The 288,358-nt window shown below is 43.7% G+C and overlaps 3 protein-coding genes across 5 annotated transcripts; 1 reads left to right on the top strand and 2 right to left on the bottom strand.

Moving 5' to 3' along the window:
* Window positions 1-737: 737 nt before the first annotated feature.
* On the bottom strand, window positions 738-43,186 carry c1h18orf54 (chromosome 1 C18orf54 homolog). Of its 2 annotated transcripts, XM_060829073.1 has the most exons (8): window positions 42,867-43,186; window positions 35,877-36,190; window positions 30,849-31,712; window positions 21,439-21,589; window positions 15,725-15,830; window positions 11,434-11,577; window positions 3,036-3,109; window positions 738-987 (listed from the first exon to the last, which is right to left on the bottom strand). In XM_060829073.1, the coding sequence occupies exons 2-8, from the start codon at window positions 36,166-36,168 to the stop codon at window positions 897-899; spliced, it is 1,722 nt and encodes a 573-aa protein (XP_060685056.1). In that variant the 5' UTR covers window positions 36,169-36,190; window positions 42,867-43,186; the 3' UTR covers window positions 738-896. The 2 variants fall into 2 exon arrangements, with proteins under 2 accessions (XP_060685056.1, XP_060685066.1); XM_060829083.1 differs by lacking the exon at window positions 30,849-31,712.
* Window positions 43,187-65,056: 21,870 nt separating this feature from the next.
* On the bottom strand, window positions 65,057-141,852 carry poli (polymerase (DNA directed) iota). The gene is made up of 9 exons (XM_060829060.1): window positions 141,644-141,852; window positions 115,122-115,253; window positions 112,179-112,343; window positions 94,984-95,142; window positions 82,055-82,291; window positions 78,946-79,124; window positions 71,237-71,328; window positions 70,516-70,649; window positions 65,057-66,864 (listed from the first exon to the last, which is right to left on the bottom strand). The coding sequence occupies exons 1-9, from the start codon at window positions 141,801-141,803 to the stop codon at window positions 65,876-65,878; spliced, it is 2,247 nt and encodes a 748-aa protein (XP_060685043.1). The 5' UTR covers window positions 141,804-141,852; the 3' UTR covers window positions 65,057-65,875.
* Window positions 141,853-150,522: 8,670 nt separating this feature from the next.
* On the top strand, window positions 150,523-270,109 carry mbd2 (methyl-CpG binding domain protein 2). Of its 2 annotated transcripts, XM_060829037.1 has the most exons (8): window positions 150,523-150,690; window positions 176,253-176,412; window positions 187,800-187,937; window positions 226,624-226,714; window positions 230,602-230,779; window positions 237,191-237,319; window positions 246,294-246,389; window positions 269,078-270,109. In XM_060829037.1, exons 1-7 carry the CDS (start codon window positions 150,581-150,583, stop codon window positions 246,367-246,369), a joined length of 882 nt encoding a protein of 293 aa, XP_060685020.1. In that variant the 5' UTR covers window positions 150,523-150,580; the 3' UTR covers window positions 246,370-246,389; window positions 269,078-270,109. The 2 variants fall into 2 exon arrangements, with proteins under 2 accessions (XP_060685020.1, XP_060685031.1); XM_060829048.1 differs by lacking the exon at window positions 246,294-246,389.
* The last annotated feature ends 18,249 nt before the right edge of the window (window positions 270,110-288,358 follow it).

Genomic DNA, 288,358 nt, shown 5'->3' with positions numbered 1-288,358 from the left:
TTCCACATGTAAACTCCCTCTGTGTAAAACATTTACTCCTTGTGTCATTTTTAAATTTCTCTCCTCTCACATTAAAAATAAGCCGCTTAGTTTTGAAACACCGCCCATCTTAAGGAAAAGACCCCCATCTATAATCCCTCACGATTTTATAAACCTCTTTCTTTTTCTCCAGTTCAACCACATGAACAAAAAGATGGAGTTTCAGTTCAATATCTCATTTGAAAGCTAATACGTATTGATGATGCAGCTTCTGTATGAACAGATAGACCAGTTAGCTCCTGGAGACATTTCAAAAAGTAATGAGAACACAGTTGATTTGTGACCCAATACCACAGACTTTAGGGTGTAGGTTTGCTCGCTGAGCTGTAAGTTTGATATCCAGACGTTTCATTCCCTTGCTAGGTAACATCATCAGTGGCGACCTCCAAGTGAAGCGAAGCTGTTGTCTCCTGCTTTCTATTTATATGTTTGTCCTGGATGGGGTTCCTAGGGTTTGTGATGATGTCATTTCCTGTTTGTTTTCTGAGGGGTTCATAGATGGTATCGAGACCTATGTGTTTGTTTATGGCGTTGTGGTTGGAGTGCCAGGCCTCTAGGAATTTTCTGGCACGTCTTTGCTGCAGAGCTACAAACCTTCACAAACCTTGCAAAAACCACAGACTCTGCTGTTGACCCAAGAGAGTAGCCTTAAACCACAATAGTCACAAACAAGCAAACATAAACAATTGACTCAAATATGGTTCATAAATGCAATCATTTATATTCTGCCATTAGAAGGAAATCTTCACCAACATGTCAGCACATCTTGATAATGCATTTTTCAATTAAACATAAAATGTTATTTTATTACATTGCACTAGCTAATAGAATTTAAGAATAGTTTCTCCAATTGCTGATCATTCATGTTGCTGACCCTCTGCTTCCTTTTCCATCTTGGCACCAATATCATCGACAAGTTCCTTCAGGTGTTTTAAGTGGTTCAATGCTCTGGTGGAAGAAAAACAATTAGCAGTTGCTACCCATCACACAGACAGTTAGGAGTTTGGTTCCATTCATACAAACCAGATTGGAGTTGAAATGCTACTGACTAACACATACCCTTCTGCCACAGTCCCTCCTTTTGTCAACTTAATCCCAAATGTTTATTCAGTTGATTTTGCAGATTTTCTTGACGTATTTACAAAATTTGTCATCATGTAAGACAATATAAACACGAATTATTTAGACATGCCCCAAAGTCTATATAATTCAGTAAATATTAGTTGACAATCATGTAGCATTTTCTGAAACCTGTAGCACTTGCAATTGGCTCATAATTAGTCACATAGATGTCTCCTTTGCCAGCACTTGGCCCATATCCCTCCAAACCCTTCCTATTCATATACCCATCCAGATGCCTTTTAAATGTTGTAATTGTACCAGCTTCCACCATTTCCTCGGGTAGCTCATTTCATACATGTACCACCCTCTATGTGAAAAAGTTGCATCTAAGGTCCCTTTTAAACTTTTCCTCTCCCACCCTAAACCTCTTGTTCTGGACTTCTCCACCCCAGGGAAAAGACTATGTCTGGTTATCCTATCCATGCCCCTCATCATTTTATAAACTTCTATGAGGTCACCCCTCAGCCTCCGAAGTCCAGGGAAAATAGCCCCAGCCTGTTCAGCATCTCCCTGTAGCTTAAATCCTCCAACCCTGGCAACATCCTTGTAAATCTTTTCTGAACCTTTTCAAGATTCACAACATCTTTCCTATAGAAGGGAAAATTGCAATTGGCCAAAATTGCACACAAAATTCCAAAACTGGCCTAACCAATATCCTGTACAGCTGCAACATGATCTCGCAACTCCTGTACTCAATGCTCTGTCCAATAAAGGCAAACATTCCAAACATCACCTTCGCTATCCTATCGACCTGCAACTTCATTTCCAAAGAAGTATGAACCTGCACACCAAAGTCTCTTTGTTCTTAAAGGGAGAAAATCAACAACTATTGATGATAAACTTATTTCTCCTTAATCACAACACTAGAATTATGCCAACAATTCAGATATATTATACAAAAGGGAAGGTAGGCATTTGAACATAAGAAACAACTTTAATTTTGATGAATAAATAACATCCAAGATTTCAAAGAGTAAAAAGATAGAACAGGAAAGTGTTGTTGCCTCTGTCAGAGCAAAGGCTTAGGGATGATCAAATAAATACTTCAGTATCTTAAAGACGCCTAATTGGGTAGACATAATAAAAATGTTTCTGCTTATGGTGAGTTCAGGCTTAGCACTACAAATCAGACCAGAACTGGTAAACATGGGAAGAATTTTTTAGAATAGTAAGAATACAGAACTAGACACATAATAGAGTCATAGAGATGTACAGTATGAAAACAGACCCTTTGGTCCAACTTAAACCTCCAGCAGCATTTCCACCACAAAGGAGCCCTTCTCAAAATGGCTGCTCTAAAAATGGCAGCTCCGTTATAGCTTGCTTTACTTTTATTTGCTCCTCGTCAGTGACTAAGACAACTCCTCTCAGAATCCTTCTCAGCAGCACCCTCTATTCAAGAAGTACAACCCCACAAAACCAATAAGAAAAATGGCCAGTTAATTAGGTCTTGGCTTTGTTAACCTGAGGAATATATTTATTTTTAATTCGCTCACTGGATGGGAGTGTCACTGGCTGTGCCAGCAGTTATGTTGCAGCCCTAGATACCCTTTGAGAAGGTAGTGAACTACTTTCTTGATCTGCTGCTATGTATTTGAAGTAGGTAGATATATTTCCAAGTCTGGATGGTGAGTGGCATGGAACAGAACTTTTTAAAACATTGAGTAAATTCTTGACCAGCCGTCAATGTACGGCGATACGCAAAAGGATGGCGAATGAATGATTCTATGTAGAAATTAAGGTTTAGCCAATTGCAAGATCACAATGTAGCACTCAATGCGTTAGCCAACAACATACTTCTGGTCCCATTGATAGTGGCCTTGCTGGAACTAACATTATATCTGCAGATTAGAGCACATTTCCTATCAGATTACCTTTGTAATGATCTGCTGCCAGATGCCTCCTCAAAATCCAAGCTCAGCGTCTGAGACATCATGCGTTCAGATATCTATTCAGAAGAAGATATTTATTCAATGAACATATAACATTGCAAATGTAACCACAATTATAGGTGCTACATATTAAAAATACCTTCAGAGACAGATGGGTGTTTGGAAGTCAGCTAACTGCCAGTAAAAAGCTCAGTCACTTTTCTTTCTCGTTAATGTTTGCCCGTGTACCCAAGATTCTTGATGACACTCCTGGGTGGGATTTGAGAACCTCCCAAGAAATGGTAGGAGGACGTCAATCAGCCTCAGCCAACGTACTCGGGTGGAGCGTGCGGAGGAGTTGAGCTGACATAAAGTGGCACCCCGGATAGGTGTCCAGCTCAATGCCCTGGTGAGGTCTGGCAGGGTGGTGAAGGACATGCAGCCCTCAACTCACCGCCTTCACTCTTTCATCTCCTCTGCAGTCTCTCGCACATACACCTTTGAAACATTGCCTGACAGTTACTTATCCTGACAGGGATGATAATTGTCTGCCAGTTTCTCTGTCAAATCTTAACTTATATACGCACATTCCTTCCCTTTCAATACAACTGTGACTTACCAGAGCACAGTTTAAACTGGTAATGGTGAAGACCACTGAGATCTGAACTGACTCCCCGATTGTCCCCTGACACTTCGTTGTTTTTGCAAAGTGCTGCTGTTTGCCACTTATGTATTGCATATTCAAAATGCAAAGTGTTATATTTGTATCAGTTCCTATTTTAGTAACATGCAAGTTTATGATTAATATATATAGGAACAGTAGTGCTGATCTATGCTCTAAATCCATATACCTGTCTTTGGCTCAGATAGAGTCAGAGTCGTACAGCACGGAACAGACCTCAACCTGTCCACGCCGACTAGATGTCTTAACATAATCTAGTCCCTTTTGCCAGCACTTGGCCCATATCCCTCTAAACTCTTCCTATTCATATACCCATCCAGATGCCTTTTAAATGTTGTAATTGTACCAGCCTCCAGCACATCCTCTGGCAGCTCATTCCACACATACACCACCCTGTTTGTGAAAAAGTTGCACCTTAGGTCCCTTTTAAACTTTTCCTGTCTCACCCTAAACCTACGCCTTCTAGTTCTGGACTCCTCCACCCCAGGGAAAAGACTTTGTTCATTTATCCTATCCATACACCTCATCATTTTAAAACCTCTATAAGGTCACCCCTCAGCCTCCAACACTCCAAGGAAAGCAGCTCCAGACTATTCAGCCTCTCCCTACAGCTCAAATCCTCCAATCATGGCAACATCCTTGTAAACCTTTTCTGAACCCTTTCAAGTTTCACAACATCTTTCCAATAGGAAAGAGAGCAGAATTGTACGCAATATTCCACAGTGGCCTAACCAATGTCCCGTACAGCTGCAACATGACCTCCCAACTCCTATACTCAATTCTCTGACCAATAAATGAAAGCATACCAAACGCCTTCTTCACTATTCTATCTACCTGTGACTCTACTTTCAAGGAGCTATGAACCTGCATTTCAAGGTCTCTTTGTTCAGCAACACTCCCTAGAACTTTACTATTAAGTGTATAGGTCCTGCTAAGATTTGCTTTCCCAAAATGCAATATCTCGTATTTATCTAAATTAAATTCCATCTATCACTCCTCAGCCCATTGGCCCATCTGATCAAGTTCCCATTGTAATCTGAGGTAACCTTCTTCGCTGTCCACTACACCTCCAATTTTGGTGTCATCTGCAAACTTATTAAGTATACCTCCTATGTTCACATCCAAATCATTTATATAAATGACAAAAAGTAGTGGACCTAGCACCGATCCTTGTGGCACTCAACTGGTCACAGGCCTCCAGTCCGAAAAACAACCCTCTGCCACCCTCTGTCATCTACTTTTGAGCCAGTTCTGTATCCAAATGGCTAGTGCTCCTGTATTCCATGAGATCCAACCTTGTTAACCAGTCTGTCATAGTGAATCTTGTCGAACGCCTTGCTGAAGCCCATATAGATCATGTTCACCACTCTGCCCTCATCAATCCTCTTTGTTACTTCCTCAAAAAAACATCAGCAATCACTTCTCTATCTTCCCACAGAGCTCTAGGGTACACCCGATCAACACCTGGGGATTTATTCACTTTTGTGTGTTTCAAGACATCCAGCACTTCCTCCTCTGTAAACTGGACATTTTGCAAGATGTCACCATCTATTTCTCTACATTCTATATCTTCTATGCCCTTTTCCACAGTAAACACAGATGCAAAATACTTGTTTAATATCTCCCTCATCTCCTGCAACTCCACTCAAACGCTGCCTTGCTGATCTTTGAGGGGCCCTATTCTCTCCCTAGTTACCCTTTTGTCCTTAATGCATTTGTAAAATTCCTTTGCATCCTCCTTAAGCTTATTTGCCAAAGCTAGCTCATGTCCCCCTTTTTGCCCTCCTGATTTCCCTCTTAAGTATACTCCTGCTGCCTTTATACTCTTCTAAGGATTCACTTGATCCATCCTGTCTATACCTGACATATGCTTCCTTTTTTTTAAGCCAAACCCTCAATTTCTTTAGTCATCCAGCATTCCCTCCACCTATCAGCCTTTCTTTCACCCTAACAGGAATATACTGTCTCTGAACTCTCATTATCTCATTCCTGAAGGCTACTCATTTTCTAGCCATCCCTTTATCTGCGGACATCTGGCCCCAATCAGCTTTTGAAAAATCTTAGGAATAGAGAATTCGACGTTTCGAGCATAAGCCCTTCATCAGGAATGAGAGAGAGTAGCCAAGCAGGCTAAGATAAAAGGTAGGGAGGAGGGACTTGGGGGAGGGGCGATGGAGTGGGATAGGTGGAAGGAGGTCAAGGTGAGGGTGATAAGCCGGAGTGGGGTGGGGGCGGAGAGGTCAGGAAGAAGATTGCAGGTTAGGAGGGCGGTGCTGAGTTGAGGGAACCGACTGAGACAAGGTGGGGGGAGGGGAAATGAGGAAACTGGAGAAATCTGAATTCATACCTTGTGGTTGGAGGGTTCCCAGGCGGAAGATGAGGCGCTCCTCCTCCAGCCGTCGTGTTGTTATGTTCTGCCGGTGGAGGAGTCCAAGGACCTGCATGTCCTCGGTGGAGTGGGAGGGAGAGTTAAAGTGTTGAGCCACGGGGTGGTTGGGTTGGTTGGTCCGGGCGTCCCTGAGGTGTTCTCTGAAGCGTTCCGCAAGTAAGCGGCCTGTCTCACCAATATAGAGGAGGCCACATCGGGTGCAGCGGATGCAATAGATGATGTGTGTGGAGGTACAGGTGAACTTGTGGCGGATATGGAAGGATCCCTTGGGGCCTTGGAGGGAAGTGAGTGTGGAGGTGTGGGCGCAAGTTTTACATTTCCTGCGGTTGCAGGGGAAGGTGCCGGGGGTGGAGGTTGGGTTGGTGGGGGGTGTGGATCTGACGAGGGAGTCACGAAGGGAGTGGTCCTTGCGGAATGCTGATAGGGGAGGGGAGGGAAATATATCCTTGGTGGTGGGGTCCGTTTGGAGGTGGCGGAAATGACGGCGGATGATACGTTGTATGCGGAGGTTGGTGGGGTGGTAGGTGAGAACCAGTGGGGTTCTGTCTTGGTGGCGGTTGGAGGAGCGGGGCTCAAGGGCGGAGGAGCGGGAAGTGGAGGAGATGCGGTGGAGGGCATCGTCGATCACGTCTGGGGGGAATCTGCGGTCCTTGAAGAAGGAGGCCATCTGGGCTGTGCGGTGTTGGAACTGGTCCTCCTGGGAGCAGATGCGGCAGAGACAAAGGAATTGGGAATATGGGATAGCGTTTTTGCAGGGGGCAGGGTGGGAGGAGGTGTAGTCCAGGTAGCTGTGGGAGTCAGTCGGTTTATAATAGATGTCTGTGTTGAGTCGGTCGCCCGAGATAGAGATGGAAAGGTCTAGGAAGGGGAGGGAGGAGTCTGAGACAGTCCAGGTGAATTTCAGGTCGCTACATCGATGACTGTATCAGCGCTGCCTCGTGCTCCCACGAGGAGGTTGAACAGTTCATCAACTTTACTAACACCTTCCATCCCGAAAACCCTCCCCTTCCTAGACCTTTCCATCTCTATCTTGGGCGACCGACTCAACACAGACATCTATTATAAACCGACTGACTCCCACAGCTACCTGGACTACACCTCCTCCCACCCTGCCCCCTGCAAAAACGCCATTCCATATTCCCAATTCCTTTGTCTCCGCCGCATCTGCTCCCAGGAGGACCAGTTCCAACACCGCACAGCCCAGATGGCCTCCTTCTTCAAGGACCGCAGATTCCCCCCAGACGTGATCGACGATGCCCTCCACCGCATCTCCTCCACTTCCCGCTCCTCCGCCCTTGAGCCCCGCTCCTCCAACCACCACCAAGACAGAACCCCACTGGTTCTCACCTGCCACCCCACCAACCTCCACATACAACGTATCATCCGCCGTCATTTCCGCCACCTCCAAACGGACCCCACCACCAAGGATATATTTCCCTCCCCTCCCCTATCAGCGTTCCGCAAGGACCACTCCCTTCGTGACTCCCTCGTCAGATCCACACCCCCCACCAACCCAACCTCCACCCCCGGCACCTTCCCCTGCAACCGCAGGAAATGTAAAACTTGCGCCCACACCTCCACACTCACTTCCCTCCAAGGCCCCAAGGGATCCTTCCATATCCGCCACAAGTTCACCTGTACCTCCACACACATCATCTATTGCATCCGCTGCACCCGATGTGGCCTCCTCTATATTGGTGAGACAGGCCGCTTACTTACGGAATGCTTCAGAGAACACCTCAGGGATGCCCGGACCAACCAACCCAATCACCCCGTGGCTCAACACTTTAACTCTCCCTCCCACTCCACCGAGGACATGCAGGTCCTTGGACTCCTCCACCGGCAGAACATAACAACACGACGGCTGGAGGAGGAGCGCCTCATCTTCCGCCTGGGAACCCTCCAACCACAAGGTATGAATTCAGATTTCTCCAGTTTCCTCATTTCCCCTCCCCCCACCTTGTCTCAGTCGGTTCCCTCAACTCAGCACCGCCCTCCTAACCTGCAATCTTCTTCCTGACCTCTCCGCCCCCACCCCACTCCGGCCTATCACCCTCACCTTGACCTCCTTCCACCTATCCCACCTCCATCGCCCCTCCCCCTAGTCCCTCCTCCCTACCTTTTATCTCAGCCGGCTTGGCGCTCTCTCTCTCATTCCTGATGAAGGGCTTATGCTCGAAACGTCGAATTCTCTATTCCTGAGATGCTGCCTGGCCTGCTGTGCTTTGACCAGCAATACATTTTCAGCTGTGATCTCCAGCATCTGCAGACCTCATTTTTTACTCTTTTGAAAAATCTTGCCTAATATCATCAAAATTAGCCTTCCTCCAGTTTAGAACTTCAACTTTTAGATCTGGTCTGTCATTTTGCATCACTATTTTAAAACTAATAGAATTATGGTCACTGGCCCCAAAATGCTCCCCCACTGACACCTCAGTCATCTCCCCTGCCTTATTTTTGCACCTTCTCTAGCAGGTACATCCACATACTGAATCAGAACATTTTCTTGTACACACTTAATTTAAACTCTTAACACAATGGCAGTCCCAGTTAATGTTTGGAAAGTTAAAATTCCCTACTATAACCTGTAATTCCAGTGATTAACAAAAACACATCTATCTCAGATTTAAAATTAGCAACTGATCCAGTATCAACTGCCATAATGGATGAGAGTTCCAAACCTCTACATCCTGGATGTGTAGAACTGCTTCCCATTGGTCTCCTGAATGGTTTGGCCTTAATCCCCAGACTATGCCCCCAGTTCTAGAATCGCCAACCAGTGGAAATCGTTTATCTTTATTACCCTCTCCTCCTGTTGATCTCTTGAAGGTATTGATCAGATCACCCACTAATCTTCTAAATTTGAGTGAAAATGGATTTAATTGGTTACATTGCACCTCATAACTTAATCCCTGAATTTCAGGTGCCATTCTTGTAAACTTACATTGTATTCCCTGAGGCTGATACTCCTTCCTAAGGAGTGGTACCCAGGTGCGCTCACAGTACTCCAAATGGGATCTAATCAGGGTTTTGTATTGGTTTTGGGAACTTTGGCATCACTTCTTAAACCCCAGTCCTGTAGATATCGAGGCCAGCATTCTATCAGCTTTTAGATTATTTTCTGGACCTGCTCTTGACAATTTAAAGACCAACTCCCACGTCCCTTTGGATATCTACTGTACTTAACCTCATACTATTCAGATCTATCTTTTGTCAGTCCAATACAGATAACCTCTCACTTGCTTACATTGAACTTAACCTGCCACAGTTTTGTCTATTCACCTCATCTATTTGTAAATTTCAGAACCAACGTTTATTAAATAAGGATCATGAAGCATCTGGAGACTCTATGAACTTGTTGCTTGCTCGTGTCCCAAGGTCAGAGAGACAGAAGGAGAAATGCCAATACGTTTCTAAACAGAACTTGTGTTGAATTCTTGACACGAAGCATGTAACAGATATATTGAAAGAGTAGATGCTATGTTAAGGCTGCATTTGCTGACCCTGCTGTGTTTGTGCTATGAACGGCTTTAAATCACAGGGTGGAGGGGAGGGGAGGAGGAGATCAGGATCAGGAAACCACTGGAGTTGGAGTAGGGAGGTTCGAGAGCTGTTGGCGAGTGAGGGAGAAGGTAGACAGGGGAGGGAGGGTCCGTCCCCACCCCTCTCACCTCTGGGCCCCCTCTATTGCCTTACCATAAATCAAGCAGCAGCATCTACCTGACACTCAGCTTGAGTGTTAAAACTTTGAAACGACAAGAAGAAATGAAATCCAAGACCTAACTGCAGTGATTTGAGCCAAGTGAAAGAACACATTAGGGTCAGAGACTGTATACTTTGGCAATCATTAAGATCAGAGGCAGTAATGAGACAGGTAGTGAATGGAATTAGTAGCAGTGAAGCTGGATCACTCCAGGAATACCGATCAAATCTCTCAGCTCTGGCACACAGTTATCACATTAGCTGCTTAATGAAATCAATCGTTTGCTCAAAATCAAGTCTAATTTTGTTTAAGACTCATAAAATATTCTTTATTGCAATGGTCCTTGACAACATTCCAGCAATAATATAGAAGATATAAACAGAAATTGCTGGTGAAACCCTACTCTGTGGAGAGAAAACAGAGTTAATGTTTTGGGTCCAGTGACCCTTCTTTAGAAGACGTATGTTCCAGATGTGGCTGCACTATGAGCCAAGCTGGTCCAGTATAGTGATACCATCCTGACAATGTTCGAAAATTGCCCAGGTATGGTCAATCCACAAAACAATTCCATACAATCCCTACAATGTTGAAACAGGCCATTCGACCCAGTGAGTCCACATCAACCCTCCAAACAGCATTCCACTAATCTATCCCTGTAACCCTGCATTTTCCACGGATAACCCAGCTTAACCTACACATCCCTGAACGTTATGGATAATTTAGCATGGCCAACCCAACTAACCTGCAGACCTTTGGACTGTGGGAAGAAACCGGAGCACCCAGCCGGGTCCCACGCAGACACAGGGAGAAATTGCAAACTTCACACAGTCATCGGGGAGTGGAATCGAACCCAGGTCCCTCACGCTGTGAGACAGTGGTGCTAACCACCATGCACCTGCAGGATAAGTTCAATTCCCGCTTAATCATTCTAACCTGTGCCGCTAGCAAAATGAAACAATTGTCATTGATGGTGTTCAGCACCATTCACAGCTTCTCATTAACTGAAACAGTCCATGTCCAAATGTGGTAAGGCCCTAACAATGACCAGGCGAGGGCTGACAAATGGCAAGTAACATCCACACCACTTAAGTACCCGGCAATGATCAGTTACACCAAGAGAGAATCATTTCTTGACATTCGATTAATCTGCCATCACTGAATCCTCACTCTTAGTATCTTAGGGGGTTACCATTGACCAGAAATTGAACTGAACTCATCATATAAATACAGTGGCTACAATAGCAGGTCAGAGATTAGGGAATCAGCAGTCAGGAACTACTCTCCTGGCTCCCCAAAGCCTGTCCACCATCTAAATCAGGAATGTGATGAAATGCTTCCCATTTGTTTAGATGAACATAGCTCTAACAATACTCAAGCTCAACATTGGCAAGTTTGATAGGATGCAGCAAAAAAAAATGTCACAGTAAAAAAAAATCCAAACTTCAACACAACTCAGACTTGGCCACAAAATATGAGATCCAGTCCATAGTTTATATCGGAGGGTGGTGATTGCTAATCCATTCAAAAGAGATTCTTGAACCAAATAGTTTGGGAAGGATTAAGGTGATCTTATCTCCACCTGGAATGCATTACTCCAAATGCGGTCGTTAGACCAGAAATTGTTTACCTTCCCAATTTCTTTGCTTTCTTCTGTGTCTTCATCATCGAAACTCTGCTGCACTGTTTGTAAGCTGAACAGCATCTGTTTCAGTGCTTCAACTGGACCATGGTGCTTTCCTCCTGAAATTCCTGAGGAACCAGAATGGTTCCGCTAAAATTTAAAACAGCAAAGCATCAAAGTGGAAATCCTGAAAGAAAGGAAAGGTTTACTGCTTTGTATTTCAAACATTGATGATGCCTCCATCTGAAACAGAAAGCCAAGGTGCCACGTAAGAAAAGACGTGACCCAATCTTTCCCTTTCAGATGCTGTCTGGCCTCCAGCTTATTGCCAGTTTTTATTTCACATTTGCAATATTTGGGGTTTTTCTTTCATATTTAGATTAGATTTAGATTAGATTTACAGTGTGGAAACAGGCCCTTCGGCCCAACAAGTCCACACCGACCCGCCGAAGCAAAACCCACCCATACCCCTACATTTACCCCTTACCTAACACTATGGGCAATTTAGCATGGCCAATTCACCTGACCCGCACATCTTTGGACTGTGGGAGGAAACAGGAGCACCCGGAGGAAACCCACGCTGACACGGGGAGAACATGCAAACTCCACACAGTCAGTCGCCTGAGTCGGAAATTGAACCCGGGTCTCAGGCGCTGTGAGGCAGCAGTGCTAACCACTGTGCCACCGTGCCGCCCACAAATCATATTGTATGATTCAAAGGCTTACATATTCATTCCTTTATACATAATTGGTAATGGCAGCCTGCTTTCTGAGTCCTTAAGCTTCAATGAAATAATATATATTTTCACCGGGAAAATTAACACTGCATCTGTTTTAAATCTAAATTTGTTTCCTGGTTATCACACAAAATCAGACCATTAGGTTGGTCACCTGACCTCCAGTAACGAAACTTTTTCAGCCTCACTTGCCTGCTTGCTCTCCAGACCTGATCATCTTCCATTATCTTTCAGCAACTGTCTGATTTCCTTATATAAGTACTTTGGGACTGATAGTAAGTCATTATATATGGCAGAGAATTCCACGTTAACTACTCCCAGCTTAGACACTTCTTCCAATCCCTCATTTAATCGCCTTTTTAATTATTGATACCACAATTTGAAATGGATCATTACACAATCAAGATGGACCAGAATTGTACTGAACTAGACTAAAGGATTGAAATAATATTTCTAATCTCAATATTCTTACTTCAACCAACATGTAACCACAACAACTCAAGTGACACTGGTTACTTAGAAATTCAGGAAGCCAACATTAAAATCTGCTGGGAATCTACCACACTGCAATAAGGATTGTGAAACTAAGTGGAAGGCATATTAGCGAGGTGGTCAGGTGAGTGGCATTTGCAGTTCAGCCAAAGGCAGCTGGGGACTGAAACAGCATTCCAATACTTCAGTAAAATACTAGAAAACTGCAATCTCGGGGGTACAAAGCTGGAATGGGAAACCAAACCCTTCCTCCCCCTGAATGTCATCCCCATACAAACAAGTACCCGGTGTAGTCAACTTGGAAAGAAAGAACTTAAAATCACATAACAATACTCATGTCATCAGGCTGCTGGTGAAGTGTACAGACATTAGTTGTATAAGCAGGATTGTATCGAAATAGAAATACACGAAATGGATGGGGCAAGCCATCTGCAACACCCCCAACCCTCTCAATCCATCACTTACCTTAGACGCTAACTAAAAGAACTCGGTCAACAAACACGCTAAGTTCTACAGGACCTCATATTTCTGTCAAACCACAGACTCTTCTAGGATTACCCTGAAGAACAATTGTGACAAGCTCACTTTAAACTCCACTCTCCCAAAACAGGCCCGAGCCAAAATTAAAATTGGTTCTGAAGAGTTGTACTGGACTCAAAACATTAATTGTTTTTTCCCTCCACAGATGCTGCCAGACCTGCTGAGTTCCTCCAGCACTATCTCTTTTACTTAAAACTAAACACTCTCTATTTAGCTGGTTCTGCTTCTGCCCTATGACCTTCCCAAATTTCTTAAGGCAAAATTAACCCGCTTCTTCCCATTGTCTGCCAGGACGCAGTTCTGTTATTTTTCATCACTCTTTTCAAACGGATCTCCATATGTTCCCTTTCCACAATCTTCCCAGTTGTCGGTGATTGTTCACGGATACAAGAGATGAAGGAAACAGAAAGATCATTTAGACAATACGTGCAGGGGTAGGCCATTCTGCCCTTGGAGCCTGCACCACCATTCAATATGATCATGGCTGATCATCCTTAATCAGTATCCTGTTCCTGCCCTATCTCCATAACCCTTGATTCCACAATCCTTGAGAGCTCTATCCAACTCTTTCTTAAATGAATCCAGAGACTGGGCCTCCACTGTCCTCTGGGGCAGAGCATTCCACACAGCCACCACTCTCTGGGTGAAGAAATTTTGCCTCATCTCTGTCCTAAATGGTCTACCCCGTATTTTTAAGCTGTGTCCTCTGGTTCGGCACTCATCCATCAGCGGAAACATGTTTCCTGCTGCCAGAGTGTCCAATCCTTTAATAATCTTATATGTCTCATCAGATCCCCTCTCGGTCTTCTAAACTCAAGTCCAGTCGCTCCAGTCTTGCAGTGTAAGGTAATCCCGCCATTCCAGGAATTGAGCTCGTGAACCTACGCTGCACTCCCTCAATAGCCAGAATGTCTTTCCTCAAATTTGGAGACCAGAACTGCACACAGTACTCCAGGTGTGGTCTCACCAGGGCCCTGTACAGCTGCAGAAGAACCTCTTTGCTTCTATACTCAATCCCTCTTGTTATGAGGCCAGCATGCTATTAGCCTTCTTCACTACCTGCTGTACCTGCATGCTTACCTTCATTGACTGGTGTACAAGAACACCCAGATCTCTTTGTACTGCCCCTTTACCTAAATTGATTCCATTTAGGTAGTAATTTGCCTTCCTGTTCTTTCCACCAAAGTGGATAACCATACATTTGTCCACATTAAACTGCATCTGCCATGCATCTGACCACTCACCTAACTTGTCCAGGTCACCCTGTAATCTCCTAACATCCTCATCACATTTCACCCTGCCACCCATCTTAGTATCATCAGCAAATTTGCTAATGTTACCATCTTCTATACCATTAACATATATTGTAAAAAACTGCGCTCCCAGTACTGATCCCTGCGGTACCCCACTGGTCACTGCCTGCCAGCCATTCCGAAATGGAGCCGTTTATCACTACTCTTTGTTTCCCATCAGCCAACCAACTTTCAATCCAAGTTATTACTTTGCCCCCAATACCATGTGCCCTAATTTTGCTCACTAACCTCCTATGTGGGACTTTATCAAAAACTTTCTGAAAGTCCAGGTACACTTTATCTACTGGATCTCCCTCGTCCATCTTCAGGGTTACATCCTCATAAAATTCCAGAAGATTAGTCAAGCATGATTTCCCCTTCATAAATCCATGCTGACTCTGACCTATCCTGTTACTACTATCCAGATGTGTCGTAACTTCATCCTTTATAACAGACTCCAGCATCTTTCTCACCACTGTGGTCAGACTAACTGGTCTATAATTTCCTGCTTTCTCTTAAAACGTGGTCCAACATTAGCCACCCTCCAAACCGCAGGAACTGATCCCGAATCTATCGAACTCTGGAAAATAACGCATCCACGATTTCTCAGCCACCTCCTTCAGTACCTTGAGATGTAGACCAACAGGCCCCGGGGACTTATCAACCTTCAGACCTAACGGTCTCTCCAACACCAATTCCTGGCAAAAATAAATTCCCTTAAGTTCAGGTCCTTCAACCAGTGTTACCTCAGGGAGATTGCTTGTGTCTTCCCCAGTGAACACAGATCTGAAGTACCAATTCAATTCTAGGCTAACTAGTGCAATTAAAGTGCTGGAATATTATGTTAAATCTCAATATTCTTATTTCAACCAGTGTGTAATCAGAATAGCTAAAGCGACACTGATTACTTAGAAATCCAGGAAGCAACATTAAAATCTGCTGGGAATCTACTACACTTCAATAAGGATTGTGAACGTAAGAGGAAGATATACCAGCAATTTAAGCAGATGAGTGGCAATTGCAGTTCAAAGACTGGGACTACTCACCTGATGCTGTGCTCAAAGACATGTTTAGAGCAGATGAGGCATTACTCTGTATTTAACCATGAGCTGGAATTGTCCAACTCTGTGCCCAAACAGGAAAGTATTCCCCCGAATCGACATCCCTCATTTTGATGTGCCACCATATGACCTTATACACAGAGAGGAAACAGTCTGACCTACCCTTGACACTAACCTGATGGCCAGTATTTAAAGGATCCTGACATGAGTCATCAGTCAGAGTAGGGTTGGAGGCTTCAAAGAATTCTTCTTCACTGTTGCCCACAGGCACTGGTGATTTGCTAGATCAATAACAGAAAAAGGTGACATTCAGCAGTCAATTCATCGCTGAAGACCAGATCATAGATGTACAGCTCCAAAGTTGCTGGATCTTTGCTGATGGACGTGCTCATGGATAATAGCCATCCTCCTGTTTGTATGGCCCTTGCCAGCAGATTTCTGGCACAAATGCAGTTAAACCTCACCGCTTTCAGGTTGTGTGAGAAATAGAACAGACACAATCAAAAGCCCTGACAACCATTATTTGGGAAATCAGCTGCTGACGAAAAAGACAGACATATTGGAAGTGCCAATTTAGGAAATTGCATGATACAAGCAGACACCACAGAGACAAAAAAAAATGTGGTAGAAAGGAATACAGTCCTTATATACAGTGCTGAGGTAAGAGGACTGGAGGTAAAAATAACAAAAGGGAGTCAATGAGCTCATAATGAATGCAGTTGATAGTCTTTATTTTGGGAGCTAGGCTTAAAAAAAACCTTCAAGGTAACTATTCAGCCCCTTATTCTTGTGCTGACTGACTCAAAAAGCCAGTTACCCGCTTTTTCTTGGCACCCTCCAGATTGCTCATTTTCAGCTGATTATCTAACTCCTGACATGAGTCATCAGTCAGAGTAGGTAAAAACAAGGACTGCAGATGCTGGAAACCAGGTTCTGGATTAGAGTGGTGCTGGAAAAGCACAGCAGTTCAGGCAGCATCCGAGGAGCAAGAAAATTGACGTTTCGGGCAAAAGCCCTTCATCAGGAATAGAGGCAGAGTGCCTGATGTTGGAGAGATAAATGCATCATCAGTCAGTGTAGAGTTAGAACATAGAACATAGAAAAATACAGCGCAGTACAGGCCCTTCGGCCCTCGATGTTGCGCCGACCAAATCCTACCTAACCTACACTAGCCCAATAACTTCCATATGCCTATCCAATGCCTGCTTAAATGACCATAAAGAGGGAGAGTTCACCACTGCTACTGGCAGGGCATTCCATGAACTCACAACCCGCTGCGTAAAGAATCTACCCCTAACATGTGTCCTATACCTACCACCCCTTAATTTAAAGCTGTGTCCCCTAGTAACAGCTGACTCCATTAGCGGTAAAAGGTTCTCAGTGTCTACCCTATCTAAACCCCTAATCATCTTATACACTTCTATCAAATCTCCCCTAAACCTTCTTTTCTCCAATGAGAACAGGCCCAAGTGCCTCAGCCTTTCCTCATATGATCTTCCTACCATGCCAGGCAACATCCTGGTAAACCTCCTCTGCACTCGTTCCAATGCCTCCACATCCTTCCTATAGTATGGCGACCAAAACTGCACACAATACTCCAGATGAGGCCGCACCAGAGTCTTATACAACTGCAACATGACCTCAGGACTCCGGAACTCAATTCCTCTACCAATAAAGCCCAGTACACCATATGCCTTCCTCACAGCACTATTTACCTGGGTGGCAACTTTCAGAGATCTGTGTACATGGACACCAAGATCCCTCTGCTCATCCACACTACCAAGTAGCCTACCATTAGCCCAGTAATCCATCTTCTTGTTACTCCTACCAAAGTGAATGACTTCACACTTAGCTACATTGAATTCCATCTGCCACCTTTCTGCCCAACTCTGCAACTTATCTATATCCCGCAAACCTATCTATATAAGCTTCAAAGAAATTTTCACTGTTGCCCACAGGTACTGGTGATTAGAGTTTAGAAGTATGAGAGGCAACCTTATTGAAACATAAAAAGAACTTGGTAGGATAGATATGGAGAGTTTGATTTTTCTTTGGGAGAATCAAGGACCAAAGGGCATAATCTCAGAGTTGCACAATAAGAAATTTCTCCCAGAACGTTGTGGAATTCTTTATCACAGAGAGGTTAAGAGGCTGGGTCATTAAGTATATTCACTGCTGAGATAGACAAATTCTTAACTAGTGGAGTTGAGGATTAACAGATCAGCTGTGATCTCATTGAATGGTTGAGAGCTGGACCAAAAACCCTACACTTGCACCTACAACTTACGGTCAAATCAAGAAAGAAAGAAAGAGTTGGAGATGGACAATGTAATGGGAAGAAATTGGAAGCAGTGTTAACTAAACCTTCCAGTTCAGCGTGAAAGCAAGTAAGAGAAAAACCTCAAATGAAAACAGAAACCCAGCAGTTCTGAAGAAGGGTCACTGAACTCAAAAGTTCAATTCTGTTTCTCTCTCTACAGATGCTGCCAGAAATGCTGAATTTTTCCAGCACTTTGTTTTTTGTTTCAGAAATTTTCAGTATCCACAGTTCTTTGTTTTATTTAAAAGAACACCTTTGTTCAGCCCGCATGTATCTCACTGTGCCACCACCTCTGCTGGGTCTGTCCTGCTGGTAGGACAGGACATATCCAGGGGGTGGTGATAGTGGAACATTGTCTATAAGATATGGATCTGTGAGTATGACTGTCAGGTTGTTGATTGACTAGTCTGAGTCAGCACACCCAATTTTGGCACTAAGCCCAGATGTTAGTTCGGGGATCTTTACTGGATTGACACAGCTGGGGTTTATTTTGCCTTCATTGTTTCCAGTGCCAAGGTCAATAACTGGGTATCCGTCCAGTTTCATTTCTTTGGTGAGACTTTGTAGCAACTGATACATTGAGTAGCTTGCTATGCCATTTCAGAGGCACTTTTTTTCAAATATTCAACCACCTTGCTGTGGCTATGGAGTCACATGTAGGTTAAATAAGAATAGGATGGCAGAGTTCCTTCCCTGAAGGCCATTAGTGAGCCAGATGGGTTTTTCCAACAATCAACAATTGTTTAATTAGACTCTTAACTCCAGATATTTTATATGAATTCAAATTTCACCAACTGCTATGGTGAGATTTGAACCCAGTCCCCAGACAATAGCCGAGTTTCTGGATTAATAGTCTAGCCACTAGGCATTGCCTCCCCTCTGCCCATTTTCTGCTGGAACATCCTTACTTTCCCGCAAACTGAGATCAATGACATGCAAAAAGGAAGCATCACTTTGTATGGTTCAAGATGATCTGTGATGGTGCATGCAGCCAGCAAGTCATAAGAGACATTAAAAGTTTATGAATTCTATAAAATGTTATTGTTATAAATGAAATATTCTTCAGAGCATCACTATGTACGGAGATTAATTCAAATGCAGGATGAGGCCATATATAAAACTACAACCTGAAATTCAAAACTCAGTATCGCAGTTTTCATTACTACTTCATATTTAAGCTTGCCAAACCAGAATTAGCAAAATCTTTTCTCATCAGCAGATGGCTCTGCTGGACTGCATAATATATTTTCAAATTCATACATATTTAGCACATTTACAAACATAAGAAACCTTCAAAAATAGAGAAACATATTTAAATGTATATTTATAATCATACAGCACAGAAACAGACTCTTTGGTCCAATTCATCCATGCTGCCCAAGTTTTCCAAATTAAACTAGTCTAATTTGACTGCATTTGGCTTATATCCCTCTGAGTTCAAAAACTGCATGAATTCATGTAAAACTCCATTATCTCACTTTTTAGATTAGAATCAATCTAAACATCATGGCATAGACAGAGAACACAGGGGGCCAACACCTTCAACATATTCTGGATTAGTGATGCTGGAAGAGCACAGCAGTTCAGGCAGCATTCAAGGAGCAGCGAAATCAGCTTTTGCCCGAAACGTCGATATCGCTGCTCCTTGGACGCTGCCTGAACTGCTGTGTTCTTCCAGCACCACTGATCCAGAATCTGGTTTCCAACACCTGCAGCCATTGTTTTTACCACCTTCAACATATTGTCTAGCTATCACCATTATCAACAGCTAACCTGAGAATGCAACTTTTTAAAAAAAGGTTTTATGATTTACACATGAAAGAAGTGAAACTTTTCTAACAGTTGAAAGGCTTAACAGACAGTCAATTTTTCAATGTATAATTGCAGTTACATCACACTGTAAATTTTTGCGATAAATTCTGTGTTAGGGTTGAGCCCTTTACTACCACCTGATGAAGCAGCGACGCTCCGAAAGCTAGTGTGCTTCCAATTAAACCTGCTGGACTATAACCTGGTGTTGTGTGATTTTTAACTTTGTACACCCCAGTCCAACACCGGCATCTCCAAATCATAAACTTTTCCTATTCATGTACCTGCACAAATGTCTTTTGAATGTTGTAATGGCACCAGTACCTACCACTTCCTCAAGCAGTTCATTTCAGATGGGAACCAATATGTGCACGAAAATGTTGCCCCTCAGATCTCTTTAAAATCTTTCTCATTTCACCATAAAAATATACCAGCTAATTCTGAACTCCCCAACCCTAGGCAAAGGACCGTTGTTATTCACCTTATCTATGCCCCTCATGATTTTATGAACCTCTATAAGGTCATCCCTCAACCTCCTACGGTCCAGTGAAAGAAATCCCAACCCATCCAGTCTCTCCTTAAAACTCAAACCCACCAGAATCGGCAACATCCTGGTCAATCTTTTCTGAACACTCATCAATTTAGTAATATCCTTTCTATAACAGGGTGACCAGAATTGGACACAGTACTCCAGAAGTGTCCTCAACAATGTCCTCTATAACCTCAACATGATGTCCCAAGTCCTATACTCATTGGTCTGAGCAATGAAGGCAAACGTGATTAATGATCTTCTTGACCTGTCTAAATGCAAGGGCTCATGCCTGAAACATCAATTCTCCTGCTCCTTGGAGGCTGCCTGACCTGCCGCGCTTTTCCATCAACACATTTTCAGCTTTTCCACAGCATTTCCTGATTGACCTGATTGAGATCGATGAAGGCCATGTAGCGTGGTTGGTGTTGTCTGTGGGTATTGGTGTACCCAATGAAACTGAGATGTCAAGATATTACTTTTGCCAGAGAGTAATAAGTGCCTGAAGTTCTCTACCTTAGAGAGTTGTGGAGGCTAAATCAATTAAAGTACTGGAAGAGAGTTTACAAATATTCAGATTTTTGAAATGCCAGGCCTTGTGGGCTAGGAAGAGCTGGCACGAAACAGGAGTTGAAGTCTGAAACATATCAGTCACAATCTTGTTGAATCACAAGGAAGGTTTGAGGAACCTAATGACTCACAGCTGCTCTTATTTTTTATGTTTGCTCTCTCTTCCCAAACATTATTGTGTCACTGTTATTTTTTGTCCAAGTATTAATATGGAATATATTTTACTATCTCATGATAATCTTTAATTCATCACCATAAACTGGCTCCACTATTATAGTTCAAAGTGTTCTCTCTACATACAAATCTAATTCAGTCGGGAAAATCCATTCTAATTTCTTCTGTACAGTTTTGCTGGACACAGTACGATAATTTCACACACTGAGTGCTTCATTTTACTGCACTACAGGTCTTTGGGAAGGTGATTTTGACCATGCCATTAATAGGAGAGGAAAACAAATCAAACTCCATTATTTTCAGGGTGCTAATGGACAGTTTCTCCCAGGCATGTGACTACAAAATCTCCTGCAATTGTTAATCTTAATTCTAATGTTGGCATCAGCAGCCAATATTTTGTAGCTACTTTTTAAAAGTTTTATGAACTTCCTACAGCTCAACGTCAGACTTAGATTTATCACTATTAAAAGGGAAACTGGTAACTTACAAGGTAACAGGCGGATTATCCCAGGATCGTTCAGCTTCCAATATGTCTTCAGTACCCGGACTGCCTTGGTTCTGCTCTGGGTTGCTGACGTGCTGCGAGAGAACCTCATGGAAACGTTCAGCCTTCTGGATTAGTAAATCGAGGTGTTCACCTGAACGGGGAGGACAGGAGAACATTGCTCGATGAGGTGTTATAGAAATTACATTCCAATACTATCCTGGTCCAACCACATTACAACATTACAGTTGCAATAAGAGGTGAAGAAACAGGAATAAGCCTTAAAAGTTTCTCCACCATTCAATAAGATTGTGACTGATCTTTGACTTTAGATCCATATTCTTGCTCAATCCCCAGATCCTGTGATTTCAATTTAGTCCAAAAAGCTATCAGTCTCAGACCTGGATGTACTCAAACACAGAGAGCAGCAGAATCTCTGTTCACCAATCAGCTCTGTAGACATTTTTCTAGCATGCTGGGATATAGGCCAACAAGACCAGGTAAATGGTCAGCTTACCATCCCATTAGCTTGCCTGGTGGATTTTATCTGCTGATATTACCATTACTCAATTCCACAATCTCATTTGGCCCTTGGTTTTCAATTATTTTCCGTTGGCTTTTGAGGCTTCAACTGTGGAAACAAATACAACAAACTGATTCAACGTCTCTGCCATTCCTTTCTTTCCTAAGATTTCTCCAAAGCTTTTAAGGGATCCAAGTCCACACTGGCACTGAAATCTGTCCTATGGATCTCATTTGTGCGGTAGGCCTACTGTGGGAGTCAACCAACATGACAGATTTTACCCTTATATCCTGTCTCTGAGAGGGAAACCAACTACTGTGCCCCAAATGATTCCTAAAACCATACAACTAAACAAAGATGCAGATTTTCCAGTTTATAACAATCAAGCCTATTGGCTATTTGAGGTTTCCATTCTTTTTTAAAATAGAACATAGAACATTACAGCCCAGTACAGGCCCTTCAGCCCTTGACGTTGTGCCGACCTGCGAAATCAATCTGAAGCCCATCAAACCTATACTATTCCATTTTCATCCATATATTTATTCAATGACCATTTAAATGTCCTTAATGATGGTGAGTCCACTACTGTCACAGACATGGCATGCCATGCCCATCCTACTCTTTGAATAAAGAACTTACCTCTGACATCTGTCCTATATCTATGACCTGTCCACTTAAAGCTATGTCCCCTCATGCTAGCCATCACCATCCAAGGAAAAAGGCTCTTACTATCCACCCTATTTAATCCTCTGATCATCTTGATGCCTCTATTAAGTCACCTCTTAACCTTCTTCTCTCTAACGAAAACAGCCTCAAGTCCCTCAGCCTTTCTTCGTAAGGCCTTCCCTCCACACCAGGCAACATCCTAGGAAATCTCCTCTGCACCCTTTCCAATGTTTCCATGTCCTCCCTATAATGCGGCAACCAGAACTGTACACAATACTTCAAGTGTGGCCACACCAGAGTTTTGTACAGCTGCAACATGATCTCATGGCTCCGAAACTCAATCCCTCTACCAATAAAAGCTAACACACTGTATGCCTTCTTAACAACCTATCAACCTACTTGGCAACTTTCAGGGATCTATGCACATGGATCCTGAGATCTCTCTGGTCATCCGAACTACCAAAAGAATCCTACCATTAGCCCAGAACTCTGTATTCCTGTTACTCCTTCTAAAGTGAATCACCTCACACTTTTCCTCATTAAACTCCATTTGCCACCGCTCAGCCAGTTCTGCAGCTCATTGATGTCCCTCTGTAACCTGCTAAATCCTTCAGCACTATCCACAACTCCTCAAACTTTAGTGTCATCTGCAAATTTAATAACACATCCTTCTATGCCCTCGTCTAGGTCATTTATAAAAATGACAAACAGTAGTGGCCCCAAAACAGATCCTTGTGGTATACCACTAGCAACTGAACTCCAGGATGAACACTTCTCATCCACCACCCTGTCTTCTTACAGCTGCACAATTTGATTCAAACTCTAAATCCCATGTTTCTGTATTTTCTGCAATAGCCTACCACTTTACTGAAATCCATATACACCACAGCAATTGCTCTACCCCCATCCACCTATTTGGTCGCCTTCTCAAAGAACTCAGTAAGGTTTGTGAGGCATGGCCTATCCTTCACAAAACCATGTTGACTATCCCTAATCAATGTATTTATTTCTAGATGATTAGAAATCCTGTCTCTTATAATTCTTTCCAAAACTTTGCCCACAACAGAAGTAAGGCTCACTGGTCTATAATTACCAGGGTTGTTCTTAACTCCCCTTCTTGAACAAGGGGACAACATTTGCTATCCTCCAGTGTTCTGGCATATTTGTGTAGACAATGACAGCATAAAGATCAAAGCCAAAGGCTCTGCAATCTTCTCCCTAGCTTCCCAGAGAATCCTAGGATAAATCCCATCCAGCCCAGGAGACTTATGTATTTTCACACTTCCCAGAATTGCTAACACCTTCTCCTTATGCACCTCAATCTCATCTAGTCTAATAGCCCGTATCGCAGTATTCTCTTTGACAACATTGTCTTTTTCCAATGTGAATACTGACGAAAAATATTCATTTAGCATCTCTCCTATCTCTTTGGACTCCACACACAACGTCCCACTATTGTCCTTGACTGGCCTGAATCTTACCCTAGCCCTTTTTTTATTCCTGAAATATCTCTAGAAAGCTTTAGGATTCAACTTTCTTTAGTAAACCACTGTTCCTTTGCACAACAACTTCCTCCCTGTCTGACAGGTACATACTTATCAAAGACATGCAGTAGCTGTTCCTTGAACGAGTCCCAAATCTCATTTATGCCCATCTCCTGCAGTTTCCTTTCCCATCCTATGCATCCTAAATCTTGCCTAATCCTAAATATTATACAATGTTCATTTTAACAAAGTTGTGAAAATCCACCAGAAAATTAAGGTTTTTACCAAAATTCTAACTCTGATTAAAAAGTGACTGAATGGTTATAGGTGTAATATCTAGCAGTTTGACCCATCAGTAAGGCATTTAAACAGTAACCTTTCTGCCAGATGAGTGGCTCCATTTGTATAGTATTAGGAGTACAGAGCAACCGCGATTATCCAAGTGTCCTGAGCCACCTTCACTGCCAAATCCAAGCTACCCGCCAACTGGAAGAAGAACACTTAGTCTTCTGCTGTAGGACACTACAGCCTCACAGCATCAACATCAACTTCACCAGTTTCCAAATGTCCCCTCCACTGACCTCATACCTGATCCAACCCTTCAACCCAGCACCACCCTCTCAACCTGTCCTACTTGTCCATCTTCCTTCCACCTATCCGCTCTATCCTCCCCACCAATCAATCACAATTATCCCCACTTCTATCCACCTATTGCCTTCCAAACTACCTTCCCCCATCCCTCTGTTCATCACTTATCCCCACTCCCCCACCACATTCCTGAAGAAGCGCTGACTCTCAAAATGTCGACTCTCCTGTTCTTTGGATGCCGTGCTTTTCCAGCACCACATTTTTGAATCTGACTCTCCAGCATCTGCAGTCCTCACTTTCACCCTCTCAAGGGCCCCCAGAGTTGGGCAATAAATGTTGGCCAAGCCAACAATGTCCATGTCCCATGAGTGAATTAAAAAAAAGGCTGTAGCTCACTAAAAGTGTGTCTCACAGTCCAAATGATGCCATCAGAGAAATATTGCAGTATATGAGTAAAGTGCTCATAATAACAGAACACTGAAATACAAAGACTGAAGTGTTACATCTACGTCTCTCTTCACAGAGGCTGCTAGATCTGCTGAGTATTTACAGCACTGGTGTTTTTATTTTTAAAATTAATTTGTCAACTGATCAAAGGAACAGCATGCCTTCATAAAGTCATCCAAGTAACAGACTGAACAGCAGTACAGTGCAATTGCTACCCCTCCTGCTTGCTATAAAACAGCAATGTCCAACTTAAACAAACAAAAACTACAATTGTATAATTCAGACTTTACAGCTATGTTATGATCCCATTCTTTTTTTCCTTTGTTATGATAGGGGACATAAATTTAAGGTGAAGGGTGGAAGGTATAGGCGGGGATGTCAGGGGTAGGTTCTTTACCCAGAGAGTGGTGAGGGCATGGAATGCGCTGCCTGTGGGAATGGCAGAGTCAGAATCATTGGTGGCCTTTAAGCGGCAATGGTACAGGTACATGGATAAGTGCTTAAGCTAGGAAAAATGTTTGGCACAACATCGTGGGTCGAAGGGCCTGTTCTGTGCTGTATTGTTCTATGTTCTATGATAGAGATGTTATATTAATGCAAGTTGTTCCTCTGTAGCCAAGCTTCTCTATGCCTATGACATTAGCAAGTATATTATCCTTGCATTCACTAAAGCAGTAAAACTGTGATTAAAATCCATGTTAATGGTTCCATTGTGTTTTTAAATTTAGTCTGTTTACATAATGTGACTCCAGAGTCAAATCAGGCTCAGGAACACAGTCATCAATGCAAACTATTAGCTTCTCCCACACATGGCACATGCAATTCTTTACAGCCAAATAAAAATCATTAACAGCTAATGCTAGAAATCAAATATAAAAACAAAATTCTGGAAAATTGGTCAGCCAACATCTGCAAAGTGAAGTCAAGTAATAATATTTTGGGTTCGTAACCTGCATTAGACTGAGATCATCAGGCATTTTAGAAAGATTGAGGAACAAAAGAAGTGGGGAAAAAGAGGAAGGAATCAGATGTACCAATCACCTAGTGGGAGATAATTTGTTAAATGATCTGCAGACAAATGTAAGAAAAAGAGAGGTGATATAAAAGTCATTAGCATTAAAACTAAAAGACAATACTGGGAAAACATGGCAGATTACAAAGTTTTTAACAGTGTTGAAATGGGTCACATGATCAACAGGGAAGCTAAACATCACAGATTGCAGTAAAATACCAATGGACTAGACTAGTGGGATGAAAGTGTCAAGTGGGATTTAATCCAGAGAATAAAGAGGTAATACGTAAAGAGTGTGTATGCATGTGCGCACGTGTGTGTGGGGTGGGGGGGGTTTCGGGTGGGCGTCCCTACAATGTAAGGAGATATACAGTAACTAGTAAAATACGGAGAATTGTAGAGACCACAGGATACACATCCACAGACCTCTGAAGGTAACTGATAGTTTATGCTGAAACTTGAGAAAACACTAGTTGGCTACTGTATAACATTGTGGTCACTGTATTACAGAAAGAACATGTTTGCAGAAGATTCTGCAAAAAGCACATTTACAATGATGTCAATAGGACTGCAGAATTTTAGCTATTAGGAACAATTGGAAACATTACATTTTCTTTGAAACAGAGAGGACTGAACAAAGATCTAATTAACATATATAAAATTATGAGAGACTTGGAAAGAATAGTTAAGAAGCATTCCTTTTACATAAGGCAATAACCAGCTGCCACAGATTAAATGTAATGACAGAAGTATTAGAGAGCAATTACTTTCATCCAGGATAACAGGGAGTCTGGAACTCACCTCTGAGACGAGTAGAGTTGTTGAGCAGGGAAACAGACCCATTAGTCCAACTCATCCATGCCGACCAGATATCCTAAATAAATCTAGTCCCATTTACCAGCATTTGGCCCATATCCCCCTAAACCCTTCCTATTCATACACCCATTCAGATGTATTTTAAATGTTGTTTTTGTACCAGCCTCCACCACTTCCTCTGGCAGCTCATTTAATATATGCCCCACCCTCTGCATGAAAACGTTGTCCCTTAGGTCCCTTTAAAATCGTTCAACCTATACTCTCTAGTTTTGGACTCCCCCATGCCAGGGGGAGGCTATTCACCATATCCATCCCCCTCATGATTTTATAAGCCTCTATAAGGACACCCTTCAGCCTTGGACACTCCAGGGAAAACAACCCCAGCCTATTCAGCCTCTCCCTATAGCTCAAATCCTCCAACCCTGGCAACATCCTTGTAAATCTTTTTTGAACCCTTTCAAGTCTCATAAAATCCTTCCTATAGCAGGGAGACCAGAACTGCACTTGAAAAATGCTATAGGTAGAAACTGTCTTCATATTTAAAATAAAAGTTGGACATATGCATTGAATACTGTAATCCACAAGGCTTTGGACCAAGGGCTAGAAAGAGGGGCTTGACTGAAGAGTTTTGTGCTGTTAATATTCTTAGTTTTGACACCAAGTTTCAAAACCATAAAATGCCAAAATCAAATGTAACTGTGGATGGAATTTTGGATTCCACCAAGGCCAACTTGCAGAGTCAGAGAGATGTTCAGCACGGAAACAGACCCTTTGATCCAACTCGTCCATGCTGATCAGATATCCTAATAATAGAGACCCACGTGCCACCATTTGGCCATATGCCTCTAAACATTTGCAACTTTTTAAAAGTTACCTTCACCCTGTGAATTGTCACCAGCTAGACTAGTATTCATTGCATATCACTAAGTGCTAAGATTGTTTGGAGTCACATGTAGGCCAGACCAGGTAAGGATGGCAGTTTCCTTCCCTAAAGAATATTAGTGAACCAGATGGGTTTTTTTCAACAATCGATAGTTGTTTCATGATCATCATGAAACTCCTCACTCCAGACTTTTATTAAATTCAAATTCCACTATCTGCTGTGGCAGGATTCTAACCCGGGTCCCCTTTTAAATGTTGTAATTGTAACGGCCTCATACCACTTCCTCTGACAGTTCATTCCATACACACACCACTCTACATGAAAAAGTTGCCTCTTCGGTCCCTTTTAAATCTTTCCCCTCTCTCTTGCTGAGATATTTGTATCATCGATAGTCACAGGTGAGGTGCCAGAAGACTGGAGGTTGGCAAACGTGGTGCCACTGTTTAAGAAGGGCGGTAAAGACAAACCAGGGAACTATAGACCAGTGAGCCTGACCTCAGTGGTGGGCAAGTTGTTGGAGAGGATCCTGAGAGACAGGATGTACGTGTATTTGGAAAGGCAAGGACTGATTTGGGAGAGTCAACATGGCTTTGTGTGTGGGAAATCATGTCTCACAACTTGATTGAGTTTTTTGAAGAAGTAACAAAGAAGATTGATGAGGGCAGAGCAGTAGATGTGATCTATATGGACTTCAGTAAGGCGTTCGACAAGATTCCCCATGGGAGACTGATTATCAAGGTTAGATCTCATGGAATACAGGGAGAACTAGCCATTTGGATACAGAGCTGGCTCAAAGGTAGAAGACAGAGGGTGGTGGTGGAGGGTTGTTTTTCGGACTGGAGGCCTGTGACCAGTGGAGTGCCACAAGGATCGATGCTGGGTATGCTACTTTTTGTCATTTACATAAATGATTTTGATGTGAGCATAAGAGGTACAGTTAGTAAATTTGCAGATGACACCAAAATTGGAGGTGTAGTGGACAGCGAAGAGGGTTACTTCAGATTACAACAGGATCTGGACCAGATGGACAAATGGGCTGAGAAGTGGCAGATGGAGTTTAATTCAGATAAATGCAAGGTGCTGCATTTTGGGAAAGCAAATCTTAGCAGGACTTATACACTTAATGGTAAAGTCCTCGGGAGTGTTGCTGAACAAAGAGACCTTGGAGTGCAGGTTCATAACTCCTTGAAAGTGGAGTCGCAGGTAGATAGGATAGTGAAGAAGGCGTTTGGTACGTTCTCCTTTATTGGTCAGAGTATTGAGTACAGGAGTTGGGAGGTCATGTTGCGGCTGTACAGGACATTGGTTAGGATCTAGGTTAGAGTGGTGCCGGAAAAGCACAGCAGTTCAGGCAGCATCCGAGGAGCAGTGAAATCGACGCTTCGGGCAAAAGCCCTTCATCAGGAATACAGGCAGAGAGCCTGAAGGGCACCAATCCAATCCAGACTCTGGTTTCCAGCATCTGCAGTCCTTGTTTTTACCTAGGACATTGGTTCGGCCACTGTTGGAATATTGCGTGCAATTCTGGTCTCCTTCCTATTGGAAAGATGTTGTGAAACTTGAAAGGGTTCAGAAAATATTTATAAGGATTTTGCCAGGGTTGGAGGATCTGAGCTACAGGGAGTGGCTGAACAGGCTGGGGCTGTTTTCCCTGGAATATCGGAGGCTGAGGGGTGACCTTATGAGGGGCATGGATAGGTTAAATAGACAAAGTCTTTTCCCTGGGGTCGGGAAGTCCAGAACTAGAGGGTTTAGGTGAGAGGGGAAAGATATAAAAGAGGCCTATGGGACAACTTTTTCACACAGAGGGTGGTACATGTATGGAATGAGCTGCCAGACGATGTGGTGGAGGCTGGTACAATTGCAACATTTAAGATGCATTTGGATGTGTATATGAATAGGAAGGGTTTGGAGGGATATGGGCCGGGTGCTGGCAGGTGGGACTAGATTGGGTTGGGATATCTGGTCGGCATGGACAGGTTGGACCGAAGGGTCTGTTTCCATGCTGTATGACTCTATGACTTTAAACTTATGCTCTCTAGTTTTGGACTCTCCTATCATGGGAAAATATCCTATCCATGCCCCTCATGATTTTATAAACCTCAATAAGGTCACCCTCAGTTTCTGACACGCCACAGAAAATAGCCCCAGCATGTTCAGCCTCTCCCTATAGCTCAAACCCTACAACATGCTTGTAAATCTTTTCTGAACCCTTTCAAATTGAACTACATCTTTCTTATTGTACAAAGAACTGAATGCAGTATTCCAAAAAGTGGCCTAACCAATGCCCTGTACAGCTGCAACATGGCCTTCCAACTTCTTACCTTATTACACTAACCAATAAAGGTAAGTGTACCAAACGCCTTCTTCACTACGCTGTCGACCAGTGATTCTACCTTCAATAAACTATTAACCTACACCCCTAGATCTTTCTATTCAGCAACACCCTCCAGGACCTTAATATTAAGTGTTTAAGTCCTGCCATGATTTGCCTTACCAAAATACAATACCTCACATTTATCTAAATAAAACTCCATCTGCTACTCCTCAGCCCATCAGTCCAAATTTATAATGGCAAAACAGATTAGATTAGATTCCCTACAGTATGGAAATAGGCCATTTGGCCCAACAAATCCACGCCGACTCTCCAAAGTGTAACCCATTCCCCTACCCTATATTACCCCAACCAATGCACCAAACACTACGGGCAATTTAGCATGGCCAATTCACCTAACCTGCACATCTTTGGACTGTGGGAGGAAACCAGAGCACCCGGAGGAAACCCACGCAGACAAAGGGAGAACGTGCAAACTCCAAGGTGGGAATCGAACCTGGGTCCCTGGCGCTGTGAGGCAGCAGTGCTAGCCACAAAGCTACCATGCTATACCTTGCTCTATTTATTGTTTTACTATGTCTAAACACCAATCTCAGTTGCAGAAGTGAAAAGGCATGTTCCTATATCAACTTTTGTTCCCGTTCCGCACCCTACTGTACCTCTGAATGGTTTACTGCAGTGAGAATCTTCCACTTCTTCTGAATTACACTGGGTAAACCAATCAGCATGTGTAGGTGCTCTTCTTAAAATGCCACTGATGGTATGTCCTTTGTGTTTATAAAATCTTCGGTCCCTTCCAGAATAATTGGCAAAATGTTTATGTTTTGGTGTATTTATGGCACAGCCAGAGTAAAGTCTGGGATCGGAGAGTCCGTTCTCATATCCAGTTGGTAACAGATATTCTCTTTTATTCAATGTTTCTTGTTCGCATGAGTCTGAGCCCAAGTCACAGTCAAAAAGCCAGCCAGGGTATTTCAGTTCAGGAATGCTACTTATTCCAGAGACACCGAGCTCGGATTTTTGGCTGGTTAACCATCTGGGATAATTATGCTGAGAAACAGAAAGGAGGTTATGATTTCCGATTCTGCAGTCATCCACAGGAAGGGTTGGAGGAATGGAAGGAGCCATGTATTTACTTCTCTCTTGTGGCACCGTTCCTGGCTGTGAGAATGGAAATGGTTTGAGGCCAGTGGTTTGGTTTAATGGGCGATAACCAACTTTCCTCCCACAGAGCAATTCAAAGCGGTCATCTCTCTTGTGCTGCCAAGCCCCAGAATAGCCCGGGGAGACCTTTGCAGCATACCTTGTAAATGTGTTATGGGCGAAGTGCCTTCCTACTCGCGGTTGACTCTGTGTTGAGCCCTGCAACACAGAAGAGCGAGTCAACGGTAAGGAACCATCCGATGGCATTTCCAAAAGGTCATCAGTGGTGAGGCTCAAAAGATCTGGATCACTGGCTATCCGTCTCCTTAAAGGCTGGCTATGGAAATCCAAATCCCGAAAGGAATGTCGTTCTCTGAAAACTGCAAAACAAATTAGGAACTTAGCAACAACAGTATGTAATTCTTTCAGTACTTCAGTGGCGAAATATAGTGCTCAGTCTGGAACTAAGTCAAACAGAACAGAATGACCCAGGCACAATTCCAATCCATGCTGAATTAGCAGACCTTGGTAGAATTGGGGATATGTTCATGTCTTTTGCACAAATGGGGGCAGTGTTTGTGGCTGTGAATATTGTGGAGTGTGGCAACAAAATAAATTTCAACCAGGCTTCCTGCTGCTTCTCAATATCTGGTAGCCGCTGAGTGGGCCGAGACATGACATGAATCAAATAGGTTGGATTTAATAACCTGGATAGTTGTATAGCTGCAAGAACTCATTGGCTTCACTTGGAATGAACTCTTAGTCAAAGTTCTGAAGGGTGTTCATGAAACTGTAAACCTAAATTAGAGTCATTGAGATGTACAGCATGGAAACAGACCCTTCGGTCCAACACGTCCATGCCGACCAGGTATCTCAACCCAAACTAGCCCCACCTGCCAGCACCCGGTCCATAACCCTCCAAACCCTTCCTATTCATATACCTATCTAAATGCCTCTTAAATGTTGCAATTGTACCAGCCTCCACCACATCCTCTGGCAGCTCATTCCATACACGTACCACCCTCTGTGTGAAAAAGTTGCCCCGTAGGTCTCTTTTATATCTTTCCCCTCTCACCCTAAACCTATGCCTTCTAGTTCTGGAGTCCCCAACACCAGGGAAAAGACTTTGTCTATTTATCCTATCCATGCCCCTCATAATTTTGTAAACCTCTATAAGGTCACCCCTCAGCCTCCGACGCTCCAGGGAAAACAGCCCCAGCCTGTTCAGCCTCTCCTTGTAGCTCAGATCCTCCAACCCTGGCAACATCCTTGTAAATCTTTTCTGAACCCTTTCAAGTTTCACAACATCTTTCCGATAGGAAGGAGACCAGAATTGCACGCAATATTCCAACGGTAGCCTAACCAATGTCCTGTACAGTTGCAACATGACCTCCCAACTCTTGTACTCAATACTCTGACCAATAAAGGAAAGCATACCAAATTCCTTCTTCACTATCCTATCTACCTGCAACTCCACTTTCAAGGAGCTATGAACCTGCACTCAAGGTCTCTTTGTTCAGCAACACTCCCGAGGACTTTACCATTAAGTGTATAAGTCCTGCTAAGATTTGCTTTCCCAAAATGCAGCACCTCACATTTATCTGAATTAAACTCCATCTGCCACTTCTCAGCCCATTGGCCCATCTGGTCCAGATCCTGTTGTAATTTGAGGTAACCCTCTTTGCTGTCCACTACACCTCCAATTTTGGTGTCATCTGCAAACTTACTAACTGTACCTCTTATGCTCACATCCAAATCATTTATGTAAATGACAAAAAGTACAGGGCACAGCAACGATCCTTGTGGCACTTTACTGGTCACAGGCTCCAGTCTGAAAAACAACCCTCCACCACCACCCTCTGTTTTCTACCTTTGAGCCAGTTCTGTATCCAAATGTCTAGTTCTCCCTGTATTCCATGAGATCTAACCTTGCAAATCAGTCTCCCATGGTGAACCTTGTCGATTGCCTTACTGAAGTCCATATAGATCACATCTACTGCTCTGCCCTCGTCAATCTTCTTTGTTACTTCTTCAAAAATCTCAATCAAGTTTGTGAGACATGATTTCCCATGCACAAAGCCATGTTGACTATCCCGAATCAGTCCTTGCCTTTCCAAATACACGTACGTCCTGTCCCTCAGGATTCCCTCCAACAACTCGCCCATCACCAAGGTCAGGCTCATCGGTCTATAGTTCCCTGGCTTGTCTTTACCGCCCTTCTTAAACAGTGGCACCACATTTGTCAACCTCCAGCGTTCCGCCACCTCACCTGTGACTATCGAAGATACAAATACCTCAGCAAGAGGCCCAACAATCACTTCTCTAGCTTCCCATAGAGTTCCCGGGTACATCTGATCATGTCCTGGGGATTTATCCACTTTTAACCGTTTCAAGACATTCAGCACTTCCTCCTCTGTAATCTGGACATTTTGCAAAATGTCACCATCTATTTCCCTACAGTCTATATCTTCCAAATCCTTTTCCACAGTAAATACTGATGGAAAATATTCATTTAGTATCTCCCCCATTTTCTGTGGTTCCAAAAAAGGTCCGCCTTGCTGATCTCTGAAGAGCCCTACTCTCTCCCTAGTTACCCTTTTGTCCTTAATATATTTGTAAAACCCCTTTGGATTCTCCTTAATTCTATTTGCCAAAGCTATCTCATGTGCCCGTTTTGCCCTCCTGATTTCCCTCTTAAGTATACTCCTACTTTCTTTATACTCTTCTAAGGGTTACCTTCAGTGTTGGAAAGAGGCTGCACATTAACTTGGAGGTGACGGATTAGATGTTTGAAAATACAAACAATAATTAAAGAATGTTTAAATTTTGGACTTGCACTAGATGGGAGTGAGTTTGAAAATGAGAAGCCAATCTAAAATAATTCATCATATATTTAGCATAAAACCTGGTTACGTGTAATAACAGTAACATCTTAAGGTTTTTTTTCACTTTTTAATGCTATTTTCCAAATAAGAAAGAAGAATGGTGTGCAAACTGAATCCATTTGGACTGAGACAAGTACCAACACTTGAAATCTTATAAAGGCAAAGTACACTAACGTACCACAAAGAAACAAGCTGAAGGAACACAACTTCCAAACATGTCCTTCATTTTCCTTTAACAAATGTGATTGCACAACATACAAAGTGATCAGAGGGTTAGATAGGGTAGACAGTGAATGTCTTTTTCCAAGGATGATGACGTCAGCTTGTACGAGGGGGTATAACTACAAACTGAGAGGTGATAGATTTAAGACAGATGTCAGAGGCAGGTTATTTACACAGAGAGTGGTAAGGGCGTGGAATGCCCTACCTGCTAATGTAGTCAACTCAGCTACATTAGGGAGATTTAAACAATCCTTAGATAAGCACATGGATGATTTTGGGATAGTGTAGGGGAACGAGCTGAGAATAGTTCACAGGTCAGCGCAACATCGAGGGCCAAAGGGCCAGTTCTGCACTGTATTGTTCTATGTTCAATGTTCTATGCACTGGTACTTAATTCTTTCTCATGTGCATTTGGGTGTCCTGAGGTTGTGAAAGGCACTATTTAAATGCAACAATTTTCTATTTTATATCTACATATAAAAAAAGGAAAAATAAAGCAGTAGATATTCTCAGGTCCTGTCAAAAATTAAAACTTAATTAAAGCATCCCTATATCAATAATCATAAAGTTTGTATCAGCAAATAAAGAGATAGCCTAAAAATGCTAAAGTCCATTCTTAGAAGTAAATTAAAAAAGTTAAGAGAATGTTAAATGAAGTATAGTGCTCAAATGTGGAAAGCCACTGAACCATACAGGCTAGTGATCTGATAATTCACTTCCCCAAGTTAGCTGAACACAACCACGGGAGCAACAGATTGACAAAAGCAGTATTTCTAGCTTCTTAAGTTAGTCAGGTTTGCACTTTTGATCACTGCATAGCAACCCACATTGGATACTGCACACAAGTGCATGGGAGTTATCACTGTTGGTCACATGGTAAAACTGCCTAAACCAAAGCAAATTACAGAGGAACCTCGATTATCCGGCATTCGATTAACCGAATTTCGGATGATCCGAACAAGATTGCAAAGTCCAGATGTTTAGCTAACAATGTTATCCGGAATTCGATTAACCGACCGAAATAGGCCCCGCCCTGCCCACGTCCTTTGGGTAATCGGGGTTCTGATACACTGCAGATTCTGCAAATCTGAAATAAAGACAGAAATTGCTGAAAGTAATCAGATTTGGCAGCACCCGCTGAGAAAAAAGCCCGGTCAACCATTCATATCATGGTTAAATCTTGTTTCTCATTCCACAGATGATGCCAGACTGGAGTATTTTCAGCATTTTCATTTCTGGCAAAACAGACTACCTTTTTGCTGACAGAGTTAAGCTCTGGACAATGAAAAGCATCTCTTCCCTACAGAAGGTCACCTCCACAACAGTCTTTGCAGAGGTTGGCTTTTCTCAGTAATAAAAACAAAACTTTGAACTCTGAAAGTTCAGACTCAAAGCAGTTTTGTCCCACATTGCTGGAGGAAAGTCTAATGTCCTTACCCTCTTTCTTGCAGTCCAGAGAAGTAGGAGAGGGCTTGGAAATGCTCCTGAAATGCAGTTTGTTTGTACCTCTCCAGGTGGACGATGACTTTTCAAAGTTGTCAATGTAAGCTTCCAAGGCCTGAGATGCTGATTGGTACGTTTTACCTCCATAGAGGACAGAGCTGTGAAAGTGACTGGTGCCATAAGAGTGATCCAAACTGTTCAGATGGCTAGCACTGGTCAATAATCCAGGTACTGCAGATTCACGGGATTGGAAATCCACTCTGTCATTCATGCCAATCGTCGACATCACATCTTTGCCTTTATCTCATCTTAAGGCAAAAAAAAAACAGCATATGAAATGCTCTTCTATTTTCAAAAGATTTTCAGCAAATTAGATTAGATTAGAGTTCCCACATGGCCCAAACAGCCCACATCGACCATCTGAAGAGCAACCCACCCAGACCCATCTCCCTAACACTATGGACAATATAGCATGGCCATTTCACCTGACTTGCACATCATTGGACTGTGGGAGGAAAACAGAGCACTCTGAGGAAACCCACGCAGAGATGAGGAGAATGTGTAAACTCCACAGAGATAGTCGTCTGAGGCTGGAATTGAACATGAGACCCTGGTGCTGTGAGGTAGTAGTGCTAACCACTAAGCCACCGTGCCTCCCTGTATTTGAGAAGATGCATTAATCACACTGGGACAAGGAAGAGTGGACCATGAGTGGGTAGCTCTGTAAAACAGACAAATGCGAAGTCTGAGTCGAGGGGAATGGAGTAAGTGATCATTTTGAAGATAGTTGATGGGTCAAGGGGGAAAACAAGCCATGGTGAGTTGAACAGATTGCCCTTAAGCAGAGGAATCGGGGCACTATAAGCAGATATCTAGGACATGGTTGAGTAAAGTACATGTGCTATAGCCAAGTTTGCAGATGAAACAAAAATAAGTGGGCAGGCATGTGGTGAGGATGACACAAGGAATCTGCAGGGGGATATAGAAAGATTAAATGAATGGGCAAAAATTTGGCAAATAGAATGCAAAGCGGGAAGATGGAAGGATATGCAATTTGACAGGAAGCATAGAGGAACTGAATGTTACTTATGTAAAGAAAGCTTCAGCAGAGAGGGATCTGGGTTCCTCATGTGAAAATCACAAAAGCTCGCATTCAAGTTCAATGGGTGAGTGTAAAGTTAAATAGAATGTTGACCTTTATTTCAAAGAGAATGTGTCATTAAAATAGGGAGATTTGTTAAAACTCTACAAGGCACCAGTCAGACCAAAGCTGAAATACTGTGAACAGTTCTGGGCCACTATCTAAGGAAAAATATAGTGGCATTGAAGACAGTCCAGAGAAGATTCACTTGGTCAATACCAGGTACAAAGGGACTGTCTTATGAGGAGAGGTTGAGTGGACTGGGCCTGTATTCATTGCAGTTTAGAAGAATGAGATGTCACCATATTGAAACATACAAAATTCTTAGGGGACTTGACAAGATAGGTGTAGAAAGGTTTCTTCCCTTTGTGGTAGAGTCTGCAACTAGAGGACATACTCTCAGAAAAAGGGGTGTCATTTTAAGATGAGGAAGAATTTCTTCCTTCATACAGTCGTGAATCTGTGGAATTTGGTACCTCAAAGTGCTGTAGAAGCTGGATCGTTTAATATATTCAAGGCTGAGACAGATTTTCAATCAATGATAAATCAAGGGTTACAGGTAAAGGCAGGAAAGTGGTGCTGAGGATTATCAGATCAATCATGATATCATTGAACGGTGGAGACTCAATGGGTTCAGTGGCCAATTTCTTATGGAGCTAGAGTAAGCAAACATGGGATTGCTTGGTAATTCAAGGTTCTTGGTGGGAATATGAGTACTATTACATCCCTAAACAATGTGTAACAGTTCTCCAATAATGACAGTGACATTAAAAGATCTAAGTAAAAGATAGGATCCAGTCAGCAACATTTCCAGTTAGAGGAGACGGACACAAGCCCAGCCTATATCAGTCCAGTAACGTGGATGCGCTAAATATCAGAGGAGCCAACTTTTTAAGCTGTACACAGTGATTATCTGCCTGCTCAGATGGAATTGCAACACTTTAAAACAAAACTTGATGAGTACTCCTTGCACTACCAAAAACAACTGAACTAATCATTCATTTCACTTGCTGCGTGGGATTGTGCAGTGAAAATTGTGTTCAATTTTTTTCTCATGATTTTAATAGCTTCTCAGTGAATATGGCAAGATTGCTGCTGTATATTTTTCACAGAAGGTGTTGCATGTTTAGGGATAATGGAGTGACACAGATAATATCAAAACAATTATAGCTTATAAAATTGCTCAAGTCCCACTATCAATATCTCAAAGTTTAGCATTCATCAGAAACTCAACTGGATCAGCCACATAAACATCATGGCTAGCCATACAGGTCAGAAGCTGTGTATTCAGTGGCTTATCTCCTGATTCCTCAAAACCCCTCTGCTGTGCACCAGTATGATGCTATGCTCCTTCCTTGCCTGAGTGACTGTAGTTGGAGTTCAACACTATTCAGGACAAAGCAATCCTCTTGATTGGCAGCCCATGTGCTTCCTCCTTTATTAGTGCACTGTCTCCAGAATACACTGCATCAATTCACAAAGGCTCTTTAGGTTGCAACCCCAGAACCTGCAAAATTAACCACATAGAAAGTCAAGGCATGGCAGCCTTTCCATGTGGTTAATTTTGCAGATTCCAAATCTCACACCATCCCAACTTGCACACGCATCATCATTCCTTCCTGAAGCTGGTTCAAATCTGAGAACATGGGCATAGGAATACGGGGACCTGAGGAGGCCATTCAGCCCCTCCATTCAATGAGATCATGATTGATCTGTGGACGAACTCCATATACCTGACCTTGGCTCATAATCCTTAATACCTTGGCTTAACAAAAACATTATCTGCTTCAGATTTAAAATTAACAACTGATCCAGCATCCACTGCCATTTGTGGAAGAGAGTTCTAAACCTCTACCACCCTTTGTGTGTAGAAGTGCCTTCTAACATCTCCCCTGAAAGGTCTGGCCTTAATTCTCAAACTACATCCCTCGTTCTAGAATCCTCAACCAGTGGAAAGAGTTTATCTTTATCTACCCTGTCTTTCCTTTTATTACTTTGTATACTTTGATCAGATCACCCCTTTAATTGTACTCACTGACTAATAGTATGTAAGAGACATTTCCCCACCATCAGTTCATTCGAGCTTTACTCCCAGCAGCTACTGAAGCAGAGGATGAAACAGCATTTTAATGGAACGGAGTAAATATTTGAAAGCGATATGAATAAAGAGCAGAGAAATGGTATTAGTTTCTGTCAATATTGTAATTTCTATAATTTGTCTTGGTTCTGTGCCATAACTAAGTGTTTCAAATGGATCCATTTCCTCTTTTAACCTTCTCATTATCTCAAGTTTTTAATAAGAACTCCTATCTCCACGATTCCCCCTTGTTGCCTTCATTTGTTGAAAACTGATTACAATTACCAGTAGAAAATGTGTTGCTGGTTAAAGCACAGCAGGTCAGGCAGCATCCAAGGAATAGGAAATTCGACGTTTCGGGCACAAGCCCTTCCTGTGGGCGGCACGGTGGCACAGTGGTTAGCACTGCTGCCTCACAGCGCCAGAGACCCGGGTTCAATTCCCGACTCAGGCGACTGACTGTGTGGAGTTTGCACGTTCTCCCCGTGTCTGCGTGGGTTTCCTCCGGGTGCTCCGGTTTCCTCCCACAGTCCAAAGATGTGCGGGTCAGGTGAATTGGCCATGCTAAATTGCCCGTAGTGTTAGGTAAGGGGTAATGTAGGGGTATGGGTGGGTTTCGCTTCGGCGGGTCAGTGTGGACTTGTTGGGCCGAAGGGCCTGTTTCCACACTGTAAGTCTAATCTAATCAACATGTTGCTTCCTTATATGGTTAAAGACAAGTTATTTCATGTAAGTATCTTCATCGCATTCAATGAATCTGTACTCTTAAAATACATGTATAGTTTGTATTTCCCAAACTCAATGCAAGATAAAATATCCTAGCCTTACAGGATTATTGTATTTTTCTCACACAACTCTGTTATCTGCTTATACTTGTACTTCTCAAAGTCATCAGCCAGGACCATATTTTGACTCATTGCCTATGATGATTGGCACTTTCAGTCTATCTTGCTGAAAATAGCACCCAGGTAGTGAGAACGAGGACCAGAAGCAGGCCACTCAGCTCCTCAAACATGCTCTGCTGTTCATTAAGATTGGATTTATGGCTTTAATTCAATTTAATTTAATTGCCCTCTGCAAGCACTTCTCACAAGGGCAGCACAGTGGCTCAGTGGTTAGCACTGTTGCCTCACAGCGCCAGGGACCCGGGTTCAATTCCAGCCTCGGGCAACTGGCTGTGTGGAGTTTGCACATTCTCCCTGTGCCTGTGTGGGTTTCCTACGGGTGCTCCAGTTTCCTCCCACTGTCCAAAGATGTGCTGATTAGGTGAACTGACCATGCTAAATTGCCCATAGTGTTCAGGGATGTGTAGGCTAGGTACATTAGTCAGGGGTAAATGTAGGGTAGAGGAATAGGTCTGGGTGAGTTACTTTTCGGAGAGTCGGGGTGGATTTGTTGGGCCGAAGGGCCTGTTTTCACACTGTATTATGTAGTCTAACATAAATGCTGATTTCTTGGTAATACAGAATCCATACAAAGCAGCTACAGGTTTAATTTTAAAATTGTTTTAAAAAAAACCTGAAGCAACAATACAAAAAAAACAGTTACATTTGCTGGAAATAAATGCATGACATCACGTGATGTTCTGACCATCAATGCCATAGATCTCTCAAAGTTGCCACCCAGGTTGATAGGGTTGTTATGAAGGCGTATAGTGTGTTGGCTTTCATTAGCAGGGGGATTAAGTTTGAGATGTGAGGTTATGCTGCAGCTCTATAGAGCCCTGGCTAGATCACACTTGGAATACTGTGTTCAGTTCTGGTTGCCTCATTATAGGAAAGATGTGGAGAATGCAGAGGAGATTTACCAGGATGCTGCCTGGACTGGAGGGCAGATCTTATGAAGAAAGATTGAGGGAGCTAAGGCTTTTCTCATTGAAGCGAAGAAAGGTGAGAGTTGACTTGACAGAGGTGTACAAAATGTCGAGAGGCATAGAGACAGTGGATCGCCAGAGATTTTTTCCCATGGCGGAAATGTCTATCATGAGGGAGGATAATTTTCAGGTAAATGGAGGAAGGTTTAGGGGAAATGTCAGAAGTTCTTTACCCAGAGAGCAGTGGGTCTGTGGAACGCATTGCCAGCGGTGGTAGTAGAATCAGATACATTAGGGACACGGAAGATAACACAATGAAGGGTATGTGGGTTAGGCTGATCTTAGATTAGGATAAAAGGCTGGCACAACATCAAGGGCTGAAGGGCCTGTATTGTCCTATGTTCTATTTCTTAAACTATAACAGTAATACTGATCAATATAACCAACTCCTCTCCACTGTTTTACTATCCTGGTTAGATGATGGCCAGGATTTTAGTTCTCATTTTTCTCCTGGTTTGATTCAGTTTTCTGATGCTATGATCATAATTCCACGAGGTTACTTGAGCTTATAGTTCAGCAAGAGAACTTTCTCAATTCCAGTTACAGAAACGGACTCTCCACCCATCTATGTCTTGTTATTTCCACTATCTGATCTCTCCTATTCCAGAATTACTCATTTTATTGCTTGTTTCTCCCAGTTCTTTGTGTAAATGTAATATTTCATGCTTCACCTTCCTGTAGAATTAAACCCTCCCTCGATGTACAAGATTGCCTCCCTCCAATGGAATTGGTTTTATCTGATGAGGTGCTACCATTTCATCTAGTGCAGATCCCTCCTAGCCTAGTTACCTATCCAATATTTACCTTTCTTATATGACAGCACAAACATAAACACAAGGTGTCAGGACAAATGGATAAACAGGTTAAGGTGTCATATGATATACTTGTCTTTATTAGCCAAGGCACAGAGTTTAAGAGCAGGGAGGATAAGCTTAAACTGTAAAAAAAAAGTTTAGGCCATAGCAGGAGTATTGTGTGTGGTTCTGGAATCCACACTGAGGAGAGATGATAACACTGGAAAGGGTGCAGAGGTGATTTACCAGGATGTTGCCTGGGCTGGAAAGTTTCAGTTATGATGACCTACTGTGAATCCTCTTCAAGGATGCCTTCCTTGAAGAAGCTCTCTTCCTCCCTCTCATTCCTGATGAAGGGCTTGTGCCCAAAACGTCGAATTTCTGGTTCCTTTGATGCTGCCTGACCTGCTGCGCTTTAACCAGCAACACATTTTCAGCATGTATAAAATGAGGGGCATGATTAGGATTGACAGGAAGATATTTTCCCATTCATGGAAGGACCAATGACAGACGGCGTAGATTTACAGCAAGGGGCAGAAGATGTAAGGAAAAAATAATTTTTCACCCAGAAGGTTGTGGGATTCTGGGACTCACTGCCTGTTAAGGATGGTAGGGGCAGAAATCTTCATAATATGTAAAAAGTATTTAAATATATACTTGTCATGCCAAGTTTATAAGCCAAGCGACGGGAAATAGTTAGGTGATTGCTTTCGACAGACATTGATTTGATGGGCTGTCAGCCTCTGACAAGGAGCCAAAGTCAGAGCAATGCAGTCCTGGAGTTCACCAGGAAAGAAACGTACATCTAAAATTAAAAAGTCACTAAATGTCTATACTATAAGTAGCATGAACTTGACAAAACAAGATATACGGTATAATATCGCGTGCAATAAATTTAAAAGTGTAAGAGATGAGAAGCAAGCTACACATCCAATCAAAAGGCCAGAATCAAAAGAGCAGTGATTTGATTGGAGATTTTTGAATCTAAAAGGGAAGTCCTTTGGGTAATAACTTTTTAAAGAAATTACACATTATCTCTCCGCAAAAATGCATTGCAAGTCCGGAGATTCAAACGGATAAAAGCGGCCGCGTTGATTACCTGTGAAGACATGAATCCTGTAACAGTTTGCTGAGGGAAAGTCTGCAACCAGCCATTAACCCTGAGAGGCAGAACCAGGAGGGAATTTACAAACATCACTCATTACTACCCACTGCTCCTTCACAGATTTGTCCCGGATCCGATCATCGCGCTCCCCCCCTGGCACTGCTCCGGGACTCCCAGCCCCCCTCCTCTCTTTCTCCCGAGGTCAGTCAATCAGCCAGCGACTAGGAGAGTCAGTCTCTCCCTTTCTCTGTGCCTCTCTCCCCTTCCCTCTCTCTCCTTCCCCCAACCCGGGTCTGTGCCTCTCTCTCTGTGTGTCTGCTCCAAACACAAACTTCCGCTCCAACAATTGTTACAGTTGGATCACAATGCGCCTGCGCCCCCGCCTGTAACAGACGCTCAGTGTAAAGTCCTCACCCTCCAGCGAGTCATTCTCACTGTTCTCACCTTCCACTGGAGTCACTCACTGTCCACATCCTCACCTTCCACTGGAGTCACTCTCAATGTTCTCACCTTCCACTGGAGTCACTCTCACTGTCCACATCCTCACCCTCCAGCGAGTTACTCTCACTGTTCTCACCTTCCACTGGAGTCACTCTCACTGTCCACATTCTCACCTGCCTTCAGTCTCACCAGCCACATTCTCCATGTCCACATACCACCCTGTTGTCGGGCTTGCTGCTGTGCTACGTCGAACTCTACGCGAGTTGGAAGAATGCCTCATTTTCTGCTGGGCTGCCCTATGGCCTTCAGGACTCAATATCAAATTCAATAATTTAGGGGCCTTTTCACCACATGGGGCGGCTACCACAACCAACCTATTGTCAGCCACTAATGGTCCCCATTAGCTCCCACTAATTTTCCCCGGCTGACCTTTACCCATTCCTTTGCCCAACTGTGTTTTTCTCTCTCTCTGGGATCCATCTCCACGTATCATTTATCCCCCCCAGCCCACCTTCGATTCTGAAGAAGGGTCACTGGATCCAAAATGTTAATGTTGCTTTCTCTCCACAGATTCTGCAGAACTGGCTGAGTTTCTCCAATGACTTCTGTTTGTGTTTCTGATTTCCAGCACCCTCAGCTTGTTTGGGTCTTGTTTTCCGTACACCAATCAGTCATTTTGTTAGACAAGAACAACCAAATACCTCCCTGCTTTATGTACTGAATTCCTTGAGTAACTCACTCTGGCAGACTATTGTAACTGTCACTCCCTAAGACAGTCAATTCTAGCACACTAGTCACAGTCCTGGAGACTGTGCACTCCTTGAGACACTCAACTCCAGCACTTTATTTTAACTCCCATTCCCTGAGGAGCTCAGCTCCAGCATTCTATTGTGAGTTGCACATCTTGAGATGCACAATTTCTGTGGTTTATTGTAACACTCCTTTAGGATCTCAACACAGCACTCTCTAGATACTCAATTTCTATGATCTGTTGTAAGTCAAACTCCTTGTGACATTCACTTCTATTGTGAGTCACGCTCCTTAAGGAGTGCAAGACTGCAATTTATTCTAGTCAGAGTCATACAGCACAGAAACAGACCAGTTCAACCAGCCTATGTCAAACATAATCCCAAATTAAGCTAATCCCACCTGCCTAATCCTGGGCCATATCCCACTAAACCTTTCCTATTCATGTATTTATCTAAGTATAACTGTGTAAACTGTACCTGCTTTCACCATTTCCTCAATGTTCATTCCACACGTGAACCATGGCTCTGTGTAAAAACTTTGACCCTCATGTCTTTTTTTAAGTCTCTCTCCTCTCACCTTAAAACCATGTGCCCGAGTCACACTCCTTAAAATGCTTAATTTCTGTGATTTATTGTGTGTCACACTCTATTGCAAGTTACAATCCTTAAAATGCTCAATTTCTGCGATCTATTGTAAGTCTGGGAGATGGGTCCAGTGTAATGTAGACTATTGGATCCAGTATCGTTTGGGGTGTCTGATGCCAGGAATAAAGTTGGGTCCTGGGACAAAGGGGTAGATGTCAGCTTCTAGGGGCAGGAATATTATGTATCTAGGAGGCATCAAGTTATGTAAAGATATATAAGGCATCAGGGCAGGTATAGTTAGGAGTGAGTGAGGTTACTATAAGCTCTGTTTAATGGTTAATCAAGAGTTAGATTAGGTCTAACATTTTCTGAGCAACTAAGTTATTTAATTTTATCCAAACAATCAGAAGCCTCCCACTCTAATGGAGACTTTTGAAGAGTTCCAGGTGTAGGGGAATCGCACTGAGAAAAATTAAAATTTTTGGCAATTCCTTTGGAGTGTGCCAAGATGGGGATTCTGCAAGGTCCCCAGGCCTAACTCCTCTCTACATTGGAATAATGGCTGTCTGGCCATTTGAAAACCTGTCCCCAAATTTCCAAGGAGCAGAACATGTGCTCGTCTGATTCTCCAGGGAGGCTAGGGAGATGCAGATTGAGACACTTGCCTGTGCTGGAAAATGTGAAAGTGTTAACCAGAATGAGTGAATTTAAGGCACTGTGCATGCAAGAGAATTCTGCAATTGAAGGGTGGTTAGGGAGGCATTATGCCCTGGCAACTACTGAGCTAAGAGGACGTGAGCTCGTTTTTCAGCAGACAATACTCCAGCTGCTTGTGTGTTTGGCCACACTTCCACCTACCATGAGACATAAAAGAGAATGTGAAGTTTAAATGATTTGTGGAAAGCAAAAATTAAGTTGAAAGCAGCACAGTAACTTGGAATGCTGTTGATAAAATATACACATTTGATAGTTTTGCCCTGTTCTTTGTGTGTGTCTGCCTGTTTGTACGAGGGAAGCTCTCCGTGGTCTGGTCTTGTACACTTCAAAGCTGTTGGTATTTAATGTGAGTGAGACATCTGGAGTGAGACAATTGGAGTAAAATTGGCCTACAAATAATGCACGATAAAATCTTTCAGTTGTTCAAAAGCAATTGTTTCATTTGATGTGAATGGGATTTCAAGGGCTACCGCTCTGCAATGTAGAGTGCAATAAAATTTGACACTTTACGTGGATTGAAAAATGTGAGGTCAGTTAATGAAAATTCAAACAGCCCCTTATTCATCACCTTTGTAGCTATAAGAGTTTGTTATCAGCAATTTTAAAACATTTTTGTGAAGCAAAAATTTTCAGGGACTATGTGTAAGCGTGAGAAAACTTCCAATAATGTTAAATGGGTGTGAGTGAGCACACCTCTCTTGATTTAGAGTCTTGGAAAGTTAAGTTGTGAATCTTTGCACTTTGTGTAGAAGCTTACAGGCTTCCTTTTGTTTGCGCTAAATAGATTAACGTTCTATTTGGGAATTAATCTTGTTGCATTTCAGAAGTTTGAAGAAAAGACAACAAATAACGAAACTTATGTGAAAGCGTTGTTTGAATTAGAATTCTTATAGTGTGGAAACAGGCCCTTCAGCCCAACAAGTCTACACCTACCCTCCGAAGAGTAACTCACCCAGACCCATTCCGCTATCCTATATTTACTCCTGACTAATAACCTACACTATGGGCAATTTAGCACGGCCAATTCACCTAACCTGCACATCTTCGGATTGTGGGAGGAACCCAGAGAAAACCCACACAGACACAGGGAGAATGTACACATTCCACACAGACAGTCACCCAAGGCTGGAATCGAACCCAAGTTCCAGGTACTGTGAGGCACCACTGAGCCACCATGCTGCCCTCAAATCCCCAGTGTGGAACGAATACAGCTAGTTTGCTTGTGGGTCCAAGTCAATTTTCTTGGCAAACCATAACACTTGTCTTCTTTGTTGATCAAAATCCATCCACCTCAGCCTTGAATATAGTCAATATGGCTTCCACCGGTCCTTGAGGATGAGATTTCTACAGACATGCAGCCCTCAAGGAAAAAAAGGTTTCTCCTCATTTGAATCTTTAATGGGAGGTAACCAGTTTCTAAACAAAATCCCTGCATATTATGTTCAAGCTTATCCAATCCTATTTCATCTGATGGTGGACTGATGGTTTAATGGGTCTTACTCAAGTAAGCATTTTTCAAATCAGTACAGATGCTATCAACTTATACAATATAAGGGGTTTTTGCATGGAAGCTGGAATATTCCCTAACCAAATGGGCTACATTTTCATTTCAGGGAGGGTAATAATAATACTCATAATTTCCAGGTCCTGACCTGGTCACTACATCTGTGTTCACACGACCCCGTGCTCAAATGTAATTGTCATAATTGGGGCAGAGATGAGCTCAGTGTCCAATGCGTAACATTGGTGGGAGCTGTTGTACACACTAGGGGAAAATGCAAATGGCAGCCATACTGGAGCCTTGTAATGAGGACACTGATACTCAAAAGACGAGTAGCACCATCAAATACAAAAATGGCCAAATGGTCAAAAACAAGGTGAAGAGCAAAATCTGGCACAATATCTCACAGATCCCAAAACATTTCAACATTGTTAAAGAAACTCTAAACTTCTGACCGTATCAACCCAATAGCTGTGCACACTTTGGATTCAGTGGTTTACTAACATAAAATTACCTTTCCACCCATTATTGTGCTCCTCAAGGAGTTTAACAAGCCATCAGTTATTAGTAGGTGGTAAACAGGCTTCTGACTCCCTCCTTGCAACCTCAATTTGAAAATGGAGCATATCCTAAGGATACTGATGTGCCTTCTAGAAGCGCCTACTCTTGTTTCAGCCCTTATTGTCAATTGAAAGTTGTGTTGAACATTTCAGTTTCTATTTAGGCAGTGTCTTCTAGTGGTGAGCTACTAAATTGCTGTAAACAAATTGTTCTAAAACCATGTTATACAAGTTAGACTTGCAATATTAGTCATTTTTCAATTCAGTAAATATCTCTAGTTCACAGGCAATTGATGACTATTGAGTCACAATTTATGAAAACGCTTCCTCCACATTACCTGTTCCCTCACTGACAGAAATTCATCCTGTTCTAATATATTTATCCAAACATACTTCAAAATTCAATCATGCATAGTGCTAATAAACAATATATGATCCTCACTCATGAAAAAGTACTAAGAAATTGGGAAAATATCATTTTGATTATGAAGCCTGTTCTTTCCAATTGAACTTTGCATTTACAAAGTACACCATAGTGGGCATTACTTCAAACCAATCCCCTGAGGAAGGAGAATAACTACAGGTAAAACTTGCAAGCCTTGTGAAAATTCTCTATCTCCCAAAGGCAATTAAGTGAAATGCCAAGCTCTCATTCCAACATTTGAATCTACATTATTTAATCCTGACTAGACAGATTCCACAAATGACATTTCCATGGTCTCCGAAGTGCGGGGACTATAGCATGGAACTGACTATTTGATCTGTCACTACATTTTCTATTCTTAGTTTAATTTCATCCAAGTTTCTTTCAAGCTGTTAATAAAACATTGCACTAACTGCTTTTGATAAGGGAACTGTTCACATGAGTGGGCACAGGAGAAGATTTTCAATGCAGTGTCACATTTAGGATGGCACAATGGCTCAATAGTTAGCACTGCTGCTTCATAGCGCCAGGGACCTGGGTTTGACTCCAGCCTTGGGTGACTGTCTTTGTGGATTTTGCACATGTTTGTGTGGGTTTCGGCTGGGTGCAGAGGTCCTTAGGTGGATTGACCATGGAAAATTGTTCAAAGTGTCCAGGGAAGTGCAGGCTAAGTGGATTAGTCATGGTGAAATGTAGGATTATGAGAATGGATATGTGGGTATGGAGTCTGGGTGGGATGTCTTTCAGAGGGTCAGTACAGAGTCAATGGACCAAGAGGCCATTTTCTGCACCATAGGGACATACATTTTGATGAGCATGGACCAGTTTGGGCCAAAGGCCTGTGCTGTAGGACTCTACGATTATTCAGGGGTTTTCAAATTTGAGTTCATCTCCATTTATTCCAAATGTATTTCTGCAGTTAGACTTTAAAGGCATTTGGTATTAAGTCTCTCTTTTTGATGATGCTCACAAATGAAAAAGTATCTCCAGAGTTTCCTGATCTGTTTAAAATTAGATTAGATTACTTACAGTGTGGAAACAGGCCCTTCAGGCCAACAAGTCCACACCAACCCGCCACACACCCATACCCCTACATTTGCCCCTTACCTAACACTACGGGCAATTTAGCATGACCAATTCCCCTGACCTGCACATCTTTGGACTGTGGGAGGAAACCCACGCAGACACGGGGAGAATGTGCAAACTCCACACAGTCAGTCGGCTGAGGTGGGAATTGAACCCGGGTCTCTGGCGCTGTGAGGCAGCAGTGCTTGCCACTGTGCCACTGTGCCACCCACCAGTCAGGCAAGATGTTGCCTGACTGAGTGCACATGCTTAGTGGTATGAGATAAAGGAATATTATAGTCACTGTCTGGAACCTCAAACATAACAAATCTAGTTTGACACATCTGTGCAGAGCTGAGAGGGTGCTGCACTGCCACAGGGATGGAAACCTTTGGATGGGACATTAAACCAACAACCCACCTTCCCTCCCAGGTAGCCGTAAAAGACCAGATGGCACTTTTTCATTGAAGATTTTTTCTTCTCAAGTATCCCGGTCAATATTTATCCCTCACTGAGAACTAAAACAGATATTTTGGTCATTATCACAATGCTATTTGTGAGAGTTTACTGCATGAAAATTGGTTACTGTGTTTTCCACATTCCAAAATGACTATATGTACACTTCAAATGAGCTTCATTTGCTGCAAAGCATTCTAGGATATCAATAGATTGTAGAAGATGTTAAATAAATAAAGGTCTTGATTTCCTCAATCAACAAAACAAATGGCACAGTCAATAAAAATCCAGCTAAAAGCCAGTAAATGTATATGTACCCCATTGGCAGTTTGTGTATATTTTGAGACTTCAACTGATTTTGGGCTCGAAGGGATTTTGTTTTAATTGGTGCTATGTTATTAATATAAGGAAGGCGTAATTTACAAAAGATAATCTTTGAGAGATAACATGACATTTAGAATGTTGATTCAAATCATTTAGTGGGACTCCAGATGGAATAGCTGCCAAATCTTATCTCAGCTTCAGACAATGATTTGCTTTCAGTCATGCATTGCATGTGAGTGTCAATGGCAAGGCCAACAATTAATTGGCAATGACTAATTTCGTTTGAGAAAGTGATAGAGAATTGTTGAACTGCTGTAGCCCATGTGGTGTAACTATTCCCACAGTGCTATGAGATAGGGAGTTCAGCATTTTGATTCATTGAAAGATTAATCTAGTGTGACGAGGAAGGAAACTTATAGGAGTTGGTGTCCTATGCATTTCCTCCCCTTGTTGTCCTAGGCGGTAGCAGTCATGGGATTGGAAGGATCTTTTGAAGAAATGTTGACAAATTGCTACAGTGTGACTTGTGAGTGATTCTGGCCAATTGTTCACCAGTGATGGAGGAAACAAATGTTTAAAATGGTGAATTGATGCATTCCAACACACATTCATGGTAAACGCTTCGGAGTTTGATGCGCCGATAAATTACAGCAGGGGAATAATTTAAACAGATAATGTTAGTGCTGTGAGCTTCACTGCAACAAGAAGGTTTCTATTGTTTGAACACTCCCAATGACCTATTCAAAGAGAATTTTAATTTATGACATTGTTGTTTAGCTAATGAGTGTGTGTCTTTGAGGGGAGACATGAGTTAACTGCTGATAGCCCTTGTCCCCAAGAAAACAGGATGGGTGAGTGAAGTATTGGTATAAGATACAAGTATGAGCTGCCAGCAAAGTGAGCATAGACAGATGTATGGATGATCACATATCCAGTTGCACATTTATTCATGCACAATGAATTAGGAGCAGGAGGATGCCCCCTGGTTCCCTGAGCCTGCTGATAAAACACAAGTCCATTGTCATTCATAGAGGCAGCAAGCTTTCTCTGTAAGAGTCAGCATGGCAGTGTGTGTGTGTCACTGCTGGTACCTTGAACTTGCAGGTAACCTGCAGCAGGCTTAAACCCTTGAGTCCTACCTTTCCGATTCTGCTTGTCCATGAACAACACAATGGAATTCTTTGCTATACCATGAACAGCAGAGTTACTGATGTTGCTGACATCCCACCAGTTGCGACCTGGAAGGGGCTAACAGTGAATAAATGCAGTGCTAACCAGGGAGATGGGGTTTATTATAAAGCATGATATCCTGAACAATTCTAAAGCACGATATTCTGCAATGGTTAGACTGGCCAGAGGGCAATTTATCAGTTTATCTGGATATTTCACAAAGCACCAGCTAACAGCATGTAAATCCCATCAAAATGTAGTGACAATCATGAAGCCCCCTTATGTGAAAGAAATATAATGGATCAGAAGGGAATATCTGGAACAGGGAGGTTGGGAGCAGTTACTTTGTTAATGTTAAATTACACATTTAAAAGTTTTCACTCACCTCATCACCAGGAAAGGTATGACCACAGCTTGTACATTCACAAGTGCACTTCTACATATTACTTTTATCTCTTGTAACTTCTTCCCTCAAGAGAAATAATTTATGGGAGGCAACTCAGGTCTATGAAGTGCAGCCTTCTGATGTGTTACACCTGTCCAAGCTGCAGAAAACAACTCTGGACACATACAAAATAAAAACCGCAAGAACTGCAGATGCTGTAAATCAGACACAAAAATAGAAATTGCTGGAAAAGCTCTGGCAGCATCTGTGGAGAGAAATCAGAGTTTTGGGTCAAGTGACACTTCCAGGAACCTTGCTGAAAATGTGTTGCTGGTTAAAGCACAGCAGGTCAGGCAGCATCCAAGGAACAGGAAATTCGACGTTTCGGGCCAGAGCCTGATGAAGGGCTCTGGCCCGAAACGTCGAATTTCCTGTTCCTAGGATGCTGCCTGACCTGCTGTGCTTTAACCAGCAACACATTTTCAGCTCTGATCTCCAGCATCTGCAGACCTCACCTTTTACTCTTCCAGGAACATTGTCATTATTTCCAGTTGCATTGTTACAAATGGCATAAAATGTGATCCTTTAAAAACAAAGTCGATTGTGAACTAACAGCAAAGTGCCTGCCAAATTGTTGCAGCAATGTAAACTAAAACAAAGCTGGAAATAGTCATTTTTCTCTCTGTATCTATGTGAGATGTGGCTTCGTTTAAAAAGTAGGAATAATTCATTTTTATTCACTGTGGTTCAAATCACATCGCACAACCATTTTGACATAAATCACATGGTTTGGTCATAGGAGTCTACATTGACATCTGTTGTCCTGCCAAATGCCAGTGGCAATAACATAAATTACAAATGGGAAACACCAACTGTTCACACAAATAATAGTTTTGAGCAGAGACTAAAGGATTTCATCTGAACGCCAATGAAATGGCAATGTATGTGCATGCTATCACAGTATGTGACAATGTATCATAGTAAATCGTGATTTGATTAAAACAGATAAGATCCTGAGGGGTCTTGACAGGGTGGATGTGGAAAGCATATTTCCTCAAACCTAGAACCACAGTCCACTGTTTAAAAATAAGGAGTTGTCGTTAGGAGGAAGAAATGTGGAAAGGCAACATTGGGAGGAGATTTGTGAGTGAGAGGAGTGGATAGGTGCCTTGTTGTTGGAAGACGTGACTCCAGAATGGTACTTTGCCTCCTGGGTGCCAGGTAAAGATGTCACAGAATGGCTGCAGGACATTCCAATAGAGGGAGGAGAGAGTGTATATACAGACAATGAACAAAACTAATGTCATTTACAAAAAAATACCGTGCACGGACTGTAACAAACACATTGGACAAACAGGGAGAAAACTAGCCACCAGGATATATGAACACCAACTAGCCACAAAAAAGACATGACCCTCTCTCACTAGTATCCTCACATATGGATGAGGAAAGACACCAGTTCGACTGGGACAACACATCCATCCTAGGACAAGCCAAATAAAGACATGATGAGAATTCCTAGAAGCATGTCTTTCCCACCAGAACTCTATCAACAAACACATTGAGTTAGACCCCCATCTACCATCCCCTGAGAAAAGGGACAGGAAGTTACTTCACCACAGGAAATAACATCACCACAGGAAATAACATCACCAACCCAAAGAAACTCAAACATATAAATAGAAAGCAGGAATTTTCAGCATTGCTTCACGTGAGGCCCACTGAAGATGTTACCCAGTAAGGTAACAAAATGTCTGGAAATGAACCTTTCAGCTCAGTGAGCAAATCAACATCCACGATTCTATAGAGTTAGGTAGGACTTCAAAGACCGTAATCTCCAGTTTACTTCCGATGCTACAGTAGCAAGTACAGGAATAGGACAGAATAGATGAATATGTGGCTGGAGATGAGGCTTTAGGTTCTTGAAGCATTGGGATCATTTCTGGGGAAGGTGGGACCTGTAAAGTTGGGCAGGTTAGATCTGAACAGGAACATGACCAACATCCTCATAGGCAGTTTGTTATTGGAATAGCTTTAAAACAGATAGGCAGGGGAAAAGGATCCTCTCGAGCAGTTCATGGGAGAGAGAAGCTGAGAGGATTTAGCAGCCTTACATTTGGATAAGTCTGCAGACCCAGATGAGATGAGATCCAGGCTGTAGAGAGAGGTGGAATCATGTACCCTGGCATAATTTTCAGACCCTCTCTGCAGACTGGTCAGCTAAAAAATGCAGTGACAAATGGAATTCAATCCAAAAAAGTGTTAGGAAATGCCCTAATGGAGGGATGCTAAGGCAAGGGATTATATTATGAATGGTGGAACTCTGGAAAGTACTGAAGATCTGTAGGGCCTTGGCTTATATAACCACAGATCCATAACGGTAGCAGGGAAGATAGAGAAGGTGGTTAAGAGGGCATGGGATATACTTGCATTAATAGCCAAGGCACAGGATGCAAGAGCAAGGAGCTTATGCTGGAACTATATGATGCACAGTTAGTACTATATGCAGTTCTGGACACCACATTATAGGAAGTATTGGAGAGAGTGCAGTGGACATTGCCAAGATGATGCCTGGCCTAGACGGTCTGAGCTATGAGGAATGATTGGAAAGGTTGGGTCTGTTTTCCTTGGAGAAGCAATGGTTGAAAAGGGACCTGATTGCGGTGTATGTAATTGTGAGGGGCATAGATGGTGTCCTTCACCTCCCTCAACAATGGTAAAATGTCAGTGCAGCAGGAAGGCAGTGGGTACCTTATTCACTCACCGCTTTGCAGGTGCCCACACCTTCTACCCTGTCTACTGTTGAAATCCTGCCCGTTCACCTGCACATCAACCTTGGGCAAAAGCAGCCAGTGCAGAATTTCCTGCTTCAAAATAAACTCTCCACCTACATCAAATAAGGTTAATGCTTTAATAACTCAAGTTAAAGCTAAAATTACTGTTAGATCTCATCCTAAAATGGTATGTTTGTTTTCTCAAATAAATGTTTTTTTTTATTTACTCTTATGTCTGATTGTTGCTGGTTAAGGCCAGCACACAGTGTGTTTGAAGTGGTTGGTAATTGATAAAGGAGAGACATTGAAAGTAGAAGTGTCACAACAATAGCTAAGGGATAATGGTAGGTGTATTTTCCCCAGAATGGGGGAATTCAAGAAGAGGGGTTGTATTTTTAAGGTGAGAGGAGAGAGATTTTAAAAAGACCTTGAGACATATGTTTTACGCAGAGAGTGGTTAGCATGTGGAATGAACTTCCTGAGAAAGTGGTGGATGCGGGCACAGTTACAACATTTAGAAGACACTTAGAAAAGGACATGAATAGGAAAGGATTAGAGGGTTATGGGTCCGGAGCAGGCAGGTGGGACGAGTTTAGTTTGAGATTATGTTTGGCATGGACTGGTTGGACCGAAGGGTCTGTTTCTGTGCTATATAACTTTATGACTAAATGACATCCTTGCATAGTGGCTAGCTCAGACTCAAACTGCTGCAGACAAATGTCACAAAGCTCCACAAACTGCAAAACTTCAAGGCAGCAGCTTACCATCACCTTGTCCAGGGCAATTAGGGAGTAAAAAATAAGTTCAGGACACGAGTAATAAATTCAGCCTTGCAAGCCTTTGTTCATACCTCAAAAGTGGATTAATTTTTTTTAATGAGCTGAATATATCTTTGATTTTAAAATTGTAAACTTATTGATTGTACCAGTGCTCCTTAGCTCAGGAAATGCATGTATGTCACGAATTCCATCTTTAAATTTATAAATCTCTCATTGATCTCCCGTTGGCATTTACTTTACATTATAGTACCTATTTTGTTCCAGGTCATTTGTTTGGATCGAACATCTAAGAACAGGTGGGTTAGTGATGGATCAGAGGTTCAAATTTTAATACATTTCAATCCCAACTCGAAACCAATATTTCAAAAGCAGAGGCAGGACATAGTCAAGCAGCCACCCTGCTCATGGGAATATTGTAACATGACGGGCAGTCTCAGATACAACCTTCTTTACAGGTTTAACCGAGCTTGCTGCATTTCTCAGCTTTTGGGAGGTTTTGGGAGAGGGTAGATGTTTTCACAAAACTGCTTGGAAAGTCAGGAGAGAATACCTACTGCCCTCTCAAACTCCTTGTCCACCACCCAGATCTCTGGGATTAGACTCACCAGCACTCCAGGCTCTGAAATGCAGGGACTGGAATATACCTGCAAATCCCCACCCTTGATGGTTGACTCCAGAGTCCTTCCCGCTTATCAATTAGATTGACTTTGCAGAGAGCCTGGCCAGAGGAAAAGATGCGGAGTACTAACAGAATGGAGGGAAAACGGGTCTTCTGGCTTTCCCATCTGAAAGTCAAAACTCTGTCTGATGTAACCTGCCTAATATCCATGTCATTGCTTCTACTTGGAAAAGAGCAAAATTCACGTGATCAACAGAAGGTAGTCACCACGAAATCAAATGAGATACTTAGAAGAATCCTCTTGAAAGTGGCGAAAATTTAGAACTCTCTATTCTTACAGAGAGCAGTTAACGGGAGTTCTATGATTGCATTTAAGGGGAAGCATGTGAGAGAGGAAGTGGGATACAGTTTAAACTTACAAAGTTGGGTGAAGAAGGATAAGAGGAGACTCAAAATGGATTATAAATTCTAGTATAGTCTGAATGGTCTGTTTCTGTGCTGTATATGCAATTTAATTTTATGTAATCCAATTGCCATGCCATTCACTGCAGTCACTCTTATAAGTGGGAAAAAAATGCAGTTTTCTGCTTTCTTGATAGGTTTTAATGTAACATGTGCTGCAAATGAGCAGCTGATTTAATGATCTGGATTTGACATATCTGATAAGGAAAAGCCCAGTACGATCAAATTCACACATCAAAGACAAATCTGATATTTACACCAGAGGTAAAAGTTAACCACAAATGAAGAGTCTTCTTTCAACAAGTAAGACCATCAAATGGCCTTGTTCAGTATTTCCTCCATTTTGAACACTAATGTCCATGCAATGCCTATATTATATCTCCTTGCTCGAGGATCACAGTTTCCTTTCATGTTTGTGTTGTTGATCGTGTCCCTGTCAAACCTTTTTTTAGTGTACAGGCATCAGATAATAAGCTGCTTCCAAATTCTTTCAGCAGATCAAACGAACAACAATACTTTATGGATCACTGTGCCTTCAGCAAAAATAATTTCCTCTTTGCAGCTTTCAATTTCAGTCTTTTTGTGCTTAATTGCTTTTCTGTTTCAAAAAGAGAGGTGCTGAAAAAAGCACAGCAGGTCAGGCAGCATCCAAGGAGCAGGAGAGTCAATGTTTCGGGCATAAGCTCTTCATTAGGAATGTGGGGAGAAGGGGGCTTAGAGATAACTAGGAAGGGGGTTGGGACTGGGGGGGGAAGGTAGCTGGAAAAGCGACAGGTAGATGCAGTGATGGTGGGGGGTGATGGTGATAGGGCGGTGGGGAGGGTGAAATGGATAGGTGAGAAAGAAGTTGGACAGATAGTACGGTTCAAGAGGGCAGTGCCGAATGAGAGGGTTAGATCTGGCATGAGGTGGGCAGAGAAGAGATGAGGAAACTGGTGAAAATGACGTTGATGATGAAGTGCTCTTCCTCCAGGTGTCGCATGGCTCAGATTTGGTGGTGGGGGAGGGCCAGGACTTGCATGTCCTTGGCAGAGTGGGAGGGGGAGTTGAAGTCGTCGGCCAATATTGGTGGGGTTGTTTAGTACATGTGTCCTGGAGATGTTCTCTGAAATGTTCTGCAAGTTGGCTTCCTGACTCACCAATAGAGAGGACACTACATCAAGAGCAGTGGACACAGTAGATGGTGTTTAGATGTGCAGGGAAATATCTGCCAGATAGAGTCATAGAGTCACAGAGATGTACAGCATGGAAACAGACCCTTCGGTTCAACCCGTCTGTGCCGACCAGATATCCCAACCCAAACTAGTCCCACCTGCCAGCACCTGACCAATATCCCTCCAAACCCTTCCTATTCATATACCCATCCAAATGCCTGTTAAATGTTGCAATTGTACCAGCCTCCACCACATCCTCTAGCAGCTCATTCCATACACGTACCACTCTCTGCCTGAAAAAGTTGCCCCGTAGGTCTCTTTTATATCTTTCCCCTCTCACCTGAAACATATGCCCTCTAGTTCTGGACTCATCGACCCCAGGAAAAAGACTATCTATTTATCCTATCCATGCCCCTCATAATTTTGTAAATCTCTATAAGGTCACCCCTCAGCCTCTGACACTCCAGGGAAAACAGCCCCAGCCTGTTCAGCCTCTCCCTGTAGCTCAGATCCTCCAACCCTGGCAACATCCTTGTAAATCTTTTCTGAACCCTTTCAAGTTTCACAACATCTTTCCGATAGGAAGGAGACCAGAATTGCATGCAATATTCCAGCTGTGGCCTAACCAATGTCCTGTACAGCCGCAACATGACCTCCTAACTCCTGTACAGCAGGCCAGGCAGCATCTCAGGAATAGAGAATTCGACGTTTCGAGCATAAGCCCTTCATCAGTATTCCTGATGAAGGGCTTATGCTCGAAACGTCAAATTCTCTATTCCTGAGATGCTGCCTGGCCTGCTGTGCTTTGACCAGCAACACATTTGCAGCTGTGATCTCCAGCATCTGCAGACCTCATTTTTTACTCCTAACTCCTGTACTCAATATTATGACCAATAAAGGAAAGCATACCAAACGCCTTCTTCACTATCCTGTCTACCTGCGACTCCACTTTCAAGGAGCTATGAACCTGCACTCCAAGGTCTCTTTGTTCAGCAATACTCCCTAGGACCTTACCATTAAGTGTATAAGTCCTGCTTAGATTTGCTTTCCCAAAATGCAGCACCTCACATTTATCTGAATTAAACTCCACTTCTCAGCCCATTGGCCCATCTGGTCCAGATCCTGTTGTAATCTGAGGTAACCCTCTTCGCTGCCCACACCTCCAATTTTGGTGTCACCTGCAAACTTACTAACTATACCTCTTATGCTCACATCTAAATCATTTATGTAAATGACAAGTATCCTTTGGGGCCTTGGAAGGAGGTGTGGGCGCAGGATTTACACCTCTTCTGGTGGCAAGGGAAGGTATTAGGAGTAGAAGGTGGGTTGGTAGGGGACGAGGAACTAACGAGCGAGTCACAGAGGGAATAGTCTCTGCAGAATGCTCAATAGGTTGGTGGTGGGGTCTGACTGTCGGTAGCGGAAATGGTGGAAGATGATGCGATGTATCTGGAAATTGGTGGGGTAGAAGGTAAGGACCGGGGGGTTCTTTCCTTGTTGCGATTGGAGGGGTAGGGTTCAAGGGCAGAGGTATGGGATGTGGAGGAGATGCACTGGAGGGCATTATTGACCACATGGGAGGGGAAATTGCGGTCTTTGAAATAGGAGGCTAGTTGGGATGTTCTGGAGTAGAATTGGTCCTCCTGGGAGCAGATGCGGTAGAGGCGGAGAAATTGGGAGTAAAGGACAGTGTTTTTACAGGAGGACACGTGGGAGGAGGTGTAGTCCAGGTAACTGTGGGAGTTGGTGGGTTTGAAATAGATGTCTGTGTTGAGTCGGTCACGGGAAATGGAGATGGAGAGGCCCAAGGAGGGGAGGGGAGGGAGGTGTCTGTGATGGTCCAGGTGAACTTGAGATCAGGGTGGAAGGTTTCTGTTTCTTAAGGTATGTTGTTAAAGGGGAACTAAGTATGATATGCAAAGTAAAAGTGTGATTTGTATGTGTACTGACATTTATCACTTTAGCTTCTTTTGGGACTTGTAAATTTAATTGGTGTCATATTTTAAACAGGTGAGGAACAGGGCAAGTGCAATGTCATTCACTAGCTTACATTTCAGACCTGGAATATTTTAATTCCTAGCCCTCAATTTAGTACAGACTGCTCTACTTCTTGCCTGGAATGGCTAGATAGAAGTTTTAGAGTGTGGATAAATGGGCAGTTTTATTCCAGCCAGCATCTTCCAGACAGGAGGTGAGGAGGGGCATTATGGGGTGGGAGGTCTATTAGTATCAAAATGAGGCTCTGGTTAACTTTATTGAAGTGTGCTGGAATTCATGCTGGGTAAAATAGTGAACATGTCTTGACTATTTATGAAATTTATAGAGACAAAATTTCACAAGATTCCAGTCAAGCCTTTATCCCTTAAATCCCCGTTACTTTTGATGATATCACTGAGCAATTGACACCTCATCAAGTTTTGAGAAGATTTGTAGCTCAGGTTGAGGTTCTGGATGTAGATTTGCTCGCTGAGCTACAAGGTTTGTTTTCAGATGTTTCGTCACCATCAATGAGCCTCCAGATGGAACACTGGTGGCATGGCCTGCTTTCTATTCATGTGTTTAGGTTTCCTTGGGTTGGTGATGTCATATCCTGTGGTAATTTCATTTCCTGTTATTTTCTCACGGAATGGTAAATGTGACCCAAGTCAATGTGATCCAAGTCAATGTGTTTGTTGATAGAGTTCTGGTTGGAATGCCATGCTTCTAGGAATTCTCATGTGTGCCTCTTTTTGGCTTGTCCTAGAATGGATGTATTGTCCCTCTTCATCTGTGTGTATGGATACCTGTGATAGTTGGTAATGTCTTTTGGTGCTCATGTATTCTGGTGGCTAGTTTCCTGCCAGTCTGTCTGATGTAATGTTTGTTGCAGTCCTTGCAGGGTACTTTGTATATGACATTCTGCTGGTTGTTGGTATAGGGTCCTTTAAATTCATCAGGAGCTGTTTCAGTGTGTTGGTAGGTTTGTGGGCTACCATGATGCCTAGGGGCCATCATAGTCTGGTCGCCATTTCCAAATGTTTTTGATATATGGCAGGGTGGCTACTGTCTCTGGGCGTGTTGTGTCTTCTTGTTTAAGTGTGTTGTGTAGGAATTGGTGGATTGCGCTTATTGGGTACCCGTTGACCCTGAATACATTGTATGAGTGTTCTCCCTCGGCTTCTTGTAGTTCCTGGGTGCTGCAGTGTGTTGTGGCTGGTTGAACTAATGTCTTGATACAGCTCCATTTGTTGGTGTTGGGATGATTGCTCCTGTAGTTGAGTATCTGGTCAGTGTGTGTGGCTTTTCTGTAAACGCTGATTTGTAGCTCTCCATTGACTTTGTGTTCTACTGTGACATCCAGAAATATGAGTTCGTTGGTGTTCTCTTCCCCTTTGGTGAACTTTATACTGGCAAGAATGTTGTTTATATGTTACATGTTGGGCAGTATGGTGGCTCAGTGGTTAGCACTACTACCTCACGGCACCAGGGACCCAGGTTCAATTCCCACCTCAAGTGACTGTCCGTGTGGAGTTTGCACATTCTCCCTGTGTCTGCGTGGGTTTCCTCCCACAATCCAAAGATGTGCAGGTCAGGTGAATTAGCCGTGCTAAATTGCCCATAGTGTTAAGTGCATTAGTCAGGGTAAATATAGGGTAGGGGGATGGGTCTGGGTGGGTTACTCTTTGGAGAGTCAGCGTGGACTTATTGGGCCAAAGGGCCTGTTTCCATACTGTAGGAAATCAAAACTACATTACAACATTACACACTGCCTTGTGCTCCCACAAGGAGGTTGAACAATTCATCCACTTTACCAACACCTTCCACCCCGACCTCAAATTTACCTGGATCGACTCAGACTCCTCCCTCCCCTTCCTAGACCTTTCCATTTCTATCTCTGGCGACCGAATCAACTGGCGACCGAATCAACACGGACCAACACCCACAGCTACCTAGACTACACCTCCTCCCACCCTGACCCCTGTAAAAACGCCATCCCATATTCCCACTTCCTTCGTCTCCGCCGCATCTGCTCCCAGGAGGACCTGTTCCAATACCGAACAACCCAGATGGCCTCCTTCTTCAAAGACCACAATTTCCCTCCAGACGTGATCGACGATGCTCTCCACCACATCTCCTCCACTTCCCGCTCCTCCGCCCTTGAGTCCTGCCTCCCAATAGCCACAAGACAGAACTCCACTGGTCCTCACCTACCACCCCACCAACCTCCATATACATCGTATCATCCATCATCATTTCCGCCACCTCCAAATGGACCCCACCACCAGGGATATATTTCCCTCCCCTCCCCTGTCAGCGTTCCGAAAAGACCACTCTCTCCGTGACTCCCTTATCAGGTCCATACCCCCAACCAACCCAACCTCCACTCCCGGCACCTTCCCCTGCAACCACAAGAAATGCAAAACTTGCACCCACACCTCCCCCCTCACTTCCCTCCAAGGCCCCAAGGGATCCTTTCATATCCGCCACAAATTCACCTGCACCTCCACACACATCATTTACTGCATCCGCTGCACCCGGTGTGGCTTCCTCTATATTGGGGAGACAGGCCGCCTACTTCCGGAATGTTTCAGAGAACACCTCTGGGACACCCGGACCAACCAACCCAACCACCCCGTGGCTCAACACTTCAACTCCCCCTCTCACTCCACCAAGGATATGCAGGTCCTTGGACTCCTCCATCGCCAGACCATAGCAACACGATGGCTGGAGGAAGAGCGCCTCATCTTCCGCCTAGGAACCCTCCAACCACAAGGGATGAATTCAGATTTCCTCATTTTCCCTCCTACTACCTTGTCTCAGTCCCAACCCTCGATCTCAGCACCACCTTCCTAACCTGCAATCATCTTCCTGACCTCTCCGCCCCCACCCCCACTCCGGCCTATCACCCTCACCTTTATCTCCTTCCACCTATCGCATTTCCAACGCCCCTCCCCCAAGTCCCTCCTCCCTACCTTTTATCTTAGCCTGCATGGACACACCTTCCTCATTCCTGAAGAAGGGCTCATGCACGAAACGTCGATTCTCTTGCTCCTTGGATGCTGCCTGACTTGCTGTGCCTTTCCAGCAACACATTTTCAGCCCTACATTACAACATTGTCATGCAACTACAAGGCATAACTGATATCAGCGTGTTTTTCAGGTTTCTGGGTATAATCATGAAAAGTTCATTAGAAAATAGAATTGGCATGTCTTGTGAGAGTTCCCTGTGTTTTTGTACTTCCTGCAGATAATCTTGCTCATGTGACACTGCTGCAGCTGGATACTCTAACCACTAGGTAGTGCTTCACAACAAGCTTTCTTTTTCACTGTGCTACCTTCATATGTTTTGGAACAATTTTTCCATTTGATTTTAAGGAATAATACATTTGATACTTCAAATCTCTTTCACAGCATCTTCTAAAAGCACGGCCTCTACCATGTGTGAGGATAAAGACTAGCAATGCATGGAAACGCCTCCACTTGAAAGCTGCCCTCCGAGCCATATGTGTAGCCATTGAACTGAAAAGATGTTCTGATTTGGAGGAGCCAGAGATGGACTGGGGTGTATAAAGTTAAAATTCACAGAACACCAGGTTATAGTCCAGCAGGATTATTTGGAAGCACTAGCGCTGCTCCTGCATCAGATGGTTTTGGAGTATCAGATCGTAAGACACAGAATTTATAGCAAAAGTTTACAGTGTGATGCAACTGAAATTATATATTGAAAAAGACCTGGATTGTTTAAGTGTGTGTACATACGTATGTCTGCGTGCGCGCGCATTTGTCTATGTGTGGGACAGTTCATTGTTGTGTGGTGTTCATTCATCTGTTGCCATAGCCTCTGCTCGGTCTAGCCAAAGTACCATGCCTCAGGGCATCCTTGCCTGCAGCGTATGAGATAGACAACGTTGGACAAGTTGCATGAGAGAGCAGTGTTCCCTCCCAATTGGAGAACACTTCAGTGGTCCGGCACATTCAACCTTGGACCTTCGGGTGACTATCCTCCAAGGCAGACTTTGGGACACGCAACAATGCAAAGTGGCTGAGCAGAGGCTGATAGCCAACCTCAGTACCCATAGGGATAGCCTCAACTGGGACCTTGGATTGATGTCACACTATAGTTGACCCCATCTCTCACACACAGACTCCTACAGACCCATACACTGAATGCCGACTCTCTCCCATACACAAGCTCTCTCTCTCATATGCTCTCACATACACTTCCACACTCTCTCTCACACACACACACACACACACACACACACACACACGTTTGTGGGGTGAATTTGTACTTGCGGAACAACATTTTGTTTTGCTCAAAAACTTCATGAGTCCATGTAAGATTCTGGAAATCCCTTTTTTAGATTAGAATTAGTCTGAACATTGGGGCACAGACAGACTCACGCAGAGCACCTCATACCTTCGATGCATTATCTGAGACGACATGGCACCTATTGTTAAAGTTCACTTGAGAATGTAACTTTTTAAAAAAAGTTCTGGGATTTACATATGAAAGAACTGAAACCAACCTGATCATTCTACAAGTCCCTGGTGAGGCCACACTTGGAATATTATGTCAAGTTCTGGTCACCCTACTATAGGAAAGATACAGAGACTTTGCAGAGGGTGCAAAGAAGGTTTTTCAGGATGCTGCCTGGACTGGAGGGCTTGTCTTATGAAGAGAGGTTGACTAAGCTCGGACTTTTCTCTCTGGAGAGCAGAGGTGACCTGTTCAAGGTAAACATGGTAATGAGAGGCATGGAGAGAGTCAATAACCAGAGAGTTTTCCCCAGGGCAGGACTGACTGGCAGGAGGGGTCACAGTTTTAAGGTATTAGGAGGAAGGTATAGAGGAGATGTCAGAGGTAGGTTCTTTACGTAGAGAGTTGTGAATGTATGGAATGTGTTTCCAGCGGTTGTGGTGGAAGCAGAGACATTAGGGACATCTAAGCGACTGCTGGACATGCACATGGACAACAGTGAATTGTGGTGGGGGGGGGGGGGGTGCGTAGGTTAGGTTATTTTATTTTACATTAGGAATAATCCTTGGCACAACATCGTGGGCCGAAGGGCCTGTTCTGTGCTCTACTTTTTTATATTCTATGTTCTATAATCGAAAATCTTACTCTGTGCTCTCCTCTGTTCTCCATTTTTGCCTTGGTGGCTCCTCCATTGCTCTGACCCCTTATAGACAGCCCTGCTCTGCCCTATTCCCTCAATCTATAGACTATTCTGTTGTTTCCTTTGTGCCAGCACTCCACCCTTACATTAATCTGCTCTGGTACCCATTGTGAGATCATCCATGCCAACGCCACAAAAACCTTTGCACTTCAAATTTTAAGGACATTTAAAACAACCTACCCTTATGCATTAACAATTCTAATTCTTTAACATACATTCCAATGTTTCCTTTCTATCTGCCTGCTCTATCTTTCTCCTCTACCTATTCTCCAGCTTTCCCACCTCCAACACCCTCCATCTAACAATCTTAACTCTGCGTTACCTTCTTCCTGTTCTCCTAGTATCTAATCATGTTCAACCATACTCACATTCCTGAACCTTCCGAAAGCTTTCCCCATTAACTTCTAACCTCATTTTGCCTTCCGATTTGGTCCCCTTTTAGCATTATAGTCTTCCCTGCACCTTGGCCCAGTTTTCTCAATTGCAAACTCCCTTTCACAGGAAGGAACTCTGCTTTGATTCATGATGGGAGATAAAATTAAAAGCAAAAAACGACTAACCATGGGTTACTTATGGGAAGTTGAGTTCATATCATTCGTCATTTGTGTGTTGTACTCCCTTTTGCAGCTTCACTGTTTGATTTAGGCACAGCATATTGAGGATCGGTTTTAATTTAATGCAATTTCAGGAAATGAGTGAACTCCTTCAATTTACATCTTCTTCCATGTTAATATTTTCAATAAGACAACAATTTAGTCTTTTCTTGTGTATATAAAAAAACAAATTTAGTTAACACAATCACACTGTAACACAATACATTTTTGCAGAACCAGATGGAAGCAACTAAATAGCAATACAAAACAACACGAATGCAAACTGCACGCTCTGGTACAGATCAAACGTTTTTATGTGAAAGGCATCAAAAGTTTAACTTAACACATGCCTGGTAACACTGATTTTAAAACCATTTGATTCAGTCATGCTATTCCACCTTTATGTTATGAGTGCAGTCAAGTGCATAATGAATCAACTTTGTTTTTTGAGATGAAAGTCCTGAACTTTCTCATACAACAAACACGTTCTTCAACTGCTCCTTTTAGAAGTCACTTACTCCCAGACTTTAAGAATACAATCTTGAATTGGGGAGTGCTTGCATTGTGTCAGGAAACATTTTCTATCCCTTTGAACTAGTAGGAAAGCATTCCAAAGCATGTGGTCAGGGTTCGGGTGAGCTCAAACTTCAGTAGCATTGTTAATAATTGAGACTAGCTGCTTCTCTGTCCTCTCTATGGGAATGCGGTGAGTGATGAGGTGAGACTATGTGGGAAAAGGACAAAAATCACACAACAAAAAGAAAAGGAAATACTTATGTAACTCAGTTTTGAACACTCCATCACTTTTGAAACATCGCATCTGTATCAAGTATTCCAGGGTTGGGTATCACTCACACAAAGGGAAAAGAAAATCCCCTTACTCTTCAAACTAAAATCCCTTGCATCAAACATCAGAAGAATTCACCCTGTTGCACGCAGATGGGAATTCCCTTTCACCACATCAGTAGTTCTTGTGGTTTGCCTGAATTTCCAGCACCAGTGCTGTCATTCCTGACTCTTTCAGTTTTATTAGAATTTAATCCTGATTGTGGTGTCAGGCGTCAACTTTCAGTAATGCTGGAGTGCTAATTCTTGTTAAAATACTTCAGGATACTGTTGGACTTGGTAACCTTTTTGGGGGATTTAGCATTGGTTCCTGCATTGGTTTTTACTTTACTGGCCAGTTTAGCAGTGTTTTTCTTAGGCACTATCTTGCGTTGTTTCCAGTCGGTCAGCAGTTCGTTCTGAAGCTCAGCAGGCAATTCGGAAAACACGTTTGGATCCACATTTGAGGGTATGGGTCCTGAGTTTGGAAGGGTAAGCCTCTCACATTCCACATCACCCAATTCCAAGATTTTACCAGAGGGTTGGCAGTCTTGCACAGAGGCTGCATTGTCAGTAACAGCACTCTGCTCTGGTTGAGGATCAGGATCATGTGGTAGATTGCTGGGAACGTTTAAACAAGGAGGATCTGAGCTAGAAGTGATTGGACGACAGTCAATGTCTGGTGGTACCAGAAGTTTCCTTTGTTCTTCTGTTAGGGACCTGAACAGGAAGGTGCCTTTTTTCAGCTCTTTCTCTGTAAACTGTTCTTTCTTACTGTCGCATTTCAGCTGGCCTTTTGAAGAGCTGGCATCTGCAATAATTTCCTTCTGAATATTAGCTGGGAGTTCTTTAAATACATCAACGTCAATTCCAGGTGGTAGGTTAGAATCTGAGCACGTCAGGTTTGGGTTAACATGGTCTGATATTCCCCAGAGAGACTCTTGGTAACTTTCCATCCCTTGCAAGGGACCTGCAGTATTTTCACCTGGATCAGCATCATCAGATCCTCTCCACTGTCTGAGTAGTTGTCTACGTGCTTTCCCATTTGGGCTCAAGTCTGATTTTCCTGGGGATTTCTGGGTCAAATAGAACCCGATTGATCCCTTGATGGGTGAAGCCAAAGTGGGCTGAACAAGCTTGGCAAAGCACACGCTGAGAAGGCTGACATAAAACTGAGATCTTGTATCCACCATCTTTTGAAACAGCTTCATTAGGATTTCAACCAGTGGAATCACTGTGTCACAGGGACCTAGTGAATAAAAGTGAGGCATTTACACTCAGGAAGAAGGCACATAAAAATGCATGCAAAATGTAAAGGCCATTTTTCCCAACCAGCCAGCTACTTCCATAGATTGTGGAGAAATTCGACTTTCCAAATGGGAAGTTACTGAATAAATATTTCCTGAACTTCAAAAAGGAATCAGATAAAACTCAAAAACATTTAATTCATCATTTTTTGATCCTGAGGTTGCTTTTCTCCGATGAAAAATTGGTATCATATTATCCCAGGAGTTATCATATTTGAAGTTGTCTCTCCTCACACTCATTCTCACCATGCTTTCTTATTTCTCTGGCTGACAGGATTTCTCTTATCTGCTGCTGGATGCACAGACATTATCTTGGAGGACAAGACACTATCTTCTGTGGCTACAATTCATATGTTGGCCTTGATAGTGAGTATAGGAAGACTATTTTTCAATGGCAGGACCACAACAAATGTGAGTCGACTAAAGTTCAAAGCTCTGCTAATGAGCACTATCCATTGATTCCTGTCTGAACATGGATGTGAGTAGGTGCCAAATGAGGACAGGGGTGTTCTTCAGAATCAACATCAATCTGCTGGCATTACTGTTTGGGTTTATACATGGACTACAGCCATTTGACCCTGCAGCAATGTAGTGCAAATCAACACTTTTAGAAGAGAACAATTAGGAGAAAATTGTTTAATTAAATGTTAAGTTGTGATGAAATTTTAACAAAATCAGTATTTGTGAAGTTATTTGTAAGCTTGGTAAAAGGGAAGACATAATGCCTTTAATAACATGGTGAAAATTTGATTATTCATAGAGTCTGGCATACAAATAGCAAATTAAATGTAATATTGACAAATATAAAAGTGAATAACAGAATGAGTTGGGGTATATAATGAAAAGAATAGAATTACCACTCAATGGTTTCGCAGCCTGAAGTTTCCTTCATGGTCATCACACAAAATTTAGAATGAAAAACAGCCTAATAAGGGACTCCTATTGCCAGTGTCAATTTAGCAGCAAGAATTCTCGTTTGAATAAGACTGAATGTATAATGGTTGCAAAACAATCAGAGCCCAGAGAAAGCACTGATTCTAATTTTAAAAAATGGCAAAATTATACCAGAAGAATAACTTCCTATTGAGCTGGACGTAAAAATCCTATACACTTTCCAATAAGTGAAATTGGTGAATACCTGCAACAGAGATTACAGGCTGCGGCCAGAGTTGCTGTTAGAGATTTGTTCAGTTGATGAGCGCATAACTAACACCTCCAAGAAATATTGTCATTTTAATTTAAGTAATTTATTTGCATGTGTGAGCACACAAACATGGAAGAAACTCGAGAATAGGAGAATATATGTCAATATTTACTTGCACAATCAATGTTGTAGGTGAAGCTGTGAGAGGTGTTTTTTGTTTTAATTGTCTGTAGAACTATGACTGACAATACCCACAATAGAATATGTTGAGAATTAACATCAAAACAGTTGGCTGAACCTGAGTGTAGTCGCAGATTCTACACATCAAGGATCACTGTGGGACAATCTTAAATTTGTAAGGTTAAAAATCACACAACACCAGGTTATAGTCCAACAGGTTTATTTGGAAGCACTAGCTTTTGGAGCTCTGCTCCTTCGTTAGGTAGCTAGTGGGGCAGGATCATGGGACACAAAATGTATAGCAAAAGCAGCAGTCTGAAAACTTGTACTTCCAAATAAACCTGTTGGAATATAACCTGGTGTTGCGTGATTGCTAACCTTGTCCACCTCAGTCCAACACCGGCACCCCAGCTGTCTGTGATATCATGGACCATCAGAGTGACTTGTGTCTAAGCAACTGACCCTCCAATCCTTCTCTGCAGCCAGATCTGGCCAAATCTGAGTTTGCATTGTGCCCCTTTCCACTCTCCCATCTTTTGCATTGGAGGTGGCTCAGAGGAGGTTTACTAGATTGATACTGTAAAGAGTGGATTGTTTTATAAGGAGTGATTGTTCAGGCTGGACATGTTTTCACTGCAGTTTACAATAGTGAGGTATGACTTGATTGGAGCTTAAAAGATCTTGGATCATCTTGACAAGGTGGACATGGAAAAGATTTTTTCGCCTGTATGTGAGACAATGACTAGGGGCCATGATTTTTAAATGAGGGGTCACCCTTTTGGAAACAAGACTCGCATGACTTTGGAACTCCCTGCTTTACAAGACGGAACACAGGCACAGGTAGACAGATTCTTGTTAGACAAGGGAACCAAGGATTACCAGGGGTCGATGCGAACAGGAGATTCAAAACACAAATGGATCAGCTGTGATCTTATTGAATGGCTGAGCAGTCTCACGAGGCCAAGTGGCCTACATCTGCTCTTCATGTCTTCTTGCCTGCCCCATTTTTTGCACCCTCTGCTGGATATACAGCTTTGCCACTGGAATATTGTCAAGGTATTGTGGCTACGTGCTGGATCCATGTTGGGGAGGATTCCCTGCAGCAAGGTAACGATACAGTGCCTTCGGTTTCACTGCATGTGATGCCAGGATTCTAAGGTTCAAGCTGCACCTCAACCTGTGACTGGGGAAGGTAGTGGAAAAATTCCCAATGGTCTTCCCTCCATTGAGATTAAACTGTAGACACCAATTCCCTCTTCCTCTAGGTCCCACCTCTCAAATCACCTCCCATCCAATTTACTTTCTCAGCTTTTATTACCCCGACCCCCTTCTACTTCTCCTTCCACTCTCTTTTGGGTCTAGTTATCCCTTTATTCATTAACTCTGCTTGTCCTGAATAATGCATTCAGTTCCATCTGTACTGGATTAACTAGTGCCTTTAATTCTGAGCCAGGAGGCCCAGGTTCAAGTCCCACCTCCCCTGGATGTGTATCTTACACATATCTGAATACTTATCATCTTTAGTTTTGTTTTTGCAATCGCTGGGGGCTGCTGAGAGTCCCTCAGTTGACTGTGATGTCTTGGATCATCAGAGTGATAAACAACTGACCCTTCTATCCTTCATAAAATAACTACATAAACTTGTGTATGCCATGTGGTTCCTCTACATGCATCACCATCACTGATTGACAATCAGGTGTGCAGCTGAATACTGCACATTCGGAAGAATGGTCCTATCAGATTTGGAATGTTAACTTTGTTTCTCTCTCCACAGTTGCTGCCACATGTGCACAGTTTCTCTTGCATTCTCTGGGGCCCTCTGTAGCTACATGCATCCACCATAAGATGGAGCTCTCAAGCTCCAGGAGCAGAACTCTGTGAAAGCTACAGTCAGACTGAGGTTTCTAAAGTAAATTCACTTTTTCTGGCTTTGCAACAAGAAATCAATAATATTTTTAATAAGTTCTTTGCTCAATAGGTAGCAAAGGAAAGTGTAGTTAAGGGTATTTGGGACATTGATAATATAATTGAATTCAGTTGAAAAAATGAATCATCAATTCGAGTGAAGAATATTGCTGGGTTATGTAGACTTTCCAGATTTTTCAGTTTCTAATTCATTTAAAAGGAATAGTAGTGAAAGCTGACCTTTGTTCTTGAGGTAAATATCACTGCACAACTATATTTCTCAATATTTTAAGAGATGTATACCAGTATACAGTTCAATTAAAGCACTGAGCTGTGTACCAAAGGATTCAGTGACAGTCATCACCTGTGTTAATTTTCTGCATTAGCTGATTTGGAATAGGACACTGTCGACTCTCCCGATTAAACCATTTGTTGGAAGCTGTAGTTCGTCTAATTGTAAGCCGAATGGTCCGTGGTACACGTCCATCTTTATGCAACCTGCAACAACATGTACAATGTCCTGAAGGCAAATACACTTGGTTGATTGAAGCAAAGTTTTATAAAGTATTGAAGAAGGCCACATCATTAGATTTGTTAGGTCCTGGTCTCTTATTTACTGAAACAACAAGGAAAAGCTTTGCAAAGACAGTACAGTAAATAACTATCACAGTAATTAACTTGTAATGTTTTTACTTTACAAACTAATTCTTTGATTTTTAAAAATTTGTCAGTTTTATATGCCAAAAGTTGAGGGATGTTAATGATACGAGATATTTCCTGAGTAACCAGTGTTAGGACGTAACACAATTAAAGGGACAGTGAGACAGCTCAGCATGTGAGGAGAAGCAAAGCTGACATTGCTGAATGTCAACATTCCTGCAACCTGGAGTATTAAAGCATACATTTGGCACTGGAATACATGGTTCATGACCTGATCTGTGAAGATTCATGTCTTACAGACTAATATTCAGGCAAATCTCTTCCTAAAATGTATGCTCTTCTTAAATAAACATGGCATCATATCATTAGATAAATGCCAACATCTAAAACAATTTTAGAAGTTCATCTGAAAATGCTTCACCTACCTGATTAGAAGACTGATCAGCAGCTCTTCAATTCTCATTCTAATTTCATCTAATGAGGAGCACATACTGAAGGTATCTTCATCACTGAGGGACTGAGGAAAACGTGAAGGCTATTATTAAATTGTCTTAGACTTATGCAAGTGATTAAAGCTATTTTCCAGAGAAAGTCATGATTAAATCCCCTAACAGTTCAGGATGTAAATGGATCACATCACACAAATCCAGGCAAATTAGGAAGGTACAGTTTGACCCGCTCCCCCCCCACCTTCCCCCCAGCACACACGCTGTATAAACCGGGTTCGGCTGGCCTAACAATGGTTGGCTCACTGATCTTCTTGAACCAGGCCTTGTTGCTTTGCTGCCTTGACACCATTGCATTTCAGTGCCCTGTATTACAGTGTTTAAAAGAAATTCAAGTGACACTGAGATTGGATTCAGAGGATTTAGCTCTAAGAAGAGAGGAGCAGATGAAGTAAGGACCCTGACAGAGCAGCAGACAGACTGGTGGTGGATCTGAAAGATATTTGGAACATAAATAAGATTATAATTCTCAAGTCTAGAAGGTCTGAGATAGAGCATTTGTGTGTACTTAGATTTTTTTTGAATAAAGTATATTTTTGAAATAAAAAAGTTCTCACGTTTAATGTATACACTTCAGTAGGAGTAAGGGTAAAATGAAGGAAAGGATCCATATTCTATTTAATTGAGGTATCTCTGGGGAACTTAGGCCTGTGGTTGCCCATAGTGTGAAAGGTTGTAGCTCCTCACAGACTGTATCATTCAGTTTGAGCAGCTGTTGGACACAATGAGGAGCATACAGTGGGTAGAGAGTGTGATAGATACTACTTACACTTACACCTACATAGGTGCTCATACCACAGGTTCAGTCAGGTAGATGGGTGACCACCAGGAGAGGTAGGCAGATAGTGTATGAGTCTTCTGAGGCTATTCCCCGCTCTCTAACAGGTATATCGTTTGGCATACTGTTGAGGGGGATAGACCCTCACGGGAGTATAACAGCAGGAGCCAGGCCTGTGGCATCACAACTGGCTCTCCTGTAGAGCACAGTCAGGCAAGATCCAAGAGAACTGGGGGCAAAGACAGGTGTTTCTGTGGCCGCATTCGAGACTCCAGGATGGTGTGTTGTCTCCCTGGTGCCAGGATTGGGGCAGGGTGAGCAGCCAGAGGTCATGGTGCATATTGGTACCAATGGTATAGGTAGAAAGAGGGATGAGGTCCTGCAGATTGAGTACAGGGAGTCAAGAAAGAGGCAGAAGAGCAGGATCTCAATGGCAGTAATTTCTGGGTTACTACCAGAGCCATGTGCTAGTGAGGTATAGGAATAGGAAGATAGGAGAGATGAATGTGTGGCTAAGGAGCTGGTGCAGGACCCAGGGTTGCAGGTTGTGTGATTATTGGGAACTCTTCTGGGGCAGGGTGACCTTACAAGAGGGATAGGTTGCAGGGGAACCAACATCCTCACAGGGAGGTTCACTAGGTGGGTGGCATGGTGGCACAGTGGTTAACACTGCTGCCTCACAGCGCCAGAGACCTGGGTTCAATTCCCGCCTCAGGCGACTGACTGTGTGGAGTTTGCACATTCTCCCCACATTTGTGTGGGTTTCCTCCGGGTGCTCCGGTTTCCTCCCACAGTTCAAAAATGTGCAGGTTAGGTGAATTGGCCATGCTAAATTGCCCGTAGTGTTAGGTAAGGGGCAAATGTAGGGGTAGGGGTATGGGTGGGTTGTGCTTCGGAGGGTTGGTGTGGACTTGTTGGGCCGAAGGGCCTGTTTCCACACTGTAAGTAAGCTAATCTAGGCTGCTTGGCAGAGTTTAAACTAGAGTGGCCAGGGGCGAGGAACCAGAGCAGCAGGTCAGCAAGTGGAGAGATTAAGGGTAAGGTAGCTGTTCAGATCAGAAAGAAAGGACAGGCAGAGACAGTTAATGAACATGATGGTACTAATGGGCTGAAGTGTGTTTATTAATACAAGGAGTATTATAGTTAAGGAAATCAAGCTTAGATCCTGGATGAGTACATGGGACCATGATGTTGTGGCCATTACAGACACTTGGTTGAGAGAGGGACAGGAACTGGCTGCTCAATGTTCCAGGACTGGGTTGCTTTAGACGAGCTAGACAGAAAGATAAAAGTGGTGAAGGAGTTGCATTACTAATCAGGGAGAATGTTATATCTGCACACAGAGAGGACACACTGGAGAGCTCATCCACTGAGACAATATGGGCAGAGCTCAAAAATAAGAGGGGTGCAACCACTCTAATAGGGTTATACTATAAGCCCCCCAACAGCATCCGAGACATTGAGGAAAAATATGTAGGCAGATTATAGAAAGCTGCAATAACAACAGGGTTTTCATAGTGGGTGACTTTAACTTCCCCAATTTTGATTGGGCCTCCCTTAGAGCAAGTGGCTTAGACTAGGCAGAATCTAAGTGCATCCAAGAGGGTTTCTTGAAACAGTATGTGGATAGTCCAAATGGAGGAAGGGCCATACTGGACATTGTCTGGCTAATGAACCTGGCCAGGTGACTGAACCTTTCAGTGGGAGAGCATTTTGGAAACAGTGATCACAACCACTTAGGTTTTAAGATAGCTAAGAATAAGGATAAGTCAGGACCTTGTGGCAAGGTACTAGATTGGGGGAGGGCAAATTACATCAGTATTAGATAGCAGCTGGGGAGTGTTAATTGGAAGCAGCTGTTATCAGTCAAGTCCATATTTGACATGGGGGAATTGTTTAAAGAGGGAGTTTGTGAATTTACTCAAAAGGAAAAAAGAAGCATACGTAAGGTTTAGGAAGCTAAAATGGGACAGGTCCGTGAGGATTGTAAAGAAAGTGGGAAAGAACTCAAGCAGGGAATTAGGAGAGCAAGAAGGAGCCATGAAATGACCTTGATAAGTAGAGTTAAAGAGAATCCCAAGGCATTTTATAGATACATTAAAACAAGAGGGTAACTAGGGAGAAGGTCAAACCACTCATGGATAAAGGAGAGAACTTGTGCTTGGAGGCAAATGATGTGGGTAAGATCCTAACTTTGAATTGATATTCACCCAGGTGAATAATGTGATGTTAGGACAATTCGAGAATAAGAAGAAAGTGTTGTTGGGTCTCTTGAAGAGCATTAAGATGGATAAATCCTGAGTAACTTATTGTATCTACCCCAGGTTATTGAGAGAGACAAGAGAGGAGATTGTTGGAGCCTTGACCGAGATTTCTGTATCCTCGCTAGCCACTGGAGAGGTCCCGGAGGACTGATGAGTAGTTAATGGTGTTCCTTTATTCAAGAAGGGAAATAGGGATAGTCCAGGAAACTATAGACTGGTGAGTCTCACATTGGTAGTTGGAGAGAATTCGTAGGGATAGGATTTCTGTGCATTTGGGAAAGCACGGCCGAATTTAAGGACAGTCAGCATGGCTTTGAGCAGGGAAGATCATGTCTTACTAACTGGATTGAATTATTCAAGGAGGTGGTGAAGGTGATTGATGTGAGAGTGCAGTGGATATTGTTTATATTGATTCTAATAAGGCTTTTGACAAGGTCCCTCATGGTAGGCTCGTGCAGAAGATTAAGATGCACAGGATCCACAGTGACTTGACTGCATGGTTTCAGAATTGGCTTGCCGATAGAAGGTAGAGGGTACTAGTGGAGGTGTTTTTCAGCCTGGAGGTCAGTGACCAGTGGTGTTCTGCGGGGACCTCTACTGTTCGTGATATATGGACGAAAATGTAGATGGGTGGGTTTATACATTTACAGACGATACAAAGATCAGTGGAGTTGTGGATTGTATAGAAGGTTGTTCAGAATATAGATCAGTTGCAGATCAGATATAGATCAGTTGCAGAAATGGCAGGTGAAGTTTAATCCAGGTAAGTGTGCGGTGCTGCCCTTTGGGAGATCAAATGTTAAGGAAAAGTATACAAGTAATGGCAGGACCCTGAACAGCAGTGATGTACAGAGGGATCCTGGTGTTCAAATCCATACCACCCTGAATGTAGCTGCACAAGTAGATAGGGTGGTAAAGAAGGTGTATGGCAAGTTTGTCTTTATTGGTCGAGAATTCAGTCATATTGCAGCTCTATAAGGCTTTGGTTAGACCACACTTAGATTACATTTAGTTCTGGTTGCCACATTATAGGAAGGATTTGGAGGCTTTCGAGAGAGTGCGAAAGAGGTTTACCAGGCTGTTATATGGATCAGAGAGTATGAACTATAAGGAGAGGCTAGAAAAACTCTGGTTGTTTTCTCTGGAGTGGCAGAGGCTGAGGGGTGACTTGATAGAACTCTATAAAATAATGAGGTGCATAGAGACAGTTGACGGTCTGACTCTTTTTCCCAGAATTGACATATCTAATACCAGGACATGCATTTAAGGTGAGTTTAAAGGAGAGGTGAGGGGCAAATATTTTAGAGTGGTAGGTGACTGGAACGTGCTGGCAGGGGTGGTGGTAGAGGCAGATATGATAGGAGCGTTTAAGGGACTTTTAGATAAGCACACAAATATGCAATGACTGGAGAGATACAGACCAAAGGCAGGTAGAAGGGATTAGGTTTAATTTGGCTTCATGCTTGACTCAACATTTTGGGCCGAAGGGCTCGTTCCTGCGTTGTACAGCTCTATGTTCTATGTTTTATGAATCCTAAACACTCAGAGTCATATAACATGGAAACAGACCCTTCACAGAACCATAGAATCATAGAAGCAGGCTATTTCACCCATCAAGATGAGAGTGGTGCTGGAAAAGCACATCAGGTCAGGTAGCATCTGAGGAGCAGGAAAATCGACGTTTTGGCCAAAAGCCCTTCATCAGGAATGATGTCCAAAACGTCGATTTTTTTTTCCTGCTCCTCGGATGCTGCTTGACCTGCTGTGCTTTTCCAGTATCACTCTAAACTTGACTCCGATCTCCAGCATCTGCAGTCCTCTCTTTCACCTATTTCACCCATCAAGTCCATACTGATCCTCTGAACAACTTTCCCACACAGACCCCACTCTCTGACCCTATTCCTGCAACACTGCATTCCCCATGGCTAATCCACTTAACCTACACATCCCTGGACATTATGGGACAATTCAGCACAGCCAATCCACCTAACCTACACATCTTTCAACTGTGGGAGGAAACCAGAGAACCCGGAGGAAAGCCACGCAGATATGAAGTGTACGTGCAAATTCCACACAGTCATGAAGGCTGGAATCGAACCCAGGTCCCTGTCGTTGTGAGGTAGTAGTGCTAACCACAGAGCCACTGTGCTGCCCTTCAGTCCAACTCATCCAAACCAATCAAGTTTCCCAAACTAAACTAGTCCCATTTTCCTGCATTCGGCCCATATCCCTCTAAACCCTTCCTACTGCTGTACCTGTCCAAAAGTCTTTTAAATGTTGTAACTGTCCCTGCATCTACCAATTCCTCTAGTTTGGATGAATATGGGTACAGGGAGTACCTTCAGCTGGAACACCTTGAACTTAGGGTTTTGGAGCTTGAATGGCCACTAGCGGCATGTTGGTGCATGAGGCTGAAAGGTTAGTACACAGCACGCCTCCGCAGGTGGTTACTCTGCAGCGTAAGGTGCATGCAGAGTGGGAATGGATTAGTCAGTCTGGAAGGCAAAGGAAATATAGACTAGCTAAGAGAGAGTGAGATTAGCAAAGCTTAATGGAACATATTTTAATGCAGAGGGCCTGAGGGACAAGCTGAGTGCATAGCTAGACATGTTTGAGTATTAAAGCTATGAGCTAGGCTTGGCTGAAAGACAGGAAGGATTCCTATTTTTAGAGTATTCACATGAGATAGAGAGGGGCTGGAGAGGAGAGACAGCGTGCAATATTGATCAAGAAATCAATTATAACGGTGAAGAGGGATGATATCTTGGAAGAACCATTAAAGGAGGTTGTATGAGTAGAAGTAAAGAAGGCCAGACATGACAAACATGCTAGATGTGTCCTAGGCATCCCCAAATAGTCAAGGAGAATCACAGAAACAAATGCATCACTAAATTTTAGCAGAGTATAAAAATAATGGAATGTGTATTCATGGCAGGGCATTTTAACAACCCACACATTAACTGGAATTAATAACAAAGACCTGCAGGTGCTGAAGATCTGAAACAAAAACAGAAATTGCTGGAGAAACTCAGCAGGGCTGGCAGCATCTGTGAGGAAAACGCAGAGTTAACGTTTTGAGTTCAATTGAAGTACTGTGCGCAGTCCTGGTCACCATATTATGGGAAGAATGTGATTTCACTAGAGAGGGCGCAGAGAAAATATATCACAATGCTGCCTGGATTGGAAGGTTCGAGCATTTAGGAAAGATTGGATGTGCTGGGTTATTTTCCTTGTGATGGGATCTGACAGAAATTTATAAAATTATGAGAGGCATGGATATAGTGGATGGAAAAACACTTTTTTCTGTTAGTAGAGAGGTCAAAAACTGGGGGCACTGATTTTAAGGTAAGAGATGGAGGCTAAGAGGAGAGTTGAAGAGACTTATTTTCCACTCAAGGTATTGGCTTAGTCAGAAACCCTTGTTCCACTTTAGCAGTATTTGGGTGCGTACACTCTCACTCACACACGCAGTCACTCGCTCTCGCAGTCACACTCGCACACACTGTCACCCACGCACACACTGTCACCCACGCACACACTGTCTCACACACACACACACTGTCACACACACACACACACAGTTGTTAAGTACCACATGCATACAGAATTACAGAATTGTTACGGTGCAGAAGACCATTCAGCCCATCCTGTCTACACTGCCTCTTCAAACAGGCATCATTACTGAGTGCCAATCACCTAATTTTTCTCTATGCCTTTGAATACTATTTCTATTCCAAATAATCATCCAATGCCCTCTCGAATGCCTCGAGTGAACCTTCCTCGACCACACTTCCAGCCATTCCAGGTCCTGACTATTCGCTGACAGAAAATTTTTTTTCTTTTGCACATTCTTTTTAAAGTATATGCCCTTTTGCTCTGTGACTTGGACATGTCAGTGTAGGTCTGGGGTGGGCTCCCGTTACTTTTGCGATTGGGAACAACTTCACCTGTCTACTTTATTCAGCTCGCTCATGATACTGAAAACATTTACCGAATTTGCTCTCAGTTCTCTCCCCAGAACAAAAAGCTCTGGAAATTGGAGACCTGAGGATGGCGAGAAAGTAGATCCCCTCAAAGCAGTTTTCTGATCCAGAAGTTCTCAATTCCAAACTGTTTGGACGCCAAATGTCCCCCACCCAGTGAAGTTCAGAAAGGAGGCAAATGGATGGATGCACATGAGTGTGGAGCAGCACTGGCCCACAGATTCGCTGTAGGGCATTCCTGTTCATCCTGACTCCACATCTGGGCAGGTCAAGACTGAGAAAAACTTGCCAGTTGCTACAAAGGCCTACTGCTGGTTGTGCCTCTGTCAAACTGGAAAAACTAGTTGAGAATAAACAGCACAGAATGCTCCCACCTGATTTCTCACAAGTGTTGAAACCAATCCTTCCTTTGCATTTTTAAATTTGATGTGCTGCTTGCAGCAGACATGGAGGTCACTTAAAGTCAACGAGCCTGTATGTGTCCAGCTCAAATCGGACGTAGACCATTGCACACGGAAATTGGCTAATGATGTACTTGACTTGCATCTAAAATTCTCGCCTAAGAATTTCTGGGCATGGTAACTTTACATTGAAGAAAATTACCTGGGGTGGTCCTCTCGCAACCACACAGGAGTCATCCTCGCCAAAGCTGAGCCTGTGGATTCGTTGAGCTGTGCACACTCCCAGGTCCTTCTCTAGCTGATCTAAAGGGAATGTCTGTAGCCCATGAATACTATTAATTCCGAGATACCCAAGTCGCTTGGCAGTTTTTGGACCAATTCCTGGAACACCACGTTAAAACAAAATGGACGAAATTGAAAAGAAAGTTAAATTGCAGAAAGTAACAGTATACAATGTACTCATATCTTACATAAATGTTAATCTGGTACGATTAAGGCCGAGCCTTCATTTAAATACAGATCGACATAATTTATTGGCTCAAATAAATTGCCTTGCTGTGCTTAGGTCAAGGATGAAACCAGGACCAGAAGCAGCAACAGCGCCTGTGACTTCAGGCCCAGACCCGTGCTTTTAGAGTCATAGAGCTGTACAGCACGGAAACAGACTCTTCAGTCCATGCTGACCAGATATCCCAACCTGATCTACTCCCACCTGCCAGTACCCAGCCCATATCCCTCCAAACCCTTCCTATTCAAATACCCATCCAGTTGCCTTTTAAATGTTACAATTGTACCAGCCTCCGCCACTTCCTCTTAGCTCATTACAAACACGCACCACACTCTGCTTGTAAACGTTGCCCCTTAGGTCTCTTTTATATCTTTCTCCACTCACTCTAAACCTATGCCCTCTAGTTCTGGACTCCCTGGCTCCAGGGAAAAGATTTTGGCTATTTACCTATCCATGCCCCTCATGGTTTTAGAAATCTATAAGGTCACCCCTCAGCTTCCGACGCTCCAGGGAAAACAGCTTTAGCCTGTTAAGCCTCTCCCTATAGCTCAAATCATCCAACCCTGGCAACATCCTTGTAAATCTTTTCTGAACCCTTTCAAGTTTCACAACATCTTTCCAATAGGAAGGAGACCAGAGCTGCACGCAATATTCCAAAAGTGGCTTAACCAACATCCTGCACAGCTGCAACATGACCTCCCAACTCCTATAAGCAATACTCTAAGCAATTAAAGAAAACATACCAAACATCATCTTCACTATCCTATCTACCTATGACTATGCTTTCAAGGAGCTATGAACCTGCATTCCAACGTCTTTGTTCAGCAACACTCTCTAGGACCTTACCATTAAGTGTATAAGTCCTGCTAAGATTTGCTTTCCCAAAATGCAGCACCTTGCAGTTATCTAAATTGAACTCCATCTACCACTTCTCAGCCCATTGGCCCATCTGGTCAAGATCCCGTTGTAATCGGAGGTAACCTTTGCTGTTCACTACACCGCCAAATTTGATGTCATCTGCAAAATTACTAACTATACTTCTTAAGCTCACATCCAAATCACTTATATAAATGACCAAAAGTAGTGGACCCAGCACTGATCCTTGTGGCACTCCACTGGTCACAGGCCTCCAGTCTGAAAAACAACCCTCCACCACCATGTTCTTGAAGGACAGTTGTAACCCTTCTAACCTGGAGTCTATTCCTCTCTCTCTGTCACTCTCTCTCTCTCCATCCCTCTCTCTCTGTTCAATTAAATCACTTTTCAGTGGCATGTATACTGTTCTGACATGACTGTTTGGAAACCTCACTATAAGCTCCACCCACGTGGGTTGAACTGAATGTTGCACCTAATAATTCTTGGAACTGAGTGGTTTGGAATGTGAATTTTACACTTGACAGTGAATACTAGCTTGCTCAGAACAAAAGTAATGGATTATTTTATTTGTTCATAGAATGTGGGAATAACTGGTTAGGCCAGGATTATTACCCTCCCCAAACTGCCCACAAGACACTTAAGAGTCAAATACATTGCTGTGGATCATGTGTAGGCCAGACCAGATAAGGATGGCAGATTTTAATTTCCTAAGGGATATTAATGAACTCCATGAGTTTCTACAACACTCAGCATTAGATAGGTGGTAACCATTAGGTTAATGTAGTCATTGTAACGAGGTCAGCCAGGTGGGGCTGTTAACCTGGTATAATCAGGGAACCTTGGCTGACAGATATAAACAGGAGGTTCTGTTCACTCTGAGAGCTGGCTCTGAGGAATCTGGACCACTGTCAACGGTCTCTCCACGTATAAATAAAAGATGACTTAAATAACTTGGTGGCAGGATACCAACATAAGTGGAGTTATTTCAGCTAGCTGTTTATTTATTCCAAGATTTTTGAAATAAATGCAAATTTCACTGTATTATGGTAGGATTTGAACCTATGTTCCCAGAATATTAGCCATGCCTTCTGGAATACTAGCTCCATGACATCATCACAACATGACCACCTCCTCTTGGTTCAAGGAGCTCATCACAACAACGGTCACAAAATAACCATTCCATTTACTTTTTGTCCCTTTCCCACTTTGACCTTTAATTTCTGTCTGCCTTCGAGCTCTCTCTGACCTTTTCTTTTCTTCGACTCGCCCCTCCTCTCTCTCTCTCTCTCTCTCTCAACAACGTAAAACCTATCATACTTCCACCTCTTCTTCCACATCACTAAGATTTCTGAAGAAGTTGAATTGAACTCAAACTACTAACTTTCTTTCGCTCTCCACAGATGCTGCTAGACTTGCTGATTTTCTCCCACACTTTGTTATTATTTTAGATCTCTAAGTTTCAAGCATCTGCGGGATTTTGCTTTTATTTTTGTGGTTGACTCCTATCTGCTGTTTGAAATGGCTTGAGAAACCTTGATGCTGACCTTGTTAGTGACACCCACATCCTGTGGAAGTTTAAAAAAGCTGAAATTCAAATCACCCTCACATTGAATCTGTTGCAACCTGAGCATTGCTGTGTAATCTTGCAATTTTGCACTGCAAGGGCTCAAGCCTGGTTTTGCTCTTCTGTACAGCTCAGCATTTCACCAGAGTTTTATTGTGACATTTTAAAAATGAGACTGGAGTGCACCAGGTATATCAAAATATGTAGATGTAACAAAACACAAGATCTTAGTTACAATTCACATTGACTATTTCCTTCAGTATAATGACTTGCTGTCAAATTAAAACAAGTGTATTTGTAGATGGTTCCCTGCTTGTGAAATTTGCAGAGATGATAGTAAGCTGTAGAGTTGGAAACTCTTACCAGGCACTTGTCTGGGATGCGTTAGGCTTTCCATGCAGTCTTGAATGCTTTCTGGAAGCAATGTTGTTTGTTGGTCTGGTTTGAATGCCCCTGACACCAGTTTGGCCAATAATTTATTGGGTGCAATTCCTGCAGATCCTGTAAGGTTCACCCCGTTGAATATTACTGCTCGCATTTCTGCTGCAATTTGGGATCCGAGAGCCAGCCGGACATGTCTTGCATCAGCAATGTTTAATGCTGTACAGAAATCATTTAGTAAGCAGAGCACGTCATTTTCCCTTTCTCAGCTACAAAACAAGGTAGATAAATATGCTCTACACATTTCCTTTTGATAAAGAGTTCTAAACATATGCAAAATACTGATAAAGTTACTCATAGTTTAAGTGAGGACGTTTTTGATTCTCACTGAGATATGGGGCTTCAATTATGTGGCTAGGGATCACTCACAGTCAACTTCTGATCCCTTGAGATCCTTTACTCATAGTCTCAGAGTCACAGAATCATAAAGCAGAGAAACAGACCCTTTGGTCCAAGTAGTCGATGCCAAACAAAATCCCAAACTACTTTGGCTTGAAATTATAACCAACAACTCCAAGATTTCATTGTAGTTGCCAGCGATACAGAAAATGGAGCTTTGACATGAGATAAAACGGGATGTGATGGCCCAGTGGTATTATGGCTGGACTGCGAATCCAGAGAGGAGAAAGTGAGGACTGCAGATGCTGGAGATCAGAGCTGAAAATGTGTTGCTGGAAAAGCGCAGCAGGTCAGGCAGCATCCAAGGAACAGGAGATTCGGGCATTCAGGAATTCCAAGGAGGGCTTATGCCCAAAGCGTCGAATCTCCTGTTCCTTGGATGCTGCCTGACCTGCTGCGCTTTTCCAGCAACACACTTTCAGCTGCTAATCCAGAGACCCAGGTTAATTTCTGGGACCCAGATTTGCATCCTGCCAAGGCAGAGAGTGGAATTTGAATCAGATAAAAATCTGGAATTAAGGGGCTGATGATGACCATGAAACTGTGTTGATTGTTGGAAAAATCCATCTGTTTCACTAATGTCATTTAAGGAAAGAGACTGCTTTGACCCTTGCATGTCTCCAGACTCTCTGGCATGTGTCTGACTTCTAATTGCCCTCTGGCCTAGACAGTAACATCCTCATCCCATAAATGACGAAAACACAGATAAGGACCCAATGGGGATATTTGAAGATGGCAGATTCAGAAAGAGAAGTGCATGATCCAACAGCAGCAAGAAAGACAAGTAAGCTGGTTGTTGTTTGTGGGGAATGTCTCTTATATTTGGTTCAGGTGACATTACGTTTCATTTACATCCTTTGGTAGCTCAAGAACATATTTAGGATCAGAGCTACAGTACTCAAAAAATGGGTCAGCAAAAATAAAAGCCCTGAAATGATCAGGGAAAGGGTGAAACGTTTAGTGAAAAGTGGTGGTAAGGCAGGATCTAATCAGGGTGTGAGCTGGTGTGGTTTAGGGGCAGATTATGGAGCACAAACTGGTTGAATCCCCAATCCTTTCAAACTTCAGAAGATCAAAGCTGTGTGATGTATTTAACTTTTCTGTTGGAAAGACAAAAGAATTCAAAGTGGGAAGAGTGCACAGCTTTGCCAGTTTTACACAAAGATTTTTACATTTAGATGTTTAGATTTTATTGTCACCATCAGCAGTTGACATGCTTTCCAGAGATTGTGAATGTGGACCAACAATAACATAGAATATAGAACATTACAGCGCAGAACAGGCCCTTCGGCCCTCGATGCTGTGCCGACCTGTGAAATCAATCTGAAGCCTATCTCACCTATACTATTCCATTTTCATCCATATGCCTATCCAATGACCACTTAAATGCCCTTAAAGTTGGCGAGTCTACTACTGTTGCAGGCAGTGCGTTCCATGTCCCTATTACTTTCTGAGTAAAGAAACTACCTCTGACATCTGCCCTATATCTATCATTCCTCAATTTAAAGCTACGTCCCCTCGTGCCAGCTATCACAATCCGAGCCACCACTTCCCATTACTATTCTTGACTGGCCCTAATCCGACTCTAGTCATTCTTTTATTCCTGATATACTTACAGAAAGCTTCAGGGTTTTCCTTGATCCTATCTGCTAATGACTTCTCATGTCCCCTCCTGGCTCTTCTTAACTCAGCTGTGACCTGAACCATGCAGGTAACATGCAGCAATGCTGACGTGTGAGAGAGTGCTGCAGAGGCAAAAGGAAAGCCTCCCTTTTAACCACGGAATAGGGCAGCAGCTTAACTTCAGCAAAGAGGAGGCTAAATATTAGCTTGTACAGCCTTCAGCCTAGACCACAAACAAACTGGCAAAGGTTCCTGATGAGTCTATATGGCATTAATTTTCTTCAGATGGCTTAAACTTTAACTTTCCCATCCTTTGATACAAGTGCAGCAATGATTATTTTAAATTGGTGTAAAGTGTTTTGGGATAGTCTGAAATGGTAAAGGGTGCTAAAAGTATTTTTTTCAATATATTTTGTGTTGATCTTCCTGTAGTTGTATCCCGATGACTTAGATGAATTTCGACTCAGTTTTTATCTCCTGCCAATGGTACAATTCCTCAAATCAACATTGTTCACAGCATCTGAATTTGTTAAAATTACAGCAATAAGAACTTAAGTCTGAAAACTGAGAGCCACTAGAACTTGGGATTCTAATAGGCGGTGATGTAAACTGGAAAAGGACTGTGTTACACCTAGGGATAAGGTTTATGAGGGGGATGGGAGTCATACTGATCATACTCATCCAGAAGAAACATGAGACTCAAGTCAGTCCACCAAAAACTAACCATCCTGCAGAAGCAATACATTGCAGATGGCCCTTCAGTGGGACTAAGTCCCATCCTTGAGAGATGCCAGCCAACTTGATTGGCCAGTAGCAGAACTCAGTAGTAGGAGCTGCAAGTAGACCATGGGATTGTCACAAAGCTGGTCCTTTTTCTAAAAGTTGTTCCTTTTCTCAAGTATACTATATCCTTGGTTTTTCTAGAGGTGCCTCCTCGTCTAAGGTGCCTAGTTTGGTACAGAGATAAAAAAGGATGTTGAGAGACCTTTCTTTATATGTAAATGTATAAACAGGCCAAAGTGGTAATGTTTAATGAAATGGGAGTGATCAGCTCCCCAGCTGAGCAGTTCAGTCCAGAACTTGTTAGGAGTTCAGCTGTGTGAAAACAGTCTGAAAAACTCTCTCTCTCTCCTTCTGCCCTTCTAACTTCAACCTGTAAGCACTTGGTCCATTTTTACTGCTTACGAAGATTTGCTGATTGGAGCTGTGTGTATATTTGCATCAGCATAATTATGTTCAGTTATGTTTAGACTGAGTTCTGTAGAAGTTTGTTATTCTGTTCTTTGTGTTTCATTGTATTTCATTGTGTAATTTGGTGTATAATTTTTTGTCTGTTTCAAAACCTGTTAGTCAACTTAGCTAACTTACTCTGGGTAATTTTCACTGCACACTTACCAAAACAAATTGCAAAGTTATGGTCTGGATTGCCTGCTTAAGAATGTTTTGAGTGGCCTTGCATGGTCCATAACAGACTGGGGGCTCTTTGCGGGATTTTAAACAGTGAGTGGTAGGTGCTAGTGTCTTTATTTTGGATGTTGGTGTGGTTAAGTAGACAAAGCTTGGGATAGTAATGGCTCTTTCTGTCACCAAACATTTTTTTGGAAGTGGATGCAGTGACTTTGGAAGTTTGCATAAGGTGAATAAGACCAAGCTGCAGGAAGTAGCAGACCAGCTGGGATTGGACCTGCCTGCTTCTATGAGGAAAGGAGAGACAATTACAGCAGTAGCTTAGCATTTACCTTGCTGGAGAAGCCATCAGAATCTATAGAGATGACAAGAATTCAATTGCAAATATAGCTGCTTGAGTTAGAAGTGAGAGATCAGGAAAGGGCAGCAGAAATGAAACAGTTTGAGTTATGATGAAAAGTAAAAGAGAGAGCAGCAGAAGAGAGGGGAAAAGAGAGCGGCAGAACAGAGAGCATTTGAACTTCAGAAAGTGAACCTTAAAAATGAAAGTCAGCTTAAAATGATGGATATTAAGGACGAAGGTCACCTTAGTGAGGAAGTAGTGCAAACTCATGTGGAAGAGCAGAGAGTTAACATGGCAAGGCTAGTAGCTAAAGTGGCTGATGGTTCTAAGCTGGTCTATAAAACTCAGTTTGGCTTCTAGAATCAATATCAGTCCATGAGATAGAAATTGGGGCAAAGAAAAATCCTCATGTGGAAAGGGTGAGGTAAATCTCAGTGAAGATCATATGGATAACTTATCACAGGATAAAAAAGAAATCCTTGAGGGGAAGAAAGAGATTAAAAAGCTCTGGTATTTTCATTATAATAAAGGGGACCATATGAAATTACAGTGTTGGTGGGCTAGGAGAAAGCCAGATGTAGGAAACCCACACAAGTCTGGAAGTTTTGTTGAACTCATAACAAAAATGCACAAGGGAAGTAAAACAACTGCCTCAGAGTGTACAAGATGATCAGAGGTTGATTAAGGAGGAAGTGCCAGATCTGCTTAAAAAATATACATGCAAGGGTAAAGTTTACTCACATAGGCCAGGAGCAGTAGATAAGGTTACAATATTAAGGAACACAGTATCTCTTAGTTTGTAATGTTGAAGGATGAGGACATGTGTACTCCTGAGGGACTATTGCCAGAAAAGGTACTGGTAACAGGAATTTTTGGTGCGACAAAAAATGCTCAGTTATGGTAAAGTGAGACTAGCGAGTCAAAAGAAGAGTGGAGAATTTATGGTAGGAGAACTGGACAAACTCTCAGCTCCAGGAATGCAATTTGTCCTTGCAAATGATATAGCTGGTTCATTGATAGGTGTGCTGCCTACTCTAGTTGAAAAGCCAGTGGAGACACAGGCAAATGAAGAAATGAAGGATGTTTATTCAGGAATTTTCCCTGATTGTGTGGTCTCAAGATCACGGAGGCACAAGCTGAAGCTGGAGAATCAGAAGTCACAGATAAGGAAGTTGACATAGCTTTATCAGGGACTATTTTTGATCAGATAAATGGAACAGAGCAGGAGCAACTAGGCAAACATGCAAGTATCTTGGGCTCTGCTAAGCTGATTGAATTACAGCAGAAAGATGAGAAGTTAAAACTGTTATATCAAAAGACATATACAGAGAAGGAGAGTGAATGCATCCCTGTGTGTTGTTACTTAACATATGATGTCTTAATGAAGAAACGGAGACCACCAATCATTCAAGCAGATGAGAAATGGGCAGAGATTCATCAAATTGTTTTGCCAGTTCAGTATAGGACGTGCTGTGAGTGGTGCATGAGCTACCATTTGGACGTCATTTAAGGCTGAGGAAAACACAGGCTAAAATAAAAGACAGTTTTACTGGCCAATACTACACAAAATGTAGTTGAATTTTGCCAGACGTGTCATACATGTCAGCTAATTGGAAAACCACAGGCAGTAATAAAACCTGCACCTTTAAAAGCTATTCCAGCATTTGAAGAACCTTTCACAAGAGTCTTGATTGATTGCGTAGGTCCCCCACCTCAAACAAGAAGTGAGAATAAGTATTTATTACCAATAATGGATGTGTCGACTCAATTTCCAGAGGCAATCCCATTATGCAACATCACAGCTAAAAGGGTTGTAGAAGAATTATTTAAATTTTTTTTGCTAGATACAGAATCCTGTCAGATCAAGGATTAAACTTCACATCCAAACTATTCAAGGAGGTTATGGATAACTTGGGAATAAATTAATTCAAATCGACTGTGTACCACCCAGAATCGCAGGGAGCGATACAGAGATGGCATCAAACAGTAAAGAACATGTTGAAGGCTTATGGTCAGGATTACCCAGATGATTGGGATAAGGGAGTTCCATTTGTATTTTTTCTGATCAGAGATGCACTAAATGAATCAACCAAATTCAGTCTATTTGATTTAATCTCTGGGCATGAAGTAAGAAGACTGTTAGAATTAATAAGTCAGAATTCAGAGACCACCCATTTGGACTACGCGTTAAATTTTGGAAAACGATTAAATCGAGCTGAAGAGTTGGCTAGAAAGCATTTAAAAGTATCACAGCATACAATGAAACAGGAAGCAGATAAGAAATCACAAATTTGCAATTTTGCAGTTGGGATAAGGTATTGGTGTTACTTCCAGTAACAGGTGGGTCTTTAAAAGCAAGGTTTTGTGGACCTTATCAAATCGAGAGGAAATCGAGTGAGGTGAAGTACTTGATAAGGACTCAGACAGGAAAAAGTGTCACAGAGTGTGTCATGTGAATATGCTTTTCTGATTAAGGAATATCCTTATTGGTAAAACCCTCTCAAGTTGGCACAGGTTCAGAAGGAGATAGAGCGCATGCTCCAAGATGGCATAATCAAAATGAGTTAGTGACTGGAGCTCACCCATAGTCATGGTGCCAAAGCCAGATGGTACCCAACAGTTATGTGTGGACTATCACAAAATCAGTGCATTACAAAGACTGATGCATATCCAATTGCATGGTTGGAGGACTGTATTGAAAAAGTAGGACAAGCAACTTCCATTTCTAAGTTGGACCTGCTCAAAGGCTATTGGCAAGTATGTCTGTCAGAGACAGCAAAGACAATTTTGGCTTTCATAACACCCAAATGGACTATATCAGTTCAAAGTCATTCCATTTGGTATGAAAAACGCTCCATTCACATTTTACAGACTAATTAATAAGGTCATTGCTGGGTTATTCAGTTGTGTTGTTTGGCCTGATTGATGGCCTGATGATATTTAGTCAATCATGGAAGGAACATTTACAGCATTTATTGGACTTATTCGATTAACTTCGGATGGCAGGCTTGGTGGTAAACCTAGTTAAAGTGAAATTGCCAAAGCCCAAGTCACCTTCCTTGGCCATGTTATTGGACATGAACAAATGGCCCCATGGGATGCGAAAATGAAAGTAATTATGGAATTTCCCACATCGTCAACGAAAAAAGCAGTACTATGGTTCCTGGGGTTGAGTAGATTTTACCGAAAGTTTGTGCTGAACTTTAGCAGTATCACTGAATTGTTAAAACAGGCCAAGAAGTTTCAGTGGACAGTGGACTGACAAAAGGCATTTGACAGCTTAAAAACTATGTTAACCACTGCCCCAGTATTAGCCACAATGGATTACACAAAGCCTTTCAGGTCTCTCCCTCTCTCTGTTGTGTATATTTGGAATAGCATAATTAAGTCTAGTTTGGATAGACTGAATTCAGTAGGGGTTCCTTACCCTGTTCTTTGCATTTCACTGTGTAATTGTGTGAATAAATTTTTGCTATTTTCAAACCTGGTAGTCAACCTACCTAACTTTCACTGTACACTTACCAAAATGAATTGCAAAGTTATGGTCTGGGTTGCCTGCTTAAGAATGTTTTGAATGGTCTGGCTTAGTCCATAACAGGACGAAGACAGCCGTGGGTACATCCTGGGTTTCAGACAGGATAGGAAAAGAGAACCCAGGGAGGTTGTGAGTGGTGGGTTCTGACGGCCTGGCAGTGACTGACAATGAGTGAGGCTGACATCTTGGAGGATAGGGGAAAAAGCCATGACTCCGATGTCTGCATGGAATCCCATTGAGGATGTAATCCTGTCCCTTCCTCCTTGAGTTTTAAAACGTCTGGTTTAAAAGAAAAAAACTGAACCTACTCTTGCCTCCTGTTTATGCCAACTGTATTATGGCGTAGATAGTGTAATATTTGGGTCAACTGAGTTGTGAACAAACCATTAATATTATTTCAAAAATGTCTGTCAATTTTGGTACCCACCCTTTCACTGTGTTGACCTTGTTTGAGTGGCTGGGAATGTGGTGAGCTTTGTCACCAGTCATATTTTATGTGTCCTGACACCCCCTCCCATCAAAAAAACTTCACGGTTGGAGGGGCTGTAAAATTCAAGTCTACCAATTTGTACATAACACAACAGATCTTGCCGCATTGGTCAGGAAAAGAAAGATCATATGGTTTTAAACAGAAAGGAAGATAATATAAGCTCAAGGTTTGCGTACAGATTTGTTAGCTCGGGTGTTGGTTTCTGTAGTTGTGGGTATGTTTGCCAAGCTGGGGAGTTGATTTGCAGATGTCACCTATCTGTATGACATCTTCAGTTCTTTGGAGCTTCCTGTGAAGTGCTGATGTGTTGCGTTTTCTGAAATTTGGTTCTGTTCCTGCTGCTTCCGGTTGCCAGTTACGGCACTTCATTGTAGTAGCCGTTATATTAGGTCTAGATCTACATGCTTGTTGATGGAGTCTGTGGGTGAATGCCAAGCTTCTAGAAATTCCCTGTCTGTCCTCTGCTGAGCTTGTCCTATGATTGTTCTGTTGTTCCATTTGAATTTGTGGTCCCTGTCATCCGTGTTTATGCAAGGACAGCTGGTTGTGGAGTTTAGTGGCTAGTTGGTGTTTGTGGATGTGGATTGCTAGTTGTCTGCCTCTTTGTCCTAGATAGTATTTTGTGCCATCTTTGCATGGAATCTTCTAAACTACATTTGACTTACATTTGACGGTTATTGGGTCTTTTGTTCTACTCACCAGAACACATGTCCCTACTAGCCGTACACACTGATGACAAGGACCACAAATTCAACTGGGACAACGCAACAATAACATGACAAGCTAAATAGAGGATAGTCAAAGAGTTTCTAGAAGCTTGGCACTCAGCCACACACTCCATGAACAAAGACATTGACCTAGACTTCATATACTAGCCACTACAATGAACAATCAGAACCAGCAACCGGAAGCAGCAGGAATGGAACCAAATAAATTCCAGAAGACACAGTACAGCAGCACTTCACAACTCACCCGAACAAAAAGACCCGATACCCATTATGTGCAAGATTAACGTCATTTACAAGATTTCATGCAAAGACGGTATGAAGCACTATATAAGACAAACAGGCAGACAACTAGCAATCCACATCCACTAACACCAACTAGCCACTAAACGCCATGACCAGCTATCCTTGGTAGTCACACACACAGATGACAATGATCACAAATTCGACTGGAACAACACAATAATCACAAGACAATCTAAACAGAGGACAGCCAGAGAACTTCACAAGGCATGGCACTCATCCATGGGCTGCATTAACATAGGCCTAGACCAAAAACACAAACCATGGCAATGAACAACCAGGAGCGGCAGGAATGGAACCAAGTAAATTCTGGAAGATACAGTATAGCAGCGCTTCACAGGAGGCTCCAAAGCACTGAAGATGTCACCCAGACAGGGGACGAAACGTCTGCAAATCAACTTCCCAGCTCAGTGAACATACCCACAACTACAAGATAAGCTCACACAAATTTTATTCTTCAGCCAAGGTGCCACAACTCTTGTTCAGGGGACAAAGTCCAGTTGATGTTAGGTACACATTGAGCATATTTGTTGAAATCTTATTTGCTTTTCACATTGGAGATGCAGAGCCTTACTTTTCTTTGTTGATTAATTTCAGACACTGTGCATTGTGGCTCTAGCATTTCCCGTTTTTTTGCGCTTTTGAACTGGCTGTCAAGAGATTATCTGGAACAAATTATGTTTGCCTGAAAGTATCTCGTGCCATGAAAGTAAACAATTTTACCAGAGTGTAGTGCTGGAAATATGATGCAGCATTGACAGGAAGTGCACACAGACAGAGCTTTTAAAGATGGGAAGAAAGCAGAGTTAACATTTCGAGTCTGGTGACTCTTCATCAGAGCAGTTGCTGAGTTTCACCAGCAATTTTCTGTTTTGGTTTCAGATCTCCAGCTCTTAGCAGTTCTTTGTTTTATTTCAGTGTTTATAGATGTAATGACAGGCATTAAATTGTAAAGAAAAATGAATAAACTCTGGGATTGACACTTTGAAGAAACATTAGAAAGCTCTTTGAACTTTGATAGACTTAGAAGGCATTAAAAAGTACTGATCCACAGCTGTGCTAGCTCGTGTGTCATACAGTGACAGCATGTTTGTCTTGGCTTGTCCTACGATGGATATGTTTTCCCAGTCGACTAGGACAACACATCCATCCCAAGACAAGCCAAACAGACACAGCACAAGAATTCCTAGAAGCATGGCATTCTAACCGAAACTCTATCAACAAACACATTGACTTGAATCCCATTTACCAAGCCCTGTGAAAAAGAATAGGAAATGACGTCACCACAGCAAATGACCTCACTAACCCAAGGAATCCTAAACACATAAATAGAAAGCGGGCTTCATTCGGAGGCTCCCTGATGATGCCTAGGATGGTGATGAAATGTTTGAAAACGAACCTTCCAGCTCAGCAAGCAAACCTACATCCAGTTTTAGTCTTTCCCACAAAAGGGAACACTCTCCCAGTCCCCAGACTATACAGAGACCCCTCCTGATTCAAAAATACCTATCCTCATTCTTGTAAACACTTGAGAGTAAAGGTCCAATATAAGATAACTCTTTCATTTCAGAAATGATTCAAGTGAACTTTCTCTGAAATGCTTTTTTTAAAAAATTTGTTCACACAATGTGGGCACAGATGACTAGGCCAGCAATTTTTTTGCACATCCCTAAATACCCTGGAGAAGTTAGCAGTGAGCTACCTTCTTAGAAAGTTTCTGTCCTTGGGTTGTAGGGACGCCAACACTGTTATTTGGAAGGGAGTTCCAGAATTTTGATACAGTGACGGTGAAGGGAACGATTACGCAGGTCCAAGTCAGGAGTTTGTGTGGCTTCAAGGGGAACTTCCAGGTCAAGATGTTTCTGCGTAACTGCTACCATTTTCCTTTGGTTGTATGCAATTAGGAATGGGCAATAAATGCTAGGCCTAGCCAGCGATGCCTGAATCCCATGAATGAATCAAAAACAAAATTATTCAAAATCAGAAGACCACAACTGTAAAGGATATTCCAAACATGACTACATCAAGGCCCTGTACAGCCACAGTAAAAAATATCTACTTTGGTATTCCTCCCCAACTAGTTCCTCTTCAGCCCAGAGTAGATGGCTTGGCACCGGGCAGATGACTGAGCCTTCTGGGCATTTCTGGCTTTTAGCTGTGGAGAAGTGGGCGGCACGGTGGCACAGTGGTTAGCACTGCTGCCTCACAGCGCCTGTAGACCCGGGTTCAATTCCCGACTCAGGCGACTGACTGTGTGGAGTTTGCACGTTCTCCCCGTGTCTGCGTGGGTTTCCTCCGGGTGCTCCGGTTTCCTCCCACAGTCCAAAGATGTGCGGGTCAGGTGAATTGGCCAAGCTAAATTGCCCGTAGTGTTAGGTAAGGGGTAAATGTAGGGGTATGGGTGGGTTGCGCTTTGGCGGGTCGGTGTGGACTTGTTGGGCCGAAGGGCCTGTTTCCACACTGTAAGTCTAATCTAATCAAAAAAAAATGTGTTTACCAGCCTCACTCTCCTGCTGCAACATTCCTATTTATTCCCCAACTTGATTGACTTCCTTTACACTGGTGACTCGGCCAGTTTATCCATCTTGCCTCCCCCATTCTCAAGCATACAAGCTGCAGGAACATCAAATCTTTTGGGAAAACTGCAAAGACTGAATTCTTCCACGTCGCCCTTCAGTCCCCCAAAACATCCTCACTTGCAGTCACTCCATCCTGTCTCTTGCCAAATCAGATTACCCTACTCTGAATGATACGAAGTATTGGAAGTGACTTGGTAACTACTTTCTCCCTTCCTAATATTGCACAATGTCTGGAACTCAGCCTCTAACTCAATGCCCATGAGCTGAACCATCGCAAGCTGTAAACACTACCACCATGTTTGCTTTGGTTTACACTGGCTATGGACAGAACACATCACTTGCCCTATTATAATTAGTGTGTTAGATCATTTCTTTTGTCTTCATGTAATTACTAAACCCTATTACTTCTAATACCTTTTACTACTAGGAGTAAATCTTGCCACTACTAATTAAAATCTTCCAATTATTAATAAATTGCATGTGTTTTTAAAGGTAAACAAAATACTCAATCAATCACTTACCTATTTCTGTATGATGCTGCACTGTGGTTTTTCTCAGGTATGTTTTCATAGAATCATAGAATCTCTACAGTGTGGAAACAGGCCCTTTGGTTCATCAAGCCTACACCGACCTTCTGAAGAGTTATCCACCCAGGCCCATTCCCCTACCCTATTACTCTATATTTACCCCTAACCAATGCACCCAACTTCCACATCCCTGAACACTATGGGCAATTTAGCATGGCCAATTCACTTAACCTGCACATCTTTGAATTGTGGGAGGAATCCAGAGCACTCGGAAGACACCCACACAGACACAGGGAGAATGTGCAAACTCCACACAGACAGTCACCCCAGGCTGGAATCGAACTTAGGTCTCCGGCGCCATGAGGCAACAGTGCTATCCACTGAGCCATAGAGCTATACCCTGTTCTGTTTTCTGGACTCTCGATCTCTGCACTATTATCTCCTCCCCTTGCCCTGTTTTATTTTCTCTCTCTCTCTCGTCAGGCTCAAATATTACCAATTATCCTGTCAGACTTGCTGAAAAATACAGATGTGTGGTTTTCATGCAAGGACAAGATTAAATGTATATCAATGCAGCTGCTGTAATAGGCATGTGTAAAAATTATGTTCATGTTTCTGACAAACTGATATGGGCAGTCCCTAGATTTTACAGGTGAATGATGGCTGTACCTACAACAACATCAAGCTGTATTTACAAGGCACCTACCAAAATGTCCCAAGGCACATCACAGGAGTGTGTTATCAGACAGAACAGCATCTTAGGAGATAGAAGTACAGGCAACCAGAAGCTCAGTCAAAGAGACTTCAAGGAACATCTTAAAGGAAGAGAATGAGGTACAGACAGATGAAGAGGACACTCTCGTGTTGAGGGTCTAGGCAGCTAAACATGTGGCCTGAAGTTGCTAAGGAATTTTACCTACTTTGGTTACCATACACATGACCAGAGACAAACACGTTTGCCGGGATGACACCACCAGTTCCTATTCGCTGTAGTCTCTTCTCCACCAGTTGACTTATATCGATAAAATTCTCATCAAGGCACAGTCTTTCGACAAACGGAGTGAACTCCTCCAGTAATTCTACAAATAGGATAGGACAGAGATAATTATTGTGGGATACCCAATTTACTTAATGTGCAATGACATTTACCTGTATTAGCAGGAGAGCTTTGCTGGCCTTGTGACATGACCTTGCTTAGGGGAAGCTGGCAGACAGGTACAGTGCCTCCATCCTTTTACTTTCACACACTGAACTTCTATCTGATAAGATAGAAATTTACTTACAACTCAGGCTTGCATTTCTAACCCTCCTCAGTTATCCCATCTTCTCCTGAAGGAGCTGATTGTTGCTGTGTTAATGAAGCAAATTGGCTAGCTAGCTATAAAAGTCTTGTCCTTGGAACATTATAACTGTCATAGTGAAGTTCAGCTGCTTACATGACTGCGGTGTAAAACCCAGCCATGTCCAATTTTATCCTAAAGTTCATATTTGCTGCCCCTGGATAAAATATCCAATCAAATGATCGTTGCATTGCACTATTCACACACTGACCAATCGCAGCCTTATAACTGTTGCTCCAGCTATTAGAATGTTTAGTGACACCTTATTTTTTATCTTCCCCTTGCCTTTTTTCATATGAATATTGCTTGCATTTACAAATGTAGGCAGCAGTTATAAGTCAATAACACTTAATTGCATATCTTTTCAGTTATATTTAACTTGCAATCCATATTATTTTCTTCAACTGGACTCTAATTCAAAATTCTGAGACCACAAAACAGTGAAATTCTTTAACTTCTATTCTTCCTTTCTCCCCAAAATGCTAAATTTGGTGCCATTAATCACAAATATCCAGGTTTCTCTGACTTTCATCCTTATTAACATTCTGCACTTGACCCTTTACCTAGATATCTCTGTAATGAAAAGAATGACCCAATTGACTCCATTTATCAGAATTTGGGTTTAGTTTCTTACAGATCCATTTACAGAGCTTAACGTTCCATTTGTATTAGCAATTGCCACTACACCCAAGGCAAGGAATTTGTTATGATGTGACATTCTGCAATAGTTTCCTTCATTTTGAGTACTCACCTTACACTGTGTGAATTTCTTCATGAGCACTGCGATAATGAGAAGAGACCCTTCAGCTAGAGAAAATGATGGTTGTGGGCTCTGAAAGCTCATCCATTGATCTCTGTGGCCTGAGTAGCTCATGATTCATGCTGCATGTGCAGCATCTCCACTCACTCAACTCACTCTTATGCTTCCTAGGCCTTGCCATAGAACAGCACCAGATTAATTGTAAGCAGGTGCAAATGTGTTGCTGGTCAAAGCACAGCAGGTTAGGCAGCATCTCAGGAATAGAGAATTCGACGTTTCGAGCATAAGCCCTTCATCAGGAATAAGGGCTTATGCTCGAAACGTCGAATTCTCTATTCCTGAGATGCTGCCTAACCTGCTGTGCTTTGACCAGCAACACATTTGCAGCTGTGATCTCCAGCATCTGCAGACCTCATTTTTTACTCGATAATTGTAAGCAGGAACAATCATAATCCTCATCGGAGGCATTTTATAGGCCAAAGATAAGCTTCAGAGTGATTTATATTTTTAATACTGAGCATTCTATAATTAAGCTGAATACTGTACAATCACATTAAACCCATTAACTTGTAGTAATGTTCTATCAAGTAAGAATTCACCGTAACACAATAAGCCAGAGAAAGTATATGATTAATACATGATTATAACAAAATGCCTATCTCAGGTTTTGACACAAGTTACTGAGTAAAGTCTGCATCTAGATAATATGATCTGTTATATTCTTACTTTATTATCAACTAAAAATAGTCCCCAACCCAGCAAGTGTATCCAGTAGTGTTAAAAGTGCAGAGAAGAATATATGAAAATTTTCTTGCTGTAGTGTAATGTTGCAGGTCTTTGTTAAATATCTTGCACTGCGCTAGATGTCAATGTGTCATCATGTGAATGAATTCAAGGACACCAACGTATGGAATGCCTTGGTTGAAATGGAAAATCCCTCATAGTAAAATCCAGATTCTTCAATACCCTGGGATTTTCCGTATACTTGTTTTGCCAAATCACACCCTAATTGACTCAACCATCATACCAAAGGGTTTTCTCTACTGTATGTTATTTATTGCTGAGCCTTGGACTTTTTAAATCATAGTGCATGTTTATAAAATATAACTGTAAGTTAAAATTCCCATTGCATATCCCAGTAATGCTGAACATCTGAGTTTCTTATTCACTCTTACATTCATCTCTTTGGAATTCCTTTGTGGTAGTGACAAATTTAGACTTTCTGCTTAAAATGTAATAAGATGTTTTCTTTCCATCTCCCCTGCTACCTTTCTCACCATCAACAATATCACCTGCAAATCCTCCTCCATGCCAATTGCTATCTTGACTTGGATATATATTGCTGGGCCAGCCATACAAAATTTCGGGAAATTCTGAAGCAATCAATTCACTTCCCTGATTCCCCAAAGTCTCCTCCAACTATGAAGCACAAGCAAGAGTAAGATGAAATGCCCCACGGTTAACTGGATGAGTGCAGCTTCTAAAACACTCAAGAGGCTTGACACCATCCTGAACAAAGCAGCCCATCCATCATCTTCACCAATCACTCCCTCCACCACGCATACATAGCAGCAACCATGTGTACCATGTACATGATGCACTGCACCAACTTACCAAGCTGCTCTGACAGCACTTCCAACCCGACAAGAGCTATCATTGAGATGGACGAGAGCAGCAGATCCAATGAGAACACCACCTGCAAATTTCCTTCCAAGTACTACATAAACATGCATTAGGTACAAAGGTAGGCCACTATCTCTTCCATTCAATAAGATTATGGCTAAACCATTCGAATTCCAAATTGGACAATCCTATCTATCCCAATCATCTATGATTCCATTGCCTATCAAGGATCCATCTACCTGTGCCTTAAAAATATTCAATGATCCAACCTCCGCCACTTTCTGAGGCAGAGAATTCTAAAGTTGTACGACACTCAGAGAGAGAAATTCTCCTCATTACTGTCCTAAAAGGAAGACTCCCAATCTTAAATGTGTTCCTTAGTTCTGAACTCACCACAAGAGATCCCTTCCCTATCCATCTTGTCAAGATCAATCAGGATCTTATGAACTTCAATTAAATCATTCCTCACTCTGCTGAACCCCAGTAAAAACAAGTCCAGACTCTCCAACCTTTTCACATTATCAAACTATTCATTCCAGGTATCAATCCATTAAACTCATTTGAACCACCCCCAACACATGTACATCCTTCCTTAAACAAGGTCACCAAAATTGTAAACAATATTCAAGATGTGGTCTCATCAATGCCCAACTAAAGCACAACATTCTTGCTTATACATACAATCTATTTCAAAATAAGGGTTAGTATCTCCTGATAACATGATTTACCTGCATATTAGCTTTCTGTGACTCATGAACTAGAACACCTAGATCCCTCCCAATTCTCGATGCCTCAGAATTCTGCAGCCATTGTCCATATTAGTAATACTCTGCTTTTTCATTCTCCCTGCCAAAGTGAAAAACTCTACATTTCTCACATTATACAGAACTTGATTTCCTAGAAATTTGTCCACTCCCTTAACATAGATTAGTCTGCATCCTTGTATGTCACCTTCACAACACCCTTTCCTGCCTCCTTTTGCGCCATCTGCAAATACAGCCACCATGTCTTCAATCTCGCCATCTCAATAACCAACCCAACTTGGAACTGTATCACTGTTCCTTCCTGTCAATGGACCAAATGTCTGGAGTTTCTTTCCTAACAGTACTGTGATTATGTCCGCACAAATGGGATTGCAGTGATTCAAGGAGGCTCACCGCCTCATTCTCAAGGACAATAAATGTTGGCCTAACCAGTGACATCCGTATCCTATGAAAGAATGAAAGAGGTGTGGTTCATGTCTTTGTTATCTCAAGAGTTAATCACAATGGTCTCTTAAACAGCAACAAGCTTCAATTCATTCAAAATGCTGCAGCTTGATTTTTAATTTGTACAAATTATTTTTATTTATTCATTTAGAGGATGTAGGCATTACTAGCAGAAGCAAAATTTCTTAATTGGTCATCCTGAATCATTTACTGCAAAAATATAGTTTATTCATAAAATTTGTAAAAGGACATTACACTGGTTACAAACAGAAACAAACTTTAACTTGTTCCCGTACAGCATTTTGTACTCTTGGGTGTCTCAACATTACTAGCTTGAAAATTACAAATTGTACAATAGAAATAAACTTTACTCCATGTTCCACTTTTAATATTCACAACATACACTCCTTGACAGGCAGACAGTCCAAGGGGTTCTATGGATACCAGCCTCTTGGTGTACTATGGCAGGAAGAACGTAGACAGAAACCTCTTTTGCAGCAGGACCCCAAGCTTTCTCGTGTTCCTCAGCATGCAGCTCTGGACTTTTAAATGTGCAAATCTGCAGGACTCATTTGAGGACAACTCTGTGCATTGGAAGACTAGCAAGTTTTGGGCAGACCAAATGGCATCTTTCACCAACTCAACTGTTCTTCAGCCAAAGCTAATGTTTGTTCCTCTGAGCATTGCTGAGAATAGACTGTAAAATCCTCCAACATAGCTGTTGGGATGAACATCAATAAGAGCACACAAGATCTCTCTCCAGATTACCATATAAGGCATATTCCAAGAGATATCTGGGCAGTATGGTGGCTCAGTGGTTAGATCTGCTGCCTCATAACACCAGGTACCTGGGTTTGATTGCACCCTTGGTTGACTGCCTGTGTGGAGTTTGCATTCTCCCTATGTCTGTGTGGGTTTCTTCTGGTTGCTCAGGTTTCCTCCCACAGTCCAAAGATGTGCAGGATTAGCCATGTTAAATTGCTCATAGTGTCCAGGGATGTGCAGGCTAGGCGGATTAGCCATGGGAATTGCAGGGTTACAGGGATAGGGTACGGGTGTGGGTCAGGGTGGGATGCTCTTCATTGAGTCAGGGTGGATGTGTTGGCCAAATGGTCTGCTTCCACACTAGGGATTCTATGAAAATGCATCCTCTTCACCTGAAGGCCTTGCTAAGATTGACTCAAACTCTTTTTAAGAGTCAACCATATTACGAGCCATCTGGACTGGCTGGAGTAAGCAGATGTAGTTCCTAAAGGTTTTTTGGTAATGTAGGATTTCCATTACCGATTCTATTCACTTTTAAATTAATTTGAGATTCCCTAGAATCAGGTGGGATTTGAACTCTCATCCATGGGTCATCAGAACTCTGGATGACTAGTCCAGTAACATAACCATCATGGTACTGTTCCCATCATTCCCAGAGAGCTTTTCTTTTGTGGTCTAGAAATCTGATATCAAAATTCTTGCTCTAACTTTTAAATTCTTCCATGCCTTCATCAGCAATCTCCTTACAGTCACTTTAAGTTTCTATATGCACCATTGACTCCTCTAATATTGTCCTTTGCCTTTTCCTATGCTCTAACTGCCTTCCAATCAATGGTTTCATTACACTCTTGTTCTTAGTGCATGATCCATTACGCTAATGGAAAAAAAATGTGTGGTTGCATTTCTACCATTGTTCTGTTTTTTTAACTTTCAACGCAAAAGATGCAAATTCAGAGCAGTATGAGTAACACACATTCTGAAAATGTTTCAAATAAAAATGATTCTTCAATTTAAAATGTTATTGAGGAAAGAGACGTACTGTTGAAGCTTTTCATCTTGTACTCATCAGGACAGAATCACAACAAAACAAAATTTTAAAGGGAACAATAATTTATAGCGCTTGAAAAGGTGTTGAATAGTTGGCAACTGAAATCAAATATTTAGAGGTGTTGCCATGGAGAATGCACCAGGGAACAGTTGACTGCTACATTTCTGTTTAAATTCATAACTACAAAGCCAAAACTTGAAATGAAACAGAAAGTGCTGGAGAAACTCAGCATGTCAGGCAATGTCTGATGAGCGATAAACAGAGTTAGTGTTTCAAGACCAGTATCACTCTTCTTTGGAAATATGTCACAATTTAAATCATTAATGGTTCAATTATTGCAAGAGAATAATGTTCAATATACAGTTGTACCTCTATAGTTCTCTTTTCAAGTAAAATACTTATCGATAGATGACAAGACAGTGAATGTGAAACAGGAGGATGAAAGCATGTTTTGCACTTATACAGGGCTTTTTCTGACCACATAATCTCTCAAATCATTTTACAGCTTCTGAATTAAAATACTATCGAAGTATAGTTGCTGTTGGAATGTCGGAAGAGTGTCAATCAACTTGCACACAGTAAGCTCTCCCAAATAGCAATGTGTCTTGATCAGATCACGTGAGTTTGTCATGCTGATTCGGATATAAATATGGGCCAGATGATGGGATAACTTTGATGCACTTCTGCTAAACAGAGTCTTTTTCCCCATTCTGGTGAGAAGGCAGGTGGGATCTCCATTTAGTAACCATGAAAAAGACAGCACTCTTGACAGTAAAACAGTGGACTGGAGTTTCAGCTTTGACTTTGATGCAGGAATATGACTTGAACTCAGAACATTTCGGTTCAGGAGGAAGGATGCTACCAACTGAGCAGCACAAGAGTAGTATAGAGAATTGGCGAGGGGTGCAGTGGGGGAGAAATCAAATTTCTGAGACCAATCATCCTGCAGTGGGTGCAGTGTTTATGGTATCATGTAGTTATACAAAATGAAACAGGACATTAAACGAGGGATGGTTGTGACAATACTTTGAAGGTGTGATCTAATTCAGTCCCAGAGCTCAGCATTTTCTCAATAAGGATGCAAATTGTTCCTCCTCAATATGCATTTTTGACAAGACTTATGAAATCTGATTTCAGTGCCCTTTCAAGTAGTGTGTTCAAGATCTTAACAACCTTCTGATGTAAATGAAAATCTCATTTCCCTGAAAATCATTTGTCAAACTTTCTACTTTATCACTGACACACCTACCAGAGGTGACCATTTCTGCTGGTTTACCCCGTCAAAATTGATCATAATTTTGAATAACTCTATATGATCTCAATTTTATCTTTTCTGATCGCAGGAAAACAATCTTAACTTCTTCAATCTCTCTGCTTAATTTTAGTCTCTCACCTCTGGTGCACAAGCTTTGGGAGTGCTGGCCCTTCATCAGGTAGCTAGTGGGGCAAGATCATAAGACACAGAATTTATAGCAAAAGATCAAAGTGTCAAACAACACATGCAGTGTATTAGGCAAACCTAGATTGTTGTAAAGTCTTTAATCACTTAGAATGGGGATGCAGGTTTCGATTGATTAATATGTAAATCCCAGACCTTCTTTCAAGTCACAGTCCCAAGACAATTTAAGGTATTATCAGTATAAAAAGAGTGACATCTCAGCTCAGGTGTATTAAAGGTGTGAGGTTAGAGTCTGTTTATCCCAACTGAGTCGGACTGGTTCTATTTCCAAAGTAGGAATTTATAAAATGCCACAGACTGACTGCCTACAGTTTGTGTGCTTTTTGAACAAAATAGAATACAGATTGTGTGCTTTTTGAGCAATACAGACAGACAGACTTTTACCACACACTTTAATGCATTGTCTAAGCTGAGATGTAACCATTTTTTTACACTGACAAAGCCTTAAGTTGTCTCAGGACTGTGGCTTGAAAGAAATTCTGGGATTTACATATTAATGAATGGAAACCTGCATCCTCACTCTAAGTGATTAAAGTAATCTAGGTCAGTTCAATACATCACATTGGTTGTATGACACCTTGGTCTTTTGTGATAAATTCTGTGTCCTATGATCCTGCCCCACCAGCTACCTGATGAAGAAGCAGTGCTCTGAAAGCTAGTGCTTCCAAATAAACCTCTTGGACTATAACCTGGTATCGTGTGATTTTTACCTTTGTTCACCCCAGTCCAACACTGGCACCTCCACATCATGCCTAGAATAGTACACAATACTGCAAATGTAACCAAAGCACAAAATGTTCAGCATGACTTTCATAGTTTATTCAAATAGATTTGGTTTACAAAGTCTTTGGAAATGGTCTCTAGAACAAAGAAAACTTACAGCCCAGGAACAGGCCCTTCGGCCCTCCAAGCCTGAGCTGATCCTAATGTATTGTCTAAACCGGTCGGTCAATTCCTAAGCATCTGTATCCCTCTGTTCCCCATCCACTCATGCATTTGTCCAGACGCATCTTAAATGAATCTACCGTGCCTGCCTCTACCACCTCTGTTGGCAACGTGTTCCAGATGCCCACCACTCTCTGTGGTGGGCATCTCGCCACGTGTATCCCCCTTAAACTTTCCACCTCTCACCTTGAAAGGGTGACCTCTCGTTATTGAATCCTTCACCGTGCGAAAAAGTGTGTCTCTATCCACCCTGTCTACACCCTTCATGATTTTGTAAACCTCAATCAGGTCCCCCCTCCATCTCCTTTTTTCTAATGAAAATAAACCTATCCTACTCAACCTGGCTTCATAGCTGGCACCTTCCCTACCAGGCAACATCCTTGTAAGTCTTGTCTGCACCCTCTCCAAAGCATCCACATCCTTTTGGTAATGTGGCGACCAGAACTGTACACAGTATACTAAATGTGGCTGAACCAATGTCTTGTACAATTTTAACATGACTTGCCAGCTCTTATACTCAATACCTGTGCAGCAACCTACAGGGTACAATGGACCTGCACTCCAAGATCTCTCTGCCCATCAACTTTTCCCAAGGCTCTTCCGTTCATTGTATAATTCACTCTAGAATTAGTCTTGCCTAAGTGCATCACCTCACATTTGTCTGGATTGAAAACCATCTACCATTTTTCTGCCCAAATCTCCAGTCTATCTATATCCCCCTGTATTCTCTGACAATCCCTTATGCTTTCAGCTACACCACCAATCTTCGTGTCATCTGCAAACTTGCTGATCATACCAACAGTGCCCTCTTCCAGATCATTTATGTATATTACAAACAACAGCGGCCCTAACACTGACCCCTGAGGAACACCACTGGTCACCTTTCTCCATTTCGAGAAACTCAACTAATACTCTCTGTCTCCGGTTGCTCAACCAGTTCTTTATTCACCTAGTGAGAACACCCTGCACACCACGTGACTTCACTTTCTTCATTAGTCTACCATGGGGAACCTTATCAAACGCCTTACTAAAGTCTAGGTATATGACATCAACAGCCCTTCCTTCATCTATCAACTTGGTCACTTCCTCGAAGAACTCTATTAAGTTGGTAAGGCACTATCTCTCCCCCACAAAACCATTTTGCCTATCACTGATAAGCCCATTCTTTTCTAAATATAAATGGATCCTATCCTTTAGTACCTTCTCCAGAAACTTTCCACCCACTGACATCAGGCTCACAGGTCTGTAATAACCCAAAATATCCCTATTACCCTTCTTGTACAGGGGGACAACATGAGCAACCTTCCAGTCCTCTGGCACCTCACCTGTATTTAAGGACGCCACAAAGATATCTGTCAGGGCTCCAGCTGTTTCCTCTCTCGCCTCTAGCAACCTGGGATAGATCCCAACCGGTCCTGGGAATTTGTCCACCTCTAGCCTACCCGACACATCTTCCCTACTTATGTCAACGTGATCCAGATTAATCAAACTTCTATCTCTAATCTCTAATCTCAACATTCATCATGTTCCTCTCCACAGTGAACACAGATGCAAACTAATCATTCAGAATCTCACCCATTCTCTCAGGTTCGACACACAGCCTTCTTTTGTTATCCTTTAGTGGACCAATCCTTTCTCTAGTTAACCTCTTGCTTCTTATATAAGAATAAAATGCTTTGGGATTCTCCTTAATTCTGCTCACTAAAGCTATTTCATGATCTCTTTTAGCCCGCTTGACTTGGCCTACTTTTCCGATATTCTTCCAGGGCCTGTTCTGTTCTTAGCTGCCTAGACTTTATGTTTGCTTCCCTTTTCCTCTTGGCTAGTCGTATAATTTCTCCTGTCATCCACGGTTCACGAATCTTGCCCTTACTATCTTTTGCCTTCAATGGGACATGCCTATCCTGCACTATCTTTAACTTATTTTTGAAAGCCTCCCACATCTCAAATGTGGACTTCCTTTCAAATAGCTGTGTCCAATCCACATTTTCCAACATTGAGATTACGTTGAATGGTCTGCCCAATGCTGCTTAGTTGAATAGACAAGACAGTGGTATCTTATAGTTCGCACAGCAGCACACATTTTTGTTATTCTCTGTAGGAATATTGCTATTGATTACATGAACATTGTATGTCAACTGAACAAAAATGACTGGCTTTCTATCTGCAACAATACAAAAAAAATCAAATGTGTATTTTCATACTTTCACAGTTCCCTTCTTGAGGAATGAAATGGTTCTTTTCAGTACAATATTTATTGAATGCTAACAATAGACAGTTTGAAGCTACAAGACAGACAATTAATTTTCCTTTTAGCTGTGTTTTTCAACAATGTTCAGCTGTGTTGAGAAGAGCAAAGGAAGATTTTGACTCTTGACATTTTAAATCCCATATGACCCCTCACTAACGCTTACCATCATTTAATGCTTTCAGTACATAAGGCAACATTGTTAATGCTGACCCAGATAGTAATGAACAGAATGTACAGAAGTTACCAAAGAGTACTGTTAGCAATTGCGCCAAATACAGATGCAGCATTTCATGTAAATTAGAGAGCAATGTCAAAACCCAGCTCAAGAGAATGTTTTCCACAGGTTTCTCCGGGATTGACAGTGTGGAATCAAGAATGGTAATTCCTCCAGCATTGGTAATCAATGTTTTATGGCCACTGATGGCATATTCATACAACCAATGAAATGGTTTTCCCCTCTGCCTGTTTATACAATTTCCCCAGATATCAGAGTGGGAGGGGTCCATGGACAACAAGGCACTTAGTAGCCAGAGACAGAAGAACAGATACATAGGCTGATTCTGGAAATGTTTAAAAACAACAGGATTGTTGTAGTGGTGATTTTAACTTCCCCAATATTAAGTGCCAAGGGCTTAAATGGGTAGAATTCATTAGATGCACCCATTATTCGAACTAGGTAAGGGGCCATCCCAGCCCTTATATTGGAGAAACAGCCGGCCAGGTATTAAAATTTTCAGCAGGGGAATATTTTGGGAAAAGTAATCATAATTCCGTAAGTATTTTAGACAGTTATAAATAAGGATATGACTGGTCCTTGGGTGAAAATGCTAAATTGGGAAAAGGCTAATAACAACAGTATTAAGCAAAAACTAGAGAATTTAAATTGGGGTTCACTATTTGAGGGTAAATCCACATCTGACCCATGGGAGCTTTTAAAGACCAGCTGTTCAGAATTCAGAGCCAGCATGTTCATGTAAGGATGAAAGATTAGGATGGCAAGATTCAGGAACCCTGAATGAGAAGAGATGTTGAAAAATTCAGTCAAAAGGGAAAAAGAAGCAGAAATAAAGTTTAGGAAACTGAAATCAGACAATGCCCTTGAGGAATATAAAGGAAGCAGGAAACAATTTAAACAAGGAACGGGGAGGATTGAAAGGGGCCATGAGATTTTTGTGGCAAATAGGATTAAGGAGAATCTCAAGGCATGTTATGTATATATTAGGAACAAGAGGGTAGCTAGTAAAAGGGTAGGTCCACTCAAGGACAAAAGAGGGAAGTTATGCATAAAGCCAGAGCAAGTGGGTGAGATCCTTAGTGGTTATTTTGCATTGGTATTTACCAAGGAGAAGGTCATAGATATTAGTAAGGTTAGGGAGGGGAATGTTAATATTAATATTCTATGGCATGTTGATATTAGGAAGGATGTGATGTTGGGGTATCTTGAAAAACTTTTTTAAGGTAGATACGTCCCCTGGGCCTGATGGAATCTGTCCCATGATACTGAGGGATGCAGGCAAGGAGATTGCTGGGACCTTGGCAGAAATCTTTGTATCCTTTTTAGCCACAGGTGGGTTCTCAAAAGACTGCAGAATACCCAATGTGGTTCCTTTGTTTAAGAAGTGGAACAGAGATAATTCAGGAAATTATGGACCAGAAAGCCTGACATCATTGGCAGGGAAATTATTGGAGAAGATTCTTAGGGTCAGGATTTACTTGCATTTGGAATAGGATTAACTCATTAAGGACAGAGAGCACAGCTTAACTTAAGAGACGTCTTTTCTCACAAATTTGATGGAGGTTTTGAAGAAGTGACTAAGATGATTGAGAGTAGGGCAATTTCTGTTCTCTACATGGATTTTACAAAAGCTTTGACAAGGTTTGTTGTGCTAAGCTGGACCAGAATATTGTGTCAAATGGGATCCAGGGTGGGTTCATAGAGTCATAGAGATGTACAGCATCGAAACAGACCCTTCGGTCCAACTTGTCCATGCCGACCAGATATCCCAACCCAATCTAGTCCCACCTGCCAACACCCGGCTCATATCCCTCCAAACCTTTCCTATTCATATACCCATCCAAATGCCTCTTAAATGTTGCAATTGTAGCAGCCTCCACCACATCCTCTGGCAGCTCATTCCATTCACGTACCATCCTCTGCATGAAAAAGTTGTCCCTTAGGTCTCTTTTATATCTTTCCCCTCTCACCCTAAACCTATGCCCTCTAGGTGTGGACTCCTGACCCCAGGGAAAAGACTTTGCTTATTTATCCTATCCATGCCCCTCATAATTTTGTAAACCTCTATAAGGTCACCCCTCAGCCTCCAATGCTCCAGGGAAAACAGCGCCAGACTGTTCAGCCTCTCCCTGTAGCTCAGTTCCTCCAACCCTGGCAACATCCTTGTAAACCTTTTCTGAACCCTTTCAAGTTTCACAACATCTTTCCGATAGGAAGGAGACCAGAATTGCATGCGATATTCCAAAGGTGGCCTAACCAATGTCCTATACAGCCACAACATGACCTCTCAACTCCTGTACTCAATAGTCTGACCAATAAAGGAAAGCATACCAAACGCCTTCTTCACTATCCTATCTACTTGCGACTCCACTTTCAAGGAGCTATGAACCTGCTCTCCAAGGTCTCTTTGTTCAGCAACACACCCTAGGACCTTACCATTAAGTATATAAGTCCTGCTGAGATTTGCTTTCCCAAAATACAGCACCTCGCATTTATCTGAATTAAACTCCATCTGCCACTTCTCAGCCCATTGGCCCATCTGGTCCAGATCCTGTTGTATTCTGAGGTAACCCTCTTCGCTGTCCACTACACCTCCAATTTTGGTGTCATCTGCAAACTTACTAAGTGTACCTCTTATGCTCGCATCCAAATCATTTATGCAAATGACAAAAAGTAGAGGACCCAGCACTGATCTTTGTGGCACTCCACTGGTCACAGGCCTCCAATCAGAAAAACAACCCTCCACCACCACCCTCTATCTCCTACCTTTGAGCCAATTCTGTATCCAAATGGCTAGTTCTCCCTGTATTCCATGAGATCTAACCTTGCTAATTAGTCTCCCATGGGGAACCTTTTCGAACGCCTTACTGAAGTCCACATAGATCACATCTACTGTTCTGCCCTCATCAATCTTCTTTGTTACTTCATCAAAAAACTCAATCAAATTTGTGAGACATGATTTCCCATGCACAAAGTCATGTTGACTATGCCTAATCAGTCCTTGCCTTTACAAATATATGTACATCCTGTCCCTCAGGATTCCCTCCAACAACTTGCCCACCACCGAGGTCAGGCTCACAAGTCTATAGTTCCCTGGCTTGTCCTTATCACCCTTCTTAAACAGTGGCACCACGTTTGCCAACCTCATGTCTTCCAGCACTTCACCTGTGACTATTGATGATACAAATATCTCAGCAAGAGGCCCAGCAATCACTTCCCTAGCTTCTCGCAGAGTTCTCGGGTGCACCTGATCAGGTCCTGGGGATTTATCCACCTTTAACCGTTTCAAGACATCCAGCACTTCCTCCTCTGTAATCTGGACATTTTGCGAGATGTCACCATCTATTTCCCTACAGTCTATATCTTCCATCTCCTTTTCCACAGTAAATACTCATGCAAAATATTCATTTATTATCTCCCCATTTTCTGTGGCTCCACACAAATGCCGCCTTGAGGATCTTTGAGGGGCCCTATTCTCTCCCTAGTTACCCTTTTGTCCTTAATATATTTGTAAAACCCCTTTGGATTCTCCTTAATTCTATTTGCCAAAGCTATCTCATGTCCCCGTTTTTCACTCTTGATTTCCCTTTTAAGTATACTCCTACTTTCTTTATACTCTAAGGATTCATTCATTCTATCCTATCTATACCTGACATATGCTTCCTTCTTTTTCTTAACCAAACCCTCAATTTCTTTAGTCATCCAGCATTCCCTATACCTACCAGCTTTCCCTTTCACCCTGACAGGAATATACTTTCTCTTGCTATCTCATTTCTGAAGGCTTCCCATTTTCCCGCCGTCCCTTTACCTGCGAACATCTGCCTCCATTCAGCTTTTGAAACTTCTTGCCTAATATCGTCAAAATTGGTCTTTCTGCAATTTAGAACTTCAACTTTTAGATCTGGTCTATCCTTTTCCATCACTATTTTAAAACAAATAGAATTATGGTCGCTGGCCCCAAAGTGCTCCCCCCACTGACACCTCAGTCACCTGCCCTGCCTTATTTCCCAAGAGTAGGTCAAGTTTTGCACCTTCTCTAGTAGGTACATCCACATACTGAATCAGAAAATTGTCTTGTACACACAAGAAATTCCTCTCCATCTAAACATTTAACATTATGGCATTCCCAGTCGATGTTTGGAAAGTTAAAATCCCCTACCATAACCACCCTATTATTCTTACAGATAGCTGAGATCTCCTTACAAGTTTGTTTCTCAATTTCCCTCTGATTATAGAGTGGGGGTCTATAATACAATCCCAATAAGGTGATCATCCCTTTCTTATTTCTCACTTCCACCCAAATAACTTCCCTGGTGTATTTCCGGGAATATCCTCCCTTAGCTCAGCTGTAATGGTATCCCTTATCATAAATGCCACTCGCTCTTCCCTTTTGCCTCCCTTTCTATCTTTCCTGTAGCATTTGTATCCTGGAACATTCAGCTGCCAATCCTGCCCATCCCTGAGCCATGTTTTCGTAATTGCTAAGATATCCCAGTCCCATGTTCCTAACCATGCCCTGAGTTCATCTGCCTTCCCTGTTAGGCCCCTTGCATTGAAGTAAATGCAGTTTAATTTATTAGTCCTACCTTGTCCCTGCCTGCCCTGACTGTTTGACTCACTTCTGTTCTCAGCTGTACCCATCTCAGATCGATCTCTTTCCTCACTATCTCCCTGGGTCCCACCCCCCACCTTACTAGTTTAAATTGGTAAATTGGATATAAAATTGGATTGGTCATAGAAGACAGAATAGTTATGAAGGGGTAATTTTCTGACTGGAAGCCCGCAACTTCTGCAAGGATCAGAGCTGGGAGATATATGGAAAGTGGTGGAGTTGTGGATAATGAGGAAGATTGTCAAAGGATACAGTAGGATATAGATAAGTTGGAAAGTTGGGCAGGATGTGGCATATGGAATTTAATCCGGACAGATTTGAGCTAATGCATTTGGGAGGCCAAACGCAAGAAGAAAGTATACATTAAATGACAAGACTCTTAGGAACATTGAAATACACAGCGATCCTGGTGTGCAAATTTGTAGCTCTCTGAAAGTGGGAACGCAAGTGCATAAGATAGTCGAGAATGTGTACGGCTTGCCTGCCTTCATCAGTTAGGGAACTGAGTTTAAAAGTTGGCAAGCCATGTTGCAGCTATATAAAACTTTATTTAGGACCATTTGGAGTATAATGTGTAGTTCTGGTTGCCACACTATAGAAAGGATGCTCATGCTTTGGAGAGGGTGCAAAAGAGAGTGTTGCCTGGATTGGAATGTATTAGCGATTAAGAGAAGTTAGGCAAACTTAGATTGTTTTTGCTGAAGCACTGGAGGCCAAAATTACAAGAGGCATGGATAGAGCTGATAGTTGGAGTCTTTCTCTCAGGATGGAAGTGTCAAACACTACAGGGTTTAAGCTGAGAGGGGGAAATTTTAATGGAGATGTGTGAGACAAATCTTTCATGGAGGTGTGGTACATGCCTGCATTGCGCCGCCAGGGGAGGCTGTAGAAGCAGATAGATTTGAATGTTTAAGAGGCTTTCAGACAAACACATGAAGAGGCAAGGAACAGAGGGATTTAGACAACAAGCAGGCAAATGGGATTAGTTTAGAATTACATCATGGCGGTACAGATAGAGTGGGCCAAAGGGCCTGTTCCTGTGCTGTACTGTCAATATTCTATGTTCTGTTACTGACAGTGCTTCAGAATCTTTGCATGTTTGTTTTGATTCAACCAGTAAATACTTCAACACCTCAAAAACATTGCAAGCTTATAAGAACAAAAAGGTACTGCGGTGGAATAGTTAAGTACCAAAGCTGAGAAATACCAAGTAGAAACACAATTGAGAGAATAAAAACATATTAAGACGGTCACTTTGGTTTTACAAGAAGAATGGCCCGATTGCCCTGTGTTCCACAGTTGAAAGCATTTTTTAAAAACTCTTTAGCTTGTAAACCACAGACAGCCAATAAACTGGTTTTACTCATAGCAACCTTTGATTAATATTAGGTCCTTTTTTATCTCAATGTAAGATTCAATAAGCTATAATTTCAATCTTACAGTCTACAACTCTGTGTCAAGTATGGAATGGATTTTCCTGATTTATGACACTGCGTAAGTAATTAGCATTACATTTGTTCTCAATATCCTGGAATGTAGAAAGAGAATGAAAATCGGCAAATGCCCTTGTTCTTGGTCACTATTCAGTGATGCCAGCTATAAATCACACACGTGCATAAGTTGTTTGAGCACAGTAGAAAGTTCAGCTTCAATGTCACTTGTGGTTTTGTAATTTGCTAACATGTACAGCATGAACATGGCCACTTGAATGAAATCCAGACTGTCACCTGTAAAACTGTGAGAATCTCAACCTTCAGAGAAAGGGAGGAAAACTGAAGTTAGAGCAGCCAAAACAAAACAAAACTTTCTAAACATTGCATCATGAAGGAGAAAACAAAAACAAAATATTAAAAAGCTAAATCCAGGTACCTGTGATTTTGTATGAAATTTCTCTGTAGTCTGTCAAATCTTCTCCACAGATAAGAACCATTTCTGGACATATTTCTAAGGCTTCAAAGACTGACATTACTTTACTAACCCCACATTTCCTGGCTTCATAATTACAAGTGACCACCATATGTTTCTGATGAACAGCTAAAAGAGAAAAGAAAGAAGCATTATTAGGGAATCAGGAAGTTTACAATATTGAGATTTATGAGAGTATTATATTTTAGGATTGTATCTTAAGTCTGCATGGTTTGACTGTTACTGATCAACGACATGTTTACATTGGTTGCTAGCAACGAGGTGGAGACAATAATGGCAGTCTCTGAATTTATTATGAGTAGACCCTAAGTTTTATAAAATTCTAGAACATCATTTCAGACTATAAACAGTTGTGGTGTAATTAAATTATCCATTTTCTTCTAAGGTGAAAGGAAATTGAGGTCAAGGTAGCATTTCTACCTAGACATAAGGTAATGAGTTTCACAAGGTTTTCCATATATTCAACGAATATCTCAAACAGACAGTCAAAGTTGTGTGTGGTCAGCAGACAGAGAGGTTGCTTGGGTAGGAGAGTGATACTCTCTCTAATCAAAGAGATACATTCTGCAGCCAACTGCAGGTTCCAGGGAGTTTTGTTCTGGTATGGCCAAGAGGCAGAGAATCATCAGAAGTGGATCAACTGCTGGATTTAAGGAACTTCTGAAAACAGGGAAGTGACTAGAGATGGTTACTACAACTTACTACTTGGCAAAATGGGGAATCTGGAACTTATTAGAAGCTGGGAGCAACTATGAACTAATGGCTAAGAATGACTGTAATTCCCAAGGATGTGATAGATAATACCTGTGGAACGCAAGTACTACAGTTTAAAGTATCATTTGTTGACATAAAATGTAAGTATTATTTAAGCATTTCTTTTTTAGTCATTGACTACAGTTAAAGGTTTAAAATGCAAAATCTTACTTAGGCATTCATTCAATTATCAATTAGAAGTTCAAAGATCCTTTTAAAAGTTATGATTCTCTCCACGGGCTATAACAATAGAAATATTTTTGTTCACTCATAAGACTTGGGCATTGATGCCTGGACCAGCATTTATTGGCCATCCACTGGCAATGGTGGTGGTGAGTAGTGGTCTCTCTCTCTCTCTCTCTCTCTTTCATGAGAAGCCCCTTGGTCTGATAAGACTACAGCGACTTTAGTTTCTGTAATCGTTGGGTAGGAATGTGCCAGGCTACAAGGTGGCAAATTGTGTTGGAGTACAATTCTGCTGAAGGTGATGGCTGTAAACGCCTCATGTTGCCCAGTCTTGAGCTACTCTAGATCTAAAGTGCGGCGCTGGAAAAGCACAGCGGGTCAGGCTGCGTCCGAGGAGCAGGGAAGTCGAGGTTTCGGGCATAAGCCTTTCATCAGGAATGTGGCCTCAGCAGAAATGTCGATTCACTTGTTCCTTGGATGCTGCTGGCCCACTTTGCTTTTCCAACACCACACTTTTCGACTCTGATCTCCAGTATCTGTAGTCCTCATTTTCTCCTTACCCCAGAGCTACTCGAAGTATATTCCATTTAGTACGATGATGGTGCCACACAACACAATGGAATGTATCTCAACATGAATACAGCTTTTCATTTCCAGAAGGACTGTGCGGAGGTCAGTCCTATTGATATTTTCATGGACAACCCCTCCAACTGAGCCTGTCTGACAGCTTTTGTCACAAGTTTACCACTGACAGATTTTCCAATCTGTCTCAGCTGTTACTTCAGTGGAAGGACAAGCCAAAGAATTATAGAAACCCTACAGTGCGAAAGCTGAGCTGACTGTAAGAGAAGTGTTTTAAATCAGCAATACATTTGCTTTCATCGAGACATGGCCATATTCACAGGTACTGTGTGAAGACATACTAAATGTAACCAGACAAGGCCAGCAGGGTAAATGCTGTCATAAACACTCTGACATCCGCTGTAAACAGAACTGCTGATGTTTATCGATGCTGATTCTTTACTGGAGCAGCCAAAGACTAACTGCATTCACCACAGACTGCATCTCTCTCTGCATCAAATTAAGTCTTGCTGTGACATTTTGAAAAACCATTTGGGATCCCCTATGGCAAACCATCCCGTGTTGTATCAACCCCCTGCAGATGCAAATTTATCCCACCCACTCTCAATTTATGTCCATTTTAAAACTGACAATTCCCTTTTACTGATTCTTTGGCAAGGTGAAAGAACTCTGTTCACTTTATGTTAGCCCTTCAAATTTTAAAAATATTTTGCTAAATTTCCATAGTTCCGCTGTCATTTTTTTTCTAGAATGGATGAAATACCAGCCTTATGAATATGCCATGCAATATACCAAGCTGCTCCACTCAGCAGAACCTAGTGGACAAAAGACAAAGCTTCTGACAGGAAATCTTAAGGCTTATTATTGTAGACCAGAGTTACTCCTGCAGCTCTGGGTTATTAAAGGATGAATGCCAACTGAGATGCTGTGGCCCAATGCCCATCCAGCCCTCCCAAACAATGCTTCATTCATTAAGTAACCTGACATTGCTTGGATGCCTGGTTTTAAATGGGCTTGAGGCCAGCTGTATATTAATGAGGCCATGCACCAAAAAGGACCAAAGCCAGCTCAGCACTGGCAGTTTTCCAGCTTTCAACTGAGAGATAAAATTCACTCTGTGTAAGAGATGGCATTCGGGGTTGGCTTTATCAAGTCAGTGAGAAAGAGAAGTGTCCTTGGGCATGGGCATAAGGAAGTACAGAGGAGGAGAGATCATGGACCAAACCTTTTTTTGTTCAGTTGACAGCAGAAATGCATTGATCAAATGTGACGTCAGACCCAGCTTGTTACAAGTCAATCAACCACAATGAAAATTTATTGTTATGAATATCATTCTATGCAAAGAGAGAGTTAACATTTGATTACCTAAAGGCTTGCCTTTAAATTCAGGGTTTCGGAGCATTTCCACCTGAGCATAGAAGCAATCCAGATCAATGTGCACAATCACTCTGTATCCTGGGTCAGAGGTGTCTTGGATTGAATCTTTATGGCTATTACCTGGAGTGAAAAACACAACATTCCTTACTCATCTCTTATTCTGTTAGCATTGAAAATCAAGACAGATTTTACATTCCTCATCTCCTATAGCCCTCAAACATACCTTCATTACTTTAATTCTGGCCTCTGTGCATACTTGATTTTCATCTCTCCACCTGGCTCCTATAAACTCTGGAATTTCCTCCAAACCCCTCTTTGCCTTTTCATCTCTCTCACCCTTTCAAATTGTCCTTTAATCATGTCTCTTTAAACCTTTTGGTATGTGCCTGGAAAACACTCCAGTGAAACGATGGCATACTGCATCAAAATGCTATATGAACACAAGTTGTTGTTTTCAAAATCATTTTTGTGTGATACACTGCAAGCGATTTAATCCTTTTAAATAGGATTGCCATGCATTTGGAGATGAATGTCCCAATGTGAATGTACTCACTGGGGTGAGAAATGGAACAAATCTTTACTTTGTGTCTAGTTGCAGTTCAGGTCCAGATATCATATACCGTAACACAACAATTCAGAATTCCCATTTAATTTATCGAGATAAACTACAGCAAACCAATTATCAAGAGGCGTCTTGACTTTCACAGTAATTTAATTATCTTCATCCAAACTGCCTCTACTTAATTCAAAATCAATAGCAACTTCAGCAACCCTCCTGAAAATAGTGTTTAGACTAGATTCCTTACAGTGTGGAAACAGACCCTTCAGCCCAACAAGTCCACACTGACCCTCCGAAGAGTAACCCACCCAGACCCATTTCCTTCTGACCAATGCACCTAACACTATGGGCAATTTAACATGGCCAATTCACCTGACCTGCACATCTTTGGACCGTAGGAGGAAACCCACGCAGACACAGGGAGAATGTGCAAACTCCACACAGACAGTTGCACAAGGCCAGAATTGAACCTGGGTCCCCGGTGCTGTGAGGCAGCAGTGCTAACCACTGAGCCACTGTGCCACCCCACAGTGATAAATAAGTGCTTCATACTGTTAAAACTTTACAGCCAGAACTATAATATGGAGCATTATAGATAGCGAACTTCTAGTTCATGCATTCACAGGCATTCAAGACCGCATTGGATGATTATTTATAAAAAAAAGTGTGTAGGAAAATGGGGAAAAGCAGTCAGGTAAGAGAACTGGTGCAGGTGTGATGGGCTGAATAGCCTCCTTTGATACCTTAAAATTGTCATTCTGTGATGAAATACACAATCACAGTGGGATCACTATCAATGCATTGTTCAGTAACCAGGAAGGTCCCAGACCCAGAGAGAACAAAAGACAAGAAACTTTAGGCTGGTTAGCCTGATCTTAGTCATTGGTAATATTTTAGAGTCCATTAATAAGGATGAGATTGCAGAGTACTTGGAAGTGCATGTTAAAATGGGATAGAGTCTCAATGGCTCCATCAAGGGGAGGTTGTGCCTGACAAATCTTTGATAAGGCTTTGAAGAGACAACAAATAAGTTAGACAAAGGACAGTCAGTGGCTATGATTTATTTGGATTTTCAAAAGGCCTTTTACAGGATGCTAGCTACACAAGAGGCTGCTATACAAAATAACAGCCCATGGTTAGGGACTAGGTCGGGATGTGGTTAGAGGATTGGCTGACTGGCAGAAGGCAGAGAGTGAGGAGAGTGTCTTTATCAAAATGGCAGCTCGTGACTAGTGGAGTTGCACGGAGTCGGTGTTGGAATCATAACTATTCATGTCATGCATTAATGATCTGGATTAAGGAACTGAGGGTATTGCCGCCAAGTTTGCAGATCACACAAAGATACATCAAGGGGCAGGTAGTGTTGAGGAAGAGGGAGGCTGCAGAAGGAACTGGACAGGAGACTGGGCAAAGAAATGGTAGGTGCAATCCAATGTAGAAAAGTGTGAGGTTATGCACTTTGGTAGAAAGAATAGAGGCACAGACTATTTTCTAAATGGGGAAAGGTTTCGGAAATCTGAAGTACAAAGCAACTTTGGAGTCCTAGTTCAAGATTGTCTTAAAGTTAACATACAGATTAGATTACTTACAGTGCGGAAACAGGCCCTTCGGCCCAACAAGTCCACACCGACCCGCCAAAGCGCAACCCACCCATACCCCTACATTTACCCCTTACCTAACACTACGGGCAATTTAGCATGGCCAATTCACCTGACCTGCACATCTTTGGACTGTGGGAGGAAACCGGAGCACCTGGAGGAAACCCACGCAGACACGGGGAGAATGTGCAAACTCCACACAGTCAGTCACCTGAGGTGGGAATTGAACCCGGGTCTCTGGCGCTGCGAGGCAGCAGTGCTAACCACTGTGCCACCATGCCGCACAGGTTCAGTGGCAGTTAAGATGGCAAATGCAATGTTAGCATTCATTTCAAGAAGGCTAGAATACATCAGAGATGTACTGATGAGGCTGTATGCGCTGACAAGGCTTTGGCCAGACCACGTTTCGAATATTGTGCACAGTTTTGGGCCTTATATCAAAGGAAACCCCTTTGAGGGGCTCCAGAGGAGATTCACAATAATGATCCCAGGGATGAAGGGCTTGTCGTATGAAGAATGGTTGAGGACTCTGGGTCTGCACTCAATGGAGTTCAGAAGGATGAGGGGAGATTTGATTGAAACTTCCAGAATACTGATAGGCCTGGATAGAGTGGACATGGAAAAGATGTTTCCACTGTAGGAAGGAGTAGAATCTGAGGGCACAGTCTCCGAGTGCAAGGCCGATCCTTTAGAACTGAAATGAGGAAGAAGGTGGCGAACCTGTGGAACTCACTGTCACAGAGGCTGTGGAATCAAAGTCATTGAGTGAATTTAAGACAGACATAGATAGCTCCTTGATTGCTATGAGGATCAGGTTTATGGAGAGAAGGCAAGAGAATGGGAAATATATTAATCATGATTGAAGGTGGAGCAGATTTGATGGGCTGAATGGCCTAATTCTGCACTTATTTCTTATCGTCTAATCATTTATGATCTGTGCTGACTTAGCTGATCTCAGCAATGGTATAGTAGGCACTACAATTCACCTCAGCAATCTTTGTCTTGAGAGAAAAAGTGCCAGAGTTGTCACATGCAAAATTACAAACTGTGGACTAGATCTTGACTTTTTGTGACAATGTGGTAATGGAAAAACAAAAGGGAAAGACTAGAAGCAGCTGCTGCCTCGCTCTCACACGTTTTACAGTGTTGCACAAAGTCAAGCCTGTGTGTGGGAATGTTGGATGAGAATATGGCTAGGCTTCCCCAACCCTTTACAGTCAAATAAATCTACTAATGTTCACTGCATTGATTGGGATATCAGAAGGCAGGTGATACTCATATGAGAGTGTCTGTCTTCAAACCAAGCACAGACAAAAGGGGTAGAGAAAAAGAAAATTCATTCAGAAACGGTAGACTGATGTTGTAATGAATCACAATTTGCCTGGATTGGAAAAATATGATCCCATTGACTCCAGAGCTAAACAAATCGGCAAGTCTGAGAAGTCAAAAAGATTTTTTGAAGGTCCTTTGTTTGTACTAACAAGAAGCGTTGTACTCAGTGGTGAATTAAATTTTCAAGCTGTTTCAAATCTCTTGAGGGCTTTCAGCAATGACTGAGGCAATTCTGCAAAAACTATTTATGCATTACTCACTTCTTGAATTCAACTGTCAAATCACGAAAAGAAAAATGTTGACACTTGCTGAAATTAAAGCCGGAATGGATGAGGAACTGGTTATTTTGGGGGGATGAACAGCTGCTTGTTTTTCAACACAGCAAATACATAACATAATCCTTCATACAGCACTCCTCACATAGAATGGTCAGGTGAAATGTATAAGAGATGGAGAGAAAATGGAAAATGGGAGTAGTGACAGGAATGCTGAAATCATAGAATCATATGAAACAGAGGCCATTCAGCTTATCATTTCTGCACTGGCTCTCTGAAGCAGCTATCTAATTAATTCTGCTTCCCTTCATTTCTTTCAAAGCACTGCAAATCTTTCCTTTCCAATTCACTCATGACATTACTAATGAAACATGCCCATCAAGCATCCATTATTTAAGCAAGATGATAAGGAAAAACCAGGAACTACTAACCGGTCAGCCTGACATCAGTGTTGGGTAAGTTATTGGACGGGAGTCTGACGGACTGGATTTACCTGTATTTGGAAAGGCAAGGACTGATTAGGGATAGTTAACATGACTTTGTGAGTGGGAAATCATGCCTCAATAATATGATTAATCTTTTTGAAGAAGAAGATTGATGAAGGCAGAGGGGTAGACGTTGTCCATGTGGACTTTAGTCGGCCATTCGATAAGGTTCCGCATGGTAGACTGGTCAGCAAGGTTAGATCACATGGAGAGCTAACCATTTGGATACAAAATTGGCTCAAAGGTAGAAGACAGGCAATGGTGGAGAGCTGCATTTTGGAATAGAGGTCTGTGACCAGCAGTGTGCCACAAGGATCATTGCTGAGTCCATTGTTTTTTATCATTTATATAAATGATTTGGATGTGAACATAGGAGGTATGGTTAGAAATTTTGCAGATGACACCAAAATTGGACAGCGAAGAAGGTTACCTCAGAGTAGCTTAATCACATGGGCCAGTGGGCTGAGGAGTGGCAGATGGAGTTTAATTTAGATAAAGGTCTTTTCCCTGGGTTAGGGGATTCCAGAAGTAGGGGGCATTGGTTTAGGGTGAGAGGGGAAAGATTTAAAAGTGACCCAAGGAGCTACGTTTTCACACAGAGGGTGGTGCATATATATAATGAGCTGCCAGAGCAAATGGTGGAGGGTGGTCCAATTACAACATTTTGGGCATAATTCCTGATGGAGGGCTTATGCCCGAAATGTCAATTCTCCTGCTCCTCAGGTGCTGCCTGACCTGCTGTGCGTTTCCAGCAGCACACTCTTCGACACTGATCTCCAGGATCTGCAGTCCTCATTTTCTCTTTCTCTTTCTCTCTCTCTACTTAACAGGGGCTGGGCAAGCAAGGAAGGTAAAAGGTAGGAAGCCCCAATTCCTTGTGCATGGGAGGAAAAATGTTCTTCAAAGGTAAATCTCTGCACGAGTTCTTCAGGATATTGTCCTCAGGCCAAGCAATTTCAGTTGCTTCATCAATGACATTCCCTCCATCATAAAGTCAGACGTGGGGACGTTTGCTGATGATTGGTGCTGAATATTGCACACTCATCACTCCTCATATACCATAAGACTATAACAAATAGGAACAGGACTAGGCTGTTTTGTTCCTCAAGCTAGCTCTGCCATTCGATAAGATCATGGCTGATCCAACATTTCTAATATCCACTTTCCTGATTCCTACTTATTAAGAATCAATTTATCTCAGCCTTAAATATACAGAAGGACTGTAACCCCACAGCTCCCTGTGGCAAGGAGTTCCAAAGATTCTCAATCCCTCTGACAGAAGAAATTCTCCTCATCTCAACCTTAATGGTTAAGAAATAGAAGGAAGCATATGTAAGGTATAGACAGGATAGATTGAGTGAATCCTGAGAAGAGTGTAAAGGCAGTAGGAATATACTTAAGAGGGAAATCAGGAGGGCAGAAAGAGACATGAGATAGCTTTGGCAAATAGAATTAAGGAGAATCCAAAGGGATTTTACAAATACATTAAGGAAAAAAGGGTATCTAGGGAGAGAATAGGGCCCCTTAAAGATCAGCGTGGAGCTGCAGAAAATGGGGGAGATACTAAGTGAGTATTTTGCATCAGTATTTACTGTGGAAAAGGATATGGAAGATATAGACTGTAGGGAAATAGATGGTGACATCTTGTGAAATGTCCAGATTACAGAGGAGGAAGTGCTGGATGTCTTGAAACGCATAAAAGTGGATAAATCCCCAGGACCTGATCAGGTGTTCCCGAGAACTCTGTGGGAAGCTAGAGAAGTGATTGCTGGGCCTCTTGCTGAGATATGTATCATCGATAGTCACAGGTGATGTGCTGGAAGACTGGAGGTTGGCAAACATGGTGGCTCTGTTTAAGAAGGGAGGTAAGGACAAGCGAGAGAACTATAGACTGATGAGCCTGACGTTGGTGATGGGCAAGTTGTTGGAGGGTATCCTGAGGGAGAGGATGTACATGTATTTGGAAAGGCAAGGACTGATTAGGGATAGTCAACATGGGTTTTTGTGTGGGAAATCATGTCTCACAAACTTGATTGAGTTTTTTGAAGAAGTAACAAAGAAAATTGATGAGGGCAAAGCGGTAGATGTGATCTATATGGACTTCAGTAAGGCATTCGTCAACGTTCTCCACGGGAATTTGATTAGCAAGATTAGAACTCACGGAATACAGGGAGAGCTAGCCATTTGGATACAGAACTGGCTCAAAGGTAAAAGACAGAGGGTGTGGTGGAGGGTTGTTTTTCAGACTGGAGGCCTGTGACCAGTGGGCTGCCACAAGAATCGGTGGTGGGTCCTCAACTTTTTGTCATTTACATAAATGATTTGGATGCGAGCATAAGAGGTATAATTAGTAAGTTTGCAGATGACACCAAAATTGGAGGTGTAGTGGTCAGCAAAGAGGGTTACCTCAGATTATAACAGGATCTGGACCAGTTGGGCCAATGGGCTAAGAAGTGGCAGATGGAGTATAATTCAGATAAATGCGAGGTGCTGTATTTTGGGACAGCAAATCTTAGCAGGACTTATACACTTCATGGTAAGGTTCTAGGGAGTGTTGCTGAACAAAGAAACCTTGGGGTGCAGGTTCATAGCTCCTTGAAAGTGGAGTCGCAGGTAGATAGGATAGTGAAGAAGGCGTTTGGTATGCTTTCCTTTATTGGTCAGAGTATTGAGTACAAGAGTTGGGAGGTCATGTTGCAGCTGTACAAAACATTGGTTAGGACACCGTTGGAATATTGCGTGCAATTCTGGTCTCCTTCCTATCGGAAAGATGTTGTGAAACTTTAAAGTATTCAGAAAAGATTTACAAGGATGTTGCCAGGGTTGGAGGATCTGAGCTACAGGGAGAGGCTGAACATGCTAGAGCTGTTTTCCCTGGAGCGTCAGAGGCTGAGGGGTGACCTTATGGAGGTTTACAAAATTTTGAGGGGCATGGATAGGATAAATAGACAAAGTCTTTTCCCTGGGATCGGGGAGTCCACAACTAGAGGGCATAGGTGTAGGGTGAGAGGGGAAAGATATAAAAGAGACCTACAGGGTAAATCTTTCAAGCAGAGGGTGGCATGTGTATGGAATGAGCTATCAGAGGAAGTGGTGCAGGCTGGTACAATTGCAATATTTTGTTTGGAGGGACAGGGGCCGGGTGCTGGCAGGTACGACTAGATTAGGTTGGAATATCTGATCAGCATGGACGGGTTGGATCGAACGGTCTGTTTCCATGTTGTACATCTCTATGACTCTAAATTGGTGCCTTTTTATTCTGAGACTATGCCATTCAGTTCTGGACTCTCCATGGAAAACAACCTCTCTACATTACCCCGTCAAGCACCTTAAGAATCTGACATGTTTCAATGTGATCACCTCTCATTCTTCAAAATTCCAGTCATTCGAGTTGCAACTAGTTTAGCCTTCACTCAAGACAATGGCTCCATACCATGGATAATCTTTGTGAACCTTCTCTGAACTGCACCTGAAGCAATCCATTCCCAAATGCAGCAAGGCCTCGATAATACCCAGATTTTGGCTGACAAGAGGCAAGCTGCATTTTTCCACATAAAGGCTAGGCAAGAGACATCTCCAACAAGAGAGAGTCTGAACATCACCCCTTGACATTCAGTGACATTCCCATTACTAAATCTCCATTATCTTAAGGGAACTAGAGATGGGCAATATATAGTATCCAACCAGCAGCACCCACTTTCTGTGAATGAAAAGAAACTAAAAACCATGAATCAAAGACAAGACTATTAAGGTCTGGGGAAATCATTTTACAGAGAAGTGTCATCCTTTGGCTTAAGAAAAAGACTGAGGAATCTGAATGTGTTTCTTATTGACAAGGAGGGAACTGAAGTTGGTTGGTTTAAGAGGAGATTTGATTAAAGTCATTATTTTTATGTTCCCTTTGAACAGAAAGCAGTGAAATTATTTGCCTGCAGAACTTGTCTTTCTTAAATATTTAAAGTCTGTCTCCTGGAAAATTTGTGAATCATATACAAATGAACAGGGATATATTTTAACTTTGTTTGTAGAATGCAGAGTGGCATTTAAATAAAGCACCCTGCACATGCTGAGGTTCCAGTTCTTATCGTCACTGGATAGTTGAAGCATACAACTGTTCGGGTAGTAGGGCACGTCAGAGAGTCTTGTAAAGATCATTTCATCCTGATTGATATTTTAGGGGAGGACTGGGTGGAGGTGGGCGGTGAGTATTGAGGTGGGTAGTGAGTATTGAGGTGGGCAGTGAGTATTGAGGTGGGCAGTGAGTATTGAGGTGGGCGGTGGGCATTGAAGTGGTGGGCGGTGGGCATTGAGATGGGCAGTGAGTATTGAGGTGGGCAGTGAGTATGGAGGTGGGCAGGCCGGGGCGGGGAGAGGGGCGGGCACGCCGTTTCACTGCTGAAGAATTGCTGAAAAATGTGCATTTTTAACTTCCTTTTATGGGATTAAACCAGGCCAGACTTCAGCACAAGATACAGAAGTTATTTCTACCCAGCTCTCATCTGGATCAGCGGTCTGTCTGAAATGCAGTTGGGCTTGATAGCAGCAACCAGTCTTGGGATAATAAACAGCTCTCGACATATATGACACTCTAATGCCATACAATGACCATCTCTAACAAGAGAATTTAATCATCTCCCCTTGACATTCAATGATGTTACCATCACTGAATGCCCACCATCAATACCCTGGGGACTACCACTGATCAAAAACTGAACTGGGTCAGCCATATAAATACTGCTGCAACAGGAGCCGGTCAGAGGCCAGGAATTTTGCAGAAGTCATTTGGATCCTGACTTCCCAAAGCCTGTTCACCATCTTAATGGGAGGCGATAGCCTAGTGGTAATATCATTACACTATTAATCCAGAGATCCTAGTAATGTCCTGGGGACCTTGGTTCAAAACCTGCCATGGCAGATGGTGAATTCAATAAATATCTGGAATTAGGAGTCTATTGGTGACCATGAAACCATTGCCAATTGTTGGAAGAATCCATCTGGTTCATTAATATCCTTTAAGGAAGGAAACTGCTGTTTTTACCTGGTCTGGCCTACATGTGACTCCAGACCCACAGCAATGTGGTTAACAATTAACAGCCCTCTGGGCAATTAGGGTGGATCATAAATGCCAGCCTGATCAAAAAAAATCTACAAGACACAAGTCATAAGTGTGATGGAATACTCCCCACATTCTTGGGGTGAGTACAGCTTCAACAACACTCAAGAAACTTATTGCCATTCAGGACAAAGCAGCCTGCTAGGTACCTCAGCCATGAACTTAAATATTCCCCAACCCCCCACCCCTTATGACTGACTCTCTTTCTGAACCATCTACAAGATGCATTGCAGCAGCCTTGGCACCATCTTCTAAACTGATAACTTTACCACTTTCAAGGGCCAGGCTAAAAGGATAGCAGATGGTAGGCAAACCACTACTTATAATTTGTATTCAAAGTTGTGCACAATCCTAGTTTGGAGATATGTTCATACAGAAAATTCCTAGAACTTGTTCGCTTACAGCATTTAAGAGTGTAGCTGCACCATATAAAATTGCAGTGGTTCTGGAAGATAGCTCACCCAATTAGGGATGGGTAATAAATGTTGGCCTACTCAGTGATGCCGACCCCATGAATGAATTTTTTAAAAACGGCTGAAAGAAATTCTGGCTTTCGCTGGGCTTTCTTGCCACCTGCTTTGAAGAACACGTTAAAGTTGAAGAGACAGGATACCAGCGGTTTAGTCAATTTTAACTGCCCATATTCTGCGCAGCTACTTTCGATATTACTCATTGTATTTCCGAGCTCCAGCTGTCTCCTAGTACTCACAACTTTTAGAAGCCTCTTTAAAGAACTCTGTCACTGTTATGACTGCTGAAATGCCTATTTGTAAGACAATACCCTGCATAACTGAGGTCAAAACTTTGGTTGATTTCTTTGGAGTAGAGAGGGGGAGGGGAGGACCTGATTGAGGTGTTTAAGGTTCTGAGGGGCATGGACAGGATGGACAGAAAACAGCTGTCACTAAGAGTCAATAACAAGATGGCAGACGTTTAAGCTGAACAACAGGAGGGAGCTTGAGGAGATATGGTTTCACCCAGAAGATGCTAGGATCTGGAATGCACTGGCTGGAACAGAAGTAGATGTGGATAACCTCACAACCTTACATGGATGAGACTTGCTCATAGCCTTGAACCATAACATTCAAGGCTATGGGCCTACAGCTGGAAAGTCACATTTCATCTTGATGGGCCGTAGGGCCTCTTCTGTACTGTGGCCTAACCAATTTTAAATAATTCCAGCATTATATCCAGTTTTATACTCTATATTTCATTCAATAAACAGGAAGTGTTCCATGTGCTTCCCTCTCCACCTTATCTAAATTTCCTACCATTGAGAAGCACCTATGGACATGCACTCCAAGGTCTCCCATTTCTGCGCCCTTCAGTTCTCCCAGAATCACAGAATTGTAACGTTGAAGGAAGCCAGTCAGCCCATCATGCCAGCACTTGTTCTATATCCTAATGCCAGTCTCTGCACACTCTGCATCTAACGCCCTTTGAATGGCACAACAGAACCTGCCTCTACCACATTTCCAGACAATACATTCCATACCTTAATGACTTTCTGTGTGAAAGGAAGCTTCTTCTCACATCACCCTTGCCTCATTTGCTTCACTTTAAATTGATGTCATCTCGTTCTTGTATCTTTTATGAGCAGAATCCGTTTCTCCTTATCTCTTTGTCCAGCCTGCTTATGATTTGAATACCTGTAAACTCTCCTCTCAACCTTTTTCTCTTCAAGTAGAATAGTCCAATTTCTTCAAATTATCATAACTGAAGTTTCACATTCCTGGAACAATTCTTATAAATTGCTTCTGCTCTGTCTGCAATGCATTCACATCTTTCCTATAATGCAGTGCCCACAATTGTATACAATACTCCACCTGAGGTATAATAAGTATCTTAAGCAGCCCTCCAAGGGGCACAGTGGTAATTTGGCGCACTGACCTCTACACCACTGAAACCAATTCACAGACACCTCCTCCCACTGTCCCCCTTGATCATGACTTCACATCCCATCACCAAACTATTATTTCCCAGAATATCCATAACCATATCACCTCAGGAGGTCTCCCACCCATAGCCTCCAACCTCATAGTCCTGAAGCCCTGAACCCCCTGATTCTACTTCTTACCCAAAGTTCACAAACCAGACTGCCCCGGTCGACCCATCCTCTCAGCCTGCTGCTGCCTAACCAAACCTATGTCTCCATACCTTGACACCGTCTTGTCCCCCTTGGTCCAGGATCTCCCCACATACATTCGAAACAGCACTCACACTCTCCAACTCATCCACGACTTTCGGTTCCCCATCCCCCAATGCCTCATCTTCAGCATGGACATTCAGTCTCTATTCACATCCATCCACCACAACGAAGGCCTCCAAGCCTTCTGTTTCCTCCTCTCCTCCTGACCCAACGAGTACCTTTCCACCGACACACTCATTTGATTGGCTGAACTGGTCCTCACCCTCAACAATTTCTCCTTTGAGTCCTCCCACTTTCTTCAGACAAAAGGGTAGACATGGGCACCTGCATGTGTTCCAGCTATGACTGTCTCTTCATCTAGTACGTGGAACAGTCCATCTTCAGCAGCTACACCGGCACCATTCCCCACCTTTTCGTCCACCATCTCTTGCTCCCATGAAGAGGCTGGACAGTTCATCAACTTCACGAACACCTTCCACCCTGACATCAAGTTTACCTGAACCACCTTGAGTGCCTCCCTCCCCTTGCTGAACCTCTTCTTCTCCATTTCTGGTGACCAACTCAACACAGACATTTACTTCAAATTTACTGACTCCCACAGCTACCTTGACTACGCCTCCTCCCATCCACCTTCCTGTAAAAACACTATGCCTTACTCCCAATTCCTCAGCCTCTGCCACATCTGCTCCCAGGAGGACCAATTCCATTCCAGAACATCCCAGATGGCCTCTTTCTTCAAGGGCTGCAATTCCCCTCCCATGTGATCAACAATGCCCTCCAGCGCAACTCCTCTACTTCCAACACCTCCGCCCTTGAACCCCACCCCTCCAATTGCAACAAGGACAGAACCCCCCGATCCGTACTTTCCAACTAACCAACCTTCAGATACAACACTTCATCCTCTGCCATTTCTGTCACATAGAACATAGATCATTTCAGCTCAATACAGGCCCTTTGGTCCTCGATGTTGTGTCATCCTGTAGAACCAATCTGAAGCCTATCTATCCAAACAATTCCATTTTCATCCATATGTTTATCCAATGACCATTTAAATGCCCTTAAAGTTGGCGAGTCTACTACTGTTGCAGGCAGTGTGTTCTATACCCCTACTACTCTCTGAGTAAAGAACCTACCTCTGACATCTGTCCTATATCTATCACCCCTCAATTTAAAGCTATGTCCCCTCATGCTAGCCATCACAATCTGAGGAAACAGCTCCCACTGTCCACCCTATTTAACCCTCTGATTATCTTATATGTCTCAATGAAGTCACCTCTCAACCTTCTTCTTTCAAGAAAACTGCCTCAAGACCCTCAGCCTTTCCTCATAAGACCCTCCCTCCATACCAGGCAACATCCTAGTAAATCTCCTCTGCATCCTTGCCAAGCTTCCATATCCTTCCTATAACGCAGTGACCAGAACTGTATGCAATACTCCAAGTGCAGTCGCACCAAAGTTTTGTACAGCTGTTGTATGACCTCAGAAGTTCAATCTGTCTACCAATAAAAGATTACACAGCATATGCCTTCTTAACAACCTTATCAACCTGGGTGGCAAATTTCAGGGATCTATGTATTTGGACACCAAGATCTCTTTCCTCATCTACACTATCAAGAACCTTATCATTAGCCCAAAGTTAAAAATCACACAAAACCAGGTTATAGTCCAACAGGTTTAATTGGACGCACACTAGCTTTCGGAGCGACGCTCCTTCATCAGGTGACTATCAGCTGATGAAGTAGAGTTGTTCCGAAAGCTAGTGTGCGTCCAATTAAACCAGTTGGACTATAACCTGGTGTTGTGTGATTTTTAACTTTGTACACCCCAGTCCAACACCAGCATCTTCAAATCTTCATTAGCCCAATACTCTTTATTCCTGTTGTTCCTTCCAAAGTGAATTGCCTCACACTGTTCCGCATTAAACTCCATTTACCACCTTTCAGCCTTAAAGTTGGCGAGTCTACTACTGTTGCAGGCAATGTGTTCCCTCTGTAACCTGCAATCCTTCTGAACTATCCATAACTCCACCGACCTTACTGTCATCCGCAAATTTTCTAAACCATCCTTCCATCGCATCATCGAGGACATTTATAAAAATGACAAACAGCAGTGGCTCCAAAATAGATCTTTGCAGTACACCACTAGTAACTGAACTTCAGGAAGGATGTTCCCCAAAAACCTGTGTCTTCTTTCAGCTAGCCAATTTCTGATCCAAACCTCTATATCACCCTCAATCCTATGCCTCTGTATTTTGTGCAATGCCGACCATGGTACACATGTTCAAACACCTTACTGAAATCCATAAAAATCACATTGACTGCTTTACCCTCATCCATCTGTTTGGTCACCATCTCAAAGAACTCAATAAGGTTTGTGAGGCACAACCTACCCTTCACAAACCAGTGTTAACTATCCCTAATCAACTCATCCCTTTCTAGACGATTATAAATCCTATCTCTGATAATCTTTTCAAAACTTTTACCCACAACCACAGTAAGGCTCAGTGGTCTATAATTACCAGGGTTGACTCTACTCCCTTTCTTGAACAAGGGGACAACGTTTGCTATCCTCTTGTTTTCTGGCACTATTCCTGTCACCAATGATGACACACAGCCAGGGTGGCACAGTGGTTAGCACTGCTGCCTCACAGCACCAGAGACTTGGGTTCAATTCTCGCCTCAGGCAACTGTCTGTGTGGAGTTTGCACATTCTCCCCGAGTCTGCGTGGGTTTCCTCCGGGTGTTCCGGTTTCCTCCCACAGATTAGGTGAATTGGCCAAGCTAAATTGCCTGTAGTGTTAGGTGAAGGGGAAAATGTAGGGGAATGGGTCTGGGTGGGTTGGTCTTTGGGGGGTCGGTGTGGACTTGTTGGGCCGAAGGGCCTGTTTCCACACTGTAAGTAATCTAATCTAATCAATGGCCAGCAATCTCCTCCCTGGCTTCCCAGAAAATCCTAGGATACAGCCCAGGGGACTAATCTATTTTCACACTTTCTAGAATTGCTAACACCTCCACCCTGTCGAGTCTAATAGCCTGCAGCTCAGTATTCTCCTCAACAGCATTGTCTTTTTCTAGAGTGAATACTGACGAAAAATACTCATTTAGCGCTTCCCCTATCTCCTCAGACTCCACGCATGAATTCCCACTACTATCCTAGATTGGCCTTAATGTTTCTCTAGTCATTCTTTTACTCCTGATAAACCTATAGAAAGCTTTAGGGTTTTCCTTGAACCTACCTGCCAATGATCTTGCATGTCCCCTCCTGGCTCTTCTTAGCTATCTCTTTAGGTCTTTCTGGCTAAGTTGTAACTCTCAAGCACGCTAACTGAGCCTTCCCGTCTCATCCAACATAATCCTTCTTCTTCCTCTTGACAAGAGATTTAACATCTTTAATAAATCACGGCTCCCTCGCTCGACCACTACTTCCCTGCCTGACAGGTACACACTTATCAAGAACACACAGTAGCTGTTCCTCGAATAAGCTCCACATTTTAATCCCTGGCAGTTTCCTTCCCCATTCAATGCATCCTAAATCCTGCTTAATCGCATCATAATCGTCTTTTGCCCAGCGATATCACTTGCTCTGCGGTATATCCCTGCCTCCTACAAACAGACCCCACCACCACAGATATATTTCTCTCCCCACTCCTATCTGCGTTCCACAGAGACCATTCCCTCCATGACTGTCTTAAAGAGTCATAGAGATGTACAGCATGGAAACAGACCCTTCAGTCCAACACGTCCATGCCGACCAGATATCCCAACCTAATCTAGTCCCACCTGCCAGCACCCGGCCCATATCCCTCCAAACACTTCCTATTCATATACCCATCCACATGCCTCTTAAATGTTGCAATTGTACCAGCCTCCACCACATCCTCTGGCAGCTCATTCGATACACATACCACTTTCTGCCTGAAAAAGTTGCCCCTAAGGTCTCTTTTATATCTTTCCCCTCTCACCCTAAACCTATGCCCTCTAGTTCTAGACTCCCCAATCCAAGGGGAAAAGACTTTGCCTATTTATCCTATCCATGCCCCTCATAATTTTGTAAACCTCTATAAGATCACCCTTCAGCCTCCGTCGCTCCAGGAAAAACAGTGCCAACCTGTTCAGCCTCTCCCTGTAGCTCAGATCGTCCAACCCTGGCAACATTCTTGTAAATCTTTTCTGAACCCTTTCAAGTTTCACAACATCTTTCCGATAGGAAGGAGACCAGAATTGCATGCAATATTCCAACAGTAGCCTAACCAATGTCCTGTACAGCCGCAACATGACCTCCCAACTCCTGTACTCAATACTCTGACCAATAAAATAAAGCATACGAAACGCCTTCTTCGCTATCCTATCTACCTGTGACTCCACTTTCATGGAGCTATGAACCTGCACTCCAAGGTCTCTTTGTTCAGCAATACTCGCTAGAACGTTACCATTAAGTGAAAAAGTCCTGCTAAGATTTGCTTTCCCAAAATGCAGCACCTCGCATTTAGCTCAATTAAACACCATCTGCCACTTCTCAGCCCATTGGCCCATCTGGTCCAGATCCTGTTGTAATCTGAGGTAACCCTCTTCACTGTCCACTACACCTCCAATTTTGGTGTCATCTGCAAACTTACTAAATGTACCTCTTATGCTTGCATCCAAATCATTTATGTAAATGACAAAACGTAGAGGGCCCAGCACCGATCCTTGTGGCACTCCACTGGTCACAGGCCTCCAGTCTGAAAAACAACCCTCCACCACCACCCTCTGTCTTCTGCCTTTGAGCTAGTTCAGTATCCAAATGGCTAGTTCTCCCTGTATTCCATGAGATCTAACCTTGCTAATCAGTCTCCCATGGGGAACCTTTTTGAACGTCTTACTGAAGTCCATATAGATTACATCTACTGTTCTGCCCTCATCAATCTTCTTTGTTACTTCATCAAAAAACTCAATCAAGTTTGTGAGACATGATTTACCACGCGCACAGCCATGTTGACTATCCCGAATCAGTCCTTGCCTTTCCAAATACATGTACATCCTGTCCCTCAGGATTCCCTCCAACAACTTGCCCACCACCGAGATCAGGCTCATTAGTCTATAGTTCCCTGGCTTGTCTTTACCACCCTTCTTAAACAGTGGCACCACATTTGCCAACCTCCAGTCTTCCAGCACTTTACCTGTGACTATCGATGATACAAATATCTCAGCAAGAGGCCCAGCAATCACTTCTCTAGCTTCCCACAGAGTTCTTGGGTACACCTGATCAGGTCCTGGGGATTTATCTACCTTTAGCCGTTTCAAGACATCCAGAACTTCCTCCTCTGTAATCTGGACATTTTGCAAGATGTCACCATCTATTTCCCTACAGTCTATATCTTCCATATCCTTTTCCACAGTAAATAGTGATGCAAAATATTCATCTAGTATCTCCCCCATTTTCTGTGGATCCACACAAATGCCGCCTTGCTGATCTTTGAGGGGCCCTATTCTCTCCCTAGTTACCCTTTTGTCCTTAATATATTTGTAAAACCCCTTTGGATTCTCCTTAATTCTATTTGCCAAAGCTATCTCATGTCTCCGTTTTTCCCTCCTGATTTCCCTCTTAAAGTATACTCCTACTTTTTTTATACTCTTCTAAGGATTCACTTGATCTATCCTGTCTATACCTGACATATGCTTCCTTCTTTTTCTTAACCACACCCTCAATTTCTTTAGTCATCCAGCATTCCCTATATCTACCAGCCTTCCCTTTCACCCTGACAGGAATATACTTTCTCTGGATTCTTGTTATCTCATTTCTGAAGGCTTCCCATTTTCCCTTTATCTGTGAACATCTGCCTCCAATCAGCTTTGGAAAGTTCATGCCTAATACCGTCAAAATTGACCTTTCTCCAATTTAGAACTTCAACTTTTAGATCTGGTCTATCCTTTTCCATCACTATTTTAAAACAAATAGAATTATGGTCGCTGGCCCCAAAGTGCTCCCCCACTGACACCTCAGTCACCTGCCCTGCCTTATTTCCCAAGAGTAGGTCAAGTTTTGCACCTTCTCTAGTAGGTACATCCACATACTGAATCAGAAAATTGTCTTGTACACACAAGAAATTCCTCTCCATCTAAACATTTAACATTATGGCATTCCCAGTCGATTTTTGGAAAGTTAATATCCCCTACCATAACCACCATATTATTCTTACAGATAGCTGAGATCTCCTTACAAGCTTGTTTCTCAATTTCCCTCTGACTATTGGGGAATCTATAATACAATCTCAATAAGGTGATCATCCCGGAGCCATGTTTCCGTAAGTGCTATGATATCACAGTCCCATGTTCCTAACCATGCCCTGAGTTCATCTGCCTTCCTTGTTAGACCCCTTGCATTGAAATAAATGCAGTTTAATTTATTAGTCCTACCTTGTCCCTGCCTGCCCTGACTGTTTTGACTCACTTCTGTTCTCAGCTGTACCCGTCTCAGATCGATCTCTTTTCTCATTGTTTCCATGAGTCCCATCCCCCCCACCTTACTAATTTAAATCCTCCCAAGCAGTTCTAGCAAATCTCCCTGCCAGTATATTAGTCCCCTTCCAATTTAGGTGCAATCCATCCTTCTTGTACAGGTCACTTCTACCCAAAAGAGATTCCAGTGATCCAAAAATGTGAATCCTTCTCCCATACACCAGCTCCTCAGCCATACATTCATCTGCTCTATCCTCCTATTCCTGCCCTCACGAGCTCATAGCACTGGGAGTAATCCAGATATTACTACCCTTGAGGACCTCCTTTTTAAATTTCTACCTAACTCTCTGTAATCTCCCTTCAGAATCTCAACCTTTTCCCTTCCAATGTCTTTGGTTCCAATGTGGACAATGACCTCTTGCTGGCCCCTCTCCCCCGTGAGAACATTCTACATCCTCTCTGAGACATCCTTGATCCTGGCACCAGGGAAGTAACACACCATTCTGCTTTCTCTCTGACGGCCACAGAAAAGCCTGTCTGTACCTCTGACTACAGAATCCCCTAACACAACTGATCTCTTGGAAGCCAACGTACCCCTCATTGCATTAGAATCAGTCTCAATACCAGAAACTTGGCTGTTTGTGCTACATTCCCCTGAGAATCCATCACCCCCTACATTTTCCAAAACAGCATACCTGTTTGAAATGGGTATATCCACAAAAGACTCCTGCTCTAGTTGCCTACCTCTCTTACCCTTCCTGGAGCTAACCCATCTAGTTGACTGTATCTGAGACTTTTCCCCCTTCCTATAACTGCCATCCATCACATACTGTTGCTGTTGCAAATTCCTCATCACTTCTATTTGTCTCTCCAACTGATCCACTTGATCTGATAAGATTCGCATCCAACAGCATTTATGGCTGAGATAATCCGCAGTAACCCTTAAACTCTCTTTAAACTCCCACATCTGACAAGAAGTACATATCACTGTAAAGGCCATTTTTGCTCCTTCACAATCTATAGACCCAGAAAATAACACCGTCTTGCTCTTCCAGCACCACTTATCCAAAATCTGGTTTCCAGCATCTGCAGTCATTGTGTTTACCTTATTCCTCTACAAACACTGCCACAGGTTAAATTAATAGCTATGGATTATATTTTAAGTTTAATCAAGAGACTTATCTCCAAAAACATATAATCAAGATAGAATCCACTGTACCCACTACTGCAGCCTTTCTCTTGGACAGACTTAAAACAACGATTAACTTATCTGATTCTGTGCTGTGAACTTCGCACAACAGTTCCTCCAACATTAGTTGTGAACTTCACTGTTCGTTCATTTTCCCAGATGCACTCCGATGTCCAGCGATACACGAATTCAAACAGCAAAGGCAGTAACTGTGCAGGTTCTCTCTCTCTCCTGCACTGTCCTCACCATTTGCTTCCTTTGTCTGCTCTTCTCCCTTTTAAAAGTGCTGTTGTTTTGACTTTTTTTTCACAAAGTTCCAAAACAATGCAACAGCATATAAAACAGTAATTGCTGTTCCTGGAATTTGAGGAAATCACCTCCAACACCTAAAACACCTCAAAAGAAAGAGCAGCTCTAACAGCCAGAAATTTTTCCTGTCCTCCATCTTGGATTACCGAGAATACATAAGTCTTGTTAGGTCCCGCTCCCCAACCACCCACCCTCCACTCCCAGCACCTTTCCTTTCCACCACACGGTAAAACCTGTGCCCACACCTCCCCTCCTCACCTCCATCCAAGGCCCCAAAGGATTCTCCCACATCCAACAGAGATTCTCCTGCACCTCCACACATGTCATCTACTGTGTCCGTTGCACTTGATGTGGCTTCCTCTACATTGGGGAGACAGGACGCCAACTTGCAGAACGTTTCAGAGAATATCTCTGGGACACATGCACCGGACAACCCCACCGCCCTGTGGCTGAACACTTCAACTCCCCCTCCCACTCTGCCAAGGGCATGCAAGTCCTGGGTCTCCTCCACCACCAAATTCTTGACACCCAAAGCCTGGAGGAAAATTGCCTCATCTTTTGCCTTGGCACCCTCCAACCAAACGGGATCAATGTTGATTTCACTAGTTTCCTCATTTTCCCTGCCCCCACCTTATCCCAGATCCAACCCTCAGCACCACTCTCTTGAACTGTCCTACCTGTCCATCTTCCTTCCCACCCATCCGCTCCACCCTCTCCTCCATTCTATCACCATCCCCCCCCCCCCACCTCCACCTACATATTGCATTCCCATTCCCAGCACCAACCTCCTCCCATTTATCTCTCAGCCCCCTTGGGCCACACCCCTCATTCCTGATGAAGGGCTTATACTTGAAACATCTACTCTCCTGCTCCTTGGATGCTGCCTGACTGGCTGTGCTTTTCCAGCACCACTCTTTTTGATTCTTGTCCTCTATGCTCCTGTTAATAAAGCTGAGAACACCGACTAACTGCTCTCTTTACCTATCCTGCCACCTTCAATTAACTGTTCACTCTGCTTCTGAATATCCTTTAGAATTGTATCCTTTATTTGTATTGCCTTTCATTGTTCTTCTAACCAAGTGAATCACCTCCCAGTTCTCTGTCTTGAACTTCATCTGGTCATTCCACCAACTTGTCAATGGTCTGTTGTCATTACCTCCATAGCTCTCTCTGCACTCCCCAAATGCGTGACTTCACACTTTGAATTCCATTTGCTCAGTCAACCAAATCATTGATACACCTCTGGAATCAAGAACTTTCCTCTTCACTTTCAGCCACACAGCTAAATTTGCGTCATCTAAAATTTTTTCAATCTAAGTCCAAATCATTAATGTACACTACATACATTAACAAACAAGTAGCAAGATACCCAGCATGAGAAACCATTTTCCATTTGCAAAAACATCCATTACCAATTACCCTATTCTTCCTATTGCTGAGCCAATTTTGGATTGAATGCTCACATTCTCTTCGTCCCATTAGCATTTTTTTTCCTGGCCAATCTGCAAAGTAGAATCTTGTCAAACACATTACAAAAATCCACATAGACAACATCCATTGCACCTAATGTATGCCAATCATACAGTGAAAAAGAGTCCAAAATCAGAAATTGCTGGAACACCTCAGCAGGTCTGGCACTATCTGTGGAGAGAAAGCAGAGATAACATTTTGGGTCCAGTGATCCTTCTTCAGCATATGGCAACCTTTTTCTAAAGAAGGGTCACTGGACCTGAAATGTTATCTCTGCTTTCTCTCCACAGATGCTGCAGGACCTGCTGAGTTTTTCCAGTAATTTCTGATTTTCTTTCTGATTTCCAGCATCCACAGTTCTTTGCTTTTTTGTCGTTTTGTAAAGAAGTGGCCTGTTGGCCCATTAAGTCTGCAATGCCAAAAATACACCAAATCTACAGTAGCCCCTTTGTTCAGCACTAGGCCCCATTGCCTTAAATGTTATGACATTCCATGCACTTAGCCAAGTACTTTAAATACCTCTACTACTCTCCCACGCAGTGCATTCTGGACCCCTACCAACCTCTCAGTCAAAACATTTATCCTCAAGTTCCCCCAAATCTCCTGCCTTTCAACTTGAAACACTTACTATTAACTCTTCAACTAAGGCAGAAATTTCTATCCATTTTGTCCATGCCTCTCAAACCTTATACCCCTATATCAGGTCTCCTGCCAAACTTCTGTGCTCCAAAGAAAACAAATCTATGCTTATCCAGCCTCTTTTCATGGTTAAGATGCTCCATCCCAGGCAACATCCTAGTGAATCACCTCAGAACCCCTGCCAGGCCAAACACATCAGTCCCTATAGTCCTAAAGGCCAGAAATGCACAGTATTGCAGCTGCAGCCTAACCAAAGTCCTGTACAACTCCAAAAATAACCCTTCTGCTCGGATAACCTATGCAGCAACTATTTCTTTCTTGTTCCTTCCTCAAAAAATTTAATTAAGTTAATGAGACATGACCTTCCCCTAACACAAACATGCCAACAATCCCTGACAAATCAGTGCCTTTCTAAGTGACGGTCTATTCAGTGTCTCAGGATTCATACTATTAAGTCGCCCATCACCAAAATCAGACCGACTGGTGATACTATCCCACTCACCTTGGATCAACAATGGTACAACATTTGCAAACTTCTAATCTTCAGGTATCTCATCTTCATCAAGTGAGGATTGGAAAATGATCTGCAGAGCATCTGTTAATTCCTTAGGCTTCCATGGTGATGTTGCCAACTTTAAGGATGTCAGTCTCTCCACTGCTTCCTTTTGTATTATGCATATTGTGTCTAATATTTCACACTCCTCCTCTTTAATTAGAATGTTTGCATTATGAATATGTGAACAACGTTCTCATTTAAAACCCTGCCTTTATCTTCTGCATCATGCAAAAATTACCATGCACATCTCAACCCATAGGGTCAACTCTTCTTTAGTTACAAACAAAAACAGAAATTCCTAGAAAAACTCAGCAGGTTTGGCAATATCTGAGGAGAGAAAGCAGAGTTAACGTTTCAGGTCCAGTGACCCTTCTTCATGACTGACTGTAGTGAGGAAAAGGAGAAAGTGAGGACAGCAGATGCTGGAGATCAGAGTCGAGACTGTTGCTGGAAAAGCACAGCAGGTCAGGTAGCATCCGAGGAGCAGGAGAGTCGACATTTCAGGCATAAGCCCTTCATCAGGAATGCGGATTGCTGAGGAAAAGGTTGGTATACATTATTAAAGATGGTGTTGAGATGGGGGGAGAGAATCCAACAAAAAGTGCAGCCTAGAGAGAGAGAACAACAGTTGGGCAGACAAAGGAATGGATAACGGTCAACCTAGGAGAATCAAGAGCTGCTCATGGGGACCACAAGCAGCTGACAATGGGCTGTTAGTGATTCAAGCCCATGTGATGACAAGCCTGGTGTGCATGGTAAGGAAATGGGAGATAGTGCTCAAGTCCTAAAATTGTTGATATTGAGGCTAGAAGGCTGCAGAAGCAACCAAGCAGAAAATGAGATACTGTTCCTCCAGCTTGCGCTAAGCTTCACTGAAGCACTACAGCAAGCCCGAGACAGAGATGTTGGCCAGGGAACAGGGTGGTGTATTGAAGTAGCAAGAGACCAGAAACTTTGAGTCATTTTTTGCAGATAGAAAGTAGGCTAGTCTCCTCTGTGTAGAGGAGACCACATTATGAACAACAAATACAGTAGATTACATTGAGTAAATGCTGCTTCACCTGGATGGTGTGCTTTGGGCTGAGCATAATGAGAAGGGAGGAAGTACACAGGCCGGTGTTACATGTTATGTGATTGCAGGGGAAGTGCCGTGGATGGTAAGATGCCTCAGGAATGTGGGGAGGTGTTGGGAGTGCAGAAGGAGTTGACCAAGGTGCCGCAAAGGGAACAGACCTTGCAGAAGGCTGAGAAGGGCGAGGAGGGGAATATCTGATGCTGGCATTACGCTGAAGGTAGCGGAGATGGTGGCTAATGATCCTTTGGAAGTGGATGCTGGTGGGATGGTAGGTGAGGATGAGGGTGACCCTATCTCTGTTGTGGGAGGGAAGCGAGAGGTTGAGGGCCGAAGTGCAGAAGATGAGTCGCAGCCGGCTGAGGGTGCTACCAACCACTGTGAGGGGGAATCCTTAATTGAGGAAGAAGTTGGACATTTCAGAGGTCTGCTTGTTGAAGTTGGCATCATCAGAACAGAGGTGAAGGAACTGGGAGAATGGAATAGAGTCTTTGCAGGAAGCAGGTTGTGAGAATGTACAGTCAAGATAACTTTGGGAGTTGGTGGGTTTGTATTGCATATTAATGGCCAGCCTAAACTCAGAGATGGTAAGGAAGGGAAGGGAGAACTCAGAGATGGACCAGGTAAAGGTGAGTGCAGGATGGAAATTGGAAGTGAAATAGATAAACTTTTTCCATTTTCTTTTGTTACCTTTTTGCTCTTAATATCCAGAGAAAACATCTTTGGGTTTTCCTTGATTTTACCTGCCCTCTTTTTCTCCCCACATATTATCTTTGTCTTCCAAATTCCCTTCTATTATTTCACCACTGCAGTTTGTATGTAAAAAAAATACAAAATAAATTTTAAAAAAGCTTTTCATATCTCATGGGAGGTTGAATAAAATATGGTTTAATCTTCTAGAAGACTAGCTCCTGCCAGACAAATTGACAATCTGCTGGAATCAACTGACTACTAACTACATAGATAGCTATCAGGAAGTGATGCTGGTAATTAAAAGTGTTAACTTTGCAATTAAAAAGTGTTAACACATCAGCTAACACCATTATTGCAATGGTTATCATCAAAATCCACATGCATATTATGCAATTTTAAAAGCCAAATTTACAGAATATTGCGTCTCAACCTAAAGACTCTAATCCCCATTAGCACCAAGCTAAACTCCCTACTCACCCCCCCCCCCCCAAGAGATGGATCTAAAATGTATCAAAACAATTTTTCAATTTGTATTGTGACAGAGCCCACAACCATAATAGCCACAATTTCCTGAATTAGTTTGTCAGTTCTTAGTCATAATTGCGTCCTGCAGGATAGGTTTTGAGCCTTCATTTTCACTTTGCTACAACAAAATTCGAAAATGGTTTTGCGTGCAACTTTGGGGCTTATTAAAGAAGTCAGTTGCTCCTCAGATCTAAAAAAAGGCGGAAAGGCATCCTTGATGATTCAGTTGATAAAAGGCACATTACTGAACCTGTGAAAGAGCTGAGTAATCAGGCTGTTTATTTACAGGGCACCATTTTTAACCCATCCCTAATTTCTCTTCAACCAAGTGGCTTACTAGACCAGTTAAGTGTCAACCATATTGGTGCAACATTGGAGTCATAATGGCCACCATTACTGATACTAGCTTTACACTGTAGATGTCTTAATTGGGTAGGATTGAATCCTTATCCCCAGAAAATTAGCCTGCGCCTACAGATTCCTGGAACTGTTAATATTGCCACTACTCAACCATCTCCCCCAGGTATAATTTCAACCCTCGTACAATCTAGCTATGTGCTACATCCTTGATGACTGTCTAGTGGTCACTGCTACAAAGTAGGATAGTGCAGATATCCCCCTAGGAACACATCAGAATTGTCACATATTGCATCTGGACAAATAGCTTAACAGCACCTATTATGAGGGATCACACATCATGGAGATGTACAGCATGTAAACTGACCCTTCGGTCCAACTCGTTCATGCTGACCAGATATTCTAAATTAATCTAGTCCCATTTGCCAGCACTTTGCCCATATCCTTCTAAACCCTTCCTATTCATGTATCCATTCAGATGCCTTTTAAATACTGTAATTGGACCAGCCTCCACAACTTCCTCAGGCAGCTCATTCAATACATTTGCCATTTTTGCATAAAAAGGTTGCCCCTTTGATCCTTTTAAAATATTTCCCCTCTTAACCTAAACCTATTCCTTCTAGTTCTGGACTCCTCCCAACCCAGGGAAAATACTTTATCTATTTACGTTATCCCTTCCATGCCCCTCTTAACTATAAAACTCTCTAAGGTCACCCTTCAGCCTCCGACACTCCAGGGAAAACAGCCCCATCCTAAGGATCTGAATCTGTTTCATCTTATAAAATAGCAAGAAGCAATTCCTGTAATGCCCCTTCATCCATCCAGAATGTTAGTTAATCACACATTTTCTTCCGGATACCCTGGTCAATAATGGCAAGTGCTGTTTGCCCAATGTTGGACCAGATCAAAATCAGACATCAAAATTCATTTCTGAAAATCAACATTTGATTTGAATTCCAGACATGTCCTGCATGTGTTGTTGGCGACTCGTCAGTTTTCAACAAGTGTTTCCTCACACCCATCTCATCATCAGCAACATACATTTCTCAACTGAATAAACTGTGGCCCAACATTTCAACTCCCCCTCCCACTCTGCCGAGGACTTGCAGGTCCTGGGCCTCATCCACCGCCGTTCCCTCACCACCCTACGCCTGGAGGAAGAACGGCTCATCTTCGCCTCGGAACACTTCAACCCCAGGGCATCAATGTGGACTTCACCAGTTTCCTCATTTCCCCTTCCCCCAACCCACCCCAGCTCCAGACTTCCAGCTCAGCACCACCCTCATGACCTGTCCTACCTGCCTATCTTCCTTTCCACCTATCTACTCCACCCTCTTCTCTGACCTATCACTTTCCTCCCCACACCCATTCACCTATTGTACTCTTTGCTACCTTCCCCCACCCTCCTCTCTGACTTATCACCTCCATCTCCACCCCCTTCACCTATTGTACTCTATGCTACTTTCTCCCCAACCCCACCCTCCTCTCATTTATCTCTCCACTCTGCAGGCATCCTGATGAAGGGCTTTTGCCTGAAACATCAAATTTCCTGCTCCTCGGATGCAGCCTGACCTGCTGTACTTTTCCAGCACCACTCTAATCTAGACTCCAACTGAAGCCATGAACCCGCCCTGTAAACTGCCATTGTTTGGTTTGCAATTGGCTAAAGATAACAATTCAAATACGAGGCACTATATTTTGAGCCTCCAATTTGGCAGACAGAATGACGTTGGCTTTCAGTTTCACTAGTACCTGTCAAGTCACTGCTTGCTGCAGCAACAGGAGCAGGAGACACAGGGCTGCTGTCAACGTAGTCAACTGCACAACACCATTCCCGTTCATCTTCCTCCTCCTCCTCTTCCTGTAAACTGTAGCGAGGGTTGTCTGCTAACTCATATTCACTGAACTCCATAATTAATGAAAATCCTGAGACATTGCAGGATACCGACTCCACAATAAATCAAGCCGCAAACCATATGAGGTGGACAACCAAAATATGCCCCCAAACCACTGCAATCTTTGACGCACTTTACTGTAAAGTATAATGTTGGCATGGTTACAAGCTTTATCGGAAAACGCATTACTTCAAACTCAGTGAAGTCTTGTTGGAGTTGGATTAGTCATCGAGAGAGGATTCAAACTGAAACAACCACAGAAAAATGCTGGAGAAACTCAAGAGATTCTGAACAAAGGGTCACACTGGACTCGAAACGCTCACTCTGTTCTGCTGTCCGCAGATGCTTCCGATTCGGCTGAGTTTCTCGAGGATGTCTTGTTTTTAATTTCAGATTTCCAGCATCCAACCGCGAACATATTTATTTGCAGGATTTAAACTCTGCCTGAGTCACTGCAGCTCCATTTGAAAATGGACAGTGGACGGATTTTAAATTATTGAACTTTTTTTTCAACCAAAATACCTCTGTTCAACAGAGTAACTCATTTCGTGACACATCGTGGCCTTCACTTTGCATTGTAGCACATACTGATACATGGTCAGTGTGCTGTTTTCCCTTTCCATGGGTTATGACTCAGAACTGAACAAGAGCAAGGAGCAATTCCTGGCAAGACAGGGTGCACCATAAAACCACCAGGACAATATTTCAGGGGTTTGTAGACATAACAAACACTTTAGGGCATTTAAGAGAAAAAAAAGTGCTAGATCAAAAAAAACTCTAACTCTCTTCTATACTCCCTATTCTCAAAGATAATACTGGAGAAATTCAGGGCTGGCAGTATCTATGGAGTGAAACAGAATTAATGTTTGGAGTTCACTATGACTCTTCTTTAGAAAGTAAAACAGACATTATAATAAAGCGTCCCTGTGATAGCTGCCAGCAAATTCTACATCAGGCCAATGTGATCACTCCAGACAACGTTAAATGAATGTAGTTGGAATGGTAATATAGGTTAAAATATTAATAAATGTAAAGGTAAAGATCTTTGTGCAGAGCATCTTTTTCAGCTTACTTCTTAGCCCCTTTGACAAAGAGGTTGAACTGTGACATTGAGGTGTTTCCTGGAAATAATCCAGTTCTCGGAACAGACGCGATAACCCTGTGGTAAAAAGCAGCAGTAATTGACAATGAAGCAGAATTGTTTCCACAGCAGCAAATGTTTTCTGCAGCTCAATCTTTAAACAATGCTTTAGTTCATGATACCACAGATGCAAGTATTGTTATTTTAAATTTTTCATTGCATTATGGGTTGCCCATTGAACTTGTAGTCCTGCCATACCTCTTATCAACGCTGATCTTCCTAACTTGATCCAAAGCAGGCCAAGCAGAAAATGCTTGAAATACTCTTTGGGTCAGTTGGCATCTTTGAAGTGAGAAACAGTGTTAACATTTCAGGCCAATGACCTTTTGACAAAAGTTTCTTACTTATATGCAGCCTAGATTTCAGCTAAGTGCATATTTGGAAGGTGCTGTCTGTTTCACCTTTTTAGTTTTTCCTCCCTCTTTATTTAAATACATAAAATTTAAATTAATGAGTGAATGTTTCAATTAGATTTCAATTCCATTTTATTTCTTTAACTGTTTTGGTATACTGGCTGTTGTCAATGATTCTTATACGAAAGTGTGGGACAAGCCAGAGAGGTAATATCCCTAATAAGTTACATTCGTTTATTGGGAAGTATTGCAACCTCCATTTGACATCTTTCTGATTGACTTGTCTGATGAGGACAGATAGCAAGTCTAGAAATTTCACTTCTTGCCGTTTTATGGAAAGGGGTGTGCCAATCATATTCTCACCATTCTTTTATCAAGTTGTCTTTCCTATTCTTTGAAAAGCTCTGTGTATTAAGGATTGTGTTTGTACAGGCAATGCCCATCCTCTGATATTTTGGTCAAGTCTGAGCTTGGATGTTGTGCGGTGACAGACTGCTTGAATGTGCCAATATGCACTGTGAATATACCTGCACCACACCACGTCATTTTAAGCACAGCAGTTAAAGAAGGCAACTCACTGCCATACTCTCAAGGATAGTTAGGGATCAGCGATTGTTCTTCAGTTTGAAGAAGAGTCATATTGGATTCAAAATGTTAAATCTGTTTCTCTTTCCACAAATGCTCCCAGACTGCTGAGTTTTTCCAGCATTTTCTCTGTATTTTTTTCAGATTTCCAGTATCTTCAGTGTGTTGTTTTTATTATTGCAATGACTCCCACTGTTTTTTGTAGAATTTACACTCTCACCATTTTCATATCAGTTAAAACTTTGTAACATGGGAGACTGACAGCAAAGGCAAGAACATAAGAATGAGGAGTGGGAGTAGGCAATTCTGCTCCTTGAGCCTGCTTTGCCATTTCATATGGTTATTTTTGATCTCAATTCAGGCTCAACTCCACTTTCTTTTTTTTATAATCCATTTCCTCTGAAATAAAGGCCAATTGTGCACCACCTCCTGTAAATTCCCCTTCAAGACACACAGCATCCTTAGATGGAACTATATCACCATCTTTTCTTTGTCCCTGAATAAAAATCCTTGATCTCCCTCCATTGTGGGTTTGCTTATACCACATGAACTGCTGTGGCTCAAGAAAACTATTTTAAAAAAAACATCCACACTGTAGGGTTTCTAATCTAATCTAATCTTCTTTAGGGAAATTAAGGATCAACAATAAATGCTGCTAGAACCAGGGACCAACATTTCATTAAGAATAAAAAATATTTGGATATCACCTGCAAGAGCATACAGTGTCAACAATGTATCAAATGCAATCCTTTACAGGTAACCTTATGCTCCAAGATCAGAAAGAAGGTTATGTCTGGCTGTGAGATTCAGATTGAGGAATGTGTTGGATGATGTTAGAGCAGGATATATGTCACTAGATATGTTAATCTCCCATATATCCTAACATTATATGTGTTTTGCAATATCATGGAATAAAATCTGCTCTGAACTCTTGGTTTTTGTTTTGAGAGTATTGAATTGGCTCAAGGCAATAGACCCATCAAATCTCACATTATTTTGGACAGGCTCCTGCAAATTCCCAACCTATCCAATTCACAACACAAATGGTTCACAGGAATTCATTCCATTCTATTTTGTATTTCTTAAATGTTATTACTGTTGGCATACTATTCATTTCCTCACATTGATTTTTCATCAAGATGCACCATAGTGAAGTACTTTCCCAAATAGCATAGGTGAGCCACTGCAAAAATATTGCAAGCATTGTGGCAGTTGATCGGTATCTGGAGCACTTCATTAATGCCACAGCCACTTGTTCAATCTGAAACCAAGATGTGCACTGGTTAAAAGCAAATTACTGCGGATGCTGGAATCTGAAACCAAAAGAGAAAATGCTGGAAAATCTCAGCAGGTCTGGCAGCATCTGTAAGGAGAGAAAAGAGTTGATATTTCGAGTCTAACTGACCCTTTGTCAAAACTCTATGACTATTCATCTTTTATCATCACAAAGGATGAACAAATGGGAGGGTGTATCGGTGGCTCTGCTTATGAGCTTGACTACTCTGCATTACAAATCCAGATATGTAACATCACTGGAGGACCTATTTGACTGTTGGCACATTAACCGATCCCTGGTTTGTAACATCCAGTGCTTGTGCTTGGATCTATTTGGACCAGACCTTCAGTACTGTTCCTTGGTAAACGTGACTGGAACTACTGCAGGCACAGCCTTCCTGAGAAGGGTGAGGGGAGAACTTGTTCTGCTGGCACTTTTCCTGGGGAAAAAAAAGGTCATTTTTCCTAAAACATTTCAAATCACGCTGTTTTGGAAAAATAAACCATTTAGGACTGTTCAGATGTTGATGTCAGATGGCAAGATAACCAAATCTCTAAACTCTCTCACCACACTTCACAATGTTTTCCCAATTCTGATATTGTACAGAATGTGGAGTTGGATCAGTGGCCAGGGGAATGGACTTGACTTTAAAAAAAATGATGATGGCTATTAGTTGCAAAATTTCTAATGAGTAGGAAATCAATAACCTCGTGAAATAATCGTTCAAAATCATTACGTGTGAAAGCAACTTTTTTTTGAAAAAAAGGCTTTCACAATATTTCTAGATATTTATTGCTTTGGCTTTAATGAAGTCTGTTCAATTAGATAAGGCGGTATGGAGTCAATTGGGAGGGCAACTGCCCAGCAGTAGGATCTGGTTTGGGTAAAAAAGATTGAGCTCCCCACGATGTGAAAAGGTGCACTGATTAATTCTGGGGAAACTGTGGTCGGCCACCAGCTCTCATAGCCCGCGAAACGGTTACGCGGAAGGGTTTTTAATCCAAAAAAAGCATTTTCAAGTTTAATCGGAACCTCGTGAGAAAGTATAACCACCAATGTGTAGTTTCAGAAATGCCAGCTGTTGACGTGGCCGGTTGTCGCTCGCACTCTTTCTGGAGCGGCTTGGCGGAGGGTCCGGGCGCAGTTGTGAGGAGCTGTGCCCGGGTCCCGTTTCCATGAGGAAGATTGAGAACTGAATGCGGAAAGGGGAGGGGGCGAAAGGAGGACCCTGCGGCACCGGCGACGTTCCGGGTGGGCTCAGGGGGGCGGGGACAAGATCGGAGTGGGCGTGGTCAGTGCGTCCCCCCGATGGGGCGGGGCTGGACCCCGCCGGAGGCCACACTGGAGGGGGCGGGGCCAAAGGTGGGGCAAGGAGGAGCACAATTGGCAAAGGTGAGGGCAAGGTTCTCAGGTGGTGCCCGTTGGAGAGGCCAGAGGGTAAGCGCTGCCTCTGGGGGTGAGGTCTTGGCATGCAGGAACAGTAATAAGGCCATTCGGCCCCTCTGGCCCATTCCACCATTCTGTGAGACCATGGCTGATCTGTGTCCTAATTCCATACGGAGTCATAGAGATGTACAGCATAGAAACAGACCCTTCGGTCCAATCCGTCCATGCTGACCAGATATCCCAACCCAAACTACTCCCACCTGCCAGCACCCGGCCCATATCCCTCCATACCCTTCCTATTCATATACCCATCCAAATGCCTCTTAAATGTTGCAATTGTACCAGCCTCTACCACATCCTCTGGCAGCTTTTTCCATTCTCGTACTACCTTCTGCGTGAATAAGTTAATCCTTATGTCTGTTTTATATCTTTCCCCTTTCACCCTAAACCTATGCCCTCTAGTTCTGGACTCCCCGACCCCAGGGAAAAGACTTTGTCTATTTATCCTATCCATGCCCCTCACAATTTTGTAAACTTCTATAAGGTCACCCCTCACCCTCCGATGCTTGAGGGAAAACAGCCCCAGCCTGGTCAGCCTCTCCCTGTAGCTCAGATCCTCCAACCCTTTCAAGTTTCACAACACCTTTCCGATAGGAAGGAGACCAGAATATATATCTGACTTTGGCTCATATCCTTCAATACTTTTGCTTCACAAAAATGTATTGTGCCACTCTCACCACCAACAACCTTCCCCTGCAACCAGAAAAGATGCAAAACCTGCCGACACATTCCTTTCACCCACACTTCCATCCAAGGCACAAAACAGTCCATCCAGGTGAGACAAAGGTTCACCTGCCTCTCCTCTAACTTAGTTTACTGTGTCCGGTGCTCCTGATGTGTTCTCCTCCACATCGGTGAGACCAAACGTACACTCAGGGCACGTTTCGCTGGGCATCTCAGCTGGGCCTGCAGGGGCTGACCTAGTGTCCCAGTCACCGTCTATTTTAATTCCCTTTCCCATTCCCTTTCCGACGTGACCATCCTTGCCCTCCTCCATTGCCACAGCAAATCAGACCACAAATTGGATGAACATCTTCCGCCTGAGCAGTCAACATTGAGTTCTCCAATTTCAAATAACCTCTCTTCCCATCCCTGACTCCCTTTCCAGCCCTTCCTCATTCCTCTCATCAACTCTTCCTTCCAGCTACCAACTGGATCCATTCCTCCCATCGATACCATCTACCTATGTTCAACTATTCCTAACTCCCCACCCTCCCCCCCAAGCAAAACCCTTCCCCACCCCCACCTTTATCTGCAGCTCCCCTTACACCCACTCCCCACTCTACCTCCTGATGCTGCCTGGCTTGCTGTGTTCTTCCAGCCTCCTGCTTGTCTATCTTGGGTTCCAGCTTTTTTGTCTCTAATTAAAATTGACATTGACTACCAATTCTGGAAGAGACTTCCAATCCCTTTGTGTTTAGAAGGTCTCTCCTGAACATCTCTCCTGAACGCATGACCTTTATTTTCAGAGTATGCCCCCTGGTTCTAGAATCTTTCACCAATGGAAATAGTTTATTTACCCTGCCTTTTCCGATTAATATCTTGAACACTTCAATCAGATCACCGTTATCCTTCTAAATTCTGAAGAAAACAGGCCTAATTTGCAGAAAAAAAACGAAAGAACTGTGGATGCTATAATTTAGAAACAAAAACAGAAATTGCTGGAAAGGCTCACTGGGTCTGGCAGTATTTGTGGAGAGAAATCAGAACTGAGGAAGGGTCACTTGATCAAGATGTTAACTCTGATTTCTGTCCTCAGATACTGCCAGACCTGCAGAGCTTTTCTAGCTATTTCTGTTTTTGTTCCTAATTTGGATAATCTCTCCTCATAACTTAACCCCTGAAGTCCAGGTATCAGTCGTGGAAAACTACATTGTCCTCCATCTTGAAACCTGCTGACAGTATTCTAAGTGGGGTCTAATCAGTTCTATATAACTGCAGCATAACTTCTGCATCCTTTTATCCCATGCTCTAGATTTAAAGGTCAGCATTCCAATGGCCTTCCTAATTATTTTCTACACCTCTTCATGGCATTTTAAAAGATTTATGCACCTGGACCTCGAGGTCTCTTTGGACATCCACTGGACTTTATGCAACCCAGAAAATACCTAATTCTATCCTTTTTTGTCCAAATTGGATATCCATACATTTGCTTATGTCGATCACCAGCTTTTTTTGCCCACTCACTTAATCTGTTAACATCCCTTTGTATACTGTGTAGAAAACCACCTAATTTTGTGTCATGAGCAAATTTATTCATTGCCATCATCTGAATTGTTAATAGATAATTTGAATAATTAAGGCACGAAGACAGAACATTGTCGGAGTTCTCTGGTTACATCCTGCCTATCTGAGTACCTAACCATCATCCCTACTTTGTCACATGTCACTCTACCAATTTTCCAGCCATGCTAGTAATTTCTCTTCAATTCCATAGGTTTCTGCCTTACTTAATAGTTTCTTTTGTGGACTTTATCCAAAGCATTCTAGAAGTCAATATAAACAACATTCATAGACAATACCCTGTTTATCACCCCAGTCACCACCGAAAAACAAAATCAATATGTTTCTAAGTGTACTCAAAATTTTTATTGCTTTCTTCCCACAGATGCTTCTAGACCTTCAGAGTTTCACCAGCAATTTCAGATTGTTTCAGATCTCCAACATCCACAGTTCTTTGTTTCATTGTCATGAATCCATGTTAGTTCTCCCTGATAAATTGAAAGTCTTCAATGTTTTCAGTTACCCATCCTTGATTCTAGATTCTACCAATTTCCCTACTATACATTATGGGGCGAAGTGTCTGATATTTCCTTAGTTTTCCTCTTGTAGACTTGGTAAAAAAATTGTGACTTGTGCAATTTCTCAATTTACAGGCAGGACTCACGCGTTGATGGAGATCAGAAAAGGCACAGGATGAGGGGAATGGACTATGATCATAAAATCCCATTGGCCCCATCCAATCCACACCTACACTTTGAACAGCATCTCCCCCATACCAAACCCAACCCCGTAACCCTGCATTACCCATGGCTAATCCAACTAGCCTTCACATCCTGGACACTATGAACATGGTCAGAGCATGGTAGTTCAGGCAGCATCCAAGGAGCAGCGAAATTGACGTTTCGGGCAAAAGTTCCTGATGAAGGGCTTTTGCCTGAAACATCGATTTTGCTGCTCGTTTGATGCTGCCTGAACTGCTGTGCTCTTCCAGCACCACACTACTCCAGAATCTGGTTTCCAGCATCTGCAGTCATTGTTTTTACCCCATGGTCAGAGCATGGTCAATCCACCTGACTGACACATATTTGGACTGGGGGAGGACACCTACAAGAAAAATGTGCAAATTCTACAAGTCATGGACGGGTTGGACCGAAGGGTCAGTTTCCATGCTGCTCTATGACAGTTTTGTGCGAGGAATCTGGGTCCATGGTGCAGTGGCCTATAGCGCTTTGTGTAGGACATGGGACCAAGGATCGGGGTGTGGGCGGAGGAAAGGGGCGGGGCCAAAGAAAGGGGCGGTGCTGGAAGAGTGGGGGCGGGGCAGACTAGAGGGGCGTGGCCGGGTCCGGTGGTAGGCGCAGCCGACGGAAGCGGTGGGATCAAAGGCGGGCGGGGCTGGAGGGAGGGGGCGGTACTCATGGAGGGAGGGGTGGGGCCAGATGAGAGAGGTGTGGCCGAATGCACGGGGCGGGGCCAGAGCGTGGCGGCAGTGGGCGGGGCCGATAGGTGGGCGGGGTCAGAGGTCGCTCTGATGTTGGCGGTGGGGATGGCGAGAGATGGTGGTGGGACCCGGATCAAGTATGGGGGGGGCGGGCCGAGGTGGAGCCTAGTCCGGGGAGGCCTGTCTCGGCCCCAGAGGGTGGTGCTGTGAGGTGGTGGGGGTGGGCCTAGTGTCAGGCAGGACCGGCCCAGTGTGTGTGCGCGCGTGCGCGCTCCCCGTGCCGGCTCCGTGTCTGTCTGTGTCTCAGTGAGTGAGTGTGTCGTTGCGCCATGGAGAGGAAACGCACCGAGTGTCCGTGTCTGCCGCCAGGCTGGAAAAAGGAGGAGGTGATCCGGAAATCAGGGCTGAGTGCCGGCAAGAGCGATGTTTATTATTACAGGTACCGGGGGAGTGAGGGGGGGAGGGACAGAGGGGGTGGGGGGACAGGGGAGGGGGGATCAGGAGGGGGGTACAGGAGGGGGCAGGGCAAGGGGGGATCAGGAGGGGGCAGGGCAAGGGGGAACAGGAGGGGGCAGGGGAGGGGGATCAGGAGGGGGCAGGACAAGGGGGGAACAGGAGGGGGCAGGGGAGGGGGATCAGGAGGGGGCAGGGCAAAGGGGGTACAGGAGGGGGCAGGGCAAAGGGGGTACAGGAGGGGGCAGGGCAAGGGGGGTACAGGAGGGGGCAGGGCAAGGGGGGTACAGGAGGGGGCAGGGGAGGGGGTACAGGAGGGGGGCAGGGCAAGGGGGGTACAGGAGGGGGCAGGGGAGGGGGGTACAGGAGGGGGGGCAGGGGAAGGGGGTACAGGAGGGGGGGCAGGGGAAGGGGGTACAGGAGGGGGGGCAGGGCAAGGGGGGTACAGGAGGGGGCAGGGGAAGGGGGTACAGGAGGGGGGCAGGGAAGGGGGTACAGGAAGGGGGTACAGGAGGGGTGAGGGAAAGGGGAGGGGGGTACAGGAGGGGGTAGGGGTGGGGGGAAGGGGAGGGGGGTACAGGAGGGGGTAGGGGTGGGGGGAAGGGGAGGGGAGGTACAGGAGGGGGTAGGGGAGGGGGGAAGGGGAGGGGGTAGGGGTGGGGGTGAAGGGGAGGGGGTACAGGAGGGGGAAGGGGAGGGGGTACAGGAGGGGGAAGGGGAGGGGTAGGGGTGGGGGGGAAGGGGAGGGGGTAGGGGTGGGGGGGAAGGGGAGGGGGGTACAGGAGGGGGAAGGGGAGGTGGGAAGGGGAGGGGGGTACAGGAGGGGGAAGGGGAGGTGGGAAGGGGAGGGGGGTACAGGAGGGGGAAGGGGAGGTGGGGAGGGGAGGGGGGTACAGGAGGGGGCAGGGGAGGTGGGAAGGGGAGGGGGCAGGGGAGGTGGGAAGGGGAGGGGGGTACAGGATGGGGTAGGGGAGGGGGGTACAGGAGGGGGTAGGGGAGGGGGGAAGCGGAGGGGTGTACAGGAGGGGGTAGGGGAGGGGGAAGGGGAGGGGTGTACAGGAGGGGGAAGGGGAGGGGGGTACAGGAGGGGGAAGGGGAGGGGGGTACAGGAGGGGGAAGGGGAGGGGGGTACAGGAGGGGGTGGATGGAAAGGGGAGGTGGTACAGGAGGGGGTAGGGGAGGGGGGGTACAGGGGGGGTGGGGAGGGGGGAAGGGGAGGGGGTTACAGGAGGGGGAAGGGGAGTGGGTAGGGGAGGGGGTTACAGGAGGGGGAAGGGGAGGGGGGTACAGGAGGGGGTACAGGAGGGGGAAGGGGAGGGGGTACAGGAGGGGGAAGGGGAGGGGGTACAGGAGGGGGAAGGGGAGGGGGTACAGGAGGGGGAAGGGGTGGGGGTACAGGAGGGGTGAGGGGAGGGGGGTACAGAAGGGGGTGGGGGGAAAGGGGAGGGGGGTACAGGAGGGGGGAGGGGAGGGCGAAGGGGAGGGGGTACAGGAAGGGGTAGGGGAGGGGGTACAGGAAGGGGTATGGGAGGGGGGAACAGGACGGGGGTGCAGGAAGGGGTGGGGAGGAGGGAATGAGAGGGGCGTACAGGGTGGAGTAGGGGAGGGGAGAACGGGATGGGAGTACGGGAGGGAGGTACAGGAGGGGGTAGGGGAGAGAGGAACGGGAGGGGGGTACAGGAGGGGTAGGGGAGGGGGAACGGGAGGGGGGTACAGGAGGGGTAGGGGAGGGGGAACGGGAGGGGGGTACAGGAGGGGTAGGGGAGGGGGAACGGGAGGGGCGTACAAGAGGGGTAGGGGGGAACGGGAGGGGGGTACAGGAGGGGGGTAGGGGTGGGGGTAGGGGTGGGCGGTACAGGAGGGAGTAGGGGAGGGGGGAACGGGAGGGGGGTACAGGAGGGGTAGGGGAGGGGGAACGGGAGGCGGGGTACAGGAGGGGTGAGGGAAAGGGGAGGGGGGTACAGGAGGGGGTAGGGGAGGGGGGTACAGGAGGGGGTAGGGGTGGGGGGAAGGGGAGGGGAGGTACAGGAGGGGGTAGGGGAGGGGGGAAGGGGAGGGGGTAGGGGTGGGGGTGAAGGGGAGGGGGTACAGGAGGGGGAAGGGGAGGGGGTACAGGAGGGGGAAGGGGAGGGGGTAGGGGTGGGGGGGAAGGGGAGGGGGTAGGGGTGGGGGGGAAGGGGAGGGGGTACGGGAGGGGTACAGGAGGGGTAGGGGAGGGGGAACGGGAGGGGGGTACAGGAGGGGTAGGGGAGGGGGAACGGGAGGGGGGTACAGGAGGGGTAGGGGAGGGGGAACGGGAGGGGGGTACAGGAGGGTAGGGGAGGGGAGGGGGAACGGGAGGGGCGTACAAGAGGGGTAGGGGGGAACGGGAGGGGGGTACAGGGGGGGGTAGGGGTGGGGGTAGGGGTGGGCGGTACAGGAGGGAGTAGGGGAGGGGGGAACGGGAGGGGGGTACAGGAGGGGTAGGGGAGGGGGGAACGGGAGGCGGGTACAGGAGGGGGTAGTGGCGGGGGGGTACAGAGGGGGGTGCAGAAGGGGGTCGGGGAGGGGGGTACAGGAGAGGTAGGGGAGGGGAATCAGGAGGGGGGTACAGGAGGGGGTAGGGGAGGGGGGTACAGGAGGGGTAGGGGAGGGGGAACAGGAGGGGGTACAGGAGGGGTAGGGCAGGGGGGAACGGGAGGGGTGTAGAGGAGGGGTAGGGGAGGGGGAATGGGAGGGAGGTATGGAGGGGTAGGGGAGGGGGAACGGGAGGGGGGTACAGGAGGGGTAGGGGAGGGGGAACGGGAGGGGTGTACCAGAGGGGTAGGGGGGAACGGGAGGGGGGTAGGGGAGGGGGTAGGGGTGGGCGGTACAGGAGGGAGTAGGGGAGGGGGGAACGGGAGGCGGGGTACAGGAGGGGGTAGTGGTGGGGGGGTACAGAGGGGGGTGCAGGAGGGGATCGGGGAGGGGGGTACAGGAGGGGTAGAGGAGGGGAAACGGGAGGGGGGTACAGGAGGGGGTACGGGAGGGGGGTACAGGAGGGGGTAGGGGAGGGGGGTACAGGAGGGGGTACAGGAGGTGGTAGGGGAGGGGGAACGGGAGGGGGATACAGAAGGGGGTAGGGGAGGGGGTAACGGGAGAGGGGTACAGGAGGGGGTAGGGGAGGGGGGAACAGGAGGGGCGTCCAAGAGGGGTTGGGGAGGGGGAACGGGAGGGGGGTACAGGAGGGGTAGGGGAGGGGGAACGGGAGGGGGGTACAGGAGGGGTAGGGGAGGGGGAACGGGAGAGGGGGTACAGGAGGGGTAGGGGGGAACGGGAGGGGGGTAGGGGAGGGTGTAGGGGTGGGCGGTACAGGAGGGAGTAGGGGAGGGGGGAACGGGAGGGGGGTACAGGAGGGGTGGGGGAGGGGGGAACGGGAGGCGGGGTACAGGAGGGGGTAGTGGAGGGGGGGTGCAGGAGGGGGTCGGGGAGGGGGGTACAGGAGGGGTACAGGAGGGGGTAGGGGAGGGGGGTACAGGAGGGGTTAGGGGAGGGGGGTACAGGAGGGGGTAGGGGAGGGGGGTACAGGAGCGGGTAGGGGTGGTGGGTACAGGAGGGGGTAGGGGTGGTGGGTACAGGAGGGGGTAGGGGTGGTGGGTACAGGAGGGGGTAGGGGAGGGGGGTACAGGAGGGGGTAGGGGAGGGGGAACGGGAGGGGGATACAGGAAGGGGTAGGGGAGGGGGGTACAGGAGGGGTAGAGGAGGGGAAACGGGAGGGGGGTACAGGAGGGGGTAGGGGAGGGGGGTACAGGAGGGGGTAGGGGTGGTGGGTACAGGAGGGGGTAGGAGAGGGGGGTACAGGAGGGAGTAGGGGAGGGGGGAACGGGAGGGGGATACAGGAGGGGGTAGGGGAGGGGGTACAGGAGGGGGTAGGGGTGGTGGGTACAGGAGGGGGTAGGGGAGGGGGGAACGGGAGGGGGATACAGGAGGGGGTAGGGGAGGGGGGAACGGGAGTGGGGTACAGGAGGGGGTAGGAGAGGGGGGAACGGGAGAGGGGTACAGGAGGGGGTAGGAGAGGGGGTTACAGGAGGGGGTAGGGGAGGGGGAACGGGAGGGGGATACAGGAGGGGGTAGGGGAGGGGGGTACAGGAGGGGGTAGGGGAGGGGGGTACAGGAGGGGTAGGGGTGGTGGGTACAGGAAGGGGTAGGGGTGGGGGGTACAGGAGGGGGTAGGGGTGGTGGGTACAGGAGGGGGTAGGGGAGGGGGGTACAGGAGGGGGTAGGGGAGGGGGGAACGGGAGGGGGATACAGGAGGGGGTAGGGGAGGGGGGAACGGGAGTGGGGTACAGGAGGGGGTAGGGGAGGGGGGAACGGGAGAGGGGTACAGGAGGGGGTAGGAGAGGGGGGTACAGGAGGGGGAACGGGAGGGGGATACAGGAGGGGGTAGGGGAGGGGGGTACAGGAGGGGGTAGGGGTGGGGGGTACAGGAGGGGGTAGGGGAGGGGGGTACAGGAGGGGGTAGGGGAGGGGGGAACGGGAGGGGGTAGGGGAGGGGGGAACGGGAGGGGGATACAGGAGGGGGTAGGGGAGGGGGGAACGGGAGTGGGGTACAGGAGGGGGTAGGGGAGGGGGAACGGGAGTGGGGTACAGGAGGGGGTAGGAGAGGGGGGTACAGGAGGGGGTAGGGGAGGGGGGAACGGGAGGGGGATACAGGAGGGGGTAGGGGTGGTGGGTACAGGAGGGGGTAGGGGTGGTGGGTACAGGAGGGGGTAGGGGAGGGGGGTACAGGAGGGGGTAGGGGAGGGGGGTACAGGAGGGGGTAGGGGTGGTGGGTACAGGAGGGGGTAGGGGAGGGGGGTACAGGAGGGGTAGGGGAGGGGGGGTACAGGAGGGGGTAGGGGTGGTGGGTACAGGAGGGGGTAGGGGAGGGGGGTACAGGAGGGGGTAGGGGAGGGGGGAACGGGAGGGGGATACAGGAGGGGGTAGGGGAGGGGGGAACTGGAGTGGGGTACAGGAGGGGGTTGGGGAGGGGGGAACGGGAGAGGGGTACAGGAGGGGGTGGGAGAGGGGTACAGGAGGGGGTAGGAGAGGGGGGTACAGGAGGGGGTAGGGGAGGGGGGTACGGGAGGGGGATACAGGAGGGGGTAGGGGAGGGGGGTACAGGAGGGGGTAGGGGAGGGGGGTACAGGAGGGGGTAGGGGTGGTGGGTACAGGAGGGGGTAGGGGAGGGGGGAACAGGAGGGGGATACAGGAGGGGGTAGGGGAGGGGGGAACGGGAGTGGGGTACAGGAGGGGGTAGGGGAGGGGGGAACGGGAGAGGGGTACAGGAGGGGGTAGGGGAGGGGGGTACAGGAGGGGGTAGGGGTGGTGGGTACAGGAGGGGGTAGGAGAGGGGGGTACAGGAGGGGGTAGGGGAGGGGGGAACGGGAGGGGGATACAGGAGGGGGTAGGGGAGGGGGGTACAGGAGGGGGTAGGGGAGGGGGGTACAGGAGGGGGTAGGGGTGGTGGGTACAGGAGGGGGTAGGGGAGGGGGGTACAGGAGGGGGGAACAGGAGGGGGATACAGGAGGGGGTAGGGGAGGGGGGAACGGGAGTGGGGTACAGGAGGGGGTAGGGGAGGGGGGAACGGGAGAGGGGTACAGGAGGGGGTAGGGGAGGGGGGAACGGGAGAGGGGTACCGGAGGGGGTAGGGGAGGGGGGAACGGGAGAGGGGTACAGGAGGGGGTAGGGGTGGTGGGTACAGGAGGGGGTAGGGGTGGTGGGTACAGGAGGGGTTAGGGGAGGGGGGTACAGGAGGGGGTAGGGGAGGGGGAACGGGAGAGGGGTACAGGAGGGGTAGGGGAGGGGGGTACGGGCGAGGGGAGGGGGCGAGGGGACGGGGCGGGGGAGGGGGCGGGGAGGAGGGGGGAGGGGGCGGGGGCAGAGGGGGGAGGGGGCGAGGGGAGGGGGCGAGGGGGAGGGGCGAGGAGGAGGGGGGGAGGGGGCGGGGGAGGAGTGGGGGAGGGGGCGTGGGTCAGGGGAGGAGGGGGGAGGGGGCGAGGGGCAGGGGGGGAGGGGGCGTGGGGCAGGAGGGGAGTGGGCGTGGGGCAGAGGAGGAGGGGGGAGTGGGCGTGGGGCAGGGGAGGAGGGGGGGAGTGGGCGTGGGGCAGGGGAGGAGGGGGGGAGTGGGCGTGGGGCAGGGGAGGAGGGGGGGAGTGGGCGTGGGGCAGGGGAGGAGGGGGGGAGTGGGCGAGGGGCAGGGGAAGAGGGGGCGAGGGGCAGGGGAAGAGGGGGCGAGGGGCAGGGGAGGGGGCGAGGGGCAGGGGAGGAGGGGGAGGGGGTGAGGGGCAGGGGAGGAGGGGTAGGGGCGAGGGGCAGGGGAGGGGAGGGTAGGGGGGGAGGGGGCGAGGGGGAGGGAGCGCGGGATAGGGAAGGAGGGGGCGAAGGGCAGGAGAGGAGAGGGAGGGGGAGGGCCGGGAGAAGGGGGAGAGGGCGGGGGAGAGGGCGGGGAGGAGGGGGAGAGGGCGGGGATATGGGTGGGCGAGTGGGGGGCGGGTAGGGGAGATGGGGGTGCGAGTGGAGGGGGCGGGTAGGGGAGATGGGGGTGCGAGTGGAGGGGGCGGGTAGGGGAGATGGGGGTGCGAGTGGGGGGGCGGGTAGGGGAGATGGGGGTGCGAGTGGGGGGGCGGGTAGGGGAGGTGGGGGGAGCGGGTAGGGGAGGTGGGGGGAGCGGGTAGGGGAGGTGGGGGGGGCGAGTGGGGGGAGCGGGTAGGGGAGGTGGGGGGAGCGGGTAGGGGAGGTGGGGGGAGCGGGTAGGGGAGGTGGGGGGAGCGGGTAGGGGAGGTGGGGGGGGGGAGTGGGGGGAGCGGGAGGGTAGGTGGGGGGGGGGCGAGTGGGGGGAGCGGGTAGGGTAGGTGGGGGTGCGAGTGGAGGGGGCGGGTAGGGGAGATGGGGGTGCGAGTGGAGGGGGCGGGTAGGGGAGATGGGGGTGCGAGTGGGGGGGGGGGTAGGGGAGGTGGGGGGGGCGAGTGGGGGGAGCGGGTAGGGGAGGTGGGGGGAGCGGGTAGGGGAGGTGGGGGGGGCGAGTGGGGGGAGCGGGTAGGGGAGGTGGGGGGAGCGGGTAGGGGAGGTGGGGGGGGCGAGTGGGGGGAGCGGGTAGGGGAGGTGGGGGGAGCGGGTAGGGGAGGTGGGGGGGCGAGTGGGGGGAGCGGGTAGGGGAGGTGGGGGGAGCGGGTAGGGGAGGTGGGGGGAGCGGGTAGGGGAGGTGGGGGGGGCGAGTAGGGGAGGTGGGGGGAGCGGGTAGGGGAGGTGGGGGGGGCGAGTGGGGGGAGCGGGTAGGGTAGGTGGGGGGGCGAGTGGGGGGAGCGGGTAGGGTAGGTGGGGGGCGAGTGGGGGGAGCGGGTAGGGGAGGTGGGGGGGCGAGTGGGGGGCGGGTAGGGGAGGTGGGGGGAGCGGGTAGGGGAGGTGGGGGGGCGAGTGGGGGGGCGGGTAGGGGAGGTGGGGCGAGTGGGGGGGCGGGTAGGGGAGGTGGGGGTGTGAGTGGGGGGGGCGAGTAGGGGAGATGGGGGTGCGAGTCGGGGGGGCGGGTAGGGAAGGTGGGAGGGCGCGAGTGGGGGGGGCGGGTAGGGGAGGTGGGGGGGCAGGTGGGGGCGTGGGTAGGGGAGGTGGGGGGGGCGAGTGTGGGGAGCGGGTAGGGGAGGTGTGGGGAGCGGGTAGGGGAGGTGTGGGGAGCGGGTAGGGGAGGTGGGGGGGTCGGGTAGGGGAGGTGGGGGGAGCGGGTAGAGGCGGTGGGGGGGGCGAGTGGGGGGAGCGGGTAGGGGAGGTGGGGGGAGCGGGTAGGGGAGGTGGGGGGAGCGGATAGGGGCGGTGGGGGGGGGCGAGTGGGGGGAGCGGGTAGGGGAGGTGGGGGGAGCGGGTAGGGGAGGTGGGGGGAGCGGGTAGGGGAGGTGGGGGGAGTGGGTAGGGGAGGTGGGGAGGCGAGTGGGAGGGCGGGTAGGGGGGGTGGGGCCAGTAGGGCAGGGGGGGCGAGTGGGGGGCAAGGGTAGGGGAGGTGGGGGGAGCGGGTAGGGGGGGTGCGAGTGGGGGGCACGGGTAGGGGAGGTGGGTGGCGAGTGGGGGCGCGAGTGGGGTGGGTGGCTAGGGGAGGTGGGGGGGCGAGTGGCGGGGCGGGTAGGGGAGGTGGGGGGGGCGAGTGGGGGTGCGGGTAGAGGAGGGGGTGCGGGTAGGGGAGGTGGGGGGGGCGGGTAGGGGAGGTGGGGGGGCGAGTGGCGGGGAGGGTAGGGGAGGGTAGGGGAGGAGGGGGTGCGAGTGGGGGGGCGGGTAGGGGAGATGGGGGTGCGAGTGGGGGGGGCGGGTAGGGAAGGTGGGGGGGTGCGAGTGGGGGGGGCGGGTAGGGAAGGTGGGAGGGCGCGAGTGGGGGGGGCGGGTAGGGGAGGTGGGGGGGCAGGTGGGGGCGTGGGTAGGGGAAGTGGGGGGGGCGGGGTAGGGGAGGTGGGGGTGCAAGTGGGGGGGGCGGGTAGGGGAGGTGGGGGTGCGAGTGGGGGGGGGGGTAGGGGAGATGGGGGTGCGAGTGGCGGGGGCGGGTAGGGGCGGTGGGGGGGGCGAGTGGGGGGAGCGGATAGGGGCGGTGGGGGGGGCGAGTAGGGGAGGTGGGGGGAGCGGGTAGGGGAGGTGGGGAGGCGAGTGGGAGGGCGGGTAGGGGAGGTGGGGGGGCGGGTAGGGGAGGTGGGGCGAGTGGGGGGGCGGGTAGGGGGGTGGGGCGAGTAGGGGAGGGGGGGGGCGAGTGGGGGGCAAGGGTAGGGGAGGTGGGGGGGCGGGTAGGGGGGGTGCGAGTGGGGGGCACGGGTAGGGGAGGTGGGTGGCGAGTGGGGGCGCGAGTGGGGTGGGTGGCTAGGGGAGGTGGGGGGGGCGAGTGGCGGGGCGGGTAGGGGAGGTGGGGGGGGCGAGTGGGGGTGCGGGTAGAGGAGGAGGTGCGGGTAGGGGAGGTGGGGGTCGGGTAGGGGAGGTGGGGGGGGCGAGTGGCGGGGAGGGTAGGGGAGGAGGGGGTGCGAGTGGGGGGGGCGGGTAGGGGAGATGGGGGTGCGAGTGGGGGGGGCGGGTAGGGGAGGTGGGGGGGCAGGTGGGGGCGTGGGTAGGGGAGGTGGGGGGGCAGGTGGGGGCGTGGGTAGGGGAAGTGGGGGGGGCGGGTAGGGGAGGTGGGGGTGCGAGTGGGGGGGGCGGGTAGGGGAGATGGGGGTGCGAGTGGGGGGGGCGGGTAGGGAAGGTGGGAGGGCGCGAGTGGGGGGGGGCAGGTAGGGGAGGTGGGGGGGCAGGTGGGGGCGTGGGTAGGGGAGGTGGGGGGGGCGAGTGGGGGGGTCGGGTAGGGGAGGTGGGGGGGCGAGTGTGGGGAGCGCGTAGGGGAGGTGTGGGGAGCACGTAGGGGAGGTGTGGGGAGCGCGTAGGGGAGGTGGGGGGAGCGGATTGGGGAGGTGGGGGGGTCGGGTAAGGGAGGTGGGGGGGTCGGGTAAGGGAGGTGGGGGGGTCGGGTAGGGGAGGTGTGGGGAGCGGGTAGGGGAGGTGGGGGTCGGGTAGGGGAGGTGGGGGGGCGAGTGGCGGGGAGGGTAGGGGAGGGTAGGGGAGGAGGGGGGTGAGTGGGGGGCGGATAGGGGAGGTGGGGTCGAGTGGAGGGGCGGGGAGGGTAGAAGGGGGGCGATTGGGAGGGCGGGGAGGGGAGGAGGGGGGCGAATGGGAGGGCGGGTAGGGGAAGAAGGTGGGCAGGTAGATGAGGAGGGAGAGCGAATGGGGGGGGGAGGGGAGGAGGGCGAGCGATTGGAGGGTCGGGGTGGGGAGGAGAGGGAACGAGTCGTGGGGCGGGGAGGGGAGGAGGGGAAACGAGTGGTAGGGAGGGGAGGAGGGGGAGCAAGCGGGGGGAGGGGAGGAGGGGGAGCGAGCGCGGGAGGGCTGGGGAAGAGGGGGAGCGAGTGGGGGGTAGGGGCGGTGCAACGGGGTAGGGAAGGAGCCACAGGAGGGGATCGGGGAGGGGGGTAGCGAACGGGGGATGTTCGGGAGGAGGGGAAGCGAGCGGAGAGAGGGGAGGAGGGGGAGCGAGAGGGGAGGAGAGGGCAAGTGGGGTGGCGGGGTGGGGAGGGGAGGAGAGGTAACAAGGGAGGCGGGGAGGGGAGGAGGGGGAGCGGGTGGGGAGGCGGAGAAGGGAGGAGGGGGAGCGAGTGGGGAGGGGAGGAGGGGGAGCGAGTAGGGGGCCGTGGGTAGGGAAAGAGGGGTGCGAATGGGGCGCGGGTAGGGGTGGAGGGTGCGAATGGGGCGCGGGTAGGGGTGGAGGGTGTGAATGGGGCGCGGGTAGGGGTGGAGGGTGTGAATGGGGCGCGGGTAGGGGTGGAGGGTGTGAATGGGGCGGCGGGTAGGGGAGGAGGGGCGAATTGGGGGGGGTGTGTAGGGGAGGAGGGGGAGCGATTGGGGATTAGGGTACATGTGGGAGCGAGTGGGGATGGATAAGGGACAAGGGGGAGCGAGTGGAGGGTTAGGAGAGGAGGGGGAGTGAGTGGGGGTGTGGAGGTGGGAGAGTGAGTGGGGGGTTAGGGGTCGTGGGGGAGGGAGGAGGGGGAGCGAGCGCGGGAGGGCTGGGGAAGAGGGGGAGCGAGTGGGGGTTGGGGCGGTGCAACGGGGTAGGGAAGGAGCCACAGGAGGGGGTCGGGGAGGGGGCACAGGAGGGGATTGGGGAGGGGGGTAGCGAACGGGGGATGTTCGGGAGGAGGGGAAGCGAGCGGGGGAGAGGGGAGGAGGGGGAGGGGGAGAGGGGAGGAGGGGGCAAGTGGGGTGGCGGGGTGGGGAGGGGAGGAGAGGTAACAAGGGAGGCGGGGAGGGGAGGAGGGGGAGCGAGTGGGGAGGGGAGGAGGGGGAGCGAGTGGGGAGGGGAGGAGGGGGAGCGAGTGGGGAGGCGGGGAGGGGAGGAGGGGGAGCGAGTGGGGAGGCGGGGAGGGGAGGCGGGGGAGCGAGTGGGGAGGGGAGGCGGGGGAGCGAGTGGGGAGGGGAGGCGGGGGAGCGAGTGGGGAGGGGGAGCGAGTGGGGAGGCGGGGAGGGGGAGCGAGTGGGGAGCCGGGGAGGCGGGGGAACGAGTGGGGCAGCAGGGAGGGAAGGAGGGGGAACGAATGCTAGGGCGGGGAGGGGAGGAGGGGTGGAGCGGGAGCGAGTGGGGGCGCGGGGAGGGGTGTTGGGGGGGCGGGGAAGGGAGTAGTGGGAGCGAGTAGGGGGCCGTGGGTAGGGAAAGAGGGGTGCGAATGGGGCGCGGGTAGGGGAGGAGGGTGCGAATGGGGCGGCGGGTAGGGGTGGAGGGTGCGAATGGGGCGGCGGGTAGGGGAGGAGGGGCGAATTGGGGGTGTGTGTAGGGGAGGAGGGGGAGCGAGTGGGGGGTTAGGGTACATGTGGGAGCGAGTGGGGATGGATAAGGGACGAGGGGTAGCGAGTGGAGGGTTAGGAGAGGAGGGGGAGTGAGTGGGGGTGTGGAGGTGGGAGAGCGAGTGGGGGGTTAGGGGTCGTGGGGGAGCGGGTGGGGGGTTCATGGATGTGGGGGAGCGAGTGAGGGGTTCGAGGACGTGGGGGTTTAGGGGAGGTGGGGTGGGGGGAGCGAGTGCGGGGTTATGGGAGGAGGGGTAGGGTTGAGCGAGTAGGGGTGTAGGGGAGGAGGGGAAGTGAGTGGGGTGGGGTAGGGGATGTGTGGGAGCGAGTGGGGTGGGTTAGGGGAGGAGGGGGACGTGTGGGAGCGAATGGAGTGGGGTGGGGAGGAGGGGGAGCGAGTGGGGGGTTAGGGTATGTGTGGGAGCGAATGGGGTGGGGGAGGGGACGTGTGGGAGCGAGTGGGGTGGGGGAGGGGACGTGTGGGAGCGGGTGGGGTGGGGGAGAGGAGGAGGGAGAGCGAGGGCGGGTTAGGGAAGGGGGGTTAGGGGAGGAGGGGGAGCGAGAGGGGGGTGGGTAGGGGAGGAGGGGGAGCGAGAGGGGGGTGGGGAGGAGAGGCAGGGGAGTCGGGAGAGCGAGGGGGTGTAGGGGAGGACGGGAGTAAGGGGGTGTTGGGGAGGAGAGGCAGGGAGTTGGGCTGGTTGGGGAGGAGGGGGAGCGAGTTGGGGGGGTAGGGGAGGAGGGGAAGCAAGTGGGGTTTGGAGGGAGTGCGTCAAGGGAGAGGAGAGGTAGTGTGAGGGGGATAGTGAGTGGATAGTGAGTAAGGGGTTAGTGAGTGAGGAAGGGGTGGGTAGTGAGAAAGTGAGTGAGGAGAATAGTGGGTGTGTTGTGGCAGACGGCTGTTTGTGGGAGATACTGAGTGCGGGGGTAAGGGTGCACTGATGGAGTGTGGGATGCTGTACAATTTTACTGCAGGTGATGGGTTTAGGAAAGACGTTACTGTGAATAGTAGGTGTTGACACGGGATGTTACTGGGTGGTGGGAAGTGGTGGAATGCTCCCGTGGGTGCTGGTTGGTGGGGGGGGGGTGCAGGCGCTCGCGCGATTCTCCCGTGGGTTCTGGGAGGGGGTCTGAAAGGGATGGTCTTGTGAATGCAATAGGTGTGAGAAGTTTGGTATGTCTACAGAAGTGATGCATGTTACAACGAGTACAATGAAGGGAACAATTACTATCAGTACAGCCGGAGACTGATTTACTGAAGATACACCAGAAGGGTTAATGATTGACAATCCCTTGCTGCCCCACACACACACAATGTGTATTGTGTTAAAAATCTCTCAACACCTGGTTATAGTCCAACAGGTTTATTTGGAAGCACAAGCTTTCGAAGTGCTGCTCCTTCATCAGATAGCTCTGGATAGCAAAAGTTTAGTGTTATGTAACTGAAATGATATATTGAATGATATATTGTTCAATATATCTTTCCAGTTGCATCACACTAATCTTTTCCTATAGATTCTGTCTTATGATCCCGTTCCATAGTTATCCGATGAAGGACCTGCACTTTGAAAACTGGTGCTCCCAAATAAACCTGGTGTTGTGATTTTTAACTTTGTCCATGGCAGTCCAGCATTGTCTCCTCGTAATAATGTGTATAGCGGCTGAGGCATGTTACTAAGAGTACTGCGCTGGGGGTCATGTTGCTATGACAGTGGTGGTGTTACTACAGATTCAGCAGTAGGCTGTGTTACTTCAGGTAGTGTGTCAGTTATTGCTACAAGTAAGATGACTTGAGATATTGCTGTGGGGCCTAATGTTGGCTCAGGCGCTTGAAGTGAGCATGATTTTATCTCTAAGGTTAGGGTGTGGAATAGATATTGAGACCTTTACTCTGGGCATGATTACCAGTGGGGGAGCACTTTGGAGCCAATGACCATAATTCAATTCGTTTTAAAATAGTGATGGAAAAGGATAGACCAGGTCTAAAAGTTGAAGTTCTAAATTGGAGAAAGGTCAATTTTGATGGTATGAGGCAAGAACTTTCAAAAGCTGATTGGAGGCAGATGTTTGTAGGTAAAGGGACGGCTGGAAAGTGGGAAACCCTCAGAAATGAGATAACAAGAATCCAGAGAAAATATATTCCTGTCAGGGTGAAAGGGAAGGTTGGTAGGTATAGGGAATGCTGGATGACTAAAGAAATTGAGGGTTTAGTTTAGAAAAAGAAAGAAGAATATTTCAGGTACAGACAGGATAGATCGAGTGAATCCTGAGCAGAGTATAAAGAAAGTAGGAGTACACTTAAGAGGGAAATCAGGAGGGCAAAACGGGGACATGAGATAGCATTGGCAAATAGAATTAATGAGAACCCAAAAGGGTTTTACAAATATATTAAGGACAAAAGGGTTACTAGTGTGAGAATAAGCCCCCTCAAAGATCAGCAAGGCGGCCTTTGTGTGGAGCAACAGAAAATGGGGGAGATACAAAATGAATATTTTGCATCAGTATTTACTGTGGAAAAGGATATGGAAGATATAGACTATAGGGAAATAGATGGTGACATCTTGCAAAATGTCCAGATTACAGAGGAGGAAGTGCTGGATGTCTTGAAACGGTTAAAGGTAGATAAATCTCCACGACCTGATCAGGTTTACCCGAGAACTCTGTGGGAAGCTAGAGAAGTGATTACTGGGCCTCTTGCTGAGATATTTGTATCATCCATAGTCACAGGTGACATGCGGGAAGACTGGAGGTTGGCAAACGTGGTGCCATTGTTTAAGAAGGGTGGTAAAGACAAGCCAGGGAACTATAGACCGGTGAGCCTGACCTCAGTGGTGGGCAAGTTGTTGGAGGGAATCCTGAGGGGCAGGCTGTACATGTATTTGGAAAGGAAAGGCAAGGACTGATTAGGGATAGTCAACATGGCTTTGTGTGTGGGAAGTCATGTCTTACAAACTTGATTGAGTTTTTTGATGAAGTAACAAAGAAGATTGATGAAGATAGAGCAGTAGATGTGATCTATATGGACTTCAGTAAGGCGTTCGACAAGGTTCCCCATGGGAGACTGATTAGCAAAGTTAGATCTCATGGAATACAGGGAGAACTGTGGGCGGCACGGTGGCACAGTGGTTAGCACTGCTGCCTCACAGCGCCAGAGACCCGGGTTCAATTCCCGCCTCAGGCAACTGACTGTGTGGAGTTTGCACGTTCTCCCCGTGTCTGCGTGGGTTTCCTCCGGGTGACCTATTATTGGAACACGTAAGATAACATGGAAGATGTGGAAGAATTGTTTCCCCTTATGGGAGGGTCGTGGACTAATGTTCACAATTGTAGAATAAAGGGTTGCACATTTAAGACAGAGATGAAGAGGGATTTCTTCTGTGAACTGCAGAAGGGTGTTAGGGCTGAGATGTTAATTGTATATTCAAGGCTGAGATAAACATTTTTAATCAGCATGGTAATCAAAAGTTATAGGGACAAAGCAGGAAAGTGGAATTAAGAAATGTCAGGTCAGCTATGGTCTAATTGAGTGGTGGAGAAGACTCAATGGGCTGAATGGCCAGCTTCTGCTCCTGTGTCTTATGGTCATATCTATAGAACATTAGTTCAGGCCTCTGCATTGCTATTCCAGTAACATGACCACAGTGTCACGTATACATTGCACTACAGGATATGTGGTAGCCAATTTGGGTGCAGTGGGCTTCGAAAAACAGCAGTGCATGTGTGACCAGATGATTTTTTTAAAAATAAAATTGATTGAGAACTAAATACTAGCCTCATCTTTACTTTGAAATGATGCCACAGGATCTTTTGTCTCCATCTGAGACAGAAGGACTTGGTTCAATGTCTTATCCAATAAACAGCACCTCCAGCAGTGCGGCATTCCCTCCGTGATCTGCTGGACTGTCAGCTAAGGTTGTTGTGCTATGCTATAGTGGGCATTGATCTCCGTGCCTTCTCATGTAGAGGCAAAGTGCTACCCTACGAATTATTAAATTAATTAGCACCACAAATACAGGTTATTGGGTATGATTTTAAAGCCATTATGACGACAAGGTTACAAGGAAATCAAAGCTAGGAATGAGATACTCAGGAGTTTGAGACTTTTCAAAGAAACAAACAGGAAGGAAAGGTGGTGGGGTGGCATTGTTTCAATGGGATGAAATCAGTACTAGAGCAATAAATTATGTTGAATCAGTAAATATAGAATCAATAGGCTGGAGATAAGAAATAAGAGGGGAAAAGAGAGATTGACAATAATTAATGGGCTTCCTAACATGTATGGTGAGACAGAGAATAAATTAAGAAATCAAAAGATCCCCAAGAAAAGAGTGGTCATAAAATGTTAGAATCTCAGATTAGTCTTGAGATGATGGAACCTGACTTGGAAACAGCTGTGCTATGCTTAAAAAGGTTAGTTACAAAGGAATAGGGGCAGATCTGGCTGGGGTGGACTCAGAAAGGAGTGTAGCTGCAAAGTTGGTTGAGGAACAGTGGCAGATGTTTAAGAAAATAGTTAATAGCTGACAGAGATTGTCTTGCGAAGTTGAGCTGGTTGTACTCATTGGAAATTAGAAGAATGAGAGGCCACCATATTGAAACATACACATTTCTTGGGGGACTTGACAGTGTAGATGTGGACAGGTTGCTTTCCCTTGTGGGAGAATCTAGGACCAGAGGGCGTAATCTCGAAATAAGAGGTTGTACCTTTAAGACAGATGAGGAGCTGTTGTGTCTCTAAGAGCAGTGAATCTGGAATTCTATACCACAGAGGGCTGCCAAGACTGGGTCATTATGTATATTCAAGGCTGAGACAGACAGATTTTTAATTTGTTAGAGTTTCAAGGGTTAAAGTGAAAAAGCAGGAAAACAGGTTTGAGTGTTATCAGATCCACCATGACCTCATTGAATGACACTGCAGACTCGATGGGTTGAATGGCGTACTTCTGCTCCTACATCTTGTGATCTTCTCGTCTAACTTGAGAGAACTACTTGACGTAGTTTGACTATCTTAAACACCATAATTAGGTCAGCTTTTGATCTTCTATGTTCAAAGGAATAAAAAATCTTATCTATTCAATCTTCATTTGTACCCCTTTTTGTCCAGTTGTAATTCTGGGAAGCCTTCATAGCACCATACCAAGGAATTGATGTTCTTTTCAGGTGGTGCTGTGCTTGGAGCTAAATGTCGTTTTCTAGGTGGGGCTTTCAGAGTTTTTGGCAACAGTAACTGAACTTCAGTAGGTCTGGCAGTGTTTATTGACCGAGAAATGAAGTTTCAAGTCCAATATAACGTATTTTCTATTTTCTGATTCTGAATTTTGTCATACTGGACTCAAAATGTTAAAATAAAACAAAAAAACTGTGGATGCTAAAGGTCTGAAGCAAAAACAACAATTGCTGGAGAAACTCTGCATGTCTGGCAACATCAACTCAGTTCTGAAGAATGGCCTCTGAACTCTGCTTTCTTTCCACAGATGATGCTCGATCCACTGAGTTTCTCAAAGTAGTAATTGATTTTCTCTCCATAGATGCTTTCAAATCTGCTGATATTTCTTCAGCATTCTGTGTTTGTTTTAGATTTCCAGCATTTGCAGTATTTGCTTTTATTAGTAACTGAACTTCAACACTTTTGAATTCCAGCACTGTTGAAATAATTCAAATCCACCATCTTTTAAATTAGTTTTTAACAATTAAGTAGTGACAGCAATTGCCAGAGTGAGAGAGAAAAAAGATTGCAATGGGGAAAAGAAAATCTCCAAAATGACCAAATTATATTAATGCACTTTTGTATTCATTTTATGATGCCTCTTAATATTTTCATCCATCATGTGGCTTTGAACAGTTTAATAAAATGAAAAACATATAGGTGTGTTTTAAACATATCCTCCATGTATCATGAAGCAGGATGATTCAATTGCAGAATAAAGATCTTTTTAAATTAGTTTTTGTACCTCTTACTTTTAGTGATTTCTGTTCTTGTACCCTTTCTTTTTGCTCATTCACATTTCCTAGCATCTCCCTATTTTGAAAGTACTCTGATCTATCTATCTTGGGTTCAAAGTGGATGAACTCTCACTTTGCTGCATTAACCTGTATCTACCATTTTTGTTTTTTGTCTACTCATTTAATCTAACATTTTCCCCTTAGAACTTCCATCTATACTAATTACAGTCCTACCCTATTAGTGTCTGCTGTAAACTTAGGTACACAGATGTCTAATTCTTCATTCAAGCCATTCACATCTGTAATGAATGACTGTAGCCCAGTATAGATTCCTACAGGATACCAATAGTCACATCCTGCCAGTTAAGTGTATATAGTCATTGTGTCTTTCATCTCCAAACCAGTTTCCTATTTACCCAATAGTTTACCTCCAATTCAGTGTACTCTCATTTTTATTAACATTTTCTGCATAAAGAACTCAGCTTTTGTATGTGTGCATTTGATACTCATCTTAACCTCCACTGCCACATTTAATTCCGTGTCTCAGGTGTATCGCATTTTCTGTTATATCTACTCGTAGGTGAGCCAGATTGGCTTTCATCTCAACGGTGGCTGATGCCCAGCTGTCAATGAGCCATATAGTCTTACAGCAGAGGCCAGACTGAATCTATCATGTCCAATTCTGACAAAAGCTCTAATCCTTCCTTAGATGCAGTCTCCAGCTCATGCTGATGGTTTGTAAATGGCATAAGGTGGTGCAAAGCTTAAAATTTCATATCCAGGTCACTTTCACTCGCTCGTTTGACTTGCAAATCTTAGCCCTTCATATTGGGTATTCATTGGATATCTAAACTCTTATTCATCCTCCTTTCATTTCTTCATGTAATCTTTATCATCAAGTGTTACTTTTGCTGCTCTGGCAAGGGTGCAGTTGCCTATATAAAACGGATGTAGTAAACATTAGTTTGACCTCAACTAGAGCACTGCATCTAGTTCAGGAGTCTCCATTTTAAGAAAGATGTGAAATCATTTGAGAGGAATCATTCTATGTCCTTGCCTTATTTGCATTCTGCTATAGCCCAAATTTCTTGTTACCACCTTTCTAGTTTCTCTACACTTTCCAACCCTCTCCTCTTCCTGGATTACAGGAAGAGGATACAGAAAAGATTCTGGAGTGATGAGGAGCTTCAGCCACGTAGAAAGATTGGAGGAGTTGCAACCATTATCTTGAGAGAATAAAGGATTGAGAGGAGATTTGATTGAGGTATTTAAAATAATGAGGGATCTGAACAGAGTAGATGAGATGGAAGGACCAATAAGCAGTGGGCACAGATTTAATGTAATTGGCAAAAGAAACAATGCTGGCACGGAAAGCTATTACTCATGGGAGAATGACTAGGATTTGGAGTACACTTCCTGAAGGTATAGCAGAGACAGACAGTTTTGGAAATAAATTTGATCATTATCTGAAATAAAAAAAAACAGGGCTATTGAAAAAAGGCAATGGCAGCCAGTGAATTGCTCCTTCAAGGGTCAGCATGGATGCGCTAAAAGGCCTCCTTTGTGCTGTTGGCATTTTATTCTTGATCCTATTTCCTTTCTTTCATGATGTCTTAGGTGACCATCTTACCTACCAACTCTGTCTGGCTCATAGCTGTTTGAATGAAAATTCTTCAACTCTTTCCACAATCTCTCATTATCTAATGTCTGCATTCTCCTCCACTGTTTAATTGGCTTTATTTTCTGTTTGTGCGTTTTAACCTTTGTATTTCAGCAAATAGATGATTTTGGCTGTCTTGGTTTGAACATTTTTTGACCCTTCCACTGCTAACTGCTTTTCCACTTTGTTAAATCTATTTCTGACCAGTATTTGGCGATGACTCTTAATGTCATTCTCAGCCTTTGTACCTGTTTCCCTGCCAAATACTCTCACTATGGTTCCACATCCTGTTCTACTCCCCCTCTCTCAATCCTGTGAATAATTTTTTGACATTTCTTACATTAAGTGCACTACATAATTATAAGATTGTAATGCTGCCCCTACAATTGTGCTAGCTGCGAAATTAAAACATATACAAAAAAAGTAACTGATTTCAAGGCCATAATTAAATCCAGGGTGTTGCTGATCACCTAACAGTTCAATCATCACTCTTGCACTTTGATCTCAAATAACTGGACTGAGTTACACTTTTGTACCACTTCCCAGAAGTCTCCATTTCTTGTATCATATTCAAATATGATTTTTGGGTGGTTCTCATGTGCAAAGTGAGCCAATTTTGACAGACTTATGCACATTATCTGCGTTTCAGCACCCTATAATTCTGCATGCACTGTGTATGTATTCTTGATAAAAACAGCTGCTGCAGACTGTCTAACTGCTGGGTGGATCACTGGTGAGTCATGGTGTCGTAACTCCAGTGATCTGTAGCCACGGTGCCATAGCAGCAATTTGCCATACGTCAGGGTGAGGTGTGGTACATGATGAGGGAATTCTGTGAAACCCTGAGTCACAAACTGTTCCTTATCCCAAAACACCAGAATTACATTCCCTGTGCTACAAGCAATCTTTTTGGAACATGTACAGTATCAATTAATGTACTTTTTCAGCATTGCGGTTATCAAGTTTCTGAAAAGCTCAACTATGACTTCCTGCCATTCTAACTGCATTGTATTATTCCCCTGCTTGTGAAATGCTGCTTAATGTTTTCCCTCATCCAGAAGTGTTCCTTCTCACTAAGGCAGTGTCTGGCTGTACTGCCTGATTTCCATTGTTTTTCACTCTACAAATTAACGTAATGGAACTCAGATCTTTTTTAAAACAAGCATGCTTTTCCTTTTGTTTTGAAGTCCCTGATCTTCATGTAGGAAAAATATACAAGTTAGTTAATGACCTAGAGTGACCCTCATAAGTCGAGAAACTGGATTTAATTTTCTTGGGAGCTTTCATTATTTCCAGTGCAGCTTTTGAGTGTATCCCATACAGCAGTGTCAACTGCTGACCTTTACGTTCCAGAATGACTCATCTGTGTGATCAGTGTGGTGAACTGTTTGTAGTTTTGTTCTGTCATGAATGATAATTTTAAAAAAATAGCAGAAAATCTCAGTACTCTGCAAATTAGTCACTGCCATATTATTACAGTGCTGTAATGTTGCAGAGTGTACCTTTACCGAGAAATTGGGCTATGTATATGCTTGCTAGTAGTTTTGTGTCTTCAATTCAACATGCATCACAGGACTAGTTCTCTCTTATCTTACCCACATCCCTGTTCTTTCTTTGAAAACAAACCAATTGATTTCCTTTTGTTTTCATCTTTGAGTTCTCCAATATTTTATAGAGTCCTAGAGATGTACAGCATGGAAACAGACCCTTCGGTCCAACCTGTCCATGCCGACCAGATATCCTAACCCAATCTAGTCCCACCTGCCAGCACCCGACCCATATCCATCCGAAGCCTTCCTATTCATATACCCATCCAAGTGCCTCTTAAATGTTGCAATTGTACCAGCCTCCACCACATCCTCTGGCAGCTCATTCCATACACGTACCACCCTCTGTGAAAAAGTTGCCCCTTAGGTCTCTCATATCTTTTCCCCCCTCACCCTAAACCTATGTCCTCTAGTTCTGGACTCCCCGACCCCAGGGAAAAGACTTTACCTATTTATCCTATCCATACCCCTCATAATTTTGTAAACCTCTATAAGGTCACCCCTCAGCCTCCGACGCTCCAGGGAAAACAGCCCCAGCCTGTTCAGCCTCTCCCTGTAGCTCAAATCCTCCAACCCTGGCAACATCCTTGTAAATCTTTTCTGAGCCCTTTCAAGTTTCGCAATATCTTTCTGATAGGAAGGAGACCAAAATTGCACGCAATATTCCAACAGTGGCCTAACCAATGTCCTGTACAGCGGCAACATGACCTCCCAACTCCTGTACTCAAAATGCTGACCAATAAAGGAAAGCATACCAAATACCGCCTTCACTATCCTATCTACCTGTGACTCCACTTTCAAGGAGCTATGAACCTGCACTCCAAGGTATCTTTGTTCAGCAACCTTCCCTAGGACCTTACCATTAAGTATATAAGTTCTCCCCTTCACTCAGATTCTTTGCTTTTCTTTCTGTCTTTTTCTTTATTTCCCTCCTTCCTGTTCTATCCGTCCATCTTTCTTTTCCCAACAGCCCCTTTTATAATGATGGTAGCCTTTGTGCTTTGGCTTGCCAGTCTCATCTCTGCCTCCCTTTCACTCTGCCCAGTTACTTCTCACTTACAATGTGATCTGATGTGAGCTTTGATGCAGGCAAGATTCAGGAGGTCAGGAATGAGAAACTAATTACGAAGAAATATTAGAGATTTTAGTCTGCTTTCCTTGCAGAAAGGGAGATTTAGAGGAGGTTTGATGAAGGTATTTGCTATCACGAGGAATCTGACTGGAATAGATGAAGAGAAATTTCCTCCATTGGAAGAATCGAGAAGCAGATTGAGGGCAGTAGAAATCCGAGAAATTTTCATGCCACAACTAGTTGGGATCTATTTCCTGAGAGGGTGGTGGAAGGACATTCAACTGAGGCTTTTCTAAGATGATTAGATCATTCTTTGAAAAGCTGCACGAATACAGGACCACAGGAAAGGCCACAGTTGCACTAGATGAATTACTCCTTACGTTGCGGGACTCTGAACAGAATGGCTGTAATTATTGAGTTTCTTACTGGGTCAGGATTGTTTGGGTCTGTGCTACAGATAGTGGAGTGGGGTGTGAAGAATAGGTAATAATAGCGTTTCCATGGTGGGAGCAGCTGAAATGTGTGTTTATTAAGGTTATGGAGCAATTCATAAATCACACATTTTAAAAAAAAAGTCAGTTCATTTGTAAACAAGCTGGAAGTCTGCGATATAGTCAAAAGAAATTTTGGATGTGGAATTCTACAGCTTTTGTAGGATTGAGTCTAGCAAGGAGAACATCCACTTCAATGTAGACAGTGCTTTGGTTGGGGTGAGGTTGGGATGGAAGTATGCCTATACTCCAGAGGGAGAAAGGAGCAGGCTTTGTAGTTACCTGGATCCTGGGTTTGAGCTTAGCTCATGCAGCAGTATTGTGAAAATTGTGCAAGAGTGGAAGTGGACTGGAATTGAGATGACAGTGTAGTCTCTGAACCACTAATCAGGAGTGTTTGAGTTTGCCCATGCTGCTGGAAAGTATGATCCAATGCACAGGGTGATTCCGTAGAACCATGTGTTATGAGATCCTAGGTGAGGTTGGTTGATAGGGTAAGTTCGTTGATGTCATATCTATGGAATCTTGCAAGCCCAGGAACTATTGTCTGTAAATGATTCTAATTAAATAATTCTAATTACATTTGGACCTGATAGCTCCCGTTTGAGATTTTCACCAGTATATCAAGAATATGTTTTGCATAACTTATATTTATGAGAACTATTAAAGCTAGTTGTGCTTACATTGGCTTCTGATTATCACTTTGACTTGGTGGGTGAAGGGGGGTGGGGGGGGGGGGGGTGCAGGAGTGCATGTTCCCTGTTTCAGAGGTCTAAAAAGTCATGGACAAATAAGAAACATTGAAATTTTTTTTAATCCTAATGAATGGTGGGGTAGACTCCATGGGATGAGTGGCCTACTCCTGTTCCTATTTCCTGTTTCTCAATCAGGAAATTGCTCTCTGTGTTATCCTGGTCCTCCACAAACCAGGAAGCATGGTATAATGCCATAGTCTCAACATTGAAATCCATGTAGGGACACGTTGTTACCAAGTAAACATGCCAGAAAATGTTAGACTTGGTGCATTCAGGTGTAGCTGAATTTTTGATGATGTGCCAAATCATAATTGTAGCCAGATAACTTTGCTGTAGCATTGGGAATTTACTTGTATGCGTGTGGGCACTCATTCCTGCAATGTAATTTGCATTAGAGAATTTGAACAAAAAAATTACATTTTAATTTATCTGAGGATCTAATAAATAGCAGCAGGAGTGGACCATACTGCTGATTGAAGCCCACTCCATGTGAACTTGTTACATAGTTTTGGGCAGCACTGTAGCTAGTGGTTAGCACTGCTGCCTCACAGTGCCAGGGACCCAGGTTTAATTCCATCCTCAGGCAATTGATTGTGTAGAGTTTGCAGTTTCTCCCTGTCTCTGTGTGGATTTCCTCTGGGTGTTCTGGTTTCCTCTCGCAGTCCAAAGATGTGCAGTTTAGGTGAATTGGCCATGTTAAATTGCCCTTAGTGTTCATGGATGTGTAGGAGAAGTGCAGAGTAATAGGGTAGGGGAATGAGTGTGGGTGGGATACTCTTTGGAGGGTTAGTGTGGAGTTGTTGGGCCACATGGCCTGTTTCCACGCTGGAGGGATTCTATGATTCTATACACAGTGGCTACAAGAGCAGGTTAGAGGCTAGGAATACTGTGGTGAGTAACTTGCCTCCAACTCCCCAAACCTAACCATTATCTACCAGGCACAAGTCAGGAGTATGACTGGGTGGGTGCTCTCCCAACAACACACCATCCAGGGCAAAGCAGCCCATGTGGTTGGTACCACATGTGCAAGCATCCACTCCCTTCACCACTCATGCTCTGTAGCAGCAGTGTATACTGTCTACAAGATGGAATTAAAAATGAGGAACTGGAAGTATGATTGGGATCTTTGTATCAGTGTTTGTTCATTCTACGGTGGGGATATATGCTTTCATTAGCTTTACTGGCATTCTTACTGTTGCGATTGATGCTGATCCTACCAATTGCACAGCTGCTAGCTGTCACAGACTCCTTTATCTATGCCAAGTATGTATGATAATGGAATTTATGTTAATTTTTAGCTGTAACTCAATTTCTCAAAAAAAAACTTACATCTTGGATTTCCTGGAGTGAAAAGTTGATGCTGACCTAACAGTTGAAGAGAGCAAAAACACTCTGTGCAACAGACCCTTCGGACCAACTCATCCATGCCGACCAGGCAATCCAATCTGACCTTGTCCCATTTGCCAGCATTTGGCCCATAACCGTCTAAACCCTTCCGCTTCATATATTCATCCAGATGCCTTTTAAATGTAATTGTACTTGCCTACACCACTTCCATTGGCAGCTCGTCCCATACATGCACCACTCTCTTTGTGAAAAAGCTACCCCTTAGGATCCTTTTAAATCTTTTCTCTCTCACCTTAAACCTTTGTCCTCTTGTTTTGGACTCCCCTATCCTGGGAAAAAGACCTTGGCTGTTTACTCTATCCATGCCCCTCATGATATTATAAATCTCTATGATGTCATTCCTCCGCCTAAGTCACTCCAGGAACAAAAACCCCAGCCTACCTGACCTCTCCCTATAACATCATCACTTCAGTCCCAGCAACCACTTTGTAAATCTTTTCTGCACCCTCTCAAGTTTGACAATGTCTTTCCTATTGAAGTGCAACGAGAATTGTATGCAGTATTGTAAAAGTGGTCTCACCAGTGTCCTGCACAGCCACAACATGATGTCCCAACTACTATATGCAATGTTCTGACCAATGAAAGCAAACACTTTTGCTACCCTGAATATCTGCCACTCTGCTTTCAAGGAAATATGTACCTGCACCCCTCCGTCTCTTTGTTCGGCAATACTCCCCCAGGCCCTACCGTTTACTGTATAAGTCCTACCCTGATTTGCATTACCAAAGTGCAACACCCTCACATTTATCTGAATTAAATGCAGTCTGCCATTCCTTGGCCCAAATGATCAAGGTCCTGTTGTACGCTGAGGTAACCCCCTGTGTCCAAAACACCACCTATTTTGGTGTCATCTGCAGACTTGCTAACTATAATTTGGATATGAATATGGCAAATATTTATATAAATGACAAAAAGCAGTGAACCCAGCACTGATCCTTGTGGCACACCACTAGTCACAGGCCTCCAGTCTGAAAAGCTACTTTCTTTTTGTCTAATCAACCTGTCAGATGTTATTACACACCTCTGGAGGAGGTGAGACTTGAACCAGGGCCCCTCAGTCCAGGGAGAGGGATTTAACCTCTGCACAATAGGAGCCCCCTTAAAAGCAACCCTCTATCATCATCCTCTGTCTCCTACCTTGAAGCCAGTTTTATATCTGATTGGCTAGCTCCCCCGGATCCCATGTGATCTATATATGTTATATACATACATTCTATCTCTTACACTTTTTCTTGATTTGAACCCTAGTATGCATTGCTGGGGCTATATTGGCATGTATCATCTGCTGGGGCTATATTGGCATGTATCATCAACTGGTACTAGAACAATTTTTATTATTTTCTTTCAGCCCAAGTGGTAAGAAATTCAGGAGTAAGCCTCAACTGGCTCGATATCTCGGAAACAGTTTCGATCTCAATAGCTTTGACTTTCGAACCGGGACGATGATGCCTAATAAATTGCAGAGGAATAAACAGCGTCTTCGGAATGAAGCCATAAATCAAGCAAAGGTATTGTATACTTTCAGAGTTCTGCTCAGGGTGTGTTTCCGATATGAAGTTTCAATAACGCTACATATTTTTATGAATGTTATCTTTTGGGCACCTATTGCAACTTGTGCCAATGACTGGTGGCTGCAGATTAGAGTCTTCTACTTCCTTACAAGGTTAACGCTTACTGTTTACCAAATCAAAAATGAAGGTGATGTGCAGAGACCAAATGTATTTCCATGGTGGGGGGGGGGTATTTTAAAATTAAAGTTCAACTTGAATGTTTTTTAATCTCATCCCAGTATCTAATTAAGCAGAATTCTCCAGACATTTTGCTTGTTAGTGCTTTCACCTGGGGAGAAAAGAAGTGCATTGTCTGAGATTTCTTTTTCAATGGATTCATAGAATGTGGGCATTGCTGGCCAAGCCAGCATCAATTGCCTATCCCTAATTGGCCCGGAAATCTTGCACCAAACTTCAGGGAAGAAGAGAATGAGTAGGAAACATAGCTTTTGCATTGCTTTAAAAAAAAGTTGGCAAAACTTTTCCTATCGTACTCATCAGGATAGGCACAAGAATGCCAAAATTTGAAGGGAGCACCACCTAATTCTGCGTGACAAAAGGGTGCTGATTGGTTGGGAAGTCAACTCTGGTTGAGGCTGGACCGCGGACGATGCACCAAGAAATTATTTTTGCCACTTCAAGGGTAAGGAATCTGTGCAGTATTTTTATGAAGCATGAGGAGCAATAGAAAGACAGTAATTACATTTTGTGTCAAAATTTCGATCCAATTTCATTGTTCATTTTTGTCAATGCTGATTTTAATAGTGTTTTCACTACTTTGTGCAGTTGCCTTTTTTTTGTAATTGTAATTTCTGTTTCCCAAGTACAACACTTTTATCTTTTAATTACAGTTGGGTTTTTGGGTTGAGAAGTTTTTTTTTCCTCATTGATTGGCAAACAGCTGTTGAACGTAAGCTTGAAACTTGTTCTGCCCCCTGATGGTATGATCTCTGGTTTATTGTCTATAACCTTTATTGTCTACGTTAGTCAATTAGAACCTGTTGTATAATGGATCCTTTGGGATGGAGTGATGTTCTCCAGAACTCCTGTGTTTTTTTTATTGCACAACTGTTTGTGATAACATTTTCCCTGATTTTTGGTGAATCCAGTGTAAGACAGAATGCAGATGCACCTCACTATTTTAAAGAATCAATCAGTATGGTAGTTTTGAAAACAAGCAGCAAAGAAATTCCCAAATTTATGATGTGGGTAGCTCATTTACTGATATAACTTGCCTTCAAACCCTTTCTTTCGTGATTGTAAAGCTTTTATTTAGAAAGTAGAATGTAGTTTGCCAGTGCCTTGCCTTGAGGGTGTGCCATTTTAACTGGATTCCACAAGTAGTACTTGCACCTTTAGTGTTGACATGTGCTTGAGGCTATTTTAAACCTTTTTAGGGACATTGACATGTGATATTGTCTGCTATTGAGTAAGAAGAATCTCAATTCTGTTACAAACTTTGGCCTGGATTTTCACCATGACAGAAAGGCGTGTCTCCAACTTAGTCAAAGTGATATTGAAGGCCAGAAAAGGCCAGCACACAGAGTCATAGAGATATATAGCACAGAAACAGACCCTTTGGTCCAACTCGTCCATACCGACCAGATACCCTAAATTAATCCAGCCCCGCTTGCCAGCATTTGGCCCATATCCCCCTAAACTCTTCCTGTTCATATACCCATCCAGATGTCTTCACCACTTCCTCTGGCAGTTCATTCCAGACACTCATCACTGTCTGCTTGAAAAAGTTACCACTTGTGTCCCTTTTAAATCTTTCCCCTTACCTTAAATCTATCCTCTCTAATTTTGGACTCCCTAATCCTGGGAAAAAGGCCTTGACCATTCACCCTATCCATGGCGCTCATGATTTTTTTAAAACCTCTATAAGGTCACCCCTTAGCCTCTGATACTCCAAGAAAAAATATCCCCCGCCTGTTCAGCTTTTCCCTATGGCTCAAATCCTCTAACCCTGATAATGTACTTGTAAATCTTTTCTGAACCCTTTCAAGTTTCGCAGCATCCTTCCAATAGCAGGGAGACCAAAACTGAAAGCAATATTCCAAACGTGGCCTAACCAATGTTCTGTATAGCCGCAGCACGACCTCCCAACTCCATACTCAATGCACTGACCAATAAAGGCAACTGTACCAAACACTTCTTCACTACCCTGTCTCCCTATGACTCCACTTTGAAGGAATTATGAAGCTGCATTCTAAAGTCTCCTTGTTTGGCTCACTCCTGAGAATTTTATCATTAAGTGTACAAGTCTACACTTAACAGTTTTGCTGTGGAGCTGGGGAGTGAGTGGGGGAAAGTAACTGTAATTTGCATATCCATGGGCTACTGAAGAAACTGCACACATTAAAGTGTAGCTGCCTTCATTCTGGTGCACTGTTCAGTCATGGGGATGTCCAAAACATGATTTGTACACTTGATCAATCAAGAGGTTTATGGCGAGGTAGGATGTGCTTTTGGATAGATCAAAGGATGCCTCTAGTCAAAAATTAATTTTCTGGATGAGGCCATGATCTGTTTGGGATTATTTAAAAAAAGGCTGCAATGTGTATAAAATGTGGATGAACCCAGTCCCTTTAGCTGCTTTTGTGCATTTTCTGATGGCAGTAGATCAGACTGCAATGAATACCTGCCAGATTGAAAATCTGCCTTCCAGGCTATTTGGTCTTGAGTAAGGTTTGTGGAGTTGGGAATTGCCCTACCTCTGTGCTCCAGGAGTGATAATTCAGCCCTTTGTCACTGGGCCCCATTAATGATCAGGAAAACTGGTTACTCATTAACAGTTCCTTAAAGTACTTGAGAGCAGACCTGGCTCAGGTATTAGATTGCAAGGGAGGTGAATGTATTATGGTGTCTCATTGCCTGATAGGTTTTTTTGGCAGGGTCTGCACCTTCAAGAAGACTGACATTCCTGTGTGATTTTTTTTCCTTTTCCAAAAGGCAGAATTTTGTCAATGCCAAAGATAGTGCTTAATCCTCCTCAACAAATCAGCTGACAGCAGAAGCCCCTTATGATCTGTGTACTGATCATCTATGATTTGGAAAATCAACTGGGAGAAGTGTTATACCTGACTCAAAGTTACCTGTTTTCTCCCTAAAGATGCTGCTGGGCCTGCTGAGTTTCTCCAGCATTCTGAGTTTATTAGATTTCCATGATCCATGGTATTTGTGTTTGTGATCCAGCAGTATAAGACATGAGTGCGTTGTTGCCTTGCCCTCCACTGTGCAACACTGGTTCCTTCATTGAAAGTGCAAAGAAAGCCTTAGAAGCTGCAGTTTTTTTTTCTCCTTTGTATCCTAGTCATAATGGGCACTGTATAATGGATATTTTTTAGAAGTGCTCTCCTATCTAAATTCAAGATTATCCCTCAGTATTTCCATATCAGCTATAATACTAACACCTCTTTAGTATTGTGTACACCAATGTACGAAACATGTTTGCCTCTCAGATTTTCATTACCTTGCACATTTTGAAAGGAATTGTCATTCTTCTGATTTGAATCTTATTGACCAATAGAGCTCTATTGAAGAACATAGGAAAATGACATGGAACTGTAGAAAAGTTAAAGCTCAAAAAAGGGCCATTCAGCCTTTTGCATTTTCACTGGCTGAATAAACTAGCTGTTTATTCTAATCGCACTTTCAACCATCTAGTTCGTAGCCTTGCAGATTGCAAAGCTTCAGGTGCAGATCCAGGTGCCTTTTAAACAAGTTGAGGTTTTCCATCACAGCCATGGAATTGGGAAATGCATTCTCTTCAGCAACAATACTCTTATGCCCTGGAATTGATACCCTGAGTCACTGTTGATTCCCAGGTTACTGATGAATGGGGAGTTAGTGATGATGATGTTGAAGATCAGGGAAAGCTATGTATTTTGGAAGTGATAAAGCAGGAGAGTAAATACTGACTTGATACAGTTCATTGGCTGACGGAAGCTAATTCATTATTGGAGGAGTTCCAGAACTCCTCCATGTACAAGTATCAGCAAATGGACCCCACGTTTGATCTTGTCTTCAAGAATTCTGGCTATAATGTCCTGGGACTACATTAATTGGCCTTTGACAAACGTGACCATGTGCTGTTTGTCAGGTATGACTTGAAACACTGGAGGCTTTCACTGCCATTGAGTTCTATAGATTCATGATGCAATAATCTCTCATTTCAGGAGGAAAGTACTCACCCTTCCCCTTGCATGTCACTGTTTTGGATGTATTTGGATTAAAGTTGAGATGAGGTTTGGAGTTAGTTGAAGGATTTTACTTATCCTTCTAATCAACAGAAAAACAGTTTAACGATAAAGTAGTAATTAACTGGATTAAATATTGTAGTTAACAAACTTTGGCATTGACTTTCATATCTTTGTCTCTTTTGCCCTTCATGTTAATTCCGTGTTTTATCAGGCTAACATTAATTAGCTTTCAGGTTTGTTTTTGAAACCAATACCTCCCCCTACAGGTTTAAATAATGATTGCGCATTTATACATGCAACATTTCTGCATGGAAATGTTTAGACCATCTAGCCATAGCATGGTGCTCATATGAAGTAAAAAGTTGAAATTTTGATTAACTTGCATTATCAAAATAAGCAACATAGCCACCTGAGGGCTTGGGGTTTAAAAGTTTAATTATCAGAATATAGATTGAGTAGCTTTAATTAAGAACTAAGTATACTGACTAAATTGAATATATTTCAATTATGTTGCTGCTATTCAGATCTGATCCTTAGTGATTTTATAAAATTTATTTTAAAAATATTTTAATCACATCTGTCCTTAACTATGCAGCTTGTAATCTAAGAATTGTCATAATTTTTGAAAATGAATATTTATGTAGGTGTTTCGGTAATTGAGTCTATCAAATTCTTTGATAATGCTTAACCATACTAAAATGAGTTCCAGTTAGTTCTAAAGCATTCTGAAATTGGGTTGTTAGTGCTTCTTTTGTAATTTCAGTTTCTCACATAAGGGTTTATAGGATGTGAAGATCATTTAGCCCATTTTGGTATTAGGAACACCCCTGGATGGGGCGACAGTGCAGTTTAATTGTGTATTCTTGATCTGCTTTAATTTTAATTAAATAAAAATAGAAATGTTTTGGCAGAGTACCACAGACTGTTGGATTAAGCATGTGGACTTCATGAGAAGGTGGCACATTAGTTTAATTAGAAGTGAGCTAAGCCTAGTATGAGATGAAGGCATGGATTGGAAATGGGTATTAGTATTTCAGTGATTTGTGTTATTACTTCTGTTGACTATATAAAAATAAAATGTAGGTAGAAAAATGAGTTTCTAGACCTACCTGTACATTAAACATTAGGCATAATTAATTGTTCTTGACACCCAACCTGCAAGATGATATTATAAATGATTTATTGATCAAAACATGTCACAGAATTGTAGACTTATAGAGTCATAGAGATGTACAGCACAGAAACAGACCCTTCAGTCCAACTCGTCCATGCCGACCAGATATCCCAACCCAATCTAGTCCCACCTGGCCCATATCCCACCAAACCCTTCCTATTCATATACCCATCCAGATGCCTTTTAAATGTTGCAATTGTACCAGCCTCCAGCACTTGCTCTAGCAGCCCATTCCACACATGTACCACTGTCTGCGTGAAAATGTTGCCCCTATGTGCTCTAGTTCTGGACCCCACCACCCCAGGGAAAAGACCTTGTCTATTTACCCTATTTTATAAATTTCTATAAGGTCACCCCTCAGCCTCCAACACTCCAGAGAAAGCAGCAGTAGCCTATTCAACCTCTCCCTATAACTCAAATCCTCCAACAATGGCAACATCCTTGTAAATCTTTTCTGAGCCCTTTCAAGTTGCATAACATCCTTCCGACAGGAATGAGACCAGAATTGCACACAATATTCCAACAACGGTCTAACCAATGTCCTGGACAGCCTCACCATGACCTCCCAACTCCTGTACCCAATACTCTGGCAAATAAAGGAAAGCATTTCAAACGCCGCCTTCACTATCCTACCTACCTTGAGTTAAGTGTTTTAAGTCCTGTTAAGAATTGCTTTCCCAAAATGCAGCACCTCACATTTATCTACATTAATCTCCATCTGCCAGTCCTTAGTCCATTGGCCCATCTGACCAAGAACCTGTTGTAATCTGAGGTAACCTTCGCTGTCCGCTACACCTCCAATTTTGGTGTCATCTACAAATTTACTAACTATACCTCTTATAGACTTCAATAGCTATAAGGCGTTACATTTTGATGTGAAAGATTTGATAATTACCATTCAAACAGAATGTAGAAGGATAAATTTGAGGTTCAAATACAGAAGACTGAGAATTGTAGATAAAATGAGATATCAAAAGTAGAAGTTGAGAAACAATGATGAATCTGTGTAAAACCCCATTGTAGCCACATTTGTAGCATTGTGTGGAGTCGGCTTTTACACCGCTGGGAAAATATTCATGCAATAGGACTTGCATGGATTCACTTGGTTCAAGAAATATTCTTGAAGGAAATTTGAAAATAAATTGAGGTAGTTCATGCGAACAGTTGAGAGTATGGATGTAGTGGTAAAAATGCTTAAATTCATGCTGGTATTGAACATAGTGGATAGAAATGGATTGTTCAGCAATTGAGGGCCTACAGTGGGGAGATATAGATGTAAGATTTAACGTATGTAATTTAGGAAGGAGAGCAAAAGGAGTTTTTGTGTATTTGTGTTAAGTGAAGCACAGAGCGTAGTCCCTTTTAACAACAGATAAATAAAGTGAAAGAGGTGGTGTGTGGGGAGGTAATTGACATGGGAGCAGGGTGAGAATTGGCAATTAAGATTATTAATGGGGACTGAATAACCTGTTTGTGTTAAAATTGCAAGCAATATACAGAACATTTACTATTTTACATTTATCTTTTATTTCAAGGTAAACTTAATGTCTTTTTGAGCTTTAGTTCCACAAAACGTTTACAAAAACGTTAAAGGAGAGGAGAGTTCAGCAGAGGTGAAAGTTTCCAAGCAAGTGTTTGGACAGTATAGGAGGAGTGAGGACTCTAACTGCAGGCACAGCAGATAAGGGGACAATTATGAGAAAGGTCAGTCAATGCAGGGCTGAGGATGTTCTACTTAAATCCGTATATGAAAAATGGTAAATGTCACGCAGATTGAAATTGGCAGCTTCTGAACATCATAGATGGAAGCTAAATATCTCAGGATAAATGTACTAGTGCTGGGCAGAGAGGCTGAGAATGTGATGTTAGTTAGTAAAAAATGAAATAAATCCATAGCAAGACGTGCTATAAAGTCATAGATGTGGAATCTGTGCATGTAGAGTTGAAGAACAGCAAAGGGGAAAAAATAGCCTAATAGGATGCCTGTAACACACATCCTAACAGTGGCCAGGATGTCAGGAAGAAAATACTTCAGGAGATAGAAAAAGTATGTAAGAAAGGAACGATTACAATAGTCATGGGGGGACTTCAGCACGCAGGTGAATTGGGAAAATCAGGTTGGTAGTGAAGCCCAATGAAAGGAATTGATGGGATATCGACAAGATGATGTTTGGAGCAGTTTGTGGTAGAGCCAACTGGGGAACAATTCTGGATTTGGTGATGTGCAATGAGGGAGACTTGATTAGGCAGCTAGTATCGAAGGAACCTCTAGCTTCCTAGGAGCAGTGACCATAATTTGATAGAATTACCCTGCAGTTTGAGAGGGAGAAGCTGGAATCAAATGTTATGGTATTACAATTGAGTGAAGGTACCTACAAAGACATGAGGAAGGAGCTGGCCAGACCTGAAGGAGAGTCTAGCAAGGAATACGGTGGAGCAGCAATGGCAGTAATTTAGGAACCATTGCAGAAATTCACTTGAGGAAGAAGAAAAATACTAAGGGGAAGACGAGGCAACCAGAGCTGAGTGGGGATGTCAGGGACAGCATAAAAGCAAAAGAAAAAGCATACAATGTGGTGAAGATTAGTAGGAAGGCAGGAGATTGGGAAACCTTTAAAAACCAGCATGATGAAAAATACAAAGGTGGGGCCAAAGATGAAATGAGAGCGAGCTAGCTGGTGACATAAAAAGATTACAGGAGTTTTAGGAAAGAGGCAAAAGTGGACATTAGACCAATGGAAAATGAGGGTGGAAAGCGGGGTTGGGAAACAAGAATGACAGAGAAACTGAATAGTTCCAGAAATGCTCAACTCTGAGAATAAATTCCTCATCTCAGTCTGAAACTCTTCACAGTGGAAGACACAAGTAGCATAGCAGAGTTTCAAAAGAATCCGGGGACAGATGAGTGTAGTGGCCATCACTAAGGAGAAAGTCCTGGGGAAGCTGAAAGATCTGAAGGTAGATAAATCACTTGGATTGGATGAACTACATTACAGGATTCTGAAGGAGATAGCTGAGGAGATTGTAGAGATATTGGTGCTGGTCTTTCGAGAATCATTGAAGTCAGGGCGAATGCCAGATGACTGGAAAATGGCTAATGTCACACCCCTGTTTATGAAATGAGGGAGACAGAAAACAGGAAACTATACACCGGATAGCCTGATCTCAGTTGCTGGTAAGATTTTAGAGTAAATTATTAAAGAGATTGTGGAATAGGGTAAAGTACGACAAAGTCAGGATGGCTTCATCAAAGAGATCATGCCTAACAAATCTGTTAGAATTTTTTTGAGGGGGTAACAAGCAAGTTAGACAAAGGAGAGCCAGTGACTGGATTTCCAGAAGGTTACTTGATGACATGCCGCACAGGAGATTACTAAATAAGACCAGCATTAGGTACAAACGTATTTGCATCAGTAGAGAATTAGCTGACTGATAGAAGGTAGAGAGTAGGTACAAAGGGGCATTTTTCAGGATGGCAGCAGGTAATTAGTAGAGTTCTACAGAGGTCTTTGTTGGTACCACAACTATTTGCATTATACATTAATGATCTAGACAAAGGAACTGAGTGCACTGTTGCTACGTTTGCAGATGGCACAAAGGTAAGTTTAGATTACTAGATTAGATTAATTACAGTGTGGAAACAGGCTTTTCGGCCCAACAAGTCCACACCGACCCGCCGAAGCATAACCCCCCCCCCCCCTCCATACCCCTACATTTACCCCTTACCTAACACTACGGGCAATTTAGCATGGCCAATTCACCTGACCCGCACATCTTTGGACTGTGGGAGGAAACCGGAGCACCCGGAGGAAACCCGCGCAGACACGGGGAGAACATGCAAACTCCACACAGGCAGTTGCCTGAGGGTCTCTGGCACTGTGAGGCAGCAGCGCTAACCACTGCCACTGTGGAGGGACAGGTAGTACTGAGGAAGTGGGTAGGCTGCAGAAGGACTTGGACAGGGTAGGTGAGTGGGCACAAGTGGCAGATAGATAAAATGTTAGTGTGAGGCTATGCAGTTTTGCAGGAAGAATAGAGGCAGAGCATAATTTCTAATTGGGAATGGCTTTGGAAACCTCAGAAGCACAAAGGGACTTGGGAGTCCTAGTTCAGATTCTATTAAGACTAATGTACAGGTTCATTTGGCGGTTAAGAAGGCAAATGCAATTTTGAAATTCATTTCACTAGGGCTAGAATGCAACAGCAGAGATGCACTGTTGAGACTGTAGAAGGCTCTGGTCAGACTGCATTTGGAAAATATTGTGAGCATTTTTGGGTCCTATATCTAAGGAAAAATGTGCTGGCATTTGAGGGAGTCCAAAGGAGGTTTACAAGAATAATCCCCGGAATGAAGAGCTTGTCATATGAGAAGCAGTTGTAGATTCTGGGTCTTAATTCAATGGGATGGTTTGTATGAGTACCCATACAAGGGGAAATCCAACATTTATACTTCATGAGAGGAGAGTTCTGATTGGCAAGTTGTCTCTGGTTCAGGTGTTGTCATAACCAATCAGAGTCCTCTTACAAACCAGTCAGCCGTCTTCTCTCATGCAGTATAAATGTTGGTTTTCTTCCTGAATTGGCACTTTTACAAAACTGATGAGTACAAGATGAAGCACTTTGGAAAAAGTTATTTTTTCAACAGTACTAAAGTTCTATAGTATCAAACAATTCTGCCCAGTCCCACAGTGATAAACCATAAAGAAAAGGAGCAGGAGTAGTCCCCATTCATTTCCTGGAGCCTACTCCACCATTTGTTACAATCATGGACACTCCTCATGTCCACATTCCTGCCCTTTCCCTATAATACTTGATTCCCCATCTGATCAACAACCTATCTGAGTATTAAATATTCACAAGGACTCTGCCCCCATAGCTCTCTGTGGCAAGGAATTCCAAAAACTCTAAACTCTCTCAAGAAATTCCTCATCTAAATCTTAAAATGGCACCCCTTTATTCTGAGAGTATGCCCTTTGGTCCTAGACTTTCCCATGAAGGATAATATCCCTTATTGACCCTGTCAAACCCCTGAAGAATCCTCTATGTTTCACTGAGATCTACTCTCATTCTCCTAAACTCAGTGAATTGATCCCAGTCTGTTTAGGATTTGCCCATAAGACAATCCCCCCCTCACTGGGGATCATCCTAGTGAACTTTGTTTGAACTACTTCAAAGAAATGATGTTTTTCCTTAAAAAAAGGGGTCCGAAACTGCTTTGTGGTCCAGATGCGGTCTCGCCAGCACCTTGTAAGGTGCAGTTAAGACGTTCTCTTATCTTATATTACAGCCCTTTTGAAATAAGGACCAGCATTCCATGAGGCTTCCAGATTAGCTGCTGCACCCATGTGCTAGCTTTCTGTGTGTCTTTCGCAAGCATCTCAAGTCCCTTTGTATTGCATTGTTCTGCAGTTTTCTTAGTTTAAGTCAGACTGTTCTTTTTTGTTCTCCATTTCAAAATGCACAACTTCATATTTTCCCACGTAGTCTGTTTGCCAACTTGTTGCAGGCCTTATTTAACCCATCAATACCTCTCTGTAAAATGAGGGAGGTGAGTGTCTGGAATAGGCTGCCAGATGTAGTGGTGGAAGCGATTGCAATTTCATCATTTCATAAATGTTTAGACAAATACATGGATAGTGTAGGTATGGAGAGTTATGGACCAAATGCAGACAAATGGGACTAGTACAAATGTGAAAACTGGGTGGGATTGGCAAGTTGGGCTGAAGGGTCTGTTTCCATGCTGTAGACTTCTATGACTTCTATCCCCACCCACCACTACTATGGTGTAAAGTAAGTACTTTTCGCTTATGCTGGAGAAATGCTCCAACTTTTGCAAAAGTACCGATTCAGAGGAAAACCAACATTTCTGCTGTTTGAGAGAGGACTTTTGGTTTGCAAATATATAAAAGAGCAAAGTGTATCATTTTTGATTTATTCTTTTTTTCCCTGTATTTTCCAACTTGCAGGGGAAGTTAGATTTAAACACCGCCCTGCCAATAAGACAAACTGCATCCATTTTCAAGCAACCAGTAACAAAAGTTACAGATCACCCGAATAACAAAGTAAAATCAGAGCTGCAGAGAGTAACAGAACAACCGCAACAGGTAAGTTTAACATACTATGTGAATATTATTCTCATGCTCAGTATTTGTATTTTAGTTGAAAAAGGCAGTCGTCTTTAATATTTGCTCATTTATAGGTTAGTCACTAAAACTGTGGTTGATTGTTGACAATGGGTCAACTCTCCCACTAATTCCTTAATGACTTACCAAGTGCGGCATGGTGACTCAGTGGTTAGCACTGCTGCCTCACTGCACCAGGGACCTGGGTTTGGTTCCCACCTCGGGAGACACTGCCTGTGTGGAGTTTGCAGACTCACGATGTCTGCATGGGTTTCCTCCGGGTACTCCGGTTTCCTCCTACAATCCAAAGATGTGCAATTCAGGTGAGTTGGCCAGGGTAAATTGCCCATAGTGTTAGGTGCTGAAAATGTGTTGCTGGTTAAAGCACAGCAGGTCAGGCAGCATCCAAGGAACAGGAAATTCGATGTTTCGGGCCAGTGCCCTTCATCAGGAATGAGGAGAGGGTGCCAGGCAGGCTAAGATAAAAGGTAGGGAGGAGGGACTTGGGCGAAGGGCGATGGAGATGTGATAGGTGGAAGGAGGTCAAGGTGAGGGTGATAGGCCGGAGTGGGGTGGGGGCGGAGAGCTCAGGAAGAGGATTGCAGGTGAGGAGGGCGGTGCTGAGTTCAAGGGAACCGACTGAGACAAGGTGGGGGGAGGGGAAATGAGGAAACTGGAGAAATCCGAGTTCATCCCTTGTGGCTGGAGGGTTCCCAGGCGGAAGATGAGGCGCTCTTCCTCCAACCGTCGTGTTGTTATGTTCTGGCGATGGAGGAGTCCAAGGACCTGCATGTCTTCGGTGGAGTGGGAGGGAGAGTTAAAGTGTTGAGCCACGGGGTGGTTGGGTTGGTTGGTTCGGGCGTCCCAGAGGTGTTCCCTGAAGCGTTCTGCAAGTAAGCGGCCTGTCTCCCCAATATAGAGGAGGCCACATCGGGTGCAGCGGATGCAATAGATGATGTGTGTGGAGGTACAGGTGAATTTGTGGCGGATATGGAAGGATCCCTTGGGGCCTTGGAGAGAAGTAAGGAGGGAGGAGTCTGAGACAGTCCAGGTGAATTTGAGGTCGGGATGGAAGGTGTTGGTAAAGTTGATGAACTGTTCAACCTCCTCGTGGGAGCACGAGGCAGCGCTGATACAGTCATCGATGTATCGGAGGAAAAGGTGGGGGGTGGTGCCAGTGTAGAACATAGAACAATACAGCACAGAACAGGCCCACGATGTTGTGCCGAACATCTATCCTAGATTAAGCACCCATCCATGTACCTATCCAATTGCCGCTTAAAGGTCGCCAATGATTCTGACTCTACCACTCCCACGGGCAGCGCATTCCATGCCCCCACCACTCCATGGGTAAAGAACCCACCCCTGACATCTCCCCTATACCTTCCACCCTTCACCTTAAACTTATGTCCCCTTGTAACACTCTGTTGTACCCGGGGAAAAAGTTTCTGACTGTCTACTCTATCTATTCCTCTGATCATCTTATAAACCTCTGTCAAGTCACCCCTCATCCTTCGCCGTTCCAACGAGAAAAGGCCGAGAACTCTCAACCTATCCTCGTACGACCTATTCTCTATTCCAGGTAACATCCTGGTAAATCTTCTCTGCACCCTCTCCAAAGCTTCCACATCTTTCCTAAAGTGAGGCGACCAGAACTGCACACAGTACTCCAAATGTGGCCTAACCAAAGTCCTGTACAGCTGCAACATCACTTCACGACTCTTGAATTCAATCCCTCTGCTAATGAACGCTAATACACCATAGGCCTTCTTACAAGCTCTATCCACCTGAGTGGCAACTTTCAAAGATCTATGTACATAGACCCCAAGATCCCTCTGTTCCTCCACCTGACTAAGAACCCTACCATTAACCCTGTATTCCACGTTCTTATTTGTTCTTCCAAAATGGACAACCTCACACTTGGCAGGGTTGATCTCCATCTGCCACTCCTCAGCCCAGCTCTGCATCATATCTAAGTCCCTTTGCAGCTGACAACAGCCCTCCTCACTGTCCACAACTCCACCAATCTTTGTATCATCTGCAAATTTACTGATCCACCCTTCGACTCCCTCATCCAAGTCATTAATAAAAATTACAAACAGCAGAGGACCCAGAACTGATCCCTGCGGAACTCCACTTGTAACTGGGCTCCAGGCTGAATATTTACCATCTACCACCACTCTCTGACTTCGACCGGTTAGCCAGTTTTCTATCCAATTGGCCAAGTTTCCCTCTATCCCATGCCTCCTGACTTTCCGCATAAGCCTACCATGGGGAACCTTATCAAATGCCTTACTAAAATCCATGTACACTACATCCACTGCTCTACCCTCATCCACATGCTTGGTCACCTCCTCAAAGAATTCAATAAGACTTGTAAGGCAAGACCTACCCTTCACAAATCCGTGCTGGCTGTCCCTAATCAAGCAGTGTCTTTCCAGATACTCATAAATCCTATCCCTCAGTACCCTTTCCATTACTTTGCCTACCACAGAAGTAAGACTAACTGGCCTGTAATTCCCGGGGTTATCCCTATTCCCTTTTTTGAACAGGGGCACAACATTCGCTACTCTCCAGTCCCCTGGTACCATCCCCGTTGACAGTGAAGACGAAAAGATCATTGCCAACGGTACTGCAATTTCCTCTCTTGCTTCCCACATAATCCTAGGATATATCCCGTCAGGCCCGGGGAACTTGTCTATCCTCAAGTTGTTCAAAATGTCCAACACATCTTCCTTCCTAACAAGTATCTCTTCTAGCTTACCAGTCCGTTTCACACTCTCCTCTTCAACAATACGGTCCCTCTCGTTCGTAAATACTGAAGAAAAGTACTTGTTCAAGACCTCTCCTATCTCTTCCGACTCAATACACAATCTCCCACTACTGTCCTTGATCGGACCTACCCTCGTTCTTGTCATTCTCATGTTTCTCACATACTCATAAAATGCCTTGGGGTTATCCTTGATCCTATCCGTCAAGGATTTTTCATGCCCTCTCTTAGCTCTCCTAACCCCTTTCTTCAAGTCCCTTCTGGCTGTCCTGTATCCGTCCACTGCTCTGTCTGAACCTTGTTTCCTCAACCTTATGTAAGCCTCCTTCTTCCTCTTTACTAGACATTCAACCTCCCTCGTCAACCAAGGCTCCCTCACACGACCATTTCTTTCCTGCCTGATAGGTACATACATATCAAGGACACGTCGTATCTGTTCCTTGAAAAAGTTCCACATTTCCACCACATCCTTCCCTGACAGCCTATGCTCCCAACTTATGCTCCTCAAATCCTGTTTTACAGCATCGTAATTTCCCTTCCTCCAGTTGTAAAACCTACCCTGTTGCATGCACCTATCTCTCTCCATAATCAAGGTGAAAGTCACAGAATTGTGGTCACCATCACCAAAATGTTCACCCACTAACAAGCCCATCACTTGTCCCGGTTCATTACCGAGTACCAAATCCAATATGGCCTCCCCTCTGGTTGGACAATCTACATACTGAGTTAGAAAAGCTTCCTGGACACACTGCACAAACACCGCCCCATCCAATCTACTTGATCTAAAGAGCTTCCAATCAATATTTGGGAAGTTGAAGTCACCCATGACTACTACCCTGTGGCTTCTGCACCTTTCCAAAATCTGTTTCCCAATCTGTTTCTCCACATCTCTGCTGCTATTGGGGGGCCTATAGTAAGCACCCAACAAGGTGACTGCACCTTTCCTATTTCTGACTTCAGCCCATACTACCTCCAAAGGCAAATCCCCCTCAAACTTCCTTTCTGCAGCCGTTATACCATTTCTAATTAGCAATGCCACCCCCCTCCTTTTTTACCACCCTCCCTAATCTTACTGAAACATCTGTAACCAGGAACCTCCAACAACCATTCCTGTCCCTCATCTATCCACGTTTCCGTGATGGCCACAACATCGTAGTCCCAAGTACCGATCCACGCCTTAAGTTCACCCACTTTATTTCTGATACTCCTTGCGTTGAAGTATACGCACTTGAGACCATCTCTGTGTCCGCAAGTATTCCCCGTCAGTGCTACCTTCTCCACAGCCTCCCTGCATTCTTGGACATCCTGACAAACAGCTAGCTTACTTGTTGGACTACAAGTCCGGATCCCATCCCCCTGTCAAATTAGTTTAAACCCCCCCAAAGAGTGCTAGCAAACCTACCTCCCAGGATATTGGTGCCCTTCTGGTTCAGGTGCAACCCGTCCTGTTTGTACAGGTCCCACCTTCCCCAGGATGCAGTCCAATTGTCCAAATACCTGAAGCCCTCCCTCCTACACCATCTTTGCAGCCACGTGTTCAACTGCACACTCTCCCTATTCCTTGCCTCACTGTCACGTGGCACCGGCAACAACCCAGAGATGACGACTCTGTCTGTCCTAGCTTTTAGCTTCCAGCCTAACTCCCTGAGCTCCTGAATGACCTCCCCACCCCTCTTCCTACCTATGTCGTTGGTGCCAATGTGTACCACGACTTCTGGCTGCACACCCTCCCCCTTAAGGATTCTGAAGACACGGTCCGAGACGTCTCGGACCCTGGCCCCCGGGAGGCAACAAACCATCCGAGAGTCTCGCCCATGTCCACAGAACCGCCTGTCCGTCCCTCTAGCTAGAGAGTCTCCTATAACTAGCGCTCTCCTCCTCTCCCCCTTTCCCTTCTGAGTCTCAGAGCCAGACCTCACGCCACAGACCCCGTCACTGCAGCTTACACCTGCAAGGCTGTCCCCCCCAACAGTTTCCAAAGCTGTATACTTATTGTTTAGGGGAACGACCACAGGGGAACCCTGCACTGCCTGCTTCTTCCCCTTCCCATCTCTAACTGTTACCCAACTACCTCTGTTCTCCGGCGTAACTATGTCCCTGTAGCTTCTATCAATCACCCTCTCAGCCTCTCGAATAATCCTCAGTTCATCCAACTCCAGTTCCAGTTCCCTAACTCGTTCGGTGAGGAGCAGGATCTGACTGCATTTCCTGCAGACGAAGTCGGCAGGAGTATCGGTGGTCACCCCTACCTCAAACATCCTGCAGGAGGAACATTCCACTGCCTGCGCTGCCATGACTGTACACTTTAAATACCAATCACTTACCTTCCCGACCAGCTCTGCGCTCCAACCTCACTTCCGCCCAGCTCGCGCCGCTGTCTGCAGTGAAAAGACTAATGATTTCAGTCATCATTGATCAGTCATCAGTCATCATGAAATCATCAGTGTAGTTGCGGAAGATGGACTGTTCCACATATCCTACAAAGAGACAGGTATAGCTGGGGCCCATGCGGGTGCCCATGGCAACTCCTTTAGTTTGGAGGAAGTGGGAGGATTGGAAAGAGAAGTTATTCAGGGTGAGGACCAGTTCAGTCAGTCGAAGGAGGGTGTCAGTGGAAGGCTACTGGTTGGTGCGGCGGGAAAGGAAGAAGCGGAGGGCTTTGAGTCCTTCGTGATGGGGGATGGAGGTGTACAGGGACTGGATGTCCATCGTGAAGATAAGGGTGTACAGGGACTGGATGTCCGTCGTGAAGATAAGGGTGTATAGGGATATAGGATAGGGGAATGGGTCAGGGTGGGTTATTGATCGGAGGGTCGGTGTGGACTTGTTGGGCCGAAGGGAATCTAATCTAAAAAAAACTGTGATTGAAAATTCCAGAAATTTAAAACCCATTGAGTGAAGAAATTTCTTCTCATCTCGGCCTTAAATGATCAGCCCTTTATCTAAAATGGGGATGAGCTTTACCTAAACCATGCCGGGATCAGTGTCCTGTCAAAACAAAATCATCAGTCTGCAGAGTGGGCTTTGAACTAAATACACATTAGGGGGATGGTTCTGGAGAAGAAATATGTTGGCTTACAAAGCAAAAGGATTTGGTAACATCATAAGGAAGTTATTTAAGTAATAATATTGAGGTAGGGCAGGAAAGGACAGCATACACAAACATAAAACAAAGCAAGTAGGCTCAAAGGGGAATATGGTAAAAAGGCAGATTTAATGGACATTCAACTTAAATGTATGTATTATTTGGAACAAAAAGGAATTACGATCTTACGTACATTATGGAGATGTAGTTATAAGGAGACCGAAGCTCTGAACTAAATATTCAAGGATAGTCACTTTTTGAAATATTAAGCAAGAAGGAAAGGTAACTGAGTAGAATTGTTAGTATGATATGGAAGAAGTGCAAGAGCAAGAAATAATCTTTGACTGGAAAAGGAGAAGGCAGTACTGGTGGGAATACCCTCACAGTAGCTGTACTGCAAGACAGAATAAATCAGGAGATATTGATATCATTTAAAATGGCAGCACTGTAATCATGGATGACTTTAATCATTATGCAGATTAGAAAATTAAATTGGCAAAGGTATCAGGATGAAAAGTGCATAGTTTATTTGGGACATTTTTCTGAAAAAATGTGGCTGCAAAAAGAGTTTAGGCAGATTTGAGTCTGGCATTGTGGAATGAGGCAGGTTTAATAAATGCTCTGAGTAAATCTTCCCTTGTGAATCAGTGCATGTTTATTTAGCCTTCACTGCCCATGGATTGTCACTTTGTCGCTGTGGAGAAGCTTGCGAGTGATGCTGTCTGGAGCTATGTTTCTGGTAGGGTCACCCATGGCAGTAAGGCCGAGAATGATGTCCCTGACAAAGAACAATCCAACCAAGATCTCAACGGTGGAACAGACGGGTGAAGTTGCTTCAAACTCAATGGCTGTGAAGGCAGATGAAGGCTGCAGCAAATCCATCAACTCTAATCCTCATGGTCTACATGCCATTGGAATCAGTTGGTTGATTTGTGAAGTATCGTGTGCTTCTTGAAGTGCAACATCAAGTACACATTAAACAAATACACATACAGGTGTCTTCACTCTGTGGGCTGCTTCTTCAGGTTTTTGGCGATCGGGAGAGGGTGTTAGGAGAGCAGACAAAGTGATGGCTTGAAGCTCCGAGTTAAGAAACGGCGTGAAAGCGGTGAATACTTGATTCAGTCGCTCAACGTTTGGACAGGAGGAGGAGGAGGAAAGTTGTTTGGTAGCAATATTCACGTTTCAGCAGCCCTATTTAGGATCCACTCTGCTCACCCTGAACTGAGAGGGGGCTAGGAAAGGTGCCCCAAAAATAGTCTGCTTCACCCCACCCTGACTGAAAAGCTTCGTCCGGAGGGATCATCATTATGCAGTCGACAAACATCAAGAAGCGAAACTATGAAATTTGGAACCTGGAATGTATGAACTCTGATGAATGACCCAAACTCAGACCAGCCAGAGAGGAGAACTGCTTTTGTTGCCCGGGAACTCCAAAAATTCAACTTTGACATGGTTGCTCTGAGTGAACCCCCAAAGCTGGAGAAGGGCAATTAAAGCAAGAGCAAGGTCAATACTCCTTTCTTCTGGAAAGGACTTGATCCTGAACAACTGAGGATACATGGTGTAGGTTTTGCCATCTGAAACAGCCTACTTTAGAAGCTGACAGTGCAACCACTGGGAATCAATAAATGTCTCATGACTCTGCGAATTCAGTTCTTCAAGAACCAACATGCCGCTATCATCAGTGCCTATGCTCCAACTCTGGGCGCTGAAGACCAAATAAAGGAGAACATCTATGCCCAACTTGACAATCTTCTCTCCTCTGTTCCTGTATTCTTCTACAGATAGTAGGATTTGTTGAGGCAGATGTTCTTGAAGATTTTGTTGGAACTTCTGTACATGGTTAAAATCTTGGAGGTTGTCAACATTGAATTCATTGATAGTGTTCAGATTTTGGTGTTTCCTTTTGGACCAAATTTTCATTCTCATAGTGGACAAGATGAGTCAATGGTCTGCCCAGCACTAGTTGGTACCAGTAACAGCTCTTGTTATCAGCCCATTTTGTTGGTCCTGAGATCATATGATGATGTAGTTGATGCAATGCCAGTGTTTGGAGCGTGGATGCTGCCAAGAGACTTTATGCCTGTTTTTCTGGTGAAATAGGGTGTTTGTAATCACCAGATTGTGTTTAGCACATTTGGTGAGAAGTTTCCCATTAGCGTTGACCTTGCCAACTCCTTCCTTGCCTATTATTTCAGTCAGAAGCCTATGACCTTTCCTGACTCTGGCACACTCAAGAGAATGACCTTGTTGTTGGGAATAAAGGATAAGACACGTCCAACCTAGCCTATTACTGCCCCAGCAATCTTCTCTCGATCATCAGTAAAGTGATACAAGATGTCATGAACAGTGCTATCAAGCTGCACCCGCTCAATAATAACTTGCACACTGATGCTCAGTTTGGGTTCCACCAGGGCCACTCAGTTCTTCATTACAGCCTTGATTCGAACATGAACAGAAGAGCTGAAGACCAGAAGTGAGGTGAGAGTAATTGCTCTTGGCATCAAGATACCCTAGCAAAACTAGAATTAATGGGAATCAGGGAGAATGTTTTCTGCTAGTTGGAGTCATGCCTGACACATACGAAGATAGTTGTGGTTATTGGAGGTTCTTCATCTTTGCTCCAGGACATCCCTGCAAGAGTTCTTCAGAGTTGTGTTCTATGCTGAACCATTTTCAGCTGCTTCATCAATGACCTTCTGTCCATCATAACTTCAGAGGTGCGGATGTTTGTCGATAATTGCACGATGTTCAGCACCGTTCATGACTCAGATCCCTAAGCAGTCCATGCTCAAATGCAAAAAAAAATCTAGATAATATCCAGGCTTTGACTGACAGTTGGCAAGTACCAATTGCACCAGACATGCCAGCAATGACCGTCTCCAATAAGAGACAATCTAACCACTGCTCCTTAATGTCCAATGACATTATCACCACTGAATCTCCCACTACTAATGTCCTGGGGTGGGGTTAACTGTTGACCAGAAACTCCAACTGGACTCACCATGTACACTGGCTATATGAGCAGGTCAGAAAATAGGAATACTGCAATGAGTAGCTCACCACCTGACTCCCCAAATGGAATATTCTGCTTTTGTCTGGATGAGTTTACTTAAGAGTGCACTAAACACTTAAGAACTTGACACATTCCAGGACAAAGGCAGTCTGCTTTATTGGCATCGCATTCACAAACATCCACTCCTGACGCTCAGTACACACTGCTGATACTATCTACAAAATGCACTGCAAAAATTTACCAACAATGCCTTCCAAACCTATGACCACTTCCCATCTAAGAAGGACAGGGCAGTAGATACATGGAAACACCAAGTTTCTCTCCAAGCCACTCACCATCTTGACTTGGAAATATGTTACTATCCCTTCAGTGTTGCTGGGTCAAAATTCTTTTAACCCCTCCCTAATAGGATTATGGGTTTACCTATAGCACATGGGCTGCAGTGAAGTCATTCAAGAAGGCGATTCATTACCACTTTCCCAAGGACAACTAGAGATGGGCAATAAATGCTGGCCAGTCATCACTGCCCATATCCCATGAGTGAATTAAAAAAACATTTAAGAGTTACTATTGACCAGAGATTTAACTGAAGTAAAGTAAATACTATGGCTAAAGAGCAGTTCAAAAGCTGAGAATTCTCGAGTAATCAATGTCTGGATTTCCCAAACCCTCAAATATTTACAAGTCAAACCACTTGCTTGAATGAGAACAGCTCCAACAATAGTGAAGAAGCTCAATGGCCTCCAGGTAATACGACCTTTTTGATTGACATTCCATCTGCTGCCTTAAACATATACTTCATCCACCCTTAATGCACAGTTGCAGCTGTGTTTACTGTCTACAAGATATACTGAAGAAACTCATGAAACCATCTTTGGCAGTATTTTTCAATCATATGACCTTTGCTACTTGGAGAAACCAGGGCAGTAGGTGCATGAGAACATCTTTAAGTTCCCCTCAAAATCTCTCAACATCTTGACTGTAACCACATCTGTTTCTTGACTGTTATTGGGTCAAACTCCTGGAACTCCCTTTCTGACATTTGAACCACTGAAGTACCAGGTGAGGATCAAAGTAGTTGCCTCACCTTGTCCTTTAGCAACAGACTACCCTATCATCATCAGCGACCAGAAGCCTAATTACAGTAATCGGATATACTGTGAAGTTCGGAACAGGGCAAAAAATTGTAATTTTGGTTTACCATTTTCGAGAGGTGAAACTACCTGTTTCATGCTGCCACTGTGTGTGAGCAATTCAAGTGGTGTTTGTCACTAACTTGCTACTGCTGTCAAGTCAAGAAAACTTTCTGCCTGTCATACCAATATGGAATATTGTATATGCATTAGTGTTGGTGTGATGCTATGTGATATGGGTGCATGTCAGAGGCTGGCAGACAGTTGGAAACATCATAAGCATTTGACTTTTTGGAATAAACTGGGTACTGACCATAACCAGCCAGCATATTGTGCAAAGTTCAAACCAGTGTCCAACATTAGATGAAATTCTACAATTTGGCAGCATTTACTAAATAATCCTGAGTGTGCTAGAAATTGGAGAGTCAATAATTGTTGGGTTCCCAGTGTGCTGCAGACTGGAAGTTACATATGCTAATGCATGGCACTGTTCTTTGCAGACATAAAGAATGTACGCCCACTATTTGCTTGTTTCATAACAGTAACAAAACAGGTTACTTTCTGATTCATTTCTCAGATCAGTACTTTGACCAATCAGAGCAAACCTGCCTTATTTAAATTTAAATAAAGTAATCAATTGTTTGCATTATCTGACTGGGGTACATTTTCTGCAGCAATACATCTACCAATCAGATTGCACTTGCCAATCAACTAGACAGGCCGACGAGGGGAGAGGTCAGTCTAGACTTGGTGCTCGGAAATGAGCCGGGGCAAGTATCAGATCTTGTGGTGGGAGAGCATTTTGGTGATAGTGATCACAACTGCCTCACATTCTACATAGCTGTGGAGAAGGAGAGGGTTAGGCAAAATGGGAGGATATTTAATTGGGGGAAGAGGAAACTATGATGCAATTAGACTTGTGTTAGGAAACATGGACTGGGAGCAATTGTTCCATTGTAAAGGCACTATAGACATGTGGAGACTGTTTAAGAAACAGTTGTTGCAAGTGATAAATAAATATGTCCCTCTGAGACGGGCAAGAAGTGTTAAGATAAAGGAGCCGTGGATGACGAGAGCGGAACGGACTAGGGAGAACACAATGGCATTTTACACTTGTGAGGAATAAGAGAATGGTCAAAGAAAGAGTAGGGCTGATCAGGGATAGCATAGGGAATTTGTGTGTGGAGTCTGAGGAGGTAGGGGAAGCCCTAAATGAGTGTTTTGCTTCTGAATGAACTTTGTAGTGAATGAAACTTTTGAAGAGCAGGTGTTCATGCTGGAATGGATAGAGATAGAGGAAGCTGATGTGCTGAAAATTTTGTCAAACATTAAGATTGACAAGTTGCTAGGCCCTGACCAGATTTGTCCTCGGCTGCTTTGAAAAATGAGAAATGCGATTGCTTTGCCACTTGCGAAGATCTTTGCATCCTCGCTCTCCACTAGAGTCGTACCTGAGGACTGGAGAGAGGCAAATGTAATTCCTCTCTTCAAGAAAGGAAATAGGGAAATCCCTGGCAATTACAGATCAGTAAGTCTCACGTCTGTCGTCTACAAGGTGTTAGAAAGGATTCTGAGGGATAGGATTTATGACCATTTGGAAGAGCATGGCTTGATTAACTGCAGTCAGCACGGCTTTGAGAGGGGCAGGTCATGCCTCACAAACCTTATCGAGTTCTTTGAGGATGTGACTAGAAATGTCGGAGGGTTGAGCTGTGGATGTGGTGTATATAGACTTCAGCAAGGCATTTGATAAGGTTCCCCATGGTAGGCTCATTCAGAAGGAGCAATGGGATACAGGGGAACCTAGCTGTCTGGATACAGAATTGGCTGGCCAACAGGAGACAGCCAGTGTTAGTATAGGAAAATATTCTGCCTGGAAGTCAGTGGTGAGTGGTGTTCCACAGGGCTCTGTCCTTGGGCCTTTACTGTTTGTAATTTTTATTAATGACTTGGATGAGGGGATTGAAGGATGGGTAAGCAAGTTTGCAGATGACACAAAGGTTGGAGGTGTCGTTGACAGTATAGTGGGCTGTTGTAGGCTGCAGCGGGACATTGACAGGATGCAGAGATGGGCTGAGAGGTGGCAGATGGAGTTCAACCTGGATAAATGTGAGGTGATGCATTATGGAAGGTTGAATTTGAAAGCTGAGTACAGGATTAAGGATAGGGTTCTTGACAGTGTGGAGGAACAGAGGGATCTTGGTTTGCAGGTACATAGATCCATTAAAATGGCCACTCAAGTGGACAGGGTTATTAAGAAAGCATATGGTGTTTTGGCTTTCATTAACAGGGGATTGAGTTTAAGAGTCGTGAGATCTTGTTGCAGCTCTATAAAGCTTTGGTTAGACCGCACTTGGAATACTGTGTCCAGTTCTGGTCACCCTATATTACGAAAGAAGTAGATGCTTTGGAAAGGGTTCAGAGGAGGTTTACCAGGATGCTGCCTGGACTCGAGGGCTTATCTTATGAAGAGAGGTTGACTGAGCTCTGACATTTTTCATTGGAGAAAAGGAGGAGGAGAGGGGACTTTATTGAGGTATGCAAGATAATGAGAGGCATAGATAGAATTGATAGTCAGAGACTATTTCCCAGGGCAGAAATGACTAACACGAGGGGTCATAGTTTTAAGCTGGTTGGAGGAAAGTATAGAGGGGATGTCAGAGGCGGGTTCTTTACACAGAGAGTTGTGAGAGCTTGGAATGTGTTGCCAGCAGCAGTTGTGGAGGCAGGGTCATTGGGGACATTTAATAGACTACTGGACGTGCATATGGTCACAGAAATTTGAGGGTGCATACATGAGGATCAGTGGTCGGCACAACATCGTGGGCTGAAGGGCCTGTTCTGTGCTATGTTCTATAAAATGCTGTTTTCCTTTTTCACTTTTTGTTTAGTTGTACTGATGAGTCCAAGTTGAAACATTTGATGAAATATTTTTCCAGCAATACCCAATTTCTGTACTACTGAACACTTTCCATTTTGACACTAGGGGAGCTTATTGTGCTTTCATTTGTGTAAAATATTAGTGTTGGTGTAACACCAAACCACCAATAGGTGTCTCCAAAGGTGCATTGTTGAATGTTTAATATTACAAATGCAACTCTTTTCTTTTTTGGAGACTTACCAGTTCAGACCTGTCCATAAAGTCAGAGTTCTGCTTTGTAAATGAGAGCTATTTAATTATCCAATTCTACCTGATTGTTTCAACAAATCTTTGGCTCTGGCAATGTCTGCCCATCAAGAATAAAATCAAATACTAATGCAGATTATGCTTTATATTAGAACATCATTTTTATTTACAACTGATATCATATTTGAAAGATGCATGCTGATAAATGTGTCAGTAGATTGTTACTTAGAAGTGAATCCACTGTTGCTTTATCAATTTATAACTTGTATTTATGATGTAGAATGATCCCACAATGTGGTGTATTACATTATTTGCTTTGCTATTTACATCGGGTATTTTATATTGCAGTGTACTATGGTCAAGATCACTTTCTGGTTTTTTTAGAGTTGTTTTTGCTGCATCCCCAATTTAATATCTGATTTAAATTTAATAATTACAAGTGTTCAATATAATACACAATATGATGCACTCAGTCTTTCCCCCAGGATTGAGGAGTCGAGGGCTAGAGGCGATCAGTTTAAAGTTAGAGAGGTAAGGATAAAAGGGAACCTGAGGGGCAACATTTTTACATGGAGGGTGGTACGAATATGTAATCTGCCAACAGAACTGGTTGAGGCAGGTACATTTAACAGCATTTAAAAGGCATTTGGACAAATATATGGATAGGAAAGGATTAGCAGAATATGGGCCATGTGCAGGGAAATGGGTTAGTGTGGTCAGACATTTTGGTCAGCGTAGACCAGTTTGGGCCAAAGTCCCTGTCTCCGTGCTATAAGACTCTGACTCCATAATAGTATCCACTACATCTTTTATCAATGTTAGTAGGTCCTGAAATTTAAGCTTGAGGTTCTGCATTAATTTGCAAGTACTTAACTACGTGCGATAGGAACTTTTCTTGGAACACAGTTAGCTGAGTATTCCTTTGACAGGTTTAAAACTATAACTTCCTTCTTTCTCTCTCTACCCCCACCCCACCCTGCAGTCTCCACGTGTTCTTGACCCACTTGTAGCCTCTTTTCCCCATAGCCACCTCCTTGCTTGCAAATCCCTTTGCAGATGCTTCATCCCTTCCAAATTTCTCAGACAGAGAAGCAGTTCCTGGAAATTACAAATGGCTCAAAACCCAACCTGACTATTGCTGAAGCTGGCTCCCAGTACCCAGCTCTCGGCTAACCACAAGGCCCTCCCTAACTGTTTGCAGATGCATAAACACTAATGTACCTGTCAGCAGCAAACATGAGAGAAATGAGTGTGTAATAAAATTTGGCTTGGCAGTAGGCAATACAGGCTGGTGGTGGAGGGTTGTTTTTCAGACTGAAGGCTTGTGACCAGCAATGTCCAACAGTTGTTTGTCATTTATATAAACTATTTGGATGAGAATATAGGAAGCATGGCCAGTAAGTTTGCCAATAACACCCAAACTGGTGGTATAGTGGACGGTGAAGGAGGTTACCTAAGAGTACAATGGGCTGAGGAGTGGCAGATAGAGTTTAATTTTGATAAATGTGAGGTGTTGCATTTTAGTAAGACAAACAGGGGCAGGGAATACACCGTTAACGATCAGACCGTGGGGAGTGTTGTCGAACAGACACCCATGAGTTCAGGTACGTAGCTCCTTGAAAGTGGAATCCCGGGTAGACAGGGTGGTGACGAACGCATTTGGCACATTTGCCTTCATTGGTCACACCACTGTGTATAGGAGTTGAACTACCATTTTGTGGCTGTACAGGACACTTGTGAGGCCACTTTTGGAGTACTGCATATGGTTCTGGTCACCTCTGTAGGAAGGATATTAGTAAATTCGCAAAGGTACAGAAATAATTTACAAGGCTGTTACACGGACTGGAATGTTTAAGTTATAAGGAGAGTCTGGGACTACTTTCCCTGTAGTATAGGCAGTTGAGAGGTGACCTTATTGAGGTTTATACAAGTATGAGGCACATAGATAAGGTGAATAGCAAAGGTCTTATTCCTAAGGTAAGGGAGTCCAAATCTAGAGAACATAATTTCAAGGTGAGAGGAGAAAAATTTAAAAGGGATCTGAGGGGCAACGTTTTCACATAGCAGGTGGTGCATATATGGAATGATCTGCCAGAGGAAGTGGTAGATGCAGGTAAAATTAGAACATTTAAAAAATGTTTGGAAAGGTTTAGAGGGATATGGGCCAAATGCAAGCAAGTAGGTCTAGTTTAGTTTGATCAACCTGGTTAGCATGGGTGAGTTGGACTGAAAGGTCTGTTTCCATGTATGACTGTATGACTTTATTAGTGGCCTTTTATTGTTTCCTCTTCCTCTATGAGGGTGATTCTTTGTTTGATGCTCCATGGGTGAATTTTCCTAGTCATTTTGGGAACCTTCACCAGATGGATTTTCCAGTATATTTTGAATGTTGTATTGAAATGGCAGGTAGGTCCTTGGGTTTGCATTTCTGGAGATGATACTTTCTAAAATGGAATGAATTGAGCTGCTTACCAACATTTTCTCAAGGGCAACTGGCAATGGCCTAGGCAGCGATGTCTACATCCCATAACTGAACAATACAAAGTTCTCTCAGTACCACACCAAAGTGTTGGCCTAGATTTTGCATCCACCTCAGAAGACTATTAACATTCAGCCAAATTCTAATTTAATTTAAATCAACTCTTTTTATTTCATTTTAAAAAAAGTCCCAAAACCTGGATCTGGTCTGGCTTCCCTGTTAGAGGTGTTTTTTAACTTTATGCATTACTGCAGTGATTTGAAGGCCCACTATCCTTGTTTTAGTTGACATTTTAGCATCAAAAAAGCATTTCATAGAGTCATAGAAATGTACAGCACGGAAACAGACCCTTCGGTCCAACTTGTCCATGCCGACCGGATATCCCAACCCAATCTAGTCCCACCTGCCAGTACCCAGCCCATATTCCTCCCAACCCTTCCTATTCATATACCCATCTAGATGCCTTTTAAATGTTGCAATTGTACTAGCCTCCACCACTTCCTCTGGCAGCTCATTCCATACACGTACCACCCTCTGCGTGAAAAAGGTGTCTCTTAGGTCTCTTTTATATCTTTCCCATCTCATTCTAAATCCTCTAGTTCTGGACTCCCACCCCAGAGAAGAGACTTAGTCTATTTATGCTATCTGTGCCCCTCATGATTTTATAAACCTCTATAGGGTCACCCCTAAGCATCTGACGCTGCAGGGAAAGCAGCCCCAGCCTATTCAACTCTCCCTATAGTTCAAATCCTCCAACCCTGGCAACATACTTGTAAATCTTTTCTGAACCCTTTCAAGTTCGATCCATCTCCAGAGCTACTAAAGGTTCCAAAAGGCGGAGAAGACAGCAAACAACCTCTCCCTGTATATTCCGCCCATCACAGACCACATGTGATGGTTTCGGCAGGGACCCATGTGAATCCAGAAGGAAAACAGAAAGAACTGCAGATGCTGTAAATCAGAAGCAAAAACAGAAACTGCTGGAGAAGCTCAACAGGTCCGTCAGCACCTGTGGAACGAAATCAGGCCAAGTGACTCCTCTTTCTGGGGAATGGTCACTTGACTCAAAACATCAACTCACTCTACAGATGCTACCAGACCCACTGTGCCTCCCTTCCCCATGGCAACTTGTGCTTTCACCTCTGGATCCAGAAGGAAGTCCTCAATTGATCAGCAACCCATGTCTTTACATACCTGGCAATCTAAGATCTAGAATGGGGGACAAAGTTTCAAAACAAAAAGAGTACTTTTCCTTCATGCATGTGACACAAATAATTAATGAGTTGAGCAAATGGAGTTAAAAGACATTTTATGAAATCTGTCCATGAGTTGTAGTTGAGCAACTACAGTTTCTAATTATACAACAAAGTTAGAAAAGGTTACATAATGTACAGAGTCAGTTTCTTCAATGATTATGTACTAAATTGTTGAACACCAAAAAAAAACTGGCTTTCTGAGAGAAGACAGTCTTACAAAATGGTTTTACTTTTAGTGGTTATTTCCAAATTATTGGTTGCATTGATAGATTTTACTAAGAAATCTATGGCTTTGATCTGCCTGGGCATCGCAATGAGAGAGCGCTCATTAAGTATTTCACTGTTAATGGCTGTTTTGTGAGAAAACTCCATATATTTGCATTTGTCTCATATTCCTTTATTATCTCTGGTTACCAAAGCTAACAATCTCTAATTATAACTATTGACCTGCCATTCAATGACTGATTGAATAATAGAGTTCCAAACTTCAACTACTCTAAATTATATACTAGTACCTAATTTTTTTTTCTACTTCTAGCATTCCATATTCAGAAAGTAATCCTATCTATCCTTTTTAGGTCCAATGTAAATTACCTTGCATTTGCCTAAATAGAAAAACACTACCATTCTAGGTTTTTTAGAGTCCAGACTGATCAAAGCCATAAATTTTACAAAGAAATCTATCAATGGAACTAATAATTTGGAAATAACCACTAAAATGCTTTTTTGAACAGTAAGAAGTATAATCAAAGGTGGAAAGGGCTAAGGAACTTAAACAACAATAAGAGTCTGTGCTTGCTGACACCAAGGAACATGCACATTAGCAACGTTATATTGTAAAGTACGAAATAATGACACACATCAATTAATAATAAGATCTTCATTGCCCAATACATTAAACAAGATAGAACTATTAAGCCAATTTGATAACTATAAGCAAAGTCATTATCAGTGCATTGGGGTCAACAAATATATGCTACTTTTTGAATATCTTTAATTACATAAAGCTATACAAATGGAATCAAACTGGAGTGATTTCATTATGACCTGTGACTGGTTCTGCCCACTGTTAACATGGTGACAATGTTCGAGGTCATGTACTCTGAAATTCAAATGCCAGCTTTAGTGGCTGGGAACAAGGAAGACGGATAGGGCCAGCAAGACTATTTCCTTAAAATAAAACAAGAGCTACGGATGCTGGAAATCTGAAACAAAAACAGAAATATTGGAGAAGTTCAGCAGGTCTGACAGCATCCATGGAGAGAAAGCATTCAAGGTTTCAAGTCCAGTGACCTTTCGGTTTCCCTATTAGTTACCCCACAATGTGGGTGGGAAGACATTCTTTAGTTGAAGAGATGGAAATTTAAGGAGACTTAAGGCTTATGGAATTATGAGCAGACCTATGGTGATTTTAGATGGCAAAATATACTCATTGATCGGATATTGTTCCAGCTTTCCCATGGTATCTGCTTTCCTATATAACTATTTGTTCAACATTTTTCAAAAAATAAATTTGTCCCAAAAGGTGTATGTTCCTGGCCTGCCAAATGTTTGCACTTACTGCAACATGAAATTGTGTAATTGGAGTAAAATCTTAATCTCTACATAGGAACAGACATAGGCCATCGAGCCTGACTTACCATTCTTAATTACGACAGATCATTTCCTTTGTGCCATTTTTCCACATTATTTCCAGGTCCCTTAATGCCATTAGTCTCCAGAAACCTGTTGATTTCTGTCTTGAACCTTTTCAATACTTCTGCTTCAGAGGGCTGTGGAAGCCTCGTATTCGAAAAACTCACCATCCTCTGCATGAAGAAATTGCTCCCCATCTTGATCTTAAATGACCTGTTCTCACCAGTCTACCAGTGGAACTAGCAATTTGAAATTAACCATGAAAATGCATTTTGGAAGTACAGCTCAGACACAAAACAAAAGCAAAGTTCCAGAATAGATATTGAAATGAGTTTATTTAGGCTGAATCAAACAATTATTTGATTTGAGGGGAGCAGAATTCCAATGTAGAGTCTCTTGATCTTTGTCAAGCCCCTCAAAAGCCTAATCAAACTCCCTTAAGAGCTTTTTGATTCCATGTCCCAGTATTTCGGTATAATCTGTTTTGAGAGTAAGGTACTTTTATTTTAAAATTAAGATAAATTGTCCTTGTTTGAACTGCTTAGTTTTGAAAACTCTAAAAAGAGGTCAGCTGAATAAAGTTGATTTCTTATGTTCGACCATCAGGTAAAATGTCCATTCTCTTATGCATGCAGTATAGTTTAATTTGTTTTATTCCGTGGAAAATCATTGCCAGATTTTCAGTTAACTATTTTCTGAATCCAGTATTCTTGTATCTGATTTTGTACGGTGGTAAAGACTGTTATTTACCAGGAAAGGACTATTCAATGATTGATGGCTCCCTTGTTTAAAATCATAGTATGGTAAAGGCAGTGCTGGTGTAGCAGAATTATTTTAGCTTTAATTTATTCTGTGGTGCATTTTTCCTTGAAGCATGTTCAATCCTGTAACAGAGGTCATAGAGTCACATAGCCCGGAAACAGACCCTTAGGTCCAACTCATCTGTGCCAACAGGTGTCCCAAACCGAACTAGTCCTGTGTGCTTACTTTCAGCCCATATCACACTAAATCGTTCATATTCATGTACCTGCCCACATGTCTTTTAACACTAGAAAGGGTCAGAAAAGCTTTACAAAGATATTGCCAGGATTGGAGGGTTTAAGTTTTAAGGAAAGGCTGGAACATTTTTCCCTGGAGCAGCAGAGGCTGAGGGGTGACCTCATAGAGGTTTATAAGATCATGAAGGGCATAGATAATGTGAGTAGCTAACGTCTTTTACCAAGGATCAGGAAGTCCAAAACTAGAGAGATTTAAAAGGGACCTGAGGGGCAACTTTTTCTCTCACATGGTGCGTATATTAATGAGCTACCAGAGGGAGTGGTGTTGACCAAATTGTTTTTTTTAAATGAGCAAAATCCTTTGTAGCTGTTAATACTTGTAAAATAATGCAAGTACTTCTCTTCCATCTATTCATTACAGATATTTAATGTGCCTATTGTGTTCACTTATTTTATCACAATGGGACTCTGAAGTAGGTACTGTGTTAGATACTCAAATTTAAAACAGGTAAAAAGAATTAAATCAGAGTGAAGCTTCTTAATTTTGATTCATCGCTAGTGATAATTTCATAAGATATAGGAGCAGCTGATATGCTCCTCCGTCCCATTTTTCTGCTTTTTTCCCGTATCCCTTCAACCCATTACCAATTAAAAATCTAATACTTTGACTTCTTTGGAATTCTTGCTGAGGATGTTGATTTTCAAAGTTAGATACGCCCGTACTCTCTATCCAGAATGTGTGCTGTTTGCCCTTTGCCATGATATACTTTGTTGGAGCTGGGTTTTTTTGTTGGTATGACTTGCTTTCTTCTTCCCTGGAGGGGTTATTTTAATTATTCATACTCGCCCTGGTGACATATGGTGTTACAGTTGTTCCCATGTTCCAGAGGTCCGGTTTTGCACTCTAGCATGCTGGTACTTAAGGAAGAAAAATAAACACCAGCAAACACTTAGATACTCTGCTTTCTGTCTTATTGTTTTGCCAATAAAGTGTGTATCACATGTAAATAAATCCTGCAATGACGTGGCTACCCCAATCAGGTGATGGAGCTAAAGATATTATGATATTATGTACTTGGTGATTCAGAGTTCCAGGCTAATGCTCTGGTGACGTGGGTTCAGGATAGTTGGTAAAATATAAGTACAATGAATAAAACCTGGAATTGAAAGCTGGTCTCAAATAGGTGATTATGGCATTATTGTCATAAAAGTATATCTGGTTCACTAAAATGTCCTTGTCATCCCTGCCTAATCTGGCACAGTAATGTGGTTGACTTTAAATTGCATCTTAATTGATCTTGCACAGCACATAATACAATGGCAATTGGGGATTGGCAACAAATTCTGACTTTGTGAATGACACCCACATCCCACGAAAACATAAATGAACAAGTATCTAATAATTAAATGTACAATCAATTCCGAATTGCCAGTGAGACACTGGCGACTGTGATAGACAAGACTGGGCTAGACCTTTGATTCTACAAAAAAATTGGGATGAAGGCAACAGCGTAGAAGGGGGTAGCAATTTAACTTCCTCATTGTGTGATTGAAAAATAAACTTTGTGATGTTGCTTCCTACATTGATGCTCATCAATTGTTCACTGATAATACAAAATGATAGTGCCTCATTAATGTAACAGAATTTAATTTGATAGTTTATGCACAGTGTAGTTAATTTTAGCAAGACTACTAGAATGAGCACACTCAAAGGTAGTGTTGCATGCCCAAAATGTAAGAGCAAGTATTTGTTTTGTACCGGTTGCTCAGTGCAGTTTATTGTAGAAATGGAAACTTGGAGTCAAGTTGGAGAGGTCATGTCTGACCAACTTAAGTGAATTCTTTGAAGCAATAACCTGGTATGTTGATGACAACAATGCATTTGGCATAGTCTTGTTGACTACAGCAAACATTTTGGTAAGGTCTCACATGGGAGACTATAGTGAAGGTAAAGGGCTTTGGGATCCATGATGGAAATTTGGCTAATTTGACCCAGAATCGGCCGAGTGGCGGAAGCAACAGGTAATGGTCAGGTTGTGCTTTTGTGACTGGAAACCTGTGTCCAGCGGAGTTCCTCGTAGATCAGTGTTGAGACCTTTTTAATGTTTGTGGTACGTATAAATATTTTAGACTTGAATGTAAGGATTGATCCAAAAGTTTGTGGTTGACGCAAAAATTGGTGATTGATAAATAGTGAGAAGGATAGTCTTAGACTACAAAAGAATGTGGACAGGCTTGTCAGTTGGGCCGATCAATGGAACTCAATCCAGATAAGTGTGAGGTGATGTACTTGGGCAGGACCAACAAGATAGGAGAATATATGATGACTGATTGATAAGATTTTAGGAAGCATTGAGGAACAATGTATCTAATGAGGAACATGGTATGCATACCCTCCAGTTCATTAAAGTACTGGGGCAAGGAGGGTAAAGGGTAAGGAGGAACATATTTAACTTGCCTTTGTCAGCTGAGGGTTGAAGAGCAGAGAGATTACACTGGAACTGTATAAAATGCCACAGCTGGAGGACTGCGTGTAGTTCTGGAGTCAGATTATTGAAGAGGGTTCAGAAGAGATTTATCATGTTGCTTTGGCTGGACAGTTCTAGTTATGAATAGAGATTGGATATACTGGATTTTTTCTCTTGGAGCTGAGGAACCGAAGTAGGGGACGTGATTGAGATGTTTAAAGTTGAAATCATAGTTAGGGTAGATAGAAATAAACTCCTCCCCATTGTGGAGGGATCAATGACCGGGGGTATGGATTTAAGGTAAGGAGCAGGAGATTGAGGAAAAAAATTGAAGAAAAAAATTGTTTAACTTAGATTGATATAGTTTCATATGTGACATTAGACGGAGTTTAATTTGCATGTCCAACTGCAGATACTGAGATAAAATCAATGTTGGGATGAATGGAGGCATTAGCTTTGAGCTGTCCTCACTTATCCTGAAGGTACTTCACTCTTCTCCTCAAATGTAGAAATTGCATTATGACAGACTTTTCTATTTGGGTCCGTCCAAGGATGTTTCTTTCAATGTACTAGAATCCAGCTTGTAAGTGACTGAGAAAGTGAGGACTGCAGATGCGGTGGATCAGATCAAAAAAGGTGTGATGCTGGAAAAGCAGAGTAGGTCAGGTAGCATCCGGAGAGCAGGAGAGTTGACATTTCAAGCATAAACTCTTCATCAGGAATGTTCATCAGGAAAGTTAATAAGCTCTTCATCCTGCTCCTCAGATACTGCCTGATCAGCTGTACTTTTCCAGCAGCACACTTTCTGAGTCTAGCTTGTGAGCTCTGAGATTGGCTTTCCAATTGTCTTTATATCGAACTTTAGGATGTATTGTGGTGTGGGTTCCTGAGCTTATTTGGCTGTAAAAGTTTTTTTTCTTAATTTGTTTACGGGATGTAAGCATCATTAATTAACCCAGCATTTATTGCCCACCCTGAATGGCCTCAACGGCGGTTAAAAGTCAACCACATTGCCGTGGGTCTGGAGTCATACATAGGCCAAGGTAAAGAGGACAGATTTCCTCCCCTAAAGGATATTAATGAACCAGGTAGGTTTAGATGATCGTCAATGGCTATTTGATTACCATTAGGCAATCTGATTTCAGATTTTCCATTGAGTTCTAACATGGTAGGATTCAAATGTGTATTCCCATAACATTGACCTGGAGTTCCGGAATATTAAGAGAAAGTGAGGACTGTAGATTAGAGTCGAGAGTGTGGTGCTAGAAAAGTATAGCGGGTCAGGCAGCATCTGAGGATGCAGGAGAGTCGATGTTTTGGGCAAAAGCCCTTCTTCAGGAAGGGCTGGAATATTAGTCCATTGACATTACTATTCCACCATGTCCCCTCATTACCTGTAGTATGCAGAAACCTGTATTCAAATCACATGGCCAATCCATCAAAACTGGCGTGCTGTGAAGACTGATTTGAAAAATAGGAACAGGATTCAAGCCTGCCTTGCCATTCAATATGATAATAACTGATTGAACACTATAATGTCTTTTGCACACTCAGTTCCCATAAACGTATATGCCACTGGTAATCCGAAATCTATCAACCTTTATGTTAAACATACCCAGCCAGCTTGAATTCAATGGGTTGAATAGCCTTCACCAGCAAAGGGTGGCTCAGTGGTTAGCACTGCTGTCTCAAAGCGCCAAGGCCTTAGTTCAATTCCATCTTCGGGCAAGTGTCTGTATATAGTTTGCACATTCTCCCTATGTCTGGGTGGGTTTCCTCTGGGTGCTCCGGTTTCCTCCCAGAGTCCAAAGATGTGCAGATTAGGTGGATTGGCCATGGTAAATCGCTATTAATGTGCAGAGAAAGGTGGGCTAGCCATGGGAAATGCAGGGTTATGAGGATTTGTAGAGTATGCTCTTCGGAGGGTTGGTGGTGGACTGAATGGTCTGCTTCCACACTGATTGCATGAAACCTGTGAAATTGCACCACTCTGTGAATATTTTCCCAGAATCAGCTTTAAGAACCTCCTCAATGTTTCCTCATAAAAGTAGAGAAATTTAACTTGCTCATCATTTTCTTGTAACCAAATATATCTGGAACAGATAAGGGACAGACAATCAGGGGTGAAAGGAAAACATATTTTTTGGAAACTGAGATTAGAGGCTGCTATCTTGACAAATACACCCTTGCGATTGAACATGCTAGTGTGGACTATTTCACAAATTGGAATTTAGTTAAAGTCGAAGTTCATCAGTTTTTCTTATCTGTGGGGTTCCCCTCCACTTCATAATGCACCTCAAAAACAATTGCATCTGCTGTTACTTTGATAATGCAGAGATATTGTTTCTCCTTTATAGTGAAAGGGGATTTTTATATTGTGCTATAAGCTCGAGAAATTTCAGTAGTTCTATTGTAGTAAGAAGCAGTTCTGGATAGCAAGAAATCACATGTTTTACTGTTGTGTGCTTGGCATACCTCTGTGCATTTTAATAGTTTCACTGGTACAAAAAGCACTGTTCTTTTATCTTTGCCAAAACAATTGCTTGTCTCAGGGTTGTCTCAGTAGTCTTTTATTTGAATGTAGAATGAAATGTCTTGAATCCTTTGCTAGATCTTTTGTAGCATCATTCTAGTCCCTTGCGAACACAAGTAGATAAACCGTTCTGTTTTGTGTATACATAATTTTAGGGTTATTCACCAATTACCATCCAGGGAAAGATGTTGAGTCCTTTCTTGAGGCCATAACCTACAACAGAATTAGGCCATTCAGTCCATCGAGTCTGCTCCACAATATGATCGTGACTGATATTTTTCTCAACCCCATTCTGCTGCCTTCTCTCTGGAACCCTTGATTCCCTTACCAATCAAGAATCTATCTGTATGTCTTAAATTCACTCAGTGGCTTGGCCTCCACAGCCCTCTGTGGCAATGAGCTCCACAGATTCACCACACACTGGCTGAAGAAATTCCTCCTCATTTTGTCTCTTCACTCAAAGTCTGTGCCTCCAGTCTAATCTCTCCTGTCGGTGGAAGCATCTTCTCCTTGTCCAGTCTATCCAGGCCTCAGTATTCTAAGTTTCAATCCTCATTCTATTAAATTCCAATGAGTTCAGACCCAGAACCCTCAACCACTCATCATATGACGAGCCCTTAGCCCCTTGGATTATTCTTGTGAACCTCCTCTGGACTTCGTGATGCCAGCACATCTTAGATACTGGTCCATAACTGTGTTCAATATTCCAAATGTAGTCTGACGAGAGCCTTCTACAACCTCAGCAGTACTTTTCTGCTTTTTCAATTTAGCCCTTTTGAAATGAATGCTTATATTGTATTTTCCTTCCTAATTGCCAACTGAACCTGTATGTTTGTCTGCTGTCTTCCAGTCAGCTAGTCTTCTATCCATTGCAGTACCTTGCTACTAACACCATGGGTTCTTATCTTATTTAGCAGTCTTTTGTGTGGCACCTTGTCAAAGGCCTTCTGGAAATCAAAATGCATCATGTCGGCTGGCTCTCCTTTGTCTAACTTGCTTGCCATCTCCTCCCGGAATTGTGACAGATTTGTTGGGTATGGCCTGCCATTGACAAAACCATGCTGACTCATCCCTGTTTTACCATGCAATTCCGTGTATACCACAATCATTTGTAATAATGGACTCTAAATCTTACCAAGGACCTAAACTTGGGAAATAAGACAGAACAGGTGATGGTGGTGACAGTGGGGGAGCATTTTGGGACCAGTGACCACAGTTCTATTAATTTAAAATAGTTATGGCGAGGAACAAAATTGGTCCATAGGTTCAAGTGCTAAATTGGAGCAAGGCGAAATTTGATGGAATTCGACAGGTACTTATGGGGGTTGATTGGAATAGTTTGTTGAAGGCAAAGGGGCCTCTGGCAGGTGAGAGGCCTTTAAAAGTGAGATGGCTAGAGCTGAAGGTCAATATGTTTCTGTGAGGGTGAAGGGCAAGGTTGGCAGGAATAGGGAACCCTGGATGACTAGAGATATTGAGGCCTTGACCAGAAAAAGGGGTGTGTCTCGCAGATAAAGGCAGCTGGGATCAAGGGAATCCCTGGAGGTATGTAGGAGATACGGGAGTTTACTGAAGGAGGAAAGGGGGCTCAAGATAGCCTTGCCTAAGAAGATCAGGGTGAATCCAAAAAGGTTCTTTAAGTATATGAAAGGATATTAAAGGATAAAGAAGAACTAGAGAGAGAATAGGGCCTCTAAAGGACCAAAGTGCATATGTATGTGTAAAACCACAGGAGATGGGCATGGTTCTCAATTAATATTTCTCTCTGTATTTACTGTAGAGAAAGACATGAAGACTTGGGGATGTTAGTTGTGGTATTTTGCACAGTACATATCACAGAGATGGTGTTGGATGTATTAGAATGTATGAAGCTAAATAAATCTCCTGGTCCTGACTAGATATATCTAAGAACACTGAAAAAGGCCAGAGAAGAAATTGCAGAGGCCCTAGCTGATATTTTTGCATCGGAGAGATCCTGGAAGGTAGCGAATGTTGTGCGAATTCAAGGAGGCCTGCAAAGAAAAGCCTGGGAACTATAGACCAGTAAGCTTAACATCTGTGGTGGGTAAGCTACTTTAGAAGATTCTGAGTGATAAAGATATACGTGGATTTAGAAATACAGCATTTGATTAGCAGTAGTCAGCATGGCTTTGTGAGTGGGAGCTCATGCCTTGTTAGAGGACTTTGAAGTAAACAGGAAGGTTGGCGAGGGCAGGATAGTCGACATAGACCATGTGCATTTTAGTCAGGGATTGGGTATAGAGGTTGAAAAGTTATGTTGCAATTATACAGGATGTTGGTGAGGCTGCACTTGAAGTATTGTGTTCAGTTTTGGTCACCTTATTGTGGAAGGATGTTATTATGCTGGAAAGAGTGCAGAGTAAATTTACAAGGTTGCCGCCAGGACTCAAGGGCCTGAGTTATAGGGAGAGGTTGGACAAGCTACAACTTTTTTCTTGAGACTCAAAGTGTAGCACTGGAAAAGCACAGCGTGTCAGGGAGCATCTGAGGAGCAGGAGAGTTGACATTTCAGGCGTGAGCCTTCATCGGGGAATGTTGGTATCCTGATGAAGGGCTTATGCCCGAAACATTGACTCTCCTCCTGACCCACTCTGCTTTTCAAGTGCCACACGTTTGGACGCTGATCTCCAGCATTTGCAGTCCTCCCTTCCACCTAGTCCTTTTTTCTTTCAAGCATAGGAGGTGAGGGGGTACCTTACAGAGGTGTATAAGATGATGAGGGGCATGGATAGGGGGAATGCACTCAGTTTTTTTTCCCAGGATTGGCGAATTGAGGGCAATAGGCCATCAGTTTAAGGCTAGAGGGGAAAGAATAAAAGGGAACTTGAGGGGCAATGATTTTGCAGAGAGTAGTATGCATATGGAATGAGCTGCCAGCAGAAGTGGTTGAGGCAGGTGCGTTAACAACATTTAAAAGGGGTTTAAACAAATAGAAGGAAAGGAAATGATTCGTGGGATATGGGCTAAGTGCAGGGAAATGGAGTTGGTCAGCATGGACCAGTTTGGGCCAAAGGGCCTGTAACCATGCTGTAGAACTCCATGATTGAGGTCAGGGAAACCAGCCTATGGTTTCCTGTCTTCTGCCTTTTTTCCTCCTTAGGGGTGCTACATTAGCTATTTTCCAGTTCTCTGGGACTCTTCCTGACTCCAGTTATTCCTGAAAGATGCCTGTACAGTCTCCTCAGCTATCTCCTTCAGGACTTTGGAGTGTAGTTCATCTGGTCTGTGTGATTTATCAACTTTAGGATCTTTCAGCTTCAGCAGTACCTTCTCCTTAGTACAGTCACTGTCCTCACTTCTTCTCCCTCTTACTCTTTTGAAGTTCAGGTATGTTACTGAAATTTTCCACTCTGAAAACTGATGCAAAATACCTAATCAGTCCCTTTGCCATTTCTTGTTCCCTATGGCTACTTCTCCAGCTCATTTTCAAGTCATTCTTGCCTCAGCTGCCTTTTAAATATCTAAAAAAAATCTTGCTTTGTATTATCAGCTAACTTCCCTCATATTTCATCTCCCCCTGTAGTGACTGTAACACATTCATCAAATGGACCTCATAGAATGAGTTTCCTGATTGGAGCTGTTAATTTGGTCCAATCAGGGAATCCTGGATGACTGACTGTCATCCAGTTTACTGGGAGCTGGTTCTGAAGATGCTGGATCTTTGTCAAGGACTCTCTAGGTATAAATAAAATGTTCCTGATGAAGGGCTCTGGCCCGAAACGTCGAATTTCCTGTTCCTTGGATGCTGCCTAACTTGCTGTGCTTTAACCAGCAACACATTTTCAGCTCTGATCTCCAGCATCTGCAGACCTCACTTTTTTCGTGAATAAAATGTTGCCTTGGTGTCGGGATAGTGGCCTCAGTGGAGTTATTCCCCCACACCACCCCCCACCACTATTGTTTTTTCAGTTATCCTCAGCTAGTTTTTAAAGACTTCCTAATCCTCTGGCTTCCCACTAATCTTCACTATATTGTATCCTTTTTCTCTGCTTTTATGCTGTCCCTGAGTTCCTTTGTCAGCCATAGTTGCCTTGCCCTTCCTTTAGTATGTTTCTTCTTTCTTGGAATGAATTTCTGCTACCAACCCGATTTTCCCAATCTACCTTCAAATTGAAGTCCCCAATGATCATTGTAATGGTGCACCCTACATGTCTTTACTATTTCCCGATTTATTTTCTTCCCCACATCCTGACTACTGCTAGGAGTCCCATAAGGGCTTTTGCCCGAAACATCGATTTTACTGCTCCCCGGATGCCGTCTGAATTGCTGTGCTTTTCCAGCACCACTAATCCAAAATCTGGTTTCTAGCACCTGCAGTCATTGTTTTTTACCTAGGAGGCCCATACACAACTCCCATCAGGGTCTTTATTCGTTTGCGATTCCTCAAACCTACCCACACACACTCTATGCCTTCTGACTCTATATCATGTCTTGCTATCACTTTAATTTAATTTCTTACTAACAAGGCAACCCTACCCCCTGCCTATTTGCCAGTCTTTTCAATGGGACATGTATCCTTGTATATTTAATTCCTGCCTCTGATCCCTGTAGCCATGTCTGTGATACCCACAACATGGTACCCTCCAATTTCAATCTGTGCTACAAGCTCTTTTACCTCATTTCGTATGCTATGTTCATTTAAGTACAACACCCTCCCTTCTCGTAATTGTCCCCTTATCTGCTATGCTTGAAATTAAATTCCTGAGCCTTTCCATACTTTGTCCTACTACTTGTTCTGAAAACTTTAATAATCCCTGCTGAGCCAATTAACACTTTTAATGATTTTTCATGCAACCAAACCCAATTCCACTATTTACTTAAAGCCCAAATAACACCCTGATTCACCAGGACTTTGGTCCCAGCATGATTCAATGAAATCCCATGAACTCCTTCCCAGTTCTGGTGCCAATGTCCCACAGGTTTGCATCCATTTCTTACTTACCGATCTTTGAACCACGTAGTTACATCTTTAGTCTTGTTTACCCTTGCTTGTGGCTTAGGTAGTAAGCTGGAAATTATTGCCTTTCTGGCTGTGCTTTTTAATTTAGCCCCTAGATGCTCATATTCCTTCAGCAGAACCTCTTTCTACCTATATTGTTGGTACCTACGTGAGCCACAACAACTGGATCTTTCTCTCTGCAGCCCAGATGAGCTATCTTGAGTCAGTGCAGCCTTCAGGAATCTCAATCCTGGCCACAGAAAAGAATGTTATTCTCCTGATTACAACTGCATTTCACCTTGCCTGGACCCTGAACCGTCCATTAGAACAAATATGAAGCTTGGGAAGATCATATGAACTAACATAAGCCAATGATTTGGTACAGACATTGTCCAATGAAGTACATTTGTGTCAGCTGGAAACTGTTCACTGCTGAGCCCAGCATATTGACATTTAAAGTTCAGACATTCCAGACCAACAGAAGGCAATGGCGCAAACAGTACCAAACTATGATTGAACGGTGGTAGATTTTGTGTTTAACATGCTGATGAATTAAGAACAACTTGCGAATGATGCTCAAAGATAGCAATGACAGCCCACACTCCATTCTCCAATACACACAGCCAATCATTATTACTCAAATGCGTTTCCAGACGGCCTCTTGCTCAAGTTTGAGAGATCAGTAAGGAGATGCTGCTATCAGTTAATCCAGTCTGTAAAATATCAGCTCTTGAGAAACCCCAATATGCAACAGTGTTTTCTAGTAAAAAATGAGGTCTGGAGATCACAGCTGCAAATGTGTTGCTGGTCAAAGCACAGCAGGTTAGGCAGCATCTCAGGAATAGAGAATTCGACGTTTCGAGCATAAGCCCTTCATCAGGAATAACTAACAAAGTTTTAAAGGACATGTCAATTAACTATGGGAAAAAAAAACCCAAAGAACTGAGGGATGCTGGAAATCTAAAATGAAAATAAGATTGCTGGAAAATGTCAGTAGGTCTGGCAGCATCTGTGGCGAGAAATCAGTTAACATTTTGGTTCCCGTGACCCTTATTCAGCATTGATGGTACCTGGGAAAAGTATATTTTTGCAATAATAATGTACTCTATCTTCTCTAAAATATTGCATGCTATATGAACAGTTGTCTGTACCAACCACGTTAAAAACAAACGTAAAATGAGTTTTTGTTATGCTCCAAGTACACAGACGATGGCTTCATTCTAAGTACCTAACTGATTCAAGGTTTACAATTAAGCTGTGTTATTTCTAGGCTGCTGCTGACCCTTAAATGACATGAACCTTCTAAGTTTAGTTACTGACATCTTTTGGCATTGATCTCAGCAGTGACTATTCTAGCACAGATGTGATTGACCTTAGCACTAGGAAGGGGGAAATCAATCAAGGTCAGTGATCCTATTAACTATCCATTTGGCAGAGTCATCAAGGTCTACAGTACAGAAAAAGGTCTTTCAGTCCATCAAGCCTGTGCTGGTCAAAAGCAACCTCCTAACTCTGGATGTAAGTTTGCTCACTGAGCTGAAAGGTTCATTTTCAGATGTTTCATCACCATACCAGGTAACATCTTCAGTGAGTCTCCAGACGAAGCACTGCTGGTGATTCCTGCTTGCTATTTTTATGTTTCGGGTTTCCTTGGGTAAACATAAAAATGGAAAGTAGGAATCACAAGCAATGATTTGTCTGGAAGCTCAATGAAGATGTCACCTAGTATGGTGATGAAATGTCTGAAAATGAACTTTCCAGCTCAGCGAGCAAACCTACATCCAGAACCTCAATCTGAGGTACAAATCTTCTCAACTTGCCAACCTCTTAATTCCATCCCCATTTTCCAGCCCTCAGACCCCAAACCCTTGCATGCCTCTGTCACAAGTGTCTATTTAATTACTTTGTAAATATTATAAGGGCTTCTGTGTCTACAGGCAGTGCATTCCAGATTTCCATCACCCAAAAATATTTTTCCTCTAAATATCTTGCCTCTTACTTTAAATCTATGCCCCAGTCATTGGTTCCTCCATTAAGGGAAGAAGTTCCTTCCTAATCTGCCCTATCTACATTCTTCATAATTTTATTTGTCTCCATCATGTCCTCCCTTAGTCTCATGTGCTCCAAGGGCAACAACCCCATCTATCATGTCACTGTTCATTCTGGTAAATCTCCCCTGCATCCTCTCCAGTGTAATCTCAGCCCTCCTAAAATATGGATTCTAGAATGGTATTCTGGAGTTCTCTCGCTGTGCCCTAACCAACCTTTTATACGTTTCCAGCAACCTCACTGCTCTTAAATGCTATACTTTGACAACTAAAGGCAAATATTATATAAGTTGCCTTAATCACTTTTCCTGTCCTGCTTCCTTAAGAGACTGCACATGCACACCATGGTCCCCCTGGTGCTTCCCCGTTTCCTATTGTTCATCATGTATTCCATTTCCTTGTTTGTCCTGTCGCAAGTGTCTCACCTCACAGTTATCCAAAGTGAATTTCTTTCACCACTGAATTAGCCCATTTGACCAGCCTGCCTATATCCTCCTGTAATCTATGTCTAAACTCTTCACAATTTACCACCTCACCAATTTTTATAACAGCCTTGAGCTTGCTGATTAACTCTCCTTCCTTCAAGTGTAAGTTGTCTCTATTTTTCCTGCACACAGCAAGGGCCCCAGCACTGATTTCTGAAGAACCCCACCGAACACAGGCCTCATGTCACAAAAATGCCCCTCGACCATGACCCTCTGCTTGGTGGGAATTAGATCAGAGTCCTGCTGCAATGCTTCCAAATGTTAAATCATTTCATTTTTGCTCCATTGGCAACCAGTTTCAAAATTGTTTTACTTACATAAACTTGACAGCCTGTTTCCTCGGAACCAAGCCCCCAAATTAGCAATAAGATTAATGAGCAGTAAGTTGTGTTATCCACCATGCATTGAGAACAGGTAAAACAAATTTCTTGTTAATGTGGAGTTCCCAATGGAAAGCTAATAAATAATCCTTATCTTCCTGAAACAAACTGCTGTGAAATATTTGTTGCCCATACCTGCACCAAATCCAGTTTTCCCATTATCCCTGTTTTCACTGACCTAGCTTGGTTCCTAGTGAGTCACCAGCTTTGCAGTGATGCTTTTGATGAGTTTGGAGTACTGTGTACAGTTCTGATTGCCTTTGCATAGGAAGAATATTAAATTGGAGAGGACTCAAAAAATTTACCAGGCCGTTGCCGGGAGTGGAGGGTTTGAATTATAAGGATAGGCTGGGACTTTTTTCAAGGGAGCATAGGAGGTTCAGGGGTAACCTTTTGAGGTTCATAAAAATCATGAGGGGCATAGACAAGGTGAATAGCAAAGGTCTTTTATCTAGGAGAGGGGAGTTCAAAACTAGGGGGCATATTTTAAGGTGAAAGGAGAAAGATTTAAAAGGGACCTGAGGGGCAACGTTTTCATACTGAGGCTGGTCCATCTATGGAATGAACTGCCAGAGGAAGTGGTAGATGCAGGTACAGTTACAAAATTTAAAAGACATTTGAGTAAAAAATGAGGTCTGCAGATGCTGGAGATCACAGCTGAAAATGTGTTGCTGGTTAAAGCACAGCAGGTTAGGCAGCATCTCAGGAATAGGGAATTCGATGTTTCGAGCATAAGCCCTTCATCAGGAATGAGAGAGAGTAGCCAAGCAGGCTAAGATAAAAGGTAGGGAGGAGGGACTTGGGGGAGGGGCGATGGAGGTGGGATAGGTGGAAGGAGGTCAAGGTGAGGGTGATAGGCCGGAGTGGGGTGGGGATGGAGAGGTCAGGAAGGAGATTGCAGGTTAGGAGGGCGGTGCTGAGTTGAGGGAACCGACTGAGACAAGGTGGGGGGAGGGGAAATGAGGAAACTGGAGAAATCTGAATTCATACCTTGTGGTTGGAGGGTTCCCAGGCGGAAGATGAGGCGCTCCTCCTCCAGCCGTCGTGTTGTTATGTTCTGCCGGTGGAGGAGTCCAAGGACCTGCATGTCCTCGGTGGAGTGGGAGGGAGAGTTAAAGTGTTGAGCCACGGGGTGGTTGGGTTGGTTGGACAGGTGCATGAATAGGACAGGTTTGGTGGGATATGGGCCACATGCAGGCAAATGGGATCAAATTCGTTTGGGAAACTTGATCAGCGTGGGTGACTTGGACCAAGCAGTCTGTTTCCGTGCTATATGACTCTGACTCTAAAAATCAGATGTGGAGCAGTGCCACTGTTCTGGCAATTCCTCATTAGGTTTACTAAAAATGGGTGGAGTGATATGGAAACTGAAGACCAAGCTGCCAATGTTTTGTTTTAAGAATTGAGCAGTCAGAAATATTGTTTACTGATGATTCCTGTTAGTACAATGCTGGATAATGTGTTTTATTGTAATTTTTGGTGTTCATTCAGGAATAAATGTTGACCAGGATTGTAGATACTTGTCAGCTGTCCTTCACAGGTTGGAGGGTTTGAGCTACAGGGAGAGGCTGAATAGGCTGAGACTGTTTTCCCTGGAGCGTCAGAAGCTGAGGAGTGACCTTCTGGAGGTTATGAAATCATGAGGGGCATGGATAGGATAAAGAGACAAGGTCTTTTCTTGGGGGAGGGGGAGTCCAGAACTCGAGGACATTGATTTAAGGTGAGAGGAGAAGGATTTAAAAGGGACTTAAGGGGTAACTTTTTCATAGAGTGTGGTGCGTGTATGTAATGAGCTGCCAAAAGAAGTGGTGGAGGCTGGTACAATTGCAATATTTAAAAGACATCTGGATAGGCATATGATTTGGAAGGGTTAGGAAGTATATGAACCAGGTGCTGGCAACTGGGACTAGATTAGGTTAGAATATCTGTTCAGCATGGACGAATTAGACTGAAGGGTCTGTTTCCGTGCTGTACAGCTCTCTTACTCTGAGGTTAGCACCCTTCCTAAACAAACATTGTGTTCAATAACATCACATTTGACAGTGCAGAACTCCCTCTGTATGCTCTGAGGCTTCAGTATAGTGTATATGTTCAGTAACCTGGGAACACCAAAAAAAACCTATCAGTAAAAGCTGTTTAGCCAAAGCAGTGGAGATTAGCAGACAGACATACAGTCATTTTGTTGCTTTGTACCTTTCATGATCTTTGGTGTATCCCTATATTCATCATAAAGCATGGAATAACATATAGTGCACATCTTTTCCAGCCTAGAATGTCCTCAGGAATTAGCTGGATGAAGAATTAAGTTTACCTTACCTGCGTTAACTGAATTAAATTATAATCATACACCGATCTGCCATATCCTCCTTCAACTTTTGCTTCAAGGAGAAAGGCTAGACCAAACACCATCCTGATGTGGAACTGCTCCATCATTCCTTATCTGTCACTGGATGAAAATTCTGGAATTCCCTTCATAATAGCAGTGTAGGTTTAGCTAGACTATGTGGACTACAGTGGTTCATGATATTGGCTCATGACTCCCTTTTGAGGGACAGTTAGCAATGGCTATGAATTATAGCCTCTCTGATGCTGGCATCTTAAAAAAGATTTTTTAAAGAAGTGGTGTGACCATATAATGTCAAGTTGGGGCCTAACCCAGAGCTGTATAAGTGTTCAGCACAACTTCCTGCCGTTTTTACTCAGTACCATTTTTAACGAAGCCCAAGAACTTGGCTGATCTCCTCTCAGTTTGTCCTACCATCTTCAAAAATTGGTCCTTCTATTTCTGTGAACACTTCAGAATTATTCCTCTAATTCTGCATTATACCTCCCTATCCCTTCTGCCAAAATGCATGTCTCCACATTTCCCTCTATTAAATCCATCTGTCACTTGGGTGCTTATTCTTATTCTGCAGCCAGTCGATATCCCTTCTAAATAATTGGTAGCATCCTCATTGTGTGCCACCTTTCCAGATTTGTATCATTAGCAGATTTTGAAATGTTACTCTCCATTCCGATGTCCAAGTTATATGTGTAAACCAAAAAGAAACAGTGGTCCATACATTGACATTGGGGAGCACTGCTTCACAAAGGCATTTGATAAAGTGCTCTATGACATGCTTATGGACAACATTAAAGCAGAAGCAATCAAAAGGGGAGTGACAGCATGGATACATAATTGTCTGAGGGGCAAGAGTAGTGGTTGATGGATCTTTATTGGACTGAACAAAGGCTGTATTGTGGAGTTGTTCTTTCTGAGCCACCATGGACATCAGGCTAAATGGCCAAAGGACAGAGGGCCGTAACTATAATACTGTTCTACCATTCAAAGAGATTATGGCTGGATCTGCTAGTACTCAAGCCCAGTTTACTGCATTTTCCCACAATCCTTTCCATGCTGTAACTATTCTGTGATTAGCTACAAACGTGCTGTCTGAAATAAAACAATTTATCATGTCTGTTTTCTGCTGTGGGCCAGTTTTTATTCAAGTTGACATTAACTTTCCTATTCATGAGCTTCAATTTTGTTCATCATTTTGTAAAAAACTTCCTTAATTTCATAAAGACAGCATCAGTTGCTTTTTCTTTAGTAATCATCTCTTGTTACTTAATGAAAATCTGCCAAACACCGTCTGCCTTCTACAAATCTGTGGTTCTTCTTAACTAACTCAAACCTCTCCAAGTGGCCATTGATTTTTTTTTCCCCTTTGAATATTGCTCATAAAGCCTCACTCTTCATTAATGTTAAACTGACTGGACTGACTTGGAGGTTCGTGTTAGATCATTTGTTAGGACTTCAACAATGAACCCACTCAATTGCTGACAGCATCTTTTGAATTTACATATTTATCTATGCATCTGCAAATTGAGGTTGTTAGATTCATGATCATAAAAATAAATGTTAACAGTTTCCTGTCATTACAACCAAAGATTTCTAGCTGCTACTTCATGGCAATGATTGTTGTGTTCATCAACGTCTTGTGGGTGGTAAGATCTTACAGGCAGTGACAGAATGATAAGTTGATCTGCTTTTTGGCAATGCTGGAAAAGGGTGGGAAGTTGATCACGACATAGAGCTCCCTGCTGTACTCTGGTTATTGTTCCAGAATCTTTATTGTTTGATGAAACTAGAAGAACATACAATTTAAGTCTCAGCTTAAAGTCTTTACATTACCATTTCTAGAGAATTTGTATTTCCATGCTGATTGTTGAAAAAAAGGTCTTTTGTAGAAGCCCTTTGACTTGCGACCATCAGAACTTTTGCAAGATTGCTAAGACTGTATAAAGAGGAACAATACTTTATGTAGTTTGAACAGACAGCTGCTTAGCTTTCAAAAATATTACACTGAAGAAAATATCATTACACTTCTGCAGTGTACAGGAAGGAAATATAGTTAAGGCTAATCAGCATCATGTACTGAGGCATTTTCAGGTTTAATTACAGATTTTGTTTTGCTAATTACCCTGATACTTAGAGAATTGTATGATTTGAGGTTATGCAATGGTTTAATCTGTTCCAAGACACTATGAAGGAAATGATGTTTTATAAATACTTCTGGTTAATCATAGAACAGAAGCTTTTATTTTCAAATTTTAGTGAATGGTTTACACTGGTGATCCAGAAGAAAGAGGTAAAAAACCCCAGGATTATCATTAGGCATGTAGAAGGGATATTAGGATTAATTTCTTGCAAAATATTATTGTAATTGCTTCATAATAAATGGCCATTGAAGCCAAGCCAGTTAGAGCAATATTAATGAATATGGAGGAAAGACTAAGAGAATGGAATTATAATGCTGGTGAAGATACTAGATTTGTATGGATGCTTTCTGTACTGAAACATTGCATTCTGAGAATTTTCAGCTGCAATCTAATGTAACTTTAGATTGGCGCATGATAGAGGCATATATGTGATGCTGACAATGCTATCAGAAAGATTGGCCACATGTTTGATTTAGTTGTGAATTTTGTGTGCCTACCTGACCGTGTCAATTAGTTTTCTTTCAAATGTTCCAGAGTTGATGGTAAATGTTTCAGTGAATAGTCGAAATCTAAGTATAAATCCTGCATGTACTGCACCATCACATACAGTATAATGAAATTTTAGTTTAGCTACCTGGTTATCTTTTTAAATGTTGATTCCACCTGATGGTAGTTAACATGTGGAATAGCCAAGATAAGGGACACACTGTGGTAATCAACTCTAGAATCATAGATTCCATCCAGTGCTCTAAGAGGCCATTTATCCCACCCTTGGAAGAGCATTTCAACAGACCCAGCCCCCCACATTATCCCTGTGACACTACATTTACCATAGCTGGCCCACCTAGGCTGCACTACTCTGAACACTATGGACAGTTTAGCGTGGCCAGTCGACCTAACCTGCACATCTTCAGGCAGACACATTGGAGGCTGGTACAATTGCAACATTTAAGAGGCATTTGGATGGGTATATGAATAGGAAGGGTTTGGAGGGATATGGGTCGGGTGCTGGAAGGTGAGACTAGATTGGGATGAGATATCTGGTTGGCATGGACAGGTTGGACCGAAGGGTCTGTTTCCATGCTGTACATGTCTATGACTCTAAACGTGCAAATACCACACAGACAATTGACCAAGGCCAGAATTGAACCTGGGTCTCTGGCACTGTGAGGCAGCTGTGCTAACCATTGAGCCACCGTGCTGCCCTAGTTTCTACCCTAAAGATGTTTGACTTATATGTATTAGAACTTAAGGGATGGAACAACCAGGTGATGCATGTCCTAACGACTGGTAGACCATATCAAACAGCACATTACGTTGACTAGTCACAGCAACTCATGGTAATTGTGTTTACTAGCCTGTGCTTGCAAGCCACAGTAAAGTGTAACCACCATTAAATGTGATTCTGCTATTGGAAATCATTTATTAACCAAGCCAGACTGTGCAAAGAGTGACTTCACCTGGTGAAGGGGTAGGGCTCTGAAAGCTTGTGATTTCATATAAACCTATTGGACTATAACCTGGTGTCATGTGACTTCTGATCTTGTCCACCCCAGTCCAATGTCAGCACCTCCACGTCATGATTTAAGATGTGAAGGTATATTTGAGATCTGTTAGAAAGTATCAAGCTAAGGAACATTTCTGTTCCTATTTACAGCACACTCTTCCTTTCAAAATATTTAACTATATTTAATTGGCCTAGTTCTCCCTCCTTACCTCCACTATTTCTCCTTTGCCCTTATTACACAGGGAGAGGAGGACTAAGCTCTGTTTATTTTTAAAGATTTTAATTGCGCTATTTTTTTAACAGCTGTTTTGGGAGAAACGACTGCAGGGTTTAAGTGCCTGTGACATAGCTGAGCAGATAATTAAATCAATGGAACTTCCCAAAGGATTGCAAGGTATGTTTTGCTGATAATGTGGTAATCAAAAATGGGATAACACAATATAAATAAACCGATGCTTGTTGCTTTTCATGAATTCTTTCAGGTCTTAGGCACCAGTTTTTTTAAAATGGATTCTTACAGCCTTTACAATCTCTTGACTGCTGGCTGCAATACATTCCCAATTATGTCTTTAGCAGATTTGATTTTAAACTTGTAAAATGGCAACATACCTGCAAATGTCAATAAACCTTGATTTTAGACATCAATAAGTTGAGTTCTTTTAAATCCTAAACAACAACTCAGGGAATTCTTCTTGGGCACTGAATTTATAAACGGTAGAAGTTCTTTTCTGTGTAGGTGCCAGTAAACTGTATTTCTTCTTCTACATCTTTGAAAGTAGTTAATCTGAGTATATATTTTCATAGGTGCAGACAACATGGGCAAGCTTAGATAGTGGGTGATCGTAGGCAGGGAACATTGTAAATCTGATCCCCTGTTCAAGGGTTAGAAATTGCTGATGGGAGTAGTCTAAAGGTTCCCTGACAGTGGTGTACCATTGAACAGCACATTTAGCAAGAAATAATTGGAGCTTACAAAAGATGTTATATATCAAATGACAATGTAATAGATGTGGAGGGTAGACCAATCAAAATTGTCAAGGGTATTCTATGAGTTTGTAAAATGTTTTTTGTGACTCTTTCCTGGAATAATTCATCGTGGAACCAACTGGAGATAAGTATTCTGCAGTATTAGGTTTTTACTCTAATCCCTAACAAGAATTATAAGCTTATATACCACCAGTTACTTAGGCTAAGAATAAGGCATGAGAATCATTGTTCAACAGAAAATGCATTCTACTGAAAAATTAAAACTTAACAAGAGAGATCCATCCGTGACTTACTAAAAAAAGTGGAGGGTAGTATTAGATTAAAAGAAAAGGTTTGTAATGCTGTAGGGAATTGCCATAAGCTGAAAATTGTGTCATTTTAGAAACCAGTGAAAGGCTGCCAAAATTTTAATAAATTGGAAGAAATAGAGTGAAAGTAAACCATTTAGGAAAATAAAAACAGATTATAAAAGTTCATAGCTCCTTGAAACTGGAGTCGCAGGTAGATAGAATAGTGAAGATGATGTTTGGTATATTTTCCTTTATTGGTCAAGAGTATTGAGTACCAGAGTTGAGAGGTCATGTTGCGGCTGTACAGGATGTTGATTGCGCCACTTTTGGAAGATTGCATGCAGTTCTGGTCTCCTTCCTATCGGAAGGGTGTTGTTAAACTTGAAAGGGTTCAGAAAACATGTACAAGGATGTTGCCAGAGTTGAAGGATTTAAGCTATAGAAAGAGGTTGAATAGGCTGGGGCTGTTTTCCCTGGAGCGTCGGGGGTTGAGGGGTGACCTTAGAGGTTTATAAAATCATGAGGGGCATGGATAGGATAAATATACAAAGTGTCTTCCTGGGGTGGGGGAGAGTGTAGGTTTAGGGTGAGAGCGGAATGATGTATAAGAGACCTTTTAAAGGCACGTTTTCACATAGAGGGTGGTGCGTGTATGGAATGAACTGTCAGAGGAAGTGGTGGAGGAGAGTACAATTGTAGCGTTTAAAAGGCAACTGGATGGGTATATGAATAGAAAGGGTTTGGAGGGGTATGGGGGGTGCTGGAAGGTGGGACAACATTGGGTTGGGATATCTGATCGGTATGGACGAGTTGGACCGAAGGGTCTGTTTCCATGCTGTATATCTCTATGATCTATGACTCAAAGCTTTTATGAACATGTACAAACAAGGAGAGTAACTGAACATTTATCCCTTAAAAGCAGAAACAGGAGATATCATCATAGATAATGAGCAAATGACAGAAACATTGAATGTCTATTTTGTATATGTTTTTAAAGAAGTTGATGCATACTACATATCGGGTAGAAGGTGCCAAAGAGGTTAATAAGTGTGATAAGCCTAAGGTAATCAATGTCAGAAAAGACATTTTGGACAAATTTAAGGTACTAAATCTGTCAAATCTCCATGATCTAAATGAGATACTAGAAGTGATGGTTATGATTTTCAAAATTCCCCAAATTCTAAAATGCTCTCAGAAAGTTGGAAGATAGCAAGTACCATACCACTGTTCAAGAAAGGAGGGAAGGGAAAAATGGTATGACAGTTGAGTTAGCTTGACGTCATCGGAAAAATGCAGATATTTATTGGGTAAGGATTAACAATGCACTCAGAAAAGCGCATTATGATCAAAGAAGTTTGACAAATTTATTCAATTTTTTTTTAGGGTGTGTCTACTAGGGTGTATAAAAAGGAGCCAGTAGATGTAGTATGCTTGAAACTAGGCATTTGATTAGTTGCTACCTAAAATTTGAATGCATATGACAAGGGCTCATGCTGTTGGAATAATTTATTGGCATGAGGATTGTTTATTGGTTGGAAAGCAAAGAACGGAGACAAATGAAATGGTTTCGTATTAGCAATTTATAATGAGAGCTGCACCAATCAGTACTGGGACCTCCGCTGTTTACAATGGGTTCAAATCCTATCTGTTTGAGAAGTATGTAATAACATCTCTGAAAAGGTTGATCAGGAAAATATGCAGATGAAGTAATAGAGAGCTCTTGAGGTATAATGGTAGTATCCCTACCTCTGGGCCAGGTTCAAGTCTTACTGTACGCTGATGTGTCAGTACTTGTCTGAAGAGGTTGATTGAAACCATCTGGATGGAGAAACTGAGTAATGCATCTGACTTTGCTGATGCTACAGAGCTAGGTGGGAATGGAAACTGAAGAGCACACAGAGGTATAGATATTTTAAAAGAGCAGCAAACCAGGAGATGGATTATTATTTAAAGAACTGAGTTGATTCAGTTTGATAGCTAGCATAGAAAAATATAATTCTTTCATATAAAATTTAGAAATCTTGATATTCACGTGGACTTGAGTCCTTTTGCAAGAACAGCAGGCATTATATAATATTGTTCTTGATTGCAAGGGGATTGTAGTGCAGCAGCTGGATGGGGGTTGGGGTTGGGGGGGGGGGTGTGGAGGGGGAGTCGAGTCTAACATGGGGACACATTTCAGAGAAAGGGGGCAGTCAATTGAGACCATGATGAGAAATTTCTCCTCTTGAAGGATTGTGAACCTTTGCAAATGCTTCTTCCAGCAATTTGTGAGTTCACAGTTTTTTGCCATACGAAATAGAAAAATAGGAAGAATGGGTGGTATGAGGAATTGAGACTAAATAGCAGACATAATCATGTTGAATACTTATTGGAATAGGATTGAGGGGCTGTACAATATCCTCATTTTCTGTTTTTTTGTGCAATTGCTGCCTTGCACATGATCAGTGTAAATAAAAATAGTCAGGGCATTAAGTGGTATCCACTCAGGAATCTTTGTCACCCTTCTTTGTTCACATCCCTGTATCCTAACCAGTCCTCTCTCAAACTGCACAACAGATTTAAGCACCCCATTAACTATTTATACATGTATGCACTGTGCAACCTCAACCTTTTAACCATACCATTTGTCTAACATTACATGACCAGGGTGGTTAGCAGAGATATGATTCTTCTGTACCAGTCAGACAAATAATGTCAAAGTTGAATTATCATAAAGTAAATATATTCTCCACAATAAATTAAAATGTCTTCCAGCAGCCTTTCCCTACAACACCTTTCCCCAGCCCCATCATCTTTTCCATTCTCTTCCTGCAGCAGTCAAATAAATGCCAAATTTTCAATTGCATTACTGAAATCATCTTGCAGGAAAATTACGATGACAAAGACTAATGTGTGCATTAAAGCAAATTGATTGTCATAGCATCTAAGTTACTGGCATCTAAGGGTGAGAAATTACATATTATAACAACAATAATATCTGTCTTTATTTTGTTTTATAAAGGTATTGGTCCTGGCCATACAAATGAGGTGCTATTGTCTGCAATAGCAAGCGCTTTGCATACCAGTTCTGGACCTATTACAGGGCAAGTGTCTGCAGCTGTTGAGAAGAACCCAGCGGTTTGGCTTAACACTTACCAACCACTCTGCAGAGCATTTGTTGTCACAGATAAAGATATCAGGTGAGAGTCAACAGGTCAGATATCTTTTACAATGGCAAGAACATTTCATTTTCAACACGTCCCATTTTAATTTGACAGTTTCACCATGTAAAAGTGAAATTAAAGTTAATTAATGAAATGATTGATAATTCTGACATATATATCAAACCCGGTTTTTCCTTAGCTCCCTCTATTCTGCAATGTAATTCAACACGCATTTCATATATCTAGCTATTCTCATGTATTAGCCTTCACATTGAGTATTGGTAGGTTGTTCAGCAGTGAAGGATATCATATCCAACTAATCATTTCTACTTAGAATTTTGATATCGGCAGTCTGTTATACATTTAGTTATAGTTGCTGTTTCATATGAGTAATTGAGTTTGAATTTGATTTATTGTTATGTGCACTGCATTACAATGAAAAGCGGTGTTTTGCATACTATATAGGCAAATTATACCATACAGCGTACATCAGGGAAGCAGAACTGAGTGCATAATACAGTGTTACAGCCACAGAGAAGGTGCTGAGAGATCAGAATTAACATTTGAGAGGTCTGTTCAAAAGGAAGAAGCTGGTCTTGAATATTTTGGTATTTTCAAACTTTTATATCTTCTGCCTGATGTATGAGGATGGAAGAGAGTATAACCAGGATGGGAGGGGTGTTTGCTTATGTTCGCTGCTTTCCTAGGTCAGCAGGAAACATAGATGGTGTCAATGGGTGGAAGGCTGGTTTGTTTGATGGACTGGATTGTGTTCATGACTCTCTCTGTTCATGTGGTCTTGGGAAGAGCAGTTGCTGTACCATGCTGTGATGCATCCAGATTGGATGCTTTCTATGATCTATCCTTAAAAATTGGTAAGTGTCCTTATGGATATGCCAAATTTCCTTAGCCTCCCTGAGGTAGTAGAAGCATCATTGTGCTTTCTTGACTGTTGTGTTGACTTAGATGGACCAGAACAAATAATTGGTGATTTAATGATTTGATTTTATTGTTACATGTATTATCAATGAAAAATACAGTGAAAAGCTACCACTGCAGCCATGTTTCTGGCATCATGATGATGATCACTCCCTGGGATTTGATGCTCTTGACCAACTCCACCTTAGCGCCATTGATGCAGCTAGGGGTGTGCACTGCACTCCGCTCCCTGGCGTCAATGACCAGCTCCTTTGTTTTGCTGATGTTGAAGGAGAGATTGTTGTCTTTACACCATGCTGCTAAGCACTCAATCTCTTTTTTTTGTATTCTGTTTCGTGATTGTTGAGATCCGAACGACAGTGTCAGTATCATCAGCAAAATTATAAATGGAGTTGGGTGAAATTTGGCCACACAGTCCTGAGTGTATAAGGAATATGGTATTGTGCTGAGTATGCAGCCTTGCAGGGCACCGGTCTTGAGTATTATGGTAGAGGTGGTGTTCATGCCAATTCTTACTGACTGCAGTCTATGGGTCAGGAAGTTAAGGATCCAGAAAACTGAGACTTGGGTCTCGGAGTCTAAAGATGAGTTTGTTTGGAATTATGGTGTTGAAGGCAGAGCTGTAGTCAGTAAGTGGGAGCTTGTCCAGAATCTTCCAGGGATGAGTGTAAGACCAGAGAGATGGCGTCTGCAGAGAGGGCCTGTTGTGTCGGCAGGTGAATTGCAAACGATGAAGGCAATCTGGTAGGCTGCAGTTGATGTGAACCATGACTAACCTCTTGAAGAACTTCATAATTGTGGAGGTCAAAGCCACTGGGTGGTAGTCATTGAGGCACGCTGCATGATTCTCCTATGGCACCAAGATGATAGCGGTCGTCTTGAAGCAGGTGGTGACTTCAGATCGTAGTAAGGAGAGGTTAAAGCTGTCTGCAAATATTTCCGCCAGCTGGTGCTCACAGCATCTGAGTGGTTCCAGCGAGTCCATCTGAGCCAATTGCTTTCTGTGGGTTAATTACTATTAGAGTTCAGCTGATAAAGTAGCATTTTTGACTCCATGACTATTATCTAGTCTGACCACATCTAAAAGCGCAGGTGGTACTTAAGTGATGCAACATACAATCAGTCATTTTATTTGAGCCCTCAGTGATGACAACAGTACTTGCTTTTCCTTGATAAGGACATTTGCCCGCAGTGTGTTTTTTTTCATTAAGAGTATAATCTCGAAAAACAATTAAGTATTCACGCAGCAGCTAGGCTTCCTCAGGAGACTCATAAAGAACTTTTATGCCCTTGTTACTATTTTATGTTTCCATTTTTAACTGTGCCATCTGTGAATTTGATGATTTTTTGGCAATTATAATGTCATAACCTACTGGAGTATGCACAATATTATCTGGTTTCTAATCCGCTTCCCAGAATATGTGTGAGAATTTTTAGACTATATGCATTCAATGTTATTGTCAATAACAAGTAACACATTTCAAAATAAAAGTACAAGGTTAACATGTAGGCATGTACAAGATTAACTTTGGCAGTTTTCCTGCCCGTTGCCTGTTATAATGCTATTCCTATTGGTCAGTTAGCTCAGTTGGCTGATCTGTGATGCAGAATGATGTAGCACTTTTCAGTTCCCATATTGCTGAAGATCCTGCCCTCTCTGCCTCGCCCCTTACCTGAGGCATGTGACCCTGAGGTTAAACCACCACCAGCTGTTTGTCTCTAATGAGAGAGCAGTCCTGTGGTCCTCTTGGGACTATGCGGCCTTTACTTAGGTACTTCCAGGCACTAATGGTGTTCACTATTGAGCACTGGAAAATAGCACCGTGGCAGAAAGATGATCCTCCAGGTTTGGACTGCTTGTAACTTCATTTTGTTAATGGGGGTACTATATATATGCATCCAGGGAAGTAGAACACCACTACACCTTTCATTATGGAGGTACTTGAAAGAGGCACTTGAAAAATCTCAATGTGGTCAGTTACAGTCGATTTGGTTTTATGGAAAAGAAATAGCCTTTGATTAGTTCTTTGTGGAAGTACCAAGCAAGGTGAATAAAGGAGAACTTGTGCCTGTAGTCTACTTGGATTTGAGGAAGACATTTGTCAAGTTGTCACGTTAAAGATTACTGGCAAATAAATGCTATGGTAGGGAGGTTTATGTAATAGTATGGATAGAGATTGGTTAGCCAACAGGAATGAGAAGAAGTAGATTGGCAAGATGTAACAAGTAGGATGTCACGTATCAATGCTGGGGCATTGAGTATTTACAGTCTGTATCACTGGCTTGGATGAAAGGACTGAATCTGTGGTTGCTAAATTTGCTGATAGCAAAAAGCTAGGCAGGAAGTAAGTTACTCTACTAACATCAGCTTTTTTGCTGTGACTGAACTGATACTTACAACTTGTCCTTATGGTTGGTTTACCTTTTGGTGATACTGAAACCCATAACTAGGCAGCAACCTTGTCTCTCATCCTGAACTGTTCACCTCAAACTCTACTTAGAATGGTAGAGTTCTAAAGAACAGCAAACTGGCCTGTTGTGTCTGCACTGGTCAAAAATGACCATCGTATCTATCCTAACCCCAAAACTTTAAACACTAATTAATAATGCAAACATCAGGAAACTTTCAGCCAAACAATGTCACTCAGATCATAAAACTAAAAATGTAGAATATAGAAGCAAAGGTAGGCCATTTGACCCATTGAGTTTGCTTTACTGTTGAATATGATACAGGATTATCCTGTATCATCACTATACTGTTGCTGTCTCCCATTTACTGACACCTTTCATGTCTAGAAATCTATTTATTTTGAAAATGCATTCAATGATTTGGCTTCCACAGCCTTATGTGGTAAAGAATTCTAGATACCTAATGAACAAAAGTAAAGGATCCAAGGAAGCGATTCCATAAATTGTAACTCATCACTCTGAGTGAAGAAGTTTCTCCTCACCTCAGTCCCAAATGGCCGACTCCATATCCTGTGACTGTGACTTGTTCTAAATCTCCCAGAAGACGAAACATCATCTCTGCATCCGGTCGGTCCAACCCTGTCAGAGTCTCTCACAATTAGATAAGATCTTCTCTCATTCTTTCAAAGTAGGGAATAGAGGCATAGTTGACTCAACTCCTCTTCACAGAATAAATCTGCTGTCTCAGGGCTCAATCTGATGAACCTTTGCTGCATTCCGTCTATGACAATTAAACCCTTTCTTTGATAAGACCATATCTGCACACAGCACTCCAGGTATGGTCTCACCAAGGCACTGTACATACGCACCTGTGACTCCACTTTCGAGGAAATATGCACTTGAACCCCTAGGTCTCTGTTCGGCAACACTCCCCGTGTCCTATCATTAACTGTATAAGTCATGCCCTCCCCAAAATGCAATATCTTGCATTTATCTAAATTAACCTCCATCTGCCAGTCCTTGCCCCATTTGATCAAGGTCCTGTTGGATTCTGAAGTAACCTTCACTACATTAACTATTTTGGTGTCATTTGCAAAATTACTAACCATACCTCCTATGTTCACATTCAGGTCATTTGTAAAAATGATGAAAAGCAGCAGAACCAACATCAATCCTTATGTGGCACACTCCAGGTCACAGGCCTCTAATCTGAAAAGCAACCCTCTACCACCACGTTCAAGCCAATTTGGTATCCAATTGGTTAGCTCCCCTGGATCCCATGTGATCTACCTCATTAACCAGTCTACCATACGGAATCTTGTCAAATGTTTTGCTAAAGTCCCTATAGATAACATTTCCCACTCTGTCTTCATCAATCCACTTTGACATTATTTAAAAAAACTCAAATCAAGTTAGTGAGCCACAATTTTCTATGCACAGAGCTGTGTTGACTGTGTTTTCAGTCCTTGCCTTTCCAAATACACGTAAATCCTGTCCCTCAGGAACCTCTCCAACAACTTAGCCACCACTGATATCAGGCTCACCGATCTATAATTCCCTGGCTTTTCCTTAAATAATGGCACCAAGTTATCCAACCTCCAGTCTTCCAGCACTTCACCTGTGCCTGCTGATGATGCAAATATCTCAGCAAGAGGTCCAGCAATCTCTTCCCTCATTTCCTACAAGGTTCTGGGAAACACCTGATCAGGTTCTGGGAAGTTATCTACCTTTTAAGGCCTCCAGCACCACCTCTTCCATATTATGAACTCTTTTCAAAACATCACCATTTATTTCCCCAAGTACCCTAGTTTCCTTATCCTTCTCCACAGTAAATACTGATGCCAAATAATCAATTAGTACCTCAGCCATATTCTGTGCTTTCATACGTAGATGTCCACACCACTCCCTAATTACTCTTTGTCCCCCTAACTTATTTAGAGAATCTCTTTGGGGAATTCTCTTTAATTCTGTTTGCCAAAGCTATCACATGACCCCTTTTTGCCCTCCTGAGTTTCCTTTTAAGTAGACTCCAACTTATTTTATACTCCTGTAAGGATTCACTCAATTCCAGCTGTTTCTACCTGATATACGCCACTTTTTCTTGACCAGACCCTCAATTTCTCTAGTCATCCAGCATTCTGTCCACTTAGCAACCTTGCCCTTCACACTAACTATCTCTGAACCCTCATTATCCCATTTTTAAAGGCCTCTCACTTTCTAACTATCCCTTTACCCCCCTGGGTGTAGCCTCCCCTAATCTTGTCAATATTGTGGTAGAAAAATAACAGCATTAGTTTAAAAGTGACTAATTTTTAAAAAAAAATACAGTTAGTTGCTAAGAATACATCTGTCAGAAATGTGTGCATGTATATATTTTGTGGGGTGAATTTGTACTCGGAGTTACATTGCACTTTGCTTAAAAACTGCATACATTCGTGTAGAACTCTGAGCTCAAAAACTGCATGAATTTATGTAAAACTCTGTTATCTCACTTCTTAGATTAGAATCAATCTAAACATCAGATCATAGACGGAGAACACAGGGGGCTAACACCTTCAACATATTGTCTAGCTATCACCATTGTTAACAGCTACCCCGAGAATGCAACCTTTTTTTTAAAAAAAGGTTTTGTGATTTACACATGAAAGAAGTGAGACTATCACTGTATTCTAACAGATGAAAGGCTTAACAGACAATCAATTTTTCAATGTATAATTTCAGTTACATCACACTGCAAATTTTTGCTATAAATTCTGTGTTACGATCGAGCCCTCCACTATCACCTGATGAAGGAGCGTCACTCTGAAAGCTAGTGTGCTTCCAATTAAACCTATTGGACTATAACCTGGTGTTGTGTGATTTTTAACTTTGTACACCCCAGTCCAACACCAGCATCTCCAAATCTTGTTTAACTAAGATCGTCTTCAACTAATAGGAACAATGTGCTAACATCAGTGCAGGTCTTGACATTTTCACTTTGTGCATTTTCTAAATCACATTGCACAGTCTAAAATTGATTTTTCTGTTGCTAAGTCACTTTACAAATAAAAGAAAATGAACCATCTCTAAAGAAATGTCAAACCATATTCTATGTTACAGGAAACAGGAGGAACGAGTACAGCAAGTGCGGAAAAAACTGGAGGAAGCTCTAATGGTGGATGAATTAGCACGAGCGGAGGAGGCAACAGAAGAAAGACGCTTGGACCGAGAGCAATATGATGCACAGGGGTGAGACTTTCATTGCAGCCTGGGTAATATAATTGAATGGCATAGGGGCGAGAACATCTGATAATCTTTTAGGATTATCTCCTGTCTGGACCAAAAAAAAGCAAGCTGTTTGGATATCTTGGCTAAATCACTTAATCCAATAAATTAAATCCCTCTGGATCAAGCAGCAGGACTTTTTCAGTATTTTTTAAAAAAGCAAACATTATCATTACTTTGGGAGAACAGGTATATAGGACTGATTTTCTTTAAAAAACCAATTTTTGAGTTTCCTGGAGGGTTTTGCACCACAAGCCTCAGTAAGTCTTCTCCCATTATCTTTCCAAACCTGTCTCATTTCCTTAACTCCAAGCCTCCACAGCACCCTGCTTGTCATATTCCCCCACATTTACGATAGGTAGATGTACTTTCCATTGCAGGGACCTGTGTGGGTTCCTGGTGGTGATGCCATCTTTAAAGTCTAGTTGTGCACCTGCTCAAGATCTGGCACTCTGCAGCCATTCTGGATGGTTGGTGTTATATGCAAAATAAAACTGTGGGAACCTTGGAAGTTCTGTTTGTTAGGTGAGTAGCCTGCGTGCAGTTGCTTCTCATAGAGGTGTATCCTTAGATGCTGGTGACTATTAGAGGTCTAGAGATGCAAGCTGCGAGGCGAGGGTACTGAGATACCACTCTGACTTTAATGCTAGGAATTGTCACTGTCAAATTTCACTCTGGTGGGTATGAAAATAAAATTGCATATTAATGATGTGAGATGATGTAATGAGGATGCTAATCCATGCAAGTAGGCCACTAGCCAGCAAGAATCTCCTCCCACCAGTCAACACTTGCTTGGAAAATGGGACTACTTCCTCTTGATGGTGGAAAGCTCCTTATTGCTGGTCTTGTGCATTTCTCCAACTTTCCCTCAAGTCTTTTAAGGGTTGGGTTTAAGTTCCATCGTGGCAGATAGTAAAATTTAAATTCAAAGAAAACAAATCAGGAATAAAAAGTTAACCAAATGGCGGTTAACTAAGGAAAGCTAAGAGAGAATATGAAGAGATACTGGAAGCTAACATAAACAGGAAATCCAAAATGTTCTTTAGGCATATCAATAGTAAAAGGAAAGTGTTTTCAGTGATTTTCTCTTACATTAATGTTGCTGGGAACTTGAATGAGATATCCTTCTGAGGAATGTTGTGGTTATTATACCATAGTAAACCATTCACATTTTGTATGGAATATGGATCTTTTACACCAAATTTAAGTGACTAAAAGAAAACAATGATTGAATTTCAGATTAATTAAAAGTGAAGGAGAGAAACGAGGTTGCTTTGCGAAGCTGACAGCTTTGCTTTTCTACTCTAGGTATTTCACCATCAAAAGTTGGTGCCTTCAAAGGCATACTTGAGCTATTACCTTGAGAATAAATGTGGCATATCACTTCAAAACTTCAAATAGATTTCCAGCTGAGGTGTTGTCAGCATTTAAATAAGATTCAACCATATAAAATAGAGGGAAGACTATTATAAAGATTGTTTTATTTTTTTCTCCGTGGTGCTTAGATTTGTCAAAACACAGCACTACTCTTGTTTACATTTGTGCATCAGCTTGATAATTAATCCTTGGCTATGATAATGAGCTACTTTGTAAGGGTCATTAACATTTTTTAATGTTATATTCCAAAATACGGTGGAATTTCTAGAGTTCTCATTAATTTAGATAGAAATGTGTATCTCCTGGATCATTTTCCATATTGGATGCTTAGACCTATTTTTGGATTCCATTCTAATTCTCAGATCAATTAAGAGCCAGGCTGAATATAGAAAGCTCAGAAGGGAACTGAACAAAAACAAATAAGGAAAGCTAAGAGAGAATATGAAGAGATACTGGAAGCTAACATAAACAGGAAATCCAAAATGTTCTTTAGGCTTATCAACAGTAAAAGGATTGCAAGAGGAGTGGGGCCGATCAAGGATTAAAAGGGGATTTACACAAAAAGACGGGACAGAGCTGAGGTATGAAATGGAAATTTTGCTGTGGGTCTGGAGTGGCATGTAGACCAAACCAAGGACAAACAAAAGATTTCTATCTTTAAAGAACATTAATGAACTAGATGGGTTGTTACAACAATGGTTACATGACTGCCATTTGGTTAACTTTTTATTCCAGATTTTTTTTCTTTGAATTTAAATTTTACCATCTGCCACGATGGAACTTAAACCCAGAGAATTGGGGTGGCACAGTGGCTCGGTGGTTAGCATTGCTGCCTCACAGTGCCAGTGACCCAGTTTTGATTTCAGCCTTGGAAGTGTGTGTGGAGTTTGTACGTTCTCTGTGTCTGCCTCTGGGTGCTCCGCTCATCTCCCACAAAGATGTGCAGGTTATATGGATTGGCCATGCTAAATTGCCCCATTGTGCCTAGGGATTACAGGGATTGTGGATCTGAGTAGGATGCTCTTTGGGAGTTTGGAGGTTAGCTGAATGACCTCTTTCTGCAAAGTGTAGATTCTGGATTACAGGACCAGTAACATTATCACTACTCTTCTGCCTTACCAGAAATGCATATAAATTTAATTTTGCAAATTTTATATAAAGAACAACCAGTTAATTCAAACACTGGTGGTCTGGTCTCTACACTGTATAAAACTGCTGCCAGAGTTAAGGCGGGAGGTCAGAAAGGAAAATGTGTTGTGTAGTTTTGCTTTTCTTGAACCTTTTCAACCTTAAGATTGTTTCTTAATCTGCCACATGAGAAGAAGCTAGTTTTTTGGTGTGTATCTGATAAGTGGTTAACACTTCTTCCTTTCCCAAGATTCAATATAGCAATGCAACTGGTGGTTATTTTAGTGAAAATGTATATAAAAATTCCTGAATAGATATTGCAGAACCTCAAAGATCATAATCTCTGCATTATTACCTAAGCCATGTGAAGATTGGCCAAGACTACAGTGGCAGAAGTGCGTTCCAGGTCATTGGATACTGTTAGCTGTACCAGGTAAACTCAGCTCTATACCATTGGCCAAATCAGTTCGTGAAAGGGTCACTGGACCCGCAACATTAACTGTCCTTTCTCTTCACAAATGCTGCCAGGCCTGCTGAGCTTTTCCAGCAATTTCTATTTTTGTTTCTGTCCCAATGGGATTGTCTCCACCTGAACCATGACTGAGATCCTGCCAATGACATAACTGTGGAAGCAGAGAGAATTTTAAACTTAATAATGGGGGCAGGGGAAATATTTGTGAAGATATAGTGAAGTTACACAAAGAGTAAAAGGATAAAAGCAAAGGTTCTGTACCTAAACACACACAGCATTCAAAATAAAACAAATTAACTCTGTGCAAATAGAAATAAATACAATCTGGTAGTCATCATAGGGTCATCGCGGCACAATGGCGTTGATTGGGACCTGAATCTTAAAGGATGACAAGGAAGTTGGAAAGTGTGAAAGGTTGGCTGTTAGTTAAAAGAATAACGAACAGTATAGTTCAGGAACAGATGTTTTGCCCACCAAGCCTGCACCAACACATGACACCTTTCTAATTAAAAACCTGTGCGTTCTGTATCCCTCTATTCCCTGTCCATTTAAGTATCTGTCATGATGCCTCTTAAATGCTTCTACCACCACCTCTGGCAGCATATTGAAGGCACTCAGTACCCTCTACTTTAAAAAAAGCCTCTCACATCTCCTTTAAACTTTTTCCTCTTTTATCTTAAACCTATATCTACTAGTAATTGACATTTCTATCCATGGAAAATGGCACTATCTATTCTATCCATGCCTGTCATTATTTTGTAAACTATTAGTTGCCTCACAGTCTCCAATGTTCAAGTGAAAACAAATCAAGTTTGTCCAGTCTCTCATCATAGCTAATACCCTCCACACCAGGCAACATCCTGCTAAACCATTTCTGTACCCTATCCAAACATTTACTAGTGGTGTAGCAACCAGAACTGTACCCAAGATACCACACTGCATATAAAAGCTCATAGTGTAGAGGTTAGTATATTGGCATGGAGAAAAGATTGCCTGGCTAACAGAAAGCTGAGAATAAGCATGAATGGGTCATTTTCAGATTAGTAAGATATACTAAATGGTGTGCCATGGGGTTGGTGCTCAAACATTTAAAATTTATATAAATTACTTGGATGAAGAAACAGAAGATACATTTGTCAATTTTTCTGATGGCACAAAGGTTGAAAGGAAAATAAATTGTAAAGAGGATATAAGGCTAAAAAAGATGTGGATGGTTTAAGTGAGTCAACAAGGATGAAGCAACTAAATAAAAATCTACTTTTTAAAAAAAAAATCATGTAGGGTGTGGGCATTGCTGGCTAGCCGGTATTTATTGTCTGACCCTAGTTACCCTAGGAGGTAGTGGTGAGCTGCTTTCTTGAACCGCTGCAGTCCACCTGCTGTGTGTTGGCTCACAATGCCATTGAGGAGGGAATTCCTGGATTAGGACCTAGCAACAATGAAAGAATGGTGATATATATCCAAGTGAGGATGGTGAGTGGCTTGGAGGGGAACTTGAAGGTTTCCGTATATCTGCTGATCTTGTCCATCTAGATAGAAGTGCTCGTGGGTTTGGAAAGTGCTGTCTGAGCATCTTTGATGAATTTCTGCAGTGCATCTTGTAGATGGTCGTAGCAGTGTGCACTGAGCATCAGTGGTGGAGAGAGTGGATGCAGTGCCAATTAAGTGGGCAGCTTTGTTCTCGATGGTGTCAAGTTTCTTCAGTGTTGTTATGGCTGCACTCATCTAGGCAAGTGGGGAGTATTCCATCTTACACTACTGACTTGTGCCTCATAGAGGATGGGCAGGATTTCAGGATACAGGAGGTGAGTTCCTTGCTGCAGTATTCCTTGCTTCTGACCTGAATTTGTAGGTACTGTGTTTACATAGTGTGTCCATTTGAGTTTACGATCAATGATAACTCCCAGGATATGAGGGTTTAGTGATGGTAACACTGTTGAATGTTCAGGGGTGGTAGTTAGATTGTCTCTTATTGGTAATGGTCATTGCTTGGCATTTGTGTAGCCCAAATATTACTTGCAACTCGTCAGCCCAAGCCTGGATATTGTGCGGACCTTTTTGCATTTGGACACGGACTGCTTCTGTGTCTGAGAAGTCATGAATGTTGTTGGACATTGTGCAATCATCAGCAATTATGTAATGATGAGAGATTACAGAGCTCTGAAATGGAGTGTTCAGGATATGCTCTTGCAAGAATCAGAAAAGTTTAGTGTACATGAGAAAACAACTAAAATGTTTTCATTATGACAAGGAGAATAGAATACAAAAGTAATAATCTTACTGTACATTTATTTGGGAAACTGTTAAGACCTCTCTGGAGAACTATGGTCACCTTATTTCAGGAAGGATGGAAGCAGTTTATAGAAGGCTTGCCAGGTAAATACCTGGAATGTGAGGGATAGAAGGAAAGATTAGCTAGACAAGCTTTAATCGTCTTGGGTTTAGAAGATTACGAAATGATTTTACTGAATCCTTGAAGATCCTGAAGAGACTTGACAGGGTAGATGCAGAGAGGATGGTTTTCTCTAATAGGAAAATTTAAAACTAGGGATCACAGTTTAAAAATCAAGCATTGTATTAAATGGACACATTATGGGATTTATTTTTTCTTGAGAGTTATGAGTCTTTGCAAGCGGAGTCATTAGTTAATTTTAAAGCAGCGATAGATAAATATTTGTTAAGGAAAGGGTTGAGAGGTTATGAGGGTTATGCAAGAATGAGAATTTTAGATTGCAATCAGATTAGCCATGAACTTGATGAATGATAGAGCAGGCTGAAGAGACTTAATTCTGCTCCTGATTCATATGTTTGTTTGTAACCAGGTTGATTTCCTGGCTTGATGGTAATGATCATAATAATGTCTCAACCAGAAGGTGGTATCTCTAAAAACACAGTATTCTGTCAATGCTATACTTAAAAATCTACCTCAATCAGGGAGGGATTGGCGACCTTTTTTGTTATACAAATAAAGCCTGGAAAATATTATTGGATTTGCAAGACAAAAATTCTATTTCCAAATCAATTGACTAGCATGCATTATGGAATGCATAATTTGCATTTTAATAAGTAATATATATATATTATATTTATATATACTTGGCAGATGGAGTTTAAATTAGATAAATGTGAGGTGCTGAATTTTGGAAAGGCATATCAGAGCAAGGACTTGAACACGTAATGGTAAGGTCCTGAGGAGTGTTGCTGAACAAGGAGAGTGCAGGTTCATGGTTCTTTGAAAGTATAGTCCCTGATAGATTAGGATAGTAAAGAACAGCAGAGGTCCCAGCACTGATCCCTGTGGAATACCACTAGTCACAACCCTCCATTCTGAAAAGCATACTTCTTCTCTGTCTCCTATAACTAAGCCAGTTCTGTATCCATCTTGCCAGCTCAGCCCTGGTATGATGTGACTTCACTTTTTGTACCAGTCTGCCGTGAGGGACCTTGTCAAAGGCTATACTAGAATCCATATAGACAATATCAACCAGTTTTCCCTCATCAATTATCTTTGTTACCACCTGAAAAAGCTTTGATCTAATTAGTGAGGCATGATCTCCCCCACATAAAGCCATGCTGTCTATCACTAATAACTCTATTTGCTTCTAAGTGTGTGTAGATCATGCCCATGAGAATCTTTTCCAATAATTTCTATACCACTGACATCAGACTCTCAGGCCTTTAATTTCCAGGACTTTCCTTGTTACCCTCCTTAAACAATGGGACAGCATTGCTATTCCCCAGTCCTCTGGAACCTCGCATGTGGCCAAAGAGGATACAAAGATATCTGTCAATGCTCCAGCAGTTTGTTCTCCTACCTCCCTTAATATTCTGGAATAGATCCCATCAGTACCCAGGGATGTATCTACCTTATTACTTCTTAAGATGCATAACACCTCTTCCTTTTTAATGGCAACTTGGCTTTTCAACTCAACATTCCCTGAGATCATCTTCCACCAATTCCTTTTCTTTGGTGAATACCGACATAAAGTATTCGTTTAGGACCTCATCTACCTCCTCTGGCTCCACACACAGATTCCCTCCTTTGTCCTTGAGTGGGCCAACTCTTTCTCTGGTTACTCTCTTGCTTTTTACAAATGTATTAAAAGCCTTGGGATTCTTGTTGATCCTGTTTAACGATGTTTCATGACCCCTTGTGGCCTTTCTAATTCCTTGTTTAAGTTATTTCCTACTTCCCTTATATACTACAAGGGCTTCATCAGTTCCCATCATCGTAGATCTTATGTATGCTTCCTTTTTCTTTTTGACCTAGATCATAACATCCCTGGGCATCCATGGTTCACTTAAATTGCCACACCCATCCTTCATTCTCACAAGACTGAACTCTTGTCAACTGCCAATACAAATACTCCCACATTCCAATGTAGATTTACCCTGAAACAGCCAGTTCGAATCAACATTCTCCAGTTCCTCCCTAATATTGTTGTAGTTCGCAATCTCACAATTGAACACCTTCACCTGAGGACTGCAGTTACCCCTATCCATGAGTATCTTCAAACTCATAGTATTATGGTCACTACTCCCAAAATGCTCCCCCACTGAAACTTGACTCACCTGGCCAGGCTCATTTCCAAAAACCAGGTCCAGTATAACCCTTTTTCTGGTTGGACTATTCACATATCGTGTCAAGAATTTTCCAAGATGTCGCTGTTTATTTCCCCATGTTCTCTATTTCCATATCCTTCACCACAATAAACACTGGTGCAAAATATGTGGTGCTGGAAAAGCACAGCAGGTCAGGCAGCATCTGAGGAACAGGAGAGTTGACATTTCATGCATAAGCCCTTCATCAGGAATTCCTGATGAAGGGCTTATGCCCAAAAGGTCGACTCTCCTGCCCCTCGGATGCTGCCTGACCTGCTGTGCTTTTCCAGTGCCACATGTTTTGACTCTGGTTCTCCAGCATCTGCAGCCCTCACTTTCATCCACTGATGCAGAATAGTCATTTGGTATCTTCCCCCATCTCCTGTGGTTCCACACATATGTGGCCTTGTTAATCTTTAAGGGGCCCTATTCTCTCCCTAGTTACCCTTTTGTCCTTAATGTATCTGTAGAATCTCTTTGGATTCTCCTTAACCCTATTTGTCAAAGCTATCTCATGTCTCCTTTTTGCCCTTCTGATTTCTCTCTTAAGTATACTCCTGCTGCTTGAATCACTTGATTTCTGCTGTCTATACCTGACAAATGCTTCTTCTTCATTCTTGACCAAGACCTCAATTTCTCTAGTCATCCAGCATTCCCTACACCTGCTGGCGTTGCCCTTCACCCTAACTGGAACATGCTATCTCTGGATTCTCGTTATCTCATTTTTTAAAAGGTTTGTCATTTTCCAAAACACCTGCCTGCAATCATGTGAAAGTTTTTGCCTAATACTGTTAAAATTGGCCTTTCTCTAGTTTAGAACTTTAACTTTTAAATCCAGTCTAGCTTTTTCCATCACTATTTTAAAATTAATAGAATTATGGTCTCTTCCCCCACTGACACCTCAGTCACCTGGCCTGCTTTATTTCCCAAGAGTAGGTCAAACTTTGCACCTTCTCTAGTAAGTACATCGAAACACTGAATCAGAAAATGTTATTGTGTACACTGAATAAATTCTTCTCCGTCTAAGCCGTTAACACTAAAATCCCTGACCATAACCACCCTATTATTCTTACAAATAACTGAGATCGCCTTACTAATTTTTTTTCTCAATTTCCTGCTGACTATTGCAGGATCTGTAGTATACTCCCAATAAGGTGATTATCCCTTTCTTATATCTCAGCTCCACCCAAATAACTGCCCTGGACATATTCCCAGGAATATCCTTCCGATAACGTTAGGTGATATGCCCATATTATTCAGGTATAATGTCAGCAATTTGCTTAGAGTTATAAATAATTCAAACAAAAAGCCATTATACATTGTATTTAAAAAAAAAACTGGTGTTGGGTTGTCTTTCAGACTGGAGGCCTGTGACCAGTGGAGTGCCTCAAGGATCGGTGCTGGGTCCACTACTTTTTGTCATTTACATAAATGATTTGGATGCAAGCATAAGAGGTACAGTTAGTAAATTTGTAGATGACACCAAAATTGGAGGTGTAATGGACAGCGAAGAAAGTTATCTCAGATTGCAACAGGATCTTAGTCAGATGGGCCAATGTGACAGATGGAGTTTAATTTGGATAAATGCGAGGTGCTGCATTTTGGGAAAGCAAATCTTAGCAGGACTTAATGGTAAGGTCCTAGGGAGTGTTGCTGAACAAAGAGACCTTGGAGTGCAGGTTCATAGCTCCTTGAAAGTGGAGTCGCAGGTAGATAAGTTAGTGAAGAAAGCGTTTGGTATGCTTCGTTCTGTTGGTCAGAGTATTGAATACAGGAGTTGGGAGGACATGTTGTGGCTGTACAGCACATTGGTGAGGCCACTGTTGGAATATTGCGTGCAATTCTGGTCTCCTTCCTATCTGAAAGATGTTGTGAAACTTGAAAGGGTTCAGAAAAGATTTAAAAGGATGTTGCCAGGGTTGGAGGATTTGAGCTATGGGGAGAGGCTGAACAGGCTGGAGCTGTTTTCCTTGGAGTGTCGGAGGTTGAGGGGTGACCTTGTAGAGGTTTACAAAATTGAGGGGCATGGATAGGATAAATAGACAAAGTCTTTTCCCTGGGGTGGGGGAGTCCAGAACGAGAGGGCATAGGTTTAGGGTGAAAGGGGAAAGATATAAAAGGGACCTAAGGGGCAATGTTTTCACACAGAGGATGGTACGTGTATGGAATGAGCTGCCCGAGGAAGTGGTGGAGGCTGGTACAATTGCAACATTTAAGAGGCATTGGATGGGTATATGAATAGGAAGGGTTTGGAGGGATATGGGCCAGGTGCTGGCAGGTGGGATTAGATTGGGTTGGGATATCTGCTCGGTATGGACGGGTTGGACCGAAGGATCTGTTTCCATGCTGTATATCTGTATGACTATGACTGTATACTGATTTGATTTCATTTACTGTTACAGTCAGACATAAATCTGTTTCTGTGGACACAACATTAAGCAAAAGTATGGACAATATTTAACCAATTTAATCCTTGATATTATCTTTAAGATTTAGAGATATGGGTGTTTATGATAACTTTATTCCATTGCAAAATGTAAAATCAGTAAACTATTTATTCCTAAATAGTGCATTCATTACTTAAATATTCTATCAACAAGATGATAGTTTCTCACTTAATGGTTGAACACCAAGTATAAAAATGACCTCACTACTGGAGTTCTAATAAGCCCTCATCATTTCACTTTCTGCCAATATACAGTTTACTGGTTAAGAGCTGCTGGAAGTAGAAGGCTTAAAGTGCATTTATTCATTATGTTGATTTGTGCAAATTACTGTTCAGCAGGAGTTAAAGACCATTTAAGTGGTGCCATAGAATATCTGAAAAGCAATGAGCATTTTTAATTAGCAGCAAAATAACAATCTTTCTAAACTGAAACAACGAATCCTAATTCTCAATGGACTATGTACAAATGGACAGAAAAAATATATAGGAGAAGGTGAGCACTGCAGATGCTGGAGATCAGAGCTTAAAAATATATATTTGACTTGGTAAAGGAAAATTATGCTGTATGTTTGTTTCTATCATCTTGCTCTTAATTTTTTTGAATAGTCTTGCAGATTCCTTTTTAGTCATATGATTATAAGTCTCAGTATCCTGCTGTGAATTCAGCTTGAATTAAGTTCATTCTTTTTGCATGCTCACAGCAGAGTAACTTAACAATAAATCATGAGGATGCTGGAAATCAGAAACAAAAACAAATTGCTGGAAAAATCTAGCAGGTCTGGAAGCATCTTTGGAGAGAAAGCAGAGGTAACATTTTGGGTCCAGTGATCCTTCTTCAGAACAGATTGTAGCTAGGAAATAATTGGTATATATATTAAAGAAGGGATTGGATGGGAGAGGGGAAGGTGTAAATGAGTTGGAACCCAGAGGGGGAGAGGGAAGAACAGTGGAAGAAGGAATGGATAAAGGTCAGCCCAGGAGAATAAATTGTCAGTAATGGGGTCCATAAGTGAATGAAAATGGGTTGTTTATTGTAGCAGCCCATGTGATGACAACGCCTGGAGTGTGAAGGTTGGGATAAGGACATGGGAGCTGAAAATGTGTTGCTGGAAAAGCACAGCAGGTCAGGCAGGCATCCAAGGAACAGGAGAATCGATGTTTCGGGCATAAGCCCTTCTTTCCTTTCTGCTTTTCCAGCAACACATTTTCAGCTCTGATCTCCAGCATCTGCAGTGCTCACTTTCTCCATAAGGATATGGGAGAACGTATTCCTGCATGACGATTATTGAGCTTGATGTTGTTAAACTTGAAAGGGTTTAGAAAAGATTCACAAGGATGTTGTTGGTATTGGAGGATTAGAGCTATAGGGAGAGTCTGAATAAGTTGGGTTTTTTTTTCCCTGGAGTGTTGGAGGCTGAGAGTGAACTTATAGAGGATTGTGAAATCATGAGGGGAATGGATAGGGTGTATAGCCAAGGTCTTTCTCCAGAGTAGGGGAATCCAAAACTAAAGGGAATAGGTTTAAAGTGAGAGGGACCTTAGGGATGACTTTTTTATGCAGAGGGTGGTGCGTGTGTGGAACAAGCTGCCAAAGGAGATGGTGGGGGTGGGTACAGTTACAACATTTAAAAAACATCTGATTGGATACATGATTATGAAGGGTTTAGAGGAACATGAGCCAATTGTTGGCAAATGGAACTAGATCAGTTTAAGATGTCTGGTTGTCATGGGCGCTTTGGACCAAAGGGTATGTTTCTCTGCTGTATAACTGACTGAGTCCAGAAAGCTGTTCTTTCATCTGGTGCTGAGCTTCACATGGAGCACTCCATCAAGCCCGAGACAGAGATGTTGACCTGGGAACACGGCGATGTGTTGAAATGCCAGACAACCAAAACTAAAGTCATTTTTGCAAACAAAATTTGGGTATCCTGCAAAATCGTTGCCTAATTTGCACTTTGTCTTCCTAGTGTAGAGGAGACACCATTGCGAGCTGCAAATGCAGTTGACTAAATTGAATGCTGATGTGGAGGTGCTGGTGTTGGACTGGGGTGGACAAAGTTTAAAAATCACACGATGCCAAGTCATAGTCCAACAGGTGTATTTGGAAGTACTAGCTTTTGAAGTGTTGCTCCTTCATTGGGTAGCTACCTGATGAAGGAGGAGTGCACTGAAAGCTAGCACTTCCAAATAAAACCTGTTGGACTATAACCTGGTGTTGTCATTTTTAAATTGAATGAAGTACAGGTAAAGCACTGCTTCACCTGGAAGGTGTGTCTGGAGCCTTGGATACTGAGGAGGGAGAAAGTAAATGGGCAGGTGTTACATCCATGTGATTGCATGGGAAGGTGTAGTGGGGATGTGGGGAGAGAAAGAGAAGGAATGGACCAAGGTGTCTCAGAGGCATGTTCCCTGAAGAAAGCTAACAAGGGATGCAATGGGAATGTGTGTCTGGTGTTGGCACACCACTGGAGATAGTGGAAATCGTGGCAAATGATCCTCTGGATATTGATGCTGGGAGAATGGTAGGTGAGGGCGAGGGGGACCCTATCGCTGTTATGGAAGGAAAGAGAAGGGCTGAAGTGTGGGAGATGGGTCAGACACAAGTGAGGGCCCTTTCAATGACATGCAGGGGAATCTTTGGTTGTGGAAGAAGGTGGACATTTTGGAGTACCTGTAATCAAAATTGGCATCATCAGAACAGATGTGATGTAGACAGAGGAACTGGGAGAGTGGAACAGCACCTTTACAGGATGCATGGTGTGAGGATGTATAGTCAAGGTAACTGTGGGCGTCTGTGGGTTTGTAGTGGATATTGGTGGCCAGCTTAACTGCAGAAATAGAAACAGATGTGGATGAAGAGTAAGGGAGGAGTCAGAGCTAGGTGAGGGGTGGAAATTGGTAGCGAAATTGATAAACTTTTACAATTCTGGACAAGAAGGAAAAAAGCGCCAATTTCATCAATATACTGGAGAAAGATTTGTAGTTCGGCACCAGAACAGGATTGGAACAAAAGCTGTGCCGCGTACCTCTCAAAGAGTCAGGCATTATTGGGGCCCATGCTGGTCGCCATGGCCACCCCTTTCACCTGAAGAGAGTGGGGGGATTTAAAGGAGGGGTTTTTCAAATTGAGGCAGAGGAGGGTGGAGAAGGATGTGGATGAAGGAAGAAGCAGGGAGCCCTGAGATCATCATGATGGTGGATGGATGTGGAAAGGGATTGCATGTCCATGGGAAAGAGGAGACAGCTAGAGCCTGCAAACTGGAAAATCTGGAACTGACGTAAAACGTCAGAGGATTCACAGATATAAGTGGGAAGGAACTGGATAAGGGGAGAAAAAATGAGTTGAGGTAGGAAGAGATGTGTTCTATGGGGCAGGAGCAGGCAAGAAATATGGGTCTGTCCAGGCAATCCTGTTTGTGAATTTTGGGAAGGAGGCAGAAGTAGCTGATGAAGGGCTCTGGCCCGAAACATCGAATTTCCTGTTCCTTGGATGCTGCCTAACCTGCTGTGCTTTAACCAGCAACACATTTTCAGCTCTGATCTCCAGCATCTGCAGACCTCACTTTTTACTGTGTAGGGTTGAGGGCCTATCAGTTTGGTGGCAGGAGCAAGCTGATAGTCCCCAACCCTACACAGCACGGAGATCACTAGATGAAATGAGATAAGTGACTGTTGTGGACACAATTGCCTGATGTTCCGTGGTAGGTTCATGGTCCGGGAAGATGAGAAGACATATCTGAGAGCTGATGTTCAGCCTTTTCAAAGTAGAGGTCAGTACACCAGACAACAGCACCACCCCCCTTGTCGACTAGCTAGCACAATCAGCAAAACTTGCAATCTCCATATACCCATGACAGCATCGCCAAATACCAGACTAATACCATTTACAAGTTCACTGATGACACCACCATAGCAGTCGAATCCCAGATGGCGATGAAACAGACTACAGACGGGAGGTGGAAGACCTGGAAAAATGGTGCACTGAGAACAACCTAGCTCTCAATATCGGCAAAACCAAGCAACTCATTATTGACATTTGGTGGGATGTTACCCATTCCCCCCTACGCATTAACCGCGCAGAGGTGGAACGAGTGGAGAGTGTCAATCACCTGGGAGTGGTCATTCACAACAAGCTTTCTTGGACTCTTCATGTGGACGCACTGTTACAAAGGCCCAACAACATCTCTTCTTCCTCAGGCAGCTGAGGGAATTTGGCATGATGGCGAATACCTTTGCCAACCCTTATAGGTGCACTGTCGAGAGCATTCTGATCGAATGTATCACTAACTGGTCTGGCGACTGTTCCATTCAAAATTGGAGGTGGTTCCAGAGAGTGGTGAACTCGGTCCGGACAATCAAAAAGGCCAACCTCCCATCTATAGAATCAATCTACCAGGCCCACTGTGAAGGAAAGGCTGCCAGCATTGTCAAAGATCCATCCCCACCGGCAATGTTTTTCTACAACCTCTACCATCGGGGAGAAGGTACAGAAGCCTGAACACACTCACCAGCCGGTTTTGCATCAGTTTCTGTCCTACTGTTATTAGAATATTGAATGGACACTCAAACACTTAACATTCGCTTGTACCTGTGTTTTGATTTTTGCTGCTGTTTACCTATTATTTACTTATCTCTCTCGGCGGAGCAGTTAACGGCTGTCTGGTAGTGTTTTTTGAAGTCGTGGGTATAGTCCAGTTAGTGTTTTTTACCAGTTAAAATTTAAAGTTTTTTTTAAGCGCCTAGCGGACCCGGAAGCTGGTGTCGCGCTAGGTTACCTGGGAAGGGTTTTTTTTCTTATATAAGCGCGCAGGTGAGGAACCCGAGGCACTACAGGGGTAGAGCCTCCCGCCCGCCCTCCTCCTCTAACCTAATAATAAGACCCGTTGTGGTAAGCAGGTAAGTGCTCCATTTTGCTTGTTTGTTTCTTTAGGTCTAGTTTTTAAAGTTTACGTTTTAGAGGGATGGCAACGAAGGCAGTGCAATGTTCCTCTTGCAACATGTATGAGGTGAGGGAAGCCATTAGCGTCCCTTCTGATTACACTTGCAAGAAGTGCACCCATCTCCAGCTCCTCCAAGACCGTGTTAGGGAACTGGAGCTGGAGTTGGATGAACTCCGGATCATTCGGGAGGCAGAGGTGATCATAGATCAAAGCTTTAGGGAAGTAGTTACTCCGAATGTTATAGAGAGATGGGTGACAGTAGGGGGAGTGGGAGGAAGCAGCCAGTGCAGGGACCCCCTGCGGTCATTCCCCTCAAGAACAAGTATACCGTTTTGGATACTTGTGGGGGGGATGACTTACCGGGGGTAAGCAACGAGGTTCAGGCCTCTGGCACGGAGCCTGGCCCCGTTGCTCAGAAGGGAAGGGTGGAGAAAGGTAGAGCGATAGTTATTGGGGACTCAGTAGTGAGGGGCACAGATAGGCGGTTTTGCGGGGGCGACAGAGACTCACGATTGGTATGTTGCCTCCCAGGTGCAAGGGTACGTGATGTCTCTGATCGTGTTTTCCGGGTCCTTAAGGGGGAGAGGGAGCAGCCCCAGATCGTGGTCCACATTGGCACCAACGACATAGGTAGGAAGAGGGGTGAGGATTTCAGGCAGGCTTTCAGAGAGCTGGGTTGGAAGCTCAGAGCTAGAACGAACAGAGTTGTTGTCTCTGGTTTGTTACCCGTGCCACGTGATAGAGAGTCGAGGAATAGGGAGAGAGAACAGTTAAATGCGTGGCTACAGGGATGGTGCAGGAGGGAGGGATTCCGGTTTCTGGACAACTGGGGTTCTTTCTGGGGAAGGTGGGACCTCTATAAACAGGATGGTCTACACCTGAACCTGAGGGGCACCAGTATCCTTGGGGGGAGGTTTGCTAGTGCTCTTTGGGAGGGTTTAAACTAACTCTGCAGGGGCATGGGAACCTGGACTATAGCTTTATGGTACAGGACCTTGAGTGTAGGGAGGTTAGGAACAAGGCATCAATCTCGAAGGAGGGTGCCTGTAAACAGAAAGGTGGCTTGAAGTGTGTATACTTCAATGCCAGAAGTATAAGAAATAAGGTAGGTGAACTTGCAGCGTGGGTTGGTACCTGGGACTTCGATGTTGTGGCCATTACAGAGACGTGGGTAGAACAGGGGCAGGAATGGCTGTTGCAGGTTCCAGGGTTTAAATGTTTTAGCAGGGTCAGAGATGGGGGTAAAAGAGGGGGTGGTGTGGCATTGCTTGTCAAGGATAGTATTACAGCGGTGGAAAGGACGATGGAGGAAGACTTGCCATGTGAGGTAGTTTGGGCTGAGGTTAGAAATAGGAAAGGTGAGGTCACCCTGTTAGGAGTTTTCTACAGGCCTCCCAACAATCCGAGAGAAGTAGAGGAAAGTATTGCGAGGATGATTCAGGAGAAGAGTGAAAGTAGCAGGGTGGTTGTTATGGGGGACTTTAACTTCCCAGATATTGACTGGGAAAGCTATAGCTCGAGTTCGTTAGATGGGTCGGAGTTTGCCCAATGTGTGCAGGAGGGTTTCCTGACACAATATGTAGACAGGCCAACAAGAGGTGAGGCTATACTGGATTTGGTTCTAGGTAATGAACCAGGCCGGGTGTTAGACTTGGACGTAGGTGAGCACTTCGGGGACAGTGACCACAACTCGGTGACTTTTACTTTAGTGATGGAGAGGGATAAGTGTGCACTGCAGGGCAAGAGTTATAGCTGGGGGCAGGGAAATTATGATGCGGTGAGGCATGACTTAGGATGCGTGGATTGGAAAAATAGGCTTCAAGGGAAGAACACAAATGATATGTGGAGATTGTTCAAGGAACAGCTATTGGGTGTCCTTGATAAGTATGTACTAATCAGGCAGGGAGTAAGGGGTCTTGTGAGGGAGCCGTGGTTTAATAAGGAATTGGAATCCCTTGTGAAAGGGAAGAGGGTGGCCTATGTAAAGATGAGGCGTGAAGGTTCAGTTGGGGCGATTGAGAGTTATAAGGTAGCCAGGAAGGATCTAAAGAGAGAGCTAAGAGCAGCGAGAAGGGGACATGAAAAGTCCCTAGTTGGTAGGATTAGGGAAAACCCAAAGGCTTTCTATAGGTATGTCAGGAATAAAAGGATGACTAGGGTAGGTACCGGTCCAGTCAAGGATAGTAGTGGGAAGTTGTGCGTGGAGGCGGAGGAGATTGGAGAGACACTAAATCAATACTTTTCGTCAGTATTCACTCAGGAACAGGACACTATTGCTGATGTGAATATTGAGTCACAAGTGATTAGAATGGATGGCCTTGAGGTATGTAGGGAAGAGGTCTGGGGAATACTGGAAAGGATGAAAATAGATAAGTCCCCTGGGCCTGATGGCATTTATCCTAGGATCCTCTGGGAAGCTAGGGAGGAGATAGCAGAGCCATTGGCCTTGATTTTTATGTCATCATTGTCTGTGGGAATAGTGCCAGAAGACTGGAGGATAGCGAATGTGGTCCCCTTGTTCAAGAAGGGGAGTAGGGCTAGCCCGAGTAACTATAGGCCAGTGAGTCTCACTTCTGTTGTGGGCAAAGTCTTAGAGAGAATTGTAAGGGATAGGATTTATGAACATCTGGATAGGAATAATGTGATCAAGGATAGTGAGCATCGTTTTGTGAAGGGCAGGTCGTGCCTCACAAACCTTATTGAGTTCTTTGAGAAGGTGACTAAGGAGGTGGACGAGGGTAAAGCAGTAGATGTGGTGTATATGGATTTTAGCAAGGCGTTCGATAAAGTACCCCATGGTAGGCTAATGCAAAAACTACGGAGGTATGGCATTGAGGGTGCATTAGAGGTTTGGATTAGGAATTGGCTGGCTGGAAGGAGACAGAGGGTAGTAGTTGATGGAATAGGTTCATCTTGGAGTGCAGTTACTAGCGGTGTTCCACAAGGATCTGTTTTGGGACCATTGCTGTTTGTCATCTTTATAAATGATCTAGAGGAGGGGCTTGAAAGCTGGGTGAGCAAGTTTGCGGATGACACGAAAGTCGGTGGAGTTGTGGACAGCGAAGAAGGATGTGGCAGGCTACAGCGGGATATAGATAAGTTGCAGAGCTGGGCAGAAAGGTGGCAAGTGGAGTTCAATGTAGCTAAGTGTGAAGTGATTCACCTTGGTAGGAGTAACAAGAAGATGGAGTACTGGACTAATGGTAGGCGACTTGGTAGTGTGGATGAGCAGAGGGATCTTGGTGTCCATGTACACAGATCTCTGAAAGTTGCCAACCAGGTAAATAGAGCTGTGAAGAAGGCATATGGTGTACTGGGCTTTATTGGTAGAGGAATTGAGGTCCAGAGTCCTGAGGTCATGTTGCAGTTGTATAAGACTCTAGTGCGGCCTCATCTGGAGTATTGTGTGCAGTTTTGGTCGCCATACTATAGGAAGGATGTGGAGGCATTGGAACGAGTGCAGAGGAGGTTTACCAGGATGTTGTCTGGCATGGTAGGAAGATCGTATGAGGAAAGGCTGAGGCACTTGGGGCTGTTCTCATTGGAGAAGAGAAGGTTTAGGGGAGATTTGATAGAGGTGTACAAGATGATTAGGGGTTTAGATAGGGTAGACACTGGGAACCTTTTTCTGTTAATGGAGTCAGCTGTTACTCGGGGACACAGCTTTAAATTAAGAGGTGTTAGGTATAGGACAGATGTTAGGGGTAGATTCTTTACTCAGCGGGTTGAGAGTTCATGGAATGCCCTGCCAGTAGCAGTGGTGGACTCTCCCTCTTTATGGTCATTTAAGCGGGCATTGGATAAGCATATGGAGGTTATTGGGCTAGTGTAGGTTAGGTAGACTTTGGTTGGCGCAACGTCGAGGGCCGAAGGGCCTGTACTGCGCTGTATTTTTCTATGTTCTATTATCTATGCTACTTAACTCTGTGATCTGCCTGTATTGCACGCAAGACAAAGCTTTTCCCTGTGCCTCGGTACACGTGACAATAAATTCAATTCAATTGTCTATAAAATCAGTTGGATATCAAAGTTCAGAGTGCATTCAGTTCTGAAGGAGATAGGTCAGAAAGGGTAAGCGAGGCAAAGAAGTTAAGGTGATTGATTCTATAGATGGGAGGTTGACCTTTTTGATTGCCCGGACCATCCTGTTGGGCTACATTTGGCCAGGGTCTTTCCAAGAAAAACATTTGCAGATCTCACCGAAAAAGTAGAATTTCCAAAAGTGAATTTAGAATTGAAATCCCTACAGTGTGGAAACAGAACCTTCAGCCCAACAAGTCCACACCAACCCTCCGAAGAGTAACCCACATGGACCTATTTCGCTACCTTACATATTTACCTCTGACTAATGCACCTAACTTACACGTCCCTGAACAATATTTGCAATTTAGCATGGCCAATTTACCTAACCTGCACACCTTTGGATTGTCTCACCACTTCCCGCTCCTCCACCCTTGAGCCCCGTCCCTCCAATCGCCACCAGGACAGAACCCTACTGGTCCTCACCTACCACCCCGCCAACCTCCATATACATTGTATCATCCGTCGTCATTTCCGCCACCTCCAAACGGACTCCACCACCAGAGATATATTTCCCTCCCCTCCCCTATCAGCGTTCCGAAAAGACCACTCCCTCCTTGACTCCCTCGTCAGGTCCACACCCTCCATCAACCCAACTTCCACTCCCGGCACCTTCCCCTGCAACCGCAAGAAATGCAAAACTTGCGCCCTCACCTCTCCCCCCACTTACTTCTCTCCAAGGTCCCAAAGGGATCCTTCCATATCCGCCATAAATTCACCTGCACCTCCACACACATCATTTACTGCATCCGCTGCACCCGATGTGGCCTCCTCTATATTGGGGAGACAGGCCGCCTATTTGCGGAACGTTTCAGAGAACACCTCTGGGATACCCAGACCAACCAACCCAACCACCAAGTGGTTCAACACTTCAACTCCCTCTCCCACTCCACCAAGGACATGCAGGTCCTTGGACTCTTCCATCGCCAAACCATAGCAACACGACGGCTGGAGGAAGAGCACCTCATCTTCTGCCTAGGAACCCTCCAACCACAAAGGGTGAACTCAGATTTTTCCAGTTTCCTCATTTCCCCTCCCCCCACCTTGTCTCAGTCAAATCCCTCAAACTCAACGTCGCCTTCCTAACCTGCAATCTTCTTCCTGACCTCTCCGCCCCCACCCCCACTCCGGCCTATCACCCTCACCTTGACCTCCTTCCACCTATCACATCTCCATCGCCCCTCCCCCAAGTCCCTCCTCCCTACCTTTTATCTTAGCCTGCTGGACACACTTTCCTCATTCCTGATGAAGGGTTCATACCCGAAACGTCAATTCTCCTGCTCCTTGGATGCTGCCTGACCTGCTGCGCTTTTCCAGCTACACATTTTCAGCGTTTCCAACAATTATATCCATGCAGAACAAACAAAAATAATTCTAAAAATACAAAGCTGCGAGACTATTCAGAAAGTAGCCTGGAGTTGGCTTTTTATTTGATCACAGATCTGAGAAAAACACTAGAGATACTCATTAGAGAATTCTAGAAGAGGTGAAAGTAGATTTCCCTTCATAAAAAGTAAATTTGTTGATTTACATGCTCAGGTGTTTGTTCTGCATGGATTTTTTTGTTTTTTTTTAAGAAAGTCAGAAGTAAAGTTTTTTACACCATCCTGTTAAAGAAAGAACATACTTTACAACATGATTTCACATTGGCTTAAAATGTCAGGTCCCCGGGGCTCATTCATTGAAGGTTAACCATAGCAGATTTTCCATTACGAGTTGTAACACAGCAAATTGCATTCGTTTGCCCCAGTCTCTTCGTTTCACCAGGATCAATCTTATGGGTTTTTGGCGAAGTCTGAGTCGAGTCCTTTGAAGAGATTTCAGCCAAGAGATTGAAGGTTTTCTTGCCATATCTTAACAATTTGCCTCACTAACAACCTATCTGCCCTTTATAATGCCATCGCATCCAATTCCAGCCCCATCTTTCCGCACCCCATTCCCAGAATAACTTGCCACTCAGTATTTGGAGATGCCAGTATTGGACTGGGGTTTACAAAGTTAAAAATCACACAACACCAGGTTGTCGTCCAACAGCTTTAATTGGAAGCACACTAGCTTTCGGAGCATCGCTCCTTCATCAGGTGGTAGTGGAGGGCTCAATCCTAACACATAGAATTTATAGCAAATTTTTACAGTGTGATGTAACTGAAATTAGACATTGAAAAATTGATTGTCTGTTAAGCCTTTCATCTGTTAGAATACCTTGATAGTGAAACTATTGTGGCATTCTAACTAATGAAAGGCTTAACAGAATCAATTTTTCAATGTATAATTTCAGTTACATCACACTGTAAATTGTTGCTATAAATTCTGAGAGGATTGAGCTCTCCACTCAAGGAAGGAGCGACGCCCCGAAAGCTAGTGTGCTTCCAATTAAAGCTGTTGGACTATAACCTGGTGTTGTGTGATTTTTAACTTTGCCACTCACTAGATATACTGAAATTAACCATCATCCTTTGCATCCATACTACCTTTAAAAGCCTGATGTGCACAAGCAATGTCGGTGCTGAGCTGACCCCCACAGTTCCTGCTATAATCCCTGGGCATGGCAGAGAGAGGAAACTGTCACCTTGTTTTATGGGCAGGTCCTGGAAATTCTGCTGGACAATGTAGTGCACAGGATCAGCAAAGGTGGCTGTGACACCAGACCATGCCAACCTGGTGCGAGTTTGCTCTGTATTAAGCAGTTTCAGCAATCCAGCATTGTAGGTCAATGACCTTTTCCACTCTGCCAGCAAAATTCCAACCACCTGCTCTTCATCACCTCACACTCACTATTTCTGGTTTTGTACACACCTCCAACCAAAGCTCATGGTTTACTACTTTTAATATCACATGCAACATCTTCCCTCACATTCTGTCACTCACCCCAACTCCTCCCACTACTACTGCATGTCCTCTGCAATGCCTGACCCCACCCCCCAACTACACCAAAAGTAACAGCTGTGACAACTCTTGTAGTATCTGCCTCGCCAATTCTAGGAGGGAAACAGACCAAACAGGGCTGAAACAGCCAATAAGGATGGTGACCTGACACACATTTGACTCCGAGGAGAAAGTGAGGACTGCAGATGCTGGAGATCAGAGCTGAAAATGTGTTGCTGGAAAAAGGCAGCAGGTCAGGCAGCATCCAAGGAGCAGGAGAATTGACGTTTCGGGCATAAGCCCTTCTTCAGGAATGAGGAAAGTGTGTCCAGCAGGCTAAGATAAAAGGTAGGGAGGAGGGACTTGGGGGAGGGGTGTTGGAAATGCAATAGGTGGAAGGAGGTCAAGGTGAGAGAGAGAAGCTGGGGTGGGGACAGAGAGGTCAGGAAGAAGATTGCAGTTTAGGAAGGCGATGCTGAGTTCGAGAAATTTGACTGAGATAAGGTGGGAGGGATGGAAAATGAGGAAACTGGAGAAATCTGAGTTCATCCCTTGTGGTTGGAGGGTTCCTAGGCGGAAGATGAGGCACTCTTCCTCCAGCTGTCGTGTTGCTATGGTCTGGCGATGAAGGAGTCCAAGGACCTGCATGTCCTTGGTGGAGTGGGAGGGGGAGTTGAAGTGTTGAGCCACGGGGTGGTTGGGTTGGTTGGTCCGGATGTCCCAGAGGTGTTCTCTGAAACGTTCCGCAAGTAAGTGGCCTGTCTCCCCAATATAGAGCAGGCCACATCAGGTGCAGCGGATGCAGTAAATGATGTGTGTGGAGGTGCAGGTGAATTTGTGGTAGATATGGAAGGATCCCTTGGGGCCTTGGAGAGAAGTAAGGGGGGAGGTGTGGGTGCAAGTTTTGCAAATCATGCGGTTGCAGGGGAAGGTGCCGGAAGTGGAGGTTGGGTTGGTGGAGGGTGTGGACCTGACGAGGGAGTCATGGAGGGAGTGGTCTTTTTGGAACGCTGATAGGGGAGGGGAGGGAAATATATCTCTGGTGGTGGGGTCTGTTTGGAGGTGGCAGAAATGATGACGGATGATACGATGTATATGGAGGTTGGTGGGGTGGTAGGTGTGGACCAGTGGGGTTCTGTCCTGGTGGCGATTGGAGGGACGGGGCTCAAGGGCGGAGGAGCGGGAAGTGGTGGGACAATCCAAAGGTGTGCAGGTTAGGTAAGTTGGCCATGCTAAATTGCCAATAGTGTTCAGGGATGTGTAATTATTCAGAGGTAAATATGTAATGTAGGGGAAATAGGTCCATGTGGGTTACACTTCGGAGGGTTGGTGTGGACTTGTTTGGCCAAAGGTTCTGTTTCCACATTGTAGGGATTCGAATTCTAAGTTCACTTTTGGAAATTCTACTTTTTCGGTGAGATCTGCAAGTGTCTTTCTTGGAAAGACCCTGACCAAATGTAGCCCAACTGAATGGTATGCAAAGTAACCTCTACAATGGCCTAACAATGTGGCTTCATCTGTTGCATCTGAAAGATATTTTGATTTTAGATTTTTGGGAAGGTTAGTTAAAACATGAAAGTTCATATCAAAGGAACTATAAAAACATTTTTTTTTAAACTAGTGAACAAAAGTTTGAAGTTTAAATGTTATACATTGCTGTCTAAGAGGTAGAAGCTTGAGACAAACATGGCATATTTTCCAGGAGACACAATATGGCGCCCCTGATCTCTATAATATTCGCTGTGTATTGTTAATTTAAGAGCCCTCTCCCTGTCCCACAGATCCTTTCACTCACCTTTAACACTCTCCCTCCAGCCGTTTACCTGCTCTCCATCTGTTAATCAAGAATTGTTGATGTGACATTTGTCACCTTAACTTCTTTGCCTCCCTTACCTTTTCTGACCTATCTCCTTCAGAACTGAATGCACGCTGAGCTTTGATATCCAACTCTGACTTTATAAACAATTGAATTGAATTTATTGTCAGGTGTACCGAGGCACAGTGAAAAGCTTTGTCTTGCAAACAATACAGGCAGATCACAGAGTTAAGTAGCATAGATAAGTAAACAATAGGTAAACAGCAGCAAAAATCAAAACACAGGTACAAGCGAATGTTAAGAGTCTGAGTGTCCATTCAATATTCTAATAACAATAGGACAGAAACTGATGCAAAACCGGCTGGTGAGTGTGTTCAGGCTTCTGTACCTTCTCCCCGATGGTAGAGGTTGTAGAAAAACATTGCCGGGGGGGGTGGATCTTGGACAATGCTGGCAGCCTTTCCTTCACAGTGGGCTTGGTAGATTGATTCTATAGATGGGAGGTTGGCCTTTTTGATTGCCCGGACCGAGTTCACCACTCACTGTAACCACCTCCAATTTTGAATGGAACCGTTGCCATACCAGTTAGTGATACATTCGATCAGAATGCTCTCGACAGTGCACCTATAAGGGTTGGCAAAGGTATTCGCCGTCATGCCAAATTCTCTCAGCTGCCTGAGGAAGAAGAGATGTTGTTGGGCCTTTGTAACCAGTGCATCCACATGAAGAGTCCAAGAAAGCTTGTTGTGAATGACCACTCCCAGGAGCTTGACACTCTCCACTCGTTCCATCTCTGCGCTGTTAATGCGTTTGGGGGGGGATGGGTAACATCCCACCAAATGTCAATAATGAGTTGCTTGGTTTTGCCGATATTGAGAGCTAGGTTGTTCTCAGTGCACCATCTTTCCAGGTCTTCCACCTCCCGTCTGTAGTCTGTTTCATCGCCATCTGGGATTCGACTGACTATGGTGGTGTCATCAATGAACTTGTAAATGGTATTAGTCTGGTATTTGGCGATGCTGTCATGGGTATATATACAGAATGCACATTTTGCTGATTGTACAAGCTAGTCGACAAGGGGGGTGGTGCTGTTGTTGTCTGGTGTACTGACCTCTACTTTGAAAAGGCTGAACACCAGCTCTCAGATACTTCTTCCCATCTCCCCTGGACCAGGAACCTACCACGGATCATCAGGCCATTGTGTCCACAACAGTCACTTATCTCATTTCATCTTGTAATCTCCCCGCTGTGTAGGGTTGGGGACTATCAGCTTGCTCCTGCCACCAAGCTGATAGGCCCTCACCTTACACAGCCTACTTCTGCCTCCTTCCCAAAATTCACAAACAGGATTGCCTGGACAGACCCATAGTTCTTGCCTGCTCCTGCCCCATAGAACACATCTCTTCCTACCTCAACTCATTTTTTCTCCCCTTATCCAGTTCTATCCCACTTACATCTGTGAATCCACTGATGTTTTACGTCAGGTTCAGATTTTCCAGTTTGCAGGCTCTAGCTGTCTCCTCTTTCCCATGGACATGCAATCCCTTTCCACATCCATCCACCATCAGGATGGTCTCAGGGCTCTCTGCTTCTTGCTGCAAAAAGGTTCACGTCCCCAGCCTTCACCACCCTCCTCTGCCTCACTTTGAACAACCCCTCCTTTAAATCCCCCCACTTTCTTCAGGTGAAAGGGGTGGCCATGGCGACCAGCATGGGCCCCAGTAATGCCTGTCTCTTTGAGAGGTACGCAGCACATCTCTTGTTCCAATCCTGTTCTGGTGCCGAACTACAAATCTTTCTCCAGTATATTGATGAAATTGGCGCTTTTTTCCTTCTTGTCCAGAATTGTAAAAGTTTATCAATTTCGCTACCAATTTCCACCCCTCACCTAGCTCTGACTCCTCCCTTACTCTTCATCCACATCTGTTTCTATTTCTGCAGTTAAGCTGGCCACCAATATCCACTACAAACTCACAGACGCCCACAGTTACCTTGACTATACATCCTCACACCATGCATCCTGTAAAGGTGCTGTTCCACTCTCCCAGTTCCTCTGTCTACATCACATCTGTTCTGATGATGCCAATTTTGATTACAGGTACTCCAAAATGTCCACCTTCTTCCACAACCAAAGATTCCCCTGCATGTCATTGAAAGGGCCCTCACTTGTGTCTGACCCATCTCCCACACTTCAGCCCTTCTCTTTCCTTCCATAACAGCGATAGGGTCCCCCTCGCCCTCACCTACCATTCTCCCAGCATCAATATCCAGAGGATCATTTGCCACGATTTCCACTATCTCCAGCGGGGTGCCACCACCAGACACACATTCCCCTCGCCTCCCTTGTTAGCTTTCTTCAGGGAACATTGCCCCTGAGACACCTTGGTGAGACACCTCTTCCTTCTCCTCCTCTCCCCACATCCCCACTACACCTTCCCATGCAATCACAGAGGATGTAACACCTGCCCATTTACTTTCTCCCTCCTCAGTATCCAAGGCTGCAGACACACCTTCCAGGTGAAGCAGTGCTTTACCTGTACTTCATTCAATTTAAAAATGACAACACCAGGTTAAAGTCCAACAAAGCGCTAGTTTTCAGTGCACTCCTCCTTCATCAGGTAGATATCCAATGAAGGAGCAACACTTCAAAAGCTAGTTCTTCCAAATAAACCTGTTGGACGATAACTTGGCATCGTGTGATTTTTAAACTTTGTCCACCCCAGTCCAACACCAGCACCTCCACATCAGCATTCAATTTAGTCAACTGCGTTCGCTGCTCACAATGGTGTCTCCTCTACACTAGGAAGACAAAGTGCAGATTAGGCAACGATTTTGCAGGATACCCAAGTTTTGTTCACAAAAATGACTTTAGTTTTGGTTGTCTGGCATTTCAACACATCGCCATGTTCCCAGGTCAACATCTCTGTTTCGGGCTTGATGGAGTGCTCCAGTGAAGCTCAGCACCAGTTGAAAGAACAACTTTCTGGACTCAGAGTTATACAGCAGAGAAACATACCCTTTGGTCCAAAGCGCCCATGACAAATCTTAAACTGATATAGTTCCATTTGCCAACATTTGGCTCATGTTCCTCTAAACCCTTCATAATCATGTATCCAATCAGATGCTTTTTAAATGTTGTAACTGTACCCACCCCCACCATCTCCTTTGGCAGCTTGTTCCACACACGCACCACCCTCTGCATAAAAAAGTCACCCCTAAGGTCCCTCTCACCTTAAACCTATTCCCTTCAGTTTTGGATTCCCCTACTCTGGAGAAAGACCTTGGCTATACGCCCTATCCATTCCCCTCATGATTTCACAAACCTCTCTAAGTTCACCGTCAGCCTCCAACACTCCAGGGGAAAAAAAAAACCCAACTTATTCAGACTCTCCCTATAGCTCAAATCCTCCAATACCAACAACATCCTTGTGAATCTTTTCTAAACCCTTTCAAGTTTAACAACATCAAGCTCAATAATCGTCATGCAGGAATACGTTCTCCCATGTCCTTATCCCAACCTTCACACACCAGGCCTTGTCATCACATGGGCTGCTACCATAAACAACCCATTTTCATTCACTAATGGACCCCATTACTGACAATTTATTCTCCTGGGCTGACCTTTATCCATTCCTTTGTCTGCCCAACTGCTCTTCCCTCTCTCCCCCTGGGTCCCAACTCATTTACACCTTCTCCTCTCCCACCCAATCCCTTCTTTATTATATATACCAATTATTTCCTAGCTACAATCTGTTCTGAAGAAGGATCACTGGACCCAAAATATTACCTCTGCTTTCTCTCCAAAGATAAAGTGTCCCTTGCCTAAATTACATAGGAACATAAAATCAGAAGCAAAAGTGTGCCATTTGAGCTCAAGACACGGCTGATCTGATTAAACTTCAGATCTGCATTCCTGCCCATCCCGAATACATTTCACCTCCTTGGTTACCAAGAATCTCTCTAACTCTGCCTTAAACATATTCAAAGATCACACAACACCATGTTATAGTCCAACAGGTTTATTTGGCAGTACTGCCTTTCGAGAGCAGCTCCTTCATCAGGTAATTCGTGGGGCAGGATCATGCGACTCATACAATATATTGAACACACCTAGATTGCTGTTAAGTCTTTCATTGTTTAGAATGGGTTGCACATATCAATAAATAGGGTGTAGGTTTATTCGCTGAGCTGTAGGTTTGATATCCAGACATTCATTACCTGGCTAGGTAACATCATTAGTGGTGACCTCCAAGTGAAGCGAAGCTGTTATCTCCTGCTTTTATTTATATGTTTGTCCTGGATGGGGTTCCTGGGGTTTGTGGTGATGTCATTTCCTGTCCGTTTTCTGAGGGGTTGATATCTGGTATCTAGATCTGTGTGTTTGTTTATGGCATTGTGGTTGGAGTGCCAGGCCTCTAGGAATTCTCTGGCATGTCTTTGCTTAGCTGGTCTCAGGATAGATGTGTTGTCCCAGTCAAAATGTTGTTTTTTATTCCTCCATGTGTAGGGCTATGAGGGAGAGAGGGTTGTGTCTTTTTGTGGCTAGCTGGTGTTCGTGTATCCTGGTGGCTAATCCTAGTAGCACACAAACCCACCAACACTGTCAAACAAAAACTAACAAACTTAAAAGACCCAGTACATCCCATGGACTAAACCAACGTCGTCTACAAAATTCCATGCAAGGACTGCCAGAAACACTACGTAGGACAAACAGGAAGAAAGTTAGCCACCTCAACCTCAACCTGAGCTACAAACCTTCACAAACCTTGCAAAAATATCAATAAATTTTCTGATTCATGGGATGTGGGCATCGCAGGTTAGTCTAGCATTTATTGCTTTATCCCTAATTGTTATGAATCAACACAGAGGAACCTTGATTATACGACATTCAGTTATCCAAATTTTGGATTATCCAGACAAGATTGCAAGGTCCCGATGTTCAGCTAAACTGTGTTATCCAGCATTTGATTGTCTGAATAAAATACTCCCTGCCTGAGGCGTTCGGATAATCGAGATTCCTCCTTGCATTGCTGCAGGTCTAGCGTGATATATAGCCCAGACCAGGTAAGGATGGCGGCTTTGCTCCCTAAAGGGCATTAGTGAACCAGATGGGTTCTAGATGACAATCAATAATGGATTCATGGCATCATAAGACTCTTAATTTCAGGTAATTATTGAATTCAAATTCCACCATCTGCCATGGTGAGATTCAAACTCCAGTCCCCAGAACATTATGTGGGTCTCTGGATTAACAATTCAGTGACAATACCATGAGACCATTGCCCCCCACAAGCCTTGCTATGCAGTCTTTCCTCAGAGACAACCTCCTATTTCAGGTATAAGTCTGGCAAACTTCTGAACTGCCTTTCATGCATTTATATCCTTGCTTAAATATAGTAAACAATACTGTGCACAGTACTCCAGATGTGGTTTCATGATTTCCCTATCTAACTGAAGTGTAACCTCCCTATTTTTGTATTTCATTCCCCTTGCTATGTGTGATGACATTCTATTAGCTTTCCTGGGTCTATTCACTTGCTGAGGCATCATCATCCTAATGGAGACTTTTCACATCTCTTTACCTTGTATGCAAACTAATGATATAAACTAACGCGTGGCATTTTCTCAGTATGTTCCCCATCTGTTTCTCTCTTGACCCCCCCGTCCCCCTAACTGGTGAAGTGCTTCGGAATGAGATTAGAGCACTCAGTCCATCAAAATTGTTCCATCATTCAGGATGGATAATGGCCTTTCTATGCGTCAACTCCATTGGCCTGCATTACCTATCCAAAGTATATTGACCTCAGTCTTGAAAATTTTAATTCCTGCACATTGTCAACCTTTTGTGAGAATGGGATACACGTATGAGCAGACATGAACTGCTCTTTATATATCCATGACAACACTCTTTACACTGGCCACTTGGTCCCAGTGCTGAATCACACTCTGTCATGGTGAGCTACCTGGTATTGCACAGATTCCTCCTTCCCATTCTAAATAATGCAAATATTTCTTACCTTTGAATTGATAGGTAGAAGTGTTAAATCTGGAGAATATTGAGAAATTGTAATGTGTCTGCAGCCTCACAGTTGTTTCTAAAACCCTGGTGTAATCTCTTGATTCTGACTTTTTAAACACAATTACTCTAGATAGATACAGAGTTAGCTTTGGAATCACAGATTCTGAAGTTGATAACATTTCATGGCCAAGTTCAGAATCAGAGCTTGTTCACTTTTCACTCTCCATTTAGGAATTACCTCTACATTACTGATTTTCTGTAGCTGAGCTAATGGATAGTTTGACCTCTTTGCAGAAAAGTACTATTTTGGTGCTATAATTTTCTGTGTATCTGCACACTTACCTGATTTAGGACTATAGAGCTTAGTTACATTCTTTCCTGTTTAATGTATAACTCACGATAAACATTTTAAAAAGTCATTGGTATATACAGCAGCAAGAGCAATTCCAGTTGGTAGTGGATTTTTTTGGGAGCTATTACAGAAGCAGTCTGTGCCATATCCATCTGTTTTATGCATTCATTGGATAACAATGTTACTAGCAGTGCTAGCATTTATTTCCCATTCCTGATTGCCCTTGATAAGGTAAATTGCTTTTGCTAATTTGTAATACAAAGATTGATTGATTATCTGGTGTTTGAAAAGGTAGCCGTCAGATATAATTTTTCCTCCCTCCTGTGACTTCAGTGTTAGCCACGTAGGGAGTTTGCAACTTGGAAATTTTTTGGGAAAGCTTGCAAGGATATGAAAACAAAGTCTTATTAGTGGACACTGCAATCCAGTGGTAGTCGTGGATTTTGCTTGTGAAGCATGAAGGTGGTGCAGTGCTATAATCTTTCCAATGGAATTGTTTGCAATAGAAGTAGTTATCCATTGCTTAGTTTTTTGTTTACTGCTTTGCATTTGTCAAGAGCACCAGCTGTAATAAGTAAGAAAGAAATGGAGTCATTCATTGAAGCAGTTTTTGAACAGAATAGCTAAGTCACTCAATTGAGGCGATAGTAAGATCGTAGTTAAGATGCTTTATTAGACTAGATGATTTGAGGTCTTCCCAATTAGCATCTTAAATAGGCAGCTCCATGTTTGAAACTGTGCCCCCCAAATTCTATTACCCCGCATGAGAGGAAACGTCCTCTCAGCACCTACCCTTCCAGCCCCCCTCAGAATCTTGAATGTTGGATCAGCTGTCAATTTTCTAGACATTTATAAGCCTAACTTGCTCAGTCTTTCCTAATTAGACGATCGCTTCAACCCAATTCTCTGAAATGCATCCAGTGCAATTAAATCCCTTCAAAAAGAGCCAAAATTGTACAAAGCACATAGCTGTGGTCTCACCAATATGCTATAGAGTTATGGCAAGGTCTCCCTGCTTCATCTGCCTTGTATTTAAGAGCAACCCACATTTGTTGTCCTAATTTTTTGTTGTACCTGCATGCTCATTTTTTTGTAATTCATTTACACAAACATCCAAGTTCTTCTGTACTTCAGGTGACTGTGCCTATTTTTTGAAAGAGCCATTCAGCTACTCATAGTTTCCTGCTCTTTCCCCAGGAACTTCTACCACTTTGTTTTGTTTTCAAAAATTACAACTCCATCTGTGAACACCATCATGACAGACAGTGCATTGCTGGTTATAAGCTGCTGCATTAAACAAGATATTTTCAACTCACCCTCGATTCTTAGACAAAGATTTTAAATCTCCATTCTCTTGATATGGAACCTTCTGCTAATGAGAAGTTTCTCCTTAATTACTCAAGGTGCCTTGTGATTTTCTTCTCCCTTGTCTGAGACATTAATGTCTTTCATAAGGGGTGAAGCCCAGAATTTGACAGTACTTTTCAATTCACAGCAGGGGAAAATAAAAAGATGCTTGGAGGTAATGGAAGGAAAATTATTGGCTATATTAAAAATATTTCTTCACTTTTGTTTTGTAGCTAATTGTTTAAAAGAGATTGCTAATTTTTTTTCTACATTTGCAGGTAATTGTATTCAATTTTGCACTTGATAATCTCAGATACATGAAATTGAAGATTACATCCAAGTATGTTGCGTCGAAAGAAGTCAATCCAACTCGATCAAAATCTTCAGTGACAGTGCTGAAAAAGGATCAGTGCATTACATAATCCTTGATCAGATTTTTAAATGGGACGTGAAGATTCACAAGAGCAACAAGACCAATGTAACCACTTAATTGTTGATTTCACTTTAATGTGCTGTGCACAAACTCAGCAATAATCTTTGAGATTTTTCTGGTTGAAATAATGCTCAACTCTAGAATGAAGTAAGAATAGCACTTCTTAAGTTCATAATCACAACCTGTTTCTAAGTTGCATCCTCTTTTTGCTCCCCTCCTCCTTGTCTCTCCTCACCTTCTCCCTCCCTCCCTTTGTTCTTATGCTTCCTGTCTCCATTCATTCTACTTCCTTCTTCTCCTTATTCTACTTTAATCTTCCTCTTTCTCCTGCTTGGTCCTCCCTACTCTCTTCACCTTCAATTTCCCACATTCCATCCCCTCCCCACCAAAGAAACTTAGTTGGTCAGTTTGGAGAAGATTAGAATTGTATCCAGTTCTAAATGTACTGGTGAGAAGCAAAACTCACAGCAACAATTTAGCTGATGAGAGTATGAATCAGGAATACAATACACTTCATTAAAGGTGGCAAGGAATCCCTGAGGGTTAAAAAAGTTACAATAGTATAAGGCTGAGTTTAGTTCAACAACACTTTAAAGCACCAGATTTTGTTTAAGTATTGAAATATGTGTTAAATATATTTTTAAAAAACTTTTTCCTCAGTTAATATCTTTGTAAAAACAATCAAAATCTGTGACATAGTGCAATGTAATATTCTCTACTGAATTTAAAAAAAAATATTTTTGTGCTGTATATAAATGATTGCCTGTTTATCATGTGGCCTGGGATTCAGTAATCTACAGCTTTATGACTGAGTAAAGCTAAAAGGATATATATTTAAATAGATTTTTATAATTATTTACTGAAAGCACTTGTACAATCTATTACCACAGATTAAAGAAATTTAGTTTACACGTAAGAATTTACTTGCAATCTTTGTTTTTCTCACTGAACTATAAAGAATAAAAACTGCAAGAACTGCAGATACTGTAAATCAGAAACAAAAACAGAAATTACTGGAAAAGTTCAGCAGATCTGGCAGCATCTTTGGAGAGAAATCAGTTAATGTTTTGGGTCCACTGACTCATCCTCAGAATGCAGTAGGTGCTGCCAGACCTGCTGAGCTTTTCCCAACTGCAATGAATGGTAAGTAGGGAATCAAGGGTCATGGGGAACGGGCAGGAAAGTGGACGTGAGGAATGTCGGAGCAGCCATGATCTTATTGAATGGCAGAGTAGATCCGTGGGACAACAGCCTGCTCCTTCTCCTATTTCTTATGAAAAATGTAACTACTGTATTTCTTTATCTTTAGGGCACTCATGAGGGGTTTGCCAATAAAGGTTTCTCTGAGGGGCAGTGTTGCTTAGTTACAATCTTCAACCATACATCCATATGAGTGTAGGAATAGGAGTAAGCCAATGAGCTTCTTGACCCTATTGTACCACCCAGTGAGATTATGGCTGATCTGCAGCCTTTGGCCCATATGCTTAACAAATATTTATCAATCTCCCCAGATCTAAAATGAAGAATTAATCCAGCATCCACTGCCATTTGTGGAAGAGAGTTCCAAACATCTACCACCCTTTGTGTGTAGAAGTGCTTTCCAATATCTCTTGTGAATGATCTGGCCCTAATTCTCAGACAATGTCCCCTAGTTCTAGAATCCCCGACCAGTGTAAATAGATTATCTACCCTACCTTTACTGTTAATATTTTGGAGACTTTAATCGGATCACCCCTTAACCTTCTAAATCCTAGAGAAACAAACCTACTTGGTATAATCACTCTTCATAACTTAACCCTTGAAGTCCAGCAACCATTCTTGTCAATAAAAACTGAAATAACTACGCATACTGGCAATCAGAAACAAGAAAAGAAATTGCTGGAAAAGCTCAGCAGGTCTGACCGCATTGGTGGAGAGAAATCAGAATTATCGTTTGACCTAAAACATTTACTCTGATTTCTCTCCACAAAAGCTGCCAGACCTGCTGAGCTTTTCCAGCAATTTCTGTTTTTGTATCATTCGTACCAATCTGCATTGTACATCCTCCAAAGCCAATATATCCTTCCGAAGGTGTGATGACCAGATCTGCTCACAATACTCCAAAAGGATTTTGTACAACTTTATCCTTATACTCCAGTCACCTAGATATAAAGGCCAGCGATCCATTAGCTTTCTCAATTATTTTCTGCACCTGGTCACGGCATTTTAAAGATCTACACACGTGACTTGCCAAGTCTCTTCGCATATCCACAGTATTTAACTTGATCTATCTGGAAAATTCCCTGATCTGTCCCTTTTGGTCCAAAATAGGTCTTCCTCACAATCTCTTGTGATTCTCTTTTATAAATTGTATTATTGTAGATACTTATAGATATCGTAGTTTGAACTTACTTTCTTGGGCCTGGTAATTTGCTTTTCTCTTCTCTTCAGGTTGACTGCATTTCAAGTCAAAGCTCATTTGCAGTGTCCTATCTCATTGTTCACTTAGACCTCAAATGTCCAGCTTCCAATTTTACTTCTGAATTCTAAGATGATTGTAAGAGTTAAACTGGCATTGCAAAACTACTACTACTAGATTTATCTCTTACTGGTTTTAGCCTTTGAGGTGTCCTCAGTCTCACCATTCATTTAACTTTCTCAAATTAAAAGATTACTTCCCAAGTGTTATAATTAAATACTAGATTAAATTAGATTACTTACAGTGTGGAAACAGGCCCTTCGGCCCAACAAGTCCATACTGACCCGCCGAAGCGCAACCCACCCTTACCCCTACATTTACCCCTTTTACCTAACACTACGGGCAATTTAGCATAGCCAATTCACCTGACCCACCATGTTTGGACTGTGGGAGAAAACCGGAGCACCCGGAGGAAACCACACAGTCAGTCGCCTGAGTCGGGAATTGAACCCGGGTCTTTGGCGCTGTGAGGCAGCAGTGCTAGCCACTGCGCCGCCCACAAACTAGTATGGATACTGGATATTACAGTGAAGTAGAAGACAACACCACAGTGCATGAAAGCAGACCGAGAGTAAACCATATAGTCTATCGAGTCTGCTCCATCATTCGGTGTGATCATGGCTGGCCATAGGCAGCAGCACCATTTTTCTGCCCAGTCCCCATATCTCTTGTCTCTGTGAGAAACCAAGTATCTGTTTATAGCAGCTGAAAATGTGTTGCTGGTTAAAGCGCAGCAGGTCAGGCAGCATCCAAGGAACAGGAAATTCGACGTTTCGGGCATAAGCCCTTCTTCAGGAATGAGGAAAGTGTGTCCAGCAGGCTAAAATTTCTCCAGTTTCCTCATTTCCCCTCCCCCACCTTGTCTCAGTCGATTCCCTCGAACTCAGCACCGCCCTCCTAACCTGCAATCTTCTTCCTGACCTCTCAGCCCCTACCCCACTCCGACCTATCACACTCACCTTGACCTCCTTCCACCTATCACATCTCCATCACCCCTCCCCCAAGCCCCTCCTCCCTACCTTTTATCTTAGCCTGCTGGACACACTTTCCTCATTCCTGATGAAGGGCTTATGCCCGAAACGTCGAATTTCCTGTTCCTTGGATGCTGCCTGACCTGCTGCTCTTTAACCAACAACACATTTTCAGCTCTGATCTCCAGCATCTGCAGACCTCACTTTTTACTCTGTTTATAGCAGCCTTATCAGCTTTGACAAAACGGCTAAGTAGATCTGACAGTATCTATGAAGATTTAGTGGGTGGAATTTAATGCAGGCCCTGAAGTGAGAATCAGGGTGAGGGAAGCTGTATAATTGGTGGATGGGAGGGAGCAAAGCAGAGATGCAGCATAGGCATGGTGGGGTGATACTGAGAATGTTTAAAGAATCATGAAGTCAAATTAGCATACCTCTGGAATTAAACACTTCTCGATCATCATTGAATTCCAACCATGCAGGTAGAGGCCATTCAGCCCATCAAATCTGCACCAACCGAATGGAAAGATCCCCGAATCCATCCACATTACCCCACATTTCCCATGGCTAACCCACATAATTTGCACAATCATGGACAATATGGGGCAATTTAGCATGGCCATACCACCTAACCTGCACGTCTTTTCGGACAGTGGGAGGACATCAGAGTACCCAGAGGAAATCGAACAGGGAGAAAGTGCAAACTCCAAACAGGCAGTCACCCAAGCCTGGAATCAAACCCAGGTCCCTGGGGCTGTGAGGTAGCAGTGCTAACTACTGAGCCAACACACCACTCTCCAAAGTTAACAAATGCCGAATGGTGATGACAGGATGTTTGATCCAGCCTGTTAAAAGGTTGTCCTTTCCAAGTGGGGCCCCAGTATCTGAGGGAAAGGTCAACCATTCTGTCAGTTGCCCTCTGTATGAGTGTAAAATTTCTTCAAAAGCAGAGAGGCATCTCCAAGAAGCAGAGAGGCAAGACTCTCAAGGGCAGGCTTTTTTGAGCTGAGAGGCTGGATGCTCAGAGCTGCTGTCTTCCACTGCTCTCACTGTCCAGGCTGCCTTGATCATGCAGGAGAGTCTCTCATCTTTAATTCAAAATGAAAAGCAGTGCAACATCAGAGTTGATTAGGCTAATCAGCTTCTCAAATCTGTTTCATCAAGACTAATCTGGAACTCAACTTTATAGATTAGATTAGATTACTTACAGTGTGGAAACAGGCCCTTCGGCCCACAAGTCCACACTGACCCACCGAAGCACAACCCACCCAGACCCACTCCCCTATATTTACCCGTTCATCTAACACTACGGGCAATTTAGGGTGGCCAATTCACCTAACCTGCACATTTTTTTTTGGATTGTGGGAGGAAACCCATGCACGGGGAGAATGTGTAAACTCCACACAGAGAATTGCCTGAGGCAGGAATTGAACCTGGGTCTCTGGCACTGTGAGGCAGCAGTGCTGACCATTGTGACACCGAGCCACCCATTGTTTCCTTGTCTTCAAGCCATATCCTTATCGGTGATTATATTTCTTTAATGTGAGACTTTTTTTCAGTAACACCAAGTTCCCCAGCTACAATATTACCAAGGGGTAAAAAATGAGGTCTGCAGATGCTGGAGATCACAGCTGAAAATGTGTTGCTGGTTAAAGCACAGCAGGTTAGGCAGCATCCAAGGAATAGGAAATTCGACGTTTCGGGCATAAGCCCTTCATCAGGAATGATTCCTGATGAAGGGCTTATGCCCGAAACGTCGAATTTCCTATTCCTTGGATGCTGCCTAACCTGCTGTGCTTTAACCAGCAACACATTTTCAGCTACAATATTACCAACCTAACCAACTAAAAGAGCAAGAAAGTCCATCAACCTGCCAACAAAATGGGGAAGAGTGTCCATTCCACTAGTTGTTGACTAATTTATTTCTTAAAATGGAGAATAAACCATTTATTACCAATGATAATGTCACTAATAGTCATGTGCTTTGATTAACACCATAAATGAGAACAAAGAAGAATTTGAAATGAGTTTGCATAAAGACAGGTTTTTCCCAATGATTAAATAGGTGAAAATTTCTGAGTTATTGTCTACTCCATGATGAAAGAAAGCAAAAAAAAAGACTTTATATTCACAGAGCTCTTAGATTTTACTGAAATCTCAAAAATTAGTGGTCTCACTGCTATCCAACCAAACATAAGTAATGATGTTTCCATAGTGAAGAGCACTCTAAAATAAAAAAAACTTATAAATATCCCAAATCATGCAGATGAAATGTTATATATTAATTTTGTGCTGCAATCTGTTTACTGGGGATTCTTCAAGGTTTCATTATATCAAATGAAGACAATTCATAGAAATTTGCTTTACATGAACCTTATAGAAATGCAGTACAGTAATAGATTTGTTTCTTAACAAAGGCCATTTTCTACATTTCTGGTATCCTTAAATGGCCACAAATCCTTCACCTGAATTTGACAGGGAGGTGGGACATACAGTGATATCACTGTGGGCAGCCTTCTCTAACTGAGTTGCAGACTTCCATCTCTCAGTGAAAGGATCTTCCACCCTCAATCTGAGAGACTAGTAGCTGTACAGCTACCGCTGGTACTACAAAGATACCCACACAGAAATGTCATGGAAACTGGAGACAGGTAAGTCAGGCTTTTTTGGGCAGGAGGTATTGGGCACCCCACAGAGGGGGGCAAGAGGATTGTAGATATAACAGCAGAAAGCTGAAAATAGAAAATAGGATGGGTAATACCTTGGAGGATGACAGTCCCCTGAAGGACAGCCCTTTTCTCACACCCTTCCACTCAGTCAGTACAGGTAGACAATCCTTTATCTGAAACCCCCGGGGCCAGCTGGTTTTCGGAATTCAGAGTTTTTCTGATTTTGAAATAAGTGACAGTTTCATGGTGAAATTAAAAAAAAATTACCAAACAGTAGACGCACCTGTGAGTACTACTACAAGTGCTGAGAGGGAATTGATGCCTGCCAATGCTAGGCCATGCTGCAATGTCACATCTGAGTGACAGGGGTCGAGTGGATGTGGAGTTGGGTTAACTGTTTACACACCAAACAACCTCTTTACGGAGAAAAAAACTTCATGATAAACATTTCAGATTTCAGAGCTTTTCAGATTTCAGATAAAGAAGTGAGTAAATGTACAGTGCTCTCTTTTCTCTCTGTCTCTCTCAGCATGATACACTGCAGCCAATCATCTCGCTGTTCAAACCTGCAACTTCTACCACCAGAAGGACCAAGGCAGTAGATGTAACTGAACATCATTACTTGCAAGTCCTTGTCCAAGCCACAGACGATCCTGACTTGGAATTAATTCCTTCACTGTTGCTGGACATACATGTCAAATTCCCCTCTTAGCAGCACCATCTTTCCACTGACACTAGACAAGACTTTGGCAAAAAGAAATTTTCTCTAAACTTTTCTTGTGTGTATAAGGTAATGAGATAGACATGTATATAATGTTGAAGCAGCGATACCAGGAATGCTGGACTCTGAGAAGAGAGAAAGACAGGTTGTACCAGAGAGAAGCGTACACCTCACAGTGTATTTGTACTTTAGTGTGATCAAAAGGAATCTTGCAGAAACCTACCAGAGTCAGGCTGAAGTCATGCTTCAGGAAATGAATTAACTACACCATAAATGAGCAGGTGCCTTCGTTTGAATGTGCACTATCTTTAATTTTTTTTAATGCCTGTGAACACAATGTTTGAGCAGTCTACATTTTGCTTTCCAATTTGTTGCGTATATGTGACATTTGTGATGAACATCAATGTTAAATCAGAAAAAAAACATTAAGAGCAAAGATAGGGGTCTGGGGCAGAGGTATGATTTGAACTCGACCCGTGATAAAAATTAATTTCCCTTGCATTCAAGCCGACCACCATCTTTCCCTTTGCAAGTGGTTTCCTAATTGGAATGGCTAGCAACCAATCAAACTGTAATAAAATGTATTAAAACCAGTTAAAATGACTCTGATCATAACAGGAAGGTTTACCACCCATTTCAGCTCCCATCACTCCCAAGTTACCGTCCTATGTTACAATCAGCCAGTAAAAGGCAATTTAGAAACAAAACATAACACACAATGGATAGAATTTAATTCCTCATCGAAGATGAGATTGAAGGTTGGGGGGGGGTGGAATTTCAGAAAGGATAGAGATTAGCAACCCCAAGTTTTCCCCCACTTCTACCTCCATTAATTCCAGATGAGAAAGCTCATGTGTAGCATTTCTATTGTCCCATAAATTGAAACTGCTGAGTCTAATTTTACAGGAAATGGGTACTTATGAATACTTTATTTAATTATTTAATTAAACTGAAGGGCAACACCCCAGCAATGGTTAACAACTAGTCAGCCTGATAAACAAGCTCTTTTGGAGATGTTAATGAGTTCACTGGGGGAATGAAGATTGATCCCTTGTTGTCAGGCATTCAGAGCTTAATGGAGAAACCCTGCAGTGGGAGAGGTTTGGGTCACTGAAAGGCAAATGTTAACTCTTGCTGCTGATAACCCTCTGCAAAGTCCTTCCCACCCTCACTTCCCTGTGGTGTGTGATCCCTCACTGAGACTCTCGTGTTGCCTGCAGTGGAGCAGCTCTGGTCACTGATTGGCTAACCGCTCTGGGACTGGCAGTCTGCTGCCCATGTTAGTGCCTGATTGGCATTAATAGACAATAGACAATAGACAATAGGTGCAGGAGTAGGCCATTCAGACCTTCGAACCTGCACCTCCATTCAATATGATCATGGCTGATCATTCCTAATTAGTATCCTCTTCCTGCCTTATCTCCATAACTCTTGATTCCACTATCTTTGAGAGCTCTATCTTAAATGAATCCAGAGACTGGGCCTCCACTGCCCTCTGGAGCAGAGCATTCCACATGGCCACCACTCTCTGGGTGAAGAAGTTTCTCCTCATCTCTGTCCTAAATGGTCTACCCTGTATTTTTAAGCTGTTACCTCTGGTTCAGCACTCACCCATCAGCAGAAACATGTTTCCTGCTGCCAGAGTGTCCAATCCTTTCATAATCTTATATGTCTCAATCAGATCCCCTCTCAGTCTTCTAAACTCAAGGGTATACAAGCCCAGTCACTCCAGTCTTGCAGTGTAAGGTAATCCCGCCATTCCAGGAATTGACCTCATGAACCTACGCTGCACTCCCTCAATAGCCAGAATGTCTTTCCTCAAATTTGGAGACCAGAACTGCACACTGTACTCCAGGTGTGGTCTCACCAGGGCCCTGTACAGCTGCAGAAGCACCTCTTTGCTTCTATATTCAATTCCTCTTGTTATGAAAGCCAGTATGCTATTAGCCTTCTTCACTACCTGCTGTACCTGCATGCTTGCCTTCATTGACTGGTGTACAAGAACACCCAGATCTCTCTGTACTGCCTCTTTACCTAAATTGATTCTATTTAGGTCGTAATCTGCCTTCCTGTTCTTTCCACTAAAGTAGATAACCATACATTTATCCACATTAAACTGCATCTGCCATTCATCTGCCCACTCACCTAACTTGTCCAGGTCACCCTGTAATCCCCTAACATCCTCATCACATTTCACCCTGCCACCCAGCTTTGTATCATCAGCAAATTTGCTAATGTTGTTGCTGATACCATCTTCTATATCATTAACATATATTGTAAAAAGCTGCGGTCCCACCACGGATCCCTGTGGTACCCCACTGGTCACTGCCTGCCATTCTGAAATGGAGCCGTTTATCACTACCCTTTGTTTCCTATCAGCCAACCAATTTTCAATCCAATCTAGTATTTTGCCCCAATACCATGCGCCTTAACTTTACTCACTAACCTCCTGTGTGGGACTTTATCAAAAGCTTTCTGAAAGTCCAGGTACACTACATCTACTGGATCTCCCTCGTCCATTTTCAGAGTTACATCCTCAAAAAATTCCAGAAGATTAGTCAAGCATGATTTCTCTTTCATAAATCCATGCTGACTCTGTCCTATCCTGTTACTACAATCCAGATGCGCCGTAATTTCATCCTTTATAATAGACTCCAGCCTCTTTCCCACCACTGAGATCAGACTAAATGGTCTATAATTTCCTGCTTTCTCTCTCCACTTTTCTTAAAAAGTGATATAACATTTGCCACCCTCCAATCCTCAGGAACCGACCTCGAATCTATCGAACTCTGGAAAATATTCACCAACGCATCCATGATTTCCACCTCCTTCAGTACCCTGGGATAATATAGCAGGCATTCTCAGAAAGAGATTGTGACAAGTCTCTCGCTACCTCTCCAGCTGGTTGGTAAAACCTCTGTCACCTTCATTATATGCCACCCAGTCTTCTCATGGAATGTTATTATTAGATTGTGTAGTTCCTTCACTTACCTGTTTCTAAACCTCAATTACCATTTCAATTTTAAAAGTTACTTTACCAGAGTTCTACAGTTTTTTAATGGAGCTAAAATGTTAGAATTACAATCTGTCACACCAAGAGAAAGCTGAATCTTTTTCAGAGAGCACACTATTAAAATTCTATTCATCTATGTTGCTAGGAGCCTACTGTGAGGCTTAGAGTGCTGTTTTAGCCATCATAAAACTATTGATTCTATAACAATCTCATTATCTGATTTAAAAATTTCTGTTGTTCAAAGCTATGAAAGTGATTAAATAATGAATTATGGTTTAACAGAATGTCCTGTCTGCAAAGAATATAATGAAAATATATTGAATAACAATACAGTGTGATATCCTCCAATTGTATATACACTAAACTGAAACCTTTTAACTGTCAAATATCTTGATGCCCAAGGAAATGATTATGTAGAAGGAGCAGTGCAACAGTGATGTCTTCAATCCTGTCTCTCACTGTTCATTCACGAGGTACTTACCATGAACAGGAGTGGGGACTCACCATCACCTTTGGTGCAAGCAATAAATCCTGAACTCTCCAGTTCTACCCATTTCCCAGAGACAAAAAAAAAATTATGAAGGTCCAAACCCAATTATATTCAGTTGTGAAGAAACATCACTTCAGAGTTGGCCATCTTTATGAATTTGGGAGATCATTTTTGGTGATATCGACAAACAGAAGAATAGATGAACAGTGTAGAGGTGGGTTAGTGTTGGAGCAATGTGATTGCACGTCATCTGGGCTGAACTAGAGGGCTTAGGTTTAGAGTGAGAAGTGTTGGGATCCATTATTAAGGTTAGGTAGTGTAAGAAACTTTATTGTTAGGTAGTGCTCACGTAAGGTAGTATTAGCAAGTCTGGAACTTGTTAGCTTCACTAGACAACAGTAAGCCATTATGTTACACTAAGAACAGACTGAAAAGCTGATGGCATAGCCTGAAGAGGCCCCAGGGAGGGTGAGAGATAACAGGACATTGGAGCCGTGTCTAAATGCACGTAGCTCAAACTGAGGTAATAGAATGTTATCAGGTGAGAACCAATGACATACTAAAATTCTGCATTTTACCAAATAAGGATGTAACTCTGGAATGTGAGAGAACAAAAGGATAGACAAATTAAAAATATAGTCAGAACGCGCCTTCTCCAGTGAGCTAGACACCTCACTGTACTGTGTACGCTTCTCTCTCATTAAACCTGTTTATACTTTTAATCAGACCCGGTGTCTCTCTCCTCCAAACGAACACGGGGACAGAAGATCTGTCCCAACAGATGGTGACCCCCGACGCGAGATAGGAGTAGAGACACGCCTGTTGGCAGGGATTGAGAGCTCGCCGGACGGCCGGCCACTCCTAATCGGGCTCGGAGACGCCCTTTATACAAAAGATCTCCAGTAGGGGTTTGAATACACTAAATTCTTATTTTGTTTGGCGTCTCACAACTCTTTGCCAACCGAAATTCTGGGCTTGTCAGCCCGAGAGAGAATCGAACCGTTTTGTTTTATTGTCTCTGGGTCAAGGATTGAAAGTCCTAGAGATGAGTAAGTAGAGTGAACCGGTGATCAAGAGTGGTGAGTCATTTTTGGATGCAGCGCTGCGAAGTTTTGGTGAAGAGATAGTTTTGGTGTAAAGCGGATACTTCCCCTGCACTTTGGACTGGGTTGGGGTAAAGTGGATACTTCCCCTGTGCTGACGAGTTTGAGTAAAGCGTATGCTTCCCCCCGCGCTGACGAATTTGGGGTAAAGTGTATACTTCCCCTGAACAGAGGACAGTGTTGACTGGAACAGGCTTTGTCAGGAGTCGAATTACAAGGATTTGAGAACCCGATTTCTGGACCGTATTTCAGTAGCCGTCCCGTCCCGCAATATAATGGAAGTATTTAATAGGGGCTCACGAACCCCGACGCACATAAGTTGAATTCCTAGAGTAGGGGGGGCATTGGGCAAGGAGAGAGAGACAAAGACAGAGGACAGGGGACAGAGACAGACACAGAGTTACGGACAGAGTGACTGTGTGTGTGTGTGTGTGTGAGAGGGAGTCTGTTTTTGAGAAAGATAGAGTCTCTGGGTGTGTAAAATCTGTGCGTGTATAAGTATTTCTGTGTTTGTAAAAGTTTGTGTGAGAAAAAGAGTTTCTATGTGTGGAAGTCTGTAAAAAAGTCTGTATTGTTGCCCAGAGAGAGAGAGAGAGAGAGAGACTTGCAAAAGGCTGCTCAACTAACAGGCAGTTTAACACTTTGTGCTCTGGCTTGAATTCATCTGTTTGATAGTGATTGAATGTTTAAGTCTTGTCACCTAGGGCGTAAGTCCCGGGACTGTTTTGGATGTGATTGTTATGGTTGTTTAACATGATTTAGATGCATCTGTTTGTTTGGTGATTGAATTCTTGTTTTTGTTACTAGAGCTTGAGTTCCGGGACTGCTGTTTAAAGTGATTTCTTTTTATGTGAACTTAACATGATTTTTTAAGGCTAATAACTCCTGTTCTTTTATGAGTCATGACTCCCTAACTACTTTTCTTACTAACCTCTTTTATTTTTACATAAAAGCAATATATGAAGGACAGTCGAAGTTTCGTTCGACAGTGGGTAGTTGTAAAAACGAAAATTTCCATGCTTATTATCTGTGACCTTGGATTCGACCATTGTGCATGCGTTAGAAGTTTTTAACTTGAATTGACGAATTGTTGTAAGACAGCTCTGATTATTTTTACAACCTAAAGTATTGTAATTGAGAAATGATTGGTCAGGAGTACATAAGAAAACTAATTTTGGATCAAATTAGGGTACTAAATCTGGACGATTACAGTGGATTTCAAAATTGGGAACTGTATGCATTTTACATTTTAAATATTAAACATTGAATAAATGGACGTAAATATATAAATATGTTTACAAGTTGGGAACAGGCCTTAAAGTTAGTCAAGCACGAATTGATAAATTGGTGTTTGAGCATATGGGAAGATAGGAACATTGGAAAATTTCTTAAAAGAAAGAAACAGGGAAGAACATAACGACTTGTCCCCTTCGGGAAGTGTTGATAGGGGATAAGGAGATTGGGTTTGTGTGTGACCCCCACACCAGTGGGGAGGTTGGAACATTTAAAAGGAAATGACCGTCCTGGTTGAGAATCCGATAGGATTGTCAGAACAAATTAATCTATTTTTTGAGGCCCAGTCTGTATATGTGGGCTGAGTTAATGTCTATTTTGAATATACTATTTACTGGGGAAGAAAGGGGTCTTATATGGGGATGCTGGATAGGGAAAGATACAGAAGATAGAAGGGTGGAGTGGGAAAAAACCATTAGATGAATTGTTAGGAGGGGCACAGAAAGTGTTTGTAAAGAGAGAGGACGAGAGACAGAAGCAGAACGCGAAAATGACGGTAGCTGCGGTTGATGAGGTAATTAGGAGAAGAATGGAACCAAGAGTGAGCAACCGGAGCAGCGGGTGATAGCATGTAGGGCAGAGAGGAAAGGGGATAGGGAGAGACAAGGAGGAGGATTTGATAGAGAGTTTGAGCGACAGGGGCAGAGACGAAGGTCTCCCCAGGCAGGATGCCATTATTGTGGAAGGACATTTGATACTGAAACAAGATTGGTGGCTCAGGATTTTGAAGGGAGGCGCACACAGGGAGACAGTGTTAGAGGGGCCACGGAAGAAGGGATAACGGATGAACAGGGGACACCACATGGGAATGAACGCGATGTGGGCAACCCGGTCAGCCGGGAGGATGCCATTATGCACCTTATTGAGTTACAGGACCGCGCAAGTGCAGCCGAGAAAGGTGAGTGGGAGAGCAAGGGGGCGGTGGCCCAGGCGATTTGTGTGGGGGCGTTGCAGCATCGACTGTGGAGATCGGCAGGCGGAGAGGTAGTGGCGCCCCGGTCCCTGTTCCCTACACTATTTGCTGAACTCCATGGGCCGACGCATGTGGCACTGACTAAGGTCCTCCTGACAGTGCGGGTTCATTGGTGGGCTCCCAAGCTACGGGAACAATTGGAAAATCTGAGAGCAAAGTGTAAGATTTGCAATGAGCATAACGCTCGCAAAGCTCTCCCTCACCCACTACTTACTTTCCCAACACCCCTCGGCCCGTGGCAGGAAATCTGCATGGACTTCACTGACATGGGGGCCAAGTGGCGCACGCCAGACCATTATAGGTTCCTCCTGGTGATTGTGGACAGTTTTTCCCGGTGGGTGGAGGCAACGCCAACAAAGAAGGAGGATGGGGAGGTAGTGGCCAACTGGCTGCGAAATGAGTTGATCCCCAGACATGGGGTGCCCAGACTCGTTTGTACCAATAACGGCACCCACTTTAAGAACGAACACCTAGCCCGTGTGGAGGCGGCGCTGGGAATAAGCCATAGGTTTGGCAGTGTATACCATCCAGAAAGCCAGGGCTTAGTTGAGCGGGAGAATAGGACCCTGAAGGACAAGATAGCAAAGGTCCTGGCGGGGACCTCCATGACTTGGGTACAAGCACTGCCCCTGGCTCTTATGTCCATGCGCCAGGAGAAGTGCGGAGACACCTTCCTTTCCCCTCATGAGATTCTGACCGGTAGACTCATGTCCGGACCTCGCTTATCACCCTGGTGGGAGGACACCTGGGACTTCATGAACCAGGGCATGACCCAGTACATGCAGGTCTTGCACAAGATGGTTAGGCTAGTCAGGCAACAGGTGATCGATGCTCGGGAAAAGGAGACTGGTTCGACGGCACAGCTCTCGGTGGGGGAGGAAGTTTACCTCCGACACCCAGGCAGGACGTCCTGGAGTGAGCAGAGGTGGCAAGGGCCATTCCGAGTCACCGAAGTGGCTAACAACATCCTGAGGGTGGACAGGGAGGGGGACAATAACTGGCACCACTTTTCACACTGTTCCAGATCTCCAAAAGGACAATCACTGGCGGAGGGCGCTCCCGGAGGGGAGACGGAGAGTGGTGGTGATGATGTCTGAACCAAGGCAGACTGGTCATCTTCTCATAGGGCTGGGTCTGTGCTTTGCGGTACGACTCTCCGTGCAGGACCCTTGTAACTCGAACTATCGACCGAGCCCTTACAGGCAAGGATGACCACCTTTCTTCGCCCCCACCTTATCAAGCTGTACAGCAGGAGTGCGCAGGCGCTCCCTGTGCGACAGTTGGCATGGCCGAATTTGAGATGGAGGGGGACCTCCCACCCCCATGTTACGACTTTTGAGTGCTTATGTCTGTTATGTATTATTTCACTGCTTCTCGTGCCTTAACGATTGTATGTGAACTGGAGAGGCGCCTAGAGTAGGGATTTTTTGCGACGCGGATTGCTTTGTGAAGTTGTATGCTGCTTAGGGACTATCCTCTATAACTACGTCTCCCTAGAGTCAGACAAGCCGGGTTAAGCTAATTGGTCGGTCTTGCAAAGGAGCGACGGAGGGGTGCTCATCGACCATCCGGGTCCTGACTGCTGCGCGCGAACTGCTGTATTTTGTGTGGCCTCTTTCGAGGCCAAGGGAGGGAGTGTTGGGATCCATTATTAAGGTTAGGTAGTGTAAGAAACTTTATTGTTAGGTAGTGCTCACGTAAGGTAGTATTAGCAAGTCTGGAACTTGTTAGCTTCACTAGACAACAGTAAGCCATTATGTTACACTAAGAACAGACTGAAAAGCTGATGGCATAGCCTGAAGAGGCCCCAGGGAGGGTGAGAGATAACAGGACATTGGAGCCGTGTCTAAATGCACGTAGCTCAAACTGAGGTAATAGAATGTTATCAGGTGAGAACCAATGACATACTAAAATTCTGCATTTTACCAAATAAGGATGTAACTCTGGAATGTGAGAGAACAAAAGGATAGACAAATTAAAAATATAGTCAGAACGCGCCTTCTCCAGTGAGCTAGACACCTCACTGTACTGTGTACGATTCTCTCTCATTAAACCTGTTTATACTTTTAATCAGACCCGGTGTCTCTCTCCTCCAAACGAACACGGGGACAGAAGATCTGTCCCAACAGAAGGGAAAGATAGAAAAGGAACCTAAGAGGCAATGTTTTCACGCAGGGGGTGGTACATGTATGGAATGAGCTGCCAGAGGAAGTGGTGGAGGCTGGTATAATTGCAACATGTAAAATGGATGAGTGTATGAATATGTAGGGTTTGGAGGGATATGGGTCAAGTGCTGGCAAATGGGACTAGTTTAGGTTGGGATATCTGGTTGGCATGGACAAGTTGGACCAAAGGGTCTGTTTCTGTGCTGTACATCTCTATGACTCTGAGTGGGGAAAGAGGTTGTAAATGGGCCTCCAGTTAGGGAGTTGAGATTGCAAGCTCTAATGGCTAGACTGCAGGACTCGCATATCTTGGGGACTGCGGTGTAGAGGTGGTTAATAGCTGCCAACTATTTGTGGCCTCTTCTTGCCAGTTCCACATTTCAGTAAGTATGAGTGCATTCTCAACAGTTGTCAGCTGTGTGGACTTGGAGCTGCATGAAATACCTCCTTTTAGATTGTGGACAAATTGTCTCCAAGCCATTTCCCTGTGTGGCTGCGCGAGAGAAATTAAAGAAGCACGCAATTAATTAAATCTCACACAGACTTTAAAAATCAACAAAAGAGAACATAGTTGGCAATACTCTCATGTTAAACCACGCAGGCTTGGAGACATGTCTTGCAAGATGACCCTAACTTAAATAAAGCATTGTTTGAGTTTAAAAATTCCGGACCTGCTTTTACCACAGACTCTACTATTTTACACAAGAAATGTATTTATTACTTCAAGCTTCCTGACTGCCATAGTCACAGCTTAAGAAGCTGAGAAATAGGTACAGCCAAGCCAACTTCTAGGTTTTTCTCCTCCTGGTTTCAGTGAGAGGTGTAGGAGAGCATCAGATACACCTGAAGCAATGTTCCAATCTGGTGAACCTACAGCACAGGACTAATCATAAACAATTAATCAACTTGCTATAGGCAGAACTAAGACAATCCCACAACCAACAGATCAAAACTCAATGATGACTGGTAGTACATAATGAAACAAGGAGGAGACTCCAAGAATATCTCTATCCTTGATATTGGGGGCTTCCTAGCATGAATGCAAAAGACAAGGCTGAAGAACTCAACGCCATCTTCAGCTGGAAGAAGTGAATGGTCCATCTCGGCCTGATGCTGAGGTCTCCAGCAATGCTCCAAGCAGTGTCAAAAATGCCACATGTGCATGACCATGCAAAACAGTATAAAGACCACATATTAAAAAATCCAGCTGGGTACATCACCAGCCTTTTAAAAGTAAATCTGGACACACAATCTCAGTCGTCAGTCAATTTGATTTAGCCCATATGATATTAAGAAATAACTGAGTACACTGAATATAGCAGATGTTGGTCCTGACAACATGCTGTCTGCAGAGTTGGAGACTAGTACTCCAACGTCAGTTGTGTTTTTTAGCCAAGTCATTCCTTTAAAGCTGCAAATTGGCATCTATTGAAAAGTGGAAAATTGCTCAGTTTCATCCTATCCACTGCAAGTGGGATAAATCATCATCTTGAGAGTTGTTATTGACATTTACTCAACAATAACCAGCTTATCAATGCTCAATTTTGGTTCCACTACGAATATTTGGCTCCAGCCCATACATAATAAAGCAGACCTGGGCATTTTATGACCCGCGGGCCATATCCGACCCTTTGGTTGTTCCTGTCCGGCCGGCATGAGGTCAATCTTAAATAAGAACATAAATGAAAAAGTATTTATGCCATGCACACAATACAACTGTGTTGCTTTTGTTTTGAAAAGGATGCTTTTTTTACTTATGTATGAAAGCACATGTGCATGTATGTGCGTGTGTGAACAGCTAAAAGTGATGCTTGTTGGCTAACCCTCAAAATGTCAGCTCACGCCAAGACAAGTTATCTCATATCCCACAAAATCGCCAGAAATGATAAACCATTTTCTGATGGAGAGTTTATTAAGGAGTGCTTGTTGGTCTCTGCAGAACTAATATGCCCGGAGAAAAAGGAGGCATTTGAGAATGTGCCCCTCTCTCGGCACACTGTAACAAGAAGGACTGGGGACATCGCGAGAAAACTGGAGCTTTTTTTCCTTGGCTTTGGATGAGAGCTGCGACGTATGTGACACAGCCCAGCTACTCATCTTCGTAGGTGGGATAACTACGGACTTTAAAATCATGGAGGAGCTGGCAGCCATGCAGTCAATGAAAGGAACAATAACTGGTAATGATTTGTTCACGGTAGGTAAATGCATGTTTGGACACGTTGGGACTGAAATGGGACAAGCTGGCGGGTGTGACAATGGATGGTTGTCCAAATCTAACGGGAAAAAATGTTGAACTCTTAAAGAGAATGCAGGATAAAGTGACAGAAATTGACCCTGAACAGAACTTGGTATTTTTGCATTGTATTATACATCAGGAAGTGTTGTGTAAGTCAGTGTTAAAAATTAACCATGTGGTTGATGTTGTAACTAAAATAGTTAACTTCATCTGGGCAAGAGCTTTGAATCACAGGCAGTTTGTTGCATTTTTGGAGGAAAATGAGACTGAACATCGTGACATCGGCTCAACCTGGGCAAAATGCTGAAAAGTGTATGGGACCAGAGAGAAGAGATTCAAGATTTCTGTGCTTTCAGATGCAGACTGGATTGCAGACCTTGGTTTTGCTGTTGATGTGACTGCACTTATGAATGAACTAAATGTGAAACTGCAGTGCAAGGGCCTTTTTGTGCATGAAATGTACAACTTGGTGAAGGCTTTTATGAGAAAGTTGCAGCTTCTCTCTTACTAAATGGAGGGCACCATTCTCACCCACTTGCCAACACTGAAGGAAGCCACACCTTCAGCTCACCACCTCCACAGGTACTCATCTATGTTAGAAGCACTGCATGGTGAATTTTTAAGGTGATTTCAAGACTTTAAAATGGTTAAGAATGAAATGCACATGATTTTTTTCCCTATTTAAATGCAATGTGGAGAATGCACCTAGTGATGTTCAGCTTGAACACATTGACCTGCAGTCTGACACACTTCTGGCAGAGTACTTTAGGTCAGTCTACTTGATTTTTACTCTTCCCTCAAAGAGGAGAACTTTCCACACATGAGGAGGCATGCTCAGAAGATTTAGTACTCTTTGAATCTACCTATATATGCGAACAGATATTCTCAGTGATGAAGTTCAACAAATCCAAATACAAATCCTCTATCACTGACGATCACCTTTCAGCTGTCCTTCGCATATCCACCTCAGACATTCAACCAGATTTCAGTGCACTTGTTCAAGCCCAAAACAGACTGGATTTTTCTCACTAAAC

The sequence above is a fragment of the Hemiscyllium ocellatum genome, chromosome 1 (assembly GCF_020745735.1).
Source record: "Hemiscyllium ocellatum isolate sHemOce1 chromosome 1, sHemOce1.pat.X.cur, whole genome shotgun sequence".
Taxonomy (NCBI): domain Eukaryota; kingdom Metazoa; phylum Chordata; class Chondrichthyes; order Orectolobiformes; family Hemiscylliidae; genus Hemiscyllium; species Hemiscyllium ocellatum.
This window is presented reverse-complemented; position numbering and strand designations above follow the sequence as displayed.

What these genes read in the sequence shown, in the direction of transcription:
- c1h18orf54 (XM_060829073.1), bottom strand. Translation starts at nt 36,168, where the DNA reads ATGTCGACGATTGGCATGAATGACAGAGTGGATTTCCAATCCCGTGAA. An exon ending in CTGCAGTAAACCATTCAGAG is followed by an intron (nt 21,590 to 30,848) that starts GTACAGTAGGGT and finishes CTCCCCGTTCAG; the next exon opens with GTGAACACCTCGATTTACTA. An exon ending in AAAGCAAAGAAATTGGGAAG is followed by an intron (nt 3,110 to 11,433) that starts GTAAACAATTTC and finishes TCTTCTGAATAG; the next exon opens with ATATCTGAACGCATGATGTC.
- poli (XM_060829060.1), bottom strand. Translation starts at nt 141,803, where the DNA reads ATGGAGTTCAGTGAATATGAGTTAGCAGACAACCCTCGCTACAGTTTA. An exon ending in AATTTCATACAAAATCACAG is followed by an intron (nt 95,143 to 112,178) that starts GTACCTGGATTT and finishes TCCTATTTGTAG; the next exon opens with AATTACTGGAGGAGTTCACT. An exon ending in CTGATCAGTCTTCTAATCAG is followed by an intron (nt 70,650 to 71,236) that starts GTAGGTGAAGCA and finishes ATGTTGTTGCAG; the next exon opens with GTTGCATAAAGATGGACGTG.
- mbd2 (XM_060829037.1), top strand. Translation starts at nt 150,581, where the DNA reads ATGGAGAGGAAACGCACCGAGTGTCCGTGTCTGCCGCCAGGCTGGAAA. An exon ending in AAGCCATAAATCAAGCAAAG is followed by an intron (nt 176,413 to 187,799) that starts GTATTGTATACT and finishes TCCAACTTGCAG; the next exon opens with GGGAAGTTAGATTTAAACAC. An exon ending in GTCACAGATAAAGATATCAG is followed by an intron (nt 230,780 to 237,190) that starts GTGAGAGTCAAC and finishes TCTATGTTACAG; the next exon opens with GAAACAGGAGGAACGAGTAC.